Source organism: Pseudochaenichthys georgianus, chromosome 13 (assembly GCF_902827115.2).
Source record: "Pseudochaenichthys georgianus chromosome 13, fPseGeo1.2, whole genome shotgun sequence".
NCBI classification, from domain to species: Eukaryota; Metazoa; Chordata; class Actinopteri; order Perciformes; family Channichthyidae; genus Pseudochaenichthys; species Pseudochaenichthys georgianus.
The window spans coordinates 4,635,910-4,918,884 of NC_047515.1; the positions used below are offsets into that span (position 1 = coordinate 4,635,910).

Sequence of the window (282,975 nt, forward strand, 5' to 3'; positions counted from 1 at the left end):
CCCCGGAGTTGGGGACTGGCTACATACACAATATGTCATCACTGCACCACTCCATGCAGATTTACTTACTAAAATCTGAATGGGCAACAGCGGACCACATTTGTTAAAAACCTTCATTGCCACCTTTGGAAATGTGACCTTTATAAAGAGAACTCGGGTTGGGGTCTGTTATCACGCCGGTTCAAACGTTTTGGAGAGCAAAACATTTTATTACTAACACTGGAATAGTTCAATTTGTATATTATTATACAGAAACTAACTGCTTTACAAAAACAAAATGATACAATATCACATGTATGTACAGTGTAGTAAATATACCATCTCAAATTGTATTTACAATTATCACACATACTGCAATAAAACAAAACTCAGACTATTACTCTACAGACATTAGATTTTGCATAACATCAAATAAAACATGCCACATTTTGAGGTTTTTCATCTTTAGAAACCCATGACTGTTTTTAAATTAGTGCAAGTCAACCACTTGTTTAAGAGGTTATGGATACATAATCCTTAATATTTCCATTCACACACAAGTCAAACTAGAACCCGGAAACGATGGAATCTGCGAACACAGCGCTCAAATAAACCAGCCAACAGATTTGTCCTGGTCGTCTTGTGAAAGGTACAGTCACTGATCTGTAATTCAAGGTTTGTTTCAGAGGGAAATCAATGAGTGTAGCTTTAAGAACAGTTAGACGGTGAGAAGAGACGATGGATTGAGCTCAACGATGAGACAGTTCTATGGAATCTGACACTGAAATCTGAACAAAAATTAACCATCACAATTCCTGCGAGTTGGACTTTAGATCCTAATCCTGAATTTTAATTGCTAATCCCAAAGTGTTTTCCTAATTGTGAATTGTGTTTCTAATCCTGAAGTTTAGATCCTGACCCAACTGGGCCTTTATCGCCTCTGTGTGCGAGTTCATCACTGCTCCAAACATCTTGCGTCAGAAAACATTAACAACGTAAAGGTGATAAAACTTCATGCTTGATTCCTGACTAGGGTTAGGCCTATTTACATGAGGGCTAATGTTGAATTAAATAAAACTTTGGCCAGTCAGCATAGTCCAGCTCTTTTGCAATCAAAGTTAAAAACATAGTTTGGAAAACCTTTCACACAAATAAAATGTTGATGTGTCCTTTTTTTGGGGCCTTTTAAGCGTCAGTATGCTTTAAACCAGGTGCTAGTCGATGATTGGTTGTTTAAAGACGTCGGACCAATTTATCTGATAAACTGGAACCTGGATCAATGAATGATGGGTTGTTACTTGTAGTCTTCCCTTTATGTCATTCTTTGAGATTGAATGACTGTGCTAAGGCTGTCTCTAATCAAAATGTCCCTTTCCGTGGAATTTATCTAATGATCATGTGTTTACTGAATGGACAGGAGAAAATAACGTCCCGACGACTACAATACAAGAAAAACAAATCAGTAGTGAACTGATCGACGAGTGTTTCCATTAAGTACCATGAACACTGAGAACGGTGAGAAACAATGTGCGACTGAATAAAGTCAGACTTTTTCAACAATACTCAACTGTTGCCATGCATAGATGTTAGGGCGGGACAGAGGAGCCCCGCTGAGCTGTGGGCGGAGCACTGATCTACAGTCCCTTTCTAAATTGCTCACCCTAACCCTAAAGACCATGTGACTTGTTCCATGTTGTGCCACTGGTTCCCATTACCAGACACCATGACTGCTGTTGGCTAAGGGCATTATGGTGGCATGGTAACGAGGTTGAACCCTTAGGGATTAACATATGTAGTGTGGACCACCATTTTAAATCAGGACATAGCTTTAAAGATGGCCGACGTAGGTGCTGGGTTCACACGCCTATGTTTTGTCAGTGTGCACTGTGTTACCATGAGCGATTAAAAACTAAAAGGATGGAGTTCTCCGAGGTGGATTAGCTACGTCTAGCAAGTTTAAACTCTCTATACACTATCTAAAACACTACACCGTGCTGATCTGACAGTTTATGTGTGGACACGATATCTTTCTTGGGACAGCATTCTTCAAATGCACCCAGAGATGTGCAGAACAGGCATGTGGGACAGAAAGTCGGAGGCATTGGCAACCTGCGTTATTATTACTGAAGCTCTTAAGGAAAAACCTCAATTGAGGAACTTCCATCAACGGATCCATGCCTCCAGCAGGGTGGGGCAGGGTGGGGCAGGGTGGAGCAGGGTGGAGCAGGGTGGGGCAGGGTGGAGCAGGGTGGGGCAGGGTGGAGCAGGGTGGAGCAGGGTGGGGCAGGGTGGAGCAGGGTGGAGCAGGGTGGAGCAGGGTGGGGCAGGGTGGGGCAGGGTGGAGCAGGGTGGGGCAGCTCTGGAGTCAGTGTTTCCGTCACCGTGTACATCTTTCCCATTATTCCAGTACAATGTAACGATGATAGAAATCTTCCTCTTCTTTCAGAGTGTGCAGCTTTTAGCTCTAGCAGGAAGTGGAAAAATGACGTACCACCAAATGTTTGTATATTATTTGATTGTATATTTTCAGGTCAGTTTATGTAAGCCTGACATATATTTAAGAGTCATGAGTTTATTCATTTTTAGTGTTACCGGAAAGAACAGTTTGTAAAAACAAGGTTGACTTATTAGCTTTTTCCTCACACTCTCCATGCTGTTTTGACAGGAACAGGAAGGGGTTGAATTGGCTTAAGTTGTTAAATAATAATAATACATCATCATAGAACACAATGTGATGTAAAAAAATAAAAAGTTTGACAATTCCGATAATACTTAGTCCTGACAAACTGTGTCAAAGCCTCGTAGGCTACATGTTTCCTTCGAAGAGCCCACAGGAGTGTGTCGGTGTTGTGTGTGTGTGTGTGTGTGTGTGTGTGTGTGTGTGTGTGTGTGTGTGTGTGTGTGTGTGTGTGTGTGTGTGTGTGTGTGTGTGTCATGAGATCAAACGTCACCGTGTCCACTGCCTCTTTTCTACTCAAACAGTCAGAGGAGGTAACCAGCAGTAGCTCATGTGTTACCGGGCCGACGAGGAGTCCATATTGCACCGCGCTGACACTGATGGACAAATAAAACTAAATGTGTGGTTGACGAAGGAGATTCAGAGTTGAGGATTATTGCCTATTACACAATTTTCCTTGTCACTGTGTAAACAAATTAAAACGCAATGCTGCTGAAAACACAGTTCGTACTAAAATAACTGACATTAAACAGCCACGTAAAAAGAGACGCGCACGAAAACAAACAAAAGAAGCTCGGAGCTATTTACACACGTACATTTCCCCCTAGTGTTTTGCGATCTTCTCGTTCGTAAGTGTTTGAAAAGAAGATTTTTGGAAAGTGTAGCGCTATCTAGCTGTACAGGATAAATACTTTCAGGCAACAGGGTATATGGATGATTGTATATTAGACGATCGTTTGGAGGCCCGTCGTGATGCGGCTCGCGTGGTGATATGGACGGCTCGCCTCCATAATTAGTACCTGTTCTTTGTCTTTCACTTTACAAATTGTACACATTGAAAAACCCTGACAAAAGGCACACCATGGAGAAAAACATCAACATCTAAATCAGCACTAAGGACTAGTTATACATAATCTGTCTATGTAAAATATGTACAGACTGGGAGAGGTGGGCCCAGGTGTCCGAGCAGACCCCCCCCTCCACTGATGCTGTCATTGGGTCCCTCTCGCTGACACAGGAGTGTTTAGTCAAAGGAAGGCCAAAGGACGGATCCAACTTTCACTTCCTGGTTCCTCCCTGTCCAAGCTGGACCTGCTTCCCATCAGGCTCAGGGGCATTTTGCCCCCAATAGTTTCATAAGAGTGAACTCGACCCGACTCGAACCTGCTGCTGAGTATCTGTGCAGACAACATCCGCTGCAGAGAACAGGAACTGCTCCAACGAAAAGATTCCCCTCCACCGTGCGCTGTCACAAATGAAACAAATCTCAAGCAGCACTAAATGTGTTAATATTCCTCCTCGATGCCCAACTGAAAAGTGTTCACGCCAGGGAAACAACCGGTAAGAAGGAGGAGGAAATAAACAGAGTAAGAGATGGAGTGCAGCGTGAGCCCCCGGCGGGCTGGAGGAGGAGGAGGTGGAGGAGGCGGAGGAGGAGGAGGAGGAGGAGGGGGGGTCTCCGATCACACGATCTTCTTGATGCTCGGCCTCTTGAAGCTGCCCGCGCTGCGCTGCTTCTGCACCTGACTGGCCGATCCGTGGCGAGTGCGCCCCCCGCTGGAGAGGGCGGAGCTGGGGGACAGCTGGACGTTCTCCTTATCCACACCTGAGGGGCACAGGGGGGGGGGGGTTAGGACCGAACCAAGCAGTGTGGATCGTGTGCTTTTGTAAAGCCGTTTCTGTATATCATATAGAAACTAACTATGTTCGTAGTAACGCAACAGGAAGCCCCAACTGTGACTTATTAGGATTTTTCTTAATACATTTATATTTGTGAGGATAATCTCAACATACTAACCAGAGGTCGCGTTAACCGAATATTTTCAGTCTAAGACGGATTTTTTTTTAACAATGACGGAAACATCTGCAAGGAGTCCGTCATTCTGACAGATTAGAACAAACTCGGACAGCGCCAACGCGTCCCCGCAGCGAGGCTCCGGTGTTCTGCATGCCCGCCAAAAAGGAAAGGATATAGTTTCCAAACCTAACTTTTTGCCGTACAAATCAATTAAATTCAAAACCTTTATTTATCATTGATCTCTTTCTAAAGGGAGACCTGCAGCAGTCGGTTCCACAAGAAGACATGAAAACATAAACAACAGAACAACAAAAGGACATCATACAGCAACATGTACTGGGATTACAATTTACATATTTAACCACATGTGCAGGTACCAACAGCATCTGAGTGAGTAGCATCCAACCGAGCTTTAAAAACATGTGGTGGTACCAGCTTGGTAATGTTCCATTCTGTTTGCAGACTGTTCCAAGTTAGTGGAGCTGCACCTCTAAAAGCTGTCTTCCCTAAGACAGTCCTAGCACTTGGCACATTTAATAAAACCACAGCATGTGATCTCAGGCAACAAGTACTTTCAATTCGCAGAGAGATCAGGGAGCAGATATAAGATGGTAGTTTATCCAACATGGCTTTGTAAATGAGAAAGTACCAGTGACTGAGCCTCCGTACAGGAAGTGATGGCAGACCTGCCTTGGTATACAGGGTACAGTGATGCGTCAGTGCGCTGTGATACGCAGCATCTAACTTGCTCAGGTAATGGGCCGGTGCATTCATATAGACCAGATCCCCATAGTCCAGCTTTAGAACAGAGCAGTAAATGCATCAAATCATTGAAATGTCTGGGAGTTTTGGCTTTTCGCTGTGCGCGCTCCCGTGAGGTGGACATGCATATTCTCTCTCTCTCCTCTCGCCCTCTCGCTCGCTCCCTCCTCCCGAGAAGAGAGGAACGCTCTCACCTTCTAGATCGTGAGAATCTCCCTACCCTCTCCTCTCTTCTCGTCGCTTGCACTAGCCCTCTCTACAGATCCTCTCGCTCTCTCTCACTCGAGCCGATCATCGAACTCGTATCCCTCTTCTCCTCTCTCCTCTCTCTCTCCTCTCTCTCCCTCTCTCTCTTCCTCTCCCTCTCTCTCCTCTCTCTCCCTCTCTCCCTCTCTCTCCCTCTCTCTCTCCTCTCTCTCCTCTCCCCTCTCCTCTCCCTCTCTCTCTCTCTCCCTCTCCCTCTCCCTCCCTCTCCCTCCCTCTCTCTCTCTCTCTCTCCCTCTGAACCTCCCGTTCACTATGTACAGGCCTAAGGCCCGACAGAGATGCACTATCTCTTTACCATTCTGATTGATTTCAGAGTCAAGGCTGTTCCGATGGCTGACGGTTGGTGTGGTAAACAGGGGGGGTTCACCAAATACATGGTGGCTGCCCTGTGGGTCTATGACATCAGGTTCAATTCCTGTTCGTCCGTTCAGATCTCCAGTTAGAAGCACATTTCCCTGGGCCTGAAAATAGGCGATTTCTGAATGGAGAGTTTCAAAAATGTCTTCTTCAAAATAAGGAGAATCTACTGGGGGAATATAAATAGCACACACGTATAGATTCCTGTCAGTTATGCCCAGGGTTTGATCTAACCTTAGCCAAATGTGGGATTTACCTTGTTTTACTACTGAGATCTGACCACACCAAGATCCCCCCCGATGTTCTGCCCTTGCGTATGTGTTTTGATTTTATAGAGGGCACTCTCTCTCTCTCTCTCTCTCTCTCTCTCTCTCCCAGAGAGATGTATAGAACAAATATATAGTTCTAGCCCTGAAGATTTAGATGTGACCTTGATAAGACTATCTGAAAGGTCAAAGGGTTAACGAACGGAGAACGTGAGAGCCTGAGTGTGTGTGTGTGTGTGTGTGTGTGTGTGTGTGTGTGTGTGTGTGTGTGTGCGTGCGTATGTGTGTGCGTGCGTATGTGTGTGTGTGTTACCTGGGGAGTGCTGCGAGGTGGCCAAGGAGGTCATGGAGTTGGACAGGTTGAGGTTGGCAGTGATGCTGAGCTGGCTCTGGCTGGTGGGGGGGTAGGGGGAGGTGGGCGTCCTCAGCTGCTCCTCCCCCCGCTCCTCGTCCGCCGCTGGCAGGTAGCTGTCAATCAACGCCTCCAGGAACTTGACGATCAGCTCGGCGTAGTCCGGTATCTGTGTTTGCTGCAAGAGGGGGGGGGGGGAACCTGTTAGACCAGCGATACTCGAGCCGCATGCGGCTCCTTTAAGACTAGTTGTGGCTCTTTTAAGTCCCACTTAATAAAAAATAATAATAAATAAATAAATTAAAAAAAAACATTGTCAGCAGAATTCATCAACATTTCATTATCACTCATCAGTCATCACACACATCAGTCTATTAAGCCACCCCCCCATCCCTCTGAACAACCAATCACAAATTATTTCAGGTTTCGCGCTCTGATTGCAGGTGCGTGAGATAATTGCTCCGTCACACTGGGAAAACTAGCTTACTATGCAAAAAAAGGAATATAGGAAACGAAAATATGAAGAGGAATATCGAACATTTAAAGAGGACTGGGAACTCGAGTTTTTCTTCGTCTCCACCGGTTCGGGAAAATGCATCTGCCTGCTTTGTGACAATGTCATTTCACAATTTAAAAGGTCCAATTTGCAGCGCCATCACGACACAAAACACCCGAAGTTCAGTACCGACTTTCCGAAAGGTGGAGAGTTGAGGGCGGAAAAGCTGGCGAGACTCAAACAGAACCGAACTGCTCAAAAAAAACGTATTCCACACAAATACGAGTGAAAGAGCGACAGAGGCATCCTGTGATGATCAGTAACCATGCTGTCTGTTATCTGTTGTTATGGGCAGTCAGCAATGTGTGTTTTGTGGTTGCAGAGAAAATAATAAATTACAGTTATTGCACTGTACATTATGCTTTTCATTCCTTAGTAACATATTACTATTATCCATATTCTCAAATGCATAATGGTTTCAGGGAGGAAAGTGGCTCCTGATTAGGACAAGGTTGAGTACCACTGTGTTAGACTGATGATTGTAATGCCTGGGAACAGAGTGACAACATAGACACATAGGCTGGGATACAAATAATACCAATATATAGTTATATTATTTATTGGATTATAAATACTGATTACATTAATGGGATAAAAGTCTCGCTAGAATTAAGTGTGTCATACATGTTTTAAATATACCGTACTTTTCGGACTATAAGCCGCGACTTTTTCCCCAGCTAACGGCCACTAGGGAACCTCCTAAATCTATGGATTTTACAGGTAAAATTAACCACCTTTAACTCTATGGGCTCTAGGACCGGTAAGCGGCGGGCTCCAGCAGGACAAGCTGGAGGCCGGAAAAGAGGGAGACAGGTAGCGCGCCAAAGTAAAAGTGGAACCGAGAGACAGAACGAGAGCAAGACAGACGGACAATTTAGCTGCTGCGGCTCATATGCAGGTGCGCTTTATAGTCCGAAAAGTACGGTACCTAGTAAAGGTGCACCATTTCAAAAAATACCTTAGTCCGATTATTATGAATGATATTGCGATATGTTTAGAGAAATATACAATTTTTGAAACATAATTTAAAATGATAATTGAATCACATAATAAAATGATCATATCGTGATTTTAGGAGGATCTGAACAAAACACAGATTTCTGATGAAGACTGTAGAATATAGAGACTTCTCGGCAGCTCTCCAACACTTCATTCAGATATTTAAACACATTTTGGATATTGTAATAGTTAATTTGGAAATATTTACATTAATTTTGGAGCCATAATATATGCACTATTTTAATTCTGTTAATTTACATTTTATATGTATTTCACATTTTTGAGGTACTACTGGTTTCAGTATTAACCGAAAACTCAGCTTTAAATGTTGTTCATCCTCTCTGTGTGTGTGTGTGTGTGTGTGTGTGTGTGTGTGTGTATGTGTGCGTGTGTGTCTGTGTGCGCGTGTGTGTGGTGTATATCACCCGAACAATTGGCAGGGTGGTTGCGCTCCAGTCATTGCTTAGTAAGCTGAATTTCTCCTGCGTGGCAGCCAAGGGCGCCTCAGGGAAAATAATAAATAAATGACAGAAGCAAAATAATCGTCCACACCTTAGAGAAGGGTCCGGCAAACCTCCAGAGTCCATTGAAGCCGAAGCCTGTGAAATGAAAGGGGGGGGGAGAAGGGGGAGGAGGGCAGGCAGGGTGAGCACACTGATATCCACCTACATTAACTGTCACAGTCTTAGGTCACTTCCTGTCTGGGGAAAAGACTCATTTCAATACACTGTCCTCTTCCAAATAAAGGCACAAATAACGAAAGTAAATGTGCAGAATGTGAAAATGTCAGCATGTATTACTCTGTAGGTAGGAGGGCTGGTACTGGGGGGGCGACTCCTCGTGGTAGACCACGCTCTGGACGATGCCGTGGACCGGGTTCAGCAGGTTGGTGTCCTGGCACATGGACAGCACCGTGTTGATCTTAGAGTCCAGCAGGTTGTGGCTGAGGAGGAGACGTGCACACAGACACGTTAATGCGACGTCTCTCTGAACGCGGCTCTATATACATCGATGCTGCTTGCACACAATTAGACCGATACATATTCTAACAGCACATGTATGTTTAGATGTTGACAGTGTGGTCTCCCAGTACTTAAGTCTCATGTATATTCTTACATCTGGAGAGTCAATGTTTCCATCAGTCAACACGCGAGCAGCAGCTCTTATGCATTTACTCACAAGCCCTTTTAGTGCACGCTTTCTGAGTGTGTTCTTTGATCCATTCACGGACCAGAACCAAACCGTTGAATCCCTAAACAATAGGTAGTTGCGGATCGGATCAAAGTCAATCATGGTCCAGTTCACTTTTAGTGTTCAAACATTAGTTGGAAAGTAAGGAAATATGGACCGAGTACAGAAGGTTACAAAAGGCCAGCAGCTTCTCAAGTGGCTGCAAAGGTCTCTGGTTGTTAGCTCACTAAGACCGGAGTAAAGTCAAGGTTGCTTCTAAACAGCTGGGTAGAATAAATGGGGTGAGCCCAGCTTGAAAACGTTACTTTCAGAGAGGATACAAGAGGCCTGGAGAGCCCGTCTGCGAACCGATACATGTTGGGTCGATAACCACGGACACAGCTTCCATAGGTGAGGACGACAGGATGTAGTTATGTCATGTATATTAGTTAAGACTTGTCTAACATTGCAGACCAGTCTAAAGGGATCCAGACCTGATCCAGACTGAAGTGGACGAGTGAAGACTCGCGGACCGAGAGCACCAACAGGGGCAGCAGCATGACCAGAACTCATACAGAGTCCACCTGATCAGACTAAAGATGGGTTTGACTTCCATCACATCCCTGGTTTGGTCTCCGGTCCTAAGAACCTGGGACCACCTCTACATTCAACTCTAAAAATAACCCGCCCAAAATAGATCTAACTCCGATCGTCAGAGTACAACCTAACCTAGGGAAATGTGTTTTGTTGGCTACTTACACGACGGGAAACATCTTTGGGAAGACGACGCTCGCTTCGGCCAAGTACTCGTAGAGAATTCGCTGGTCAAAGTCATCAGTGGTGTATTTGACCTGGGTGGCCTGGGAGAGCAGAGCAACAGTCAGTGGTCGACACGTGGACAGAATGTAAAACACAACCACTGTCCTCCGTGTCCTCACCAGCACAGTGAGCAGCAGAGCCTGGATCTTTGGGTCGGTCAGCACCTCTTCATCCAGCAGCACGTTGGACTCTGATACAGACACCTTGCGAAGGTGAGAGTTTGCAATTCTTTGCGTCTCTGTAAAAGGAACATGGATTTAGAATGTCTTCTCACAGAAACCGTATCAGAGGAAAACGGGAATGCTGCACTCTCACCTATCTCGTAGTCGTTCTCTGCGACCCGCCTCATCTTGGGAGGGGTGGTCATACCCGACTCCATCTCTGGTCTCTTTGGCGCTTTGGAGTCTGATATGAGATGATCGAAGCTCTTCCTGGTGCCTGGCAGACAATCAGTCAAAGGGACATTTACAATCTGGATTTGAGGTTTTATTGATGGACACTTCTCTTTAGGAAAGATCCACATGAACATCACGAGTCATACCCAGGAGCTTCTTTGTGTTGGCCTGCGAGGGCTGGCCCATGTCCAGGCTCATGGACTTGCGAGTTCGGGGGCTGATCTGTCCCACGGTAGGGTAGTGATGGGCTGAGAGGTAGCGCTCTGAGACCTGGGGGGACGTCCACGGCTGAGTCTCACGCAGAGTTCTGAGGAGAATGGACCCAAAGTCAGGGAACAGAACACAACCTGACAACTTATTAAAGGGGACGTATTAGGCTCTTTTCAGGCTCATACATCAGGACATGTTTATATGCTTTAAGGTTTCTTTATTCTCTCTGTGAATATACCTGTATTCACTTCCTGTCTCTGTAAGCCCAGTCAGATCTGATTGCGCAAAATATGTGAAAATTATATATATTTTAATAACCCTGGAAGGAAGGGTAGCAAATATGAATGGTTGAATTGAGGGAGCCCACAAAAATTGACTTGAATATTTTTTATTTTAAAGTAGGGCTTTCAACAACCTCTGAACAATGACAAATCTTCTATACAACAACCTGGAACCTCTCTCTCTCTCTCCCTCTCTCCCAACCCTGTGTACTTCTCTGCACTGAGCCAGTTGCTCAAACAGACAAGCCTGTTTACAGTCGTCGGCAAAATGCCGCTCCTCTGTCTTCATAGCGGTCAAAGCATGAGACTGAAGTTCCCACTTAGGGTCAAAAGAATGCGCTGTGATCCGAATTATTTCACACAATCCCTCGTCCTCCACGATTTGTTAATTGTCCTGCAAGCTGTAGCCACCGCCACCCATTTAGCCATCGCTGCTGAAAGCTTGCTGCTCGTAGACGCGTCTCCCCGGCAAACGTTCAAGCGTGGTCTGCCGCAAGCGAGCGGCAGGAGCGGGGCTGAGCATCAGCTGTGTGCTTGGCTTGCTGTTTAAAACACCTTTTTTTGTATCCATATCTCTCGCTAGAATTTCCCACCATCCAACTAACAACAACAACAACAACGTCAAGCCTTTGGAATCTGAAACTACGGGGTGGGCCGAGGACAAATACACATGCGTTAATTTCACGGTAAAATAATTAGTGGCTTTTAAAAAAAAATGGCATCAATGCGTTAACTTGAGAGCCCTATTTTAAAGTGTTACGGTTGGTAGACACTTGTGCATGTTATTCACAAGCACTGCACATGTAGTTATTAAAGGATATGTCCCGTGTCAAGAATGAACTATTCACTCAAATGGATAAAAAAAAAAAAATTATACCCACTGGAAAAATGTTGGGAAAAGAAATGAGGAAAGCGTTAAACTTAGAGTCGTCTGCATTGTAATTGAGTTTGTTTCATATTGTGCCTGTTGGGCTGCATTTTGCTGTCGCTGGATCAGACGAGTTGTCCTCTGTTCTGCTCACCTGCAGCTGGGATCATTGATGTGACTTGTGTATGTTTCCATGGGGACCGGGTCCATGGAGAGGTCAGAAATCAGGAGGGACTTCCTGTGTTTGAGGCTGCAGCGACTCCGGACCTCCTCAGATACAGTGAGCAGGGCTGCAGACAACCAGGAGAGAGGATGGGGCTCAAGCAGCAACCAAAGCCAGCATGGTGTTCTATAGTTAACTTTTGATCACATTACATCACATTGCATTTAGCTGACGCTTTTATCCAACGCGACTTACATTAAGTGCATTCGACCAAGAAGATACAAACTTGAAGAAAACAGAATCATATAAGTACATCAGGTTTCATAGAGCCAAACATTTCAAGTGCTACTCAACTGGCTTTAGATAAGCCAGCCCTTTATTAGTATATAAGTGCTTTGTTAGTAATTCTATCGCTCGAAGTGGAGTCGAAAGAGATGAGTTCTCAGTCAGCGCCGGAAGGTATGTGAGCTATCTGCTGTCCTGATGTCAGTGGGAGCTCATTCCACCATCTTGGAGCCAGGATAGCAAACCCACGTGTTGTTGCTGATGGGAACTTGGGTCCCCCTCGCAGTGCGGGTGCAACGAGCCGTTTGGCTGATGCAGAGCGGAGTATTTCTTCCATGACATAATATTGGTGCTATGGGCATGAGCAGGATAGTGTTGGAAGTTGTGTAGATGTCTCCTAGTGTGTTACGTACCAGCCAGATAGGCCACACTCTGAGTGTTGACCTCAAACTTGTCACATTTCAGATGCTTGCTGATCAGAGCGAGAAGTGTGTGCAGGATTCTCACAGTCCTTGCTACTGTGGTGGCGGAAGGGTGTCTGTAGCCTAGAGACACAAGGAAGACACACACAGGCCGTCATTAACACAACACTGATGCAAACCTCTGGAAGATACCGTTTCATTCAAACAAAGCCGATGTCTATCAGCAGAAGTGTTCTCTTTACCTTTGAGTAGGTGGCCCACCAGTGCAAAGTTGAAGTTTGCACTGAAGTTGAGGCCCACAAAGTGATCCATCTGCTTACAGTGCCATTCTAAAGGACGCCGGATCTCCATGAACACTTCCTCTGGACTCTGGATGGGCCAATAAGAGGAGAGGAGAGTGAGGAAGCTGTGTTTGGTAATGTCAACAAATCTCATTCCATCATCCACTCATTGTCAACATACATTAAGAGACGTATCTTAAGGTTCTTAATCAGTCAAAAGAAGTCAGTCAGTTCTCTCCACATTTTCTCTACCTCAGGCCTAAGCTCACAACATTTGATGGACCTAATATACAAAGCATGCAGTCAAGACTGTCCAGAGATGCAGTTCCACTGATCAGTGTTGTTGAGGCAGCAGCTGCAGACCTGCATGAGCTTCCTGACACTGTGACGATGTGTGTGTGCCGACTTACGCGTACTTCACATTATGGCTGTCAACTTCAAATAAACAAACATATTCCAATGTTTGCTTCTTTCTTTTCCATTTAAGATTTTCAAGTTGCTACATTTTAAAATGGAATAAAATAAAATAAAAATATTGATATATACATTATAAAGTTAAAGTAAGATGTACAAATACATTTAAAAGAAAACAGAAGAAAAAATGAACAAACAAAATAACTTAAAGTAAAAATGTCCACATGGTGTTAAAATATGTAACATGTATATTGCAATACATCCAGCTGTGTATTGGTATATAGTATGATAAAGTATATAAGTAAGTAAGTAAAACTTTATTTATATAGCACCCGTCTCAACACGGATGTACAAAGTGCTTTACAGTACAGTACACAGGACACAATTCAAAGTACAACTATAACATGTAGAATAAAAGGCATAAAACAGCAGCAGGTAAAACATAGGATAAATCACCAGTAAAAGACAGCCACTACCTCACCTCCTCCGACGACCCAAAGGCCTGTCGGAAGAGGTGGGTCTTTAACTGCCCCTTAAAAATCTCTATTGAAGCCGAGGTTTTTATTATCTGGGGGAGTTTGTTCCAAAGCCTTGGGGCCACCGCCTCAAAGGCACGGTCACCCCTAGTCTTTAGCCTGGTTCGGGGCACCCTTAGGAGGCCTTGCTCAGAGGACCTCAGGGCCCAGTTTGTGATGTGAGGGTGGATCAGGTCAGTGATGTAGGCTGGGGCTTGGCCATGGACAGCTCTATATGTGAAGACCAATACTTTGAATTGGGTTCAAAGTATTGGTCTTCACATATACAGCTGTCCATGGCCAAGCAGTCAGCAGTCGTTGTGTCCCTGAGACCCTTCACCCCAAAGTGCTCCTGTGGGGATTGTCCACAGTGTTGAGTATGTGAGTCGACTGTGTGGCTGTGTGAGAAGAGGAGACCGTGTGTGTGTGTGTGTGTGTGTGTGTGTGTGTGTGTGTGTGTGTGTGTGTGTGTGTGTGTGTGTGTGTGTGTGTGTGTGTGTGACCTTGTCGTTGAAGATGCGCATGGTGTCCAGCGTGTGGAGGTTCTGCTCCATCAGGGCAGTGCCAGCAGAGTACAGGTTGACTTCATCCAGCTGCAGCACAGCTACCGCCACCCAGAACAGAGCTTTGTGCATGGGAGACTCCTACAAAACACACACAGGGGGGGGTTGATTATTGATGTCTTGATCTTTAATTTAGCCTAGCATGCTACACTTAAGATAGCTGAAACCTTTGTTCCACCTTACAGTGAATAATTAAATGTGACATCTTCTTCTCTTCTAAGGCGGGGTGGGGTCATACAAACTAACCACGAACTCCGATGCAATGTTACAGAGGTGAAAAGTATAAAAGGAAACTGCTTCCTGTGGTGTCTTATTCGCTTTCATTTTTCATTAGTATTGAAAGAGAGTGGGGGCTCTGCGCTGTGGCTGCAGGGGGAGGGGGGGTATGCTGGGTCGTACCTTGCTGAGGAGAGGCTGGAGCTTGGTCAGAGCGATGACTGTGGCTTCTATTAACACTTGGCTGTTGTAATTGTCCGGCCCCTTCAGGCAGCTCTCCAGACCCTGTGACGACGAGAGAAGTTAAAGAAAAGAGGAGAGCGACGTAGAAAGTCATTACAAAAAAGTAATTTTGGTACTTATTCGTGATGATATCTGCTAATACAAACTATTCCATCATATATTCAATCTTTACTTTTGGTATCTGACTTGTTTTCCCTCACAATAACTTCAATGTAAATGTACTCTATTTGTATTGTAAGGTTCGTAACAGTAAAGACATACCGAATAAGCCCCAGAAAACCTCGGTTGAAACGGGTTTGTGAGTGGATTTGCGCTCTCACCCGGTCGATGCTGAGCAGAGGGCTGGCCTTGCTGAGGATCCGGATGATCTGCTTGATCTGGCCGTGGCTCACCCTCTTACTGATGCAGCCGAACACCACCAGCGCTCTGGGCTGGAGGGAGGGGTTGTACTGGAATGCAAACCTGGAACACAAAAACAGGCATTAGTTGAACGCTGCACGACCGGCTTCTCAGCATTGATGAAATCAAATGGAGGCGGTGCATACTTCTGTGCGAGCTCTGTCCACTGGTCTAACCACTTGCAGGCTGGGATGTCCCTCATACAAGCCTAGGACACAAACATAGAGGAAACTGAAAGACACTGAGAGATTAAGCAACACTTTGACTATATTATGAATCTGAAAAAAAACTTTCTTGGATCTTTAGCATTTCATTCATGGAATAAAAGTATGTGTGGTACAGTGCAGTGACACACTACTGACCTCCATGATCTCCAGGAGGGCCTCTGTGACGGTCTCCAGGGAGGACAGGGCGAACGTCTCCCTCTCGTAGGAGCCTGGAGAGAAGGACCGGTCTCTGTAGCTGGAGCGGAAGGCAATGACGGCGGCGGACTTCACTTTGCTGATGCCGAACAGCAGGTAGAACTTGGGCAGGGAGAACTCGGTCAGGCTCAGCCTCAACACCTGCTTCGTCTCCTCTGAAATCACAGAACACAACAACATAAGAGATCAGTTCTGCCTCCAGAAGTCCTGGCTTTACTTTGCTCTCTGACTCTGTTCCCGGCACGGCAAGATGGTTTTCAATGTGTGTCTTAAGTCTTTGCATCATCTTACAACTGATACACAAAGACATATTGAACATAAAGAAAAGGTTAATTGCTAGTAAATCAAACTTTACGATGCCATTATAATTCAAAATGTTAACTTATTATTAAAAGTAAAGTGTACTACCTATGTAAAAGTAGTTAAGAATTTGTTAAGGATAAATAAATCATTTAAAAATGAAATCAGGACACAACATAGATATTCGTGAAACTCTGTATATGGTTAATAATTGGTTTGTAAAATCCATAAGAATGACGATTTACTAGTCTTCGGTAATCATAATGATAAGAATATAAATAGTTTGAATGTATGCATCAATAAGCTGTTCATAAAAACGTTACGGATGTTTCAGAATGTAACTGTTATTGTCCCATAAGATCGGATCTTTATTTTGCTCCTCTGATCTGGACTGCTGTTGTCCCGCTGTGAATACCCGGCTATGGGACGGATAAATGCTTTCTCATTCTGATTTATTATTGACGATCAGCGTAAAGCGTTAACCTTACTGCAACCTCAGGCTGCCGGCCAAATCAATGAGCTAGTCCTCACCGCTGAAGTTGAGCTGCGAGCAGGTGCAGAGGGAGTGGATGATGTTGATGACCAAACCGTGGGTGGAGGCCCTCAGAGAGAGCGGCCCCGTGGCTACCAGCAGGGTCACCACGTGGAACAGGTAGGGCAGGTGGGCCGCCACATCCAGAGAATTGTTGAAGGACAGCATGAGCATGTAGCGGGCCAGGATGGCGATGTCGTCCCACATCAGGTGCTGCTCCAGAGTGGGCGTCGGCGACAGGCACGTCTTGTCGATGATCTTACACATCCGACCAATCACCTGCCACGAAGAATAATTCCAACATTGGAACAATGCAGACAAACTTTCCATTTCAATTTCATAATAACAATGGCTGATGGGAAAAAGAGACATTACTCGCCCTAGTAGTTCCTTTATTTCAGGGGTCTTTGATTATTTTCAGTTTAAGAACACCTCAATTTAAAGAAAGACAGAGCAGGGACCCCCTTGCTATAAATGTCTAAAACTGATGAATATTGAACTTAAACATAACGTGTAGTGCCATTTTTATGGTGCATAAAATACTAAGCTTTTAAAATAATGATACACAACCATAACCCCTAGCTAGCTAGACATACACACGACATAAAACTGCTCTTTGCCGGGAGAGATGACTGATGCTAAGGATGCTCTGATCAAGGGACAGATGTAGTCATATCGATCCACAGAAATGGTCCGGTTAATTTAACATCGACAAAACATGTATTTTCCGCCATCAGAAAACACCGTTTTTGAATATTATATTTTATATTTTTGGAGAACACAAGACTATGGATTCATTACGGCTAAGCTTTCCTCAGTAAAGAAAATAAAAACACGATAACCTTTAATGAAAAAAAAAAACCTAATCACCCCTGTTAGGGTTCCTTTCACTACAATGCAAACCTGAACTTGAATTTCTTGATCAATGTACTACACTTGGTACACTAGGTAAGCCCACGGTTTACACTGTGCATGTTTTCTAGATATGGAGCTGATGCATTTGACAATATGGCTTTGGTTGTAACTAATTACGACATGGCATATATTCAACTCTTGGGTGACACAGAGTTCAAGAACAGCAGACAAGGCCTCATTGTGCTCAGTACGCTGTCCTGCCATGACCTCAGACAGTAATCGTTAGTATCACACCAGCATAAAAAATGATGAAAAATCCCTCAGCGATCTACAATTTTCAATGTTGAAGTTCTTAAATTCAGCAACAAATCTTTGGTAAAACAACTCAAAAGCACTAAGGAGAACTGCACTTTCACTTCAACACCGAGTGGCTTTTCTTCGTCATAACTCCTCACAATGGCCGCTATTCAGTGCAGGGCTGGAGTCTGCCATAATAGGAGCCGGGGCCTGCCTTTGCTATTGTGTCTGCTGCTGTATGTTGTTGTTTGGATCTAGAACCCACAGCTGATGGATATTGAGTAAATGAGTTTGAATACTCCAAGTCAGGAGGGATTCACAGCATTGGATTCATTTCTTGCCTTAGTAAGTAAGTATTCTTTACATTGAATGCTGATTTCTAGCAACAGCGTCAACAGAAACTAAACCTCTAATAAGTGTTGAATTCATTCATCTTTGCATTCGGATATGATTTGTACAACCATGCCATGCTGTGATGCACCAGTTTTGTAACCTTTTTTGTTATTCAAGAAGTGTTATTCAAAGTAATGTGACATCACAAAACATTTAATGTTACTAGTATGCCGTCTAAAATGTTGTGATGAACAATAATAGAGCAGATGAGAAACGTGGTATGTGTATGTATTGTTGGATGTTAAACTTAGAACCTGCAAGGTTGTCTGAAGATTTGTATAGTTTTTAAATGGAGCATTCACATAAACACAGGGGGAAAACATTTAGTGTTATTAACTTAAGCTGCAGTGAGTGTCTTGCAAAAAGTCAAAGAAGATTTTTTTTTCCAATTTCTTTATGAAGCAACATCAGGATATTGTGTCACTCCCCTTAAAGCTTTTTGTGGGTGTTTAATTTTCATACTGGCTTTCTTTATCTTCATTACCTTGTATTTTGGAGTAACATAACCTGGATCAGATTTCTCAAGTTTTCCATAATTATCACAAAGTTAAGGCCAGAGCTTGCAAGGTAAGATTTTACAGGTTGGTCGAACAGAATTGCTCATTATGAGCATCAGTCATTTTCTGTATCCACTGTTTACTGTGCTCTTTTCTTTAAAGTTCAGTGAAATTTGTGAAATGTTGGCTGGGATAGTTTTAGGCCCCGGCCACACGAGGACGAAAACGGCTAAACGCAAAGGATTAACGCAAACGCAAAAAAGCTTCCGTTCACACGCAATATTCACCGGATAGTGTCTGTCCACACGAGACCGCTCCGTTTAGCTCCAACCGCTGGAGAAGCTGCAGTACATATGCAGGAGCCTGTACGTGGCGCTGTAACTTCCTCCACAAAAGCAGCGAAGAAGCATGGTTGTCATGGTTGCCCTTCTGTTTATTCTCCGCGGTGGGGGCCGAGGGAACCGGGCAGAGTTTTTCGCCAGTCAACGTGTATTAAAGTTTAAATCTTCCGGACAAAATGATAAAAGTGCCGGTCAAAGGTCTTCTTTGTTATTTATTAAGCTTTAAAACAAATGAATAACGACTCTATATAATATAATAATAAAATACATGGAGCCTCTCTTTTTCCTCCCTCTCTTCAGACAGCGTCAGTGTCTGTTTCATGCAGCAGCTGATCCAGTAATGAGTGACCCGGCCGACAGTAAAAATAAACATATTTATAACTAGTGTAGGTAGTTTGAGAGGTGTCTCCGTCCTGTCAGATTAGACTTCACTCGCGTTTATGTCCATATCGAGAGAAAGATAAATAATCTGAATTCAGTGTGCAGTTTACTTTGACGCGGGGGTGAGCAGCAGAGGTGGGGAGAGGCGGGGCTATTGCCTCATCATTAACAGAAAATGATCGTATAGGGCGTACACACGGAGTCGTTGGAGCCCCAAAGCGTTGCGTATGCCGTTCTATCCACCTTGGGACCCGTTATCGTTTCCGCAGTCGTTTAGTGCCGTATTCGGTCGTCCTCGTGTGGCCGAACGGTCTATATGACACTAAACAGTAACGCAAACGACCGTTTTCGTCCTCGTGTGGCCGGGGCCTTAATATCAAAGTCTGGCCAACTTTATCATAAAAAACTAAATACTTCTGATTGTTGTCACACCTCCACTTTAGTGTTGAAATCTGGAGCACCCCAAGGCTCTGTGCTCAGCTCCCCCTGTTCCCACAGTACACCCATGACCAGACCCATCTTTGTTCTTTTTACAAACAAGGATGAGACTTCGCAGCCACAGTCACCCTACAAACACACTTCCCTGATCAGTTGTCTAAAAACCAAGCATGACCATGAAGATTGATCAGATTTTAGTAGAGGTTGACAATAACATGAAGTGCTTTTTGAGGTATTGTTGCCTAAGAGGATGTTAAGGATCTTTAGACTTCAGTAAACAAATTCTATCTACGTGCTGGCCACAGGTAACTTTGCAGACAATATTACAGAAAGTGTTAGCTCACCTTGCTTGAGACCAATTTGACATTTCCTGAAGCGAGGGCCACTGCAGTATCAGCCATGACCTCTGCTTTGATGGAGCCTAGGCCTCCTGTGGCACTTGTTTTAATAAAGCTGTCCAACACTACATCCAGCAGGTCGGTTATCTAGAGACACAGTGAGAAGGTTAAATGCCAGGTCCTCGATACATTTTTCCTTATTAGACTGTAAGGGTTAGGGACTCACCTGGCCCAGGCTGCCCCAGATTTTAGCCTGGATAGAGGGATACATCTGTTTCTCATTGATCGTCATGGTGATGAGTTTGTCCAAAATGGCGGTGACGCGCTGACGCTTGGCGTCGTCGTTGTGCTTACAGAAACGGACGAGGTTGAGCAGCCAGGGTGTCATGTACTCCAGGCAGAGATGCTTCAGCTCAATACCTGCAACAGGACAACACTTAGGACTTACACATGGTACTCACTTTTCATGAAAAAATTAACTTTACTCCAAATGAGGATGAGGCCTTAGGGAACACAATCTTAAAAGTCTTAATGCAGAAATGCGTTTTTCAGCAATTGGATGGAAACACATTTATATTACCCCACAGTGCATGGGATTAGTATAAAAATGGGCATATCTTTAAGGGGGCGGCTGGTGGGTACTTATAGAACCCATTTCATTCAGAAATCTTAAGCCCATGCCAGTTTTTCCATTGCCAAAATGTTACCTAACCTTTGATATTTTTGAGTCTCCTAACCAGAGGTTGCGCTAGACTTTTTCGCTGCCCGTCATTTTGACGGACAGGATCGTCAAATTTCCGTCAAAACCCAGTCAAAATCCAGTTATGCCCGTCGGCCTTTACACAACTCTGACGGGGGGGGGGGGGGGGGGGGGAGCACGCTCGTGCACTGTCAACGCTTGTGAACTGTTAGCGCCGTGTTATGCATGCCCACTGCACCTCGCGGGTGCGCGCACAGCGTAAAGCCAATACTCAGACATTTCAATGATTTGTATGGCAAAGTTAGGTTTGGAAAAGGTATAATTTGGCGGGCATGAATAACACTGGAGCCTCGCTGCGGGGGAAACTTTGGCGCTGTGCCGAGTTTGTTCTAATCTGTCAAAATGACGGACTGCCTTCAGATTTTTCCGTCATTGTTAAAAAATGGACGGAAAACATTCGGTTAACGCGACCTCTGCTCCTAACCATTAAATGGTAGGTACAGATGGATTTCGAATTTTTCTAGTTTAATATCACACCAATATTTGTATGCTTGTATTGAAAAAGTAAAAGTTCAGAAACACATGATCTCAAGATTGTTTTGATAATAGTAAAACGGTTAAGAGTTATACAGTGACCGGCCGTATGTCCTCCAGTAGCTGCTTTAGGTGGACCTACTTGACTTGCTGAAGCCTGAGATGCACTCCTCCAGAAACTCCAGCGTTAGATGGGGCTCATTGGCAGCCAGAGTCTTGCTGATGGAGACAATGAAGAGGGTGTTGTTGGCCGGGATGCAGAGGCCTGAGGTCTCCAGCAGCTGGCCCTCTATCTTTAGGTTGAATGTGCAGGTCAAAGCACACAGTAGATTGTAAGCCGCAGACCTGGATGAACAACAAGTCAGAGGTGTTAAACCTTTTTAAGAGAATGTATTTGTTTCTATAAAGCTGGTGAGGCAACTCCTCACAAAACTCTAGAATTACTCTGTATGGCTTGCAGTACTGACCTGAGACTGGGGTCTGAACTGCCAAGGTTCAGCAGGGCGATGTTAAGCAGAGTACCAGGAACATCTTTTGGTCGAATCTTTGTGTGCTGTGGGATGGAGTCAGGCTGTGACAGCTCCCATCGTGTCCTAATGTGGATGATGGACTGGACGATGGCATCACATTCCTGGTGCATGAATGTGAGCGGCGTGCCCTGGTTGGCCATGGTGAGGGTGAACTGGCTCTCGTCCACCAGGCAAATCTCCTCAATCTCTGAGGCGTAGTAGACGTCGTTGAGGAAGACGGGCTGGCCGAGAACACGGGTCCGCTCGGCTGAGGTCACTTGAACTGCTGTCGAGCCAACCTGATCAGCAAGAAAACACATGTAGTTAAAGAAAACCCAATGCTCAAATTTCAACTGATTGTACAAACCAATTTTTTCAGTTTTACTGCTGGAAATATCCTCACCTTTATCGAGACCTTTGTGTCTTTATGGGCCAGCTTGAGGGCATTATGGAACACTTTAAGGTCTTCCTCCAGGGTCAGCGTGGCCGCAGGCAGCTTCTGTTGGTCTGGTTCAATGTGCTCGGCCAGTTTAGCTGGAGAGTCGATGAACTGGAGCCGCTTGCTGCCCTTCAGGCCTGTCAGTAGCCGCTCATGGTACTTTGTGTACTCCCTCACCCAGGTGTTGCAGTTGTACACATAGACAGCTGCTACATTCTCATAGGCAAAGCCGGGAAAGACCACGAACCACTTGGACAGGAAGTCGGTCTTGAAACGATTGCTGGGTCCTACATGGGTCAAATCTACTACTATCTCGTAGGGTTTAGCATAGTAGGGTTTGAGAGTGAGGAGGACATGGTAGATGAGCAGGTCCCCATTGATCTGGCCTGTTTTGAACCTAAAGAAAGGAGAATAAAAAAAACTCAGTCAAAATAGTTCAAGGTCAGGCATTTTGTAGTAAATTATGCATTTTTTGGGGGGGAATGGCACAAAAGCTTGCTTAAATTGCTCTCACACAATAATTATACACCAATGAAACTTCATTTCAATTTTGTCTTTCGATTTTTGAAAGAGCTCTTCAGCATCTGTGAAAAGAACGAGGCACCAAAATAACCTGACCAGAAAAGACCCAGAGAGAGGGTCAGGAAGTGAGTTCAGAGCTTATCAAGAGTCTGTTAGCTGCTGCCGTCTCAAACCATCTCTCAACAAGACCTTCACATAAGACTACTCCAAGTAAGTATTGACGATACAATATCATATTTTTAAAAATGATTTAAAACAATTATTTCTTGTCTGAATTCTTTGCAATGATATTATGTAAGAAGTTGCTTTTTCATAACAAACAGTGATTCAGTCCCTTTGCATTCACCTTCAAACAGTAAGGCGAATATTGTGAATGTTGGGAAACATTTCTTCTTTTAATTTCCCAGCACAATGGAAGGCACCAAAACCTCTCTCTGGCTGTTTCTACTGCTCAGCCAGCTGCTGCTCTGCCCTTCCAATGCAAACCAAGACCTTTCAACCACGCAGCCACATTTGCACACAACAGAAAGTCAAGAAAGCAGCTTGACCACTGCTGTGGAGCCCAGCCTTGCTCCCAATGGCCACACAAACCCACCTGAAATCAACATGAATGGCACCCGTGCCGACTGCCTGATCGACACAGAGATGGGTCTGATTGCTATAGGTTCAGCAGGGGGGCTGATTGTCTGCCTGCTAGTGGCTGTTGTGGTACTGGCATGCCAGGTCTACATCCTTCAGCGCCGACATTATGCCCCAACACACTCCAGTGGTGCGGGCTACTGGGATGTTGTCCAGTCGGAAGACGGAGGACTTGTTGGGCCTTGTGATTCCAGTGTCATGCTCGAGGAGATAAAAGAAGAGGGCAAGATGGAGGAAGAGGCTGGGGCAGAACAAGTGGCTTTACTTCCTCAAGAGAATACCAGTCAGATGCAGAGCACCAGCTCCAGGTACTCCAGTCTGGAGGTTCCAAGGGATTTAGAGGACATGCCCCTTGTTGTGTGAGGAGGTAACCCCACGTTGGTAATCCCCAGGCCCACACTTCATTTAGACAAACAGCAACCAGTCAGTTCAGCTCAGTTTATTTCCCTCACATAACTTTACTTAAACCTCAGTAAAATGCTTATAGAATACCAGCTTCAAGTACCCTTACTGGAAACGTTTTACTTTTAAATTACCATCAGGAAGATTACAACTCTGACAATACATTCAATATCAGTGTTGGGTAATTAGAAGTTTTACTCTACATTTTTAAAGACATTTGGTCAGTACGAAGTGATAGTAATGGGTATACATTTTGATGCATGAAGCTTCCATGGGAATCTTTTCAAAATGTCTATACCATTTTAAAAATGGTATAAAAAAAGACTTTACAAGCCAAGTCAATTACATTTTAAGTATCTAGACCAATATGATTAAATTGCTTTAAGGGGTTTTACAATTCTGTATACAAGAAGTAAGAGTAAGGTGTATATTATTAAGGATTATGAGTTTTGTATAACTTTTTAACATTTAACCTGATATGCTTCTTATTTTCTACGCTTAGTAACTTCAACATTTACTGTATAACAGTTTGATTTGTCTCTGTTTTGGGTTTATGACATAAATGAGTTGACACAATACATTTATGAAACAGACAAGAAGGTAAACCAACAACAAATAGATCAACCCAATTTAAAAGTATCAAAGAGATCCTATTCCTCGATTTGACGAGGTCAAATGATGATCAGAAAGTTGGGAACAATATATGTTAAAAGTCCTGGTTGTTTTCACAAATCTTTGTTGAACATTCCTCTGTGTGCTAAGCTGTTCATGCTCTTGTACCTGTACTGCACACTTTCTAATAATAGTGTTCTTATGTAACATCTGTGCATAAGAAACAGAGCTTGTTCTATTTCAGGTTTTCAATAAATTGGTTTTTGCACACCACAATGTATTATTCATTTTATGTGTGTTTAAAAATAAGCTATGAGGCGTAATTGTAAGAAATGATGAGTAGGATAGTATATACTGAAGTAGTGAAGGTGTGAAGCAGAACAAATGTTATTATATAATGCACAGGTATTTTAATTATTGAAAAAAGACAGCGATTCATTAATAGTTTTTTGTAAATAACTAGATAAATGCAGTGTTAGATGGATACACGTTTGACTCTATAATAGGCCTACATACAGATATACAATATAGAATAATATTTTCTCTGATTGTTCTCTGATATGTATGAACATACAATTAAATTATACACTGTTAAAAAAGACGTGTGTGTATGCTGGTTTTAAGAGAGGACTCAGCAGCTCAGACGTAAACAAAAATGTGAATTTGAATAGGCCAATACAATAGCTGCATCTCTGTTACTAATAACTTATCTTATACATTTAAGTGATACACTTTTAGTTTTATCAGTATTTCATATACTACTTACAATAATTTGGAAGTGCACAACTAATGGACAATTAACAGTGTCTGGGCGCTTTAAGTGTCCTGTTTTTCAATCTTACCCTGTTGCTGTTAAACTACTGAATTTCCCCGCGGGGATTAATAAAGGTCCATCTTATCTTATCTTACAGAAGCATGTTGCCCATAAACTATATGTCCCACAATGCATCTCATTTTGTGACATGCGCACTGAAGAGACTTGCAATTACGCATCCATTGTTCTGGTCACCATGATTGATGACTCATGAGAATAAATGGGTCTGTATGAATTTGGTGAATATAACGGTTGAAAGTACATAAATAGCATGTGCAATCAGGCCATATAGTATTGCACATGTGTAAATGTAATTTAAGGTACCACATAGCAGATTAATATTAAATATTATTCTGGTAATTTCAAACAAAAAACAGGCTTTGGTGTCAAACATGAACAAAAGTCATGGACAGCACATCAAACTAAGAATAAAGGAAACGGTTTCAAATGTCACACTTCCTGTAAGTGAGGCAAGAATCAGTCAGCGTTTGAGTAGAGGAGGGTGTCATGCCCTTAGTTCCTTTTTTCATTCACGGCCATCCTGCCTACTGGCAACACCATATTATCCTATAACTATTTCAATTGATAACATCCTGGAGCAACACGGCTAACGGGTTACAGAGCTCATCTGTGTAAAGTCATTGGTAAGTACATTTTAATCATCTGAATTATAATGTAATGTCTTAAATGTTGCCTCAGGTCCAACATATATCTGGAGCACCTGGGTTGTTGCTGGAGCTAAAAATAGGGGGAAAGTGTCTACAGTAGGGGTGTAACGGTTCACAGAAGTTAGGGTTCTGTTCATACCTGGGTTTGGGGGTCTCGGTTCGGTACGGGTTCGGTACAACAAGGAAAAGCAAAAAAAAGTCCCAAATGCATATTTTTTTTTTGCTGTTATTTATTTTAAGTTTTGGTATGAAAATAAGGAACTCTACCATTTGGAATCATTAACTGTATAACAGTTAAAAACAAACCACAAACAGTAACACACACACTCAGATGGCCATATTATTTATAATGGCTGATGTCAAACAAAAAGGTTCAATAAGCTGAACAACTAAAAAGAATGTCTTGAAAATATTAAATAATAAGAAAGTGTTTGAATCACAATCAATAAAAGGCAATACAGAACTGTATAACATCTCCTGATGTCAAAATATAAAATAAATACAATGATAAATATAAAACTAAATAAAATCTGTACCTTTAGGAGCAATGTCTAACATGTGTAATTAACTTGTGAGTGTGTGAGGCCATTATGCCTAAATAAAGGTACTCAAGCTTTACTCTATTTTCAAGTTTTACTTCAAAAAGATGAGTTAGTCTACGTTGTCAGCAGTGAGGGCAGATCTGTTGGCGGTAACTATGTCATCTGCCGTCGAGGAAACCCTCTCGCTGCGGACTGACTCGGATGTGATTGAGCATGTTTGACGTGTTACCACTAGCATACCGCACCGCTGTCGAACAACGCCGACACACCGTCCTCGTCCGATCCACATCATTGTTGTAGTCCACAGGGAACCCAAAATGTTCCCACACAGCTGGTTTAAAAGAAGCAGGTGGGTCTTCTAGCTCCTGTGTGTTGTGTGAACTCGCCATAGCTGCTAACTTTTCTTCTTCATGTATTGTGTTCGTTTTGTTGTGTTGTGTTTTGTTCTTGTTCTTCATTTGTTATTTACGGGCGGCTGGCTTTTAGGCGCAATACCGCCCCCTGGATTATATATAGTGTAATACTGCCCCGAGTGACAGACTTTTTTCCCACTCGTAAAAAAAAGGCGTATTCGCCGTGTGACTGCATGTGCCGAACCGTGACGTCCGAACCGTGACGGTACGGGACGAATACGGATACCGTTACACCCCTAGTCTACAGAGAAGTGAATTAAAACAGATTAAAAAATCTATTCAGACACCTTGTATATATTTACACCATGATAGTGATACTTAGTGATACTTATCACAAATAAAGTGCCTTGGAGCGATGGTTGAAAATGAAAAGGATGAAAGAAAACTAAGGAACATAAGAATGTTTTTTATTGTCAAAGCCGACACTTATTATCTTGATTAAACAGAAAATATCATTTCATTTAAGATACTTTAATGTTGTGAAATGACCAGTGGAAAAAACAACCGTGAGTCAGAGGAATCTTTAAATACACCCTGTATGTAACCTTGAAAACATGCCCATTTAGAGTTGCACTTTGAGGAAACGCTGCAACACTTTTACAGTTATATATTTCAAAACTGCTTCAGATTCTACTCTCGTCACCTCTGACAAAATGACTTCCTCTGTTCTAGCTCAAGACACAGCAACCAGCAAGAAGCCTGAAGAAAACAATGACGGTCAATTCTGTATGCCTAATCTTCACGGTGCTGCTGCCACTGACGGCAAGCGGCACCGTGACATCTGGTCAGAGGTACAACTTCACTAATGTGATGACAGGAACACCGGTTACGCAAAATACATTCGCTCAGGACAAGATGACATCACAGGAAGTTTCCAGCTTAAATCCAACCTCCATAACTTATATAAATACAACAGAGGAAAAAGCTACAACTCCACGGCAGACATCTCCAACGACACCTTCCAAGACTTTCTTTCCAGGTATTCCAACATCATCAATTCCAACCAATTCCACATGGTCTCAGTCAAACAGCTCAACAGTAGGCATGACATCCACAACAGAAATTCCCCCTAGTTTCACAACATCAGAAACAACGGATGCAACCAGTCACGCTAGCATTCCAACTACAACCATAGGGACACCGTCAATGTCAAGCAGTTCCAGCCAAAGGCAATTCACCACTGACAAAACGACCCGTCCATTTACACGTTCAACATGGTCTCCAAACCCCAACTCTACTACAACCACATTTACTGAGCCTGTTGAAAACCCATCTACCAACCAATCTACAGACCAATCTACAAACACATCTACAAGTACAGTCAGAAGTGGTGATGCTACGCAGTCCACAGGATACACAACTTCAATGGCCACCACAAAGAAACCAGTCATCTACGTCACCAAGGCAGATGAAGAGGTTCCAGAATATAAGTCAGAGAATCAAGCACCCCATGGTAAAACGGTGGCTGGGCTGATCGGCGGGGCACTGGTATTGATGATGGTAGGATTCCTGGTCATTTTGATAAAGAAACGGAAGCTTCAGAAGCAGAAGATTACAACTCGAGACTGGGCCGGTCCTTCACCATTTCTTGAGGCTGGAGCTGACAATGACCAGGTAACGCTGAGGTCATCTAACCGGATTTCTCTTTCCAGCTTCCTGCCTGAGAGAATGTCCAAGAGGTTGTCCCTACTCCAAGAAACTGACGAGGAGTTAAAAGACATGACACAAGATACTACATTTGGAAATAAAGGATGTACATTCGGTCGAGAGGGGGATGGGAATGATGTACCAGAAAGCAATGGGGTTGCTGTTCCAGAAATAGAAAGCACAAGAGACCCTCCAAAGACTGTTGAAAACCTGACCTCTTCGCCAACAAAAGACACGGCCATCACAAACGACAATTCAGAGGTTGCAATAGAAAATGAAGAACATGTAGCAGATCGTCCCACTCTATCGGAAACTGTGAACACTGAGTGATGACTTTGGGCAACAAAGCGTGAAGTTAGAAAGACATCCCCAAACACTCTGTGTCGTTATACTTGGTTTCTAGGCAGCAGTGACTGTGAATGAGAAAACAGGAAACTGATCGCTTGAGGAAATCATGACGAGAAGTCATATTTATTTAGATCTCCACTGCAAAAAGTGGAGAAAAAAAGCGCTATGATAAAACAAATGTTTTTGTTATTGGCAGTGTTAGAGTCATACGTCAGACTATTGTACACGTTACTGCTAGCCCACCAGCCTCTTGTTTTTTGTTATCAGCTAAATAATGTGCCTCTCCCCATCGCCCCTTCGAGGAGTCTGACCGCAGACCTCTGCCGTGTTGTCTTCACCACCCTGTGATGTCCCCTAAAGAGTATCAATCTAAAATGCATTTATTCCAACACTTCTGGAGAGAACATTTTCTAGAAAAGGCGCATGTAGGCCCCTTTTCTTCTTTCCTTGCAGGTGCTGGTGAAGCAGAAGGTTACAGTATGTGGTGCGGAGAACAAACAACAATTACAGTTCATTATAATTTAATGTGCAAATATTACCCATTAGAAAAGGGTCACAGTATAGGATGAGATCACGGGTTAAAGGTGTGGAGGCACCATTTGGAAATAATAACTAATTGCATTTAGTTAGACTGATATTGCAATATGATTTATGTTATTGGAGAGCTTGTTCATTTTTGTATCATTATCCTGATAATCATTGCAACATATATTTAAAATAATTGCTATGATGTATATTTATATTTCACATATTTTGCCTGTCACATCGTGTGCCTACTGAGATTTGAATATTGCACGAGCACTTATCACGATGGAATTGTGCAGCCCTCGTTGGTTTCTTATGCTAATACCGTGCTCATCGTGTGTGTCTCTACGGTGTGAGTCATCCGAAGAGTATGTACATGTATTTAATCAAGTTGTTAGGTCATCCTGTTCGGTTGCATGTTGGTAATGATCCTGATCATAAACCTTTTAATAAAGAGTATGTAAATGTATATTTTGAATATAAAATAATAAATTAGTGTTATTGTATTTGGAGATCATTTCTGAATGTGAGGCAAGAACGGAGCCGAGTTCATTCGGGTTCTGTCTCGTCTCCCAGTGGTTTTGGTTTAAACGCACTTCCAGGTTGCAAGTCCTTCGAAAGCTGGACTTTAACCGGTCGCCTCAAAATACTTTTACTATCGAAACAAAAAAAATCAAAAGTGGTTGGAAAAACACAAACTGAACAACATGACAGATAAGATAAGATGGACTTTTATTAATCCCTCGTGGGGAAATTGTTTCTCTGCATTTGACCCATCCTAGTGTTGGGGCAGTGTGCTGCCATTTTGAACGGCGCCCGGGGAGCAGTGTGGGGAACGGTGCCTTGCTCAGGGACACCTCGGTGGCACCCGGGACTTGAACTGGTGACCTTCCAGTTGCCAAGCCAAGTCCCTATCGACTTCGCCACCACCACCCTGCTACTCGATTGTGTAATTATTTCAGCTCACTTGACAGCCATACTTCGTGGTACATTTGACTGATGAAAGTACCAACAGCTAATACCATATTCATTGATTAAGAATACAATTACAACCAAGTGCTAGTATCAGGCTGCGGCCCCACGAGGACGAATTCGGTCGTTTGCGTTACTGTTTAGTGTCATATAGACCGTTCGGCCACACGAGGACGACCGAATATGGCACTAAACGACTGAGGAAACGACAACGGGTCCCAAGGTGGATAGAAATGCATACGCCACTCTCTGGGGGGTCAAACAGCTCTGTGTGTGCGCCCTATACGGACATTTTCAGATCACTGATAGTGATTGCGCAATAGTCCCACCTCTCCCCACCTCTTCTGCTCACCTCCGCTTACCCCGCGCCAGTGCTGAAGTGTTTCGCCACCAACAACAACAACAATGGCGGATCGCAGAGTTGCTATCGTGCTCCGGACGCTATTGACCATGCTACAGTTGTTTGTGCAACATCTACAGCAATAATGATGAGGCAATAGCCCCGCCTCTCCCCACCTCTGCTGCTCACCCCCACGTCTTTCTCTCGATATGGACCTAAACACGAGTGAAGTCTAATCTGACAGGACGGAGACACGCAGCTCTGCTCACCTGCAGCTCCTCCCTCTGCAGCAAAACACACACTTCAAGTCAGATCATCGCCCTTAGCTATTTTAATTACCTCTCAAACTAAACTAGTTATAAATATGTTTATTTTTACAGTCGGCCGGGTCACTGATTACTGGATGAGCTGCTGCATGAGACAGACACTGGCGCTGTCCGAAGAGAGGGAGGAAAAAGAGAGGCTCCGTGTATTTTATCATTATATTATATAGAGTCGTTATTCATTTGTTTTAAAGCTCAATAAATAACAAAGAAGACCTTTGACCGGCACTTTTATAATTTTGTCCGGAAGATTTCAACTTTAATACACGCTGACTGGCGAAAAACTCTGCCCGGTTCCCTCGGCCCCCACCGTGGAGAATAAACAGAAGGGCAACCATGACAACCATGCTTCTTCGCTGCTTTTGTGGAGGAAGTTACAGCGCCACGTAGAGGCTCCTGCATATGTACTGCAGCTTCCCCAGCGGTTGGAGCTAAACGGAGCGGTCTCGTGTGGGCAGACACTATCCGGATAATTATTGCATGTGGACGGAAGCCGTTTGCGATTGCGTTTGCGTTAATCCTATGCGTTTAGCCGTTTTCGTCCTCGTGGGGCCGCAGCCTCAGAGAGGACAGGGCAGGACACCTTACACCTGGAGTGTCGTCCTGCTCTTTTCGATTGCTCTTCAATTATTTTGTAATCTTTAATGTATAACAATATATTTTCTAACAATATGTCTGAACTTAAGTGAGTATTTACTAAGGTCGAAAATCTGCTATAGCATGTACTACATTTCCTAAAATGCAATATTAACACTTTCAATGGCCGAGATCATTTTAATGATCAAATGCTTTGGCATAGACATTCTGGAGTTTCACTTTATTAAGTTTATATATTAACATAAACACAGAAACACAACACAGAGCAACATCTGGATTTATTTGAAGGTAAGAAAACAGTGCTATGAAATAAACACACACACACACACACACACACACACACACACACACACACACACACACACACACACACACACACACACACACACACACACACACACACACACACACACACACACACACACACACACACACACACACACACACACACACACACACACACACACACACACACACACACACACACAGCTTGCCTCATCAGCAGTGGGCTGACTCGCTGCTGCAATTCTCTCCCTCTCTTCGCAAGCCCCCCCCCCCTCCTATCCCAAACCTCCAGCTGCATCAGGGTCCTGCAGCGCGGGGAGCAGAAAGGGGGCCGGCACATGCAGAAAGCATGCTAAGGGCCACGCTACCACATCAATAAGTGCCAGAGAAAAGAGATTTAGACGTTCCAACAGCGACCAATAAAGCACAAAGAGAAAGAAACCTGCAGCGGTACGAGACGACGGGAGGAGAGGAGAGATGACGGATACACACTAAGAAGGATGAGGTGAGCGATTTGAAGCGGGACGATAACGATAAACACACGACACACAGGCACCTGAGCGGAGAGCCGGAACATTCTGATTGTTGTTAATGCAGTAAACCAACAGTACTGGCTCTTTTGGATCGGCTGCTCGGTCACGAGGCAGATTTCTCCTCTTAGACACATTAATAAAAGTAATGCGACAACATTGAAACAGAAGCACGAGAGAATATAGTCACAGCAGAGCACCCACGGCCATCACTGGCTGATAACTGCAGCGCTCTGACAGGGGACGTTTCTGGAACAGTCTTTGAAATCCAAGACACCTTTAGGACCCTTAGTCTGCAGATCACAACATCTGCAGCTGTGGACACAGAGTGATGCTGTCGCCCTGAATGAAATGAGTTCCACTGCAGCACTGCTCCTGTCCCACTGGCAGAGCTTCATAACAAAATACCAACATGGTACTAAGAATTTAGATTAAGCAATCTATAATATTGGAGTGACCATAAACCATACTTTTCTACAGTGCCCATCTTATCACAGTTCATTGTGCCCCTTCTCTTCCTCTGTAGAGCCCTGACCGCGGCCGTGTGCTCTGCCTCCCTGCTCCTCCTGCTGCTGTGTGTGCTGGGGGGGGGCCTGGTGCACTCCATCTGCCCCGCGGTGTGCTCCTGCAGCCGGGGACACCGCGTGGTGGACTGCTCCTCTCGAGGCCTCACCAAACTACCGCCTGGTCTGCAGCACAACACCCGCTTCCTCAACCTCTCTTTCAATAGGTAAGCAGCTCTGAAGGGTACAGTCCTGCTCTGCGACAGTTCCTGTGCATCGGAAGGTACGCTAACAAAACTAAAGCCTAATCTTTTCCAAAAGAGGATTGGGTTAAAGGTACAAAATAAGGATATTTGGCCAGTGTGTATATGGTACACAGCTTGTCAGGTGACGTGATGTTATAGGCCACCAATTCCATTCTGACATGCTTTACAGGAGTTGGTCAGATTCTAGTTTTTATTTTTTTTATTTCTTGAAAATATTTGTCTCTTTTTTAAGTTGTATTTCAAAATAGGTTTAGTTGACATGAGTTAATAGTTTGCTTTTTGAATAGTTCTTTATTTGCTTGTTTAGTACCCCAAGTATGCATCATTATACACCAAAGCAAATTCCTTCTTCGAGTACTACTTTTGTCTCCTTTGATCAACAGTGCTTGCACGCTAGCTATATCAGCTCAGGGTAAAACCAGGGTGCTCTGAAGGCGTCAGCAGGAAACAAACAAGAAGCTATCGCAGCTAATGATCTGTCGACGCCTCTGACATGACTCACAATCTCATTAACTTCCTCACACTTACAATGTAAGGTGTTAGGACGCTAAATCAACATCTGCAGTGGGGAAGCATTTGGAGTGCTTCTATTGAGCCGTTTGTGTTGCTGTTAGCAATGTTAAAATGAGCACACTTGAGGTTGCTGGTTAACTGACACTACAGAGTCATAACATATTAGCTCATGGACTACAGTTTAGCATTTCATATGTTCACAACACTTATATATTTTGATCAGCAAAGGTTCGAGCTAAGTTGCCTTTATGATTAGTATGGTAATATAACGTTCTTTCTTACTTTTCTCTCTAAAAATAACAAAAATAAATTCTGAAAAAGTCAACTTGACTGTGTGTGCATGTATTCATTTTAAATCGCACTCTGGCTTAAGCTTGCAGGGTCTGGAGAGCCAGCTCACCCACTATGCCCACCTCCGCACGCTGGACCTGTCCTACAACCAGCTCCACGCCCTCCCCCCCGCCCTGCCCCGCTCTCTGTGGGTCATCCGAGCGGCGGGGAACCACCTGCGCTCGCTGGACAAGAACAGCACAGCCTACCACTGGAACCTGAAGGCCTTGGACCTGTCGGGCAACGAGCTGGAGAGGGTGGTCTTCATCAACAACACGCTGCCCAGTCTCCATTCCCTCAACCTCAGCCACAACAGGTTCTGGACCGTGCCCACCAACATGCCACACAACCTGCAGATTGTGGATTTGTCACATAACTACCTGGTGCAGATCCTGCCTGGCTCTCTGGACCGTCTGCCGAGGCTGGCCAAGTTCTATCTGCACGCCAACGGATTTTCCTCGTTGTCAGAAGGGATATTCGAGAAGCTGACGGGGCTGCAGTCGATGACTCTTGGGGATAACCCGTGGGCTTGTGAAGAAGAGGACAACATGACGAAGCTCCTAACATGGGCGGAGCACAGCCCTGCAACCGTCTTAGGCTGCCCCTGTTTCACGAGACCCGTCTGCGGGCAGAGCCATCGGGCCACAGCGGGGCACTCGGCTCGGTTCACAGAGCCCCCACTCTGGGTGGAAAGCAGAGGTGAAGGGCATGATGGTCCACCACCCGCCAGCACTGAGGAGGTCACGTCGAGCTACCAGGGCAAATCGGCTCTCTTTGAGACGGGAATGTATCAGGACAGAAGAGGCTCAAGTGGATCTGAGGACCACGGGGTGTTTGTCTTGACATCCACCACAAGTTTGGATGGCTTCTCCGCGCACACAAGCACAACAACAACAACAACGACGACAGCGAAGACGACGAGAAAGTCCAACGTTTCTAACTCGAGGAATAAATGTCTCGGACTCGTCATGGAGACTCGAGAGACTGTCACCCTGACAGTTTTAATCATGACCACAGCATTCTTCTGAACCAAAACACGTATGTTAGGATTATTCTGGACAGTGGATGTATGACCAAGTTACTCAATTTAGAAAGGTACATCTTTCGTAAAAACAAACAACTGTTGAGACTATTACTGGCTTTTTCAGCTCAACATGTAGGACATGACAAGATGTCAGTAATGCTTGCACTCAGACTGCTGTGCTCGATGCTTTCTTTACAATAGTGATGCTCGTGCTCAATTAGCCTGTTAATGTTATACATTACATAACACTATTCACACTCTGTCTGCGAGCAGTAAAGTCTACACAGCAAATACGTTGCAAGCATTCAAACACAAATTCATGGAATGGTTCTCGGTGTTCCTGCCTGCAATGCACATTTAATAAAGAAATCACAAATGCAATGAATTCCAACAGCCTACTACTTCAAAGCCGTCTATCAACAAACAGTAACTGTTTTGTATTGCTTTAAAAAAAACATGTTGTTTATTTGAATCAAATTGAATACGCTGTGACTGTTGGTGCAGCTTTTCTTACTATGAAGCCACAGATGCAGTGACGAGGCATGTGTCATGACATAGCATTGCAAGTATCTTTCCATTGGACTTTCTACTTTTTGCACAAAAAAGGATTTGTGGCAAACGCACGTTTATGACACTGCCAAATTGTGTTTAATAGGATCATCTCCACTTTTATAATTGTAGAAGAGTGAATGAAATTCCAGGAGTAAAAGGCTTACATCTGAGGCTAGAACAACCAAGCAGGTCACCACCGCTAAACTACAAGTGACTTCTGTTAAGTCTAATGACGTGTCGTAGTTACGCAAAATGTATGTACTCAAACTAAACAATACTTTAAAAGAGCTGACCGGTAAATCAGACTATGCTTATGGGATTTCTCCCTGGGGGGTTTCCAGGCTGATGAGTCAAATTATTCTCCTTCACAGAACGCTGCGACCATAGGACAAACATGTTTCAGAATGATCCCTCCAGAGAAAGGCAAGGGAAGGTTATTTGTGGCCATTGAAATGAATCCAGGTGTGTGTCCAGCTTCACATTTTAACTGCCACCAGCGTGGTGAACATCCGCCTTAAACCAGGGCCTTGAATGATCACAGTGCCTTTCTTTAATTCAGGTCACGAGACAAAGAGTAAACGCATAAACAACCAGTCATAAACCGTCCATTTGCTTCACATTTCAAAAGATCCACAAGCTTCAATTTTTAAATAAAATAAAAATCATTTTGTAGAATTCCAGGAGGACTGTTATCGTCACAAAGATTCAGTGAAACTTCATTGCAACCCAAAACCACCTAAATAAAATAATAATGCAACATTAAAAAACATTGAGGCTTGATTGGACATTTAGCAACAAACTAGTCAGACTTAATGCTCTTGTTCTTCTGACCCTAAAGGTGTTCCATGATCCAAACTGGAATGAAGATATGTTAGAGGTCTAACTAGGACAATAGAAATACTAAAACAAAAACTCCAGTTCCACTTTGTTTTCCAGTTCTACATGACTCAGCCCACATGCTGTTGACATCAACAGATGCATCTCCATGACAACGAAGGGACCTGATAATGCAAGATTGAAAACCAATAGAGCCGATCCAGGCATATTTCAGAGGACCTGTTACCGAGTAGAAACCTCAGAGCCGGGCGATGCCTGACACTCAGTGCAGAAGATGGGTGATGCCTACCTGCGGGCCACGTAGTAGAAGACTGGGTTGCCGGTCTTGGAGGTTCCTGCCTGGTAGAAGATGTTGAGGGTCTTTAAGGCTTTGAACTCCTCCTTCTCATGAACCTGGTGCCTGCAGGACAGAGACGATGGGATCAGTCAACCTTCATTTACTAACGAGAGCTTTGGATAAAGTGATGTTTTATCACAAACCAGGATCTATTAAAGCGAGAGTATAACATATTGGTATCATATCAAATAAACCCATGAAGCCAATTGTAAAGGTCATCATGAAGCTACAGTGTGTCTCGGAGAGCCACAGCATTTAGCAGCTGCAAAGCCAGCTTTATTTCCTTTATAGCAATGATTTGATACAAAATATAAAATAAACATCCAAAGCTGATGTTGTATAGCTCTCAGTCAGAATGCAATGCAGAATTTAGCTATTTGGTGAAATATGACATTGAAAAGCTGGATTTAGAGTCAAAATATGACAAAGAACTGCCTCTGAGGCAACGGAGAATAATGTGAATATGGAAAAGTAACAAGGGAAACATTTTTATGAATCAAAGCCACAATAATGTAATCAAGCGATGAGGAAATAGGTGAGAATAGAATTAAGACACTTCCCACAAAGGGGTTATTCAGTGCACACAACGACACTCTCGTCGAGGATGAAAGGAGGCCGAGTGGGTATTCAGCTGGAGGGACTCGCTTGTTTGAGGGACGGTGAAGGCTGCTTCCGTTACCTGGTCATGAACTCCTCGAACTTGGAGCTGGTGAGGTTGAGGCTGGACCAGTGGGTGTCGGCCACAGGTTTGTGTTCAGGAGGGCCCAAGTAGGCCAGCAGGGTGGCCATCTTGTCAAAGGGTCGTCGGCCTACAGCCTTGTGGTCCCTGAAAAGGACATCAGAATGAATCATTTAACGGTAATTATGTGATGAAGTAGTGGTAAAGAATGATTCTGTCTCCATTTGGATACTTCTTAGTACAGTGCTGTGTACCAATTATACTTTGTGTGAACTTCTACCGCTGCTTTGCCTTCAAGTGTACATTGCTTGAATAGTGTAAAAATATGTAAATGTGTGACTGTTTTTGTATACCAATGTAATTTACTGTAGCACGTGCTTGTGGCTGGTTCTGTACTTTCCGTTTTGTAGCCAAGATTGCGCTCGTTTAGCGTGACAAATGTCCAGCGCAAGCCCCCAGGAAGTGAGCCGGGCAACGAAGCAACTTTTCTTAGTGTGCTAACGGCGGTACTACAACTTTCGTGTTAGTCTGTGACGCCATTAGGCACAAAAATACCTTTCCAATTTGACTTCCATTGGGAAAGTACGGAAGAGGATTAGGGCCACATGAATTTGATTTATTTGTTGTCAGCATTCTGACTTTAATCTCAGAAATACCGGTAGCTGTAGAGAACCAGCTTCAGTGAGAGACTTACACATTGCAGTAGGCAACAATGGAGGACGTGAGTGAATTTCTGCACGCCAGAGGGGTCCAAGAGGAAACCATATTTCAAATGGAAGAACAAAAGGTGAGTTATAAATATATAAGTGTGTTTTGGGCGTTCGTAAAAACAACGACAAGGCGTTAGAATGTGAATGTGAAATGCAGACATTGATGAGATAGCAGCAAGTGCATTAGCTTATATGCTATGGCTTCCCCCCCCATATAATTCAGTAAATGACAGCTACCGCTCACCTGCCTGGCGGGGAAAATATATCGGCCAACCTTTTTTTTTTTTCAAATTTAATTCAAATGATTTTGCCTGCAACAGTTTAGAGATCAGTGGTCAAAGTACAACGCAAGGAGGCAGTTGCTAATTATATATACCCAAAAATCGCCCAGTATAACCCCTCTCGGTACTGTAGCATTGTTACCACAGGGGTTTGGGCCATTGTCCTTTTACCCCACAATCACAGAATTATCAGCACCTCTGTTCCTTACTTGCTACCCTTTTCCCTCAACCTATCCTAAGGGAGTGCATGTGTGTAGACACGTTAGTTTAGCTGCTATAGGCTTAGACTGTTGGGGGGGGCACCTTACTCCGTCTTTCTGTCTGTTTGTACCTGTGTACTCTCATGTTCCGATTAACCCAGCTTCCCCCAAATCTCTTTTTTGTGTCCATATCTACTGATCCTGAGTCGAGGCTAATCCTGTTGCTGTGGTCGTGAGTCCTGGATCCTCTATCCTGAGTCCTGGACTTCGAGTCGTGGCTGAACCAGTCTCTGCGGTCCTGCCTGACTCACCATACTACCTCACTGATGGCTCAATGGACAAATGTAACCTTTGTGATATTGGGCTATATAAATAAACATTGATTGATTGATTGATTGATTGATTGATTGATTGATTGATTGATTGATTGATTGATTGATGAATATGAATCCTGCTGTACTGTCTGAAGGGGATTAAAACAGCAGGACAATGTTGGTAATTCTATCTAGTATGTGTTGCTGCGTATCATGTCAGTCTCTAACGTTAACGTTACTGAGTGTAACTACTCTGGTCTTAAAAGAATGCTACGCATCGAACTGACTTTTTAAGGGTTAATATTCCGAACATTAATGAATGTTTTGTATTATGAACAGGACTGATTTGGTCTGCGAAATGGCAAAATAGTATATATCTATATACAACGATGTACAAGGGTTGACAATAGTTATACAATGTGCACAAACTTGATTGTGTTTTCTTTTCGTTCTTCTTTGCAGATTGACAGCGACGTCATTGGTCTTATGGATAATGCCACTCTTCAAAAATACATCCCCTCCAACGGAGGCCGAATTGCCATCTTTAATTATTGTAGAAGTAAAAAGCCCACAGCAAAGCGAATAAAAGGCCTTTATGAAAGACTGAGGGAAATGACACTGAGATCGGAAAATTCTCAAGGAAACGCATCAGGTAGAGAAACAAGAAAAACAGACAAAGAAGCTGAAAGCCACAATACATATTGAAATAAGGCTTGATTCACAATGACACTAACACAAGCAAACAAGTAAGGGCAAAACAAGGAGGTGGCACTAGAAAAATTAAACTATCAACTAATGTTGGTTTGAATGAAATCCTTGAAACAGGAAAGACACTATTTTTTTTTCTCTCCGCCATCACCGCCGTGTGTTGCTGCATGTAGCAGCCGCGTGTGTGTAAACTGCCCGCCCCCGAGCACACAGACGGGGGAGAGAGATCTCGTCTGGATTGGAAAGATCGAAAATACAGACGTATTTTTTTGTCTTTTTGCATATTAGAAACGAGTTGGCGACACTAAAACTGCAATATAATGTTTATGTAGCAATAATACATGACATATTTTTTTAAATGTCTCCAGTACCGATAAAAAGACAGATAACGTTGGAGCTTAACGGCACGTAAAACACACGTGATGACGTCACCAACAAATCGACGACTATATATATATGTATATATATATACACACACACACACATATATATATATATATATATATAAACATATATATATATATACACACACACACATGTAGATAAACTCATGTAGTGCTGAACACGTAACATGAACGTGCCGGGCGGCGCGGTCCCGTGGGTTAGAAGCACGTTCATAATGCCGAGGGAAATAACTCTCAGAATAACGTTATTCGCACATTTTTACAACATGAGGACCGAATGTTTTTAATAAGGGCTATACAAACGTTCATACTGGGTAGTTTATTTAGTTTAAAAAAAAGTATCCAACGATGTACAGACCACTCTTTCCCCATGTAAGTCAATGGGAAAAAGTATTTTCGGTCCCAGCAACCAAACGGTAATGTAGTACCGCCGTTTGGCCACTACGAATATTCTCATCAGAGTCCGGCGCACTTCCTGGGGGCTTGGTACTTTTGCCCTCAACATTCAGGCCATTTTGGCTTCATGTGCCACTGAGCAACTTTCAAAGGAATGCTGTATCAACGTTGTATCCAGTTCTCTTTATACATCCATGCTCCAGCGTTCCAGAGCACTCGACACTCAACCCTATGATCGTTATGAGCCTTACTTCATTGGGATGCACTCAAAACAGAAAATGTATATACAGAAGTATGTAAATTGAGACATACCTTCTTTTTTTTTTTTAAATCATAGAACACAGCAGTTGTGTTTCATACAGTCCTTTATCCTGACCTGTTACTGGAGAGGTACTGGCCAATCCTCTCCTGGTTGTTCCACAGCAGGCGGTGGAGGGCCAGCACATTGCCGTCGCTGATGAAGGACAGGCTGTGGTTCACAGAGTCGCTGGGCGGAGAGTCAGAGGCTATGTCCAAGAAAAACCTGAGATGGAGAGAAGGTAGTACACACTCAATCTACAGGCTGGAGATACTTCACTGCTTTAGTTAAAGGGACTCTGAAGTGTATGTGTTTGTACACAAGTGGCGCTCTAGAGCAGGGGTCACCACCTTTTTTAGGGTGAAGGCTACTTTAAAAAAATAAAACAAGTCGGGGGCTACTTTTACTCCTCTTTTTTTGTTTTTTGCAGTGTATATATTTAGCACATTTGAACATTAATGGGGTCCGGGGGCATGCTCCCCGGGAAGATGTTTTTTAAAATGTTGAAGTTAAAAGCATCAATCTGGTGCACTTTGAGCCCACAATGAATTTATGGATACAGCTCTCAACACTCAGATGAAAGGGAGCTGTATACTTTTAAATAATCCAAACATCTTTAGAATATGATCACAACCAATAACAAATCATTTAAACTTGTTTAGTCTTAGCTTATGTTACCGAGTTGGCATTCTTTCTTTTTATTTATGCATATTTTACCAATCACTCTCCTTTTAAACTGTTTTTTTTACTGTACTATAGTACACATTGGAATGATTTCTTACTTTATCTATATTAAATAGATAAAGGTGTGCTCTCCCTAGCTCTCTCACTCTCTCTCACAGAGGCTGTGTGCTCCTCCGTGGCGATGACGGCTTGCGTTAAAAAATAATAACATATTTGTAAAGTGGGGGGACACAAACGGGATATCGAAAAGAGCGATAGTGGAAATTACGCCATGCGTGTGTGTGCGTCAAGTGCAATAAATATATATGCAAGTTACAACGCACAGAGTAAAACTCTGCCCTCATGTGTTGTATAGGCTGGCACGATAGGCTGTTCAATGGGGCTGATGTTTTCTGCCAGAAGGAAAATCAGCGGGGAGGTGCCACATTGCTTTTCTTCCCGACTGCAACGCTGGTCCCGCAAATCAAGCAAGAACGTGATTGGTCGATATTCATTGTGGGGGTGGGGGAGGAGGGTGTTAGATAGATATAGAGTTGTAGTAAGTAGATAGAGTTCGCTGTGATTTAGGTTTCCTGTATGCATAGGGTAGATTCTTTTAATTACATTTCCTTTTTTGTTTTGTGTATTTTATACATTTTGGATTTGCTTGGCGAGCTTAGAACATGCCCCGTGGGCGACTCACGTTGCCCCTGCGGGCGACTAAGTGCCCGCGGGCACCGTGTTGGCTACCCCTGAACTAGAGTAATGTTGTCAATAGAAAGGTCTCATTACGGTAGCCATAATGAGACCCAGGGCTGCTGTATTACTAACCACCTAACCCTGATGCAAGGTTAATCACAAAAGATGATTTGATACAAGAAAAACTCAATATTCTGCGGCTGACATGTCACATCAATAATCAACTTCTACTTGTAACCCTTTGAGAGCAGGTGTAGTTTGAACCAAAGCACCATTTGGATATCGTTTTTCAAACAAATAGGATTATAAGTAGGGATGGGTATCGTTAAGGTTTTAACGGTACTACTACTTTTATCGATACCGCTTATCGGTCCGGTCTTTTGACGGTACTCTTATCGGTTCTTTTGGAGAGAAAAATAAGGTAAACTAAACAAATTGTGAACAAAACTAACATTGCTTTTTATTTAAATGAAATACATAATATTTCACATCAAAAGAAACAACAGTGTTTTAACAAATCGTATTAAATAATCTGATGACAGAATAGCTGAAACTTTAACAAAATAAATAACTCAGTTTCCTCTAATCATTAACCCATGTTTGTATAATGTAGTTAACTCCGTGTGTTGCTGCTAGCATACAGAACACCTGACGTGGAAACGTTCCTCGTGGACGGGGCTACAGAGCTGCTAGAAAGACAGTGGAACCCGGTGCATTCCTCCGTCTGGATGTGGAGCACTTTTGATAAATGTTTAGACACATTGCTCGTGTTACCGCCCTCACATGCTGAACTCTTATTGCACTTTTGGTAACGAGCATTGTCCACATCGACACGGGTAAAGTTTAACCACACCTCGGAGCGCGTTCTCTCCGCCATCTCCGCCGTGTGTGTGTGTTGCTGCATGTAGCAGCTGCGTGTGTGTAAACTGCCCCGCCCCCTCGCAAGCAGGCGGGGGAGAGAGATCTCTCGTCTGGATTGGGAAGATCGAAAATACTAAAAATAATCAGACGCATTTTGCACGCTTTTTGCATATTAGAAACTAGGGATGGGAACGATTAATCGAATATTCAAAATTATTCAGGTATTCGAATAATTATTCAGGTATTCGAATATGAGTTATTCATTTTTATTTTTTTTGGGAGGGATGCCTAAGTTGATTACATATTATCAAATTGAATAATTCAATGTATACGACAGTGCCATAGCTAAAGGTGTGTTTTGCTCCGCTCACAGCGGGCAGAGCTGCAGGTGCTGATGTCTCTCTCTCTCGCGTCCGGTTATACTTCACTCGTGTTTATGTCCACATCCATCAGATCTAGCTAGTTCTAGCCAATGATATGGCTGCTGCCCCTCCCTACACGCAGATCACGCAGACTCAAACCTCATCTTAGGCCCAAATGCGGCGCAAATGCGCTCCGCAACCGTTGCGAGGTTCCGGCGCTAACAGTTCATGTGCGTGCTCCCCCGCCCCGTGTCAACACTCGCGACACATGAGTGGCCAGCCTAAACAACAATAAGCGCTGCTTGGCAACCGTGTGTGGCGGCAAAGTACATTTTGACAGGAGAGATTTAGTTTTGCCGGTATTCAACATATTTTACCAGTCATAGTCCGGTAATTATTTACACTTTAAGAAGAGTCCTACACAACAGACATGGCGTCAAAAAGGAGTAATGTGTGGAAATATTTCGACCAGGTTAGTGAGTGCGGTGTAGAGGTCAAACTATGCCAAATTAAACTTATATATACATGCTATACCTTGCTATACCCGCAACCTCCGTTCCAGCTGAGAGGGTCTTCTCTACAGCTGGGCTGATTGTGAAACGCCTCCGCACTTGAAAGCTGTAGGCCTATAGCTGTCAAACTGTGATCACCAGTTCAATACATTTGACAAATTCGACTTGGTTTCTACACTTATTTGAACATATATTTATTTATTTCCAAAAGTTATTGAAACATTTATTTTGGAAAAAAAATTTTAGAAAAAAAATTTAGCCAATTTTTTTTATATTTTATATTTTATATAGGATATGTACATTTCGGTTAACCGGTTAACCGTTTTTTGGGGGGTTGAATATTCGAATATACATTTGCTTTCAAATTCCCATCCCTAATAGAAACGGAGTTGGCGACACTAAAACTGCAATATAATGTTTGTTTGACATATTTTAAATGTCTCCAGTACCGATAAAAAGACCGATAACGTCGGAGCTTAACGGTACCACGGTCTTTAATAATTCAGCCCCGGGGCCCGTTTAATACCGGGGCTCGGTACCCATCCCTACTTATAAGTGGATAACACAGTGCAGGGAGGGGGGGCTGGGGAGGTTATGGGCAGAGAGACTGAATGAGGGAAGTTAACTATACTCTTACCTTCTGGCTGAGTCAAAGTTGCTCTTAACAAAGTCGTTAAAAGGCCTCATGTGTTCTTCTTTCGTAAACAAGACATGGTTTGCAATGCTCTGCAGAATCTGTAGGAAGACAGGAATATAAAACATTTAGATTAAATAACTTTTAATCGTAGTAAGTCATAATTGTGGAATAACTGTACCTAACATGGCTATAACCAGGGGTGCACATAACTGGTACGCAGGTACGCATGCACATATTTAGTCTACACGTGTTTCTTGTGAACACTCAATGGAGTAAACTACGAGACATGTCAAAAAAAACAAAGACATTAAGCAGCTACGTTGCCTTTTCGCTCCCTGCAAAAGACTTTCTATGACTGATTGAACTGGAGCTGGGCGAGCCGCGCAGGACATAACCGACGGACCTGTGAAGCTTACAGGAGGCAGAGGCTTAGACCACCGGACGACAGAGTTGTTCACCGTGTGCACAGACAGGGTTTGGTATGAACAACAGAATTGTGCCAAAACTCCGCCAACTGGCTGCAGTGGGAGACTCCCCTGAGCACACTCTGTGCCCCACACACACACTGGAGAACTGCGCAGAATCAGCTGATCACAATGTGCACGCTCGGTGGTCAAGCTGCTGCAGTTTGATTTACAACAAAGTGGAGTAAAACACACAGATGCAAACTTACTCAGGGTGTTAATGGAAGAGTTTGAAATCAGACAGAGGTGGAAGAAGTACTCAGATCTTGTGTAAGAATACTCTGTTACAGTAAAAGTCCTGCATTCAAAATGTTACGTCAAATTAGAAAAGTATTATCAAAATATAGTTAAGGTACCAAAAGTAAAAGTAGTCGTTGTGCAGATTGGTCCATTTCAGAATAATATATATGATATGTTTTATAATGATTGATCATGAAAGTGTTCTCAAAGCTGGTGAAGGTGCAGCTAGTCTGAATGGCTTTGTAGACTGCAGGGTAGCTGGTGGATTTACTCCAGGTGGAACTAAAGTCTGATTCAACACTTGATTAGATTTCACATCATTCCTCCAAATGTGTGAAGTAACTAAAGGGATTAAATACATGGAGTAAAAGTACACCGTTTACCTCTGAACTGTAGTGGAGTAGAAGTACAAAGTAGAATCAAAGTCAAGTAAAGTACAAATATCTCAACAATTTTACTTAAGTACAGTACTTGAATAAGTGTACTTAGTAACTTCCCACATCTGATCATTTCTTAGTATTTGATCCTTCAACTTGGCCTCAGGAAATGCAAGGACTTCACAGTTTTGGCAACAAGTTTTGGAGAAAGCAAATCGGAGGCTTAAAAAGAGACAGGGAGGCTCATCATCTTCATCATCTTCATCATCATCTAGCATGCAAGAAGTGTAAATAGAGGACAGTGAAGGAGACACCGAGGAGGACCACGCTTCGTGTGGGGTGAGTACCAAACGCTGTCCCCTGGTACTCATCTGAGTAACTGTGCACCCCTGGCTACAACAACACAATTACACAGCCGTACGACCTCGTACCTTTGACATGAGTTTGAGACCCCGTTCTATCCTGGGTAGGGGCTTCTTTTCCAAGATGCCGGCCTCATAGGGAGAAACAATAGCCGGGTTGACGAAGCGCAGGAACATGGCGCTGCCCACCGCTCCAATGCTGTTCTGTGGGAAACGCTGGCTCACCACCTGCCATGAGAAGGATGGAGGGAACAAGGGAAGACAAAAGAGGGGGGGGGAAACAAACGGGAAGTGTAGAACAGATGGAAGAGAAGAGAAGGTTTTGAGCAAAGGGAAGTCAAATGTAATATTGGAATATTGAAAAGAGCAAAGGGGGAGGGGTGAAGAGAATAACTTAATAAACATGTATCAATCAATGTGTGACATAGCAGAGAAGGTGAGCCACGGCCAGAGACAGTAACAGATGTCGGTTCGGAAAGAGGACGACATATGAAGAGACTTAAAATCTACCCAGGTCATTTTGAGCTCTAAAGGAACTAAAAAGGTTCCAGTTACAGCCCAAGAAAGAGAAAGGAAAGGAAGTGCAGTAAAAGGAACCCCTCTCTGTTGCTGAAGAATACAAAAGTAAAAAGCGGATGACAAATGTGGAGTTATGAGTTATGGTGCGAAGCGGTGGATGAGCAAATCCCAAAACATTCCAGCATCACATGTTGCTCCAAAGCTTCTGCTGAGAGCTCGTATCCTCGCCCAAGCTTCAACCGGTCAACACAAATAGATAGTACATTTGAAGGAAAGACTTTGTGCTGTGATGGATGATTAGCAAAAACAAGGATTTTAACATGTTTTTGGTTAGATGCTTGAAATAAGATTTGTGGTTAACACAAGCTCAAGAGTCTTTCCCATTTTGTTCTACAACATCAAATAAATCTCTTAATACTCCAGTTGGGAATGTCCGAAGACTACGTAGCATATTATCAGCGATTGCTAACAAGTGACTAAATTAGACTTTTAAACGTCATCAAGCCAAACACAAGTCCACCTTCATCTTAGTGGTGTTGAAGTGAAGTAACATGAGCGCCATGTAGTTCCATATCATTGCGTTAGCTTTTTATTTGTGGACATTGCATTTAAAAAATGAATAAAAGAGGTGTTGATATGTGGAGATTATCCTGCTAAACAAAAATGTGTAAGTATCAAAAATCTATTCTCGTGGAAAAATCCCATTGCTTTTGGTCGAGGCTACCTTCCAGCTTGGCCTTCAAAAACACGTCATCGATGTACCACTTTATTGAGAACATATACATTTGGCCTTTAGAAGTGCCTCTTAATCAATTGAAACTCCAGGCTTATTTTGAAGTGTCAGTCATTGCTTGTATCAGTAAAAAATAACCTTGCACTCAACAGGGTTAAACTCATATTTATACCACCCGAACATTACTTAAAAAATATTTGCTGGGCAGGTAATGTTGATCAGAAAGATGTTTTGTCTGCACAATCTTTATATTGTAGTGTTGCCAGCGTAGCTCACCGGTGGCCATCTTGCCACAGTCAACAACTACCGTTACAGCTGTTGTGAGGTGAGGGATCTGCACACAAATACCCTTTAACTCGCTGAAATCTTGACTGATTTACAAACGGTTTGGTTTATTATAAACGTTATTAGCATGGCTATGATACAGGAGACAACAAGACATGTTGGGAAAAAAAAAGTCCATGATTAGAATTATAAGTATGCAGTATCATAACTACATCTTTGATGTTTATAACAAACCAAACTGTTTGAAAATTGGTTGAAAATTGAGCAATCTACGGTTATTTCAATAGTGCACCATAGTGTGGCAAGATGGCCGCCATGTGGCAACGTCGTTCTCCATTGGCCAGCAGCGCGGGTGAGTCATCTAGTGTTTAATATCTATGGTATACGCCGTGAAGTGGTTTGCGGCCTGCCAGTAAACCCAAAGCAGAAGAAGAAGAAGAAGTGGCGTCAGCGGCTTCATTTGCCTAATCCTCCCTCAGGGACTTATTCCGGTGAGAACGCGATCTGTACTTAGTTCAACAGAACTAAAGAGTTCTCGTGAACTAAGTTCTCATGAACCTTTGAGGGGAAAGTACTGCGGTGTGAACGTGCCCAAGGGAACCCTTTCCTATGATTGATCAAACCGGCAACCCCCTGAATGAAGTTGGGTAACCTTTATAATGGATATTTAATATTATAATTAAATACACCACAATGCCAATGTAGAACCACTGATAGAACGAGAAGTGTGTGTAAAGGAGCCATTTGGACACACATGGACGCGTGTGTCCAAATGAGTTTATATTGCATCAGAGATCAGTTTTTTGAAACTTTTTAAACAAATCTATGCATTTTGTTCAGCAATAACTCATACGTAATGGGCTTCTTTTTTGCAAAAATGTGTTCTGATGGTTGGCTGTTTATTTGTTTTAATTGCATACTTTTCCAACAATAATTTAGCTTGTCCATTGCTGCTAAACCGAACCATCAGACGAGCGTTTGAATGCACCCTTCTACAATTGTGACAACTTCCACGATCATGTGGCCATTTTGTTTATGTTTCCGTGTTCTTTATATCTGCAAGGAACGTACCAGTCATCAGGTTACCTTACCATGCTTCTCTTTTTAAGCCAGCGCTGACCGCTGCTTTCAATTCCTGAAACAAAGCTGATGAACAGGAGCGACTGGCACAGATTACATCAAGTGTGGCTCATTCAGGAACCCTTTCTGATGCAAGGAGAGGGAAATGTGGCCAGGCGTGTTCCTCTCATGGGCAGCAAGTAGATTAAGCAAGAACTAATCTTCCATGATCTTTGAGTAACAAGGTTTTTGGAAGGCAATGCAAAACATAAATCCAACTTAAAGACATTGCTCTTCATAAATGATGGAGGAGAAGCTGAGGAATCCCACACGTGACAGAGGGAGGGCGGTTTTTCAGAACATTTCATCCAAAGATCCTTTATAGGGCATGTTAAGGGGTTTATTAGAATGAGCCAGTAAGGATGGAGAAACATGCTTTAGGGGCAGATGAAATGCTCTGAGAAAATGTCTCCTGGAGAGCAAACAAAGAGTGTAGAAAGAAAAGAGAGAGTTCCGCAGTTTCCTGGGAACTGTTAATTGAAAATACACCAAATGGCGCCAATATTAGTACAATGATTTTAAGAGGGTTATACAAAGCTGAATATGGAGAACAGAATAAAAACATTTCCACTAAATCAAAACCAACATTTAAAATGAAGAAAATAAAATGAAGGGAAAAAAATGCAAAAAAAGCCTTATTTTTTTTTGCTTGGGGGGGGGGGGGGGGGGGGGGGAGTGTCCGAGGGAAAATAGATTCTCCAAACTTACTGCTTTTTTGTTTTCCTTTTTTTCTTTTACTGTTGCTTTATTCAGTAGAGAGTGGCAAGTAGCCTACAGAACAGAGATGAGCACAATCATGGTCACAGCACCAGCTACACAACACACGCACAACACACACTCTAACCACTCAAGGTGTAAGCACATTCACGTCTAGGTATAAACACAGGGAAATCAAAATCTGCTGTTAGAAAAGTGTTCATCACTGCTCTGTGTGTGTGTGTGTGTGTGTGTGTGTGTGTGTGTGTGTGTGTGTGTGTGTGTGTGTGTGTGTGTGTGTGTGTGTGTGTGTGTGTGTGTGTGTGTGTGTGTGCGCCTACATAGCCGCGAAAGAAAATCCAAGATGGAGAATGAAAAATCAAAGGTGTCAACACATGGAAAATACAAAATCGGTGGTAAACGAAACAGATCTTGTTTTATAGGTTTTGTTGTGAAGTATTCTGAATTAGTAATACGTCTATTTATGTCGTTTTTAAGCGTGAACAGGCAGGGGAGCTTTCTTCCCCCAAGTAAGTGTAAGAGGCAGAAGCAGTGTGAGGTGGAACATGCTTGCTATGATATTGTTTTAGATACATTTGGTATATTTAAAAAGGACTGTCATTTGATGTGATCACACTTAATCCATTTGTTTTGGCCATGGACAGGAGGAGCCATTCCCTACTAACATCTGTCCCCTACTAACATCTGTCCCCTACTAACATCGGTCCCCTACTAACATCGGTCCCCTACTAACATCGGTCCCCTACTAACATCTGTCCCCTACCAACATCTGTCCCCTACCAACATCTGTCCCCTACTAACATCTGTCCCCTACCAACATCTGTCCCCTACCAACATCGGTCCCCTACCAACATCTGTCCCCTACTAACATCGGTCCCCTACTAACATCGGTCCCCTACTAACATCGGTCCCCTACCAACATCGGTCCCCTACCAACATCTGTCCCCTACCAACATCTGTCCCCTACCAACATCTGTCCCCTACTAACATCTGTCCCCTACCAACATCTGTCCCCTACCAACATCTGTCCCCTACCAACATCTGTCCCCTACTAACATCTGTCCCCTGCCAACATCTGTCCCCTGCCAACATCTGTCCCCTACCAACATTTTTAACGGTTGTGGGCCAATTGTCTTTTTTGTTTTGGAAGGTTCCTAACTGTGTGAAATGACCCGGAAGTAAATAAGTGTCAGTCATTATGAGAGCTTGTTTGAATTCTCTGGATGATTGGTAAAGGAGATGACAAGGGAAGACTTAAAGCGCTTTTCCTTAAGACACCGTCCCTTGCGAAATGGAAGGAGATAAGGTCGTTTACAGTAACAACCGATCGTGACCGAAGAACACACATTCAAGTTACAGTGCGTATTATTCAGCATTTTCAAATGGACTATTTGGGGTGGGGGGGGCTCAGGGGTTAAATGGACGTCTATCAGAATCAATCAGAGGATCGGCGGTTCGATACTCAAACCCCTGTAGCCAACATGTTGAACTGTCCTTGCGCAAGATATTTTACCCCAAAGTGATCCAATATTAAAGTATGTAAGGTGCTTTGGGGAAGTGGTGCAGGAATGGGTCGTAAAGAACATGGGTTTAGTGAAAGTTAGCATTTTACCACTTCCAGTCTCCGCGTCTCGAAGTCATGAACCTGTTTTCAGTTAGATGCCTGCTAGAGGCTAGCTCTGATGTTTAGCTTAGCATTGGTGATGGTTGGTGCAGCCATGTGACCGTGATGTGGTCCGTTTACAGCCGAATGTTAGCTTTTTACTTCTGCCGATTGCAATTACGCTTCAAAGTATCATAAGCGCGTGTTTGCCACGGATCTTATTTTCTGCAATATTCCAAAATCCAATAGATAAATGTAATACAATTTTATAATAAATTTTAGTCGATGCAAATTTTTGGGTCAGCTAAAAATATATCATGATTAGTGTCCCATGGTGCTTCCTGCCCTTATGCACAATTAACATTTAACGTTGAAACACTGACCACCAAAGATCTGTATGTTTTGACCCAGCAGATTGTGTGAAGGATGTACAGCTGTGCAATGAGTGGAGAGGCAGGAGCTTGAAATGTGTAAGTGACACTGCACACACACAGGTGAGGGCAGAGAGGCTGAGGTGAGCAGCTGGGGGCCGTGGTGGAGGGAGTACCTGGTAGAGACAGTGGCAGACGCTGCGGAGCTGGGGGGGGGAACTCGCTGGACGAACCAATGATGGCTTGGAAGAAGCGCTCAGTAATCTGCAGCAGGTTCCTCTGGTTCTCCTCCAGGTTCTCCCCTTGTTCCAGTCTGAGAGGACCGTAAGGAAGACATTAATACATGGCTCAGATGAATACTCCATTCTGATTGGTCAATTTGGAATTTAGCAGCAGTCTGCCATCAAAAAAAGAGCACATTGTTGCCAAGGAAGCTCCTTTAAACTTATCCATCCACAAAAAGAAGTAGTCAATTACTCATCAGCTGTGGCCACAAAAACACATTATGTTTCTTTCATCAGGAAAAAACATTAAAATACTTTTGAAATATTCATTATTATATTTGTAGAGAACAACATTAATGATTCATGATGGCTAAAGTGTTATTATTTTAGGTAACCATGCTGTCATTGTAGTTCCAGCCACAATACAATATATTTAAAATCAATAAATCATGTTTAAAGTGAATTCAATGTTACTTTTTTTAAATGAACGTTTCTATGCCAGTATCTTCTCTGAATTCAGATTTGTTTTAATCTTCAACATCAGTAATACTTCTTCCGTTTTTTAATGTTCCGAATACAGACAATTAATTAATTCTGTTGAATATGGAAACAAAATATTACATTCGTTGTTTTACATTTCATCGTTTGCTTTTAAAAAAAAAGATTGTACAAATCTCGTACAATGTCCTTTGTGTCAATACAGTGTTTCACTAACGTCTTGCCCATTAAGCCTCTGTTACTTTGCTGTGAGGAGTGTTTGCCTCTGTGCTGCCATCTGCTGGTCACTGCTGCACGGGTTGAAAAGCTCCACCGTGACAGGGGTGTCAAAACTACTACCCTTTAAAAACCTGTGTATGTCATTATTTGATATAATTCCTTAAATGTATTTCAAAAAATTTACTTTTTGAGGTTTGGGTCCTCTAGAGTGAATGTGTGTTTGTTAAAAAGGTAAATACTTACAATTTATATTTCTTAGTAATGGTGGGGTAGGTAAGTTTGAGAAACCAGCTCGAGATACACTTTTTGTTACATTATATATATATATATATATATATATATATATATATATATATATATATATATATATATATATATATATATATACCTACCCCACCTTTAATATTAAGAGAACATTATTTTAAACAATGTTTTTAATTAAGTAGCTAATTGAACATGCTATGGTGCTGCTAATATGTAAACTAGTATGCTCTAGTGCCCAATACGTCGATCGCGGTCGATCGCAAGGGTAGTGTGGGTAGATCGCATGGCATTGAAAAAAAAAAAAAAAAAAACATTTTATTTTTAAAATGTGTTTTTAAAGTTAGCCGATCATCCATCCTTACTATGGCCTTTGCCACTTGATTGACGTACAGGTAAGCCAGTCTGAGTTGTATTGTGCCATACGGGTTCATGCCGTTATGAGGGGGCCTCACCTACTTACCTGAAGCGCAAATGCGGCACACTATTATATGCTTATGTGGTGCAATTAGTGTAAGCGCGCAATTAGTGTAAGCGTGCAATTAGTGTAAGCGCGCTACAGTTTAGTCCAGGGTATATGCAGGAATCCTGAAGTCAAATTTAATACCTTTTAAGACCTTTTTTAAGACCCTTTCCATACATTTTAAGACCTCATCGCAACTTCCAGTTCTAACCGGTTACATTGGCGACACACTTTACCTCACATTTACTATATTGATTGTAAGACAGCACAACTAAACAGAGTGCAGACAGACTACTGAAGCCTCCTCTCCACATGAACTTCAACCTCTCTGTGAAGGTCAGGGTTAATGCAGTATGCTGCTTTGTTGCTTCTGTGCTCGGTGCTCTTTCATTCCAGTGAAACTCCTCAGAAACCAGTAGAAACCAGTATTTGACCAATAAACAAAACAATTGACAAAACTTTGAACTATGAAATATATGAAACTTTGGTGAGCTTCAGCGGTAATGCCATATAGGAGCTCCTTCACAAATACCCAGGGGTTAAATTGGGCTGGGGCTGTCCGGGGCTAAGCCCGGCACATAGGACGTCATCACCCTCACACATTTGTCATATGTTTACAAAAAACGATATATACAGTTGCAAGAAAAAGTATGTGAACCCTTTGGATCCTCCACACATAGCGTTGTGTGTTCCTTCCAAACAACTCAGCTCTGGCTCCATCGGTCCACAGAACATGTTGCCAGTCGTGCTGTGGAACATCCAGGTGCTCTTTTGCAAACTTCAAACGTGCAGCAATGTTTCTTCTGGACAGCAGTGGCTTCCTCCGTGGTGTCCTCCAGGAACTCCATTCTTGTTCAGTGTGTTACGTATCGTAGATTCGTCAACAGAGATGTTAGCATGTGCCAGAGACTTCTTTAAGTCTCTAGCTGACTCTCTAGGACTCTTCTTCACCTCATTGAGCATTCTGCGCAGTGCTCTTGCAGTCATCTTTACAGGACGGCCACTCCTAGGGAGAGTAGCAACAGTGCTGACCTTTCTCCATGTATAGACAATGTGTCTTACCGTGGCCTGATGAACATCAAGGCTTCAGAGATACTTCTGGAACCCTGTCCAGCTTTATGCAAGTCAGCAGTTCTTAATGGTAGGTCTTCTGAGAGCTCTTCTGAGCGAGGCATGGCTCACATCTGGCAATGCTTCTTAAGAATAGCACATTCAAAACTGGTGTATTTTTTATAGGGCAGGGCCGCTTCAACCAACACCTCCAATCTCGTCTCCTTGATGGACTCCAGGCTGGCTGACTCCTGACTCCAAGTAGCTCTTGAAGAAGTCTTTAGCCTCGGGGTTCACATACTTGTTCCACCCTGCACTGTGAATGTTTACGTGGTGTGTCCAATAGAAACACATCATTGTTGAAGCAGACTGTGTCTGTTGCTGTGACTCAGATGAAGATCAGAACACATTTTATGACCAACTTATGCAGAGATCCAGGTCGTTCCAAAGGGTTCACGTACTTGTTCTTGCAACTGTATCAAACATGTTTGAGGTACATTCCATGTATTCCTCATGTTGATTAGCGTGTTTATTATTATGGTTGTCATTCCGTAGTTAATAACAAAGGTATTGATAAAAGATATAATAACACCACATCATGTATACCACCCTGCTGTGAGACCTTAGAGTACACATGAGTAACAATTGTTTAAAATCAGTTATAGTTTAGATTATTTATTTGTCAGAACATATGAACACTACATGTGACTCACCTTGTGGGGTCCACCTCAAAGCTGATGTGTTCGGGGGTGGTGATGACCCCTCTTAGTAAAGGCTCCAGGAGCTTCTGCAGGTATGCGGCCCCATAGACCTGACACAAGAGCAGGAAACACTGTCAACATTAATACAATGTACAAATACACTACTACTCAAGTCACTAGTGCTGTGCTCCAGTTTCCGCCTCCTATTTCTTGCGCAGGTTTGACAGTCATGTGTGTTTCCTAGCCTTACTCAAACCAGAAATGACATACATTTCCTTTAGCTGACACTTTCATGCTTATATCAAGGACACTCTGGGTGCGTCTCACTTCGGTTATTTTTCATTTCCTCGCTCCTCAGCATCACCGGAAGTTGATTTGTCTGCGCCATGTTGAGTAGGCCTACCATCCCAGTGGCCTTCTTTGTGCCAGAGGAGCGAGGAGCGATAACGGAGGAGCGATAATCGAGGAACCACCAGACCATCCTCCAGTGAAATCCTCAGATACTCGCCCCGCCCCCTTCCTGTGTATCGCTCACTGATTGGACGATGCATCACTGATGTGGCTGCTGCCAGACGATCAGCTGTGCGGCGCCATCACAAACGGACCCCGCTTCACGTGACGCTCCGGAGGAAAGGACGTCCCGTTGCTCTTAAAACTCATGTCCCTGCTTCTCGTGGTTTCCTTGCGTCTCTCCTTGCTTCCCTGGTGGGAGGGACTAGACGCAGGGAAACAACGCAAGTGCGGCACGCAAGGAATCCATTTAACCGAAGTGAAACGCAGCCTCTGACTTGTTGACTGCAAGAACGAACCACTGACCCTTCATCGCAATCTGGATTCACGACATCGCCAGGTATATTTCCCCAAGCTGTATTCACTGAGGCGTACCGAGCAACACTGGATTCATGCATCTGGTCTCTTCACAGCAGTATGAAGCAAACAAACAAGTATCTAATTCCAATAGACGAGAGGTTTGCTCAACAGTGGAGTCATTCTTGAGTGATTGGCTGCACGAGTGGAACTGCTAGTTCTCCCGTCCTGAGGAGCGTGTGCAGCAGCTATCGTTGCAGCTGAGCGGGACTTCAGAAACACCTCAAGGCCTCTTTCTGCAAGGATGACTTAGATCTGATTTGCATTCCATAAACTTCCAGACCTTTTGTGAAGACCTGACTGTATGCACCTAAACAGCTTAGAGGAAGTACGTTACAGCATCACGGCAGGTGTGTTCCATTCAAATGACATCCATACCAGTCCAGTACCAACGTTGTGATTCACAAAGTAATATCTGCTACAACACTGCACTTCATAACTAAAGCACATCAACATTTGCACAGTCAACTGCTTGTTGGGATCGACACATGCAGACTTCCAGCATCTTACCAGGATACTGTGGTTTACTATTTCTGGCCATAAGCACCATCACATGTTGCAAATAATAATAATGTTAGGTAATATTCAACTACGATGTCATCTGTCACGCAAACATTAACATGGCAGGGTTGTGCTACGTTCCCTACCTTGAAACAGAAGGTCATTATCTTGCTGGCCAGGCTGTTCCCTCTGAAGAGCGTCTGCATGGAGTCGGCCAGCTCCACCTCTTTGGAGAACATGTTCCACAGCAGCTGGTAGAGGAGGTGGCGCGAGTCGAACAGCGTCACCAGCACGCGGGCCAGCTCGTCCTGGAGACACACGCGTCAACGCTGATCAACTTTCCATGGATAACTGGTCGTACAATATGTGAGACGTTAGACGAGGTACACACCCACTGAGACCCCGGGACCACGTTGGCCAGCGCCATGGCGATGGGCAGCTCTCCCTGGTCTCCCATCATGGTGACCAGCTCCACCAGCCTCTCGAAGCGGTCGGCCAGCACCGTCTCCGCCAGCGTGTCGAACTCCGTGCCCTGCTGCAGGATCTTGGTGAGCACCTCCATGAAGGTGGCTCGAGTCTGCAGGTCCTTGTGGTAGCCCAGACCTGGGGGGGGGGGGGGGGGGAACACATCTGTTGTTGTAGAACGCTCCATTATTCATAATGCTACGATGGGTAATGTGGCGTCCGCCGTACCGATGGAGTGCATGAGACCACTGTCCACGTTGGCGTTGAGCAGGTTGGACATGGCCAGGACGGTGCAGTGGCGGAGCGAGGCCAGGCGGCGGGACATTCCTCTCTTTCGGCCCCCCACCGCCTGGCCCTCGTCCTCCACCTCGCTGCAGTCGTTCAGCAGGTTCATGAACAGGGTGAAGTACCTGCACACAAACCACAGGATATTATAGGACAGGCTTGCCCATGTAGGTTACGCAACTCCACAGGGCTACTCCTTCCTCTTTTTATATATATTCAACATTTTTAAATGTTAAATGGGCTGCATTTAAAAATAGCGCTTTTCTAGTCTTCTGACCCCCTCAAAGCACTTTTGGATTGGTTGCATATTTGATAATTTTGTACATGTTCCAGTTAAAATGATGACACTTTCATGATGCCAACGTCTTGCCAGTACGTTATGTAAACAATAATGTCGGAGTTGTTTGTTTGTTTGTTTCACCCTATTGTGTCCCATGTGCACCATGTTTGATCTCCATTTGATGGGATGTCCTGCCTATTTCTTTAGATGAAAAAATCCACCAATTTCTTTCCAATATTCAGTTTCTCTTATTTGTATCAAGACACATGTTAAATAAACACGTCAATGTATGACGAGCCTCAGAGGAGGTGTGTTCTCACTTGAGGAAGAGCTGAGATTTGGCCTCCATCAGTTCCACTCCGTCTCCCTCCTCTGGCTGAAGAGGAAGACCCGCCAACAGAGACACGACCGCCTCCATACTGGCCTGGTCCAGGTCCCTGTACATCACAGACAGAAGATCACACAGTTCAAAGGAGTTCTCTCAGTCGGACACTGCATTAGATGAGTTGGAACAGAGTCGCACCTCGTCAGACACTTGATGTCGTCATCAGCAGCTTGGTTGGATGTTCCCATCACCCAGTCCGTCAGATACTCCACCATCTTGTTCCTGCAGACAACAGACAACAGCTTCAGTGAACCTTCCTTCCTGACGATGGGGAACTTCATCCAACCTGACAGACGAATAGGATGCGACTTGGTCTTTAACTAGATGCCTAAGCTAATGTTAGGAGTTAGGGAAATTAAAGGTAAGACCGCACGAGTAACTGACATATTTATTAAATGTGGACAATATTCAAATAAAAAAATTATCAATATGATGATCATATATTGTTATTTTCTCCAGAATTGTGAAGCCCCTTTTCTAAGCTAGTTAGCTAGATATATATTTATTTTAATTGTATAGCTACAAAATAACTTGACACATTGCAAGTGTGCTCTGCTGCTCGGAGTACGCTACTGAAATGGTACATTCAAACACCACTCCGAGGTTCACAAACGGTCCAGTATGTGCTCAGGTGTGCTCAGGTTTACTACACGAGCGCCCCTTTAGTATCTGAAGGACAAGTGGAGGGAAACATATGCTGCGTCTGAATTTGGTTCATTTCCCTTGATACACCGTTATGTCATGCTAGCTAGCTAATAATAACATAATAATAACAGACTGTTCATTGTCCCTATACAACTAACAGTGGCTTTTCTTTGACACCAGCATAATGGGATGTTACATAAAGAGCGAAAAAGAATGTATAACTTTTACGCCTCAACTTCAGAAGCATCCAGCGTTGTGCGCTCTTTTTGACCATTATCAAAGCACGATCAAGGTAGTCGCAGTGCACCGCGTTCTGCCATACTTAACATTGGGACACTTGTGCACTGAAATGTGAGAGACAGCAATACCTTAAAGTTAGTTTTAGGTTTTCCCGTTCTTACCATTTGAATTTGTTTATTCAAATGTGTCTATATTCTGCTCAGAGCTTTGAAGGTCTGATATGTAAGAAAGGGGCCTTGAAACTTCAATTGTCAGCGTATATATATCTAAAAGTCCATCCTTGTCATTGACCTGAACTTCATCTCCTGGCAGAAGGACAGGTCATCCCTCCTCTCCATCATCACCTCCACCAGCTGGCACAGTTTGGTTTTGATCTGGATGGCATGGACCACGTTGCCCAGGATGCGCACATACCTGAGGGATGGTGGGCAGGTCAATACACCTCATAGCAACGTGTCTTTCAGTCACAATACGATGCCAATGTGCTTTCACCATGTTAGCTCACTCTCTGCACACATCACTGAGGACATTTCCCTGCAGGAAGTACTGACCTGACCAGGTTGAGCATCATGGTCTCGATGCTGGCCTGCCCCAGGTGTTCGGAGCTGCCCTCCGTGTGGTTATCCAGCAGGTTCTTCATGATGGCTATGGTCTGCTCCACAAACTGGGTGTTCGTGTCATTGATAGGAACCTGGAAACAGGAGAAACCAAACAGGTGTACATTTCATGTGAACAAACTATTTACGATACATATAAAAACATCGGAAATTGACCTTGGGAAGGGTGGAAGAAAAATATGGCACAAGAAACCAAGTATGAGTAAACATTTGGAATAGTCATGAATTAAAATCTGGGTTTCTAAGTTTAATAGCGACATGAGCACATCTCCAGCATAGTCCTTCATATCAGCTTAAGAAAACCAAATTTGTATATTTCTTATTTATTGCTCCAACAGACAAACAACGTCTAAAACACTCACCAATTTAAATGTTCTATAATCTACAAGACAATCTTATATCGTTCCAACATTCTGAGCGTTGCCGTAGCTCCACTCACCGGCCCCTGTGTGTCGAAGAACTTCCCGATGCTGTTCCTCAGCTTGTTGAAGAGCATGGGGTAGAGGGCGGGGCTGAGCTCCAGCCCCAGCAGGTCCTTCACATTGGTGCGCACGTGGAGGCCCACCCTGTCGTGGCCACACACCAGCAGGGCCAGCAGCCGGTCCACGAAGCGGCTGACGGGCGACTCGCTGGAGGCCGACGAGGAGCAGGAGGAGACGGAGACCACGGGGTTGTAGACGTCGCAGGGGCCCATCGAGATCATGGAGTGTTTGCGCTCGCTCATGGGGCCCATGGGGGGGCTGTAGGTGGCCGGGCCGGGGGTGCTGCGCTGCTGGAGGCACACGCCGCCCAGAGCACACAGGAAACCGGTCATGTTGATCCACTCCTGCTGTGGGGGGGGACACAGAGAGACGCTGAACTGCAGGAGCACGACACCATGGTGGCTACTTCTGAGGAGGCATTGACAAAATGTCTCTATGTAACACAATGTTTAAAGACCAGATGTCTACATGGCTTCATGGACTAGAAAATACTACATATTTCTTAAACAAACTCCCAGGAAACTGCAGCTCCAACATCTTTTAAATCAAGACTGAAGACTTTTTGTTGCTGCCTTTCATTAAATGAAATAAACATTCATATCTTAGACAGAACTGTAACTTTGGTTCTTGTAATTTATAACTGTTTTTATTCTAATCCTAACCCTAATGTATCTGTACATGTATTTAAATGTATTTCTAAAGAACTTTGAACAGCCATGTGTTGAAATGGGCTAGATAAATAAACGTTCCTTGCCTACGTCCATCCTTCACAAGGTTTACACTTTGATCCTACCCAAAGCTTAACTCAATAGCAATACAAAAACAGCATTGTTGGAGATGTTCAACATATCAAAAATATACTACTGTACTTTTCGGACTATAAGCCACGACTTTTTCCCCCATTTTTTTTGTACAGCTATCGGCCACTAGGGAACCTCCTAAATCTATGGATTTTACAGGTAAAATTAACCACCTTTAACTCTATGGGCTCTAGGACCGGTCCGCGCCCGCCACCTTTAAGCGGCGGGCTCCAGCAGGAAAAGCTGGAGGCCGGAAAAGAGTGAGACAGGTAGCGCGCCAAAGTAAAAGTGGAACCGAGAGACAGAACGAGAGCAAGACAGACGGACACTTTAGCTGCTGCGGCTTATATGCAGGTGCGCTTTGTAGTCCGGAAAGTACGGTAATTAGGACTGTCTGTTCATCAATAAGCACTAGTGCTCAGATTAATCTTTAGATACTGTAACTGGGGTGATTGTGGAAGGGGTCTCTGATCATCTCTGCTTTCTACCAGGCTTTGGGGGGAAACCACTATCTACATAAAAGCAAAATGGGAAGCGGGGTTAAAAAGGTACATTTCAGAGGAAGAATGGTTTCAAATGTTCAAGACGCAATTCACATCAACACACTCATTAGTATGGAAGGAATTCTGCTGGAAGAACCTGCCTCGCTTTTTCATAACACCCAAAATAAAGAGCAGGCAACTTGGTGTACAGCAGGGGTGTCAAACTCAAGGCCCGGGGGCCAAATCCGGCCCGCGACTTCATTTTATGTGGCCCACAAGAGCTCTGAAAGAATATGTTTATTATGTGGTTTATTATGTGGTTACATGCCGCTTTACAGAAGCACGTTGCCCATAAACTACATGTCCCACAATGCATCTCAAATTTTCCTTTTTTTCTTCAAAATATGCCTTTTTTCTCAGAATTTGCCTTTCTTCAAAATGTAACTTTTTTCCACAAAATGTCACAATTTTTTTATTTTTGACTTTTTTTTCCCAGAATTTGGCTTTTCTTTTTAAATCATTTTGTGACATTCTCACTGAAGAGCACCCACCTCTTCCCACATACAAAAAAAAAAAATTAAATGGTAAATATCATACAATTGGTATCAGTACACTACAATGTATAATCTACAATAAAATCTCGTTTAAAATTGTGTTACGATGTCCAAAGTTACTGATAAGTCACATGTTTCCTGCCTGGCCTTGCCCGTGGCATTAGTTTATCATTACTGGGCGCCGTGCAAGGAGCCCCCGAGCCAAACAGCAGCAACCAGCACGTTGCAAAAGTCTCAATAGTAAACTGTGCCGCCGAAACATAATCTCAGCCAATCAGTGCCGTCAAATATTTTGGTCACGAGGGCGCTCACGTTGGCGCCCACGTTGCTTACGTGCATTGACGTGAGTTGTTTTTTAGACTCGTGAGTGACCAAGGTGTTGGATGAGTTGGATGAGAATGGCTTCGTGTGCAGGTGGAGTCGCCGGAACTCGGTCCCCGCCCAATTCCGTTCAAGAGCTACTCTCCAATCCTTTCGAAAGGAGAAGTTTGGGAGATAAACTGTTACTTAAAGACCTTGGACCGGACCAACCCGATTTGTATATATCGCAGCAAGCTCGTGAAAAAGAAAAAAAAGGAATCAACGAGGCTGCTCACGTAGCTGGTACACCAGAAAGGCATGGCTAGCTTGATGCAAACAAGGTAAATGCTATCTTTTGTTTCCCATGCTTGCTCTTCAAACAGCCGGGGACAGATACGATCTGTTCAGAAACTAGACAAAAGTTAAACAAGTACAAACCACAGACTGTCTGTGTCATGGAGAATACAGTCGCTGGTTTATTTATGTCTGTAGGCCATTGTTGTGAGTGTGGACGGTCGGAGCATATATAACGTTAGCTTAGCCAATCTCCATTCAACAAGCATTCTAAAAGGTTTTTCGCCTGCCGTCTGTCTGCAGACTTGTCAAAGCATTAATTCATGGTTTTTACTAACCGGTATCAGTATGTTGTTACGTCGGCATCATTTAGAAACGTGCATTACAATTTAATCACGGTACAATATGTTCATGTTGTTGTAGTTGTAGCTCCCGAGCGCGTCTTGTTTGAATGATGCGAGTAAACACAGCTGGCAGCCGCGGTGAAACTCGAGCGACTAGAGCATGCGATAGGAGCGTTTAGAGCGAAGCGAATATTCGCATCGCGTCCGGTCTGAACGCAGCATTAAAGCGAGCTCACCAGAAGTCCTAATTTAAGGGGTCATTTCTCCCCAAAAAAAATGTTTTACTCACTATATCAACAGCCACCCCAAAAATATTTCCCACCAGCCGCCACTGCTGAAGAGACTTGCAATTACTTGCCCTAGACTTCTGCTTTCAAACGTAGTTAATTATGAAGTTATTACCCTATCAGATAATAATCCAATGCAGAGGCAATCATGTAATTTAATACATTATTTTATATATATTAAATATTTATATATATTTTTTATATATAGTCTTAAAGTTACAACCGGCCCTTTGAGTGCAACCATAATTCCTACGTGGGCCGTGATGAAATTGAGTTTGACACCCCTGGTGTACAGCAACACTGTTGGAGGTTGTGTGCGAACATGGAGGCTGACCACTCGCAAATGTTCTGGAACTGTACAAAGATTAGGGCTGTACCCGAATATTTGTTCGTTGGGGTACTATTCGGGTTTCAATTTCGTTATTCGGATATTCGTTTTTTATTTTTATTTATTGAAATATCCAATATTAACGTAAGAGCTTGTGCCTCTTCGGGGGGGTGCCAACACCTAACCATAAATGTTATAGTTTACTTTCTCTGTCTTTAGATGTAGATATTACATTTTCTCCACCTGTTAAGCACGAGAGACCCCGGTACCGGGGAACTGCCGCAACATCTCGCAGGAAACAGTGTCTGAGGGCATGTTCATTTAATAAACTATGAATGTTTTATATCCATGTAACGGGTAGAAACTCATCTAACTGATCATTATTTTTTTCAAAATAAAACCCACAATGCTAACGCTGAGCCTCTGAATTAGCAACGAGCGAAAAATGCTAACATATTACTGCACCGAAATTCACTCACAAAACCTTATTATTTATCTTTTCTGCACATCCATGACATTGTTTCACATCGTGAGGTGACACAGAATCGAAGGGTACCCTCATTATCACTCAATTATACGAACTTGCAGAGATAATAACAACAGACATCAAAACATGTGGCGCTAGGTAGCTAAAAACGCTACGTACTTGTGAACGCTAACATTAACAAATAACTATAAAACAACAATTAGACCCTCCAGAAAAACGCAATTCTGCGTTCGCAGAATTTACCAAATAAACAGCAAAATGGCACAGATTTTTAAAAGGCCACATATTTATCAAAAGGCCGCATAATCCCCGCATTTTTCAACACAAAGTTGAGGAAAAAAAAAGTTAACTTGTCTTGACGTGAAGTGATGATGATGATGACGACGCGACGTCATCAGCTCGCGCATCACAGAAGGTAAACAACACCGTAGAGTGAACGTGTGGAGCTCTCACGAGAGAGAAAACACCAAGATGAAAAAATCTAATCCATCTCATTTACCGACGAACATTTCTGCTAAAGACCGGGCAAAGCAGTTCCCCGATGTCTTGCACGAAAGTGGGGGGAAACTATTCTGCACCCCGTGCAACTGTGTGTTGGAGCATAAGAGAACATCCACGGTGACGACCCACTTTGATTCATTCAAACATTCGAAAATACTTTCTGCTGCTGCGGACAAGAAAGCCAAACAACTCACAAGATTGAAGCTGGTCAGATAACGAACGAGTAAATGAAAACAGAATGAGGCGGTGAAGTAAGTGTGTGTGTGTGTGTGTGTGTGTGTGTGTGTGTGTGTGTGTGTGTGTGTGTGTGTGTGTGTGTGTGTGTGTGTGTGTGTGTGTGTGTGTGTGTGTGTGTGATTAAAATAGCCCAATTTCTTTTACAATAAACATTGAATGTGTTTAATTGAATAGTAAAGGGGTTTAACGTTAGTGGCAGGTTGTGTGTGAGAGAGAATAAATAAATAAGCCCAATATTTATTTCTTCCTCATATTTAGCATATTTCGCAACTTTCGCAATTTCACCGCAAATCACTTAAAACCCCGCATGTTTGATCGCATAATCAAGGATTTTTGCCCGCGTTTTTCTGGAGGGTCTAAACAATACAGAATAACAAAAAGAATGCCGTGAATAAACCGAAATACACGCGTCGAAGCAGTTTGCTGCTGATTACTACGCGCACCCCACCCCCCCAAAATGTTTTGTTGTTTAGGTTCACATGTTGTTCTGTTATTATTGTTGTGAAAACTCAATATAAACATTAGTGTAAAAAAAAACAAGCACTAGTGCTACTAGCATTAACATTGCCAGACTCCGACCGCCACTCTCGGAGTCGGTTGCCGAAACCCTGGGGCATGCGTTTGTCACCACCCGCTTGGATTACTGCAATGGTGTCCTGTTCGGGGTTCCCAACAAAACCCTGGACAGGCTCCAGTATGCCCAAAACTGTGCTGCTCGGGTCCTCACGCACACAAAGCCCTGGCAGCACATCACTCCCACCCTCATCCACCTCCACTGGTTGCCAGTCAAGTCCCGCATCACCTACAAAGTCCTCCTCCTTACCTACAAGTCCCTCCATGCCCTTACCCCCCAGTACCTATCGGACATCCTTCACCCACATGCCCCACCCCGGAACCTGCGGTCCTCAGACTCTGGCCTGCTTACCACCCCCCGCACCAAACTGCGAACCTTCGGGGACAGAGCCTTCAGTGTGGCAGCCCCCACCCTCTGGAACGCTCTCCCTGCGGAGATTCGAAACATCCCCACACTGGACGCCTTCAAAGGACCCTCAAGTCCCATCTGTCTGCCAAGGCTTTCGGCCCCTAATCGATCTGTTGTTTTGTCTGTCTGACTTTTGTTTTGTTATGTTTTGGTTTTTTTGCCCTACTACTTGTAAAGCGACCTTGGGTCCCTTGAAAGGCGCTATACAAATCAAAGCTATTATTATTATTAGTGGAAAAGTCTGGAGCCAGGCAGACGTCAAACTGTTCCTGTAGACAGAGGAGATGGAGAGGAGAGATCCCTGGTGTAACATGCTTACCTGCCCATCATCTGCCTTGTTTTTAGGGGAGTTGAGAATCTGTTTGGTGACCTGGTCCCATTTAGCATACGTGTCCTCCCAGGCCTGAAGGTGCACCAAAGGAAATAGTGAGTCATTAAATACATTGCTTCTGAAGAAAACTGAGCAAAGAAACATCTTTCATAAGTATAGTATGGTATGGGTTTGAATATGAACTGAATGGCACCTCAATGTTTCCTGGTGTGGGGTGCTCTACCCTCCGCAGCAGGGCCATCACTCTCTTCTGTAAGGTGGACCGGCCTGTCCAAACAAGTGCAACATGTTATTGGAAGGAATTGGAAGAGGAATACTTCCCAACAATCCAACATGGGCCAATAGGTCCAGAATACAAACAAAGGAATCATTAAATATAAGGATACATCCACAATGTTATCATTGAATACAAGGACAGTAAGTGAACCTCGTATGTTGCAGAGACTGATCCTAACTCTGACGGCCATATTTGGTAGTGAGCAGCACTTAAACACCACAGCTAACTAGGCTGAGGCTTTTTCCACATTGCTTCCCCAACAACTGATCCCCTCAGCATCAAACATACTCCGATTCAACAAAGCGCAGTAATCTAGGTGTCTTGGAATTTCTGAAAATGGTTAAATACATACAAATGTGTTTATGTTTGCTAATGTTTGTGATGTGTGAGGTTTTTAATATAATGAAAAGCAATAGTTTCCTATGTCAGAATAAGAGTCACAATATTTTATTAATCCCAGTGGAAATTGGGTTTTGTGACGGGTTGTTTTTTTATTTATTTTTAAAGGCGAGGTGCAGTGCTGAGTGCTTGACCTGGTTGCAGTACTCCTGGTGTGGGCTGACAGTACTGACCTGTCCCCATCATGTTGCTGACGGAGGCCAGCTCACTGAAGGTGGGGTAGTTGGGCAGGATGTTCTGGACGGGCACCTCGTCGGCGGCGCTGCGGATGTCAGCCTCCTCACAGAGGTGGCGGAAACACGACATGGCCACCAGCACCGCCTCTGTGTCCGGACTCCACAGGAACATGTAGAGCGACACCTCCAGCTTGGTCTGCGCCTGCCGGCAGATAGGGATCCCTCCGCCCATCGTGGCACACTCCTGGAGCAATCAACGACCAAATCAACATTTCACACCAAAATCTGCCATAATGCAAGGGGCTTCAGAACGACAAACCTTTTGGACAAATAACTTTTTTAAATGAATTACAAAGGGTAATTTTAGTATGTCATTTTACAAAAAAGTACCGTACTTTTCGGACTACAAAGCGCACCTGCATATAAGCCGCAGCAGCTAAACTGTCCGTCTGTCTTGCTCTCGTTCTGTCTCTCGCTTCCACTTTTACTTTGGCGCGCTACCTGTCTCACTCTTTTCCGGCCTCCAGCTTTTCCTGCTGGAGCCCGCCGCTTAAAGGTGGCGGGCGCGGACCGGTCATAGAGCCCATAGCGTTAAAGGTGGTTAATTCTACCTGTAAAATCCATAGATTTAGGAGGTTCCCTAGTGGCCGTTAGCTGTACGAAAAGTACGGTAATCATTTCACTTTTCTAAAAGAAATTACTCACAAAAGAATGCCGGAAAAATAAGGAAATTGTCAGAAATGTAGTTATTACTGAAAATAAAAGCATTTTTTCAAAAATTAAGTTATTTATAAAAGTGCAAGTGAATTTATTTTTAATTAGGTGATTCTCTCAACATTTTCTAAAACGTAGGTCAATATTTGTGTAGCTCATTGGTTGACTTTGTGTTACTAACAGAGCAGCGATAGGACTGTACCTTGTTCTTGAGCAGAAACTTGTTCCTGCAGATCAGGATCTCCCTCAGCCACTTGAGAACTTCTGTCCCGTTGACCAGTTGGTGGCCAATCAGTTTGCGGCAGATGAGGAAGAGCAACTGTGAGCTGAAGAAAGAAACAACGAAAGGAAGTTAGTGAAGACTGTACCACAATTAGTGAACTTCAAGCGAAAAAGTCTTATATATTCACCAAAATCAAATAAAACACCTGAAATATCCTGCTTCGCTTTCTGTAACGTTTTCAGAGTTAGATAATGTTGAGTACCTGATGTCCCAAAACGTCTCTATGGGGGTCTCAGGATTCCACAGCTCTATGGTCTCTGGCTGGTGCAGAACTAACAGAGCCTGGAAACAGTCAAGACAGCAGACAAGGAGGGGGGGGGGGGGGGGGGGGGGGGGGGACACAAATAAACAATGTTTTGTCATTAGTATGAGTTTTACAGTATAACAAAAATAAGTAAGTTAATCCCCAAACCACTCTTTTCAGCTAAAAAACAAATGTATGTTGGTATTAAATAAACGTGCTGCCCTCTACTGGTTAAACCCTGCTATTGTATTCATTATATTATTACATATTTACCACTCTGCTGAAAGACTTTTTTTTTTAAATCACAAATACTGTTTTGGGTTTTATTCTTTTCATTTTAACATCACTGAATGCAGCTCGAAACGTCCTGACTGAATGTTCACATTAAAAGCATTCCAGTAGCTTCAAAGATCTCAGAATGATTCATCACCTTGAGGAGATGGGGTTTCATGACATTTGCTCCATTTAAGGATGAAATAAAGTAAAAGATAAATAATTACAAAAAAATAGATATCAATATAAACATAAGAAGTTCAAGTTAAATGTCCAATTAAATAATAAGTAAAATATTGATATTAACATTAAAAAGTTGAAATAATAAGTAATAATGTGCACCTTGTTAAACTCTAATGTTTTAATTACAAGTCCATTTACTACAGAAATGCTAAACTCCACCTAAGGTGTTCCTCTTTTCTGTTTGAATAGTGTGACCATAATAGTCATTAGGCGCGTTCACACCGGAGTACTTTTCCCCGTCATTTTCCCGTTTAGTTCCGTTAGTGCCTGGAATGTTATGTTCACACCAAAAAGAGAACTTAGGCTGCGGCCCCACGAGGACGAATTCGGTCGTTTGCGTTACTGTTTAGTGTCATATAGACCGTTCGGCCACACGAGGACGACCGAATACGGCACTAAACGACTGAGGAAACGACAACGGGTCCCAAGGTGGATAGAAATGCATACGCCACTCTCTGGGGGGTCAAACAGCTCCGTGTGTGCGCCCTATACGACCATTTTCAGATCACTGATAGTGATTGCGCAATAGCCCCGCCTCTCCCCACCTCTTCTGCTCACCTCCGCTTACCCCGCGCCAGTGCTGAAGTGTTTCGCCACCAACAACAACAACAATGGCGGATCGCAGAGTTGCTATCGTGCTCCGGACGCTATTGACCATGCTACAGTTGTTTGTGCAACATCTACAGCAACAATAATGATGAGGCAATAGCCCCGCCTCTCCCCACCTCTGCTGCTCACCCCCACGTCAAAGTAAACTGCACCCTGAATTCAGATTATTTATCTTTCTCTCGATATGGACCTAAACACGAGTGAAGTCTAATCTGACAGGACGGAGACACGCAGCTCTGCTCACCTGCAGCTCCTCCCGCTGCAGCAACACACACACTTCAAGTCAGATCATCGCCCTTAGCTATTTTAATGACCTCTCAAACTCCCTAAACTAGTTATCAATATGTTTATTTGTACTGTCGGCCGGGTCACTGATTACTGGATGAGCTGCTGCATGAGACGGACACTGGCGCTGTCCGAAGAGAGGGAGGAAAAAGAGAGGCTCCGTGTATTTTATCATTATATTATATAGAGTCGTTATTCATTTGTTTTAAAGCTCAATAAATAACAAAGAAGACCTTTGACCGGCACTTTTATAATTTTGTCCGGAAGATTTAAACTTGAATACACGCTGACTGGCGAAAAACTCTGCCCGGTTCCCTCGGCCCCCACCGCGGAGAATAAACAGAAGGGCAACCATGACAACCATGCTTCTTCGCTGCTTTTGTGGAGGAAGTTACAGCGCCACGTAGAGGCTCCTGCATATGTACTGCAGCTTCTCCAGCGGTTGGAGCTAAACGGAGCGGTCTCGTGTGGACAGACACTATCCGGATAACTATTGCGTGTGGACGGAAGCTTGTTTGCGATTGTGTTTGCGTTAATCCTTTGCGTTTAGCCGTTTTCGTCCTCGTGTGGCCGAAGCCTTAGTTCCGAGAACGTTTACCCCCATTTTCAGTCCCTGCTAGAGAGGTGGGACTATCCTGGGGAGAAAAAAGTACCAATTTCTGATTGGCTGGGCGAATTGCAAACCACGCCCCGTAAAACTGGGAAATGTTTTGTGAAGCCGCCATTGTATTTGCTGGCATTAGCATTATTAGCATTAGCATTAGCTGCTGGGAGTCCTAGCAGCTTCTACTGAAGCCAGTCCCCAACTCCGGGGACTTCCGGCCGGGGACTTCGGGTGGCAGTATACGCCGTGAAGTTGTTTGCGGCCTGCCAGTAAACCCAAAGCAGAAGAAGAAGAAGTGACGTCAGCGGCTTCATTTGCCTAATCTTCCCTCATATTCCGGTGTGAACGCGATCTGTACTTAGTTCCATGGGGGTACTAAGTGCTGGGTACTAAGTGCTGGGCACTAAGTACGGCAAAGTACTTGGTGTGAAAGCGGCTAATGAAAATCTAATAATTAGAAAGGAGAGTTGGGAAAAATGTATCCTGAGCAACTGAAATTCTTCTCTCAAATTGTCCCCTTGTTGGCTGCCATAACAAGAGAAGTGTTAGTGGTGCGTTCAGTGAGCGGGTGGGGGCGGGTCTGACCTCCATGGCTTCCTGGGACAGCTGGGTGGTGTTGGTGAGCGGCACCAGCTGCACCAGGCCAGTGATGAGCTCCGCCGTGCTGCTCTGCATCTCTGGAGCCTGCTTCACCGGGTTCTGACACACAGAGACACAAGCTGGTGGTCATTTCATAAACTAACATTGACACAAAATACTCAAAGCATCTCTGGGGAGTAGGTGCGTCAAAACCTGGCTGCAAGAAAAGAAGTCAACCGAAGGCTAATCGTTATTAAACGCATTAATAAAGAGTTGTTTCTGAGCCTCACGTGCAGCATGAGTCTGGGGTCGGCGTGGATGAGTTTGACCAGAGCGAGGAGGAGGCACTTGTAGCTCCGAGTGTCCAGTTCTGTGGCTTTCTCTTTATACTTAAGGCTGGTGCTTATCTTCCCTTTGAACGTCAGGCTCTGTGGGGGGGCAGCAGAACACTGATTTATCCTGGGACAAAGTGGATTCCATGTATATCAAATCAAATACAATTATACAAACAGAAGAAGTTAAAGTGTGAAAAATACATATAATAAAATAAAGAGATGCATACAAAAATAAAAAGTCCAATAAAAAAAAATGTAATAAACTAATATTGTATTTATATTTAGAGATAAAATAATCAAAAAATATGTATTTGTGTAAACAAAAGTAGTTAAAGTAATAATGACTCAAATAAATATACTTATACAAACAGAACTTAAAGTAACAATGTCCAATAAGAATTTGCATAATACAAAATAATAATAAAAAGTTTAAATAATAGTACTGTAGAAGTGTAAAGTCCTCTCACGGGTGTCATGCGGAGAGGAGCGTGGGTGGCGGCGCCCTGTATCACCCGGTTGAGCGTGTCGGAGAACATGAAGCGGAGCTCCCCGGAGTAGCAGTACACCGCTTCGATCTTCGGCCACCAGTCCAGGTGAGACTGAAGGAAGCCAGAGGGACACGAGTCAATTAACACGTCAAATGATTCCATGGTCACTCAGTCACGGGGACGCTCTGCAGACTTACGTTCGTGATGATTCTGTGCAAGGAGTTGACCAGGACAAAGTGGAAGGTGGAGGGCGAGGAGGAGGCCAAGCAGACCTTCAGGGCAGAGAAAGAGAATCACCGGATTAGCGAGAGCAGGGGGTCCCAAACCTTTCAGCCCGCGACCTCCAAAAGAACAGTACCAGACTGGCGACCTGTCAAGGGCGGTGGGTGCGAGTGAATTATTTAAGTTATCCGCACTCTTGCAGGATCATCTCCGCAATGGAGCAAGCTTAAGTGTAATGTTCTAGAAAAACAATGTGTCTTTTGGATTCCAAGAAGCATAGAGAACAAACAATGGATGTATTTTGTGAACATGTATCCATGCTGGAAGCAGACTTAGATGTTTTAGGAGTGAGATAGAGACTATTATCTAATATGTGCATCTGATGAAGCATTGCATGAAGTCTGTTGATGATCAGAGGCTGTCGGCTGCAGACCTCGGAGCGTTACGTTTGGGCCTGCGACCGTGGTGTACTGGATTTTTTTTTGAAAATTCACAGCGGAGGTTTGTGTCGTACTTCAGGCGGTGTATTTTGCATATCTCTCAGTAGCCAACGATCTGTGAGTCTGTTACCTCGGACATAAACATAGGGAGGCGTGTGGTGCAGTGGGTTGAGTGTCGGTGTTCGGATCAGGGTTCAAACCCCACTGCAGTCAGCATGTCGTGGTGTCCCTGAGACGCTTCACCCCAAAGTGCTCCTGTGGGGATTGCCCACTGTATTGAGTATGTAAGTCGCTTTGGATAGAAGCGTCTAACAAGTGACATGTAATGTAATAAACTCCGTAATAAATGTAGTCTACATTGAGGTGTAAAACCTGACAGCGTTTTAAATCGCATTTGAACTAAATGCTTATATAATCTGTAGTTGCATTTGTATTGTTGATTAATTGTGTGAACGAGGCGATATACAGTAGAGAAGGTTAAGCGGTAATTATTAGGCTGTGTTGTACTGTTGGAGCGGGGAGCAGGCCTATTGGTTTAGGATATGTGTGGAGTCAGGTGGTCTGAGTGTTCTTTATTGGTTAAGTGTCCTTGGTATGAAAACGTTTTAAGAAACACTGCGCTGGTGGATTGTCAATGGGGGGAGCCTCGCTGCAGGGAATCATACAGATGGCTAGTCCGCCCCTGAAAAATATCTTTGCACACGCTATTATTAATAATAAAAAAATGTTTTAATTGATTGGGAACTCTGGGAACCCCTGAGCTAGAGCATATCATATTAAAGACCTGTTCCACGTTACCAATACATATATATGTGTTCCCAGTCTACCTTAAAGTGCTGGTTGTTGTGAGGATTGATGCGGAAACAAGAGACGAAGCAGTCCATCATGAGCTCCACGTCAGCGTTCTGGGTCCCCGTCCCCCTCCAGAAGGGTTTCGCTGGGTTGAAGAGCAGAGCCTGGGGAACAGAGCCACAGGTCACCTCAGGTGCTTCAAAGGCACCTTATCTGGGGGGGGTGTGTGTGTGTGTGTGTGTGTGTGTGTGTGTGTAAATTACTTTTAATCTATTTTAATCGATCTTTTATTGGGCATTTTACTTTAATTTCCTATTTTACTATATAGATATCTTCATTTGATAGCAGCTTTTTAATTTAACTTCTTATGTCTAAATAAATGTTTTTATTTTTTTTAACTTTTGTTTTATATCACTTTAAAAAAGTAGTTATTTCACAAAACCCAATATTGCACGGGATAAATTAAGTGTTCTTTCTGATCCATACACAATGCCAACTTTCATTTAAGAATGAGATAAAGGAAAAGAGTTTGAATAAAAAGTAATACAAAGAAAAGAAGTTAAGGAAAGTGTAATATAACAATATAATACAAAATTAAGATATATCAATAAAGTTAAAGTAAGATGTCCAATAAAAAGACATTGGAATATAATTGCTGGAATGCATTTGGAGTGACTGCACAGACCTTGAGGTCCATGACGATGGACTGCACCAGGAGGAAGATGGTGGAGTGGTCCTCCCAGTTGATGTAGGTGGAGGCTTTACACAGTTTGACACAGGCGATGGCGGCGCTCTCCATCAGCTGCTTGCTGCCTCCCTGGCCCGCGAGAGCTTTCCGCATGCTCTCTAAAAACAGTTTCTGCAGACACAACAGGAGGAAGGTGTGTGTGAGTGCTGGAGTCAGTCTCCACAAGGTGTGTGTGAGTGCTGGAGTCAGTCTCCACAAGGTGTGTGTGTGTGCTGGAGTCAGTCTCCACAAGGTGTGTGTGTGTGTGTGTGTGTGTGTGTGTGTGTGTGTGTGTGTGTGTGTGTGTGTGTGTGTGTGTGTGTGTGTGTGTGTGTGTGTGTGTGTGTGTGTGTGTGTGTGTGTGTGTGTGTGTGTGTGTGTGTGTGTGTGTGTGTGTGTGTGTGTGTGTGTGTGTGTGTGTGTGTGTGTGTGTGTGTGTGTGTGTGTGTGTGTGTGTGTGTGTGTGTGTGTGTGCTGGAGTCAGTCTCCACAAGGTGTGTGAGTGCTGGAGTCAGTCTCCACAAGGTGTGTGTGAGTGCTGGAGTCAGTCTCCACAAGGTGTGTGTGAGTGCTGGAGTCAGTCTCCACAAGGTGTGTGTGAGTGCTGGAGTCGGTCTCCACAAGGTGTGTGTGAGTGCTGGAGTCAGTCTCCACAAGGTGTGTGTGTGCGTGCGTGCGTTCTGTCCTCCAACCTTATTGGCCTTGCTCTCTTCCACGGTGTCTTTGGAGATGGTGTGTGTGATCTCTGGACAGAGGATGAGGAGGATGATCTGCAGGTGCCACACAGCTGCCTTCCTCTTCGCACTCTCTGCAAAGCTGTCCACCAGGTCAAACAGCTTCTCTGCAGCTTCTATATATATATATATACACACACACACACACACACACAGACACACACACACACGCACACACACACACACAATTTACTTCAAAAGTGATCTTTTGGGACCATCCAAAAATATTATCATTACAATATAATTATCAGAAGACCGATGTTAAACTTCACCACATGTTTTTCCCTGGATTGTTGATGTGTACAGTGGTGCAGGAATGAGTCCTAAACAATGAATTGATTTGGAAATGATTTGGCATTTTAACGCTAAAATAATAACCTCGTCCTGAAGTGAGATCTGTGGTTACGAATCTTATGAATTGTGAATTTCCCCTCCGACGAATAAAGTTATTCTGATTCTGACGAAACATTTACTGACATAAAATATGTCAGTAAATGCATGTAATAAATCAAATGTGTTATCATAGAGACTTCTCTATGAACAGGATTTCATTTCCAGACAACTTTCACAATGAACATATTTTTTGTCTGAAACAAGGCCTTGAAAGTAAATATTTTTTCATCTGGTACCAACATGAATGTATTGATGACTGGCTTGGTTTGGATGCACTTTTTTAAACTAATTGTATCGTAGAACTCTAATATTTAATAATAACAGACATTTTTAATTAACTCAAATTGTAGGCAATATGTGAGAGGTGCAGAGATTCAGTCCAAGTCAGAACAAGTGTTGCTCCTACCTGCCATGTCTGCCTGGGGGCGCTGGTAGAGCATGGTGAACTCGTCGGGGTAATTCTCCACCCAGTTCCAAAACGCCTGTCGAGAGAGAACAGTGTGAGGACAAGAGGAACTTTACCCTCCACCACCACGCTTCTCTGCTAACGGGGGTTAAAACTGCCTCATCATTTCTGACATGTCAGCTATTCCTTCATCGGGGGGTCGATCGGTCATCGGCTGCAACAATCTGCATTGTTACACATATCGGTATTACAAATGTAGTCTCTTCTCTTTAGACTTACTCAATGTTCCGCCCACAACACTTTTTGAGTGACTACACGCCATAATAATAGTAATCAATAGCATAACATGCTAATGTAGCACAGGCTAATTCATACTGGAGCTGCTCCTGTGGAGAACATAAGGCCGCAGATACTGCTGAAAGTTGGGTTAAATATTATAAGCCGCTTTCACAGAGAGTACTTTGCCGTACTTAGTGCCCAGCACTTAGTGCCCAGCACTTAGTGCCCCCATGGAACTAAGTTCAGATTGCGTTCACACCGGAATAAGTCCCTGGGGGAGGATTAGGCTAATTAAGCCGCTGACGTCACTACTTCTTCTTCTTCTTCTTCTTCTTCTTCGGGTTTACTGGCAGGCCGCAAACAACTTCACGGCGTATACTGCCACACGGAGTCCCCAGCCGGAAGTCCCCGGAGTTGGGGACTGGTTGGGAGTCCCAGCAGCTTCTACTGAAGCCTTCCGAGTAAATCGCCAGAAGGCCGACACCTCCTCATCTCCACCACTCCCATGTTTTATTTTTGTGTTGCCATAAGTTAGTCTCTCTCCAGCAAATACAATGGCAGCTTCACAACACTTTTCAGAGTTTTACGGGGCGTGGTTTGCAATTCGCCCAGCCAATCGAAATTGGTACTTTTTCTCCCTAGGATAGGACCACCTCTCTAGCAGGGACTGACAATGGGGGTAAAAGTTCTCGGAACTAAGTTCTCTTTTTTGTGTGAACGCAAAATTCCAGGCACTAACGGAACTAAACGGGAAAAGTACTCCGGTGTGAACGCGCCTATAGAGATTACAGGTTGGGTAACAAGATGGTGAGTACCTTCTCTAAACTGTTGATGACTGCTAGCTGGGCAGGCTTCTTGAGAGCTCTAAACTTCAACACAGTTTCTGGAAAAAGAAAGAAAACAGAATGAATACATCACAAAAATAATAAACAACAAAAGCATTCTTGGTCATTTCTGTAACACATCAGGAATTATTTACAGAAGAAGAGACGGACGAAATGTGTGCCAACTGAAACGTCACACTTCCTTTAAGAAGAGTGTAAAGCTGTATGAACAGTAAGCTCACCTTGAAGCAGTCTCTTGAGCTTGGAGCAGTCCACGTTGATGTACTGCATCAGCTCGATGTCGTGAACGTCCACGTTGTCCTCCGAGCACACTGTGAGCTCCTGTAGCCTGAGGAGACACCGCAAAGTCAGAGATGTCAAGAAGTTCAACATATTTTACCTTCTTATGTGTTTCTTATGTTTACATATACATCTTATTTTTTTTAACATTTTATATTTTTATTATTATTTTATTATTCTCATTTTCATATTTTTACATATTTAAAAATAGTTTACGTTTTAACCGAAATAAAGTATTCTGGGTATTTGATTTAAATTGAAATGCTAAATGTAGGGACTTAAATAATGAAAAAAAAAAAAAAAATTAACATTAAATAATACAATTGAAATAAAACACATTAAAGCACAGTAATATGGAGGTTTTTTTATGTACATTAGTGGTATCAAAATGTTCCATTGGAAACTGCAGAAAATCAAGATAAGGGATACTACTAGACCCCACCCCCCCTCCAATTATTTTAGCACATAATACTATCAGAGGTGGTTAATACTGCTCTGGCAAATATCAACAAAGCTTCCAGAAACATGAGATGTGGCCGTTCGTGAGAGAACACGTGCTGCTGTGAGCTACCTGGTGGAGATGCGGCTGAAGACGGCGTTGAAGTTGTTGCAGCTCAGAGAGAAGAGGACGGCTGAGGCGGAGGCCCGCAGCTCTGCGGCGTGCTGGTGGCCCTCGCGGTACGTGTGGATGAAATGGCAGATCTCCGGCAGCAGCTGTTTCACTAGCATGGTCTCGTCCAGACGCAAGCAGTCTTTGGATTGCTGAGGAGGTGGGGGGGGGGGGGGCAGAGAGCAGGAAGACAGTCAGTGGAAAAGTCCACATGGTGTCTTTATCGGTCAGAGAGGTGCTGGCATCCTCCCGGCATTTTATCAAAAAGAACCGCCCTTCATATCACAACTATCTCTCGACAACATATCACAGACTAGCTTCGCCCTCTTGTCTTTAATCCATCTATTTGTTTGACTTCCGGAAGATTCTTCCTCTCACACTTTGTTTGAATTAGGTTCACCGCTCAATCCGACAGCCGTAGAGCTAAGAGGGCCACTCCCGCAAGGTTGATACAAGAACAAAACTCACAGACAGCGACGTCCAAAGTCCGTCCGTCAGAAAACTGGCCTTTTTGGTCTTTGCTATGATAGTTTCCGTCTGACTGACACTCAAAACAAGATCCTCCTAAACATTTCTATAGAAACGTCACCAGCGCTTTTGTAAAAAGTAAAAATATCTCTATAGCCGCATGTGGCCACCTACAGCAATGAAGTCACTTTTCCTGACACAGGTCATCTCGCTTTTGATAATGTCGAACCCTGTGTGCTATATTACACATTAATACAGATGTTTTTTATTTCAGCACGTTAGCTATGGATCTTTTGTGAACCGCTGTCGTTCTTCCAAGTGTTAGGGTGCTCCTCAGCAACATGTTCTGAGAAATTCAATTGCATCGTGCATTCACAATATAGGCATTGTGGGCCAATATCAGCACAAGGTCATATTATCATATGACCTTGTGTTTTTGTTTGGGCTGACAGAATACAGCTTGTATACCAACACGAGGCTTCACCATGACCAAGGTTATGTAGTTCCACAGACATAGGCACTTAGTTACCCTATTTTTAACCAATACGCAATCATGCGAGTAACCAGACACTTCTTCCCACGTCCATTGGTACGGACTCATCACTCAATACTATAGGCAGGATAATCTCCTCACAATAACAACACTTTTATAATAGCTGAAATTAGATGCAATTGCCAGAAGTCAAAAGCTAACATCATGTTCAAAGGCTTTGACCTCGACACTGCTTGGCTAAAGGTGGATTTGTATGAAATGTGAACATCTCTCCAGCTTCGGTTAACCACAGACCTCATTTCAATCGCTAACAAAAGAGTTCTCTTAAAAGGCCAACTCCTTTCCGGGTTTAGGACTCATTCCTGGGCCACTCTGTCAGCAGCACAACTCTCTCGCAGAAATAGAGAGATATTTCTATCTGAATGCTAATGACTAAAACCTGTACAGGAAGCGGAGAGCAGTTCCCATCGGATGATTGGCTCCCACCAAACGCCTGCATATGTAATCCCAGCCTGCTGGTTCACTGAGGAACCTCCCAGGGATGAGGAGAGCGTGATTGATGGAGGATAAGCACATTACCAGAGGTTTGTGTCTGGGTGAGCACAAGCACAGCAGCAGAGATACTGAATCTTTTGAGTTTGATTTCATTGCAAAGCACAAGGATCGTAGGAAACAACCTAATCCCAACACAGGGTTTGTAATGGCATGGATCTTAGTCTTTACAGCTAAGTTCTAAAACTTCAATTGTTTCCAGACAGGGCGTTCAGAGGGAAGACTCACCCCAGCCAGGCACTTCTCCAGGGTGTCCAGGATGATGAGCTGGGAGAGGTAGAGGTTCTTCTCCGAAGCTTCTCCAAATATCCGCTGTGAAGAAGATCAGTCAGAACATCATTAATCAGCATTAAGACATGAAGAGACAGCATTAGGACACCTAAGGTTGGGAGTTGCTGCCTCAGTCATATGAATGAACAGCATCACAATGCCCTCATTACAATATCAAATATAAACGAGAAAGAAAAGCAGAAAACATATTTTGATTTATGTTTTTTGGGTCAGGGATAACGGATTGAATGGATTGGCATTATAATCTATAGTAATAGATTGTAATATAGTCAGCTAAGGAAATGCAACCAGATAATACATTTTTAAAAATCTGTTCTCCTTGAGCCCCGCCTCCAATCCACTAATAATGCTAATGGCAGCAAATACAATGGCGGCTTCACAATACGGGGTTTTTACGGGGCGTGGTTTGCAATTCAACCAGCCAATCGAAATTGGTACTTTTTTCTCCCCAGGATAGTACCACCTCTCGAGCAGGCACTACAAATGGGGGTGAAAGTTCTCGGAACTATGTACTCTTTTTGGTGTGAACGCAAAATTCCAGGCACTAACGGAACTAAACGGGTTAAAGTATGGGGGCACTTTACAACCTCTAGTCTAGGATCTAATGGTTTAAATAAGGGCTATTCAAGTGTTCGTATTGGGTGTATAATTTAGTTTTTTTAAAAAAACTATTTTATAGACATCCCTGACTCAAAGGGAAATAGACTTTTTGATGCCGGCGTTGTTTTGACTGGCTACCATTTGTTTTCAATCTGGGTTGAGTGAAAAAGATGGTTGCTATTCATAAACACAGGTGTGCTTAATGTCTCGTGACGACGCTCCGACTAAATGAATGACCTGCACTCCTGCAGTGATACCAACTAGGGCTGCACGATATTGAAAAAAACTGATATTGCGATTTCTTTCCCCCTGCGATATATATTGCGTTTTTTTAACTATATTTAACCGGATGAAGGTATTGTCCTCCTGTGCCTCGCTCATTTTTTACCGGTGTTTTTGATGGTCTGCAAACTAGCGGGGCGGGGCCTGCTGGGATCTGATCAAGAATGATTGTGATTGGTGGTTTGCTGTGCCTGCATGTCACTCACTCAAGTACCCCTGAGCCGCGCAAGTTTTCCTTTTGTAGCAAGCAGCAAAATAATTGTAACATGACGTGTTTGAGTTAATTCACCTACTTAAGCACTCAGGGATGCAAACTCATCAGGTATGGAAAAGGTGACAAGGATCCGAGCCCCCCGACCCCACGGAATATCGGCTTTAAAATTAGGAATAACAGATGATTTTAGCAGTCAGAGCAACTAAAGCAGCAGTGTTACTAAGAACAGAAACGCCAAAGAGTCACATCTAATAGAAATATATAAAAGCATTTATTTTAATTGTGTAGCAGTCAGTTTAACATTTATTTATTTATTCATTTTGAAAATGTATTTTCATGCCTCTGTGCAAGGCTTAGTCTTTCTATCTGTATAGCCACTGGTGTAAAGTAACTAAGTTCATAAACTCAAGTACTACTTGGGTACAATTTTGAGATATTGTACTTTATTTAAGTATTTCAATGTTTCTTTTGCTACTTTGTACTTCTAATCCACTACAGTTCAGAGGTAAATGGTGTACTTTTCCTCCACTACATGTATTTAATACATTTAGTTACTTCATGGATGTGGATGGATGATGAATCAGACTTTAGTTCCACCTGGAGTAAATCCACCAGCTACCCTGCAGTCTACAAAGTACTTCAGACTAGCTGCACCTTTACCAACTTTGAGAACACTTTAATGATCAATCATTATAAAACATATCATATATATTATTCTGAAATGGACCAATCTGCACAACGACTACTTTCACTGTCGCTACTTTAATACTTTTACTTGAGGAACATTTTGAATGCAGTACTTTTACTGTAACAGAGTATTCCTACACTCTGGTGCTTCTAGTACAAGACCTGAGTACTTCTACTGTCGCTACTTTAACTATATTTTGATGATAATACTTTTGTACTTTTATTTGAGGAACATTTTGATTGCAGGATTGTTCCTACATTCTGGTACTTCTACTTTAACTCAAGTACAAGACCTGGGTACTTCTACTTTTACTCAAGTACAAGATACCTCGGCACCTCCGTTTATAGCCTATGAAATAAACTATTAGAAAACGAAGGCTAAAGCTAACGTTAGCAGATAGTGATGCTAGTTTGCTAGTTAAGTTTGCTCAACGATAATATTGCGACAGAAAAACGTTTCAGTGCACATCACGCTCTGCCGCTCCGACAGGGAGCTCTGCTCTGAACACCTGAGCGGCCCGTTCTAACAGCTGTTCACCAGCGGTCCAACACAGTGACTCCGGACAACACAGTTAATATTAACGAACGCACCCGTAGGTAATGTAGCTGCTGAAGCTAGACCCTAGACACAGCTCGCGCTTCATTATAATATATAAAAAAAGAACACCATGCGTGTCATGATGATGGCACGTAACAGCTCGCGGTCGCAGATTACTCCGAGTCCCAGACCCCCTCCCATACCCCAAAAATATTTGTATTGCAGATCTACATGAATCACACAAACGACCTATTTTGGATTCAAAATTCGCCGAAAGGTGACAAGTTTGCATCCCTGACTGAGCCTGTTTTTCAGGTCTCAGGCTCGAAAATGACATTCTCAGAACAAATGACCATATCTTCCCTTCTAAAAGGGTTAATTTAATAATCTTTTCTCTCAAAGTAATGATAAACCTGTGAGTTGGATGTAGAAAAGTCAGAAACAATATAGATGTTTTTTATTTTAAAGAAAATTCAGATTGAACATAGTAAAAAACTGTAAATTATAGTGTCCGTCCAAAAATTATTTTGTACTTGTAGTGAAAACTAACCTTGGATGATGGTAAGGTAGACTAAAAGCTTTAGGAATCCAAAGTACAACATATAATAAGTACCCTGTATCAAGATTGATGCAAAACAAGTGACATTTGACCTTTTTAGAGAGATTTAGCAAAAAAAACACACTTCTGGGGTCATTTGGGTGGATTTTCCATATCTCTGGCACCCCGTGGTCGATTTTGATGATTGAAATGTCTTTATAACCGCTAGAGCCAATGGAATCGAGGGGAGGTTCTACACACACCAACACATGAACAAATAAGGAGTGAGAGTGACGCGTAGCCAAAACCGGAAGCTGCATACACTCTGGTGGCTACCATTAGCAGCTAACTTTTGTGCTCCGATTTTTACATAAAAATGGAATTATGGATTATAAACAATTGCTTCAGAGCCACAGATACATTATTAAGCTATGGATCAACCGAGTCAGCCACCTTTTTTCTCGTTTTAATGCCATTGAACACGTCTTTTGATCAGATTGACAGCTACGGTGAGACGATCTCCCGTAAAAGCGCCGTAAAGGTACGTGTTGTGATGTCTGTGTTTGCTTCCCCTGTCGCGAGATCGGATCGCTTAGTGATGATACTATACTTAAATTATCTGTGGAGTCTCAGCTTTAATCGGATATATTGTATGTGCAGTTTTGATAGGTAATAAGGGTATCTTTATTTAGAATTCTGTGCTAAAGTGAGTTAGCATTTTTTTTTTTTTAAATGAATAAAACCGCACGTCCCTGCGGTGTGTGAATATAGCACATGCGCATATCGCGGTTATCGCCATGACACGATATATCGTTCAGCCCTAATACCAACACCTTTTATTAATGACTCAGTGGGCTGAGGTTGTACCAGAGTTCCCGTTAGGCGGTAATTACCGGACTATGACCGGTCAAATATGCTGAAGACCGGCAAATCTAAATCTCTCCGGTCAAAGTGTCCGGTCAAAATAATTTCCATTTGGCGCAATACCGCATCAGTTGCGCAACTTGCGCCACTTATGTGACAGACAAGAAGAGTATGTGACAGACAAGAATAGTCAACTCTAATGTCTAACACTTAATGTGGAGAAAGAGATGTCCTGTATGGGTTGATTGTGCGTTGATCTGTTGGTAATACCTCGGGGTTCCGGTGGGCATGTAAACAAATGCATAATGCTGCGCTATACTTTGTGGCCTCACCCGGTTGCATAGCGACACTTATTGTTTAGGTGTCTTTTAATAAGCAGGTAGTCATATCATTAGCTAGAACTAGCTGGATCTGATCGATATGGACATAAACGCGAGTAAAGTCTAATCTGACGAGAGAGAGAGAGAGATCAGCTGCTGCTGACGAGTCGACACGCAGTTCTGCATAATCACATGCAGCGGTGAGCGGACAAAACACACACTTCAGGTTAGAATATCACACGTAGCTATTTTAATGACCTCTCAAACTACCGTAACTGGTTATAGATATGTTTAGTTTTACTGTCGGGTCACTCATTACTGATCCGCGAGCTGCATGATACTGACGGGCTGTCAGGAGAGGGAGAGAGCGCTCCGTTTATTATTCCTGTGTTATTGTACACTTTTGAATAATGTAGTTAATCTACCATAATTAGTTTGTTTAATATCGAATCATATCAATTTGTTTTAAAGCTCAATAAATAACAAAGAAGACCTTTGACCAGCACTTTTCAAATGTTGTCTGGAAGATTTAAACTTTAACGGACATTTTGACCGACCGGCGAAAAAATATTCTAACGTGAACTCTGGGTTGTACTTTAAAAAGTTCCAGGGTCCAGGGTATATTCCTAGTGGAACACCAAAAAAGATAGAGGCGAAGAGAGCCATACCATGTGGTGGAAACATAAATGAGACAACTAGAACTAGGAAAGATTTAATACGATGAACCCCACTCACCATGTTGTTGACATTTTTGAGGATGGTGGTGAGGCCACTGATGACGAGGGAGAACTTGTACTTGGAAATGTTGATCAGACATTCCTTGTTGTGCTCTGTGCTGACTTTGGTATGGGTGTTCTGGTGTCCAACTTTAATGGGAAGCTGAAAGAAAAGAAAAGAAAGAATGATGATGATGCAGATAACACACAACTCATGGTATCACATTACGGTGAAGTCAATTTATCATTACGGAATATTATAATGTATTTTATAACATTGTGATACTCGTATTGTACCGCAATCGTCACATACTGTAGCATTTACATTCTGGTGATACTAGAATTTTTTTTTATTAAAAGCTCAAAGTGTTTGGAAATGGTGGTGAAGTCCCGCCCTTCTACTTCGGCCCCATGGGACCTTATTTCGGAAAAATTATGTATTGAAGTCAATGGGGAGAGAAAACTTATCTTTCGATCCCGTTTGAATTGTGCCACGAATTACACACATGATGTTTGTCAATCTTAAAAAGAAATGTCCATGTCAAAAAAGTCAGTTTGTGGTAAAACTGTTGAAATATAAGACTATGAAAAATACGCAACTAGAAAGACTACAAATCCCAGAGTCGCGTAAGTGATGTCATTAACGTTACACATTACACCGAAACCTTGTAAAGCCGGTCCCGCATGCTGGCTCTTACGGAACCGACTAACTCCCCTTGTGTGTATGTGCAGCTCTCAACGTGCCCAGACTTGTAGTGATTTTCTCCTCGTTTAATACTTTTCGCCTCATTCTGAAAGAAAGCGGTGAAATGTGCTAACGTGACGGCCATCTTGGTGTTGGTGACGTGTGCGAGACCAGAGATGTAGTTCATTGAGCGTTTCACACAAATAAAAGTGTTACTTCACAGTTTTACGACACATTTTTATTTTTTTGACTTGCAAAATTATCTTTTTAATTGACAAACATGATATGTGTAATTCGTGGCACAATTCAAACGGGATCGAAAGATAATCTTTCTCTCTCCATTGACTTCAATACATACTTTTTCCGAAATAAGGTCCCATGGAGGTCCACCGGAAGGGGAGGGGCTTCACCTCTCTATATAGCCAAGCGATGCTATACAAAATTATGTTTGAATAAATTAGGGGTCAAATCCCTAAATCCTTTGGTATTGTTTATTTTATTAACAAAACATTATGATTGATAAAGTTATAATGTGAGAACCATTACTTTCACCTCGTAGGAAGTGAAGATAAATTGAATTAAATATACTAATGTTAAACTCCTAAATATTGGTCAAGGTCTTTATTCACCTTAATATATATAAGTGATTAAAACAGACTTTAAAGGTGGGGTAGGTAAGTTTGAGAAACCGGCTCGAGATACACTTGTTGTTATATTCCATGGAATGCTCTTAACATCCCGATAGCAATGAATATCTGAAGTGCTTTGACAAAAAATCCATAAATAAATATCATCTGTGGAAGCCGTGGCGCTGTAAAAAGCACGACCAATCATCTGAGCCGGCCCGGCTAAAGTAACTGGACGGCCTACCTGCCTGTCAGCCTTCCATCTGTGCACAAACTTATCTCGTGCCCTCATTGGTCATGTGCGCGTTCGTGTGTGTTGGAGGAGGGGCTCTGTAAGGAAGTGGCAGATTTTTTTCCGGCTGTGTATTTTCAAATTCTAGCGCACTCGAGCTGGTTTCTCCAAAATTACCTACCCCACCTTTAACTGCAGAGAGAACCTGGCCTTATATAGGAGACAGGCCGTACTCACTAATTTACAATGGAAAGTCTTATTATCATTGATCATATTTGAGTGTGCCCACTCTTTTTTACTCATCTTCTTCAATTCATTTTGTTCTTTTGTAGGATATCACTTACTTCATGTTTATTTTTCATCTTGATAGCTTGAGAACATTGTGAGTATCCACAGTTATATTTCCATTAGTAAAACAACTGTCAAAATTATTTTCATTCACGTATCATTTCAAGTGCTTTTGTACTTTTCATTCACTATTAATAACTTCCACTTCCTGGTCTGATATTTCACATTAAACACCTTGCTTGCCTAAAAGGCTTTTGACGTGAAATGCCTGCAATAAATATTGAGTTCAATAGTAATTGCTTCTTGTTGTTAAAAAACAAGAAGCAATTACGGAAATGTTGGTGAATAAACATTTTTGGTATAAGTAAATATGACAACTCAAGATGCTGTACTGTAAAATCCTGGAAAACGGCATCTTGTGTTTTCTGTAACCAGCAATCCATTGTTCTAACATAATGTTCAAAGTCAAGTTTTTGTTAAAAAATATACATTTTTATTTTGTGATGTCATAACAGTAAAGCCTAGTAAAGGCAAAATGAAATGTTCTATATTAAAAAGACCTCTACAAAATCATTACGATGCTACATTCACTTGTAATAGGGTTACTCATCGCTGTTCTTGCCCCATGTGACTTTGGTGAGTGGTTAAGATCTCACGGGAGAAGTGTGTAAGCCTTTATGGCAGTAAACTGACCAAACTGGATGATATTTGATGGTTTTTCATCAAAAGGTCCTCCCACTACACTGCTGAGTTTCTGATGGAAGGAAAGAGTTATTTGTGGCTAAAGTCTCACTAATGTTGCACTAGAAATGTGGCTGCATTGCTGTTTTTTATTTTACAAGTAATGTGATCAAATTTGAAATCTTGCTGGTTTTTGTTTACAAGTAATGAGATCATAACACATGCAATTGAACAGCTGCTCAAATAGCTGTAAAGTGAATTTCCTTCTGAAACTGAAGGGGCGCCATATCTCAGAAATAACAATTCTCTCATTATGTTGCGTAAAATGGAAAAGTAATTCACTTTACGCTGTTTTGACTGAATATTTCCCTAGACCAAAGTTCTGCCCAACAATCGTCATTTGTACCAGGCCAAACAAATTGGACTCCTAATTGAAAGCCATGGGACAGGAACTCAATACAGCTCAATGGTTCCATCATGAAGTCAGACTGTCACACCATCACATGCGCATAATATACGATGTAAAACAGGCCAGGCCTCTGTTTGCAGTCCAGTGCAGCACAGCGCGGTCAGTGAGCTCTTTGTTTCACACAGCTAGGCCCAGCCATTCCTCCAAAGGTCACACATGCATTCAGTGTCCAGTTTATTAGGTACACTAGCTTAAACATATGCAGTCTAATACAAAAGTCCTGCTGCAATAAATCCGTCCTTCCAGAAGGTTATTACGTTGATACTGTTTTAGGTGTTTTTATTATTTTGTATTAAATACATAATAGAAAGAGTCAAAATACCTTTTTTTAGTTCAAGGTGTTGTAAACGTTTAACAGACTTTCTTTTTCAACCGAAAAAACGCTGATGGCCAAAGTGAGGCTCACCACATCCAGTTCTTATTATACATCCATGGCCACATCTCTGAAATGCTTTCTCCAAATGGGATCAGAATCTTTGGCCAGGTAGAAAAAGTCATCATTGTCGAGTGATGAATTAAGCGTATTTGAAAAATAAGCCTGGCTCTCCTTGCAATGACTCTATGGCTGCTCATTTGGCTTGAAGGTGAATATTTGACCTTGGAAATAGAAGTTTGACATGAAACAAAACCATTAGATGTGGCTGAAATCCACAGAATCACCAAGTATGTGGAACTTGTGGTAATATTTAATCGTCAAATATTTGAATTGCATAGCATTGTACTTACTTAAAGATGTCAGGATTCTAATTTGAAAATCAATCGAAACAAGGTTTGTGATTCAATCTGAATAAAGAGCAGGAACACCATTATCCAAGTTGTTTTTTTCCTCTTCCGCTCCTACTTGCGCATGTCGAAGGAATAAACAACTTACTAGCTTACCAGTAGACTTTAGCTAGAAGATACCCAAGAGCAGAGTACAGAGAGCCTGCAGCTAGGAGACAATGCAGCACAGCTTAAAAGGTGGGATGTGGCTCAAATACAACCCAGCACAACTTACAGGTGGGCTAAAGCCGAAAAACACCACAGTGCAGCTTAATGGTAAGCTAAAATAAAGACCACAGCAGAGCTAGTGGTAGCATCCAGCTAAAAGCCATCATAGCGAAGAATACTAGTAGCTAGGGCTGTACCCGAATATTCGTTCGTTGGAGTACTATTCAGGTTTCAATTTCGTTATTCGGATATTAGTTTGTTTTGTTTTTTATTAAAAACTCCAATATCAACGTAAGAGCTTGTGCCTCTTCAAGGGGTGCCAACACTTAACCATAAACGTTATCGTTTACTTTCTCCGTCTTTATATGTAGATATTACTTTTCTCCATTAATCTCCGTCACGTTGTTTCCATAGCAACCACAACTTCCGGTAGACAGCGCTAACTCTCCTTCAAAATAAAAGCATGTCCATAAAAGATAGGAAGCAAAGCCAAATTACACTTGAGACATAGCCCACACCTGCAACGAAAGAAACAAACACAATGCGATATCCTTTTCCATTTCAAAGAACACAAATTGGGTTACATTAACAAATAACTATAAGACAACAATACTGTAGAATAACAAAATCAATACCATGAATAAACCGAAATACACGTGTTGAAGCGGTTTGCTGCTGATTACTACTCTTTTTTGTTTGTATTAGAAATTGGTGTTAGTTGGATGCTGCTGCCGATGAACTTGAGCATATTGTTAGTCCTGGAGCAGAATAGAAACCGTCCAAACCATCACGTATACTTCTTACTGTTGACATGACCTGTTCAAACTTCACCCCTCTGCTAGGGTCAAAAAAGCACTAGGCAGAAGCAACCAGATACATGTCTTTCATTAGGCACACACAATAACTCAATCATAACACTAAACACACCCTGTACCTACAAAATAATACATTCAATTATATATTCTATAGTTTTAAATAAACACTGTCACTATCATCATTGTCATTTAAAAATACAATGGTCTGAAGATTATGATCAGGCTATATCATTTATGTACTTTTAATTTACCACACACATTACTTAAGCAAGGGGAATGTTCAAGTGTCAATAATAAATAGCATATTTATTGGGACTGGAAGGCTTTAGTTGGGGCTTAGGATAACAATAACCAAGAAGTGGATACAACACCTTAGACCAATGGTAGTAATCCAAGCTGAGCGGCTAAACCCTGGCTTCAGTGCATGATCTGTTGAACTTTACACCAGAGACCAAGACTTTTAAAGACTTAACACACACAAACCGGCGGTCACATTTCCCTTCAAACGACAGAGAATTGTATTAATGCAAACTGATTGGGATTACTGAGTGCTGAGGACATTAATGAACTATTAACTACACCTGACTGTAATTTCTGTTATTGGGAATTACGGAAATCTCCTCAGTTAAGGTTATACAAACACTGTTGACATTTAGCAACAGTTTCAATATGAGAAAATGAAAGTAATAGCCCATGAAAAATATATCTCAAGATAGATTCCTTGTGAGAAATAAAAACATTTACTATGGATATTTAATCTGCAATATCATGATAAAGAATGTTAAAAAAAATAGCTAGGAGGGAGAGCAGTGGTCACTTATTATTTTGTATTTCCCTTCAAACGACAAAGAAAAGTAGAAATGCAAACTGATTGGGATTACTGAGTGTTTAGTACATTAACGATTAACTATATCCGACTGGGATTTCTGATATTGGGTATATTAAGGCTGCATAGCTTGACTATTACAGAAGGCTCTTCATTTAAGGTTTCATTTAACAACAGAGGAGTTTTACAAACACTGTTGACATTTCTATTCACAGTTTCGATATGAGTAAATGAAAATGATTGCTCATGGTAAATATATCTCAAGATAGAGTCCTTGTGAGAAAATAACACCATTCACTATGGTTGTTTCACCTGCAATATCAAGGAGACTACATGATAATGGATCATTAAAAAATAGCTAGCAGGGAGAGCAGCAGTCACTCTTACTGCTGATGTTTCCTCACATAACTCTAACCTCATTAGCTCATATGAATACAGCGTGCTAACACAGCCACATCTTATTTGTTTACATTAGATAGCTAGGCCTGCTAATGTTAGCTACCTAGCTGGCACGAAAGAAAATGTCAGCTTAGGAACTTTAATTGACACACAGACGCTTATGAGCAAGTCCAAATGTCCCTGCCATGTTGCTTTATTGTGTATTATTTTGCAATGGGGCGGCTGAGTCCGTCTAAATCCCGGGACAAATGCGGGATACATCTGCTAATTGATCGTGGAGACGGCGCTAGCTAGAGAGACCTCATCTTCAGTGTTTTGCAGCTGGGACAAGCAACACAGAACACATTTCCGTCGAAAAACTAGTCCCGACGGGATAACACTCCCTGAATGTTGTATTTTAAAACGTCGTCCGTGTAAATGTAACGTTTGCCGGGGTAGTGGGGCCCTCGAGACTACCTAAGCTTGCTACACCCATCCACTGAATCAACCCATCTTACCTGCTCATCAAATCTAGTAATCACGGCCTGGACCCACTCCACTGGTTTGTGAGCCGCCATGGCCGGGCGGAGGGACACCGCAACGCTGGGCTGCTAAATCCAAGGTGTGAGGCCGGAGCTTGACAGACTTATTTATGAATGAAAATCTGCCCTGAATCGATGGGAAAGGACGAAAGGGGCGAGTATTTTTCCCTTTCTGTAGGCTTCACCATGCCACCGCCATGACACACCACCGGAAGTCTTCTTCAGAGAAATTGATGGGAGGTGTTGGAGACCAGGGTCAAGCTAGCGGGAATGAAACGGAACACTTCCAGGCACAATCTTCAAAGTAACGATTGTTGACGAAATGTTTTTCGAATTAATAAATACAAATATGGATGTTTTTTGGGAATTATAAAGCGACTACAGAGGGAGAAAAAACACTTCACACATAGACGTGAAAAAAACAGCCAAGAAAATACCTCTGTGTTTGTTAAACGTTTCTGTTTTCTGTAGTTTTAGCCTCTGTGGTCTTATCTGCTTTCAGACTGAATAAAATGTTTAGATGTAACAACCTCCAGATTTACAGGGATTAACCCACCTAATAATGTGAGTAGATGTTCTTCTCAATGAACTGCAACAGTTTTCATGTTATTGTTTTATTTTGGCCATGATTTTCATGACTTCCGCTGCTAATGGAGGAAATTCTGGCAAGTGGCGGATCGTTTACAGCGCATGCTAAAAGTAAGATCAGGCCTATCAGAAGGTGTTCAGTGCTAAGAATGGATGTTTCTGTTTTCATTATTAAATCTTAGTCATTCTTAAAATAAATGTACACAGTATTGAAAATAAACACCACAAATGAAATAACCAAAATTACACAAACAAAATATTATATACACAAAATTATATTTTCGTTGCTCTCAGCTCAGGAAGCTACTGTACCGTTAAGAACAGTAAAGGTGACAAAACAAAGAGTAAAATAAAAAAATGAAATATTGTTGCAACAGATTGTGAAGGGTCTGAAGTGATGTTTCCTGACTGACTGTCCATTTTAGTCTGTTTCAAGGGCACTGTGGCGTTTTTATATGTACAAAAGTGGTGGGGCACAAAAAACTTAGATGTCTATATAAGCTTCTGCAGTGAGGTTCATGGCTGGTGAGGCACTGTTCAGGTTTACAAATATTATATTTTGACCTAAATCAAAATATAATATTATTTTCAAAAGCTTTTTTTTGTCTGATGCTTCGATTAATTTTAAACAGACAGTTCAACAAAAGGATACCCACAAAATGTAATTTTATCATTTAAATATTGAATTGTTCTCTCTTAGTAAGATCCCATTCTCAATAAAATTGCGGTCTTACCTTGACTTGAAGATGAAGTCCATTTGCCTATCCTTCTGGACAAAAATCTCTATTACTTTTTTGTAAAAGTCCTCCTTATCTTATTAAAAGTCTATCATAAATCTAATCGATAGATTTATGATTCGAAATTATAAAAGTAGGGTAGCCCAAAATACATTACTGACCTCCTGCTAAATTATGAACCATCCAGATCTCTCAGGTCTTCAGGGACTGGTCAGCTTTCTGTCCCCAGAGTCAGAACTAAACATGGTAAAGCAGCGTTCAGTTATTATGCTCCAAATATCTGGAACAAACTCCCAGAAACCTGCAGGTCCGCTGCAACTCTGACTACTTTTAAATCCAGGCTGAAGACTCTTCTTTTTGTCGCTGCTTTTAATTGAACTATATCTTAAACTGCACTGTAACTTTTATCCATGTATTTTTTTCTTTTAATGTTTATTTTATTAGCTTTTATTTTTTAATGCTTAATGTCTTTCATTTTTTGTAAAGCACTTTGCATTGCCTTATGTTGAAAAGTGCTATATAAATAAACTTGCCTTGCCTTGCCTAGACATGTCGATATTATCCGGCTGAACAAAACGTGCATTTATCTAACAGATACGTTTCCCACAGATCTTATTTCGAGCTATTTTCTAAAATCCTATGGAGAAATCTCATTGCTTTTTTGTGGAGGGAACCCGTGCGCAGCTTACTTCCGGGTTTTAGGACGCGTCTCTCGTCTGCTCTTCACACACCACACTTTTCGCGGCACACGAAATTCGCCAATCAGCTCTGAATGATGTGAGATGACGTATGGTGGGGATGGCAGCACTATGCCCCTATGGTCATTATTTTTTTGCCACACACATTAAATAGGACAATACTCTGAGCATGCGCAGTGTAGTTTTTACAGTCACCGTTCACTTAGACAGTGAGAGGGAGGGGCAGGATCGGGTTTTGTCCCACATGGCTCTAAACAGCTCAATGGGCACACACTGTAGACACTAATTAGAAGAACACAGACTGAAACAGCAATGTACAGACGAATCAGATGATTAAACATGATCTTAAAATATATTTTATATATATTTAAATAAATTTTTTGCATTTTGTTGTAATCATTATTTTTAATACTTTCTGCTGACACTGTGCCACCTGCCCCTAATGACCAGTTTCCACTGCAAGGGCGTAGGGCAGGCAATGTTCCGTTTCAAGAATAGGAGGGGAGGGGACCCTCAATAAGCAGGCTGTCTTAGAAATGTGAGCATCAAACTCTGCTTCATTTCGTGCATTCTGGTGATTTATTTATGCCCTAATTTTGTATCATAATGTCTTTACTTTTAGACAAAAACATTTCCAGGTTGATGTGGTTTATCTTGAACATGCTTTCACTGCATCTTTTTTGTTCTGATAGTTTGACCCTTTAATCATACTGGAATGAAAAAGATGCAGAAGCAGGGAAGTATGGTCAGACTGTCACAAAGATTAAATGGGAGGAGGCTTTGTAGCTGCAAGGAACATTGTTTCCCCTAGTCGAGGTCGGTACCTGCAGGGGTAAAAAATGTTATTCCTATTTCAAATTAATGATGGCTTGTTAAAGTACAAGCAAAGATATTGATATCGGTCCAGCTTATGACATTATGGTCAACATTTACTGTTACTGTGAAAATAGTAACAGGGTGGACATCAGGGACGTGCACAGACATTTGGAGGGGCCTATTGCTCTAAACTGGAACCCCCCCCCCCCGAAAAAAATTCTAACTTGTTTTTAATGTAAAAGGATCATAAAATAAAAACACAACACTGTCAATGCAAGTGACCCTCAATTGACTTTTGTGTCCCCTCTAAATTCGTTATTCAGGCAAAAAAATTGTTTTGCGGTCCTTATCTCATAAAAATATCTAATGTTAGTAACTATTAAAGAAAAAATGGGGACAATCCTGTTTTAATGTAGTTCGACCATTGTAACTGCTGGGCAGACATACTGAGGGCTTCTAACTAATTACCTAAAATAAACTCACTAATTAATTAAACCATAGTTCAATACGCATTAGTCTTATTCTTATCATTTTTTATGAGCACAATAACGGTAAGGAATCTAATTACTTATTTATTTAGTATTCCATAACTTAATAACAGAGATGTACAAACTAAAGTGGTAGAGACATGGCAGAAATCCTACAATGAAGTGTTCTCCTGTGAGAGGGCGATCAAGAAAAGAGAGCGAGCAGATGACAGCGCTGACAAGAGGCGCATTCACACTGCGGTACTTTTCCCACAAAGGTTCATGCGAACTAATTCATGCGAACTCTTTAGTTCGCATGAACTAGTACAGATCGCGTTCACACCAGAAAAAGTCCCTGGGGGTGGATTAGGCAAATGAAGCCGCTGACTTCACTTCTTCTTCTTCTTCTTCTTCTGCTTTGGGTTTACTGGCAGGCCGCAAACCACTTCACGGCGTATACTGCCGCCCAAAGTCCCCGGCCGGAAGTCCCGGAGTTGGGGACTGGCTTTTCGAGTAAATCGCCAGAACGCCGACACCTCCTCATCTCCACTGCTCCCATGTTTTATTTTGTGTTGCCATAAGTTAGTCTCTCTGCGTTTCTGCGCTGGGCTAATGCTAATGCTAATAATGCTAATGCGAGGATAATAAAATGGCGGCTTCACAAAAGTTTTTGGGAGTTTTACGGGGCGTGGTTTGCAATCCGCCCAGCCAATCAGAAATATAGCTCTGTTCTCACAAAAGAGCCGCTTTCGAGGGGGTAAAAAGGTTCGCATGAACTAATTTTAGTACCGGCTCTTTTTGGTGTGAACGCGATCATGAACTAAGTTCGCATGAACCTTTGTGGGAAAAGTACCGCAGTGTGAATGCGCCTAATGTGTGTTTCCCTTTGCGAGACGCTACAATACTAATTGTGGGCTTATCATGCTGATTCGGCCACAATAGAAACAAAAACAAAAACCTCGCTCTCTCCAAAGGGGCAGGTCAGACAAAAATGGCAAACGGGCTGTTGCCCGGGCAACATTAGCCCGTACCTTTGCACGTCCCTGGCATGGATGGTCCCTGGTGGACATGTTGTGCAAATCGTGGCTATTGCTACTTATGTGACGATAATCAAGCTAGCACTTGGTGACCACAGAAAAATATATTTTAAACATATATTAACCATATTCTCTAAATTAAAATATATATATATTCCCACAAAAAATAAGAAGAAGAAGAAGAAGAACATGTGCTTTTCCACAACAATCAAGCTCTTTAAAAAACATGTACAAATTTGAATGAAGATTATTCTGTTTGTTGTAAACGCTTTTCCATGCGCAAAATGAATTCTTCTTCTTGAGTCCTAAAAATGGTAGAATAGTGAAGGGGCGTGGCCAGGGGATTTAAATCAGAGTGACAGGGGGACACACACTTTCAAAAAAAAACTTTAAACAATAAAAGATCATTAATAATACAAATTAAACAAAATACTACAACAACGTAGAATGTTTTTTTATTTGTTTGATTTATTTTCTATATCTGTTATGGAAGTTGATCAAACATAATTTGGGACACGGCAGTTTGGCCTACTTGTGATAAAAGCTGAATAATTAATAATAAAATAGCTGAATAAATAATATCCAGGTATATAACATTTGTTGTGGTAGAGGGGGATTACAAATGTAAAACGAAGCTTTTACAAACAAGAATTCTCTTTTTTAAATGCAAAATATACGATATAATGTCTTGTGTGTGTTTGATTAAAAACCAGCAGCTTTAATAAGAATCATAAATAAATAAATCATCCGGATGTTTTGCCTTGTGACTGCTGTATGACTTCATACAGAATCTGTAGTTCATTTTTAGAATTGGCATAAGGATGAAAGAAAACAGTAACAAAAACATGCTGCTGTAGCTAACTTGACAGTGCCGCATGCTGGTCAAACTTTCATTAAATATTCCCTAGTTCCAGTCAATATTTCTTCAGTTCTTCAGTTTCAGTCACATTTTTGACAATATTCAGTTTTGATAAATATTGTTAAGTTTCAGTCAATATTCTCAAGGTGCCGTCACTATTCTCCTATTTCATTCATTTTTCTCAAGTTTCATTCAATATTCCCAAGTATCTGTCATATTCACGCAGTTTCATTCTAATCTAAATTTTCATTCATTTTTCAAGTTCCATTCAAAATTATTCTATTTTGTTCCATTTTCTCACATTTTAGTTACTATTGTCCAGTTTCATTTAATATTTTCAAGGCACTGTCATCAGCCATCCAAAGTAAAAACAGATGCTTGAACCCTTAAGAATGCATTAAGGCCAGAATAACACTGACCATATTCAATATCGGTAGCCGTAGCTAAATATAAGGTCATTGGGTTGGATCTCATTCATTATTTCCTCTACCTGATTCTACCAAGACAGATACAAACTGAGATACACTTTATACAAGACATACAAATAGAACATTAATGTGCATACATCAAAACTCTCGAACACTAAACAAATTCCAAATTATTTAAAAATGAATTTATTGAACTGAAATGATAGTTTCAAATCTGTTAAGGCACCTTGTTGAAATCGCACAGATGAAATAAGTGATTCAAATGTATGCTTGTCAATAACTTAATGGACACAAATTGAGTAACATTCACATTAAAGATGAACATATTCATGTGTGTATTAACCTGGTATTAACATACTGGACTGGAGATAACAAATTCTACAAATACATTCAATAAAAAACTCTGGTGCTGCATTTAGGAAAAAATGGAAGTGTTCTTTGTCCCTAAGTCATACATACATATTCATACAGATATGTGTGAGTGCTGTCCAAAGAGTGGTACATGTCAGAGACCGGGCTAATGTTGCATTGACTAGAAATATTTAGATCAGCACCGAGTCAAAGGTTTAAACATTTTTTTAACACCTCTGGTCAAACTTGGCAAGCTGTGCACGTGTCCTTTGGTACGCATGGTATTGCATCTTTTTCTAAGACATCAACATGAATCTATCTGCTACTCTGAAATAAACAGGATAACATTTTAAATCGTCTGAAGGCACAGAGGTTTCTTCGCTCAGTTTGACTTCTTCTTTTTGCCGCTTGAATCCTGTTCAGAGCCAAGAGGGATCCTTTGGGGGATGTTTTCATTGAGACAATTGGGCCGACAGAGGGACGGTCGTCTCATGAAGGGGGTAATCCTTTGGGTATAGCCATTGTCAGTTTGTAGTTTGTGTGTTCTCAGCAGAACTCGAATGTCTACTCTATAGCACCAGGCCTGGTGGCCACATATACAAAGACGACGATGAGCAGCACCACCACAGCCAGTGTAGGCAGCACGATGGTGGCCACCTGCTGTCGGGCCTCCTGCATGGCCTGCTTACGCTCCTTCTTGTCCTTGGACGTTTCTTTTTTGGCTTTGCCTTTGAGTTGCCTCATGTTGTCTCCAGGGCCGCTCCCTCTACTTCTTTGTTGTGCTCACAGGAACCTGACAAAGAGAACACGGGTCAGAAAAAGGTCTTAAGCTTACAATTAGTCACAGCAAAATGTTCAACAGGAAAGAGTTAACATCTTTGTATAAAGATTTTTAAAAATGTAACTGTTGACCGAAGTTACCTTCCAATAGCTCCTTCAACTATTAGCTATTGGATCTTTTCTTCGGATATTTTAATATTGCAAAAAATAAGGTCTGTTGAAATCAGTTTTGTTCAACAAGGTATATATATATATATATATTAACACCACTTTTATAATAGATCTAGCAAAAATGCAATCGCCAGAAATAAAAAGCTAACATTAGGCTATAAAACAACCACAAGACTGTCCCATGACTTCACGTGAATACTGCTAATCTAAAGGTAGACTCGCGTTAGGTCTACTGACGTTTATCAGTCTCGAGAAACTACTGTTTGTAAGACGCGTAAAAGCTCTCCACTCGCCATTGGGGTGTTTACTGCAGAGAACAAAACTCAAAGAGCTTTTATTAACAAAAGATCTTGTTTGCGGTTTAAAAAGTAATTCCAGAAAACATTGACTTTGAGACACGGTACCCTGGAAGTGCTAAAATGCTAACTAATTTCTGGGTTTAGGACTCACTCCTGCGTCGCTTTGAAGCGAGCCTCCAAAAGCAATGTGTCATGGCACAATTAGTCAAACACCTTGTTTTGTGAGGACCTTTGGGCTGTTAATGCAGGTAACAGAAAAAGGGTCATTACATCCATGAGTGCAAAACGTTTCTATAATCCAGATCAGGCAAGGGGTTCTTTTTCGGTGGTGTGACCAACTCCAATTGTTCCGTAAAAACCTCCTGAAGGAGAAGCTGATCCAAAACGTTTGGTTAGCTTGCAGCACCTCCATCCTACGCCCTTGAACCATGATGGAGAAACGTTTATTTAACATCTTGCTCCTTTTTTGTGTTTTTTACCGGTTTTACTCACAGTTTCTGGGGGTTTTTAGAGGAGGAGACTGTTCCTGGTGAATTCATCAGAATCTTAAATGATAAAGAAACAAATAGAGCAAACATCAGTGGTAACTTAGCTTGCAGTCCCTGGACATGTGTTGTTGCGCTGGCAGCATCTGAGAAGTGAAATGGCTTTATACATTGATGTACGGGTTTTCATCACCTAATGCGTTTTTAGTAGAGAGGAGGCTACCTCTGTGGAATACTGGACCCCGGTAAAAAATAGCCTGAACTATGAACACCTGCATATTGTGCATTCTACAAACATAAGGATTTGTGGCCAATGTGAAATGTTTCAGTTTTTGTATTAATGTATTATTAATTTAGTTTTACATGCTGTACTGAAAACATACCGAACCACAAAGGTTGTGTACCATTACACCATTCGACTTAACCATGTATGACGTCACTGTTTACAAGTCAAATAACCTTACTGGTAACTTATAACTTATAAAGTGATGATAACATTAGTAATGTCAGTTGCTGAGTGACACATTGTTGATGCCGCCGAGTAGCAGTCAGCTAACATTACATGCAGTAGGTACAAATAAGGTACGCAGTAGGTACAAATAAGGTGGTCTCCCTTGTAAAAGAGATCGTTGATCTCAATGGGATTTTTTACCTGGATAAATAAAGGCTACAAACAAACAAGGTAGTGACTTTGTCTGCTTACTGGAATTTAACTAGCTTAATACGATGATGGACTTTACGCACGGGTTATTCCGTTTGCCAGACTGCAGCACATGTTCTTTAACGCATTACAATATGCGGCTGAGGAACAGTACGGTCCTGTATCCGGTGGCTCCTCACGCTAGTTACCATGGACTAACTTTAGGAAATGTGAGCTAGTGAAGTTACAGCCCCGAGAAAATACTGCTGACGATTCATAAAGTCAGAGGTAACGTTATCTTACAGATAGCCGGAGTTGTGAACAGTTCCGCGCGGAGAATGTGTTTTGGCCGTTCTTCCAGTGTTTCTACCGGAGTCCGAGACGCCAGGTTTGATACAGCAGAAAGTACAGTAAGTTAATAACCTGCTGTTCCTTACGGAGCTCGACGTGGCAGTCAGCAGGAAGGGTCGAGGAAAACCGCTGTCAAGTTCGCCAGCAAGAAAAGGATGCAACTTCCGGTCATGTCCTCGAAAATAAAACACCAAAGGAAGGTATGATAATAATAAAAGATTATACTAATAATGCTAATAAATAATCATTATATTTATTAGAATTATAATTATTGTTGTTGTCATTTTTGTCCGTAAAGCTTAAGCCAGGTCACAACAAAAAAATTTGCAAAATTAAGTGGAGAATTTAAAAGGTATTTTAAACATTATTAACAGGAGGACCAATATGAATTGTGTAAAAGTAATTACTGTGGTATTGGCTAAAAATAAATAAAGACACAATTCAAGTGAAATTAGATTAAATGTTTTATTTATAAATGTTCTTATTTAAAAAAAAAAAAGGTGTTTATTTTATGCTGGCAGGCTCGAACAGAGGAAATACTTCCCACAAACAGGCTTGTAAATGGTCAGGAAAATTACATATATTTTGTAGGCCGACCCAGAAGTAGGCATTGAAAGGGCTCCTTTCAGGTATTGAATCAAGAATACATTAAAAGAAAATTGACAAAATGGTAACTCATTCTTAGGTGTTGGACTTATTCCTGAAGCACTCTATTGAAGACTAGCTGCAAGCTATTTGGCCAACTGTGCTATCAGCGCTAATTGCCCTATAAGCGCAGTGCGGTGAAGATTTGCCTGCCACATTCAGGCACTCACAAGCACTCACATGCCCTCACGGTTAACAAAAACTAACATTAGAAAACTTCGGTTTACAACACAACACACATTGTTTCAATGAATACACCATAGCAAACTGTCAGGAAAAACCTTGTGCTGTGCCTGTGGAGCAGGATTGTGCGAATAAGTGGCAGATCAAATGTGACAAACAAAAAATAAATGAATTTATTTTTAGAATAAATGTCAATGTTATTAAAAGCACCAGAATGGGTGGATTATTATTCAGCTATGCTCAGGAAATTGAACAGTTCATGAATATGTAAGCTAGTTTTGGGGATTTAACAATTTATGTGATTTATTCACTTTATATGTAGATTGAGTAAAACATAATTGACGAAGTGAAACTCAAGGGCTTACTTTATGTACAGGTTTCAGCAACTGTTAATGAAGAATTCATGTAATAGATTTTGGTAGGACAGGAATTGGGACTATTTATTTGCAGATGATTCACTTCAATAAGGTGTTCAGGTTTCATTGGCCTTGGGCCCCTTACAGTTTAGTGGTTGTTCATAATTGAATTAGGCTGACTTTAATTCCAAATAAAGGTATTGTATTTGTAATTGTATATTATTTTCTTAATAACGAGGACAATAGACCTAGGAAGACATCGTTTATTTCCAATCTAACTCACTCCATTCATTTATAGAATATTTACTCGACCCGGATTGACCCTTGGAAGAACTTGAAAATGTCAAGCTAGTCTCCAAAATGTTAAATTAAATGTATACATCTGAACCGCCTGCATTAACCTGGTGGTGATCGCTGCCTGTTACATAGGGAATGGTTGCCGTTAACTAATGCGCATGGCCAAGTCAAGTGCAACAAAAATGGACTGTGGATGAGAAAGAAAATGGGAAAAGTGATGTAATTAAAAGAAAAGAAAACCTGTGGGAAAGTCATGCTTCAAGATTATCAATATTCTAGTCCACTCAGAGCTCTGATGAAATTACAAGCAAAACACACAGTGCAAAGTGCACAGAAAAATAAATATGAATAATTATTCCTGCAGTCCTCAATTATTTAGCGCACGCAAGACAGATCTAGGGCCTCCCTGGCACAGCTGCAGGTAGTCTGCACATCAACTGACAGATGTATTCAAACATTTTAAACTTGTCGCGCTCCAGTCTGTGGTCACACCTACATGGTGAAGTCCAAAAATACCAAAGCTAGTTTGAGAAACACGCAAAAGAAAAGGCCTGAATGAGCTCTTATATTGAAGAAAGTGACACACTACAAGGTGGCTTTTGCATATGCCAGACCTTCTCCCTGCACTCTGGTGGCCCACCACAGGTAGCTGGGGCCTCTATTATTTTGTACTGCCCCAGCCCCTCAGACTGCCTGAGTCCGCCCCTGTCCATAACCATCATCCAGTTGGCTGTGTAGAACAAGCCTGACAGCCTACAGAGAGGAACTTTGAGCCCTGACACATTGGTACCATGACAACATTAGAGAGAGGGCAAGCACATTTCGTGGCATCTGCAGGCAGTGGCAAGTACTTCCGGCATCTGCCACAGATGCCACTACTTGCAGATGCATCTGTCGCTGCTGAACGGGAGTTGCCACGAGATGCCAGAGTAAGAGAAGGTTTACGGTAGCTGCTACTCGCCTTCCGTGACAAATGCTGCTGTTTAAACCCGTATTTGCAGATGCCACTACTTCTGGCGTCTGCCAGAGATGCCACTACTCCGTGGCATCTGTCGCAGGTACTTCCGGCATCTGCCACAAATGCCACTACTTGCTTGCTAATATTTCGTAATGTTAATTATTTGGTCTTCTTTATTTGTTTATTCAAGCAAAAACATTCATACAGTTATACAGTGTAATCCAACAAAGGACTATGAAACGTTTTTCAAAGAACTAGTTGATGTCCAGCATAACAAATTGTTCGCCAGTTTCGAAAAACAATAAAAGGGTTGGATAAAAACACATGAATTGTGTCTTGCTTTTTTACTATACTGTCACGATTGTCTAAACGGAACAACATGGTTTGTTTAGAAATAAATTGAAATTGGTGTTTGTGCCATACAGTTAGGATTTGAAATCTGAAATAAATATAAAGGCTGATGAAAAATCCCAGATTTAAACACATACAGTTCTTATACTGCCCCTCCCAAAAAAGTGTATTTGTGACACAGATTAGCCAAACTGTAAGAGAGTATAGCCAATACAACATTTTGGAGAAACCGGCTCGAGTGCGCTAGAATTTGAAAATACACAACCGGAAAAAATCTGCCACTTCCTTACAGAGCCCCTCCTCCAACACACACGAACGCGCACATGACCAGTGAGGGCATGAGATAAGTTTGTGCACAGATAGAAGGCTGACAGACAGGTAGGCCATCCAGTTATTTTAGCCGGGTCGGCTAAAATGATTGGTCGTGCTTTTTACAGTACTACGGCTTCCACAGATGACATTTTTTAATGGATTTTTTGTCAAAGCACTTAGGCCCAATCCCAAACCACTCCCTCGACCCTACCCCTCCGTGACGGAGTGAACTCCGTCTGTAGGCACACTCGCAGCTGAATGAAGTTCCCTCCATTAAGGGTTAAGGGTATAAATACAGCAGCAAGCTTTGGGACGGCCTCCCCTCTCTCCGCAGGAAACGGAAACGGACACGGACGTCATGGTCCAACCAACATCTCTCGGCTGCATTGACCTGCGTTGCTATCCGTCGCCTGTTAGAGGGTGCAATGGCAAGATCCAACAGAAGGCGCAGAAGGTTGAGGCGCATTTTAGCGATGTGTGAGTGGCAGGTAAACATTTCAATATTGCTAAAGGCCCTGACACACCAAGCAGTCACCAGAGGACTCGCCGACGCCGATGCCGGTGTTCCGGATTAACTGGTTCCCCGATCAACTGGTTTACAGAGGTGGGGGGCGTGGCCTTCGACTGAAATACACATTTCGATCACTTCTTCTGTCGTTTACATAACTCTTTTGGTATATTTGGCTCGGTAGGAAGACTTTGATGCACATTCAGTACCAGTGTGTGAGGTTGTGGTTACGATGGAGATATCCGGACGGGAACAGCGGGGACTACAAAAAGAAAAACAAGTTGACTGGGGATGTCTGTTCAAAACGTTGCAAGCTCCAATAAATCATTTAAACCAGCTATTGTTGCCAGATTTATTACTGAATATCGTTCTTAAGGTGATACCAAGTCCATCTGAGACCTGTGTACACCTTCAGACAGCCTCCAAGTGAAGCACATGTTGTTTACTCACAGTTTGAAAGCAGCGTGGAGAAGTCTTCTGTATATGGATACTGTATAATAGTGACGCTATTGAAGATTATAACATATTTATTGAAGATGTTACACTATAAATATTCACCAAAATTATTCCACACCATATTCTTCCAAACTCTCTGCTGTAGTCCGACCATCAGGAGACTATTGATGTGTGTAGTGAGTTTGGTAGAAATATACTGTATAATAGTGACGTTATTGAATATTATTGTATTTTCTTTTTTCGGAGAACGCACTTTGCAGACGGTCCCTGAGCACTTGTTTCTTCTCCGGCTACTGAAAGAGACCAATTTAATGTGGCCAGCTCGGAGGACGGCGCATATTGGCTTTTTTTGTATCAACATGTGAATGTAGTTCGTTGTCAACCTTACCACGGTACATAGGAGACGTCATTTGTGTCTGAATAACGTTTTGTTCATGAGTTATTGATCCGTGAAATCCGAATCTGCCAATATCGTTCTAACTTTACTCAACTAATGTTGGGCATAATGACAAATTGAGTATGCACTCATAGAAGTGCAATTGACAAATGTTTGAAACTGAATTCAGTTGGCGGATTGAGTGCAGTAATAATAATAATAGATGAAATTTGTATAGCGCCTTTCAAGTCACTCTTGAGCAGTTTGACCTGCATCGACTGACACATGAAGGAATAAAACCCAGTTCAGCCATTAACACACTGTTTTAAGGCTACATTTCCCCCAAATTATATTGTAATCAATCTAACAAGGAAATCCCGTTTCCTTCTTTTAATACACTGTACGTGATTGGTTTATCGGTCTGTTTTGGGACTTGACGCCAGATCTTTTCTTTTCTTGAATTGAACAGTCAGTTAGTTATTCACTGTCTCTGTGAGGATATCATTGGTTCCTCGGAGCAGCATTCACAACAGCCTGCAGACATCATTGGCTGCGCACGCTGTCAATCACATGGATTACCATGATGTCATTGCGCTGCGGAAGGTGATTGGCTGGCAGTCCTGCGTAATCTCACCGCCGAGTCGCTAAGGGTTTGTTCACCATGTTGGATCAACTGCACATCATAGTTAGCCTTGTGACCAATAGTTTGATAATGTCAGTGTCAACGGAGTGGCGGGGGCCCGGAGTGTAGAGCTTCAGGCGGCGGGGGGTGCTTCCTCTTCTCCGGCGAACACACTCAGCGACACCGACTCAAACGGAAGTACAGTTTGTGTGATTTAGCGACATCGCTTTGCTAGCTCCGAGCTGTCAGGTTGAAGACTGTTTATCTCTAGTTTGGCAGCTGGATACTTTATCCTGCATTCAACGGATTCAACTTCCCCCCCTGCAACGATATCCCCTGGATATGTGACTATGAGCTGCGAAACGACAGTGTGACCAGAAACAAGGCTGTCGATGGGGAAAATAAGTTGCCTGCCAACCGTCTGCGAGGATTTCTCATCTCGTCTTTTGAGTCATGGTCTCAGCTTGGTAACTCTGTCAGAATGACGGGGGTTTCCTTCCAGATGCGCGCCTCGCTGGAGTGTATTTAATATGTGAGTAGAGTAAAGTGGAGTGGAGGACCGAGGCCTGGCCCTGCCTGCGCTCTCCTGTTGTGGCCTGGGTTTGGATACAAGCTCCCGTGCACCGGATCAGCAGCATTAATTACGGCTCGGAGATTACCCGTGTCTGACCTGCGCACACACCGGGAGGAGGACTCAGTTTGGATAGATGCGAGCCGTGTGGAGCCCCTGTCGTGAGAAGAAGACCGGAGCCGAGGCAAACTTGGACACTTTTAAAAGATGAGTGATCTGCTTCCTATGTGACAGGCTTTCGATCACACTGTTCTATCAACACGGGGAATCTCATCCGGAGGGAGGGGGCGCCACCTCTATCATGAGGGACATCTAGGGCCACCGACTTTTTATTTATTTATTTTAGTCCAAACTTTTTATTCATCATTGTTGGCAGTGGAACTGTACATATTTTCAGACTTGGGTGGCCATTACTGTACTCTCATGACATGCTTCCGATATTAGCCCCGGGCTACAGTAGCCTAATGGTGTGAAAGCAAGACAACTCATTTAGAGGAAGTGGGTCAGATCCTTGTTGGCATTATGATGAGGAGGCACACCGCAATGGTTTCTCTACCCACACTTTTAAAGTAGCAGGTGTTGTTGTTTCCACATTTCCACAGTTTTTAATAGTTCCATCAGTCGACAGATAGCTTGCATCACTTTTAGAGCTGGCTTCTGGCGGGTCATTGAATGGCTCTTTGCGGCACAACGGCTACAAATGTTCCAAAAATGATGGCTGCTTACAACGGTGGCTCCTCTACAGTAGCTGCTCATCACCCGCATCACCACCACCAACTCCAGCACCTTCCACCTCCCCACATGCATCACAACCACCACGCGGGCCAGCATCACTTGCAGCACCCGGGCTCCGCCGCCGCCGTGCACACGGTGCAGCAGCACGGCTCCACGGCTGCTGCTGCCGCTGCGGTGATGCTCAACCCCGGCCAGCAGCAGCCCTACTTCCCGTCTCCTGCTCTGGGACAGGCTCCCGGACCGGCAGCCGCTGCGGCTCCCGCCCTGGTCCAGGCGGCCGCCGCTGGGAAAGCTCACCACCACCAGCAGCAGCAGCAGCAGCAGCAGCAGCACCACCACCACCAGCAGCAGCAGCAGCAGCAGCAGCACCATCAGCAGCAGCAGCAGCAGCAGCAGCAGCAGCAGCAGCAGCACACGCTCCACCTGCAGCCGCAGCTGGACATAGAGTCTGACAGGCCCATAGGCTATGGAGCGTTCGGGGTTGTCTGGTAAGTGCAGTGCAATACTTTTTTATTTATATTGTTATTCACTGACTGTACCAGTATTCATTTATACGGAATAGGATTAGGGCCAAATGTATTGAGTTCTGACCAAAAGTGTTTTTTTGATTTTGAGTTCTGTGATTAAAAGTCAAACATCTGAGAAAAGTCATTATTATCACTTTTTTTTCCTCCGAATTCTAAATAAATGTTCAGCTAAATCTTAAAACCTTTCGACCAAAAAACATTTTTACTCAGAAATGAACACATATTTAATATGTGGCCCTAATCCTCTTCTGTACTACAAGCCAAACCTCCAGGCAGCCACTGATTTCCAATAATTGCATTATAATATAATAATCAACTTGTAATAGAGGCATACTGAATGCCTTCTTATGTGAGTAAAAGTGTAGCATTACTGTATGGACTAATAATGCAGTTCAGATATTTTAATCGTGTAGCCTAAATGGGCACCTACCATAAAGTAAATTGACAACAAGAAGTAATTTAATCATGATGTTTGTTCGTTGTGATAATGTATCTAAATCAATGATTTTTGAAATCCCTGAGTGATATGAACAGAAACAGAACACACTACCTGCTGTAAGTGGACTAAAGCATGTCGTTGGAATGGGCTGTGACTGTATCACCAAGTAGAATAACATGGTGAATAACTTCAGTAATCTCAATGAAATGCTAAAATAAGATTTTAACGGTTACTTCATCCCACCTTTTTACATGTTATATGATATCTACTTGTTTGTTTGCCCATTTCACTGACGGCGTTATCCTTGTTTTGCAGTCTACACTGCATTCTGTCATTTGAATTAGAGGCGCATTTATAAACTCCAAAGTATTTATGAGTGATGACTTTTACAATTCTTGTAGTTTACAATAAGTATACATTATCCAGTGGATGATTTATAAAAAAAAAAGCAGCAAAGCAGCAGCAGCAGGCTTGTCTGCTAGCTTGCATTAGCTTGCTTGATAGCTCATAGTCACACTCTTAAAATTCTCACTTATTATGATATTTGTTTTCTCGGACTCTACATTGGCTAGGAAAAGGTGAAGGAGGGAAGAGTTAACAACTCCAGAGTCAGATTCTTTTCATTGGATTAATGCAGAAAATAAGATTTGTGGCAAACGCATGTTTATGATACTTACACACACTTTGTTTGGCAGGATAATATCCACGTCAACACCGCTAAGGTAAAGGCGGCTAATGTTTGGCGTAATGTCATTTAGTATTACCATTTAGCCACTTGAGCAACAGCATTCTTTAAGTCATGTAAAAGCACAAGTGGGGTGTTTTATGTTGCAGAGAAAATTGGTACATTTCTGTTAACTACAGACCTTATAACAGGCTTCTGACAAACCAAACAAAACATTGACTTTAGGATTCGATTCGTTGAGCCCTGTGTTTAGCAATGCTGCAAAGGCTTTATTGTTCAGCACTGGAGCATGCCGCTTGGGTTCACTGATTTCATACTTTGTTGAGTACCATAATAAAGCTAAATATTTCCCGCAGATGATTTGCATTAAAAGCTGTGATGTATCACACTAAGCATTAAGATGTGATTTTTTTAATTTGTCAGCCGTCAACAGATTTTAAAAGTCAAAGTCCGTAAAATACTGCTAACGGGAAAAAACTGAGATTAACAGCAATCTAAAAGGGGCAAAGTGGAACATGGAAGTGCATTCTGTTACAGAAGAAGAAAAATGGGAGAGCAGCAAAGTGGCGAGTACGGAACAATTTGACTTTGTTTTGCTTATTGAGTTAGTGCCGTGGAAATGTCCCATAACACTGATTTCATCAAGCCAACTGGTACACACAAAGGAAGAGTTGAGTTTAACAGCAAACCGGAAAACACTCAACTGAACAAATTAACTTAAGGCTTGTAAGTCATAATTAATGATAAAATGAGCTTTTACGGTAATTTCAAGCAGCATGACACCTTTCCATAGCGCTGTGGCTGTTGGTACTCAAGGGTTGAAAACATTGTTTAAGTATTTGTGAAAGACTGGATCTTAGTGCGCCGCCATCTGTTTGCTTTAACTGATCCTATTTGTAAAGGTCACTGAAGGTGAAGGGTGGTTGGAAAGGACTACAGTGTGTAGAGTTCAAATATTCTTACTTACGCTTGTTGTGTTCCTCATAAGGCTTTGGTCTCTGCATGAGTTTTTTGAACTATCGCTAAATAAGGCCCAATCTAAACGTCCACACTAGGAATCTTGGACTTTGAGGCACTTTCCAGCTAAGAGTGTGAGGTCTAAGGGCTTTGCCACTGCCACATCAACAAGCCTATCGGGCTCAATTATATGTTAAGCCCTTTATTCACACTTTGTGTAAGTCTGCATTTCTGCACGCCTTGCATGAGGAACTTACGTTTGTGACGGTAATGGTCGGGTTACCAAGAGAAGCCTGGAAGCTTAAATGAAAGAGATGAACGTTATTCCCACATTTCAAAATCTTATGGAGGTAGAATCCCTACAATAACAAGGGAAAACATCAGTACGATTCACGCATTGGCAGTACATTATGCATCATTTATTTGGAAACCATTTCTTTGGACTTCTGCTGAATGATACTACATTTGACAAAAACAAATTATTTGACGATTACCTGGACAAGCCTGGAAGATGGTCAAATCAAACAATTAGCCTGTAAGTGCTTTGGCAGTGAGGAAAGAAAGAACGTACATAAAAGAAATCCCAAACCCACAAGGCAAAATCATAGACAACATGTTTGTCATTGACAAGGGAACTTAATATATTGACTTAAAGTGTTTTATGCTTATGGTTTTCATGAGCCTTTGCAGCATCTACTGTAGCACTCAAGCACTTACCTCTGACGTCAGTTAAGTCCCTAAAGGGTTCAGGGCTTAGACCTTAGGGTGGAGATTAAAATTTGGCCCCACAAAGGTGCTCAACCTACAAACACTGGGGTGGGTAATAAAGTATTCTTTCTGCCCTTATCCCTTCATTCATTTACTTGTCACACTTTCCTAATCCAAGATCAGACAAATAATCAAGCTTGCATAAAAGATATCTCAGCTATTTGATTATTCTATTGACATTAACGGATCGAAAATGTCAGCAAAAACATTATTAACCATCCTCAGGGGACTATGCACATTCACAGAATATCTCATTTCATTAAATGGTTTCCACTAGGGGTGTAACGGTTCACAGAAGTCACGGTTCGGTTCGTACCTCGGTTTGGGGGTCACGGTTCGGTACAACTAGAAAAAGCAAAAAAAAGTCCCAAATGCGTAATTCCAGGTTTGTTGTTATTTATTTTTGAACAGTAGTGCAAGTTTCAGTTTCAAAATAAGGAACTCTGACATTTTGAATAATTAACTGTATTAAACAGTTAAAAACAAACCACAAACAGCACCACACACTCAGATGGCCATATTATCTATAATGGCTGATGTCAAACTAAAAGGTTTCATAAAGCTGTAAAACTAAAAAGAATGTCTTGAAAATATTACATCATAAATAATAAGAAAGTGTTTCAAGAGCGCAAAGTCGTTGAAAAACATTATGTCAAAAGCTTCCGTTATTTATTTTGGTCTCTCGGCTCTCATGTCTCTTGGCTTCTTAAAAACAGCGGGGATCAGCTGTTGAACTGCTGTTGTCTTTCACCGGGCTCCGGTGATTGGCAAATCTGGGTGATGCCTTCTGATGTGATTTAGCATGTTTGGCGTGTGTTACCATTAGCATACCGCACCGCTATCTAACAACACCGACACACCGTCCTCGTCCGATCCACCACTCGCGCACTTCATCGTTATTGTAGTCCACAGGGAACCCGAAATGTTCCCGCACAGCTGATTTAAAAGAAGCAGGTGGGTTCTAGCTCCTGTGTGTTATCTGAACTCGCCATACTAACTTTTCTTCTTCTTGTATTTTGTTCGTTTTGTTGTTGTTTCTTCTTGTTCTTCATTTGTTGTTTAAGGGCGGCTGGCAAACAGCTTTTAGGCGCAATACCGCCCCCTGGATTATATATAGTGTAGTGGATACTGCCCTGAATGACAGACTTTTTTCCCCACTCGTAAAAAAAAGGCGTATTCGCCGTGTGACTGCATGTGCCGAACTGTGACGTCCGAACCGTGACGGGACGAATACGGATACCGTTACACCCCTAGTTTCCACCATACTTGGAACGTTTTCTTCTCAATATTAAAACTGACTTCTCAGTTATGCAATAGAAAAGGTCAAGGTGTCTAAAATATAATGAATAATCACCCCCTGGGGACCTTCTTCTTCCCCCTCAGGTCAGTGACAGACCCCAGAGATGGAAAGCGAGTTGCCCTAAAAAAAATGCCGAATGTCTTCCAAAACCTTGTTTCTTGCAAGAGGGTGTTTCGGGAGCTGAAGATGCTATGCTTCTTCAAACATGAAAACGTAAGTACCAGCTGCAAACACACGTGGAGAACCCCTTTCTTTACCTGCAGGCCATTGTGAATGACAGTCCTCCTGTGACCGACAAGTCTATCAACGCTAGCACGAGTCGCAAGCTTTTCCAATCAATGATTTCATTCTCATCATGGATGTTTAAAGAGAAATGGATAGAGCGTTGGAGGCATGCCCCCCTTTCATTCATATAAACATTTCTCAGTGGCATGCAAAGCCAAACTGGAGTAGAAAAAGACCTGGATCATCTGGGGACCTGGGCCCATAGACTTTGCACACTTGGAGCCCAGTGATGTCATGTTACTGACAAATCATTTAGTATACAGTCTTTTGGCGACTTTGAAAATTTGCTTCAACTCACAGCTAACTTTCAGGATTGATTCTCTTGATTAGTAGCGTTAGCCTTGTTAGCATGACGACTGAAACGCAGTCTATAGATGTCTTTGGATGTCTCGGTCTCACACCTGGTATCAACGTGAAAACAACATATCTTGGCTTTCCCCTTTTCTTCAGGTTCTCTCTGCTCTGGACATATTACAACCTCCTCACATTGACTACTTTGAAGAAATGTATCCTTCACCAAAGAGGGTTCTGTGTTGATACCTGTTGCCAGACACCATGGGTTATCTTCAGGGAATTGGACAGCTCTGTAGTACCTCGGCAAACTTCTAACAATCATAAACATTACACAACATGTCCATTTCAATAGCAGTTTTCAGTTGTTTTTGAAGTTGGACAATAACAAAACGAAGTGATGATTTTTAGTATTCTGTTTAGTGGATGTTTCCCTCTAAAAGAAGACATGTTGTGTAAGCAAAATTGCCCAAACTAGTAAATTGAAGAGTGCATTAAATGTATGAGTTAATTGAGCCTAGTGCATTGATGACTTAAAGCAAAAATTAATATAAAATATAAATAAATAAAAAATACATATTGTAATTTTTGGGTTGAACAGAGGACTGGTTTGTATTGTGGCAATATATTCTTATACCTTGTGGAGATCGAGAATGGCTTAAAATGTTAAATATTTGCTCCAAGTCAAGTACAATTGATATCCAAGATAGACATATTCTAAGGGCAAGGAGGCCAGATCAGCTGTCACGAGAACACTAAACTGTCCTTGGGTATAGTTGGAAACGGGAGTCCTGCTGATTCTGAGGCTTAACTGTAAGATATTGAGTATGGCTTTAGAACACAGAGGTTCTCAGTGAGATTTGCTGTTGGATGTGTTTCTGTTTCCCCCCTTAATTCCCCACTGGTCAGCTATGTGGTGACTGAACTGATGCAAAGTGACCTCCATAAGATCATCGTCTCACCACAGCCTCTGAGCTCGGACCACGCCAAAGTGTTTCTTTATCAGATTCTACGAGGTAGGTTCTCAGCTACTTTTCTTTGAAATCCTCTTTCCTGCCATTGTTCACTTTATTCAAGTTCAGTGTTTTGGTTTCTTTCAAAGTAAGTTGGAAAAGATAAAAGCAACTGGTTGAAATTCAAAGTACTGCAAATCTATACCATGTCTGGTGTAATATTCTCTCCTGTTGTCTCTTCCTCCTGCACCGTACCATCACCAGGACTTAAATACCTTCATTCTGCTGGCATTCTACACCGAGACATCAAACCTGGCAACCTCCTGGTCAACAGCAACTGTGTGCTCAAGGTGTATGAAACGGGCTTTAATTGGCCATCCTTCTTTAACCCTCCTATTCTCTTCGTTCCCCCCCCCCTTACTTTGGTGTTCGCGGTCAAACACACAAACACAAAAACCATTAATCATCACCAAATGTCATTGAACACCCTTTCAAACTGTACATATTGTATCAGAGTACTGGTATACATGAAAAACTGCAGTACATATACAAAGAACAGACACTGAACATGTATTGTGTATGCCAGGTGTGATTCACATGGGGGGATTGGGCACATAAAGGGGGGGGAACACATCTAGAGTATGTGGGTGTGTGTGTGTGTTATCTGATCTGGATGGTTACTAATTCCTTTTCTTTATAGCGGTCATTTTTGGCCGGGAGCACCATGGTGTTACAAAGTTGACTAAATCATCCAGAATTCAATGAAAGTGGTGATCAGCTATTCAATATGTTCAAAAGTCTCCTGTGAAGGATGTCATGAAGCCTTAATGCAATCGAATGTAAAACTAAAAAGTTATGATTGATGAAAGTAGTACATCGGTCAGATTTGACCCGAACACAACAGGAGGGACAACTGAACATGTCAGAGACTCAGAATCCATCTCCAAACTGGGGACAATAAGACAGAAACTCGTCAGAGTTTTATTTCTGCTCCATTGTCATTTTACAAGCTGTTCTTGATAGTGTAGTCTTATTACTGCATTGTATTTTGTTGTAACATTCATGGACACAATGCATCACAAAGTAATGTAATGAACAATAGTTGTATCTGTGTTAACTTCATCAACCAAAACTGATGACAAATAATAGTTGTTTTCTTATGTTGGCTGGTAAGTACAGTATGTACCTTGGGCTACAGGTCTGTACTTAGGGGCTATATGAAGAACATTGGAAACCTCGATAACTACAGAGCTTTTTCAATACCTTTGTGACAGTGTCAATAAGTTGTTAACTTTACAGGCTTTAGGAAGATTCAAGTTATTAAAAGGACAATTGTACATGCATTGTACATGTTCTTTTCTTCTAGGCCGATCTGGGGAAAACTCAAACAAAACAAATGGTTTTAAAATACATTGGTGGAATAATCAAACCCTCACAGACTAATGAATCAAGTGGAAAAAGTCAAATATGGGACAGGTGTAGTAACCTATGAACGACTGCTCTCCAGATCTGTGATTTTGGCCTGGCCCGGGTGGAGGAGTCGGACGAGTCCCGACACATGACTCAGGAAGTGGTGACGCAGTACTACCGGGCTCCTGAGATCCTCATGGGGAGCCGCCATTACTCCAACTCCATCGATATCTGGTCTGTGGGCTGCATCTTCGCTGAGCTGCTGGGGAGACGCATCCTCTTCCAAGCCCAGAGTCCCATCCAGCAGGTAACGGATCATCATCCATCCATAGGGGTTTCTTTGATGCTTGATTTACGTAGTGAAGTTAATTCAATTTACTCTACAGCCCTTAAAAAAATACTTACAATTACAGTTTCCAAAATCTAAGATGATATCCAATCACAATATCAATATATTGCCCAGCCCTAAATTAAATACACACACAGTATTCATATACTATATACACATCAAATAAAATGTACACACAAAATAGGGTTTTACAATAGTCACGCTGTTGTTATCTGCATAGAGAACCAACCAGGTCTTTATTGTCAATTTCCAGTTTTATATTTCATCATATTTGAGTGAGAAACCTTTCTGGTCACTCAACACTCTCTCTATGGTTACTTTTGTTGTCTTGATACATTCAGGATAATGTACATTTCCACAACATCAATTATTTACTGATTGTTTCCAAGCTGCTTTTATTTTGCACACTGTTAATCTGCCGCCTGTGAAACCAAACGTTTCACATTAAAAGCCTTTAGAGCTTAAGTGATGGTAGATTGGAAGCTATAACTAGGCATGGGTGAATTTAAAACGGTGTTTTCAGCATAATAAACAGTATTTGTGTTAAAAAGATGGTGTTTTCAGTATAATGAACAGTGGTACAGACAGCTGAAACGTGAGAGTTGTTCATGATACAAAAGCTTCTCTGGGTGTCTCTAAATATTCTATAAGAATCACAATCAATACTTTTATTTATCAATCTTCTGTTTGTGTGATACAGACGGGGAGATTAAAAATACATGCATACACACCTGTACACCCCCATACAGTATATATACATATAGACATACATAATCAAACAGACACATGTGCAGTTGTGCACACATTAAAAAGCAAGTTGGGTTTTGTGCCCAACATTTTTGAATAAAATAAACAATACCATTTATTAAAATAATTAATACTAAAATATTATAAATTAAAAGAAAAATAATATATTTTTTAAATAATTAGAATATATTTATATAAACAAAGGAGTAAATTAAAATGTCCAACAAAAGATTAAAATAAAATACCAATATTTATATAAGCATAAACTATTTTTGCCACTTCTTACATTGAACCCTTGTGTGGTGTTCATATTTGTGTTACTCAGCCAGCGTCCGTGGGTCTGGTGGACCCGCTGCCTTTTTTGGCTTCAATTCAACACAATCAAACTATTTGATGTTAAAATACTCAACAGATGTTTACTTAATCTCAATTACAAGCAATTTAAACAGCATATACGGTTTATATTTGCCCTTTTACATTTGTTAGATCACATGAATGAATGAAAGTGCTACTTGTTTTTCTGCCCGCTGACCGGCTGGTCCTGTGGCTCGTCTTTTTTTTGTAACTAGATGATGCTCAATCTCATCCTCTTCTTCAAAGTCACTGTCAGACTCAGATTTCTCAGAAATGTGATCCTCACATTCTGAAACCTCTTCCTCTACAACGTCATCAAATGGTTCTCTCTCTTCCAGAATCATTTGCCAGGCCCTCTGAGCAGAGAATGGTTTGGCCATCTTGATCAGCTGTGATAAGGACCCAAACTGGCAAAGCTTTATTTACTGTGTCTCGCCCCAAATTTGCAGCTTGGATAGTGTATGAAAAAAATAAAGATTGGCACACACACACACTGAATGGTCATTGAAAATATGTTCCGATATATGTTCTTCACAGAAAATGAGCCACGGCCATTGAGTGTGAGTGTGAAAAAATAATTGATCATATCATTTACCTAAATAATGAAAACGGGTCCTACAGACCCGAATACCATACCAGGGTTAAAATAACCTTGTGGAAGCATGTCTGATACATGTGAGAGGATCTTCACAGGTTTGTTATACATTATACTGTCTTTTTTTATGAGGATGGTATTACTGGTGGGATTTAGTTGCTCCTCGCTGGTATGAAATGAATTACTCTGTTCTCAAAGAAAACGATCCGGCATGCTGAACCATAACGTGTGTTTAACCGTGCAGCTGGATCTGATCACTGACCTGTTGGGGACTCCCTCTATGGAGGCCATGAGGACGGCATGTGAAGGGGCCCGCACACACATCGTCAGAGGACCCCACAAACAGGTAGGCTGATGAAGAGATACCGGGGTTTCATCATTGTACTGTACAGACGCTCTAATGACACCAATCCATCCAATCAGAACACTCTGTTTATCGCCGGGGAAGTTGGGTTTTGTGATTGTTATTCCATTTTGGATTAAAATAAATAAATTAGAAAAAAAATTCAATACAAATATTTATATAAACTAATGCTGTCAAAATGATCGCGTTAACGGCGGTAATTCATTTTTTGAATTAATTGCGTTAAAATATTTAACGCATCTGCAGAATGGCCCGCCCCATACATCCCACCAGTGGCAGCGCCAGGGTATGGCTGGGGTAGGCTACACCCATACCAATAAATAGCTTAGCCCCACCATGAAAAATGATGTTAAAGTAAGCAAAATAAAGTCTGCCAACTCGCGCCGAGAAATACACAGACAGCAGTTAGTAAGATTGATTTCAGTAGCCACTTGTCTGGAAATACGGAAATACCGAAGACCAGAAACGATTTTGAAAACTTTTGTCACGTAGTAATAGAACATCTTTGATAATGTCTTCTGGCCAATCAGAATCAAGATAACGGTGTGGTGTTGTTGCAGGAAGTCCTGACGGAGAATACTTTTTCTGTAGTACAGGGGTGCACATAACTGGTACGCAGGTTATGTGCGTAATCTGAAATGCGTACCGTCACTTGTGTCACAAAGCGCATTTGCGTACCGACGTACTTGTGAAGCTTTTCCAGAAGGCGGTTAGATCACCGGACGACAGAGTCGGTCTCCGTGTGCACAGACAGGCTGCTGTTAACGTCAGTCTGTACAACGGAACTGTGCCAAAACTACGCCAACCAGCTGCGGAGGAGACTCCCCCCTTCACTGGAGAACTGCGCTAAAACAGCTGATCACAACGTTCACAGTAGGCTTGTTTGAGACACATTGCGGCTCGCCTCGAAAGTAGACGAGAGTAGCCGGGGGAGGTGTCAAAAAGCTCGCCTGAAGTCGGACAGCTCCGAGTCGGCTTCTTCTTCTTCATCTTCTTCTTCGCATTCTGCTTCTTCTTCTCTCGGTTTTTTGGCGGATTGCAAACAACTTTAAGGTGCATACCGCCACCTCCGGAGTCGGCTTGACTCGGTTTGCATTTATAAAGAATGCACACATGTGTTTAATCGTTAATGTCAGATATGTACTAAGTAAATACATTTGTTCCTGCTCAAGATTAGATTCAACTTTATTGTTATTGCACAGATTACAGGTACTGAGACAACGAAATGCAGTTTAGCTTCTCAGGTGCAACAAGCAGTGAAGTGAAAAGTAATGTACACAATCTACAGAATAAAATATAGAATGAATTGAATGATGAATAAACAGTGAGGGGTATGAATACACTAGATATCAGCCTGTGAGCAGTATGAACAGTGTGTATGAATACACTAGATATCAGCCTGTGAGCAGTATGAACAGTGTGTATGAATACACTAGATATCAGCCTGTGAGCAGTATGAACAGTGTGTATGAATATGCTAAGATATATAAAGTATGAAAACGGTAAGCAGTATAGTATAAAATATATAGATATTAATTTCATGATGATAAACATTGTGGAACAATGATGAAAAATGGGAATGGATGTGGCGACGTAAAACTGACACAAAACAACAACACACTTTTGCCAGCCAATTGGAGAGTTTCATCAGCAGCACGTGGTAAAACCCACCAATGAGCGCTCAGCTCGAGATACCAGCGAGCCGTTTCCCATCAAGCATTTCGCTTCCGCAGCTCGTGGAGAGCAAGTGCGCCAACTCGCCTCGCTCTCAAGGCTGCGGGCGTCTTTGTCCCGCGAGATTTCAAAGTCTCATGTGGGCGAGCCTCCAGAGCAAGTCGGACAAGATGACTAACCATCATGCAACGCACTAGCAAGACGTTGATCGCAACTGCGCAGGTCTTGCTTGTCTCAAACAAGCCTACTCTGTGGTCACGAAGTACTCCACTAGCCCAGCCCCCCCCCCGACTTTCCTGAAGTACTCCCCCGTTGATAGAAATCAACACGTATTGAATTAAGACCCTACGGTTTGATGATTGATAGGTGTGTGGGTTGTCTTTCATTTTGACACACAGAAAAATGTTATAATAAACATAGATACTGTATGTTAAATGGATATATCCGCCTTCTTTCATTTATCTTTCCATTCCCAACAATATACATAAATAAATGGCATATTTTAGACATAGTTCGAATGGTGATTAATCATGATACATTTTTAAGCTGTGATTAATCTGATTAAAAATTGTAATCGTTTGACAGCCCTAATATAAACAGAAGATGTCAAATAAAAGATAATAGAACAAACATATTTACATAAATTAAAAGTCAGAATGTAAAATAAAAAGATAAACAAATAAAATGTAACTATAGAATAGATAGATAGAATTGGAGGGATGAAACCCTCTTTAATGGTCACACATGCAGAGCTGCTTTTAACCCATCCTAGTACAGGAGCAGGGCCGCCCCTCCCTACAGGCCAATCACGCAGGCTGCATGGGGCCCCGCCTTGCCCAGAGGGCCTCAGCTGCTGTGCGCAGTTCTCCGCGCACCCCCCGCTGACACGCGCCAGTGAGAGTGACCCCTAGATTCCACCGGGTCCATCTGCGGTGCGTTACGGATGCGCCGCGGTTTTGGTCCGGCCTCCTCCGGCGTCATATCCTACCGGGCGCATTTCAGAAGCGGAGCGTCTTGCCTGCCGGCTCGCAGTTTTTGTTGATTTGGGCAGGCGACTTTGTACAGACAAAGTTAATAATAATTGTAATATTCCAGTTATAAACAACATGAATCAAAGATGTGTTGCTGTATTTTAGTGGTAAAAAAATGCATTCATCATCATAATTATTCTATATATAATTTATAGTGCCTGTAAACCGGAGGAGAACGCTGGCATTTCTCCTGTTCCTTGAAAGACTACGAAGGGATAGGGTCTGCAAAATTTGTTTGTGTGCATATATATGCTATATATGCTCTGAACGTTCTACTTCCTGCCTGCCCGACCTTACGGCTGCGTCGCGTCGAAAAATAGACTTCAATCCTATTTCTAGCGGAGCCCAGCGGCGAGACGCTTCTGGGACGCGTCTGAGCCGTAACGCGTCTGAGCCGTAACGCGTCTGAGCCGTAACGCGGCGCGCGTGGTGGAATAGCACCCATTGACTAGAGTGGCCGCGATCCTGCGCCGCAGCGGTCGTAAGGATCGCGGCCACTCTAGTCAATGGGTGCTATTCCACCACGCGCGCCGCGTTACGGCTCAGACGCGTCCCAGAAGCGGCTCGGCGCAGCGCTTCTCTAAAATTAGGATGAATCCTATTTTTGCCGCGGCACAGCCGTAAGGTCGGGCAGGCAGCTCCCCCTCGCAGGAAGTGGAAAGGTGAGCATCCGGGCCAGGCCCATCCCCCACATATAGGCCTACTAATTTAGCAGACCCCCCTCCTTCATCACAACACCTCCACTATGATACCCACAATGGACGACGAGGTTTTCATCATGGAAGTGGACTATTACAATTATTATTAACTGTGTCTGTAGACTACAACACAACAAAATAGTAAATTTATAACAACAATAAACACAATTTAAACAGACACAAAAATAAAACCTTTAACTACGTAGCGTACTTACTTTCTTGTAGAAGTACAAATGTCCAGGATGCCCGAATCAATAACAAAACTGTGAGCCTGCATGCACGACGCTACGCTTCTGGGATGCGTCCGGTGGGTTATGGTGCTAGAGGAGGTCGGACCAAAACCGCGGCGCAGCCGTGACGCGGCGCAGCGCAGACGGACCCAGTGGAAACTAGGGGTGAGAGGTGACAAGGGGAGCACGTCTGTAACCCGACACCGTTGCAATGAATCGACATCTGACCAATCACGGCTTTGATACGGCCACTAGTGCAGGTGAAGAGATGTCGGTGAAAAGACAGTTTCAGTCCGGAGCAAGCAAGAGGGAAAAAAACTAAAACATGAAGAAACTAGAGCATCACTCGAAGGTGGGTTATTGTATGAGTCAAATGTAAAACTTGTGAATGTTGTATAAGTCAAATTGCCAATTGCCATATTAAAACATCAGCTGCAATTCACAACATGAAGAAGGCAGTCTCTGCAGAGCATACAGGCTAATGGAGATGCAGTTATTTCCAGCATTCTTTATTTACCATTCATTCAAGTATGTGATGCCTTTTATCTGCTAATGTACAGGAGGAGGAGTGATACACTGTCGGTCTAGTTGGCTTACATAACAGTTCAAGTTTACAGCCTAAAAAACATGGAGCATTTTTCCCCTTTTATTCTTTTTTATGTCAATTTGCACATTTCATGGTGATGCTCAGCCTCTCCCCTTAACTCCTGCAGTCATCATCATGTCAACCACAACACAGAGAAACACTGATAGAAATGTGTGTGTAGTTGTTGATGCATTGCTGACAGAGGGAACTACATTTAAATACAGATTTTTAAGAAATATCAGTTTTTGAGCATGTCATAAGCATCTTTTGTCTTGACTATATATATATATTTTTTTAAACTTTATTTTCCTTTTTCTTAAACAACACATACAGTTTCAGTTTCAGTGACAAAAAATTGCAGGTTGTCCATTTTTTTGTTAACCCTCCCTACAGAATAAGACAAGATTAATTGTACAAAAATATTTTTGAAATAATAAACAAACAGATGGTACAGACAGCACACATAACAATAAAATAAATGACAAGGTCGAGATACATGTTAATCATGGTTGACTATAGAGAATCTGTGTTCTAATTCAGTTTTTTTTTTGTTTTTTTTATAAATATAAATCAGTTGGGGAAGAGTAGGCAGTTTCAAACTTTCCATATAAGTTAAAAATGGTTGCCAGGTCCTATACTGTAGAATTTACAAGTGGAGCCACCCAAAGTACACTTTATTTTCTCCATGTGTAGAAACATCATAAGCTCTGTCACCCAGTGGACATGAGTGGGAGACGCCTCCTGCTTCCACCTCATAAGTATAAGTCGCCTCGCAATTAGGGAAGCAAAAGCAACAGCGTTTGAATAATGTCTGGAAAGGACAATGTCGTCCGGGACGACTCCAAAAATTGCAGTAAGAGGAGAAGGGGTATATTTTACTTTAAAGATCTTAGAAAACGTATCAAATATAGATGTCCAATAATTATGAAGATTTGAACATGTCCAGAAAGTATGGATGAGGGACCCTGTTACTGACTTACATCTGTTGCATAAGGGATCCACCCCTGGATACATCTTTGCTAGTTTTTCCTTTGATAAATGAAGGCGGTGTAATACCTTGAATTGGAGAAGGCCATGTCTGGCACAAATTGAGGAAGAGTGAACTCTTTGAAGGATGGACTGCCAATTATCATCTGTTATTTCAAATGCTAGATCATCTTCCCACTGAGATCTGATTGTCGAAAGAGAGGGAGAATGCAGGGAGGAAAGTACATTATACAACACCCTAATTACTCCTCTATTCCGCACATTTATTTCAAGAATTCTGTCTAAGGTTGTCTCCGCTGGTTTATTTGGAAACTGCGGGTATTTGCTACGTGTGAAATTTCGAATTTGGAAATATCTGAAAAGATGGCCGGGTGGAATACAAAATGTTTCTGTCAACTGACTAAATGAAGCAAATACCTTGTTTATATACAGATCTTCAAAACTACGTATTCCCCCATTATTCCAGATCTTAAAAGCAGAATCCATCACAGAGGGTGGGAACATATGGTTGGAGTAAATCGGTGATCGTATGGACATCATATGTAATCCAAACCATTTCCTACACTGTACCCAGATTCTAAGAGAATTATATACTAATGGATTACTCTTGTAGGTATACAATTCCAATGGAAGAGCTGATCCAAGCAAAGCCGGCAATGAAGTTCTACCGCAGTAGGCCGATTCAATAAGAATCCAAGCTGGTGTCTCTGTAGAAGGAGCACTTAGCCAATAGAGCATACTCCGTACATTCGCCGCCCAATAATAGAATTGGAAATTGGGTAGGGCTAGCCCTCCTGATTGTTTTGTTCTCTGAAGGAAATCTTTACGAATCCTAGGGGTTTTATTATTCCAAATAAATGCAGAAATATATTTGTCCAGAGTATTAAAATACTTTTTTGGTATAAAAGTTGGTATACATTGAAACAGATATAAGAATTTAGGTAGGGTGTTCATTTTTACTACATTAATGCGTCCAATTAGCGATAATGGGAGATTGCCCCATCTCTGAAAATCTTTCTTAGTACGTTCAAGAAGGGGGGTGAAATTTTCCTCAAATAACTTTCTATACAGATTAGTAACCTTGATGCCCAGATACGTCATGTAATCAGTTTTTACCTTAAATTGAAATGTTTCAAATGAAATTCCTCTGGCTTTAGAGTTTATGGCGAGTAGTTCACTTTTGTTTACATTTAATTTATAACCTGAGATACTACCAAAATCCTGAAAAATTGCAAGTGCATGGGGAAGAGAGCTTATAGGGTCATAAATGTAGAGTAAAAGATCATCGGCGTATAATGACACTTTGTGCTCCTTGCTTGCCCGTTGGATTCCTTTAACTCTGTTGTCAGTTCGTAGTTTAATTGCTAATGGTTCAATACATATTGCGAATAGAAGTGGAGATAAGGGGCATCCTTGTCTGGTCCCACGATTGAGAGGGAAATACTGGGAGTGCGTGGCATTTGTCCTAACCCGAGCCATGGGTGAGTTATATAGGAGTTTTATCCATGAAATAAAATTCTGGCCCAGTCCAAATGTATCGAGGGTGTAATATAAGTAATCCCATTCCACCCGGTCAAATGCTTTTTCAGCATCTAGCGATAAGGCTATCTCAGGTAGTGGGGACGATGGGGTATACATAATATTAAAAAGCCTACGTAAATTGAAAAAGCCCTGTCTACCCTTCACAAATCCTGTTTGGTCTGAAGAGATAATCGAGGGCAGATACTGTTCAAGTCTGAGAGCAAGCGTTTTTGACAATATTTTAAAATCAACATTTAAGAGCGATATTGGGCGGTAGGAGGAACATTCTAGTGGGTCTTTATTTGGTTTCAAAAGAAGTGAGATTGTTGCTTGCTCAAGTGTAGGGGGGAGACATTTTGAGTTAAAGCATTCTATATACATTTCTCGTAGAAGTGGGGATATGCCCTCACTAAATGCTTTGAAAAATTCAACGGAAAACCCATCTGGGCCTGGAGATTTTCCACTTTGCATTGACTTGATGGCCATTTTAATTTCTTCCAGGGTAATTTCATTTTGTAGTTTACCTTTACTATGAGAGTCCATGGTCGGAACTGGCAATTTATCAAAAAATGTGTCCAATAACTCAGGTTTGTTTAACGAGTCAGATTTATAAAGGTTAGAATAGAAGTATTGAAAACTCTCATTTATCTTTTCTGGCTCTTTTGTAATATGTCCAAATTGTGTTTTGATTTCAGGGATTATATGTGTAGATTCCGATTTACGTAGCTGGTGGGCTAACAATTTGGAAGCTTTTTCCCCATGCTCATACCATAATCGTCTAGACTTTAGCAGCATTTTTTCAGATTGTTCAGTTGAAAGTAGATTAAATTCTGTTTGTAAATTAAGCCTTTGCTTGTAAAGATCTGGAGAAGGAGTGGCTGAGTGTTGATGATCTAATTTCATTATGGCATCAGTTAATTCAATTAAACGTTTTTGTTTTTTAGTAAACGAACAGTAAGAAATTATATGGCCCCTTAAGAACGCCTTCAAACTTTCCCAGATGGTACTATAAGTAACATCAGTAGTTATATTTGTTTTGAGAAAAATATCAATCTGCTTCGAAATGTACTGAACAAATCCCTCATCAGATAGCAAGAGAGCGTTAAACCGCCATGAATAAACTGAGTTTTGATTTGGGAAACTGAGCTCTAAAACCAGAGGACTATGATCAGATATCACAATACTATTATATGTGCATGCTTTGACATTAGATGTCTTGACTATATTACAACTATATTATAATAAAATATTATTGAATTGATTATGATTATTAGTAGAAGTAGTTTATTTGCATTAATTATATTTTATTCTTTTTGAGGCTAGTATTTGGCAGGAAATGCAGATGTCTTCACCTGTAAACGCATACTGAACGACATACATGCACATTGACCATTTACCTCACTGTATAAAAAAGTAACTGTGTTGATAATAACAATAAACAGGAATTATATTTGCAAAGTAGCCTACTTTGTTTCCAAAACATTTTTTTTCACTCCTGTCACTTGGGGCCCCAAGTTGGCCAGGGGCGGCCCTGTACAGGAGCAGTGGGCAGCTATTGTAAAGCGCCCGGGGAGCAGTGGGGGGTTGTCCGGTGCCTTGCTCAAGGACACCACGGCAGGGCCCAGGAGGTGAACTGGGACCTCTCCAAGTACCAGTCCATACTCCACATTTAGGTTGGTTCTGGGACTTGAACCGGCAACCCTACGGCTCACAGTCCAAGCCCCTACTGACTGAGCCACTGCCGGTAAAAAAAACAAAAAACTATAGGAGGTCAATTAAATGTCCAGTAAGAGGTATAGTAAAAAAACAATAGTCTATAAACATGTAACATTCATTTGTAACACTCACTTGATACACTATATGAACAAGCAGTAAGCTTTTTTTCAAAGAAGAGTAGGAGAATACAAGATGAAGGAACACTTGTTCAATTTAAAATACCTGAACCCTGAAAATGCAGACCGTTTCCCCTCTGCTGCCCCAGCACTGCCCTCGGTTGGAGCGGCTCCTTATTGCAGGATGAAAGAGTGACATTGAACTGACTCAGGTCGCATGTATTTCAGTGGGTTACAAACACAAGAAGTCAGAATGTGCAATACAAAAATAAAGAAATGTTTACAATCATTAAAAGCTGAAGTAAATTATCCAATAAAGAGGACATCAAATAGAAATATCTATAATCATAACAAGTTAAAGTAAAAATGTGCACATTGTAATACATAACAGCTGTTTTACAATATATACTAGGGCTGAACAATATACCGTGTCATGGCGATAAACTCGATATGCGTATGCGCGGTATTCACACCGCAGGGACGTGCGGTTTTATTCATTTAAAAAAAAAAAAATGCTAATGCACTTTAGCACAGAATTCAAAATAAAGATACCCTTATTACTTATCGAAACTGCACATACAATATATCCGATTAAAGCTGAGACTCCACAGATTATTTAAGTATAGTATCTAAGCGATCCGATCTCGCAACAGGGGAAGCAAACACAGACATCACAACACGTACCTTTTTTACGGAGCTTTTACGGGAGATCGTCTCACCGTAGCTGTCAATCTGATCAAAAGACGTGTTCAATGGCATTAAAACGAGAAAAAACGCGGCTGAATCGGTTTATCCATAGGTTAATAATGTATCTGTGGCTTTGAAGCAATTGTTTATAATTCATAATTCCATTTTTATGTAAGAATTGGAGCACAAAAGTTAGCTGCTAATGGTAGCCACCAGAGTGTATGCAGCTTCCGGTTTTGGCTACAGCCACTCTCACTCCTTATTTGGTAATGTGTGTATTAGACTGCCGGATAGCCAAGACCGGAAGCAGCTAACTTTTTGCATTGAACACGTCTTTTGATCAGATTGACAGCTACGGTTAGACATCTCCCCTAGAAGCTACGTAAAGGTACGTGTTGTGATGTCTGTGTTTGCTTCCCCTGTCGCGAGTCCGGATCACTCAGTGATGATACTATATACCTACATAATCTGTGGAGTCTCAGCTTTATTCGGATATCTTGTATGTGCAGCTACGATAAGTAATAAGGGTACTTTTATCTTGAGTTCTGTGCCAAAGTGCGTTAGCATTTTTCGCTCAGGGGTCATTTAGGGTGTGTTCACACCTAATAGTCCGCTCTCTGGTGCGCACCAAACCACAGTTTGTTACATTGTTTCATTTTGCAGAAGGTTCGGTTTGCGTTCACACGGGCAAAACTCAAACGGACTATAAACTTTAAACACAAGTCATGTGCTCAGAAATGCTGTTCAACCATTGGTCAGACATTAAGGGGGTACAAACGCAAATCCCGGCAATTTCTAGCGGAGCCTCCGCCATGGAGCATCGGCACTTTCGGCAGGTTATTCTCATGCTGCTTTTAGTCTGGAGATCAACAGACACTAGCGGCCTGCGCATATGATTATATAATCAGACAACGTCCGTTAAAAAACATTATTACATGGCATTGTTGAATACTCGATTCTGATTGGTCAATTCAAAACATGTGACACGTTTTTAATCCAGAATAGACAGACCGCTGTCAAGGATGTATTGACCGTTGTTAAGGACGCTCACATCTGTACAACGAAGTCCGTTCGATTTAACTGTCTACAGTTTGGCTGAAAGTGACAAGACAAGAGCGACAAGAAAACAGCGGAGAAGTAACGGGCAGAAACCCTCCTTTTTACGCAGAGGTCCAGACATAGACATCAGACGGCGACACATATTCAGTGTGCAGTTACTTTGGCATTAGGGCAGGGATATCTAGATACTTTCCAAGGTTTGACATAATGAATTGTGCTACTTTTAAAGCAAGCAACGATGTTTTCAACTCTGTAATCAAAAAGCTCCTCAAAAACGCTATCGAAGCAGTTCCTGCCGTTGCTACGTTAGTTCAAACAGTAACAACGGACTATTTTTCTTAGCGGATGCATGTCAATTTAAATACATACAACTATTTTTTAAATCAATACAATCATTTTCTAAATCCATAAAAGCATTTCAATTAATATTGGGAGTCATGTCGTTACTTTGTGGAGAATGTGGCCATGTAATAAGCGGGATAATGTGCAGCGACTTGGCTTCGCGTCGGGCTCCTGATCAGCCTGTCGGTGTTCTTTTCCCCATAATGACCGCGCTGCTGCACATTATCCATGAGAGACGTTCTGCAGAGGAGGGGCGTTTCACCGAGGACAGGTGTTCTTACTTTTATGTAGCTGACGGAGAATTTTTACTTTACACGACACTGTTCAACACTTAATTCTGCTTCACTCTTTAACTAAACAACCGCGGATGTCTTGAAAGACTCTTTCGCTAAAGATTTGATCCGCGTTCTTGTGACACGTAAATACTGCGCTTCCTATGTTTTGGTGCGGACTGCGTTCACACCAGCAATGCACCGCTCCAGAGTTCGCAAGCAAGCGCTCCGAGACCACCTATTTTAGCGGACCAGAGTCCGGTTGTTTAGTTCACTTAAGAGGTCTCGGACTGCGTTCACACCGACCCAAATGAACCGCACCAAGCGGCTAAACGCACCAGGGTTCGATTCAACCGGACTATACAAGGCAGGTGTGAACGCACCCTTAGATGCTTCTTATGAGACTTGTGTTTTGTTTTGGTAAACATGGTTTGTATCGTCAGTTAGCTGAGATTATTTCCGTTAATCTGGTATAACACATTAATAGGTTCTTAAATATTAAGATCCCCTGAGACACAGTGTCGTGAAAAAAAAAAGTAAAGTACCCGCCGGGACTTTGGGGCTTAACAGGTTAAAAAAACCGCAATATATACCACAGGGGGGGGGGGGGGGAAATCGCGATGTCAGTTTTTTTTACAATATCGTGCAGCCCTAATATATACAGTGGTGTATAAGTATGAATAAGTCTAACCTTGGCAGTTCGCCGCCAATATTTCCCCACATGCCCTGATGCGACCTTTTTGAATATTGATTCAGAAACCATGCATCTATTGCTTGCAGTTTTCCTCCCCACTTCCTGTTGGCACATTGAACGCTATCATTGACGCACATGTTGTTAAAGTTGAGCAGAAGCTGAATGATGTTTCTTTGGTCCACAGCCATCTCTTCCTGTTCTGTACACACTATCAGGCCAAGCCACCCATGAAGCCGTGCACCTCCTCTGCAGGATGCTGGTGTTTGATCCGGTGAGTCACTGTTACACAGGCACATGGTTTTGCATTTTGTTTTGTTAATGAACCAAACCCCTTGAAGTGTTATTATAGATCAGGGTTCCTACGGTCATTGAAAACCTGGAAAAGTCATGGAAATGTATTATTTAAATGTATTCGTTTACATAAAAACCTTCATAACACACAAGGGGACGGGTAATAACCGGAAAAGCATGACATGGGACCTTTAAGCCCGGTAACTCAGAGATATTCAGAGTATGTTGAACTGGCTTCGTCGTACAGGTTCCCTCGTTTTGAAGTCAATGTTTTTTTGAACGTGATCGTGCAGTGTGCGATGCAGAGGGAGTCGTTTTTTATTAAACTGCCTGAATTAAGATCTGTGGTTAACACATAATGCGTCAGTAAAAAATTGTTCCCAAGTTAAAGTGGCTAAATGGGACTACTAAACATGGATGTATGAAGAGAACTGGTTACATTGTCAGACCCTGGTCGTTCCTATGAACGTTGCCTCTCGAGAGCAAAAGTACCCATATCTGGGCCCAAACATAAATGAACCTGAAACTATATTCTGAAGAGGGATGTTAAATGTAGCCAGTACTCACTCAACTGTAACTGGTGTGTTTGGTCTCCAGTCAAAGAGGATCTCAGCGAAGGACGCCCTGGCCCACCCGTACCTGGACGAGGGTCGCCTGCGCTACCACACCTGCATGTGCAAATGCTGCTACACCACCTCCACCGGACGCGTGTACACCAGCGACTTTGAGCCCGTCACTAATCCCAAGTTTGACGATGACTTTGAGAAGAATCTCAGCTCTGTGAGGCAGGTCAAAGGTACGTCTACCTGCTGTTATTCACTTACTGGTGTTGCGAGGAATGACACGACTATATATAACTTCATTTGGATAACATTGAGTAAGACATGCTGTCGGTGTTTCGTCCTCTCAGAGATCATCCATCAGTTCATCCTGGAGCAGCAGAAGGGGAGTCGGGTGCCGCTCTGCATTAACCCTCAGTCAGCTGCTTTCAAGAGCTTCATCAGGTGGGAGGCTTTAAGGTCATTTGATGATGATGATGATGATGATGATGATGATGATGATGATGATGATGATGATGTGTAACTTTTTTTTTTCAAATCAGAATTTTCAATGAAAGACAAAATACAATATTGATATTTATACAAACATAAGAATAAATATTTAGACAAAACAAAAGTTTAAATAAAATGTAGAAAAAACCTAAGGTGTTAAAGGAATTAAAAACAAAATGAAGAAATACAGATATTTATATCAATTAAAGACGTGAAAGGCCCAATAAAAGATGGAATAAAATAAAAAATATTTATATAAACAAAACAAGTTGATATAAAATGTAAAAAAAGAATTAAAAAAAGAAAACACAAGGAGTTAATATAAAAAGTGGAATAAAAATATTTATAAAAAGTGTACACTGTACTACAATATTCTTTAAAATTAGAGGAACACATCAAAGGTATCCGCTACACATGTAACTAAGCACCAAACGTCTATTCTGTTAGAATACACTGAACAGCTGATGCTAACCTCCCTCTGCCCTCGCTCCCCAGCTCCACGGTGGCTCAGCCCTCTGAGATGCCCCCCTCCCCACTGGTGTGGGAGTAGCTGCTGCTGCTGCGTCCTCATCTTTCCAACACGCTGCTAGGCCGGGAACAGGAACGCCTCTCAACGTCTTCTATCGTCTGCGTAGCATTTCACTGGAGAGCAGGACTCGCAGGTCTGCTGAAACATGAAACGAATGAAGAGAATCCACTGATGACTGCTTTACAGGGCTGAGAGGAGCCCGGTATGCAAATGAAGGCTCTGTAGACCAAATCAGAATGTTTTAAACAAACTCTGGTTACTACTGGTTACTTCCAGGTAGATTACAGTTATTGTACATTTGTTTAGCTATATATATATATATATATATATGTATATATATATATATATATATTAATATACATTTAAAAAAAGATGTCTATTTTAAGATTATTGTGATCACAAATGGATTAATTTCCCTACTCAATCAGGCCACTGAAAACTAAATCCAACTTCTTATTCAGACAATCGATTGTAATTGTTGGTAGGCTTAACGTTTTTCCAACTGCAAGCTCCCCGTATTTTATAAAAACATGCACTTCACATCGATATTTTAACTTATTAAAGACGAATTATTACAGGCATGTAATCCCCCCTGTATCCCCAAGTGTCCCCCTTTCACAGTTGGCCATAGTTTTTAACTTATGTCACAGTTAATTTGCCAAAGATCAGGAGCCTCATGTATAAATGCAACATAAAAGATGTGGGCAAAGATGGGATTTATAAAATGATATCCGTGTGAACATTTTCTACGTTTCTACACCACGTGAGGAGTTCACAATCGTTCCAGGGCTGCGGTCTAACGGTCAAAAGAATCAGGTGCTATGTGTTTTTATAACCACATGTCCTTAACCTCAGTGAAACATGTCACGTGGTTAAAAGACGGAGAATTAATCAGGATTTAGGAAAAAAACTCCGTACAACAACAGTGACGGCGTAACGTTCATAATATTGATTGAATACTCGGTATATGTCAGAAGACACGGTAAGCTTGTGTCTTTTCATTTACCAATCACACCATAACACTTTGATATATGTATATAAAATATAATGGAAGTCAATGAATAGACTTCAACTAAATGGCAAGACATTTATTTCAGTTTTTTATACATCTCAATGAAGATGAGCGGATACTCAAATCCACACGTTTGGCATCCTACAAAAAAGGTCAGGCATACAGGAATGTAATAATTGTTTAGATATATATGTGTGTAAATATACAGGTTTAAGAACAAGGAAATGAAGGCATGCTATTTTGCGCTAAAACTAAGGTTTATACATGAGGCCCCAAAACATTTCTAAATATTCTCTGTAATATGAAGTTGAACCTGTACATTGTTGTCAGTCATCATGAAGAGGTTTATTTCCATTGGAAGTGATGAGTGTTCTCAGTGCTCAGTAGATTAGATTTGCTGATGCACAATTTTAATGATATTGTGTGGGCTTTTTAGATAAATAGTGTTTGTTTTTGTTGAAGTAGTTCAGTGTTGAAGGTGAGGGTTTAACGACTCATTTACATGAAGAACAATTAAACGTTCCCATGAATAGGAAATACTTTTAAAGGGACCACTCTAAAGGATGCCCTCATACTACCAATAAAAAACACCTTTCCCATGGTACTTGTACTGCTAATACTTAGCTCAGTACTAGTTTAGTTGCCAGCTCATAGAGTCCTATAGTGAACCTGGAAATGTTGAGTACACCAATGTTTTCTGATAGAAACGTACGGGTCCCCAGCACAAAGAAACTACTGGATGCTAACTTGCATTTGTTGGGCAATTTGCACATTTAGCATATATGCTCTAATTAGCATGAATTAGCATCGGGGACAATAGTTAAATAATGGCTTTGCAGATTTGGACAATTTTCGAGTGGTTTTGGGGGTTATAGAGGATGCTGAATCCATTTTAGATCTTTATCATATACAAAATTGCAGTTTTACCCAGAAAATGCCAATATTTGTTCTCTCGATGGGCTGATTTTGATACATTATGGGTCGGTTTGGAAGATTAATGGGACTCTGGATCATTTGGATTGGACAGATCGCCTATTTATTAAAAAAAAAGAACGGTCAACAGTAGAGATAATAATTTTCATTTTGTGCTCTCTATATCCGATGTTCACAACACATGGTTGTCAAAATCAGCCCACCTAGAGTACAGATATTGCCACTTTCTGGTTAAACTGCCATCTTTGATCCTGAAAATGTCAGAAATGGATTCAGCATCCTAGATAACCCTCGAAACCACTCCAACATTGTCCAAATCGGCCAAGCCATTTTCTTTATTATTGTTTACATGGCACATGTGCTAATTGTGCAAATTGCCCAACATATGCAAGTTAGCATCCGGCAGTTTGTGCTGGGCACCCTACGATACATTTCTAACATAAAACTTTAGGTTACTCAACATTTCCAGTGTCACTATGGCAGGCTGGCTATATCGCTAAACAGTCCTGTGAGCAAAACTTTAATTTGTTGTATGAATGAAAGTGCTCCACCCTCTTGTGTGCCTCCTAACTTCACTGTTGTTCAGTAAGGCAACTATTAACCACTTTGCCAAACTGGGCTGACTTTACCCCAAAGAGTAGGAAGAGAAAGACTCAGGAGTAAAACCAGAGTCCGCACTGAGCTGAAACACGTTGGCCCTGTTCCCATCACACTTGCTTAAATTGCTCCCTGTACAAACCACTCAAATAGAGGATTTAAAACTCCTGCAACCTGTGAAGAAAACTTACATCTTACACAACAATTTTCGACCGTAAAGCTGCATTCACATGATCCGCTGTGCAACGTCCTGATTTGCCAATCTGTTTCTATGGAGAAGCGCTGAAGTGAAGCTCTCCCCTCTGCGCTGCACACTGCTTGGAATGGTTGCAGAGCCCTTCGCACACATTTACATTTTTTTCGTTGACCTCGTTATCACTGACCTTTCAACACGCAACCAATCCGATAACAGCTGTGTGAAGCGGCACAATCTATGACCTAACCATAGAAACTGAACTAACCACCTGCTGAGCTAAGAGAAACCAAGCGAAGAGACATTTGAGTATCATGTGAATCCAGCTTAACCCTAACCCTACTGTCGTCCATCCTTCCTGTTTATTGTCAAACTTGAGTGAACCGGTTGATTGTGGAGGAAAGATGTTGCTGCTTTTACTTATAACTCCATATCTGACACGTGCTGAGCAGAGGAGCTGGTTCGTGTCAGCAACAGTCCCAATCCAGGTCGTTTTGATCGGCACAATGGGAAAAAACCGAGTGGGATGAAATTCAGTTCATAACAGATCAACTGATGAGTGGATGAGGACTACATTCTCGTGTTGTTGTGAAGGGTAACGGTTGAGGAGGAAGAAGGCTAATGCTACGTGTATCGGATCCAGATTAGAGAACATATAGACGAGAGACTCGATGGTAGCTGAGACGGGACAGTCTTCCTCTGGACGGAGAACCCTGTGTTCTTGTTAAAGGACAAATGGGGAACAATCATTCTCTTGTGAACAAAATGTTCAAATGAAAAACGCATCAGTGAAGAAGCAGCTTAACCTCCAATATTTCTTCTATATGAATATATCAAGCATACTACTGGGCGACTCTTTCCTTCTTGCTTTCAGCTGCTCACCATAGAAGTAGCAGGTATAAATGATGGCATGGTCTCGTCTACATGGGCTTTTTCTAAATCCAGAGCTTTAGTCCCCCTTCTCACACATGTACACTGTCGCCCCCCAAAAAGAGCTTTGAAGTCAATTATTTAAGATATTTTTCAGAATTGTTTTCTATTCCTGTTGTGTTTAACAGCATGCATTATTCCCCACACCTCAAAGTATGATTCTGTATATATGGTAAATATAGAAACCTACACACAAACCTACAAAATAAAACCACTGTATAGAAATGGTATTAGCCAGCACCTTTGGAGGGCTGTGAAGTTCCTTTTTATTTTTAAAACTTGCATACAAATGTATATATTTTCTTGATTTCTACCCTGCTACTAGAAGAATCCTGTCGTGATTCCCAGAGTCATTTGATCTGTATCTTGTGTGTACAGCAGAGTTGTAGATATATCTAAGGAGAAGCCTTTTTTTGTTATTGTTGTTAATGATTTCACCACAGCAGCACTGTGTGAATATGTATATAAATGATTCACCGTGTTGGTCTCTACCTCTTGAGCTCATGATCTCGGCTTTGTTTACCTCCACACCTTTCTGATTTCACATGGGGACGATTTGAAAACACTTGAATGTCCATTCAAGCTTTTATACTGAATTACTAATTACATGGACTGCTCCCCCTGCAGCCTTTACCGCACTATCCAAACACTCACCTGAAATTTTAGAAATCATCAAGACGTTTGTATTACAAAGTACCACCGATGGCCAAGGGGTCCCTGACTGTTAGCCTATGTTCACTCTTTGATGGATCAGGAGGGCAGGGAGAGGCTGCTCACCACCAAGGCTGTGTTCAACGCTCACTGGCAACCATTCAAACATGACTTCTTTTAGACTTTCAGATAACAAACTATCTTTTTCTTTTGGCTTATTTCATGCGAATGAGAATTGGACTAGTCTCTTTAGTTTATTGCAGGCTGTCCTATATATGTTTTTTTCTAACTAATTAGAAGCCAGTAGAGTAGTCGCGTTTTAAATATGAATCCCTTGTTGAATTCAGTTTGAATGTGTCTTTCAAATTTCAAATCAATCGCTCATCAATCAATCAAAGTTTCTATATGGATCTTATCCATTTTTTTTATATTTCGAAATGGGCGCATTTTTGGAATCCGGCCTGCGGTCCTTTTACCCGTGTCATCCCTTCTAGCCCCCTTTCAAATCTTTCTCACTGATAAAAGTTGAACTGGCCCAAAAGTAATGTTTAAGAGATATATAGAATGTGAAATGCTTTGCTAATAGAAATAAATGTGAAAAAAGAGACATTTGTGATTCCTGATATTTCGCAACCGAGAGCCGGGTTGGATATGAAACTCTAGTATGAGAAACTCTACAAATATATGTGTTTCCATTTGTTCACAGAGCTTGGATTGACCGCAGGCTAGTTATTCCCCCATAACTGCACACTATTCTTCTGCTGTTTGGATAATATGTCTTCCTAGTGTTGGCAGAGATTGTGTCAACACAAAGTTTTAACCCTAGAAAACCAAACAAATATACACTAAATGAAAAATAACTCGTTTCTCCAGGGCGGCATTTAGAAAAAAGGAAAACCCAGCAAACCAAGGCACAGCGTTACCCGTTTGAAACCAAATATTGAAGTGCTCTCTATGAAACTAAACAATAACAAGTCATGATCATGTAGAGATCCAACTGGAAATGTGCCCTTGGTAATAAATTAGCTTTCAGATTCAACTGCCAGGTTTGTTACAAATACACAGATTAAGGCCATGTTGAGTCATTTCACTCCGAAGTGGACGCAGCGTTGGAGTCGGACAAAATGCCCTGAGACCTCCAGGTCTGGAACTAAGAGGATGCCCTATTTCATTTCCCTTAGGCCCCGCTCCCACTCAAACTTCTTGAATCCATTGATTACAACTCTATTCAAGTGTTCGTACTAGGTGGTTGACATACCTCTAAAAATGTACAGACTTTACAGTATTTCAGCCCAAATGACCTGGCTGACTTTAACAGAGGCTTGGTATTAATGCAGTCTTTAATATGTTTCTGTTTTGAAGTACTTACAAATCCCTTTTGCCAATCAACTGCATAGATTATACTACTCCCTCCTAGAATCCTGCACAAAGCCACCTGGATGTCTGGTGTTTCTTAATTACCTTGTGTTTTATATGACAGAAACATATTAAAGTGTTTACCTACATACTCATTTTTTTTAAGGTGTCAGTCATTAAACTCGCTGTAGCTCCCTTTTCAATTGGTTCCCTACGATAAGGCTCATCATTTTGGTTTTTACCACATGGAAACAGCTTCACAAGGGATCTACCACCTCGAGCCCTGCACATTGACATGTGTATTATTCATCGTTGAGGATGATCCCTTAGCCATTCTGATACTGGTGACAGAAAAGAGACGGGGGTGTCTATTGGAAACTCGATGGGAATTTTCTCAGGAATGAACACAGCTAGCAGTGGTACCGTCCCTCTCCCTCCCCCAGCTCCTGTATGAACTATTTGTGTAGATACTAGCTTCCTATATGTTTTATTTTGTGTTGGAATGAAGTACTTGAATCAAATGATGCTCATTTTGAAAAATTGTAGAGTAATAACTGACAAATGTGTGTTAGACTAACCCCAACGCAGCAACTACTACTCTTTGAATTCATAATTTGCTGTCTTATACAATGTTTGTATATTTGATGTTTTAATCAGATGCATTGTAATTTGAATAAAACTTGCAGTATATACAGTACATAGATGTATCTAATAAACTCTGCGTTCAAGCACTGTAAATCAAACTTAATGACTAAATATTAGTTGTCATATGGGAAGTGTTAAAGGTTCCATCGAAAGAATAATGGTGAAAACATTAAATGTGACATCTAACGATTGCCAAACCTTGTTGTCTATTATTTCCTCTTAAAGCTAAAACCTCCCAAAGCACAAGACCACACTTCATGATGAGTTTGATAAAGGGCTAATTCCAAACTGCTCCCTACTCCTACCCCTACGTTTGTGTGCAGGCCCGGTTCCATAACAAAATGACTAAGGGTGCATCTGAGATTAGAGAGGGTGCAGTGGTAAAGTGCTATTTTTACAAGTGGGGAGTGTACCTAACACCCTCTAGGGGTCCGGGGGCATGCTCCCCCGGGAAGATTTTTTTTTAAATATTGAAGTTAAAAGCATCAATCTGGTGCACTTTGAGAGCAACATTAAGAGATCTATGGATCTATGTGCTCTTTGCTTGATTATGCCTTCCCAGTCCCTTATCACGTAGCCTATAAGAGCATGGCGCCAGTTGTTGTAGCCAGTTGTGGTGAAGGCATCTGACTTACTTGAACCGAAATGTCTGCATGCATAGCAGAAGATGGCATCTTTTTACATGAATATTCAGCCAATCTCTGTTTTGAAACCATGAGCTGCAAAATGAGCGCCTTACTCCACTGTACAGGCGAGTTGGGTGCTTTTTTAAATATACCTGGCTCTGTTTTCCAGAGGTCCTCTGGCACTTGCGGGCCGCCGAGGGGTGGCGGTGTTTGGGGCAACGAAGACGGCTGTGGCTGCTCCGCCTCTGTGGGCGAGGCGGGCAAAGCCGGCGAGTCGGGCAGGAGGACGTTAGTGTCCACGACAGTAACGTAATGTCCCCATGATCTGAACTGTTATTACCTGCAGTAGATGCAGTGTATGCTGGCGATAAGGGCTGGTTGTTTTAACCATTTTCTGATCCATCACTGACTGCTGTGTCAGCACCTTGCAGATGATGAATGTGCAGCGGCACAGGTCACGCGCACCTGACATAATAACGTTACTTACCGTTTAAATTGATCAAATAAATGCAGCAGACAATGCTATTCAACCACAATTACAATTTATTTTATTTCAACTATATTCTTCTTCTTCTTCTTCTTCTTCTTACTACTATTGTTAGTAATAGTAGGCAAAATGTAATATTTTTCACTTCATTTTTTTCACTTTTCATTTTTTTTTTTTTTACTTTTCATTTTTCAAATGAGGGTGCATAACGACTCAACGGAGGGTGCAATGCACCCTTATGCACCCCCGTAGAACCGGGCCTGTTTGTGTGTTCGTCTGGAGGGTCCGCCACATTAAGTGCTGTTCCAAACCAACGAGTGTGGAAGGGGAGTGGGTTATCAAGCCCTCCAACAGCGAGTCTGCATCACCTGACTTCACCTGCTTCACTACCTGACCGACCGAACGCTGTGTGTCCGTCAGGAAACACGCTGTTTGTTCCTGCAAACATTTACTGATAAACTGCACAACAAGATAGACATTTAATATCGACATACAGATGTTAACAACTTAATGGTTACCACGATTTATTGTTAAACATATTACATTACATGTTACTTGTTAGACGCTTCCCCACAGGAGCAATTTGGGGTGAAGTGTCTTGCCCAGAGACACAACGACATGCTGGAGTTGGTTCCAAAGCTTGCTGCTGAGTTTACGCCCTCCACCTGGAAGAAGAGAGCCTCATTTAGCTGCGAGTGTGATTACAGATGGAGTTCGCTCCATCACAGAGGGGGAGTGGGTAGGATGTGGTTTGGAATTGGGCCTTTTACAGGGATACAAACGTGTCTGGGTGAACTCGGAGCTCTGTTAGTACGGGGTGTTCAGGTATTCAGAGCAGAGGTCAGTGTTGGAGCTGCACCTCGCGCTCTGCTGCAGTGAATGTGTCAACATTACTTTATCTCAATATTATTTAATGAATCGTTTAGCTTGCTAACTAGCACACATTGTCACTGACTCCTAGTGTTAGCTTTAGCCTTCATTTTCTAATTTATTTTGTCATGGGCTTGATGTTACACACTATCACATGTCATCATAATCATCTCTTACATTGTCACCCTTACTGATAAACAAGGCCATACATTTTAAGTTCTACATATTTATAATATTTATTTTCCTTCATGTTAGCATCACTGACTTATTTTCTTACCTGTGTAAGATGGATGAACCATGGATAGATGATAGACAGATGGATAGACAGATAGATGGATGGATAGACGGATAGACAGATGGATAGACAGATAGATGGATATATGGATATATAGATAGACAGATAGATGGATATAGATAGATACTTAATTCATCCCAAATTGTGAAATGTGTGGAAGCAAGTATAAACATAATAACGTTAAATACAAATGAAAGCAATAGACAGGAATATATGCATATACAGTAGAAAGGACACGATGAATATTATAACATTTAATGTAGCATTACTGTGAAGGCTAACCTAAATACGGTGCTTTTCTACAGAGTACCTTACCACTGCACTGGTAAGGTAAAACTCGGCCGATTAATAAGATGTGAAGTGCTTTGTAACTTTGAACCGCTTGTCTGAATTCACAAAAAACAATGAAGAAAGAGTTATCTCTGGGCTGCCAGCTGCTCCCCCCGGGACCGAAAGTGGCGTAGCCCATGGGCGCGAGAAGGGGGGTGCTGAGGGCACTGCAGCACCCCCTAGCGGCAGGCAGGGGGTGCGGAGCTCCCCTGTCTGAACTATTAATTGACGGTTATTGCTGCTCCCGCTGTGCATAATCTGTGTAATATGTAGCCAATAAATTCCACATTGTTGGTAAAATAATATTTTGGCCTGCCCCGAATGTTTTTTCTGTAGCCCCGGACAATTCTACCTCAATAATATAATGTGCTTTACGTGAACCTCATCAAGACACTAGAGAGGACGGCAGGACTGTAATTTCCCGTGTTCAGTGAATGCAACAGAGGCAAGACACCAGACCAATCAGAGAGTTGCATGGAAATAAAAGTGCTTGTGTCATTCAACCTTGTGCGCGTGTGTGTGTGTGTGTGTGTGCGCGTGCGGAAATAGCGCATTTAGTGTGTGTGAGAGAGAGAGAGGGACCGTGTTGTTAGCATCTGGTTTGGTCACAAATTATTCAAAAGATTATTTCCGCGGCACACCTTCATATGATCATTATAGTTATAAAACAAATAAGAGAATAAAGGAAAAACAGTTATGAAATACTATATGGCAGTAAAACAAGAATACAGTTTGAAAGGGGAGTGATTTGTAATCCATAAAGAAAAGGAACATCTGCTTACAGTTGTGTTTCATCTGGGTGTTGAGAGATGTATCCATAGATCTCTTAATGTTGCTCTCAAAGTGCACCAGATTGATGCTTTTAACTTCAATATTTTAAAAAAATCTTCCCGGGGGAGCATCCCCCCCGGACCCTCCTAGAGGAGGTGAGGTCCGCTCCCCACTCGTAAAAAATAGCACTTTACCCCTGCCTATATGCCGTGAGATGATTATCGAGCCTTCATTGTAACAGTCGCGGGTGTACTGTGTGTTTGTGTGTGGGGAGTGCTTTTGTGCGTGCTCTATAGTGCCCGTAATAGTGTTCACTGGAGTCCAGCACCTCAGCACCCCCACTCAAAATACCTTCCCGCGCCTCTGCTACTTCAACATCAATGAACATCAATGTATACGAATGTGCTCGATATATGCTAAACACAAACTAACTGATGGTGATAAAGAATGCATCTAACGTTCCGCTGTTCATTAAAATACAAAAACAGCGCATTAAACAAACCATTATGCTCTTACTTTGAAAACCATGCGGAAATGTCGTCATCAGCAGGCCATCACGTGGTTAACCGAGTGACACGGGTAGATTTGAGCCGAGACCGGCGGAAAGTTTGTCTCAAAACTCTGTGTGTGTAAAAAGACGATCCACAAGCAGAAATGTGAGATCCACAAGCAGAGATTTGAGATCCACGAGCAGAGATTTGAGATCCACGAGCAGAGATTTGAGATCCACGAGCAGAGATTTGAGATCCACGAGCAGAGATTTGAGATCCACAAGCAGAAATGTCAGATCCACAAGCGCATTTTTGGTCGACAAATACAAAATGGATTCACAAATGCCTGATCGAAAGTTGTAAATGTTAAAGATATTCAAAGATCTTTTTTTTATTTGTGAAGATATTTTTGCGTATTTGCAGATCCGTTTTATATTTGCACATTTATTTGTGAGTTTGCAAATCTTTTAAATGCATTTGTGGATAGTGTTTTACATTTACAAATCACATTTTACACACAAATTATTTTTATGTTCACACAAATAATTATGAGACATATCTATGCCCATAGAAAAGCACATACAAAGGATATCATAGTGACATGGGCCCGAATCCCTCGATGTAAAACACAATATTGCTATATAGTGCTCAAACTTCAAGTGTGCTAACGGTCCAGCCCTGAAGACATCTACGTATCAGTTTTGAGATTTTGCCAAATGCCGTTGCCATAGCAATGCATCCCTCACCATAAAACACGATGTTGCTGTAACTCCAATGGACACGGTCCGATCGTCCCCCAAACTTCACCTGTATATCACCTGTCCATGCCTCAACAGCTCCATGTCAAATCTGAGATCTCACCATATGCTGTTGCCTTGGGAACGGAATGCTCGCCAAAAAACACGATGTTGTCATAGCTCAAAGGAAACTAGTCCAAACGGCACCACACTTCAGACTGTCCTTATTGCTCCAGCCCTGAACAGCTCTATGTCAATTATGGGTTGTCCTCATATGCCGTTGCCATGGGAACACAATGCTCGCCATAAAACACGATGTTGTCTTAACTCAAAGGAAAATCATCCAAATTGCCCTAGACTTCAAATGACAGTTAATGGTCCGGCCCTCAACACCTCAATATGACAATAGTGAGTTTTCCTCAAAAGCTGTTGCAATGGCAATGCATCCCTCACTGTAAAACACAATATTGCTATAACTCCTATGAAATTGTTAAAAACTGGTCAAACTTCACGTGTGCCAACGGTCCAGCCCTAAAGACAACTACATGTCAGTTTTGAGATTTCGTCAAATCCTGTTGCCGTGGCAGCATAATGCTCGCCATCAAACACGATATTGTCATTACTCTAGTGAACGTGCTCCAAACGGCCCAAAACTTCACATGTTTGATAATGATGCAGACCTCAAGACATGAAAGCCTATTATGGGGTGTCATCATATGCCGTTGCCATGGCGACAGATTACTCACCATGAAACACCATGTTTATGTCTTGTGGGTTTTTCTGAAAAGCTGTTGCCATGGCAACACATCCCTCACCATAAAAAACGATATTGCTATAACTCCTGTGTAAATGGTCAAAAAGTGCTACAAATCCACATGCTAACTGTGCTAACAGTCCAGCCCTGAAGACCTATACGTGTCAGTTTTGAGATTTCATAATATGCCTTTGTCATGGCAACACAATGCTCGCCATGAAACACGGTTTTCGTATAACTTCAGTGGATATGCTCCAAACGGCCCAAAACTTCACATGTTTTATAACGATGGAGACCATAAGGCATCTAAGCCTATTATGGGGTGTCGTCATATATGCCGTTGCCATGGAAACACAATGCTCGCCATTAAACACGGGTTTCTTATAACTTCAGTGGATATGCTCCAAACGGCCCAAAACTTCACATGTTTTATAATGATGGAGACCATAAGGCAGTGACCACCAACTGGCGGCTCGCGGGCCACATCCGGTCCGCCAGACATTCTCATCCGGCCCGCACGACAGGGGTGACTGTGGCGTTGGCGGAGTGGTTACTGCGTTCAACCCATTTCTTTGTTTACAACGTCTCGTGAGTAAGGTGCAGTACCGGAGTCCAACAGAGAGGCAGCAGCTGCTGGACAGTAGACTGCGTACTGAGAAACCTTCCCTCCCCTGAAGAAGAAGTGATCCTTCGTTGTGAAGAGTCTGGTTCGCTCCGCACCACAGCAGTAGCCCCGCTGCGACAGAGTCCAACAGAGAGGCTGGAGATGCGGGACAGTAGCCTAGAAGCAGGGCTGGGTTGTAACAAAATACATGTAACGGCGTTACGTAATCAGAATACAAAAATCAAGTAGGCTAACTGCATTCAGCTGGCGTTACATTTGAAAAACGAGTAATCTGATTGCAGTTACTTTCGTAAACCTGAAGTGAATACATTTTGGAATACTTATTGGAATTATTGGTGGGAAAGTTTCCTCACAAAATGTAATATTCATTACCAGCAGAACTGTGTGCACACTGCACTGCGCTGCAGCGTGTCTGTGAGCAAGAGAGAGATGCAGCGTGTCTGTGAGGCCCCGCCCCCGCACGCAGATGAGAGAGAGAGATCTCTTTTTAAATATATTGAAAGTTAGAAACGGAGATGGTTAGGTGAAATGTGCAAGATAACGTTTATGTAGCATTTCTTTATTGTCGAAATGATGACATTTATAACGGGATGAAATCAAAGTGAATGGCCTGCTGCTGCTGAATGCATGGGGCAAGTGACTGGAAAAAGTTTTAAAAGTTATTACATCGTTTCAGATAATAAATAATAATGATGATTCATTCTATTTAGGGGCGCGTTTCAAAGCACCCAAGGACACCTTACAATTCATAACATATTCCAAGGAAAGGTTTTAAGACAGTACAAAGAATGCAGTCCGGGTGATGTTTTATATGTGGGGTGCAGATGAGAGAGCTGTCCAGAATGACACCAAGATGTCGTGTTTGTACTCTTGATAAGCCATTAGAACAGTAAAATAAGTGTCTCCTGTGCACCAAAACATACCCATCTGTTATGGAAAAAGAAAGTATTCCAAAAGTAATCTGAATACTATTTATAAAATTCTGGGCTATATAAAAATCGCTGGCCCGCGATAGTGTCTATTGGTTACATGTCGGCCCTTGGACAAATGTAGTTGGTGATCCCTGCCATAAGGCATCTAAGCCTATTATGATGTGTCGTCATATGCCGTTGCCATGGAAACACAATGCTCGACATGAAACACGATCTTGTCATTACTCAAATAATAATAATAATAATCCTAATGGCCCCAGATTTCACATGATGGTTAATGGTTTCGGCCCTCAACATGTCCATGACATACTTGTGAGTTTTCCCCAAAAGCCGTTTCCATGGAAACACATACTCGCCATGAAACACGATCTTGCTAGAACTCCTGTGTAAATGGTCAAAAAGTGCTCAAACTGACAGTCCAGCCCTGAAGATATATACGTGCCAAATTTGAGATTTCATAATATGCCTTTGCCATGGGCAGTCAATGCTCGCCATAAAACATGGTTCTCATTACTCCAGTGAACATGCTCCAAACTGCCCAACACCTCACATGTTTGATAATGATGCATAACTCAATAAACCAAGCCCAATTGTGATGTGTCATCATATGCCGTTGTCGTGTTGAAATATCACTCGCCATGAAACACGATTTTGCTGTAACTGCTACAGACATTGTCCGATCATCCCAACGCACCGTACTTTAACAAACTCCTCCAAGAGATTTGATCCGATCAAATCCCAATTTGAACTGTAGCATCTGGGAGATAAAAAGTTATCAAAATTGTACGTTTTCACGCTTGCGTAATGCTAGGTGATCCTTCGCAATGGAACACGAAGATGTCATAACTCCAACAGCCACGGTCATGGGCTGTGTGTGAGCCCCGCCCCTCACAGCGCGTCGGGCTGGTAGCCACTGCCGCCGGGCTAAAATGCTGGTCACATCCTTATGTAAACAAACACGCATGTAAACGGCAATTTATCGAGCTCAGAAAAGTTATCGAGTCCATTTGTATTTATCGTACGATAAGTCAATTCATTGATTATCGCGACAGAACTATTGCTGGGTCATTGTGACCAATGTTATCGCCTCTTTAATAGAGAATAGATAACACCTACTCTATTAACAGAGTCGGAAGAGCAGTAAAGATTCTCAAGCCGGAGAAAAGCCCACACCTATCATATAACTATACAGATAATAGTGTAGTTTCATTTTCAAAGTTCTGCCAAAAAATACATTACCAAATTCTTATCCGGCGAAGGGGTCAGGGGTCACAGGCCGATAAGTCGCTGTGCCTCTGGAGGTAGAGTCTGTTCAGAGGAGAAACACACAATATAGGCTTTGAATTGATGCACTTCATTGACTTTTTTAAGGGACTTTATGGAACTCACTGGAATGTCAAATTCCTCAAACGCGTTCACATACTTGGCTAAAGCTCATTTTGATTTATTACAAATAAAAAATTCAACTTGTTGCAAAATATTCATACAGATTATTTTGTTTTGCTGCAAAATTATGTTTTTGACTGCTAAAAATAAATCTGCATTTTCTGTGTTTGTCAACCTGTTTTACTGTCAACAAATTCTTAATATTATTACGAATAATCTGGGCCTGGGCCCTGGCAGTAAACATGAACAAGACAAAGACAATAATCTTCCAAATTGATCCAGTTCAGGGAAACATAAATAACTTCACATTAGGAACTAGAAACTGTAAGGAATAAAACAATCTAGGCTTGAAATAAGTTCCACTGGGAATTTTAACCCAGCAATAAAGTAACCAAGAGACAAAGCACAAAGGGCATTCTACACAATGAAAAGTCAAATTAACATTCAAATCTGGTTTAGATGACTGGAATCCGTCCATAGGACCAATTATTCTCTATGGTAGTGAAGGGACGGGCCCTCTCGCAGTTACAATCATTTGTCTTGGTGAAGGGTTGGGCCCTCTCCCAGTTGAAAGTTAACCAAATTATAAAACACCAGAAATAAAACTATATCCACAATTGAAACACACACACAAAAGCACAAAGCAACATTCAGTGCTATCTGACCCTAGTGAAACTCTACCGTGAACAAGTACAGACTCGGTGAGAACAGATTTAAAAACAAACATCCTGAATTTGACCAATCCCAAACACTGCAAAAGAAAAACACAAGCTTCTTCTTGAAGGGAACCCTTGCTAAGCTAACTTCCAATAACAAAAACCACAATATAATTTCACCACTCTGAGAAAACATCCAAATAGCAACTCACCTGCAGCCTCAGGTCAACAACCGAACCATACATTTCCCTCTAATTTTCAACCCTAGGCCACGCCCCCTTTGGGGAGCAGCTCAACTGAGGCCTGTACTACGAAGCCGGATTTTCACTTAGCGAGGTAACTTCAGGGTAAACTCTGGGCTTCTGGTCCTACGATGCTGGTTCTCTTCTTACCGGGGTAGATCTCCATGGTAATTTATGCTGAACGGCAAACCAGAGGCCTGTACTACGAAGCCGGATTTTCGCTTAGCGAGCTAACTTCAGGGAACACTCTGGGTTTCCTGTCCTACGACACTGGTTCACTTCTTAGCGGGCTAGATCTCCATGGTAACTTATGCTGAACGGCTAACCTGCGAATTTATAGCATTGAAAATAATTACTTTGAAAATCATGTATCTGAATTTTTTTTGCTCCGAATTTACCTATGTGAAATAAAAATGTTCAAATTCAGATCCCAAAAATTCAAGTGAAAAAAATTCGATGTCAAATATTTCGGTGTTTAAAATTCGACGTCAAAAAATTGCGATGCAGCATCATCTGGGCTACTCAGACAGGATAAGCAATCGAGCCCGAATGCAATCAAACTGACTTCTGGGGGACAGTGCGGTGAAGCCCAATGCTGCAAACTGTACATGTAGGCGATGGATGGGAGCAATTCCTGTAGACCCTATGTTAAAATGTCCAACTTAACATCAGAAAATTAACATGTTTCTAGCCTGGATCCACAAAAACATATTCTGTATATAGTTAGATTCCCCCTTCATGACAACGGGACTGCTGCTCCTAGCTCCTCTGTCTCACTGCTAGCTCCGTGATGCTACAGCGGCTCAGCTCATGAGGAGAACACTACTTGAACTCAGCCGTGTTTGTTGTGTCGGTTCCTGGTGGACTATTCGTCATGCAAATATAGGATTTATCTGCGGTTAAAACAGACCGTCCATGAATGCAGTTTTCGGTAAGCCAACCCTGCATACTTTATGTTATGTTACTGGTGTTTTTATTAAGCTAATGTTAATGAATGTTTAGAGTTGGGTTAGCATTTGAACAATCGCAGCTCCATCTGTGCTAACGATGCAATGCGTAGCATCCAAGAGTGTAAAACATTAAGTGGGATGCTACTGTATACCAGAAGGCTTCTGTGCGAGGTTGCTACAATAAGGTCATCCTTGTACGTTAGATAGTTCGTTTTCTAGTTAGGTTACTGTATGCATTGTTAAGGTTCATTAAACTCGTTGCAGCTCTTGCCCCCCCCTCCCTGTGAGCCCAGTGTGCTCCGATTGGTCGAGACCAGTCGGGACGTTGTGAATCGCGCTGAGCTCCGTGGAGGTGTGATTTCCTTATTTAGCGATACACAGCGAAACACAGCCAAACTCATCCTGAGCCAACACATCCTCACTCCCAGGTCGGCCTATGTTGACGTTATGTCAAGTCCCCTGCCGGCTTTTTCCAACGCAAGGGGGGGGGGGGGCTTAGAGTCCATTTTCAATGCAAGGGGGGGGCCCTTAGCGTCCATGTTCAGCTTTCCGGGATGTCCATATGCTTCTATGGACGCTCATGGAAGCACGGCATTCGTTTGTGTCGACTGCCCTTAAAGGCAATGTGAGCGTCCATTCCCATTGGATAACGGAGAATTGTACACCCGGAAGTAAGTATTCCCCTTACTGTGGATTGATTTTACAGTGATATCTGCACTACTCATCGACTAAAAAACACCAGATTATCCTTGTTAATTACACAACATTGATTGGTTTAAATCGTGTGCAATGCTTTTGTATTTTTCCCCTTCGATTCGGAGAAACAAATATTTTTTCTGAGTAAAGGATGGCAGAAGACACTACACTACCCAGAATCCCCAGCTATCGTTTGGACTACACCATAAGCTCTGTTTGACGTCACGTGATCTTCAAATTTCTCCCTGCAGAAAAAGAAAACATGGCCAAACTTCGTTTTATTCTGGGTGGAAAATGCCTATTTTAAAGTTAGTTTGGCCATTAAAATGCGTTTTGATGTCATTTGATGCGAGAAATATGAGTTGTTATTTCAGATTATGTGTGCAGTGGATGTACATGATCTTTAGTTTGCTAGTTATTACGAAGATTACTTCAGGAAATTGCGTCCAACGTTTTCATTGTTACCAAGGTGGTTGCTAGGGACGCTGCTATCGATATTATTTCTGTTATGTTGTGTAACTGTTTAATGGTGTTATCTTTATTGCTACCCCCTTCCCCGTCAATGTATAGTGTTGGTCCACAGCGCAAACATGTTAGTTTAACAAAATCCGCATCTAAAGATAGCCTACGTTATTTTCTGCTGTGCAATTCCAGTCTCACCTCTCACAGCACATCGTCATAAACAAATACCGGAAACAGACCGAAAACATTTAAAAAAAATAAATAATAATACTTTATTCCGAGTGTGCTTGCTTTTCTCTTTGAAAGTCATCACATACCGGCATTGTAATACACGGTTCGGCTGCATTACATATTACATATCTGCTGTTGTTCTGTATTTATTGAGCCCTGATGAGAAGACCTCTAGACAAACATGAGGAACTGAAAACGTGACGTGGATCATAAATATATCAGCCATTAAACAACAACTTACATTTCTTTTCACAGAATACGTCAACACTAATTCGGCTGACTTTTATATTTGATCCAATTGGTAGATAGGCTGTATTTACACCATAAAGGTGCACAGCTGATATAAAGGGACACCTGGTGGTTAAAGCATGTTATTGAATTTCATTATTTTTATTATTAGATATTAATAGGATCCTTATAAAATATATTCATTACTCGTTATTCTCTACTAATAGTTAATTAAAGACTGTATGTAATGACTATTTTGCACATCCCGTTCAAGATTTCAAGATGTTCTAAGGTTTATTGACATATCATATAGGCCCACACAACTATGGTGTAGTTCTGCATTGAATGAAAAACTTTGTCGCAGGTTCCTCAATAGTGCATTACAAGACATCTATCAATATTTGTGCATACCTCCAGCAATGTTAACTATGTTGAAGCACTTATTTTAACTGATATTATACATAATGTATTATACTCTTATAAGATGTATGCAGATATTTCATCTCCGGCCTTGTCAGGTATTGAACAATCAATAAATAAAGAACACAGAATTGTTGAATATAAAACACAGAATTTGTGTGATTATACTAAATGATTTACAAATAAACACAACTGCATATTTAACTGTTACACATGCTGATGTAACGCAAATGTTCCAACTTGGGATCAATAAAGTATATCTTATCTTAAGATGATCGATGGCTACTGCCATATTTGCAAAATGTGCCTCTGAACCTTGACAAGTGCATGTTTCAGGCTTATCAATTAATGTAATGTAATGTAATGTTTTCACAGGGGTCACAAACATAACACCAGCTGTTAAATAAAGCTCTTCTGACCTTAGCTGGCATGTGGGTATATATATTAATACTGCCCATATTGGGCACGAGCAATTTTCACCCATTTATTAATTATATGTTTTAAATGTGAGTGTTTCCTTTCCCCTAAACCTCCAGGGATGTACACAGTTTAATACTGGCAACTTCTTATTATGGGAAATACGAAAACGTCTTTTAAAACTACAACTCCCAGTAGAGACGTGCCATAGAGAACATGTTGCGAAACAGAATAGCCAGCATGTGTAGTTCTGGGGACGGGACGGGGTGGGGGAGGGGGGGACGCGGTGGACCCGTTCAAATCCAGTTTTGGACAGTCTGCCGTGGTTCCATCCCATTTCAAGTGCTGTTCGAGGCTCGGTAACCCTCGGAGCACACTCTCCAATCACAGAGCTTGAGGACTATCACGGGGTTTGTCAAACAGAGCACATGGTGTAGTCCAAACGATAGCTGGGGATTCTGGGTAGTATAGTGTCTTCTGCCATCCTTTACTCCTTTATTCCTATTTCTCCGAATCGAAGGGGAAAAATACAAAAGCATTGCACACAATTTAAACCAATCAATGTTGTGTAATTAACAAGGATAATCTGGTGTTTTTTAGTCGATGAGTAGTGTAGATATCACTGTAACATCAATCGACAGTAAGGGGAATACTTATTTCCGGGTGTACAATTCTCCGTTATTCAATGAGAATGGACGCTCTCATTGCCTTTAAGGGCAGTCGACACAAACGAATGCCGTGCTTCCATGAGCGTCCATAGAAGCATATGGACATCCCGGAAAGCTGAAAATGGACGCTAAGGGCCCCCCCCTTGCGTTGAAAATGGACTCTAAGGCCCCCCCCCCTTGCGTTGGAAAAAGCCGGCAGGGGACTTGACATAACGTCAACATAGGCCGACCTGGGAGTGAGGATGTGTTGCCTGAGCACACACAAAGTCACAGCCGAAGTAAAAACAATAAGTGTGGCTTGATATTGAGTAAGGAAAAGGTTGATAAACGCTGTGAGAATGGGTCTGCAGAGAGAATGGGTCTGCAGAGAGAATTTCTCCGCGATCCCAACTGTCTGTTATCAGCCTGCAGCCAGGGAGGAGAAATCAGCAGAGCTGCCTGCCAGTGTGTGAGGAAGTCCGTGGATTGGTCAATTTGGACCAATCAGCGGGGGCTTAACGTAACGGCTCCACGGACGTAACGTAACGGCTCCACGGATTGGTCCATTTCATTCCGGGGACGACATGACATCATGATGTACCCGGAAGAATCAAATGGACAGTGACGTATCTCCAGCGAGGCGTTTTGGGGAGGTATTTTCTGTGTTAGAGTTGTACTCGCTACAGGGTGTACTTTGAGGGTTTTGACTCTGCACACCGTTTACATGCATAAAAACCTTCGTAACACACAAGGGGACGGGTAATAACCGGAAAAGCATGACATGTCACCTTTAAACATTATTTTAATAATACATTTATTTCAATGTTGATGAATTTAGAACGGTTTATTCATAATCTGATTCACATTCAAATAAAAAATCATATATTTATAGCCCCTGAACAAACAAACAAACACACCTCTATCTTAAATAACACACTTGCTCTGCAATAATATGTTTTTTGATACTTCTGTTCGGACATGCCAGAGAGACAGGACTACTTCACCATTTTCTCTTTCTCTGAGGGTCCAGAAAAACATCCAAGAGGGAGAGGAGAAGCTGATGTTATGACATGTTATGACACTTAGGCCCTTTCTCATTTCACTAATTCCCCTCCTCGACTCCTATCCTCGAGACTTAGTCCCTCCCACAGGAGATGCGAGCGGAGGAGCCGAGGAGGGGAACCGAGGAGAGAGGAGGGGAAGCAGCAGGCGGTTAGAGAAATGAGAACTCCTCTCCTCTGAGCGGTCATTTTAAAGAGTCGTCCATTAATGATGACAGGAGGCACAGCAGCCCTCTGTCTGATGGACAGATGTGTTCATGACGACTTATATATTTACTTTTAATTAATTCACAGTGCGGTATAATGAGACAATAACAGGCTACAGATGCGGACACACACACATATATATAGCCTATGTATATATTTATAATATATAATATAATATAAATATATATAATTTCAGAATCAAACAGAGCACTCTCATAATAAGTAATAACGTAACACTATCAGAGACATATGGATTTATTTGGATATACCCAAATAAATGGTGCCAATCTTCAGTCAGATGTGAATGTGTAACTTAACATTTTCAGTAAGAATAATGGACAAAAGGAGTGCAAATACAATTTATTGAAATGCGAACTAAAAGTTATCAAGCATGAACCATAACAATTTTTTTTTTAAATAAAAACGAAATAATATACATAAATTACACTAAATGTTAATCTGTTAATTGATTAAGTAAACACATTTTGTCAAATAAAGTGACAGGCTAGGCCTGTGCAGGCGGTAACAGCTATGCCCAGCATGGGCTAAGTTCTGTTGGTGCAGGTCCTCCTCCCTCAGGCCTGGTCCTCCTCCCTCAGGCCTGGTCCTCCTCGCAGGGAAAGACCCTCAGCCCTCTCTGGCCAAAGCAACAGACAGGACGTTCATAAAGCTGAGGTTTCCCCCAAAGTCTCTAATCATCCATCCTGTGAATATGAGAGGGGGAAAATAGTGTAATAGATGCTTTGGACAATAAGAAATATAAAGTTAACTGTTGAGTTGCTCAGTTTTTTAGATTGACAGGGTTTAATAATACAAACAAAAGGAGAGGCACCGTAAAATAAAGATTGGGCTTTCAATAAATTGTGTTGATTTTGTCTTTTGAATTGTTTGTCTAAAGTCAAGCTAGAACTGTTACTTAGTTTGAATGATACAGTCTGGTTATAATGTTTGGAGGAGGCATCACAGGTAAGAGCACCATTTGTTGTGTTCCATCCACAACAAATTGATGTGAGTGTATTTATTTATCTACTATTTCTTGAATCATTACTGTCAGTCCAAAACAAGAGATTTTGTTTTAGTAACATGTTTTTAAAACATTATCTCTTTTCCACTACACTATCTTGAATATTTTAGTTTTTACATCACTACATTTATCTAACAGCTTTAACGTTGTAAAGGTGTCACTTTGGACTCTGGGTAATTATGACAGCATGTCCTACTATGTTGAGAGTTTGAACAAACCAGACCATCTATTAATGTAGACAATAGTCAGCACATTAAACCATTATGAAAATAATCATTAGTTAGCTCATTGTTCAAAATGAGCTCCAACTACAACAGTTAAGTCAACTCTTGCATCGGTAATAACAATAAAACAAATGATATAATATAATAGTCTAACTTGTGTCTACTTTAAAGGAATGGTCCACTCATTAGATAATTAATCAAAACTTCAGTATTTAGTGAAACGTTATGTTTAAACCATACCCTGAAGAAATCAGCGATATTCCCCGGTAAATAATGATTTTATAGCTCTTTTTTATCAAGACCTGTATATTCCGTCTGGCCGCTGCCATGTTTGCCATTTTCAGTAGTCACGTGATGGTCGTGACGTCATCCGTGCGTTCACTTTGTCAACACACGGAAACATGGTGGAGTATTTCAGTTCGGACTCATCAGCAGAGGAAGGAGTTTTGACCAATGTGAAGAGATTGGATGGGGGAATTCAGCCATACATATCAGTATGACAATACGACACCCTCTGTCCTAAGACCCTCACGTCGTACAAGGAAAAACTTCCGAAGAAAACCCACAGTTTAAAGGGAACATGGGAGAAACCTCAGGGAGAGCAACAGAGGAGGGATCCCTCTCCCAGGACGGACAGACGTGCAATAGATGCCGTGTGTAAATTGAAAAGATAATACATTTGCAACATAGGTAGTCCAAATGTTTGGAAATGCATGTGTGTATAATGGGAAGATGATATAAGATACTATATGTATGCATGTAGTACCACCCTTGCTAGCGATTCCCTCTCTAGTTTAGCATACTCAGCTTCGTTGTCCCTGGCCATAGAATCACGATTTTATGGGGCCGGAAAAAACTGGGGGGAAATACACACTAGCCGGTACTACGCTATATGGAAAGGCCACCAAAAACTGTCCTGGCCTGGACGCTAAAGGACGTTAAAACGGGGCTAGCCGCTGCAATGGAAATGCGCTATAACATACCTTATTCTTACTCCGAGCACTACCTCTGCTCCTCCGTCGCTTCACACTTGCAGAGGGCGATTTCTCAACTGGCCGAACTGGTGTCCTGGTCGGTGATGACACCAGAAAGACCGTTGGTACTGCATCTCCATTAAGTAATGGTTGTTCCATAAATCCCATGTTATGTTTGATCATACTCTCAGAGTAGTCGTCCGGAAATGTGAAATGTTCGCTGCATACATGAGCCTGTGAATCTTTCGGTTCGGGCCGGCCACATTTCGCTAGCCACTGCCTCCGAATGTACTTCTTACGCTTACCTTTTGGCAACAGATGGAACCGAGCATTCCGTGGATTGTTCCTATCAGAATTGTGGCAATATTTCGCGATACAGTGAGGCATATTTGAAGGGAGAAACTACAGTAAATAACATGGAGATCAACGTGTCTTCGAAAACCAAACGCATGGTTTACGTCACGTCCGGAAAATGGCGGCGCCCACAGTGTTGATGTTATTTCGGTATATAATCAGTTTAAAATCACTGATAATGTCATCGGATTAAAAAAAAAAAAAGAGAGACTGGCAGAGACTGGTCTGTTTTATCGGATGATAATTATTTAAAAATGAGTGTCATGAGCATACCATTCCTTTAAATACTTTAACAACACTTTCCTCATTATACTAGCATACTTTTACTAAAGTAACATTAACATGTTTAAATGCAGGGCTTTTGTAAGAGAGTATTTCGTATAGAGTAGCATGGTCTACTTGACTTATCTCACCGAAGTGATCGTAACGTTACTTTGCAAACCGTCAAACCCCCCCCCCACACACACACAAAAGGACACGGTAGCGTTGTGATTCACTTCAATTAATGATAACTACGGAGCTTGCTAACAGCAAGGCACAAGGCTACTTCACTCATTTTAGCTAATGTAAGATACAAATGCTGTCGAGCCCTCACTGCTTGTAAAATAAAGAGCACAAACTGACTACTTACCCGAACTGCGAGCCCCACTGTTCTCCGTCATTTTTCTCCCAGGTTGTTGTGATCACATGACTGACAAAGCCGTGCTCTGATAGGCCAGAAGTCGGTTTGATTGCGTTAGGGCTCGATTGCTTATCCTGTCTGAGTAGCCCGGATGAATTTTGGACATTGAATTTTTTGACGTAGAATTTTTTTCACTTGAGTTTTTGGGATCTGAATTTGAACATTTATGGGATTAGTTTTGTATCATAAAGATAAAGCAACACTTTCTCAGAATAAAGCAAAACTATGAGTTTAAAAGAAAAGCAAAATAAAATAAATTAAAAAAATAAAACTATAAGTTGCAAACAAATCATTTGTGTAATCATGTAAACTATGTCTTTTTTCTTTGTTTTAACATAGGTTTTTGTTTGCAGTTCTTGTTTCTTCTTTCTCAATGATCAGACTTTTGCTCTCGCTGCAGCTTTCTCTTTTGCGCTCCCTGATTTTTTGCTTGAGATTCTGACACAAACCTCCCAGGTGGGCGGGACTTTCAGGGGTGCGTCCCCATTGGCTACTCAGTTTTTGAGTGACAGCCCAGTCCTCCAACGATTGTACAGTGCAGGAAGCTGCGATGCGGTAGCTGAGCGTGGATAGAACACCCCCAGAAGAACCAGCATTTCAATTATTATAATACTACAAGTGAAAATATATGCAAGTATTGATAATTTGTGTTGTTTGTGCTGTACTATACGGTCTGTTTCTTTATTGTGTTAAGTGAGAAGTAAAGCTGTGCTATGAAAGTTAGCTTTTGCTACCTTTAGATCCATAACAAACAGTTAGCTACATAGCGTTCAGACACCGGCGTACACACTCAAACGGACTTGTGTGCCTGACTCTACCAACAGGCTTTCATGATTCTGTTTAGATATGCAAGTATAAGCCATGATAGCTTATTTTATTAAGACGATAATTTGATATGAAAATCAATGGAGGCTGACTTAACTTTGTAGGAAAACCTACCGTCCATTACTGCCCCTGAGCTGTGTTTTATTTGTTAACTTCATATTTTTCATTTCCTAAAACATTTATTTTCCTCTCATATTAACAGTGTGGATCATTAAGACAGCGTGGCGTCCTGAGTCTTATCCCGTTTCCCCACTTCCTCTGAGGGGACAGCACGGAGGGGGGGCATGAAGAAAGAACTGCACCAGCTTCATCCACGCTGGCGTTACTGTTATCACTGGCTCAGTGTCATTTCATTTGACCAAATATCTTTACATAATACATTTAATAGATTTTATTATTATCCACCTTTTTGTTTTATGTACTTTTATTTAAAACATTCTTTGAGACTTCATCTTCTCGTTCAAATTTCAATAAATATAATTTGTATAATCACTCTTTTGTCTTTATTCTACATGAAAATGTTAGAGATTCCATTCAAATCTGTTGATTATTCATATCTTCCTCAGGCCAGGAATAGTATGTCGAATTGTTAATGCTAAATGTATATCATTTTCTCACAGGATATAGAATGAGACAACACAGTTTGTATCCATTGTGTATGAATGCTTCAGCTCTTCAGACCAACATAGTAAGATGTGAGCATGTTCCTAATTGTGTTGTTATGCAGCCTAGGTCTGGTCTGTTTCATAAAGCAAATCTGCCACTTTTATATTGTAGAATTAAATTAAAGCAGTATTTAATTGTTTGTCCTAAACATAGCAATATATGCTTTTGAAATGTAACATGTCTTTGAAAAATAATAGTATACAGTTTATATTGTGCATCACCTTTAGCTTGAAAATACATAGATGTATTTTTTTAATCTATAAAATAAATAAATAGACAGACGGACACTTTATCAATCCCAAATTGGGAAATTATTTAACAGCAGCAGTGTGTTCAGGTATTAAAATATTTAAAGTTGGAACAAAGTATAAACTACACATCACAAGTATAATGCACAGCAATCCATAAGATAAGTCCGATATGTTCATGAAACTCCAGGAGACCCCAACACTAACGTGGCCGAGTGGACTCCGGAGTTTGCTGCATGAGTTGCACTGTATGATCTGTGGTGTAGTGGGCTGTCATTCAAAAACTGAGTAGCCAATGGGGACACACCCCTGAAAGTCCCGCCCACCTGGGATGTTTGTGTCAAAATCTCAAACAAAAAATGAGGAAGGGCAAAAGAAAGCTGCAGCGAGAGCAAAAGTCTGATCATTGAGAAAGAAGAAACAAGAACTGCAAACAAAAACCTATGTTAAAACAAAGAAAAAATACTTATAGTTTACATCAGGGGTCTTCAACTAAAATTCAACGAGGTCGTTAGAGAAAATGTCCCCATGCAAAGGTCCGGAACATCAAAATGTCTAACTTGCTTCATGAATTAGTGTGAAATATATTGAAGTGACCTTTAGCTTTATCAACGTCTGCATGTAATCAACAACTGACTGCCAATCAAATAAAGAAAGTACAAAAACAACAATATTTATTGTAAATTAACATTACTTAAATACTGTGGATATGTGTAATGTTCCTCTCGGGCTGCATTTACAAATAAAATAGAGAAAATAAATAAAATAGCTTTTGAAAATATGTACATCTTAAAAGTGCTTAATTTTAGATAAATAAAATAAAGTGTAGCAGCAGCTTGAGTTTCCCTTTTTCTTTGTTAACCGTTTCACATCATGACTTAACTGTTTCAGACGATTATAGAACAATATCAGTCTTTACACATCATAACAATTGAATGGTTTTAAAGTTTCTCTTTCTGTCCCTCTTATATTGCAGTCCATCACTCACTTTTTTAAAATTCAGTGTGAGAATTGAGCTGGAGCTTGTCCTGCCAGGAGTTTGTAAATCTGGGCTGAAATGGTGTCAGGGCCATTCTCATACACATGCAGGTGCTCATTGGTTACGGCCCGTCTACACTACAGCGTCGACAGCGTCGAAAACTCCAATCTGCCCATTCACTTTCAATGGGGTGACGTCACGTAGCCTCGCTTTTTCGCCGAACTGAATTGTGGGTAGCAGAGCGGTCCGTCTCCGGCGTCAGAAGTTGAACATTGTTCAACTTCTGACGCCGGAGACGGCGGAGTAGCCAGCGCCAGCCAATCAAATCCCGTTTCCCAAAATCTGAAGCTGAAGCCGTAGCCAATCAAACCGCGTCTAAGCTGGGAGAGCAACACACTCTCACTCCCTAAGCGTCCAATAGCGACGTTTGGTCAGTGTCCGTGGCGTCCAATTTTGACGCTCCTAGTCTCCTTCAGCGTCATAAAGGGACGCAAATAGCTTTCAACTGATTGCAATGTATTCCCATCTGCGTCGGGATTTGACGCTCATGGAAGCACGGCATTCGTTTATGCCGGCTGCCCTTAAAGGCAATGTGAGCATCCATTCCCATTGGATAACGGAGAATTTTACACCCGGAAGTAAGTACTCCTCTTACTGTCGATTGATTTTACAGTGATATCTGCACTACTCATCGACTAAAAAACACCAGATTATCCTTGTTAATTACACAACATTGATTGGTTTAAATTGTGTGCAATGCTTTTGTATTTTTCCCCTTCGATTCGGAGAAACAAATATGTTTTCTGAGTAAAGGATGGCAGAAGACACTACATGGCTGGCGTCTATGTCACATGATCTTCAAATTTCTCCCTGCAGAAAAAGAAAACATGGCCGAAATTCGTTTTATTCTCGTGGAAAATGCCTAGTTTCAAATTAGTTTGGCCATTAAAATGCGTTTTGATGTCATTTGATGCGAGAAATATGAGTTGTTATTTCAGATTATGTGTGCAGTGGATGTACATGATCTTTAGTTTGCTAGTTATTACGAAGATTACTTCAGGAAATCGCGACGTTTTCATTGTTACCAAGGTGGTTGCTAGGGACGCTGCTATCGATATTATTTCTGTTATGTTGTGTAACTGTTTAATGGTGTTATCTTTATTGCTACCCCCTTCCCCGTCAATGTATAGTGTTGGTCCACAGCCTAAACATATTAGTTTTGCTTTATTCTGAGAAAGTGTTGCTTTATCTTTATGATACAAAACTAATCCCATACCCATTAAAACAAATTTCACTTGAAATTTTACATTTTCATTAGGGCCGGGACTTTAACGCGTTAATTAAAGGAATGGTATGCTCATGACACTCATTTTAAAAAAATTATCATCCGATAAAACAGACCAGTCTCTGCCAGTCTCTCTTTTTTTTTTTTAATCCGATGACATTATCAGTGATTTTAAACTGATTATATACCGAAATAACATCAACACTGTGGGCGCCGCCATTTCCCGGACGTGACGTAATCCATGCGTTTGGTTTTCGAAGACACGTTGATCTCCATGTTATTTACTGTAGTTTCTCTCTTCAAATATGCCTCACTGTATCGCGAAATATTGCCATAATTCGGATAGGAACAATCCACGGAATGCTCGGTTCCATCTGTTGCCAAAAGGTAAGCATAAGAAGTACATTCGGAGGCAGTGGCTAGCGAAATGTGGCCGGCCCGAACCGAGAGATTTACAGGCTCATGTATGCAGCGAACATTTCACATTTCCGGACGACTACTCTGAGAGTATGATCAAACATAACATGGGATTTAAAGAACAACCATTACTCAATTGAGATGCAGTACCATCGGTCTTTCTGGTGTCATCACCGACCAGGACACCAGTTCGGCCAGTAGAGAAATCGCCCTCTGCAAGTGTGAAGCGACGGAGGAGCAGAAGTAGTGCTCGGAGTAAGAATAAGGTATGTTATAGCGCATTTCCATTGCAGCGGCTAGCCCCGTTTTAACGTCCAGGCCAGGACAGTTTTTGGTGGCCTTTCCATATAGCGTAGTACCGACTAGTGTGTATTTCCCCCCAGTTTTTCCGGCCCCATAAAATCGTGATTCTATGGCCAGGGACAACGAAGCTGAGTATGCTAAACTAGAGAGGGAATCGCTAGCAAGGGTGGTACTACATGCATACATATAGTATCTTATATCATCTTCCCATTATACACACATGCATTTTCAAACATTTGGACTACCTATGTTGCAAATGTATTATCTTTTCAATTTATACACGGCATCTATTGCACGTCTGTCCGTCCTGGGAGAGGGATCCCTCCTCTGTTGCTCTCCCATGGTTTAGCCCATGTTCCCTTTAAACTGTGGGTTTTCTTCGGAAGTTTTTCCTTGTACGATGTGAGGGTCTTAGGACAGAGGGTGTCGTATTGTCATACTGATATGTATGGCTGAATTCCCCCATCCAATCTCTTCACATTGGTCAAAACTTGTTCCTCTGCTGACGAGTCCGAACTGAAATACTCCACCATGTTTCCGTGTGTTGACAAAGTGAACGCATGGATGACGTCACGACCATCACGTGACTACTGAAAATGGCAAACATGGCGGCGGCCAGACGGAATATACAGGTCTTGATAAAAAAGAGCTATAAAATCATTATTTACCGGGGAATATCGCTGATTTCTTCAGGGTATGGTTTAAACATAACGTTTCACTAAATACTGAAGTTTTGATTAATTATCTAATGAGTGGACCATTCCTTTAAGATTAATTAATTACACAAAAATTAACGCGTTAAAAAAATTAACGCATTTTAATCGCACTTATTTTTGCACAGCGGAACGTTTCTCACTGGATGAGTTTCAGGCGTACCGATTATACTGGAGCACCAACTAACTTTCATGACTTCAGCATGGGACTTCAAACAACAACAAACCACGGTGAACAATAGTCAAACATGAACGAACAAGCTGATGAGACCGCTTTGGTCGGCCCGGTGGATGGGAAATGTTGTTTTAAAAAACGGACGGAAGGAAGTGTCAATAAGAGCACGGTTGTGTGCAAATTATGCAAAAAAGAATTTGCATATCACCGCAGCACATCAAGCCTAAAGTATCACCTAAATGCAAAGCATGTAGCAGCTAGCGTGGACGTTAGCCCGACTCCGAGTGCAAGGAACCACACCCTGACCCAACCCACACTCAACCAGATGACTGGTTTCAGGGCCAGGATAAGTAAGTCCACGTCTGAGAAAATAACCAGCTCACTGGATTGTCACTGGGCTCGACATTAAGGACTGCCCGATGGCCATCTAGTATTTAGCTCGGGCAATGAAGCCTCACCTGCTGGTTGCCCGATCGGGCAATCTATTATGCCAGTATCATGCAGCTCGCGGATCTAGTAATGAGTGACCCGACAGTAAAACTAAACATATCTATAACTAGTTTAGGTAGTTTGAGAGGTAATTAAAATAGCTACGTGTGATATTCTAACCTGAAGTGTGTGTTAGTGTTGTGTTTCGCTCACCGCTGCATGTGGTTATGCAGAGCTGCGTGTCGAGTCTCGACTCGTCAGCAGCAGCTGATCTCTCTCTCCCGTCAGACTTCACTCGCGTTTATGTCCATATCGATCAGATCCAGCTAGTTCTAGCTAATGACATGACTACCTGCTTATTAAAAGACAACTACACAATAAGTGTCGCTATGCAACTGGATGAGGCCACAAAGTATAGCGCAGCATTATGCATTTGTTTACATGCCCACCGGAAGCCCGAGGCATTACCAACAGATCAACGCACAATCAACCCATACAGGACATCTCTTTCTCCACATTACGTGTTAGACATTAGAGTTGACTATTCTTGTCTGTCACATACTCTTCTTGTCTGTCACATAAGTGGCGCAACTGAAGCGGTATTGCTCTAAAGGGAAATTATTTTGACCGAAGATATTTAGATTTGCCGGCGGGAACTCTGACGTGTGCTTCGCGGATGCGCTCGGCTCCTCTCGACTGCTGCTCGGGTCTGCTCGGTCAGCTTCCGGATGAGGAGGCATTCGTTCGACCAACTTACAGTAGTTAACATTACAAACATTTTTAACAGGGGCCATAATAGTGTAAATAATGTTTGTTTTGGCAGTTATAACTGAATGTAATGTTTTCTACTTTTTTCCATCTGGGAAGGCATTTGCCTTCATCAGATGGAAAGTGTTTTGACCAACAACTTAAGTATTTCTTATAGCTATGCAGGGCATGCAAGCGAGCAAACACAAACAAGAACAAACAAACAAGTGAAATGAAGAATACAATTGAAATTGTACAATATAATATTGTGGTGGTTCATCTTATAATTCAGTCTAGAGAATGCACCAGACAGCATCTAAGACCTGCAAACATTAAAAAATGTCTAGGGGGACGGAGGCCCCCCAAACCCTTCGTGCCATTTCGTCCGCGTGCATTTTTCAGGGCAATCTCTATTGGGCTCAGGGCCATCTGTAAATTAGCTTAGATGGCCCTGTGCTTAAAAATGCGATTAAAAATGCGATTAATTTCGATTAATTAATTACAAAGCCTCTAATTAATTAGATTAATTTTTTTAATCGAGTCCCGGCTCTCATTTTTATTTCACATAGGTAAATTCGGAGCAAAAACATTCAGATACATGATTTTCAAAGTAATTATTATTATATATAAATTCGGTGTCTAATAAAATTAAAATACTTCTGTCTCTTGTTTGCTTCCATAGATTGTACATTCTGCTCCGTTGTGCATTCACTTCTGGTAAAAGTTCCTTCAAAATAAGAGTCCCGATCTTATTACTACCAAAATAAAAGTGCAATACGAAACTTTACCATAGGAAAATATTGGCATAGAAATATAATCACTTCTATAAAAAGGTAACACATTTTAAATATAATTAGACATATTAAAGGTAATTTACAGCATTAATAATTAATATCTAATTTTTAACTGTGAATGGTTTTCATTTATTTAACATTAGAAATGTATTTGTCTGGCCAATCCAAGACTTCAATGCTGAAGGGCCAGTGGATCTATGGTGGGGATCAGCACAAAGGTCAAGAAAACCCAAATTTGAAAAGGAGACAACGGATGACGAAGAAACTAGTGACGTGCTCAATTCATTTGTGAGGGATCTGTGAAGAACATGACAGCAGCTGCACTACTGGTATTTTTTATACCAGCAATTGAGGGTGGACAAGTTTACTACCACTTAAGTTAAAAATAAGTGTGTTAATTAATTTGAAAATTCTTTTGTGTCATATTTTCATTATTAAGTTGATGTATAACTGTATAGTATCTTAATTATTTAAAATATAAGGTGACTAAAATGGCAACCGTATTTTCAATTCTGGCAACCAAAAGCTGATGCCTGGTTGCCAGCCTGGCAACCACTTTTAAAAGTTAGCGTTGAGCCCTGCTTTATGATATCCTTCACAGTAGACATTTGAACATATACAATTGCTGACCACCACTTTCATTGCATTTTGGATGATTTAGTGAACTTTGTAACACCCATGGTGTTCCCGGTAAGAAATGGAATTTGTAACCATTCGGAGCGCACGAGCGCACGAGCGCGTGCACACACACACACACACACACACACACACACACGTGCCCAATCCCCCCATGTGAATCACACCTGGCACACACATACACAGAACAATTTGATATATTTCCCGCTTGTATGTGCCCATCACCCAACATGGATCACACCTGGCACACGCAATACATGTTCAGTGTCTATTCTTTGTATATTTACTGCAGTTTTTCATGTATACCAGTAGTCTGATACAATATTTACAATTTGAAATTTGGTGATGATTAATGGTTTTTGTGTTAATGTAATAGCAGTTAAAACAGGACAGGTCAAATTTGACCAAGGACACCAAAGTAAGGGGGGGGGGGGGGAAACGAAGACAATAGGAGGGTTAAATGATTTCTTGTTTGACGGAATTGGCGGAACGCTATTTCAATCAGTGATGTATGAAATACATGTTTATTATCGGGACACATGATATGCGGGAATAGTGATTGACATATTACAACAAGTAACTGTAATGATGTTTTGGCGATTAGGCCCCGGGTTTGCAGGATGATCATTCAGGAGGGAAAGAACTGCTCTGATGAACCCCCCGGGGTCTAGACACTGGTGGTGGTGATAGTAGTTCGGTCCGATCTGAAGGGAGAAGGTTTTAGCTTGGCCCTGTATTAGGAGACACAAGGCCAAGGGGTGGAGGAGGGTTGTGCGTTGACACCTGAAATGACAACTGACAGGGAGGGGAGAGCAGATTTAAAGGGGTTAGCAGGTGCGATGATTGGCTAGCCGGGGCGTGACGCCACCGATCGCTTATTGAGATAACGTGTGACACCAGATGATATTGTCTTCTTGATTGAACTTGCGCTAAGCTACATTTCAATCAGTAGAGACGTGATGTATGAAATACATGTTTATTATCGGGACACATGATATGCAGGAATAGTGATTGACGTATTACAACAAGTAACTGTAATGATGTTTTGGCGATTAGGCCCCGGGTTTGCAGGATGATCATTCAGGAGGGAAAGAACCGCTCTGATGAACCCCCAAAAGAAGTGAAGTATGAAGTACTGAGCTGTGAGCAATTCTTACCTTGCGGCTGGCTGCGGAGATCTATGGATGAAATGAGAGATTAACATGGGGACGTGATGAGGCGCCGGAATCGCTTCCGGGCTGCGGGGTTAGACATGCACGGACCCACTGGCCGCAACCTGCACTGCAGGGTTAAACATCATTCGCAGGGTTAAACCTACCGCAGACCATGTCCGCAACCTGCACCCGCAGGGCTAAACCTAACGCGGACCCATGTCCGCAACCTGCATCGCAGGGTTAAACCTAATGCGGACCCACATCCGCAACCTGCACTTGCAGAGTTAGCGTGCGCAGACCCGGAGTCATAGCCTGACAGTTATGAGAACAGTTGACACGTATACTGTACATGCTGACGTGTTGACCACCACCAGTTGTAGGCATAATTACCATTTGTAGTGTTTGAGGGACCTTTGGATAGCCAGCACGGCACTGATGTCCGGGTGGATGTAGGATGTGAAGGCAGCGGAGGACCATTGTCCGAGTTGTTGCAGGGATGAGGATGAGACGCCTTGATTAGCAGCGGAGGTAGCTGAGCCTATCCTGAACGAATGCCCCGAGAATAATTGGGGTGATAAGCCGGATCTAATGAGAACTTGCTTTAAGTAATGATTGAACTGGCGTTGAGTTAAGGGAATATTCCCTGAAATAAGAACTAGTGGTGTGAAGAAGCCTTCATCACAGTTGGCATAGGGGCATGGTAAAAGGCACACAGATTTTTTTAAATAAAACCCAAGTCATTGTTTGTTCAAAACTAATTTATTGGAAGTCTTTTTGCAAGTAACCTGCTTACCCTCTCCTTCAAGGTTGTGAAGGCCAAACAGAGCCACAGAAAGAAGCAGCCTTAAGTAGAGGCTCAATCAGTGAGAACACCTGTGCTCAATTGGAGCATACCATGTAGTGCATGGGCGCGGGTGGCACTTTTCTTGCAAGTATAAAAATGTTATTGTTTGGGGCTTCTGTGGTCAAAGAGATAATATGTTGACCTATTTTGATTTGGTGTGTGTAATTTGTCTTGCATTGTGAATGTGTTTGTAGATTAGAATGACATTGGTTAGGGGTATACATAGTGGATTATCCTATGGGGAGGGGCTTAACATGTATAAAACCCTGGCCACAAGTGTTTTGAGGGGAGTCTGACTGTGGCGGTAGAGCAGAGAGGTACCAGTTGTATGTCCTCGACCTGTAATGTATATATTAGTGATGGCGTGATGAAGCCTTATGAAGCTTTGAAGCTTTCCAGCCAATTAGTTCGCAAAAGGGTTCATCTCATGAGGCTTCATCATGGGCTTCATTTGAACACAAACCCCCCTGTTGGTCAAAGTGTGTAAAACAGGCAGATTGGACATCTCAACAGTGTGCTCTATCTCATACCGAGTTCCCAATGAGTAAAGCCTTAGAATAACTCTAAACAACGAACATAAAATCATATTTTCATGTTAACAATATTGTTTTTATTCCAGTTCAATGATTGTGATTGAAAAGCCTAAGGAGGCTGGTAAACATTGCAAAGAGGGATTTATATTCCTTAATAATATTCATAAACTTAACCATGTTGTAGCCTGAGAAAGGCTAAACCATATCAAAGAATACATTTATTAACTACATTGTCTCATTTAGTTGTAGCTTTTATAAACAACAAAAAATAGGTATTGTTCAGTCGTTGAACCAGGGACCCTGCGGTCATGAGTCAACTGCTTTCAGGCTGAGCCACAGCACACACACTAAAGCTCCCTGAAAACACTGGAACATATGTATTCCTGTATTTATTGATGTTTTTATTCCTACATTTATTTATGCTTGTATCTGGTAATACTTATGACATGTTCCGACCTCTACAGTATAAGTGAGGGTCTGAGCTCTCTTGATTCCACCGTGTCACCGGGCCCGGGTACAGGAGGGGTAATATGGTTCTTAGTATACATCCATGGGTATTATGAGCGTCGTGGTTCAACGGTTCAACCGATCTGAATCGCTTCCTGAAGCAGTCACGTGGTATCGACAGGCAGCGAGGCTTCGTTTGTCATCGGTGACGTCACTGGCCCAAAACGATACAAGCCTCGGTACATGCTTCATAAAAAGCTTCGGGGATTACTCGACACACGCTCCGAAGCCTCGGCGCAATACGTAACATCACTATGAGGTTTTTGTTTTCTTCCTGTAAAATCCTGGTTACTTTGTGTTTTTCAGCACGTTGGCTGTCAATAAAAGCACCTAAGGATACATTTTTCGTGACTCTAGCCATCTTATTTAATGCCTAGTTTTTTTCATTGAACCTTTTTGTAACAAGTGGTGAGAGAGGATTATTATTATCTTTTCTGAGTGTTTTGCAGAGGAGTATTAGTTTACTACCATTGTGCGTTGACACCTGAAATGACAACTGACAGGGAGGGGAGAGCAGATTTAAAGGGGTTAGCAGGTGCGATGATTGGCTAGCCGGGGCGTGACGCCCCTGATCGCTTATTGAGATAACGTGTGACACCAGATGATATTGTCTTCTTGATTGAACTTGCGCTAAGCTACATTTGTCATTCTAGTCGGACCCATTAGAGCAGTGGTTCTCAACTGGTGGGTCGCGTTTGAAGGCCCGATTTTCTAACGCTGCGCATGCAGTAGGCGTTGGACTGGAAGTACCGGGGAACATAAACGGTTTTGAAAACTTCTGTCACGTAGTGATCATCTTCTCAATAAAACATCTTTGCTAATGTGTTTTCGAGTCTTCTGGCAGAAGATCAGAATCAAGATTGTTGCTGTATTCTTTATACATCCATGAGTACAACTTCAGATAAAAATGAACACATGATGAAATATGACCCCCGGTTTGATGATTGACAGGTCACAGAACAATGGGAGCTATCTACCCTTACCCACAATTTAAAATAATTCACAGACTATCTCCTCTTTGCTCTTCTCTCTGTGTGGAACAGCAAGTTCAGCTGTCAGAACAAAGTGAAACACAAACAATGGCATCAATATTATTAATATGTAGGGTAGTAATATATTTATTTATTTTCTTCCCAGAGTGTACCAGAATGTGTAGTTTAAATGTTAGTATTTCTAAAAATCTCCTGGGGTTGGGTTTTCCGCAAGTCACATTTTTCACGTGTGATGAATTGGCAGGATTGGCTCTGTAACTATAAGTATCTGAAATAAATATGTGTACTGAAACAAATACCAATAACTGTATTGCATTCTTTTTTTAATAATTGGAAAATAACAGTTTATAATTAAAAAAAAAACATCTTTTAACCAACAATTATATGTTTTCTGAGTTTTGTGCACATTTCTGTATTTTATCAAAAAGTGATCTTAATTTAAAGTTGTTAAATCACATTGATTTTACCCATATCGTGGTGCTGTTTCCTGAAAACGTTTTCTCAGCCCAAAACTTCAATGCCAACACAATACCCAAATGCGCTGTAATCTACCAATCAAAGTCTCTCCATAGCGCCATCATAATCTTTTATTTTCTTCTTTCCAATGTTATATTTATTTATTTCTCTACATGGGGCCATGTCAGGACTAAAATGTGCTTTGTTCGAGGCTCGGGGCCCTGGATAGTGACAATGATATAAAATCAAACCTTTCCAGCACCATTACAGCAAATCATATAAAAATAAAGATCATGACAGACAAGTATTCAGCAATACACATATTTATTCATTAGCTATTGGCGGCTGTGGCTCAGGAGGTAGAGTGTTGAAGTGTCCTTGGGCCGACACTGAACCCAAACTGCTCCCTGAGAGAGTGTGTGTGTGTGTGTGTGTGTGTGTGTGTGTGTGTGTGTGTGTGTGTGTGTGTGTGTGTGTGTGTGTGTGTGTGTGTGTGTGTGTGTGTGTGTGCGTGTGTGTGTGTGTGTGTTTGTGTGTTTGTGTGTGAATGGGTAAATGCTGGCTAGTGTTGTAAAGTGCTTCGAGTGGTCGTTTAATAAATGCCGATCCATTTACCATATATCATGCTCATTATTTTAAAGACAGTTCACAGCTTACATCATGCAGTAGTCTTCACTCAAAAACATGACCATTGCTTATAATTAACAAAAGTATATAAATTAAAAAGTACATTTGGACTTCAGAGGATTAAGAAATCAATTCATGCAATGTCATTATCATGGGCTCAACACCGGTTCCAGGAGAAAATTAGAACAATGTCGGAAGCTCTTCTTCCTGTCTCCTGAGGTCATAGCTGTTCCATGCATTCCCATCACAAGAAAACATCACTTGTTCTCTCTGGCAGCTGAAAAACACAAATAAGAGGGACATTTATTCAGAATATATATATGACACTAATTACTATTAAAAAAACATCCGTTCTAAATTTTATACAAAATACGTCTTTGTGTGTTTTGAAAAGCGATATACAATTAAATGTAATATTATTATTATACGTATTTTAAACTGAAATGCTTAAAATGAAATTAAAGGGTTTCTAAGGAGAAGGGTTACGATGCCTTTAATGTTGCCGCAGAGAAATGTGTTCTGGCACTTATACATGTTTTGACTAAATTGCTAAGCTGGCTGCAAACTAGGGGTGTTGAAATTAATCGTTTCTACGATGCATCGCGATGCGGACGTGGACGATTCTGCATTGATGCAGGGACAAAACATAATAGATTATAGCGTAGTAACGTTGCTTCCTGATTTTTCGGCCGCGGCTGTACAATAAAGTTTTGTTTATTTGTTTCTGTCTCATGAATATCAAATCGGTCGGTGACGCAGAGATCAGGGAACAGAAGTGACAGCGGCACAGCGACTCCGAACACGGAGCAGCTTTACACAAGCAACACCAGTCCAGAACCAACAGCAGAGTGACCCGCTCTGAATCAGTCCAGAACCAACAGCAGAGTGACCCGCTCAGAATCAGACCAGAACCAACAGCAGAATGACCCGCTCGGAATCAGTCCAGAACCAACAGCAGAGTGACCCGCTCTGAATCAGTCCAGAACCAACAGCAGAGGTACCCGCTCTGAATCAGTCCAGAACCAACAGCAGAATGACCCGCTCTGAATCAGTCTGCTGTGGCTCAGAGACACACAGATTCAACCCGGTATCATGGCAAGACGTGAACATGTGACGATTTACCATGCTGGGAGACGTGAAGATGTCACGATTTCGTCCCTTTAAACGTGACAGTTACACGGTATTGTTAACATGGCCCAACCAGTGGAGATATACCTGGAAATGCCAAGCAAATGCTCTACCCCGACGGTCGGCTGTTATTGTCAATATTAATATAATAATTATTTATTTTTTAATAGTCACACTCGATTTTGCCGATTTTCTTGTTGCCCCAGCTGGCTGACACCTCTTTTAGCAGAAACAAAGGCTACATTAATGTATTAAATCGATGTTAATCCATGTGTGTGTTTGTGGAATTAACGGACGTGACGTGGTACAATTGCGTTGCCAGGTAACAGCTTGGGTTCATGTTAATTTACAAACTCTTCAACTACAACCCTAGTTATATTTAAAAACATTTTAGAAGGCCTCACAAAATACTTTAATGTAAATTAAAATTAAAATGTGAAGGAATGTGTATATAACAAAATATATCCGTCATAAACAATACCGGAAACAGACGTAGGCAAGATCCTCAGCTTGGTGATTGGATGTTTTAGCCGCAATGCACGTTGGGATATGGTGTTTATGCAACACATTCTCATTCCCAACTCGGCCTATGTTGACGTTATGTCAGGGTCCCTGTCTTCACTTTCCAACCCAAGGGGGGGGGCCCTTTAGCGTCGAGTTTCAACCATCAGGGAGTCCCATTGACTTGCATAGAGCTCCCTGAACGTTGGTAATAGATGAGTTGGGATCGCGGCGAAATGCTCTCCGCAGATTCATTCTCACAGCGTTTATCAACCTTTTTCTAACTCAATATCAAGCCACACTTATTGTGTTTACTTCTTTATTTTAATTGAATAATGTCGGACTTTTGTTGCCGTCAGTTAGGGGGAGAGTAAGGGCTCAGAAAACTGAAATCTGTATTGTTTCATAGTTTTTTCCTTCTAATTTTGTATTCTTTTCTAAACCACAAACTGTTATTTACCCAACAATAATACATAATTATCCTTGTGTTTATTTATTTGTTTGATTGTATAATGTCAGACTTTTGGACCTCAACAGTGCATTACAAGACATCTATCAATATGTGTGTATACCTCGTATTCTGCACATTTCTTATACTATCTACATACAACTTATAAGAGTATAATACATATGTATAATATCAGTTAAAATAAGTGCTTAAACATACAGTTGTTATGTCTCGTCAAATCTGTTAAGTTAATGTTTTTAAGTTCAGTCTTGTATCCTGTTTTATTTTGTAGTAACTTTTCCTTCTTGTTGCAGATTACCTCACTTCCTCCCTTTGTGTGTTTTCCCTCCACTGTGATTGTCGACTCCGCCCTAATTGTCTGCACCTGTTCCCCCTTAGCCTGCCTATATATAGATTATGTCTTCCTTGTCTTGTTGCCAGTTCGTTTCGTCCCATGTGCCTGACTGCCAGCGTGAAGTCCATGTTTTCTGCTAAGAACTAAGACCCGAGCCTAGCCGTGACAACAGTAGTTAACATTGCAGGAAGGCAATATATTAGTACTTTGTCAGGCTTCATATTTATCTGTAGATACCCCCAAAGCTTTTTTCTTATTCAAAAGAAGACCTTAACCTAAAGTATTCTTTAATGTTTAAATAAAAGCCTTATTAGTTTGTCTGTCTGTGTCTCCTATTAATACAAATAATAATACAATTCAATAACGTGCTTTAACCACTACGTGTCCCTTTCTATCAGCTGTGCACCGTTATGGTGTAAATACAGCATATCTACCAATTGGATCAAATATAAAAGTCAGCCGAATTAGTATTGATACTGCAAGGAGAGGTATATTGTGTGCACGGATCGCTGTGCATTCGTGTGTGGGTTTTTTGAGACTCCCCTGACGGTCACCCGATTCGTAATGTAATCTATAGCCAATCAGATGTCTCCTTCATTATAAGCCAATCACATGAGCGCACCCCCACGAGGGTATGATTTCTTGCGTTCATGACATAGCACTTCATGTACCCATTTTGCGCTGTCCGGAGCTGACAGGTCCATGGAGCCTGCCTGCAGGCGCTAATCTCAGGACCGAAGGACCGTAGTACAGTCGTCTTTATTTTTACGGTATTATTCAAAGATAAATAAGGAAGGGTGTGTTATATGAGATGGCAGAGAGGTTTCAGCTCCGATTATTAAATCAAAGAGGCTTAATGTTTTCGATTATATTATTTCACTAATTTGCGTGCATTACCTGTTCGGAAAGCGGCAATGTAATGAGAGTGGAGGTGTCCTGAGATTAGCGCCTGCGGGCAGGCTCCATGGACCTGTCAGCTCCGGACAGCGCAAAATGCGTACATGAAGCGCTACCTCATGAACGCAAGAAATCATAGCATCGTGGGGGCGAGCTCATGTGATTGGCTTAGAATTGAGGAGATATTTGATTGGCTATAGATAGAACAAATTACAAGTACGAATCGGGTGACCGTCAGGGGAGTCTCAAAAAACACGAATGCACAGCGATCAGTGCACAGAAAGTGGTTTGTGTTTGCAGGTGCAGAGGTTTTAAACGGAAAACAAATGTGTGAGGATCAAAAATACATAATGTAAAACTTTTTTCTGTATTTGGATTTTATTTACATGTATATGAAACATAACACATTTGTGTGTGCATTGAAAAACACAAGTGTGGATCCGGAAATACAAGTGTGAATCCTGTGTGCTTGTGTGTATTATGAGACTGTTCTGAGCCCATAGTTTAATTGCTGATATATTTATGATCCACGTCACATATTCAGTTTCGGCGGCAGTTCTTCCTGTTTGTCCAGAAGTCTTCTCATCAGGGCTCTATAAATAAAGAACTACGGCAGATGTGTAATATTTAATGCAGCCGAACCGTGTATTACAATGCTGTTATGTGATGACTTCCAAAGAGAAAAGCAAGCACACTTGGAATAAAGTATTATTTTATTTTTTATCGGATTTCACATCGCATAAACACCATATCCCAACGTGCATTTCCGGCTAAAACATCCAATCACCGAGCTGAGGATCCTGCCTACGTCTGTTTCCGGTATTGTTTTTGACGGATGTATTTTGTTATATACAGATTCCTTCACATTTTAATTTTTATTTACATTAAAGTATTTTGTGAGGCCTTCTAAAATGTTTTTAAATATAACTAGGGTTGTAGTTGAAGAGTTTGTAAATTAACATGAACCCAAGCTGTTGCCTGGCAACGCAACGTCATGTCCGTTAATTCCACAACCACGCACATGGATTAACATCGATTTAATACATTAATGTAGCCTTTGTTTCTGCTAAAAGAGGTGTCAGTCAGCTGGGGCAACAAGAAAATCGGCGAAATCGAGTGTGACTATTAAAAAATAAATAATTATTATATTAATATTGACAATAACAGCCGACCGTCGGGGTAGAGCATTTGCTTGGCATTTCCAGGTATATCTCCACTGGTTGGGCCATGTTAACAATACCGTGTAACTGTCACGTTTGAAGGGACGAAATCGTGACATCTTCACGTCTCCCAGCATGGTAAATCGTCACATGTTCACGTCTTGCCGTGATACCGGGTTGCATGATTCTACAACCAGACAAATTCAATGCAAATTTGACAATAGTTGTATAATATTATGGAAATGTCACAACGTTTCAGTCGTGAATCTACAGTTATATAGCCCCTTGTTGGGGATGGACACAGTATTCTTGCCAGATGCACAGAGGTAATAAGCTGTGAGATCATACCTGTGTGGGTAAAGTTCCTGACTGATCCGGGACACACTCTGTTGGACTTCCATCTCCATGTTTCAGCGGGGTTTCACTTTGGTTCTTCATGCAGTGTGAGACAGTGTTATCCTTGACTGAACATTCGTCATAGAACAACAACGGAGAAATTCCTATCTGCGGGGAAACAAGAGAAAGCAGTGGAAGACACATTCTGATACAGTGTCTGTGCGATGAGTCCAATAGAAGTGAAAGTCCTGATATCATGGTGCTTACCTCTCTGTAGAAGTCTCTTCCTGGTATAGATATCGTGGTGAGGATGACTGCCTCCCCGCTCTGTCTAACCTCTTTGACTATGTCCTCATGCTCCATAGATTCGATAGGTTTCCCATTGACAGCCAGCAGGAGGTCTCCATCCTCCATCCCTGCCCCCTCAGCTGGACTCCCCACATCAATCTCCCTCAGCACGTGAACTGGGTCACAGCAGCAAAGGATAGGAATCAATAAAGGTTCAGAGAGAATTTAAATCACCTGATTATAACAGTTTATTAAATGGTCTTTAGAGTTTACAGCTTCAGATGGTAACTTGATCAATAAGTATACATATACTGAAAACTGTTAGAATATCCTGACCATAGTGCATGAGAAGCATAACATGTCCAAAAAATGTATGTTACTCTACCTCCTCAAAGCGCCCATTTCGGCATTAGTAAGACTCAACTGACCCGAGGATAAACAACTTATCAGCTATTCTTTTTGACACTTGCAGTATGCAGACGGCTGCTACCAATCCCATTTGACGTCTCTTGCTGATGTTGGCTACGTCTCCCTTATTGTATACATTTTCCATGTTTAGTCCTTTATTTGTTTAATTTATTATTATTTTAATTTATTGGCTGTTAAGAACAACGCAACAGTGCCTACCGACCATGTTTACAAAATATAGGTTGTTGAATAAGCTACTTTGCTAGCCGTACAGGTAAGTCAACAAGTCGCTGGTATCCTTCAAAGATGGCTGACTTGGTTTTGATCACGTTGCATTGCCATTTCCTATAAACCGCTCAGTCACACAAATGAGCTTTCTTTGCACTGCCACCAGGTGGAGTTCCAGAGATATACATTTCATTCTTGGAGAAAATGTTCACTAAAGTACCTACATTTGGGTATACAATGCTTCATTACAAGTCTGTGTGTGTAATGTATTATATTGTTTTCATGTGTCCTTCAGTGTATCTCTCACCTATCCGTCGAGCTCCCCCCAGCTTCTCTTGTCTCAGCAGGAAGCCATATCCGTTTTGGTCTTTAACCAGATGCAAGGTTTTGGTGGTGTAGGGCAGGCCGCAGCACTCTGCCGCCACAGGCAGGGTGGGCATCTTCCTCCGGACATTACAAGACTCGCTGTCAGGGTCTATCACCAGCACCGTCACTGAGCCCCCACTCTTCTTCAACTGAGAACCAACACACAGCATGAGTCACACACATCATCAGTCCAACAGAACACACACCATGAAGCTGAGTGGAGGAAACCAGAGTCTTACGGTTCTGTTGAGAGTGGAGTGTGTGAGTGTTGACACCCGGACCCCATTGATCCACATCAGTCTGTCTCCAAAGCAGACTCCCGCTCTCTCTGCTGGACCGCCAGTCACTGTGCTCACAGTATACTGGCCCTTTTGACCTGGTAACACACACGATCGATTTTCATAAACATAATTATCCTTATCAGCAGACCCGGCGCAATGGGAGGGCCAGGTCCTCCCATTTGACATTCCTGCGCTCCCCCAATAAACACGTTTCTATTTATTTATAAAATGAATTTAATTATTTTTTAAACTATAAATAAACTGTGAATTTTAATGCTACAATGTATGTGATGTATGTGATTAAGACACTCCACTTCTGAAACGCGCCTGGTGGGTTATGACTAGGGTTGGGAACCGAAACTCGGTTCCAGATGAGAACCGATACGAAAATGCCGGGTACCGGGTACCCATGCAAAATACACAATTTCGGTTCTGCTTAACGGTTCCTAAACGCGGTAGACCCTGTATTTCAGCGGGTCCGTCTACGCCGCGGTGACCCGGTGGAATACAGGGCGGACCTGGAGAATCACAGAACTCGGTACGCTGACGGCCGGCACCGCCCTTAATAACGGCATCATGTAAGTTGCGCTGACAGGCGACAGAGGTCCACAGTTGCTCCTCCTGCCCTCCCGTAGACAGTTCACGAGCTCAGTCACTTCATAACACCAAAGATGGATCGCGGTAAACGCTCTGAAGTGAGGCTCCACTACACTAAAAAAGAAAAAGACAAGGCACAGTGTAATGCCTGTTAATAGCTTGCCACAGGCATGGCTCAGTTAAAATAGAGCACAGCTATTGTCAGTGGTGTAGTGGCCGTTACATTTCACAGTAATTATAATACAAAATAAAAACGATTTCCTTAAAAAATTATGATTCGTCATCACGCTCGTGACCCCGCGGCGAGCTGGGGGTGTGTCAGTGACACACCCACGGCGAGCCATTTTGCGGCAGCTCTTTCCCTCAAGAACGCTAATGAAAAAGCTCTATAATGGCAGGCAAACATTTTTTACTTGACTTCTTCTTCACACTTCTTCTGTGTGTGTGTGTGTGTGTGTGTGTGTGTGTGTGTGTGTGTGTGTGTGTGTGTGTCAGAAATGGGGACTCGAGTCTGCGACTCGGACTCGAGTCGCACTTAAAGGGGACCTATCATGCAAAATGCACCTTTGTACGTCTTTTATACATGAATATGTGTCCCCGGTGTTCCAGGGAACTCACCAAGTGTCAGAAAACACAACCCTCTCTATTTTCCTCCTTCGCTAAATCTCTAAAAAAGGGGCTGCAACGGATCTGAAAAAAACGGATCCAGATTTCAACACTTTTCTACGTCACAGAGAAGTCCTCGGCTTATTGGTCAACTCTCCACCCATCAGGGGAATGAGCCACGGCCACGTGCATTGCCAAACCTCTCATTCGCATATAGGCTATCGGCAGGCTAAATCAACCCACATCTGTGTTTTTGCCTGCTCTTGCCAGGATGTCTAAGATAGTTAAACGTTGTGCTGTTGTTGGCTGCAAGACTCGGGACAGGGGAGTGCATGCAATGCTATCAGTGGAAAAAGAAATGAATCTGTGGCTAGACTTAATTTACAAGGGACATGTGCCAGAAGACCACGGCAGATTTCTGTTTGTGTGTTCCAAACATTTTACGACGGACATGTTTATGAACTTCTCTCAAGTCCAACACGGATATGCCTCCAAAGTAATGCTAAACCCGGGATCAATACCAACCATCCGGGACCAGGCCAGTGAGGACACATCCAATTTTGAAGCTGTAAGTTTTTATTTAGCGGTGTTTTTCCTGATAAAGCTATCTCTAGCTTGTAGCATGTAGCATGTAGCTTCGCCGTATCAATGTCGCCTCAAACCCAAATAGTAATCGGTTAGGTGTTTATATATTTTTGTAGCATTTTATTTTGTACGCTCCGCAGTCTTTGCTTTGTCATTTGAATTATCAGGCATTTGCTAACATGTTCAGACATGCTGCCGTAATGGCGATCTGTGTGAAGGCTGTAAAGCCACGCCCTAGGCGATAACACAAGTATTTATTCTCCTATTTATTAGTATTTTGTATCCTCTAAAATCATATTGAGGAAGTTATAATAACAAACGTAATCTTCTGTAGGCAAGTGCCGTTTTTTCCAGCGTTATATGTAAAAGCTTTTGTGATTGTAGTCTGTAAGAACGATCAGATATCATCGATCTGTAAGCTAAGCTATGCTACGCTAAGCTAATGAGACATGCCGTTTTTTCCAGCTTTATATGTAAAAGCTTTTGTGATTGTAGTCTGTAAGAATGATCAGATATCATCGATCTGTAAGCTAAGCTACGCTACGCTAATGAGACATGCCGTTTTTTGCAGCGTTATATGTAAAAGCTTTTGTGTGTTTACTTGTTTGCGCACATGAATATAAATGGGGGTGTGTTAGGATACAACACTGTGTATGTATGCGAGGGGGGACACACACCACGAGTAAAACTGAGCTAAAGCCCCGTTGGTCTGTTGTTGTTGACAAGGCCTTACCTCTAGCAACAGGCTAATTAGTGGCTAGCACTCATTACAGTCAGTCTACTGAGCTCAGCCCCTCTCCAACACATCATCTGTATTGAGTCAGAAACACAGCATGCACGTTACGGTTCAAAACTAACTCAGATTGGAAAAGGCTAAGCAAAGAGCTTTGCTAAATAGAGAGTTTTAGCCCTATCTTTTGGGATTTCAGACTATATTTATCCAAATAGTATTTTCTCATCCTGAATACTAAGTTGAGATGATTTTGTTCTAATTATGTGTTCTTCTTTACAGGCCAGCACCTCACATACTTACTAATTAGTGACAATTTGTACATCCTTTGCTATTATTTAAAACATTTTTTATCATGGCGGAAATGAAAGACTGTACCTGGCAGCCCTGCACTACAATGAAAACGCTGAGCGTGCACAAGCCACTACATCCACTGGAAACCCTCTGTATAAACTGCAGTTCCTTGGATGGGTAAAGAATATTCTGATTTCAAAAGCATAAGGTTGTGTGTGTGGACCTTTTTGTCATACACATGGGTGTGTTATGCCATTGCTGTGTAGTATATAATATAATAGTACATGTACAATGACAGAATGAAAGATTGCATAAAGCCATATACACCAGTATTTATTTCCATGAACAATATTAGCATTCGTTTTACAATTTCAGTCAAAACAAACAAACAAACAAACAAACAAACAAACAAACCACTAACTGCTCTATTTGCCTCAACTGTAGTCCACCATGTTCAGCTCTGTAAATATTCAACGCATTCTGCAGGGAGAACACATTTAGGCACACAGGCTCCAATCCAGGATGGTCCACCATACAGGTTACAGAGTCCTCAAGTTACTGCATCCGTCTTGACACATTGTGATAAACATATATTGAATGACATGTGAAAAATGTATTTAAACAGACGTGCAGCACACATTCTCCGTTCAGAAGGCATCGTGGCGCAATTTGCACAAAGAAGTCAATAACTGAGCTTTTAAAAACACATGCAACTACACACATTGCTGACAACTGAGGTGTTGTTGGAGTTATACTTTTTATCATCCTAAGTTATTCAACTTTCCAACGGTTGTTGCACGATGTTGGAAGAAAAGGACTGTAAACTATTAATAAACGCAATGAGGCCATTGTATATATGCTGAAAATATGAATGTCTCCCTTTATAAATATATATATATATATATATATATATATATATATATATCGCTGTTTTTGCGTTACAAACTGTACACATTGCATTCTTGCTAATTAGTCAAAATATGAACGGAATAAGGAGCAAGCATCGTAACAGAGCAAAATAAATAGGGACAACAGCTTGTCAGCTAACCATTCAGAAACGTCCTGCTGCAACCGAGATTTTTACACCTCCACCAAAACCTCCGCTGCTTCAGGGTCAGTTTCTGGATCAAATTGATAATATGCTTGAACACATGCATTGCTCTAAGATGATATGTTTATTCGACACTCGTAATCACAGCAAGCATGGTAATGTGACTCTCGCCGGCTCATGCCTGCTCTTCTGCAGGGGGGCGTGGTCAGCTGCTGCTCAGAATTTTCAAAGACGGGCTTGGAATAGAGCGAAAATGAGCGAAACGAGGCATGTCTAAAAAATGATCTGTTTGGTATTTTGAAAAATTAAATGTATAAATATACCTTATATAGGTATGGTCATACACTATATCATTTAAATATAGCATGATAGGTCTCCTTTAAGTTGCACACACAGAGACTTCAGACTTGACTTGGACTCGTGACCAAAAGACTTCAGACTCGACTTGGACTCGTGTGTTGGGACTCGTGAACAATAATTGTGTTTTCTATTTTTGGCGTATTAAAGGTGGGGTAGGTCAATTTGAGAAACCGGCTCGAGATCGCTAGAATTTGAAAATACACAACCGGAGATAATCTGCTAGAGGCTGCTACTTCCTTATAGAGCCCGCCTCCTCCAACACACACGAATGCGCACATGACCAATGAGGGCACGAGATAAATTTGTGCCCAGATGGAAGGCTGACAGGCAGGTAGGCCATCCAGTTACTTTAGCCGGGCTCATTACGCAGACGTGCGCGCCTCTGTTACTACCTCGTAGTAACACAATAGCGACCGGCGGCACACCTGCGGCTGTACCGCTTGTAATTAGGTTCAACTACAAAAACTTCGAACAAAACGCCGGCGGCACCAACAAAAGGAGCGCACACTGCAAAGTCTGCAATATCAAAATCAAGGATGCTGGCGCAACAACGTCGAATTTCATCAGGCACTTGAAAAGTCACCCGGAGAGGTCAGTCACATTAACGCATATGGACGGTTAGCAAACATGTTTAGCTCAGCATCAGCTATGTAATGCTAGCTTTGTAACTGAATATTTGAAAAGATTAGTGAATTGCTTGTCACACTTGTTTGAGTTGAGTGGCGTTGACATCCAACTCTTGACATGACATAAAAACGGTCGGTAACGTTAATCATTACCCGCTTTTAAGTACTTTTAACAGTTTCCCTGCGGGGGATTAATAAAGTATTTGTGATACTGATTTCTGATTCTGAAGTGTTTTGCTTATAAGTTGTTTGCATTTAGCTAAAGTGTGATGTTTTCCCTCATATTGCATTGCAATAGCCTGTTTAAAGTGATCATATAACAAACAACTAATCAGTACTGATACTGTATGCTAATAGATATAGGAGTGATAATAACACAGTAAATGCTTTGAATTTCTTAGATATAGCTGTGCAGTATTCTTAACACACTGGATAGCAGCAGACAATAGAAGGCTTATTACAACCAGAAGAGACATGAGACTTTTATTTTTGTAGAGACTTGAGACTTGACTTGGACTCGTGACCAAAGACTTGAGACTTGATCAAGTCTCACCCCACAAAGACTTGAGACTTGACTTGGACTCGTGACCAAAGACTTGAGACTTGACTTGGACTTGCAAAAAAAGACTTGTGAACATCTCTGGTGTGTGTGTGTGTGTGTGTGTGTGTGTGTGTGTGTGTGTGCGTGCATGTGTGTGTGTGTGTGTGTGTGTGGTGTGTGTGTGTGTGAAGCAGCGCTGTCTGCTTATTTGCAATGTAGGCTAGGCCTAATCAGAATACTTTCAAGTCCAGACTCAATGTTGTTTGCATAAGTAGGCTATATTTTTCGTTTCGTTTATTTAATAAGTTAATTTCAGGACAACTTTGGGAATGTTGTTTGTTTGTTATGAGTTTTAAATAGATTTTGAAAGTGGAGAGAGAGCCTATACATTGTTTATGTAACTTATGTGCCAGTGTGTCCATGGTTTTGAGTCTGTGTGTTGAGCGCAGCGCCGTCTGCTTTTTGCAGTACAGTAACTAAAGTAGGATTAAGCATACCGGTAGTTTCTGTGGACCTGTCTGCCCATTTTGTGAGTGCACTGCGCGCGTGCGCACTTGTGTGGCATTGTTTAGACCTAATTAAAATAGCGTCCCCCCAGTAAAAAAATCCCCACTACACCACTGGCTATTGTGCAATACATTTGTATTGCATGTATATTTTTTATTTGTAAAAATGTCAGTTAAAGCTTAAAAGAATAAACATATTTTTGTTATCTAAACGTTTGACCCATTTCTTTTACAATTTTGGAATCGAAACGGGGAATCGATAAGAACCGGAATCGATAAGCAGAACCGAAATCAGAATCGGAATCGATCAATTTCAAACGATACCCATCCCTAGTTATGACGCTGGAGGAGGTCGGATCAAAACCGCGGCGCAGACAGACCCGGTAGAATCTAGGGGTAAGCCCACCACAGTTTTGCGGCGCTGCGAGGCTCCAGTATCCCCCCCCCCCCCGAGAGAAATCTCCAACGAGGCGTTCTGGCAGCATAGACAGGTCTTTTCTGTGTTAGAGTTTTACTCGCTACAGGGTGTACTTTGAGGGTTTGTGACTCTGCAGACCGTTTACATGCAGAAAGCCTTCATAACACACAAGGGGACGGGTAATAACCGGAAAAGCATGACATGGGACCTTTAATTGTTACTAAACAATATGTGTTAGTTTTTGCCTAGATGGGCATGTGTGGGTAGAGGAGGGAGGGAGTGGGGAATAGAGTGTACTCTGACACTAAGACGTACATCAAATTGTTCCTGTTATTGTACAATACTATGAAATAAAAAGACGCATTAACTCCCCCCCACAAAAAAACCCCCTCTAAAATCAGTTTCCAGGAGGAGTAACCCACTGGAACTCTTTCTTTGAAGTATGTAGCTACATAACGCAGAGGTGGAAGAAGTACTCAGATCTTGTACTTGAGTAAAAAGTACCAGAGTGTAAGAATACTCTGTTACAAGTCCTGCTTTCGGAAATAACTAAATTACAACTAAAAACTACTAAAATTACAAAAGTATTAGCATCATAATATACTTAGGGTACCAAAAATAAAAGTAGTCGTTGTGCAGATTGGTCCATTTCAGAATAATATATATGATGTGTTTTATAATGATTGATCATTAAAGTGTTATCAAAGCTGGTAAAGATGCATCTAGTTTGAATGACTTTTTATAGGGTAGCTTGTGAATTTACTCCAGGTGGAACTAAAGTCTGATTTAAGACTTGATTATATTTCACATCATTAATCCACATCTTTAAATTAACTAACCCCCCCCACGAAAACAAAACAAAACAGTAGATGGTGGTTTGATACTTTTATGTGGCTATACTAGCATGAGGAAAATGATGGGTGCATTTTGTAATTTCATCCAGTAGTAAAGAGAGGAAACATATTTGATTATTAATTCAGAGCCGTCTTTAATAAAAAGCAAAAAAAAGCAGTTTAAATGTCCATTTTTTTGTACATTTATATACAACAATAAATATGTGTGAGTGCGTTGAGAGATATTGTTGTGGAGAGTGTAAGGAAATATTTGTATGTATTCATGCAAACTGTGAAGGGCTGTTAAGGATTTTATTGCTGTGGGGGAGCTGGAACAAGACCCCGCTGTGGTCTCTGGAATGTGATGGGGGGGATGTGTGGATGCTGCAGAGGCTGCAGAAATAGGAGACAGTGAGGGTCAGCGGTGTTTGTTTGAGATGACTGGACCAGTTGTCCTTAAACTCCACCCCCTCCTGTATCATTTGGTATGAAAGCCTATCCGGCTTGCTGTTCTCTCTTGCTCTCCTCGCGTCGCTCGGACTGGAAGGTTGTGGCGGCCTGTGGGCAGGAGCCAGGAGTAGGCCAAACTCCTGACATTGCACATATGATACGATATGGTTGTGTATGGTAATGTATTTGATTGTATTGCATTGTATATTACCATTAAAGTGGATTATTGTTAAACGGTTACTTGTATGCTCTGGGTTTCCTTCATGTAAGATAACGGCTTGTGTAGGGACGCGAGGAGATTTAAGAAAGCGGACGAGTTGTCCACTAAATCTCCTAACAAGAGTCATTTATATATAAATCGCAAAATACATTTGTGAATCCTTCTGTGAGAATGTATTAACATTGAAACTGATCTGACTCCATACAGATGTTAAGTTCACCTAGGAATGGTATCATTGACTTAAATGTTGCTCTTCTGTCTATATTGGTCATATGATGCCCCTTGACTGAAATGCTTCCTGTTCAATATCCCCACTGATTTCCTTACAATTCTGGGATGAGAGTCCACATCACAATTGACTCTAAACTGTCATTTCCCTTTCATCACTCACCTCAGCAACGGACCCCTCTCCACTGTCCCTGTATTCTGCCTCTGACTCACTCTCAAGCGTCTAGGTGTCGAGAGGTGGTGAAGTGATCATTATTTATTGAGCAGTATACTCTTTCACATTGAATCATAACAAGTCATACTGAATGTAAATACAACTGACTCTAAAGTAAGTCCCAGTCTGTGACATTGGACATTTTGAAGACTCAAAGTCCCAAGCAGTAGGTAGAATATTAGCTATCTATGTAATGTGCACAGAAAATAAATAGTTAACTGAATACTGGGATGGAAATGGCCTATAAGCACTCAGTAAAACATAAACACACACAAAAAGCTTCTGAATGATAAGAAGTATAATTAAAACATAATGCACATTACCATTTTGAGAGAGAGTACCGAAGTTAAAGAATCTCTCATCGAACTGAGGCTCCAGTAAAACACACTGATGTGTCTACGTGGACATCATGGTGTTTACATGAGCACATAGAGATCGCGTTATTCATGTTCCCTGTTTACATGATAAATAACCTGGCATTTCGATGCCTTTTCTCATCTAAACTATTCAGTATTTGTATCTCTCTATCATGACATAAAGACGAAACTCCTCTCCAGAAGTGAGACGCCGCCGCCATCACTGTTAACTGATTAACTGCTACCAGCTGATGACTTACTTTCCTCTTCTTTGAAACAAATGTTCTTATGTCCATGTTGTCTGGGTGAGAACACATATCAAACCAAGAGATCATCAGCTTTGATTTTCGCTGTATTAACCATTTCCTGAACACTTGGTGTGTGTGCCTGCCTTACCTCCGCAACCGGCATCGCTTCATACAACAGATTTGAGCTGTCAACAACACTCCTTGAACATGCACGCTATGTGAGAATCTGCCTTGGTACAAAGTAGCAGTGAAAACATGGTACGGAGTTTCATTGATTTGGGCATTCTCTCAATAAGCACGTGGAATGGATTTGATAGTAAAGCACTGACACCGAGCTCTACAAAGTGCGGCGATTGGATAGACTGATTCACGGACTTTCCACATGGTAAAAGTGGTGGGTCTAAACTAATCATTTGAAAAAGTGCATAAACATCGCTGAGTCGTCATCATCATCAACAGCGATAGCTTTCGAGGGGTGGAGAGTTATGCCCATTATTTTAAGTTCGTCCGAAGAAAGGACAGGAATGTGACGGTGAGGTGCAAACTATGTCCAGACCAGAAGCTTTAATCCACTGCTGCAAACACAACGTCAAACCTCCACAAGCACCTGCAATGACAACATGCTAACGTGAAGCTAATAGCTAAGGACCTCCAAATCCAGAGTTTTCATTAGCCTTTAGGCTATTTAATGCTGATAGTAGGCCTTTTTTTAGGCTATCAATATTTGTGTATTTTTGTGGTGTTATCAAGGCCAACCTCTTATTTTGTTTTATACAGGCTATTTGTAAAGTATTTGCTTATTTTGCCAGTGTCACATTGATATGGCCCATCCATCCATCCATCTTCTTCCGCTTATCCGTGGTTGGGTCGCGGGGGTAGCAGTTCCAGCAGAGAGCCCCAAACTTTCTTTTCCCTGGCCACGTCAACCAGCTCTGACTGGGGGATCCCAAGGCGCTCCCAGGCCAGAGAAGAGATATAATCCCTCCACCTGGTCCTAGGTCTACCCCTTGGTCTCTTCCCAGCTGGACGCGCCTGGAACACCTCCCTAGGGAGGTGCCCAGGTGGCATCCTTACTAGGTGCCCGAACCACCTCAACTGGCTCCTTTCGACGCAAAGGAGGAGCGGTTCAACTCTGAGTCCCTCCCGGATGACTGAACTTCTCACCTTATCCCTAAGGGAGACACCAGCCACCCTGCGGAGAAAACCCATCTCGGCCGCTTGTATCCTCGATCTCGTTCTTTCGGTCATGACCCATCCTTCATGACCATAGGTGAGGGTAGGAACGAAAATGGCCCGGTAGACAGAGAGCTTTGCTTTCTGGCTCAGCTCCCTTTTCGTCACAACGGTGCGGGAAAGCGACTGCAGTACTGCTCCGATTCTCCGGCCCATCTCACGCTCCATTGTTCCCTCACTCGAGAACAAGACCCCGAGATACTTGAACTCCTTCACTTGGGATAAAGACTCATTCCCTACTTGGAGTGGACAGTCCATCGGTTTCCTGCTGAGAACCATGGCCTCAGATTTGGAGGTGCTGATCCTCATCCCAGCCTCTTCACACTCGGTTGCGAACCGATCCAGTGAGTGTTGAAGGTCGCAGACCGATGAAGCCATTAGCACCACATCATCTGCAAAAAGCAGTGGTGCAATCCTTAGCCCACCGAACTGCAGACCCCCTCCCCCACGACTACGCCTCGAAATCCGATCCATGTATATTACAAACAGGATTGGTGACAAAGTGCAGCCCTGGCCCACAGTAACTCCCTGTTACTCGGTCATACGCCTTCTCCAAGTCTACAAAACACATGTAGACCGGATAAGCATACTCCCAGGCCCCCTCCAGGATCCTTGCGAGAGTAAAAAGCTGATCCGTCGGTCCACGACCAGGACGGAATCCGCATTGTTCCTCCTCAATCTGAGGTTCGACAATCGGCCTGACCCTCCTTTCGAGTACCTTTGAGTAAACTTTCCCGGGGAGGCTGAGTAGTGTGATGCCTCTGTAATTGGCATCTGATCCCCCTTTTTGAAAAGGGGGACCACCACCCCGGTCTGCTACTCCTTCGGTACTGTTTCCGACTTCCACGCAACGTTGATGAGACGTGTCAACCATGACAGTCCCTCAACACCCAGAGCCTTCAGCATTTCTGGGCGGATCTCATCCACCCCCGGGGATTGGTGTTGATCCCCCGTCATACTCCAGCTCTGCCTCTAACATAGAGGGCGGAGTTGTCGGGTTCAGGAGTTCCTCAAAGTGTTCCTTCCAACGCCCTAACACTCCATCAGTTGAGGTCAACAACGTCCCATCCTTACTGTACACAGCTTGGATGGTTCCCTGCTTCCCCCTCCTGAGGTGTCGGACAGTTTTCCAGAACAACTTTGGTGCCGCCCGAAAGTCCTTTTCCATGTCTTCTCCGAACTTCTCCCACACCCGCTGCTTTGCCTCGGCCACGGCTGAGGCTGCTGCTCTTCGGGCCTGTTGGTACCTTGCAGCTGCCTCGGGAGTCCCCCGGGATAACAAATCCCTGAAGGCCTCCTTCTTCAGTCGGACGGCTTCCCTGACCACCGGTGTCCACAAGGAGGTTTGAGGGTTACCGCCCCTTGAGGCACCCAAGACCATGAGACCACAGCTCCCCGCCGCGGCTTCGGCAATAGAGGCTTTGAACACCGACCACTCTGGTTCAATGTCCCCAACCTCCACAGGAATGCCCGAAAAGCTCCGCCGGAGGTGTGAGTTGAAGGCCTCCTGAACTTGGGCCTCCTCCAGACGTTCACAGTTCACCCGAACTACACGTTTGGGCTTACCAGGTCTATCCAGAGGCTTCCCCCGCCACTCAACCCAACTCACCACCAGATGGTGATCAGTTGACAACTCCACCCCTCTCTTTACCCGAGTGTCCAAAACATACGGCCTCAGGTCCGATGATACGATAACGAAATCGATCATGGACCTTCTGCCTAGGGTGCTCTGGTGCCACGTACACTTATGAGCATCCTTATGTTCGAACATGGTGTTTGTTATGGCCAGTCCACGACTAGCACAGAAGTCCAGTAACAAACCACCACTCCGGTTCAGATCAGGGGGGCCGTTCCTCCCAATCACGCCCCTCCAAGTGTCTCCATCATTGCCCACATGTGCGTTGAAGTCTCCCAGCAAGATTAAAGAGTCCCCTTCAGGAGCCCCATACAGGACTCTTTCCAGGGTCTCCAAGAAGGCCGTATACTCTGAACTGCTGTTTGGTGCATAAGCACACACAACAGTCAGAGTTTTCCCCCCCCATAACCCGCAGGTGTATGGAGGCGACCCTCTCGTCCACTGGGGTAAACTCCAACAACGAAGCACCCAACCCGGACTTCCTCCGGGCCGGGTATCCTCACTTCCTGTGTCGTCTTTCATGAGGTCTTTTGAATCAATCTTAGTCTGGCCCCTTGCCTGAGACCAATTTGCCATGGGAGACCCTACCAGGAACACTAGGTTCCAGACAACACAGCCCCCATGTTCATCAGGGCTCACAAACCTCTCTACCACGGTAAGGTGCTGGTTCTTCAGAGAGGTTGATATGGCCCACTTGTTCTACATACCTATTACAATTTTTCTCTTTAAATGCTCTTTAGGTTTTCACCGACTGTTAGCTTGTGGTAGCCTATTTTATTAAAGAGCATACAAATAAAGACTTGTTATGTCTTCCTTATTGCAATAGTAATTGTTATATGTGCCTAAGTTTTGGCTATAGGCTGTTGCTGAGTAACGCAAAAGTAATGTAAAGAAACGAGTAAAGTAACGAGTTGAGAGTAACGAAGTAAAGTAATATATAATATATCTAATCGATAGATTTATGATTCGGAAGAAGCTTACTTCCGGGTTTTAGGACGCGTCACTGCACCACTCTATATGTAATATATTACTTTTTTTGAGTAACGACCCCATCTCTGGGAGTGAGGAATCCATCATTCCAGCTTGTAACTAAACACAGTATCATCTTTAACACAAATCCCTTTATATACCAGGCTTTATATATACACAGGGTGCTTTAAACTGCGTTGCAGGGATGACGTGTTGTAGGTCGATCTGGAAGTCAGCATTGCAAGGGCTCCCTTGACAAAAAGCAATGTAATTCTTCCATTGGATTTTGGGAAATAAGATTTTGTGCTAACAGACGTTTGATACTTAAAGACCTTTTGTTCAGAAATATAATATCCACATATTTACACCACTTGTATAATAATTGAAATGTAAATGCAACTGACAGTAGTAGATAGATGTAATGCTATACGATCTACATGACAGTCGCATGACTTGTGTTCAGCGTGATAACGTTTAATGTTCTCATTCAGAAACTTTTTTGCAAACTCAGAAGTGGAGCAGAAGGAGCCCAGAAGTGCTTTAATGCCAACTCATTTTGGGTTTTAGGACCCATTCTATACAGCAAGGGTGGACTCATAGAAATCAGTGCAAGAAGTGAATTATCAATCTGACATTTTTGCTGGTTAGCTTTCTTATGAAATAGTTAACGCTCAGAGTACTGGGGGTGTATGTCTTCAGAAAAGCTGTAAATGAGTTATTAACACTCTATCAAACAATAGCAGCAGTGTGTGGGTACCTTCCACTGAGACGATGGTCATTCCCAGGCCATGCTCCGGCTGTCTGCTGATGTGACACAGTCTGGGTCTGGACCAGCGCTCCCCTTTAGAGGCCCTCGCCAGCTTCTGTAGGTCCCCACCCATAGACACCGCCTGTGGAGAGACATACATAGGATTCAATCGATGGAGAAATACATCACCGTACAGCCTAGATAAATAAAAGGGTGGCTGTGGCTCAAGGGGTCAATGGTTTGATTGCCTTGGGCAAGGGGACTTAAACCCAATAGGCATGTCTATGCAAAAAACTATGTAACCAATTTTTAAAGATTCAATGGCTGTATTTGTCACATGCATCACAGTGTTGTTGGCAATGAAAATCTCAAGTCTCAGGCTCTTCCAATAATGCAACATACAATATAGGCTACCCAACATTAAAAGAATACATTAAATTGTGAAATATGCATAATGGTGGAAGTAAGTTGTAAGAATAAGACAAATATATACATCTAAGACAATGATATAAAACAAGTGTGCAACTGAGCATCAAATATCACTCACAGGCAAATGTATTTGTTGTGTGTTAAACTCATAGACTGTAAAGGTCAAACTACAGCATGCCACCTTTCTTCCAATGAAAAAAAAAACGTGTCGTAAAACTGTGAAGTAACACATTTGTTTGTGTGAAACGCTCAATGAACTACATCTCTGGTCTCGCAGAACAACACACGTCACCAAGATGGCCGTCACTACTGTCTTGTCAACAAAACGATTGACTACCCTCACTATCACCACAATGAAACACGTCCAGAAGAATGTCATGCAAAGCTGCCTGCCTGCCTTCCTTTGATTCTCTCTGAACTGCCTGGTCTTGTTAATGTTTAATGTCAACCATTTGTGCAGATAGCATGAAGTAGAAAAGATCGGCGATCTAGCGTTAGCATTTCTCCCCCGGGCTTAAATTGTGTATTATAGAATGATCACACCGGTGACAGTACTCTTCAAAGGGTTCACGAAATATGACTACTACTCTTACTGTTTAACGTTTTCTCTCTCCATTGACTTCAATACATAATTTTTCCGAAATAAGGTCCCATGGACCGGAAGTAGATGGGCGTGACTTCGCTACTCTATCGGGGCACTGTGCTGACATACCCACCAAACGTCATCTCATAATCCAGAGAGCTGATTGGCTGTAAGTACGTGTGCCGCGAAAATAGTAGTTGTTTGTGAAGAGACGAGAGAGAACAGCGTCTAGTGATTAAAATCAGTAAAACTGAAAGAAAATGAATGAAGTTGACCATCTACTTCAGCTTTGGTAAGTTCATTTTATGTCAGATTTTGTTGATCTTCTGTGTTTTGCCTATAGGCTATTGCTCTGCTGGATCGATTGATATTGTGACCTCGGTGATGAGTGTCTTATACCCCCCCTCTCTCTATCGGAACCATGGATAGCCTACAGCTATTTGTTTACGTGTTTAAAAAAGCACCAGAAGCTTATACACATCGAAGTTGTTCGTGCCCCACCACTTTTGTACATATAAAAACGCCACTGCGGACACTTCCCCACAAACCAGTCTGTCTGCTGCGAGATCAGCCTATTTTTAACCCCCAAGTGTTATGGAAGGTAGTAATGAGTTTTTTGTTTCATGGTAGTTCTCGTACAGTACCTGTTCGTACTCTTCCCTCCTCAACACCAGGAGGAACAGGTGGAAGCCGCATGACTGGATCTTCCTCACAATCTGTCCGGAAAGTCGGAGGGATACAAATAATTCGGGAAATACACTCACTTAATCCGTAATGCCTATGAGGACTGTTTCTCAAACATTAGCGCCATCCAGGGGCGCCTTAAGGGGGTGAAAAGTTAGGACGATTCTAAGGGCCCGTGACTGACAGGGGCCCCAACATTTTTTAGAACATTAAGAAAAAATGTTTAAGTAACCTTTCATCAATCATCAACAACTAACATTAATATAATGTTAAATTGATAATGTACTCACTAAACTTACGATTAATTTCACTTTTTTTCTTCCAAAAGTTAATTATCCAAAGCCTCTGTATACCCCCCTCTATTTACATGTAATGGTTTGGTCCTGCCTCCAAACGCTGTGCAGCACCGCACTTTCTTGCAGAGAGTGAGAGCATGCGAGGAGCAAGGATGCTAGTACTTACGTGTGTACAATGTCTCAATGACTAACAAAGTCAGGCTTTCAAAAAAGAAAGGAGAGAAAGACAAGAGAGAGGGACTAAAGGGCGACAGAATGTTCCATTAAAAAATGTTATTAAAAAGGCATGTACACCATAAAAGATTACTATTGAGATCTATTGTCAGGAATGTTAGTGTTATATCAAAGAGTGAATTCTACTGCAGCAGAATGTTGCACGTCTGCACAGTGTTATATTTTCACCGCTCAGTGTCAGTAAATATTGTGCAGTTAGTATTGGACTACAAGATAGATGCAAGCCTGTACATTTAGTTATTTAAAGCATAAATGAGTGGGTTCGGTTCTGGAGGTGTGGTTACAGCAATGTGTTTGGTTGGCGTGTCCTGGGCCTGATGGTGGGGCCCAATGTGATATCTTTTCATGAGGCCCAAAATCCCTGACGCCATCCCAAACTACACAAACACAATAATGTGAATAATTTATATTGAAACTGAAAGGGAATGTAAGCAGATCCTAATCGCTGCTTTTCTTTGACCTCTCAAGTCTTAATGATTAATCTCAGGTTAAGATAGAGAACAAAGAAAACATTCAGGCCAAAACCTTTAGATCAGTCCAATCTGTTTACTCTGAACTAAATAGTAAATGGTGTTTTTCAATTGGATATTGGAATATTGCAGAAAATAAAATCTGTTGAGTATGTTTCCTACACAAGAAGTGCGAAAATGCAAACTAATTTCTGGATTTCTGCACCAGTCTACCATTTTTTGTGTGACATTATAGTACTTAACGAATTAGACTGAATATTGTTTACATTATAGACGATCTGCAATACTTGTAGGAAACTGAATGTGAAGTCCCCATCCAAATCCACAATATCAAACTGTTAAAACTAGGGATGCTCCGATCGCCAATTTCGGGGCCGATCGCGGGAATCAGTATCGGCCGATACCGATCGCCGATCCGATCGAGGAGGCGGGGCCCAAATGGAAGATTTAAACACCACTTTAAATCTTCCATTTAAAGTGATGTTTAAACTCAGTTAATGGGGCTCATTCACTGGAGCTTCCACAAACAACAATCAACTTAATTATTACATTCAAATGAAGTACATTATTCAAGTTTACATTCACTTTGGAGAAGAACACGGGAGAAATGAGCGGAAGCGCTCTCTTTTCCTCTCCCTCTCTCTCTCCCCCTCTCTCTCTCTCCTGACAGCCTGTCAGTATCTCATGCAGCTCACTGATCTAGTAATGAGTGACCCGACAGTGAAGAATAAATATATTTATAACTATAACTAGTTTAGCTTGTTCCAGAGGTAGATAAAATAGCTAAGTGTGTTAGGTCTAACTCTTGTGTGTTGCTCCGCTCACCGGTCCGGCGGGCGGAGCTGCAGGATTTCTGCCTCACACACGCTGCATTCCGCTATTTTACTGTCTTTTTCGGACACCTTAAAATAATGCCAGACCGGTGAAGCCATTTTGGCGAGCTTGTTTTGCCGCACACAGAGAAAAGTGTCATGTATTTTACGTCATGCGATCGGCTCTCGCGATCGGCATGTTTAGAGATTGGAGCATCCCTAGTTAAAACAATAATTACTTTAATTTAGCACAAAATGAAGGATTGCTATAAACATCACTTTGCTCATTCAACATCAAGACAAATGAGAACCACATATTCACATTTCATATAAACATGTACAGGCCATGTTGCAATAGGTTGCTCTCTGTATATATCTGAGGACTGTCTACCAAATTCTTGACACTAACCCTGGAGAAGTCTGTGTTGTCCACATATTCCTCGTTGATCTCCAGCACTCGGTCTCCATCCTGGAGGCCACTATGCCCTGCAGGACTCCAGGGGTCCACGTCTCTGATCTCAAAGCTCCGGCTGCTCTTGTCCGTCCGCAGGTAGAAGCCGAAGCTTTGCCCCTCCAGGCGCTTCAGCTGGCAGAGTGTGGGCACCGGGCTCGGATCAGGCTCTGCACACATCGTTAGTAAAGATCAACTCTGGGGGATTTTAGGAGGGGTTTTTAAGGGTTGTGTATGTCAAGAAATGTTTTTCAAACCTCACCAGGATCATCACTGATGACCAGAGCTGGATTATCAATCCCTTCCTTCGGATTGAAGGTAAAACTGATGTGAGGAGGAATGGAAAATGGACAGTGTGTAATCAGTGTACCACAGCAGGGAACGTTGAGATTCATGAATTCAATACTCCTAAAACACCAATACAAATTCCTCGTATGTGTTGACAATAAACCTGTTTCTGATTCTGATATTATTTTAGAACTTCACTCACAGGCGAATGTGAAATGATGACATTTGACCAACTGTCTTTCTTGTTTTAAACACCAGAGAGGACATGATTATGTTTATAATAGTTATTCTATGCACCTACAGTACTTAGCACAGGAGCTGTAGCAGTGTGATCGCTACAGTAGCAGGAGCCAATGAATTATGATGCAGCTAACAAATATAAGAAGTTACTAGGCTACAGAAAAAGATTGAAGGATTATTCCATACACAATTCAAATGGCAGGTTACGGAAACAGAACGAATTACAAACATTTACAAATAAGAAAAATATAAGACAACTAGTGCAAACAACAACCATACTATGTGATGTGACCTTTAACAATGGTATTTCATAACCATCAACCGTTACTGTAGACCGTTTAAAATGTTGCGTACACTATAGTCGGGGCCGGGGTAATGAAGGCTTTAGAAAGATAAGCCTTACCCAAATGATTCCTTCCTATACTTCTGTGCACTATATATAAAGAATGTTGGTAGACTATTAGGAACTATTTCAGTTGGTATTGGTACAAAAACAACTCCTAATAACATGGCACTATCATAGGGCTAATATGTTTTAAATTCTGTCAGAATAAGCTGAGGGAGGCTCGTAGAAAACTGCTTTAATGTGTACAGTATATGTAATCCAGAAAATGAGCAGCAAACTACTTTTTTCTATGTAAAGATAGCTTAAAGTCTATAATGGGTTTTGCTCAAACTTCAAGGTGTTAAGGGAATGCCGCTTTCAGAATACATGATGCGGCACAGCTGGGATTGGAGAGAACTCTTTTGTTGTTTTTCTTAAACCCACCGTCTAACCCTAACCCTGACAATACCATGGCTGCATGTGCCAGTACATTAGAAATACATAATTTAAAGAACATCAAAAAACGTTTCAACTAAATGTTGGTACATTGCAGGATTGTTAAATATCAACAGTCTTGTCTGCTGATAGGCCCGGTAAAAAACAAACAAAACATATTGCGAATAGAGATGTTAGGAAGCTCACAGTTCAGCCTTTATCCGCTTCTGTTATCTTATCACAGTGATGTCATAACTGCATGGCAATAACAACACACTTTCAATCATTGATTTATATCTGCATGAAAATAAACGTTGTTTCTACTGTGACATGTTTTATAAACTGCCATCAATGTGAGGTATACTATATACTGTAGGATTTGTAGGCAATAGTCCAAAACAGGGACAAAGCAGTTTTCTGTTTATTAGGACCCATCAGTACTAAAACAATGCGTCTAAAGTTACACTTACCGGGGAAATTCCATCGCATCCTGGCAACCTGTGGAAGCGCAAGTCACAAAATCAGTTACTTGTACTCATTGATATATTGTATAACAGCAGTTCAGTCCGAACTCAGGCCAACTGTCCACCATCTTAGCTGGTATTGTTTACCATAGCTACCTGTGAGCAGCTCCTGGGTGTTTTAGATTTGCGTCAACTAAAATGATAAAAAGTTATTGAACTAGGTAACTTTACCATTAGTTACCTAGTAACCAACCAGCTGAAGTTAATGCTTACAGCTAAAAGCATTGATGTAAGCTAAACAGAAAAGGTAAGCAAACATTTTTAGCACTATACGCTTACCTCCTTAAATGTTACGTTAACTGATTTAATAACAAAGTTATTCATATTAACTTAACAAATGACGGCTAAGAACAATACAAAATAAATTCATTTGCAAAACAGTAACATGCTAATTTTATGACATGAAAATACTTTTTTTTTATTACAGAAGGTGTTCATTTAGTGGCCTGCCTAGAAGCAGGAATTCTAAATCTATTTCGGATTTCTACAAAAACATATTGCCTATTTATTAGTAATATATTATATTAGTCATTCAGAGTTCCAAAGAAATGTGTTACGTATTGGTTTCATTATCTTCATGAATTGGAAGCATGACTTTTTCCATGGCTAACAAAAAGCTTCAGGGATTTTAGCATTCTGTTCCTCAAACAAAAATAAGTCAGTGAATACATCACTTTAGAGTTTGAAACTTATTAGTGTCTTAAAAAAGTCTGGTTAAACGAGACTAGTTAACATCATCTAGCTGAACACTATTGTTCCTTTAGTGCTGGTTACCTGAGCTACACGAATGTGATGCTAACATTAGTTTTTTACTTCTGGCCAGTGAATTTCACCTTAAAGTAGTCTGAATAATAATTTTAAGTGTCATTATCTTTAATTTAAAAAGTAATTGATTTGTTATGATACATTTGTTGTTGAGGGAACCAGCGCGATGCTAACCTCTGGGTTGGACTACCAAAGTGCTTCTTCACTTCTGTCCATTAGTGTCCCTGTTGTCTTTAAGTAACTCATTTCTACTAAGCAAAAAATATATATTCATATTTTCAGCTAATTCAATATAAATGTATACATTGTCCGGGTACAAAAAACAAAGCAAGTTGAAGCGGGAGGGCAGAAAGCTTAAAAAGATATACCCATTCTGCCAGTATATAACCTTAAAGGTCACCTATTATGCAAAGTCCTCTTCTTCATGTCTCTTCTACATCAACATGTGTCCCCTCTTCTTCATGTCTCTTCTACATCAACATGTGTCCCCTCTTCTTCATGTCTCTTCTACATCAACATGTGTCCCCTCTTCTCCATGTCTCTCTACATCAACATGTGTCCCCTCTTCTTCATGTCTCTTCTACATCAACATGTGTCCCCTCTTCTTCATGTCTCTTCTACATCAACATGTGTCCCCTCTTCTTCATGTCTCTTCTACATCAACATGTGTCCCCTCTTCTTCATGTCTCTTCTACATCAACATGTGTCCCCTCTTCTTCATGTCTCTTCTACATCAACATGTGTCCCCTCTTCTTCATGTCTCTTCTACATCAACATGTGTCCCCTCTTCTTCATGTCTCTTCTACATCAACATGTGTCCCCTCTTCTTCATGTCTCTTCTACATCAACATGTGTCCCCTCTTCTTCATGTCTCTTCTACATCAACATGTGTCCCCTCTTCTTCATGTCTCTTCTACATCAACATGTGTCCCCTCTTCTTCATGTCTCTTCTACATCACATGTGTCCCCTCTTCTTCATGTCTCTTCTACATCAACATGTGTCCCCTCTTCTTCATGTCTCTTCTACATCAACATGTGTCCCCTCTCTTCATGTCTCTTCTACATCAACATGTGTCCCCTCTTCTTCATGTCTCTTCTACATCAACATGTGTCCCCTCTTCTTCATGTCTCTCTACATCAACATGTGTCCCCTCTTCTTCATGTCTCTTCTACAATCAACATGTGTCCCCTCTTCTTCATGGCTCTGCTACATCAAACATGTGTCCCCTCTTCTTCATGTCTCTTCCTACATCAACATGTGGTCCCCTATTCTTCATGGCTCTTCTAACATCAACATGTGTCCCCTCTTCTTCATGTCCTCTTCTACATCAACATGGGGGTAGTGGGGCTGGGTGTATACACGACACCCTCCTCGTCAGGTCTCTTCGACATCTAACATCAAATGGGTCCCCTCTTCGTCATGTCTCTTCTACATCAACATGTGTCCCCTCTTCTTCATGTCTCTTCTACATCAACATGTGTCCCCTCTTCTTCATGTCTCTTACTACAATCAACATGTGTCCCCTCTTCTTCAGGTCTCTTCTACAATCAACATGTCGTCACCTCTTCCTCATGTCTCTTCGTTACCATCAACATGTGTCCCCCTCTTCTTCAATGTCTCTTAAACATCAGCATGTGTCCCTCTTCTTCGTTGCTCTTCTACATCACATGTGTTCCTCTCTTTCCTCGTGTCTCTTCTACATCAACATGTGTCCCCTCTTCACCATCCGTGTCCTCTTCTACATCAACATGTGTCCCCTCCTCTTCATGTCTCTTCTACATCAACATTTGTCCCCTCCTCTTCATGTCTCTTCTACATCAACACGTGTCCCCTCTTCTTCATGTCTCTTCTACATCAACACGTGTCCCCTCTTCTCCATGTCTCTTCTACATCAACATGTGTCCCCTCTTCTTCATGTCTCTTCTACAACAACATGTGTCCCCTCTTCTTCATGTCTCTTCTACATCAACATGTGTCCCCTCTTCTTCATGTCTCTTCTACATCAACATGTGTCCCCTCTTCTTCATGTCTCTTCTACAACAACATGTGTCCCCTCTTCTTCATGTCTCTTCTACATCAACATGTGTCCCCTCTTCTTCATGTCTCTTCTACATCAACATGTGTCCCCTCTTCTTCATGTCTCTTCTACATCAACATGTGTCCCCTCCTCTTCATGTCTCTTCTACAACAACATGTGTCCCCTCTTCTTCATGTCTCTTCTACATCAACATGTGTCCCCTCTTCTTCATGTCTCTTCTACATCAACATGTGTCCCCTCTTCTTCATGTCTCTTCTACATCAACATGTGTCCCCTCTTCTTCATGTCTCTTCTACATCAACATGTGTCCCCTCTTCTTCATGTCTCTTCTACATCAACATGTGTCCCCTCTTCCTCATGTCTCTTCTACATCAACATGTGTCCCCTCTTCTTCATGTCTCTTCTACATCAACATGTGTCCCCTCTTCTTCATGTCTCTTCTACATCAACATGTGTCCCCTCTTCTTCATGTCTCTTCTACATCAACATGTGTCCCCTCTTCTTCATGTCTCTTCTACATCAACATGTGTCCCCTCTTCTTCATGTCTCTTCTACATCAACATGTGTCCCCTCTTCTTCATGTCTCTTCTACATCAACATGTGTCCCCTCTTCTTCATGTCTCTTCTACATCAACATGTGTCCCCTATTCTTCATGTCTCCTTCTACATCAACATGTGTCCCCTATTCTTCATGTCTCCTTCTACATCAACATGTGTCCCCTCTTCTCCATGTCTCTTCTACATCAACATGTGTCCCCTCTTCTTCATGTCTCTTCTACAACAACATGTGTCCCCTCTTCTTCATGTCTCTTCTACATCAACATGTGTCCCCTCTTCTTCATGTCTCTTCTACATCAACATGTGTCCCCTCCTCTTCATGTCTCTTCTACAATCAACATGTGTCCCCTCTTCTTCATGTCTCTTCTACATCAACATGTGTCCCCTCTTCTTCATGTCTCTTCTACATCAACATGTGTCCCCTCTTCTTCATGTCTCTTCTACATCAACATGTGTCCCCTCTTCTTCATGTCTCTTCTACATCAACATGTGTCCCCTCTTCCTCATGTCTCTTCTACATCAACATGTGTCCCCTCTTCTTCATGTCTCTTCTACATCAACATGTGTCCCCTCTTCTTCATGTCTCTTCTACATCAACATGTGTCCCCTCTTCTTCATGTCTCTTCTACATCAACATGTGTCCCCTCTTCTTCATGTCTCTTCTACATCAACATGTGTCCCCTCTTCTTCATGTCTCCTCTACATCAACATGTGTCCCCTCTGTGGAAAGAGACTCTGAAAGTTCCAGGAACAAAGATTCTCTCTCTTTTTGATCCATTTCTATAAAAACCTGTCTGAAAATGAGCTGATCAGATTTCGGCCACTTTATGATGTCATAACGATGTTTTGTCTTGTGTAGCCATTAGCCAATCAGCAACCAAGGTAACCCCCCCCCCCTTATCACCTGAATCTCCTCCTAGAGCACCATTGAGTTCCTTGTAACCAAATATCTCTCAGAAGGGCGTGGGGAGGGGCTCCTTACTTTCATCTCATTTGACCCCCCCCCCCTCTATCCCGCATGCCGAGCACACTTTACCACCTCACCTTTGATGTGCCTCCCCTCCACTGAGCCATCAAGCCCCTCCCCCCGCTTCACTGTGAGCACAGGACAGGTCCAGAGACAGATGGAAAAACTCCACCAAGGCAAGGCTGCTGGCCCTGAGGACATCAGCCCCAGGGTCCTGAGGACCTGTGCCTGTTCAACCTGAGCCTGCACCTGGAGACCATCCCGGTGCCGTGGAAGACGTCCTGCGTTGTTCCTGTCCCTAAAAAGACGACTCCTTCTGGGCTCAATGACTACCGCCCAGCAGCTCTCACATCTCATGTGATGAAGGTGCTGGAGAGACTGGTCTCGGCCCACCTCAGACCGCAGGTGAGATCATTCCTAGACCCTCTGCACTCTGCCTCCCAGCCTCACCTGGGCGCGGGCGATGCCATTAGTTACCTGCTGCAGCGTGCTCACTCAGACTCGGTGGATCGGGTTGCACCGTGAGAATCACCTTTTTGATTTCTCCAGCGCTTTCAACGCGATCCAGCCTCGGCTACTGAGTGACAAGCTGCAGGCTACGAGGGAAGACTCGTCCACCATCTCCTGGGTTACCAACTACCTCACGGACAGACCACAGTACGTCCGGCTGGGCAGTCTGATGTGGTGGGTGGTGGTCCAGGAGCCCCTCAGGGGACTGTGCTGTCTCCGTTCCTCTTCACCCTATACACCTCTGACTTTCAATACCACTGAGAGTCATGCCACCTGCAGAGATGTTCGGTGACTCTGCCATGGTGGGGTGTTTCAGGGATGGACGGGAGGAGGAGTACAGAGCATTGTGGGTGACTTTGTAGAGTGCACTGGAGGAAATCATCTGCTGCTTCTGAATGTGGCCAATGCCAGAGAGATGGTCATTGATTTCAGGAGGAAGAGGACGTCTCCTCAGCCCCTGTGCATTCTGGGAGAGGATGTGGCTGTTGTGGAGGACTATAGTACCTGGGAGTGCACTTAGACAATGGGCTGAACTGGAGGATCAACACTGACGCTGTGCACAAGAAGGGGATGAGCAGACTATTTTCTAAGGAAGCTGAGATCCTTCCACGTGTGCAGCAAGATGCTGGAGATCTTCTAGTCTGTTGTGGCCAGTGCTCTCTTCTTTGCTGCGGTCTGCTGGGGGGGGGGGGGGGCTGCATCAGAGCCGGTGACACCAGCAGGATCAATAAAGTGATCAGGAAAGCTGGGTCTGTCATCGGCATCAAGCTGGACCCCTTTGGAGCTGTGGTGGAGAGGAGGACACTGAACAGGCTGTTGTCCATGATGGATAACCCACCCATCCTCTCCACCTGCAGCTGGAGGGTCAACGGAGCTCCTTCTCCAACAGACTGCTGCAGCTCCGCTGTCACAAGGACCCATACAGGAACACATTCCTGCCCACTGCAATAACTCTGTACAATAAATCACCTCTGGCTGGAAGAGAACTCTCTGCTCCATAGTTTCTCTAATACAACCTCGCTGTACATTTTACACATATAATCTGTTCAATATTTGATATTCCATATGTCATATATTTTTGAATATATATAATATCTACATGTATATTTTCTAGTTCATCATGTATATTTTCTATTTTATTTTATTTCTATTCTTGTTTATTTGTAGTTTTGTTTCGTGTAGTTTCTTGTCTTTTATGCTGCTGCAACAAAAACAATTTCCCGAATTGGGATCAATAAAGTACCGTCTTATCTTATCTTATCTTAAAGTAACAGACAGAGAATCAGCACTTTGGAAACAGGGCTGAAACAGAGGGGATTATGGGTAATGCTGCAATGATCTGTTTGGTATTTGGAGCCAAACACTTCAGAGACATGAGCCAAAGACAATCAAAGTCTGTTTCTCACAATGGGACATATATATATATATATATATATATATATATATATATATATATATATATATATATATAATACAACACATTTTCCAAGCAAGATACTGTGTTGAAATGAATATATTTCCCTCTGTCAGGTAGACAAGCAGTGACAAAGAAAGCTACACAGAAATGCTCAAGAAAAGCCTAAATACTAATGTGTAGTGAGAGCTGTCATGTGACGACCCACACCAACATGTCTCTTTCCTCAGCTCCGAGCCCACCTGTTATTGATCCGGTCCAAAACACTTTAACCAGAAACCCCAGCTGGAGTCAACCGGCCACACCCTGCTCATAACCAGGGGACAGCTAGTGCATTTACTCTCGTCCTGTCCTTACGTTCGATCTGGAGACTCTTCTACTTTCCCTGAGTATTCTGTGTATGCTACTTTTTACTTCTACTCCACTACATTGTAGAAGCTAATATCATACTTTCTACTACACTTCATTTATTCGTCAGCTTTTGTTACTTTTTAGGTTTAGACTATTAGTCTAAATCAATTATTAAATAAACTTTGACATACATTTTAAGATATCCAGCAGCAGTAAACACATATTCAAATGAGCTCCACCTTTACCAGTTGTGATACAAACGTATACATAATATTAATAGTAACCCTGTAGCTCAATGTATACGTGATTCTAAAATGGGCCATTACGCATAAGGAGTACTTTTACTTTTGGTACTTTAATATTCCGATGCTTATACTACTGTACTTTTACTTAAGATATTGAATGCAGGACTTTTACTTGTAACAAAATACTTTTAAAATGTAGTATTGCGACTTTGACCTAAATACAAGACCTGAGTACTTCTTACACCACTGCTTTTCACCATAATAAAGAAAGCCAGCCAGACACAGGTAAGAGTGACGTACTTACAGCCAGACTTCACATGTGTATAGTCGAGTAACGGAGAGTGGAGCAGAGACAGAGCCTACCTGTAAAGGTCCTCATGGAGTCCTGAGTGTGTGTTCGGGCGCAGACTGTGACACTGGACAGACAAGGTTCTCACTTTCTCTCTCTCTCTCTCTCTCACACACACACACACACACACACACACACACACACACACACACACACACACACACACACACACACACACACACACACACACACACACACACACACACACACACACACACACACACACACACACACACACACACACACACACACACACACACACACACACACACACACACACACACACACACACACACACACACACACACACACACACACACACACACACACACACACACACACACACACACACACACACACACACACACACACACACACACACACACACACACACACACACACACACACACACACACACACACGGTGAGATAGTGACTCCTCGCCATATAGGTTAAACATTTACCGCCTGGCAGAGAGGAGCCGACACTCTGTGGTGGAAGAAATGTCTGTGGACCCAACAGTGTCCCTTCCTTCTCGTGGCTCTTAGGTCAAAGCCCATTTGGTACGCAATAACGACGTTTTTAACAAACCCCATATTGCTTTCTATTTAATCATTTCCATTTAAAACAGCTGGTCACTTGAAGTGTCAACGTTACTCGATAAACACAAGTACATTCAAACACAAGGAAGCCGTCATTACGCTGAGCATAACAAAGAGGTAACTACCAAGTAAACAAGAACGTGTTTATGTTTGATCTGATACATCATTCAACAGAAATAACTGAGACAACACTGTTTACATTGCACCATGTAATGCAGCATGTTCCAATGCCATGCCAGCAGTGGTATTACAGCACTGCACATGCACCACATCGTGCTGATCGGAGGACAGGACATCGGATACGGAATAAAGGCAGCATTCCTCCATAACCTTTTTAACTCGGAGGGTTAAAGGCAGGTTCAAACAAAAACACAAATAAGAAAAGAAAACAGGAGCTGCAAATATTATAATTCATCGACTTCAAGAAAAAAGCTTGAAGTGATTTGGTTCGGCCCGACCATGTTGCACCAGAAACCCATAGGAAAGGGATCGGAGTATCAAGTGCTTCTGAAACCAGCTGGCCCTTTTTCATTATTGGTTAACATGAGTTTTTACAAAACCCATTAAACAAAGCAAACAAACTCAAACACAAGTAGATCTGCAAACACTTTGACTACAATTACAATATCACATGTAATACTTAATATACTTTAGGTTCTAGCAGGAAGGCTAATCATAAAATAACTTTAACACAACTTGACATTTAATGCCAGCGTTTGGTACTTGGTACAGCTCAATGAAATGAAACACGTTTCAGTTTGTGCCACAGCACCACTTAGATGTTCTACACAGACGTATAGAACAAGACCGAACAGATGCTGGTGGTGACACAAGGCAGCTGGTCACATCAGAGGAGAGCGATACACACACTTCCTCTTGATGCCGACACACTGCAGTACATATTTGTTTTCTTTTCTTTTGTCTACGGGACAACATGAAGGTACACTTTGTTCGCTCAATACATATTTAAAAAGTTATATAAGTCTTTGCACGGATGTGGCTGCACGTGACTCCGCTTCAGGAACACTTTAGGGAGGCACCCAGATGAAATCACTCGTCAGTCTCCCAGCCTAATGGACCGGATTACAGGTGATTGCAGCAGCCTTGTTATTCTACCCATAAAGACTGACTTAAAACTTATACGCAGCATATTAGCATTTAACAAACAATCTGCTTCAGTTTGAGAGGAGAACACATCAGATGATCCCTGATGAAATCCTTTATAAAGGTCACCTATTACGCAAAATCCACTTTTCCATGTCTTTTATACATAAATATGTATCACATGTCTGACAAAGTGATGAAACAAAGTGTCTTTGAGATGCTTGGTGAACTGTTGACTGCAGTCAGCGCTTTACAGTTATGAAGATGTGATCCGTTTCACCTCCTGGTCTTGATGGCCCATTTGCTTTTTCCTGAGGATGGAGGTATAGTGTCCTTCTCCAGCATCCGTAGAGTCTGCCGGACGCCCTTCTCCACCCTGCGGAAGTGCAGCCTCTTCCAGAAACTCTGCTGCTGCTGACGGCCCCACTCCAGGTCCCTGAGGAACACCTGCAGGGGGAGGGGCAGTTACTGTCGTGCATCACAATGGACTTCATGGAGGAATGTATTTGTATGCTTACCCTCTCAAACTTCCTTCCTTTGTAGTTAATGATTAAGGAAATACTTTCTTAATGCTATAAAGAGGCCCCCACTTATGTTTTCTCCCCCAAATTGAAGGCCAGCCAACTGCCTCCAACTGCCAACAGCCAACTGCCTCCAACTGCCAGACTCTGGTAGTCTGCCCGACAGGAGGACGGCCATTGAAGCAAATATTCATGGCCAGACAGCACTACTACAACTTCCATGTTAGACACGTTACGCCGTTTTTTTTTCTATTGACTGACGACGTCTTCAAATCAGCAGTTCATTTTTAAAAAAGGTAAAGGTAAAACAACTTCCCAGTACAAACACAATAGCCCTTATTTAAATCATGAGGTCCCAAATGTTGTGAAATGTGCTTAATGCCGCCAAATAATTGTTTTCTTTTTTTTCTAAAGGCTAAAGACCCAAACATGGACATAACAATAACTTATAGGAGATGACATTCCCATCTCAGACAAAAAACTGAAGAAATAAAGATACAGTCAGTAGGACCACTTCAACATTTCAAACACAAATAGTTTGGCAGCCAAAAACCACCTCAAACACAACATGGCAAGCATATTTATTGTTCCTTTAATCCCACTCTTCGTTAGAGCTCATTATTGAGCAATCCTTTGATTTTTTTTTGGCAATAATATTTTTCAAAATAAATTGTATTTTTAATCTACCCTTCAAACACCTTAAATTAAGATTACTCCTTGATTGACTTTTAAAAATATATATTTTAGCCAGAAGAATAGTTGTATTTATTAACTGTGTGCAGTCTTCACCTAAAAGCCCAAATAAAATATTAAAGGGTGTAAATGTAAATTCAATATTTGCCGCCAAATAATTTGCAAACATGATTTGTGTGGAAACATTTTCATTATTAAGATTTATTTTTTATTTTAACCTCTTTTCCTTTCTCTTTCTCGATCCTCCTTAGCAACGGTCATTACAGTCCTTGATCACAGTGGTCGGTTCCACTGGATTAACAATGTGTCTAATCAGAACTTTATTTAGCCTCCGTATTGTTTATGGTTGAATGTGGGCCGCGAACATTTTTTGGATTCTTAAGTGGGCCCTGAGTTGAAAAAGGTTGGGAACTGCTGCTCTAGGGGTTAAGATACTCAGCGTCTATTCTCCATGATGAACATGACCATTCATTCGATTGCGGGGTTTCACCACAAGAGGGCGCTTTTTCACAAAAACACATTCACCAGCTAAAATAAGATAAGGTAAGGTTTCGTGGCAGCAGCATTAATACATTGTATTGCACATAATTAGAAATAAAAGAGAGTAGAAAATAAACAATTATACAATATAACATCTCAAAATAGAAGATAAAAACAGAACTAAAAGAGTGAAAATATAAAAGTTGACCGTAAAGATACAAATCTGTAAACTATATGACAAATAAAACACTATTTAACACTTTGTCTTGTTAAGCTGATGGTTCACACGGTATTTCTCCAAGACATACAACAGTTGCACGAAAGGTCAATAATGTTTGTGGAATCAGTAGTCAATAGTTATTCATCACATATCAGTGACATCAACATCTTTCATTTTCAGTGGTGAAATTCATTTGGATTCTTAACCTCTCATACTTTTTACCTTTTTAGTTAATGATTATGCAAATGTTTTCTAAATGCTATAGTCATAGTTTATGGATATTTAACTCAGATTAACTGTTGGGTTTTTCTTATCCCTGAGGCTCCTCTCTGACTTCATTACGTACCTTCAGCTGCTCCTTGACTCGTTGGCGGTCCCAGGAGGAGATGTTCTTCTGGATCACGCTGAGGATGGGGTGCCAGTCCTCGCAGAGGTCTGAGCCCTCGGTCACTGAAGCCAAGACCTTCACCCTCCGGCCAATGTCGCTCTTGGGATCTCCTCGGACATACAGCGACTGCTTCCCCACGTCAGTGAGAGGGTTCAGGTACAAGCTGCACAACACACAACACACTACATCAACACAGGAACCTGAAGAGAATATAGTGACACTCTTCACTACACTGTGTTGCAGAGCTGCTCACTGCACAGTGTGGATGCTGGGGTGCTCCCTGCAGGCGTCCACCAGAGTCATGGCAGTCCTGTCTCCGATGTTGTTGTAGGCCACGTTGAGCTCCTGGAGGCCCTTGTGCTGCTGGAGCCTCTCAGCCAGCTCTTGGGCCCCCCGGTCCCCCAGCCCGGTGTGCATCAGGGACAGGTGCGTCAGGGACTGGTTCTCTGGGAAGGCCTCCAGCAGAGTGCTGGCTCCAGACTCCAGCAGAGTGTTGTCACACAGTCTGAAGAACACGTTAGAATAGTCAGACATTGCTGGGCTATTCAATAATGCATATATTACAAAAAGTTATATTTTAAATCAAATCGTTTCATACAATCATACTAACTGGGGTTCATATTGATTAATACAAGTGGCCGGTGGGGGTGAGGGTGAGCACCAATTCCTTTCACTTCCTTTATTTATTATTTGTTTTAAAATAAATGTTGCCTGCATGAAACTGACGAGGCAAAGTATCTAGATGCTCCCAGAAGTCCATTTACGGAACATTTTAGTCCGGTTGTCTTTCCCAAGGTCCTGATGTATTCCCCTTCACATCTGATCTAACGTTTTTTCACCGAAGTTCAGTGGTTGGGAGAAGACAGGAACTGATATTTTTGAATATTTGACCATGGCCTGTGACTGCCTTTAACATCAAGCACATTTTCTGAAAAAAGCAGGACTAATGGACCCTTTCTTTTGGGTAAACCATGTGAGATAAGGATCATTTAGGAGGCTGTGCTGGTACAGAACAAATGGTCTCACTATATCATTGGTAGTAATAATACTAATAATAATAATAATTAAAACTGCGGTCGCACTTGTGCGCGCAGTGATGAGCGGGCTCTCGCGTCCGTGCACCTGTCGGGGAGGGCGGCCGGTCGTCCCGGCGTCAAGCAGACGTGCGCGATTCCTGGGAAATGAGCCGTTTCTCATTTCTATAATTTTCGCTTCCCAGACTCCCAGGTCCTCCGTTGTGATTATAAGTTATTAGAGATGATCAAATGTGCATCAGGCTTTCTGCCCTTTACCGTTTGTTTACCCACTAATCACATGTCCCCTGGATGTTAGGTGATGTTACAGTGAGAACAGCTGCTGAGGTCAGTGCAGAAAGCAGAACAGTGTGTATAATATATATTGCTCAATAATAAATGTAACAGGCAGCCTACATTTCACACTTTATTTGTAGGCTTTAGGAGATATCTACAAATAAACAGTAGGGTTAGGGAGTGTATAGGTGTCTGTTGTAATGAATATGCCGCCAGCAAAGGGTGTTGTTGGACTAACAGTAGATGTGTGTGTGTGTGTGTGTGTGTATGTGTGTGTGTGTGTGTGTGTGTGTGTGTGTGTGTGTGTGTGTGTGTGTGTGTGTGTGTGTGTGTGTCTGTCTGTCTGTCTGTCTGTCTGTCTGTGTGTGTGTTTGTGAGCGTTTATGTGCCAGGCAGACAGGCAGGATTCAGTAGCTTATCTGACATATAAATGTTCCAAAAAGGTATATTCTCCGTTAGCTTACGAGGTCCTCGTTTCAGCTAGCAACTATTTTCTTCACAATTTAGCATCACATTGGATATGGGCAGAATTTGTGCTGGATTGGAATTTTTTGGAACATTTCCCTACGAGGACTTTGCAAAAATGTGCTTAAAATGCATGAGAAACGCACATTTTTCAAAATGGCTGACTTTCTGGGGGGCGGGGCTAATAAAAGCCAATTTGAAATATGTGTGCAATCATAATAGCAATATGTATACAGCGTTTCGTGAATATCGGAAAAACTATATGCGAGCAGTTTGGAGCAATTTGCGCCATGTAAATCGTCAAAAATGGTATATTCGCTGTTAGCTTACGACCTCCACGAGTAATTTTTCAAAAATGTGCTCCTCAATTAAGTATCATATTGGATAGGGGCTAAACCTGTCCTGCATTGGAATTTTTCTGATCATTCCCCTAGGAGGAGTTCGCAAGAACGTGCGTAAAATGGCTGAAAAAACGCACATATTTCAAAATGGCCGACTTTTTGGGGGGCGGGGCTAATGGAATGTATTTACAAATACATCCGCAATTCCATGAGGAATGTCTGTGCCAAAATTCATGAAGTTCTGAGAAACTATATGTGACTACCACATAATAGGGGGCGCTAGTGAGCAGTTTTTTTGAAAAATTACGTTTTTTTTACATTCTTCAAAAAGTCGTGGGCTGTGACGCGTGTCCCAAGTTTTGCGTACCGAAACACATTTTAGCACATCGTCATAAAATAAAAAGTACAGGCCACGCCCCCAATTGTCATTCGTTGTGACACTTTAAATATAAGTTCATACTCATCCCCAGAGTATGTCTAAAAAAAAAAAAAAAGATTTCGTCCATCGGTTCTGAGTTATACATTTGTCATGTTTTTGGCGCCCCCTATAGTCCAAAATGGAAATGACTTTTGGTGCCTATTCCCCAATACAGACTGAACCTTACCAACAAAATGTGTGGTTTTTTGGTACATTGTTGATGACTTATGAGCATTTCTATCTAAGCCCCGCCTTTTTGCAAACACGTTCAGAGTAATAACAGCCACATTTATCGACTGAACATGCTCATTTCCTACGATAATGTGTCTGACCCTCCAGCGATACTGTATACTGAGTTTGGTGTTGTAAAACAAAAATTTGAAATTTAAGTGAATATTTAACTGTTTTTTAAATTATGCTAATTAAAAAAAAGCGCTTAGGAGTTCAAGGAGATTATATGTAGAGCAGGTCCACCCGGATATGTGTGCACAATTTCAGGTCATTTGGAGTTACGGTGCGACTTTGTAAATGTATTCCGAATTGGGATTTTGATAGGTGGCGCTAGCGAGAAAGTTGGACAATTGACTCCAGTATAAGGTAGTTTTCACCAGTTCTGGCGTCCGTGCAAAATTATACAACTTTTTCAGCGTCCTAAAGGCCTCAAAAACAGGAAACGCCAGCAGAAAAAAATAAATAATTCCACCAATAACAATAGGTATCCTTGCACTTTGTGCTAGGATACCGTTGGGTCCTAGCGCTTCGTGCTCGGGCCCCAATAATTGGCATGGTAAAACGTGGTGTTTACTCATGATGTTGAAGGTGTGTTGGTTCACAATAACCACCTGCCTGCTGTTCACCCAGCAGCTAACTGCGTTTGATGAATTGGACCTGATCTGCAGCGTTGTTGATCAGGTCACTTTGAGTAACTCATTGAGTTTTGTATATTCCAAACGAAAGACAACAGCACAGTAAAGAGAGGATTCCTTTGTACAGAACCCTTAAAGACATGAGTAAACGTGTTCTTACTGTAGAGATCTAATACAGCTCTCGGGGTCTAGAAGCAGATCCCTGAGGAGGATGCAGGACTCAGGACCCAGGCTGTTAAACTGCAAACTGAGGACAACAGAGACAGGCAGACACAACAATCACACACAGCATTCACATGCTAGACGAGAATGAGTCATTAGTCAAAATGCCTTTAAAACACATCTTATGACCCATTGATATCAATAAGGCTGGACTGAAAGCACAAGAACCTCTTTGGCTTAATGCCACATCATTAACCTGTTTGAACTGGTTTAACCATGTTTTACCACAGGGATGCCACACGTTGACTCTCTTACACACTGTAACTGATTAGGACAGATAAAGTAGTTCTACTGAATTCTGATCAGTCTGATGTATTAACATTGCTATGGTTTAACAAACACTGTTCAATTCTTAGTAATATTACAGTACAACCTTTAGCAAGATGCAAACACACCACATATGTCCTTTGAAAAGGGCCCCTCTGTTATTCACTGCACACCACACAGAAGAGTGTTCCTCACTTGAGTTTGAATGTGTGTCTGAAGGCAGGCCACAGCATCGGAAGCTTGTCCTGAGTCAGCAGGCAGGAGGACAGGTCCAGCTCTTCAAGGCGATAACTACAGTCACACACCACAACATGTTTTGTAAAATGACAATACTAAACATACTAATTATATGCATTTCATATGCAGTAGATATAAACTATACTATAAACTTACAACTATACTATAGCTATAATGTCTTCAGAAACTTTTAAAAACTGAAATCTTTGCGCTGAACATCGCTGCCTGGAAAATACTTCAATACTTGTGTAATCTAGCCACAGCAAAAAAATACAACGGAGAACAGAGCTTTATTTCTGTATCATAACATATGATTTTACTAGGGCTATCAATGTTAGCGCCAATATGATAGCTGCACTGAAAATACCAGAACACTCTGTGTATCGCACAGAGGGTAACCACAGCGGCTCTCTGTGACAGTGGGTTCCTTGATGCTTTAGCTAAGTGACATGCCAATAATTCAGAAATCACGTTATGATAAAGTAAGGTACCTGAACTGTGTAATGACAATAAGTTGAATTTATCTATCTATCTAAGGAATCTTCAGATTTCTCTTTCTCTGATTGCATTTCATGGGTAAATTTTTAGATCAATTGACACCACTAGTTGTTTTTACAAGAATGCCGTGAGAGAAGCCGTAAGACTCTACTATCTTCTGGTTTAAACGTTTCAGTAAGATTTAGTCACTGAAGTTCTGCCAAAATTAAACTGCTCTTTTGTTGTAGTTTCTTGATTGTTTTTTTTATTTATTTCTATTTGTTGGCTGCGAATACGATTTCCCAGCAGTAGGTGTGGCCAAGGCTGTCATTTCACGAAACCCAATAGTTGTAGCAGCAACTCCAAGTATACTCTTTTGGATCCACTTGGTATTAAACAAGTAGAAATAATAATATCTTACAAAGCCAGGAAAAAAATAAAATGCTAAACCCTAAACACTGAACAGGTTTCAAAGGAAGCGCTTTACCTGGCAGGAGTGCACGACAGCACAGAGCTCAGGACAAAGCACTTGAGGGAGGTCATACGGATGTTGGTGAGGCAGATGCTTCTGATCGAGGCCAAAACCTCTGCGGTCAGTCTGGGGTTCTGGAACTCATAGAGGAGGAGCAGCAGATCCATCAGCTCTTCTGGGGGCTGAGGCTGGCTCAGCTCTAGTGTTAAATAAGAGAAAACGTCAACATAATAAAAAACGTTTGAGCGCAGGGGCTCTTTCAGGGGAATTCTGATGTGTCAAGTTAACCTTAATAGACTTACAGTACTTAAACAATCACTCAAGTCAAAAGACAAAGTACACTGTGTAACAAGACTGACAAGAACATATCTGTTACCTTTGACAAGGTACTTCCTGAGGGCATGAGTGATCTGGACCACAGTGGTGCTATGAATGCTGCAGCCGAGTTGCTGGAGAAGGACACGGTTACCGTAATGCAACAGCCCCCCCATGAAGATAGGGTAGAGCTCAAAAGGCTGGGCCTCACAGATCTGCTCGGGCTCTGGGCCATGGACTCCCAGGAGGCTTTGCTCCACCTGATCCAGTACGTCCTCGTTGTCGCGATCCTCGGTGCGGAACATCTCGGCAGCCATGGTTCTGGCGATGCTACCTTTGTTTTTAATGCTGATCTTCTCGTAGAGCTTTGGAAAAAGCTTAAGGAGGTTGAAAACAGCGAATATCCGGAGGGGAATGAACTTAGAGAGGATGTTAAAGATGGCACTGACGTCTTCACTGGCTTGACCAATGGCCAGAGACACCTGCTTGGTCATCTTCTCCAGAGCAGATTTGTTCTCTCCTAGGACGACGTAGAGAGCTGCCAGGTACTCCTGCATGGCCGGGACAGCAAAAACATACCGCTTCTGATCAATCTTACTGGGGTCTTCTGGTGAATGCTTGAAGCTTTCTACACAGGGAGCCAAGAAGAAGTCGAGCACATCAGTCCGGAACATGGCCAGCTGACGCAGCTCCTCATCCGTCTTGGTCTTCCCTCCGATCCACTGCTCCAGTTCCTCTTCTGAGAATGACGTGCGTTTGTTCGTCACGCCGTCAAACGCAAGTTTCCCGACTGTACGGACTACATACAACATCAGAGAACTGTGCTGCTCCTGAATGGCCGCATTTGTCCCTGTCCCTGTGCCAAGCACCTCCCCTCCAAAGTTGAGTCTGAGGAAACTGGTGTAGATGCCGGTCAGTGTGCGGATGGGTGCCTTGGCGTCTGTGAAATGGAGGAAGTGTAAGGTGGCACATGTGAGCCAGCAGTAGGACGGGAGGAAGCAGGCTGCAGCCAGCTGGCTCTCTCTCTGAAGGTTGAGGTAGAGTAGCTCTATCAGACCATGGGCCTCATTATTATGTGTAGTTTCTCCAGTGTGCTGCATCAGGCGGCTGGTGAAGTAAGCTCGCTGGCGGTCCAGATCATTGAAGCCACAAATCTGGGCATAGCGAGTCACGTACTTCTGAGGGATACGGTCCAGAGCAGACAGTCTGGTGGTAACCAAGACGCTGGCCTGGGAACATACAACAGCCAACTTATAAAACCAACAACAACACATATTGAAATGAATACACTTAAGAAATAAACACAGATTTAAAGAGTACCTAGTATACTTTTGCAAACCTTTTGGCTTGTTCGGCCTTGGGTATTTTCATTGATTCAGCTTGGTACAAGAACACAGCATTTCTCTGTAGAACATAGAACATCACCCTGATAGTGATGTTGCAAGGACTAAAACCCAGAGATGAGTTAGCATTTGACCACTTCCGGTTCTCCGCTCAAAGTCAAAATGCTTCCCCTTTTTTGGAGCATATATCCAGGGAAAAAGTTCAATTTCCTGATTCTTTTTGCCATGTTTTTGTATTGTGTTATTTGGTCATTATTATTTGGAATATAATTGAATATTATGGATGACTGAAGGCTGGAAAGTGCTCTTGAGCTGTAGAAGACTAGGTTCCTTTTCTTAAAACAAAGAATTTGATTATTGTTGTCGTGACAACTGTCATTATAGATAAAATGCCATATAAAAATCTAACACCAGCGAAATTGATATTGCCTTGGGTGCACAACGGAAAAAACTATCCAGTTCAGTGCTTTCCTAAATAATATATTTATATGAAGAGCTGGAGCTCACATATTTCACAGCTCCAGCTCTTTAATTTAAAACAGAATAAATACAGTATGAATATGACCAAGTAACACATAAAAGTATAGACAATCTTTATTTAGCCCTTATTTAAGCCTTCCAGCTGCTTTAAAGGAAATGATCCTGCCCTTTACTCAAGGCTTTTATTGTGAAACTTCTGCAGGAAGTGCTGATTACAGAGAAATAGAACAGATGAATACATAACATTACAGTGATTGTCCCTCACCTCAGGCAGGAGGTACTTCCTCAGCAGGTTGACCACCACTACACCTGGAGGCAGCACCTCATTGGGGTCACTGCAAAGCTCCGTGGCTCCAATCCGGAAGTCTAGCTTCATCTTCTCCATCCCATTGAAGAGGAAGAGTACATCCCTGGCCTGGTTTCCCTCCCCGCCCAGCAGGGGGTGTTTTCTTAGGTGGAGGTACTTCCTGCCCACAAGGTCCATCAAGGAGACCGCCCTGCGATGGAGGGGATAATTCACTTTGTGCAATTTATTACTAACATATCCATCGACGTACATTTACGGAAGAGGATTAGGGCCACATTCATTCTTTTTTTGTTCCGAGAAAAAAGTCAGAATTCTCTTTTTTCTCCCAAAAAAAATTATGTTTTTTTGTTCTGAGAAAAAAAAAAATCCAAATTCGGACTTTTTTTCTCAGAACAAAATAATAAACGTTTTTTTTTTCAAATCCTCCCAAAAAAAATAAATCATGTGGCCCTAATCCTCTTCCGTATGAACTAAATCTGGGCCACCGTGTCCATTTTCATATTCTAGATGAAATTCTAAAGAAAATAGCTTTGAAATCTAATCTTACAACCAGCTACAGCAAACTGATTTTTATTTCCCATCTATGCTTTCTGAAGTGCTCCCGTAGGCATTTCTTCATTACTATATATATCTGTCTTACTTTGACAGTTGGCCCAGGTCCTCACAAGAGAAAGGAACCAGCAGCTTGAAGTGAGTCAGGGTGGTACCAGCGCACCAATCCAGCACCAGCTTTCGCACCACAGTACTTTTCCCGGTCCCCACGGCCCCGTACAGCAGCACGTTGAGGCCCCGGCCCTCACTCCAGGCATCGGTGGTTTCAAACAGCTGCTCCACGGTCACATGGCCGCTGGAGGGGGTCTGGGTTTGGAGAGGGGAAGTGAGCAGTCCTGCCCTCTCCTCTGCATTTCTTTCCAGGATCAGCGGGTCCACATGCATGGTCTCCGGGCTGAAGAAGCCTCCAAACTGTTTCTCCTCCTGAGGAAGGTGGCTGAACCACAGGAAGAGCTTCTTCTTGTGGATCTCTATGGCTTCTTCTGTAAGAGAGTAAAAAGTGAGCTTCACACTTTGAGTTAAAGCTTTCCCAACTTCCCTTTGACATAAGAGTCATATTTTCAGATTTCACAAAATACCTCGAGAGCTGCTCTTGACATGTACATTTTTCTTTTTTTCTAAAAGAGGTGAAATAGTGTAATGATGTTATGTGTAGTTCTGTTTAGGATGCATTACATAATCTTGCATAAATGTTTTAGTGTTCCTTTGCATCAAGTCTTTTTGGAGCTGTAAGGACTTAACACTCAGTGAACACCTGTTCAAATGTAAAAAGTCCACTTTATAACGGATGACAATCAACCAATCTGCACTTCAAAACCTGAGCATGTTAGCAGACACTAGAAATACACTTGTAAACTAGGATAATGTTTTAAAAGATCTTAGGGTAAACATAAGCAACTATTATAAAAGGCTATTGGAATAACTTAAAACCCAGACTTGACTTACCACTGGTTCAACCGACGCTACTACACGGTGAGGTGAAGCTATGCGGCCTTGAGCTAGCATTATGCAATGCCTATTGCATTTACGCTTCTAAGAGGTGATAATATGTGGAGTCTATCCTGCTGAACAAATGTGCAAGTATCATAAATTAGATTACAGAGCTTATTTTCAGACATTTTCCAAAATCCAATGGAGAAATCATATTGATTTTGGTCGAGGGAGCACTTTGAGCGATAGAACTACTAACAAAGCACTTATATACTAACAAAGGACTGGTTACCTAAAGCCAGTTGAGTAGCACTTGAAATGTTTTGCTCTATGAAACCTGGTGTACTTATATCATTCTGTTTTCTTCAAGGTTGCATCTTCTGGTTTGAATGCACTTCTTGTAAGTCGCTTTGGATAAAAGCTAAATGCAATGTAATGTAATGTGATGCTAACTTTTGGGTGGGCCTACAAAAAGATGTCATCACTGCACCACTCCATTAAGACTACAGATGATGTAGCTCCAACTACAACTGTACCCAGAGGAGTATTGGCCATGAAAGCTGAAGTTCTTTTTACACTGTGGTCTCGGCACTATTTTAATGTGGGCAACGAGCAATGAGAACAGCGTTTGGACCATTGGCATGTTCCTGACCGAGAAACCAGCTGTCTGTGTGGTATTGTGGGTCCCAGCTCGCTGCTACACAATAACCACACACACCTGTACACATATCACCAAGCTATAAGTCTGCTGTTGATAATGGAAACATTTGGTCATGTGAGTTGATTAACTTAACTGAACTAAACTTGTATTCTTTTAGATATATAACATTATTCATACCAGTGTGTCAGTCAGGAAACTTTTCAGGTGTGTAGTTTAGAAGAAAGTGAAGCCTAAGTTTGAAGATGGCAGCTTGAATAATGCTGGCAGGGAGGGAGGGTCTAACGAGAGAAGGATCATGGGAAAGATCCGGAGTGTTTGGAGCCTGAGCCCTGACTGGAACAGAAACCATCTCTGCTTCTGCTGCATATTAAGAACATTCATAATATTGTATCTGTCTCTGCTTCACTACTCTATGGAAGTGGAGTACTAAAGTGCTGTCGTGCCCCTTTAAGAGCAACCTGCTGCTGCTGCTAATAATACTTACATAACCACTCAGCGTTAGCACTGTCCTGAAACCTTCCACCGAATGCTAAACTCCAATCATGAAGTTGTTCAGAAACAAAAACTGTTAAAAATCGACATCCTGTATTTACACTATGAATAAACCTTGTTTGTTTTTTACTGTTTTAGTTTTATGTCAGAAAGCAATGTTTTTTTTTGTTGATTTGTCAAAAATAAAAAAATGTCTTTGCATAATGTCATTTTGAAAAATCTAACAGTTTTCAAAGATAATTTAATTGTTAGAAATAACTTTTTTCAAAATGATTACATTTTTGAACAAAGAAAAATGATTTAAATGTTAAAGAATCATCAATCTGTTGAAACAAATCACCAATTCTTTGAAAAAGATCTGTCATTATAGAAATCTGTCATTTAAAAAAATCACCTTGTTCCTGAAAAAAGGCTTAATTGTGTCAACAATCAACAACATTCAATTTGACTTTTTGGTCAAAAAGCAAAGAGGCTTCAAACGGAGTTGAGCACCTGGTCCTGAAGGGGGGGAGCAGAAGCTCCTGCAGTGAATTCCAGTGGCGGAGTAGAGAGAATACTCCGCCCTCCTCTTCCACCTCCATGCTCCCAGCAGCTGACTCAGCTGTCTGCGAATCACAGCACATCCCACAGTCAGCATGGTTTACAATCTTTAACATTCAAATCCACAGAGACAAGCTTTAAAGGTCATTTTGATCTCACAGTCAACAGGTTGCAGCAGACACACATTCCCCCAAGGCACTGCCATTTTAAACAGGCACTCACATTACACCCTGTAATTCTACTAAGGCGCACCCTATGATGCTTTCACACACACGGAAATGTTAATTGCACGATAAGAACAAGTATTATGAGTACCATTCTGTCTATATGCTGTAAATGTATTATCTCTTGGATTTACACACGGCATCTATTGCACGTCTGTCCGTCCTGGGAGAGGGATCCCTCCTCTGCTGCTCTCCCTGAGGTTTCTCCCATGTTCCCTTTAAACTGTGGGTTTTCTCTGGAAGTGTTTCCTTGTACGATGTGAGGGTCTAAGGACAGAGGGTGTCGTTTTTCTCATACTGATATTCTGAACAATCTGTGCGGTTGTATTTGCTGTAAAGTGTCTCTACTGTAGGCTATTTGTATTATATGTACAGCACTTTGCCTCGACCAACAATCGTTTACAAATGTGCTATATAAATAAAACTTGATTTGATTAAGGGAATTTCTTTGTCTAGAATGCTAGGTCTCATTAAAAAACAAGTATTAAGTAATAATCTCCAAGATTGGCAATTGAAATACCTGCTATATATTCTGCTCAATCACCATATCACCACAAGAGGTAACACGACTGTTGCCCTATGGACAGTTGCAAGTCCTTGCACTTGCAGTACTATGAACTGTATGTCTTTTGCAACTTTCCTAGGAAAGGTAACACCGTTCAGATTTCTGGGAAGTGTGATCATATGACACACTTACAAAGTTGCAACATAAATGTAACAACATTTTTTTTTTTTTAAGGTGGGGTAGGTAAGTTTGAGAAACCGGCTCGAGATACACTTTTTGTTATATTCCATGGAATGCTCTTAACATCCCGATAGCAATGAATATCTGAAGTGCTTTGACAAAAAATCCATCAAAAAAACGTCATCTGTAGAAGCCGTAATACTGTAAAACGTACAACCAATGGCCTACCTGCCTGTCAGCCTTCCATCTGTGCACAAACTTATCTCGTGCCCTCATTGGTCATGTGCGCGTTCGTGTGTGTGGAGGAGGGGCTCTGTGAGGAAGTGGCAGATTTTTTCCAAATTCTAGCGCACTCGAGCTGCTTTCTCCAGAATTACCTACCCCGCCTTTAATGTCAATTAGAGCCCAACCATTGACAGCCCGGGTTGATGTGGATACGCGGGGATTGATGCGTTCTAACTTGTACAACAGGTTTGGATGAGTTTTTTTGGCATGTTTAATCGCACAAATCCACAATCTCTTTCACTCTTGGTTTTCTTTCTTGAGGCAGGATTTTGTAGAAACAAAGCCAGGCTTGTCTCCTTTTTGGTTTGTGCATACAATTGAAAAAGAAATATCTGGCATTTTGGCTAACAGCTTAGATGTGGTTAGCATTTACTGACACCTGTTATATCGGAGAACAAACATGAACATTTTGTACGCTTGTGTTAACCACAGATCTCATTTCATGCATCTAACCAAAAACACATTCAGAAAACCATTGACTTCCAACTGATAGAGCCGTACTCATTCCTGCACCCCTCTAAAGGGATGTGACCTCACAACTATGAAAAACAATTGGTCACCTACCTCTGCACTGAGCTCATCCTTCTGTTCTGCTGCCTCTTTGAGTCAAGGAGCACTCTGTGGAAAACAGGGAACGCACAATTGTAGACATTTGTCATTTTCAATCAGGTAATCTTGAGTTTTTTTAATCATTTTTTAAACAGTGCTTTGTCTGTTGACAGAACGAGCCGTAGCTTGTCTTCACCTCTTATAATTGAAAATGTAGAAAGCAAGATCCTTCACATCCACATGACTTAATCTCTCAGAAATACCATCTGCAGCAGCAGCAGCAGCAGCAGCAGTAGCAGCCGCAGCAGCAGCGGCAGCAGCGATAGCCGCGGCAGCCGCGGCAGCAGCAGCAGCGGCAGCCGCGGCAGCCGCGGCACCTGCCACAAGAAGCTAAACTGCCAGCGGCCACTATTTGAGCTAGCTCTGTCTCAATTATTGGGAAATCTGCTGCTCCATGCTTATGTTAATTACTATTTAGAGTAAATAAGCACATCTGTTCTGTATGTTATATATGTGTTTGTTAAATCATCCGTTACATTGGCAATGGAGTGACATAAGTTAAATCATGTTCAGACATGAATATCCCTTGAGGGTTAATGCACTGATCTACCAATCAGAGTGACCTTGGGCAAGATACCTGTCCAAAGATTGCTCCCGCATGTTTACAGTATTGAAAAGTGTATTTGGGTCGCTTTGGAGTCAAACCCATAACATGAAGACAATAATGTGATATAAGTTTAAAATAATATCAAATAATACCCAGAAAATCGTCAACTTTTTGAGATCAATGTGTTTTTTGCACCATATAACAAAATATATATTTTTATTATTTCATCATATTTGACGCGTCAGGCAAAACAATGTCTCAAAAACAAATATTGATGATCTTTACATTTACAACATTTGAACTGATTTGGGTCTTTCTCTTAATTTTTTCAAACAAGTCCTTATTTCACAAAACAAGGAAAAAAAGGTTTGATTGCTTTTTGATAATATTTGGAAGACACTTTTTTACCAACTGTATACATAGACAAATAAATTCAACTCAACAAACTTGTTTTAGCGTTTTGGACATGGTTTATTTGAAATGTCATTGGTGGGACAGAACATGTCCACCAATTCTGGAATGACCCCTCAATTTCCAGACATATCAATCTTTAGTTAGTTTAATTAAATCATCTAAACAGTGTAGGCCTATTTGGCATTGCGGAAGCATAATGTAAACTGCATCATGAAACTGGAGCAGGACACCGCCAGCAGACGTCTGAACACTAGTAGGCTGAGAACATTGTGTGACAGTTACATAACGTTCAAACTGACAGGCGAGGAAGTGGAAAACTAAAGGACGTGACATTTCTATGGCACAAGTTCCCTGGACACTGGTGTTGAGCCAAGTCTAATAAAACATTAAAATAGAGGAAGGGAACTTTAGGTTACTGACTTAACGTTACTTAAACACCTGGCATTGGCAATAGTATTTTAAGATACAGTTCCAATACATTTCATATATTCATTGCGTAGAAGCAATACCAGGAAGCACGAGTCAGTGTAGCTATGTATTATAAACATGTCTCTATCCCTTCACATGCTAAACTAATAAAGTTATGAATGCAAACCAAATGTGAAGTAAAATGTCACGGGAAATGAAACGATAGTAGCATACAGTACCAACGCCTTATAGTCCTGCGTCCTTGTCTCCCATCGGTGGCTGTGTCAGCGGAAATTCAGGTTATCTTATCTGACTTCATTCATTCCTGTTCATTACTCCTCATCGCTATCACTCTGTTTACTGACTGACTACCGTAACGCGACAACCGAGAGGTACACTTTAATATGTTCAGTGCTGTGTTCCGCTACAGGGGAAGTCCGGTAGGATTTTCAGAATAAAATACACTTCTGCCTATCAACAGTAAAACAATTAGAGGCCAACTGAAAAACTGTTTTTAGCTTATTCATGAGTGGCCAAATGCAATAATTCATAGTCACAATGTTGACCGAGTAGTGTGTTGACCTGCAAGATGGTTTTATAAAAACTGTGTTTTTTTAACCAACAGTTAAGGTTGAGCCTGCAAGCCTGGCTGTGTGTTACTGTAAATACAATCTATGTTTAAAACGAAATGTTATTTTGAGGTTAAATAATTACAAATAAGACATACAGTATATTCATGGTAGGTTTTTGCAAGTTGTAAGACCTTTATGCCAATGTTGCCACCTTATCTTATCTTATCTTATACATGTCCAGCATAAAGATCTTAACCCTTCCAAAAACCTACACAAAATACAAGTCTTATTTGTACAGTATCACTACAAATAAGACTTATATTCTGTGTAGGTTTTTACCCCAAAATAACATTTCGTTTTAAACTATTTGGTTTTTTTTAACATGTAAACCCTTGATTTTTTTAGTTTAGTATATGGAAAGATGATTACATTTAGGTCAAAATGTGTCTTCTTTCACTTGATCAGGACATTGAGATTGTGAAATCTTACAAATACCTGGGCGTTCATCTGAACAATAAACTGGAATGGACTGATAATGTTGCTGCTCTGTACAAGAAGGGACAGAGCAGACTCTTTCTGCTGAGGAGACCGAGGTCTTTCGGGGTGCAGGGGGCACTACTTCAGACATTTTATGACTCTGTTGTGGCATCAGCCATCTCCTATGGTGTGGCCTGCTGGGGCAGCAGCATCTCGGCTGAACAAACTGGTAAGGCCAGCTCTGTCCTGGGGAGTCCTCTGTACACTGTGGAGGTGGTGGGAGACAGGAGAATGGCAGCCAAGCTGTCCTCCCTGCTGGACAATGTGTCCCACCCCCTCCAGACCAGGACACCCTGTCCTCACTGCAGCTCATTCAGCGACAGGCTGCTGCACCCCCGCTGTTGCACGGAGAGATACCGCGGGTCCTTCCTTCCTGCAGCGGTCAGAATACAACCAGCACAGCCCCTAGTAGACCCCCCCCCCCCCCACACACACACACACACACACACACACACACACACACACACACACACACACACACACACACACACACACACACACACACACACACACACACACACACACACACACACACACACACACACACACACACACACACACACACACACACACACACACACACACACACACACACACACACACACACACACACACACACACACACACATATATAACTATAACACCCCTTGCTGTTAAATACAAACCAACTATGTGCAATGTGCTATATGTGCAAATATATATATATATATATTAGTGCTGTCAAAATTATCGCGTTAACGGCGGTAATACATTTTTTGAATTAATTGCGTTAAAATATTTAACGCATTTAACGCATGTGCAGAATGGCCCGCCCCATACGTGCCACCAGTGGCAGCGCCAGGGTATGGCTGGGGTAGGCTACACCCATACCAAGAAATGGCTTAGCCCCACCATGAAAAATGATGTTAAAGTAAGCTAAATAAAGTCTGCCAACTCGCGCGGAGTAAATTGCACAGACAGCAGTTAGTAAGATTGATTTCAGTAGCCACGGTTTTGAAAACTTTTGTCACGTAGTGATCGTCTTCTCAATAGAACATCTTTGATAACGGCGTGGTGTTGTTGCAGGAAGTCCCGACGGAGAATACTCTTGCTGTAGTACAGGGCAGAGCCAGAGCAGAGCCATACAATAGTAATAATATGGCTCTGGTACAGGGGTGCACATAACTGGTACGCAGGTTATGTGCGTAATCTGAAATGCGTACCGTCACTTGTGTCACAAAGCGCATTTGCGTACCGACGTACTTGTGAAGCTTTTCCAGAAGGCGGTTAGATCACCGGACGACAGAGTCGGTCTCCGTGTGCTGTTAACGTCGGTCTGTACAACGGAACTGTGCCAAAACTACGCCAACCGGCTGCGGAGGGAGACTCCCCCCATCACTGGAGAACTGCGCTAAAACAGCTGATCACAACGTTCACACTCTGTGGTCACGAAGTACTCCACTAGCCCCCCCCCCCCCCCCTCTGTCGACTTTCCTGAAGTACTCCCCCGTTGATAGAAATCAACACGTAATGAATTAAGACCCCACGGTTTGATGATTGATAGGTGTGTGGGTTGTCTTTCATTTTGACACGCAGAAAAATGTTATAATAAACATACATACTGTATGTTAAATGGATATATCCGCCTTCTTTCATTTATCTTTCCATTCCCACAACAATATACATAAATAAATGGCATATTTTGGACATAGTTCGAATGGTGATTAATCATGATTAATTAATTTTTAAACTGTGATTAATCTGATTAAAAATTGTAATCGTTTGACAGCCCTAATATATATATATATATATATATATATATATATATATGCCGTTAAAACTGTGTTATATATACCTGGCTGCTAAATCCTAAGAACTGTTACAGGATGTATATTTTGTAAATTGTATAACTTTAAATGTTTTATTATATTTGTTATTATATCATAACTTTTTTTCTAACTTAGTACTTTTTAATACATGTAACATATGTAACATTAAGCTGTCTGTGGCTCTTTTCTGCTGTAACTACGTACATTTCCCCTCTGTGGGACCAGGGGCGAATCTAGAAAAATATTCATGAGCTGGCAAGAGGGTGGCAGGAGATTATGAGGGGTGGCATCCCCTGGCAGAAGTATATGCTGATTTAATCGCAATCATATCAATCAATGTTAACTTGGAAAGCCACAATATTTATATTTTAACTCAATAACATTAAGTGATATTATTGTGGCACATCAGTAAAGCCTTACATATAAGGTGGCAGACATGAATGCATTTTAACTGAAAAATAACTGAATGAGTTTGTTTCACTCTTAGACCAGCAGGGGTACCACATCTATGCAGACTGCTGCAATAAGTACATTAACTAACTGTCTCATCGATGTTTGTCTGAATTAATATGATAATATTAACAATCATATAATTCCTATCAGCTGTCAATCAGTGTTATGATTCACATATTCAGTGTGATTATTAAATTAATTAACTATATTTTTCGGAGGAGTTAATGATGAATGTTCCTCAAGAACCTTGCTCACCCTCCTTCAAATTTGAAAGACAAGTAATTACTATCATAAATCAAAATTCAAAAGAATCAAAAGAACAGTTCAGCGCCCCACAACTTCATTGCAAACAGTTACAACCTTGACTTTACATCAGAAAGAACAAACATTAAAGAAGTGACTAAGCGAGGCAAAGCGACGCGACGGAACCATAATGCAGTTCGGCAAAGCGTGACGTTACCCGATTTAAAGTGAATGGGAAGCATCTCCGTTGAAGCAACGCACGCTGCCGTGTGGTTGGGCCGTTTCAGCTGAATTCGGCGATTACCATCTTGTTCAGCAAAACGCCTCACAAACGTATTAAGATCTAAAGCTTTGGTGCATTTTGATTCAATGCTGAGTACAGCCAAACTTGACAGTCTCTTCTCTGTCATTGTAGACCGCAAATATCTAATTTCTTCCGTCTACTTGGGTCCGAATGCTTCTCGTTTTGCGCCGTCCCGTTCAAATGAAATCGCCGCAAATCACATTTGCATGCTCGGCCGGTGGAGGGGTTGAAAGGCTTGCGTCTTGTGCTGCATTCACTTGCACTCAGACATTAGGGATTTTCTCTCATAAATGTCTGATGAGCCACAACTTTTATTTCAAAACTAAGCTGCGAACTGGGGTGGCTAGGCTATTTTTAGGGTGGCAGTTGCCACCCCGGTAGATCCGCCCCTGTGTGGGACTAATAAAGGTATTCTGATTCTGACCAATATTGTCGATACCAGTTTTATCGCCATCTAGCATATAATTAATGTTATAAAAATACAAAAGCTATTCAATCAATCAATGTTTATTTATATAGCCCAATATCACAAATGTTACATTTGTCTCAGTGGTCTTCACAGTGTGTACAGAATATCAGTATGACAATACGACACCCTCTGTCCTTAGACCCTCACATCGTACAAGGAAAAACTTCCGGAGAAAACCCCCAGTTTAAAGGGAAAAATGGGAGAAACCTCAGGGAGAGCAACAGAGGAGGGATCCCTCTCCAGGACGGACAGACGTGCAATAGATGCCGTGTGTAAATTGAAAAGATAATACATTTGCAACATAGGTAGACCAAATGTTTGGAAATGCATGTGTGTATAATAGGAAGATGAATCCACGAGGATATCCATCCAGGACCGATGATCCAGGACCACAGCCACGACTCGCGATCCAGGGCTCGCGATCCAGGACACAGGACCGCAGGATCATCCATGACTCCGGATCCCGGCGTATATAGACACCAAAAAGAAAGACATTTGGGGAAGCTGGGTTAATCGGAACATGAGTGTACACGGGTATAGACAGAGAGAAGGAAGAAGTAAGATGTCCCCCGACAAACTAAGCCTATATCAGCAAAACTAGGGGCTGAATCTAATCAGCCCTAACTATAAGCTTTATCAAAAAGGAAGGTCTTAAGCGCACTCTTAAAAACGGATAGGGTGTCTGCCGCCCGAACACAAACTGGAAGCTGATTCCACAAATGTGGAGCTTGATAAGAAAAGGCTCTGGCTCCCATTGCACTTTTAGACTCTAGGAACAACCAACAACCCTGCATTCTTGGAAACGCAATGCCCTAGTAGGACAGTAGGGTATAATGAGTTCTTTAAGGTAAGATGGCGCCTGCCCATTAAGGGCTTTGTCGGCGAGAAGAAGAATTTTAAATTCTATCCTGTGTTCTATAGGGAGCCAGTGTAAGGCAGCCAGAACAGGAGTAATGTGGTCCCTTTTCCTAACTCTGCTTAGTACACGAGCTGCAGCATTTTAAATCATTTCATTTCAATCTATTGGAAGAAGAGAAAGTGGTGAAGATGTATTCTTTGATTCACAGCCAGGAGAGAGTTAAAAAGAGACTAATGGAGTCTCTGAAGGTTCAAATTAGTAATTTAATAAAGTATCGTTGGTTGGAACAAACAGGCAAGTCTTCACAGCAGCTGTGCACAGAGGAAAGAGAGAGAGGGTGTTTCTCAATCTCGAGTAAAGCTGCTCCAGAGCCACTGGCCGTTTCTCAATCGCGAGGATATTGGCTTCCAAGCCAATATTTCAAGGACAGTTCCAATATCCAGCATACTTGGAATTCCACCGAGGCCGCATCCTTGGTTTGGGGGAAATTTCGAGGCTGCACATGGGTAGACTTCGCGTCCTTCAAATCCCCACTATGCTTTGCGCACGGACCAATTTTCCCAAATCTGTGGCGGAAAATGTAGGACGGGGCCTCTCATATGACGCACACCTGCACACTTGCTAGCCTGTTCCACTCTTCGTTTTCCGAATGTCAGGAAGGATTCTTGCCTTCTGAAGTGACTCGGAAGACATGTTCTACCAAGCAAGCGTACTCGTGATTGAGAAACGGCCACTATTTCAAGCATACTACGTAGGGATGTAACGGTTCACAGAAGTCACCAGTGTTGGGAAAGTTCACTTTCTACATGAACTAGTTCAGTTCACAGTTCACACATTTTAAAATGAACTAGTTCAGTTCATAGTTCATAATTCAAAATGTTGAACTAAAGTTCATGGTTTCAAAAATGAACTAATTTATAGTTCATAGTTATTTTTTCAATACGTTGCTGCGAGCTATTATTTGTCTCCTGTACGATGTTAATGGGCCATTTCAATTTTTACAATATCCTCAGAGGGCCGTACAAGTTATTGACCTCTGCTTAAAAAAACTAAAATCACAGCCCATTCATTTCATTCTGTGCAAAGAAAAAGCAACCTCTTAATCCAGATCTCTCACAATGACTCGCGTATGCATGCACGTGCAGGGTGTGGCGTGACAACCAAAACAGAAAGATATGGACACAAGATGTGTGCAAATGTATTTAGTTTCCTATCCATGTGAACATGATTTAAGTGGGGGGGACCTAACCTCCTCTAGGGGGGTCCGGGGGGCATGCTCCCCTGGCAAGATTTTTTGCACTTTGAGAGCAACATTAGGAGATCTATGGACACATCTCTCAACACCCAAACACAACTGTAAGCAGATTTTCTTTAATTTATGGATATTTGACAAATCACTCCCCCTTTCAAACTGTATTCTTCTTTATTAATAACTGTCATATAGTATTTTATACCTGTTTACTTTATTCTCTTATTTTTTTATAACTATAATGATCATATAAAGATGTGCCTTTACCTCACTGGTTGTAGACAAAGCTTCTTATATTCGTTAGCATATCTAGCTAACCAGATGCTAATGATAACAACAAAGTATTGACTGTCTGATCAGTGTGACAGATGAGCAGATCGCCACTGGGCTTTCAACTAAAGAGACAGACACGCAGAAACTGCGGTATGTGTATGGACTTATCGGTACTGCCATTTCTGAAGTGCTGGAGTGGCGTTCTGGTGCTCTCCGTCAGAACTGCCACCCCTGTCAGTCGAGACATATACCACGTGATGACACGTTAGGCTCGTGTTGTGTTCAAGGACCCTGACCTTGGCCAGGAAAAACAGGCACTCGCTTGTTTAATTTTTTTGCGGTCTAGATTTCTTTAATTTTTTAATTTTTTGCGTGTGTTTATAAATTACCTCGAGGGCCGTACCAAATTGTCTCGCGGGCCGTATACGGCCCGGAGGCCGGAGGTTCCCCACCCCTGCCGTAGAGTCTCACTCTGAGCGAGTGCTGCTTGCAGCTGCTCTCGGCTTCGTCCATACTAATTCATTAATTCATTCAATGCTCGCGGGTTCCGCGGTTCCACATTGTGTGTTGTGAGGAGTCTGATATATTTAGTATATTTATATTTTAGTGCGACAGCCAGGGGTGACAGGCGCGTACGCGTCACAGGCAGCTTGCTGTTGCCAGATTGGGTGGTTTTCCGCATTATTTTGAAGCCTGTTTACGGTGTGTTTTAACTGGGTTTCGGCTGAAAGGCATATGAAATCTGGCACACCTTTGAACGCCGTTATAATAAAGTGCTGAGAATGAACGCACTTTTGAACGCCGTTATACAGCGCTGAGAATGAAACGCGTTCTCAATTACGTTCATCTAGCGGAAATACATCCATTAGCATACCGCACCGCTATCGAACAACGCCGACTCACCGTCCTCGTCGGATCCACCACTCGCACACTTCATCGTTATTGTAGTCCACAGGGAACCCGAAATGTTCCCACACAGCTGATTTAAAAGAAGCAGGGGGGGTTCTAGCTCCTGTGTGTTATCTGAAATCGCCATACTAACTTTTCTTCTTCTTGTATATAGTTCGTTTTGTTGTTGTGTTGCTTCTTGTTCTTCATTTGTTGTTTAAGGGCGGCTTGCAAACAGCTTTAGGCGCAATACCGCCCCCCTGGATTATAAATAGTGTAGTGGATGCTGCCCTGAAGGACAGACTTTTTTTCCCACTCGTAAAAAAAAAGGCGTATTCGCCGTGTGACTGCATGTGCTGAACCGTGACATCCGAACCGCGACGGTACGGGACGAATACGGATACCGTTACACCCTAATACTACGTCATCGAGTGCCGCCGAAGTACTGTTCCAATGTCCAGCATACTTGGAATTCTACCAAGCCCGGTGTACTTCGTTTGGAGAAATTTCGAGGCTGCCCATGTGTAGACTCCGCGGTCTTAAAATCCTCACAATGCTTTGCACACGGACCAATTTCCCCAAATCTGTGGCGGAGGAAAATGTAAGGCTGGGCCCTCTCATATGACGCACAACTGCACACTTGCTCGCCTGTTTCCACTCTTCGTTTTCCGAATGCCAGGAAGTATTCTTGCCTCTTGCTTCTGAAGCAAGACGCTCGGAAGACATGGGCCGTTTCTCAATCTCGAGGATACTGTCTTCCAAGCCAATATTTCAAGGATGCTACGTCATCGAGTGCCGCCGAAGGACTGTTCCAATCTCCAGCATTACTTGGAATTCCACCGAGGCTGCGTCCTTGGTTTGGGGGAAATTTCGAGGGCTGCACATGGGTGGACTTCGCGTCCTTTAAAATCCCCACAATGCTTTGCGCACGGACCAATTTCAAAAACCCTTGCGGAGAATGGCTGAACCGACGCAGCACACATTTAAATGTAAGATGTAGTGGCGTAGAACATGTGTTGGTAAATATGTTACTTTGTTACATTTGTTTGTAATCACCAAAAATGTGTTTCCGTGAAAGTAAAGCAAGTTCATAATTAGATAGACATCGTGAGGGGTATTTATTTTCGGTACAGTTTATGTTGAAACCGTTGAAAGAGTTGGCACCACTTGTTAGCCTGTTCCATTCTTTTTCGTTTTCCGAAGCCGTGGCTTGGAAGCATACTTGCTTCGTTTCTGAAGGAAGTGACTTGGAAGTACGCGACTACCAAGCCAGCATCCTCGCGAGTGAGAAACGGCCATGTGCTACCAAGCAAGCATACTCGACATTGTGTGTACATGTGATTCCTGGCTCCTCTTCTCATTGGCTGCTTCAACGATATATTATCCTTCTACTCCTCATTGAAAGCAACCTAGTACATAGAAGTGTTACATTATTTGGCGAGCTAGCCAGGAGTCAAACCTAGAATCTTCTGATGCAAGGTTTCTTGGCACCACAACAAAACACAGGAGAGAAAGCCTCTGAGTTTCTGCAGTGACTGCAAGCATTGCTGAAACACATCTATACAGAGAGGTGGCATTTTAAATGCAGAAGCAAACAGACACTTGTTGAGACAGTTTTGTCGTGGATGTTGGGATCAGTCACTTCTTCTAGCATTACAGCAAGAAATTAACTCTGCAACACCACCTGACTTTTCAGACTTCTTACTGCAGTTGCGTACAGAAGAAGATCGGAGAGCTTCTAAGCTTGATCGTATTGCATCGTCATTTTGGGGGAAACAAAATCAAAATCATCTGTAAATATGCAGCTTGTGCCAGAGGTTTTTCCTTATGATGCTAATGCTAATATACTCCAGAAGTACATGCCAGAAAAAGAAGATTTAAGGAAGCAGGTGGCTGAACTAAAAATGCAACTCAGCAAGAAGAAAGATCACAGAACACAGCAATACTCTAACACCCAAATCCAGCCCAGGAATATCCCTGTGCTAAGCAGCAGCAGATCTTCAAGCGCAGCAAGCAGCAACACATCCTCCCAGGCCAAGGGCTTGATTCTGTTTTAAATGTGGCAATGATGGCCACATAGCAAGACATTGCGAAAATCCACCAAATAAACCCTTGGTAGATCAGAAATACAATGAGTTGAAGGCAAGGTAAAAACGAAATTCGGCCATTTTAAACTGGAGGGAATAACTGCACCCAGTGATGAACTGAAATGTCCCATACTGAAAACGGAGCCTAAGGCTTTAATAAATACAAGAGTTAAAAACAGACTACAAGTAGTAAGAAAAACAAGTCACCAATTAGTAGGGATAAACAACAGGTGGTAAACGACCCTCCTCTAGCAAGCTGGGTGCAATCACCCTAATCAGAGAGCCTCACCTGCAGTAGTTGCTGTGTGCGATCCAGGGAGACGGAAGCATGCAGACGGGAGGCATTTTTCTACTAAGTCAGGACAGGCAGCCGGTAAGAGCAGATCAAAATGTTGTGTAAGAGCTCCGCAGAGCCGCTGATGTTATGTTCTGTTTGGATTGTTTGCGTGTGTCACGTGTCTCATCAAAACTCTTGCGCAGCATTGCTCAGAGAGTAGGTTTCAGTGTGGTGCGCTGGTTGTGGGGGGCATTCTGTGCTTGGATGCTCTGTTGGTTATCTTCGGAGGGATAGGTGGGAGAGAGAGGGATTATTATTTGAAAAGTTTAATTTTTGATTTACTTAGAATCCTGTTGTTTTGACCCACTGAAGAGTCCTGCTAAAAAAGGGGAGAAAGTTATTCATTCATGTTCATTTTGTTAGAAGCATTTGATAGTGAGGTTTATTTACATGTTTTGTTTGTTTTGATCACTAAAATGCACCTTTCTTGTTTAAAGGTTTTTCACCTGAATAAAGCTGCTGAATGAAGCTGCTGAATGAAGCTGCTGCATGAAGCTGCTGCATGAAGCTGCTGCATGAAGCTGCATAATCTACTAAATAATCTACTAAATAAAAAGTCTAAAAGAAAGCTGCGGAGTGGAATCCTGTTATTAACGTCCAGTAGATGCCTCAAGTCCCTTTCAAGTGGGGAGTCTGCAAAAAAACCAGCGGAACTTGACAGTGAAAAACCGGAGACCAGGAACTGGAAGAACTCCTGAGACGCTGGACTACAACTCAAGCAGACACCTGAGACCTGATCATCCAAGGTTCCTCGTTCTTGGATCACACCACTCCCCAGGCAAAGGGCAGAATGCCCAAAAGAGGGGAAATCATGGCGGATCAAGCGAGAGGAAAGGCGGTGGAGCAACTAAAGGTGGAGAGGACGACGGCAAAGCGGTTAGCCTCTCGACTGGCCAACACCATAACCAGGACTTATAAGGACATGTCTGAAGAAGAACTCAGAGACAGTTTCAAGAAATTCACTAAAGAAGTTGAAAAAGTCATGGAAGCAAATGACGACTTGGAGGCTGGGTTCATCGCAGAGCTGGACACAGCTGAAGAAGCTGAGTTAACGAGTCAGCAAAAAGACGACCTACAAGAAACTGCAGAGGAGAGTACGCGGAAGCTTGAGGAGTTGACGAGACTTATTCAAGAAGCTCTGTGGACTAACTTTGGAGAACATGAAGTGTCAGTAGCGCTTCATGCGGCGGAGGCTGAAGGTGAACGTGCTGCTGCGGCAGAGCCTGGTGGTAATCTGGAGGCCTATGACTTCACACTCAACCATCTGAAAGAGCTTATGAGGACTGCAAAAGAAGTGCACAGTCGGTGGAGGCAGTGGATCCCTCCAGAAATGCGGGAGGACCTGCAAAGCCAGCTACGGGGGTTTGAACTCCATTTCCCAAGATTGTTCTCCAGGAAGGCAGACTTCATTCAGGCAAAAATGAAGAAGGACACTGAAGGAATGCAGATGGCTGCTTCAGCCAGATACCCTGTGGCATCCATTAAATTAAAGCCAACAGCACTTCCCAAGTTCAGTGGCAACAGACGCGAATTCCACAGATGGAGGATGGACTGGGAGGCACTTCAGAGGCAAGGTGAGCCTACTGGATCAAGAGAGGTGAAAAAGATCCAACTGCTGGACAGTCTCGAAGACAGAATGACGAGAGATCTTCGCCTCACTAGCTACAACACTGCAGATGATATCTTCCGTGTCCTAGAGAACCGCTATGGGAATCACACATCCATCGCCATCGAAATAGTGGAGGAGTTACAGAAGATGCCAGCTGTCAGAGGATATCAGCCACGTAAAATTGTGGAATTGATCCAAACTGTTGAAAAAGCTCTTCAAGATTTGAGTGACCTTGGGGACACAGGAGCTATAAAAAATCCACTAGTAACCAAATCCATTGAGAGTAAACTCCCAGATACCCTCAAGAAAGAATGGCTTGTCTATGCCACTGAGAGAAAACGTTCTGGTCCGACACAGAATCGCTTTGACTGTCTCCTGACTTTCCTTAAAGAGCAAGAGAGCATATATGAGCAGCTCGAGCAACTGAGGGAAGAGGAACCATGCAGAATGGAAGCCAAGGCTGATCCAAGGCATGCCAGGACCAAGTCTACCAAAATGATCGACGACCAGGCAGGGTGTGTAATCTGTGGAGATGAGAAACACAGGAGAAAGCTCTACTTCTGCAGAAAGTTTAGAGCGCTGGAGCTAACAGAGAAGAAGAGTGCAGTGAGGAAGCTGGGAGCATGCAGGAGATGTCTTGAGGTCCATGATGGAAGCTCATACTGCAAACCTGGCTTTCTGTGTAAGAATCAAGACTGCAGGAATGAGCATGTTCCCGACCATCACTTCTACCTATGTCCCAACACCAAGGCCAGGAGAAGCCAAGAAAGTCCGAATAAAAGCGGACCTGGTTCAGGGGGAAATAAAGACAGCAGGAGATGTACAGGGTACCAAGAAGACTTCCTCAACAAGCTACCTCCGGAATTGGCTAAGCAGTGTCTGGACGTGTTCTCAAATACTGCATCAAGAACCCTCAGCAATAGAAAAGACCAGTTGGGACTTCTAGAGGAGAATGGATTAGAGGAAGCACCGGTGCTGATGATGATTCTTGAAGTCACAGCCAATGCTGGACAAAAAGTTGGGACTTTAATTGATTTGGCCTCCGACACGAACTATATACCCACAAGGCTGCAGAGAAACTGAACCTAAGGAGTGAATAAATCACACTTGTCATCCATGGAATTGGAGGGATGAAGGTTTTCGTGGAGACCCGAATATACCTTCTAAAAATCAGAGTGAATACTCCCAAGGGCACCCTCAAATCACATCAATTGGTTTGTTATGGTCTGGACAGCATAGCAGATGTTCAGGGAAGTGTAACTCCAGAGCAACTGCAAAAACTATTTCCAGACATACCACTCTGTGAACTGAAAAGACCCTAGGGAAATAAGTCTGCTGATAAGCCACAGAGAAGGTCAACTAGCACCTCAAAGAATCAGAGCTGTTGGAGACCTAGTCCTATGGGACGGACCTCTGGGGAAGACTGTTGGAGGAACTCACCCTGATCTCTTTGAGGATGTTACTGTGTCGGCTCACATGTCCAAGACACATTTTGCCAGGTCAATGAGGGCAGCTGCTGTCCAATACAAGGAGGTAATTGGAAGACAGCCCCCACCAAACAAACAGGTCGTCGGCAGGTTCTGGGAGTCATGGACTTCAACCAGCAACCAGGACTTCCTAGAGTGGTGGAAATGGGACAGCATTGGTGCAGCTTGTGAGCCAAAATGTGGAGGTTGTCGCTGTGGTAACTGCCAGCCAGGTGGAAAAGAGATGTCTTTGGCTGAGGAAAGAGAACTGGAGGTCATAAAGGACGGCCTTTCTTATATAGCATGTGATGAACACATCAAAGAACCTCATTGGCACGCCAAATATCCATGGGTGGAGGATCCCGTCTCATTGCCAAACAATAAGCGGGCAGTCGAAGCCACATTCCTCAGAAGGGAGAAATAACTAGCCAAAGCACCGGACTGGAAAGAGGCCTACACCACACAAGTGCATGAAATGGTCGATCGCAAGGCTGCAATCAAGTTATCTAAGGACACGATCAGCAACTGGGACGGGCCTGTCTGGTACGTGAGTCACCTCATCGCTCCCAACCCACACTCTGTCACAACTCCAGTAAGACTTGTGTGGAACAGCAGCCAGAGATTCAAGGGCATAAGCATGAACGACCTGCTGATGAAAGGTCCAGACGTTCTCAACCCTATCCGTGCTGTCCTCCTAAGATTTAGGCGTGGAGTTTATGCTGCTCTGGGTGATGTGAGGAAAATGTATAATTCAGTGTGGTTGGAAGACAGAGAGATGCACCTACATAGGTTCCTTTGGAGAGACTCCGAAGATCAAGAGCTGGAGGAATATGCAGTCACCAGGGTAAACATCGGAGATAAACCTGCAGGGTGCATCGCACAGCTAGCCATGCGGGAGACAGCTAACCTGCCTCCTTTCACCCACCTTAAAAAGGAGCGGCAGGTACTTCATCAGGACAGCTACGTTGATGACATACTCACTTCACACAACGATCGTGAGTAGCTGTATACCATCACAGAAAATGTGAAGCAGATCCTAAAGGCCGGAGGGTTTGAGCTCAAGCCATGGGCGTTCTCTGGTCAAAGTGGGAGGAAGAAATGCGGCAACGAGTTGGAATTGGGTCAGAGAAAGACCATGGTTCTACCAAACCAAATGTGTGAGGAGAACAATAAGACGCTTGGTTTGGGCCACATGGTGGAAGAGGACAAACTCCATGTCATGGTTGGAAAAAACTTTTCCAGGAGAAAGAAAAAGATGCGACTTGGTCAAAACCTTCTAAAGGAGGAAATCCGAGCCCAGACACCAAACCCTCTGACGAGAAGAGAACTGCTGAGCCAAGTGTCAGGACTATATGACCCAGTTGGACTGGTAACTCCTGCTAAACAGAAAGGAGCCATTCTGGTGCGGCGGGCTTTCCAGGAGGCAAGAGGCAAAAGTTGTGCAGTAAAGAACACATGGGACATGGCACTCTCAGATGGGCTCAGGGAAGATGCAATCAAGCTTTTCGAGGAGTATGCCCAACTTTGCAAAGTCAAGTTCAGCAGGGCACTAACCCCCCCAGGCTTTGCAGAGCAACCCTGTGGAATCACACTCTCTGATGGAAGCGAGCATGCTTACGGAGTAGTACTGTATTTGAGATGGAACATGGACGAAGGCCCGATTGTCAGGCTGGTGGAATCCAAACCCAAACTGACTCCTTTGGACCACAGAGGTGATGCAGTCAAAGCAGAGATGTGTGGAGCCGTGTTTTCCACTTGCCTGAAAAAGTACTTTGAGTTACACAATAGTATCAAAGTGAAAAGGTGGTATCATCTAGTTGATAGCCAAACAGTCCTTGGTGCTATACAAAGGGAAAGCTATGGTTACCAGACTTTCTTTGCAAATCGGATCGGCGAAATCCAGAACAACTCAAACATACTTGACTGGTGGTGGATTCCTGGTCCATACAACATCGCTGACATAATCACCAGAGGAGCAAGCCCTCAAGACATAGATGAGAACTCAGAGTGGCAAAATGGGCCAACGTTTCTGAACTTGCCAGCGAAAGAGTGGCCAATCAAATCTGCAAGGGACCTCGCTGACACTGCCAGAGAAGGCATCAACAGGCTGCAAAAGAAGGCATTTGTTGCTGCACTAACGAGGGCCAAGGCAGAGAAACAGGAACCACTGCAAAAGCAGAACCCGATCCAAACAGAGAGGAGACCACCGGCAGGTCAGCTATCCAGAACCTGGTGAATGTCAAGCAGTTCAATGTGCTGAGCAGATTGGTTAAGACAGTTGCATGCATCTGGAGGACAGCAAACAAGTTCATCAAACCCAGTAAATCTGTGGAAAGGTCAAAGTGGGAGGCAGTATCCTCTTCGGGAGTCATCTCTGTAAAGGAGCGAGAAGATGCCCTGCGAGACATTTTACTGTCAGCCCAATCAGGTGTATCATTCTGCTTTTGCTTTGTGGGGGCTTTTGCTTTGTGGGGGCAGATTCCAAGGTTTCAATGAAGACAAAAGTGGTGTTCCCATTTTACCTTATGATTCCTGGGTATCAATGTTGCTGACTCGAGAGGCGCACAATGCTGGACATGATGGTGTGGCTGAAACCTTGCTTAAAGTGAGAAAGAAGGCATGGATCATACGAGGAAGAACATTTGCTCAAAAGGTTGGTGATGGCTGCATAGACTGCAGAAAAGCCAAAGCAAAGATATGTCAACAAATTATGGGAGACCTGCCAACAGAAAGAACAGAGCCTGCCTGTCCATTTCAGTTTACAACAGTAGACCTCTTTGGACCCTATCATGTGAAAGTTGACGTCAAGAAAAGAACAACACTGAAGGTCTGGGGAGTTGTCTTCGGTTGCATGGCCAGCAGAGCAATCCACACAGAGCTAGTAAGCACAGTGTCGACTGAAGGGTTCCTCATAGCATATCAAAGATTTACTGCAATCAGAGGGCACCCAAAGAAAATCTGGTCAGACCCAGGAACCAACTTCATTGGAGCAAAGCCGATCTTGGAAGAGTTGTATAGGTTCCTTGACAGCCAGAACAAAGTTGCCCTGGAAGAAACAGCTGCAGGAAATGGAACGGAATGGATGTGGAAAATCCAGTCGGCTGACTCGCCACACAGGAATGGTGCCGCAAAAGCTGCTGTAAAGACTGTGAAGAGGGCACTCCAGAGTCTTGGAGGGGGAGCTGGGCTCAGCTATAGTGAGTTTCAAACAACCCTTAGCATAGCGGCTAACTTGCCGAATGAGCGCCCGATCGACGCCAGAGTACAGAGCAGAGAAGACTTTATCCGCTATGTCACCCCAAATACTCTCCTCCTGGGCCGAAGATCTCAAAGCGGGGACTTCAGGACCTTCGACTTCTCAAGCTATCCCTACAAGAGACTCCGAGCAATGCAAGAAGAGGTAGCCAAATTATGGCGGAGCTGGAGCCAGCTAGCTGGTCCAAACCTCTTTATCAGAAACAAATGGCACACTTCACAGAGAATTGTCACTGTTGGGGACATAGTCTGGCTGTGTGACCAGAACGCGCTAAGAGGACAGTTTAAGCTTGGCCGACTCATCAATACCAACCCGGAGAGCAAAGGAATAGTGAGAGATGTCAACATCAGGATTTTCCCAAGCTATCCAGTCCCTGTGACAAGAGCCCAGCAGAAGACACTAAATCCAACCTCTAAGAGAAGTGAAAAGATCTCTGCCACCATTCTGCACAGAGACGTCCAGCGGATGGTCGTCTTGTTACCTGCTGAAGAACAGAAAGAGTGATAGGGTTTATGGTTTGCCTCAAAGTAGCGATCTCCCAGTGTTCCAAAAGAGACAGGAAGATCGAGTGGGAGGTGTAAAGTCAAACAGAGCCGAAGGCTTTAATAAATACAAGAGTAAAAACAGACTACAAGTAGTCATACAACAAGTCACCAATTAGTAGGGATAGTCAACAGGTGTAAACGATCGCAGGCAGTCCTGCCTCCTCTAGCAAGCTGGGTGCAATCACCCTAATCAGAGAGCCCCAGCTGCAGTAGGAAGAAGGTATTTAAATAGTTGCTGTGTGCGATCCAGGGAGATGGAAGCATGCAGACGGGAGGCATTTTTCTACTAAGTCAGGACAGGCAGCCGGTAAGAGCAGATCAAAATGTTGTGTAAGAGCTCCGCAGAGCCGCTCATGTTATGTTCTGTTTGGATTGTTTGCGTGTGTCACGTGTCTCATCAAAACTCTGCGCAGCATTGCTCAGAGAGTAGGTTTCAGTGTGGTGCGCTGGTTGTGGGGGGAATTCTGTGCTTGAATGCTCTGTTGGTTATCTTCGGAGGGATAGGTGGGAGAGAGAGGGATTTATATTTGAAAAGTTTAATTTTTGATTTACTTAGAATCCTGTTGTTTTGACCCACTGAAGAGTCCTGCTAAAAAAGGGGAGAAAGTTATTCATTCATGTTCATTTTGTTAGAAGCATTTCATGAGGTTTATTTACATGTTTTGTTTGTTTTGATCACTAAAATGCACCTTTCTTGTTTAAAGGTTTTTCACCTGAATAAAGCTGCTGAATGAAGCTGCTGAATGAAGATGAATGAAGATGAATTAAGCTGCTGCATGAAGCTGCATAATCTACTAAATAAAAAGTCTAAAAGAAAAGCTGCGGAGTGGAATCCTGTTATTAACGTCCAGTAGATGCCTCAAGTCCCTTTCAAGTGGGGAGTCTGCAAAAAACCAGCGGAACTTGACGCATACAAAAACAAGAAAGAGAAACAGTTACCAGTAAAAAATTATTCTTCAACTCAGTCATCTGATGTTCTTCTTCCAAGAGGATTGATAGGCCCCAAGTGTACAGCAACTGTCACTATTGAAGGAGTTCAGTGTGTCAGCCTTCTTGATTCTGGTTCCCAAGTGACTACTATTTCAAAGTCATTTCATGAAAACCATCTCTCACATCGACCAATCTTCCCTTTTCAAGATCTTTTGGACATGGAGGGCGCTGGTGGGTCAAGAAGTGCCTTATCTGGGGTATGTCCAAGCTAACATCCATTTTCCAGAGGATGTCATGGGGAAGGCTGAAAGAGTTGTTACTCTTGCACTTGTTGTGCCTGATCATAGAAACAAACATGGATGTGCCTTTGTTGATAGGCCACTAATACACTGGACCCTCTGTATGCAAAGTGTGCACAGAACAAGTTTGGAAAGTATAGTTCCAGAGCCAGCCATTGTTTCCAACTGGTGAAACATCTATACCAGAGATACAAAATACATCAACAAAATGGCAGAGTTGGGACTGTGAAGCTGCAGAGCAAAAAGTGCATCAACATTCCCGCAGGAGAGAGGGTGGCTTCAACAGGATATGCCAGACATGTCCCTGTAGCAGCTGATGTGACACTCTTGGTTGAGCCCCCTCAGTCGAACTTACCTGGTGGTCTCTTCTTTTGCAGTTACACATCATGACAAGTCCATCATGTCCATCCTTCAAGGTGCCTGTTCTGGTAAAAAATGAGACTGCAAGGGACATCACAGTACCTGCAGGTCACATCATTGCTGAGCTCTCTCTTACCAAAGCTGTGTCATCATTACCATCACATGATGCTAAAGCTACATCAAGTGAACCATCTCATCCTGCATCAGCTTCTGCAACCTGCAACACTATGAATGTATCTGATTCTAGTACACTTACCTTTGACTTTGCTGACTCTCCTTTGTCTGAAGAGTGGAAGGAGAGAATCACCAAGAAGTTAAATGCAGCGTCAGAAGCCTTTGCACATAGTGATCTCGACTATGGTCATACTACTGAGATCAAAACATCGAATCCGCCTTTCAGACCCATCTCCCTTTAAACAAAGACTCAGACCGATCCATCCTTCTGATTATGAGGCTGTCGGGCTTCATTTAAAGGAACTTCAAGAAGCTAACATAATCCGTGAATCAGAGAGCCCCTTTGCTTCCCCAATTGTTGTGGTGAAGAAAAATAATGGTGAAATCAGGTTGTGCATCGACTACCGTAAATTGAACCGACAAACCATCAAAGATGCATATGCTTTGCCCAACATTGAGGAAGCTTTCTCAGCCTTAATAGGGTCCAAGTGGTTCTCTATTATGGATCTGAAATCTGGCTATTATCAGGTGGAGATGGAGGAGGAAGACAGCTTTTGTGACACCTATGGGATTCTGGGAGTTTAACAGAATGCCGCAGGGAGTAACAAAATGCTCCCAGTATTTTTCAAAGAGTAATGGAAAAGTGTGTGGGTAGCATGAACATGAGTGAAGCCTTTAGTCTTTCTTGACGACGTCATTGTTTTCTCTGCCACACTCGAGGAACATGAGGACCGACTTCTGAGAGTACTAAACAGGCTGAAGGAATATGGCTTAAAGCGTTCACCAAAGAAATGTCAATTCTTCAGGACATCCTGTCAAATATCTAGGCCATGTTGTTTCAGAAAAAGAGAGTGGAAAACGGACCCAGCCAAGATAGCGGCCCTTACTACTACCTGGCCCAGGCCCAATAACATCAAGGAACTCAAGTATTTTCTTGGTTTTGCTGGATATTACAGAGGTTTATAAAGGACTACTCCAAAATCGCAAACCCCCTCAATGACTTAACAGCTGGGGTACCTGCCACCAAAGCGGAAAGTCCACCTACTCATGCCGAAAACTCAAAGTGTGTGGATTTCAAAAAGCCCTTCAATGAGAATGGACATCAGGCAGCCGAGGATGCATTCAAACACTCTCATTCACTATGCTCACTACAGCTCCTATTCTTGGTTTTGCAGACGCCAAGAAACCATACATTGTGCACACCCGACGCAAGCATCAATGGCCTTGGTGCCGACTTGTATCAGGAGCAGGAAGGCAAATTGAGAGTGGTTGCCTATGCAAGCCGGGGGACTTTCCCAATGTGAGCGAAGATATCCAGCACATAAACTTGAATTCCTCTCTCTTAAGTGGGCTGTTACTTCGATTATCTATATGGAGCAAAAATTCACAGTCATGACAGATAACAACCCACTCACATATATATTGACGTCTGCAAAACTTGATGCAGCAGGGAATCGTTGGTTGGCTGCTTCTTTCCAGCTTTGACTTTAATATCCAGTATAGAGCTGTGAAAAAGAACAAGATGCAGATGCTCTTTCCAGACGTCCACATCTCATGACCAAGACACAGAGGATTTCAGTACTGAGGATGAGGATAACCGCATTGAGAGGTTCATTGCTCAGTTCCTGAAAAATGACAAAGGAACTGATTTCCCAAGTGAAGCTGTAAAGGCTGTGTGTCAGAGGCATCAGTTGTCTTCAGGTGCAGATCCAGGAGCAATCCAGCCTGTACCTATTGAGTGCCTGGCAATTGATGTCACTGCTATACAACAGGTTTCTGTCAAAAATGATGTGCTTGGGTCCTGTACATTGCCACAAATGTCACTTGAAGACTGGGTACGTGAACAGGGACAAGATCAAATTATCAGTAGAGTAATTGTCATCTTGAATTAAGGAAACCGTCTGACATACACAGAACAAGGCAGCGGGAAGACAGAGAGTCCAGCTGATGTTGAGAGTATTGGACCAATTGGTCATGATCGATGGAGTCTTATACAGAAAACGCATCAGCCAAGGAGAACCTTCCTATCAGCTTGTCCTTCCAAAGAGTCAGAGAAAAACATCACTTTAAAGCCTCCACCATGCTATTGGGCACATGGGGTGGAGAGAACCCTTGACTTAGTTCGTGCCCGATTCTATTGGCCACGGATGGCTGTAGATGTCAATGAAAAAATCAGGACTTGTGAGAGGTGTGTCAGGAGAAAGGCACGAGCTGAAAGGAATGCTCCACTGGTGAATATAAGAACTTGCCGTCCTTTGGAGATCGTCTGCATGGACTACCTTTCCCTTGAGCCAGATGGAGAGAGGAACCAAGGACATTTTGGTCATAACGGATCGTTTCACAAAATATGTGTTGCAGTTCCTACAGCAGATCAAAAGCAAAGACGGTAGGCAAAAGCTCTATGGAACAACTTTTTCATCCACTATGGATTTCCTGAGCGATTGCATAGCGACCAGGGTCGTGATTTTGAGTCAGTCAGTGTAGCTATGTATTATAAACATGTCTCTATCCCTTCACATGCTAAACTAATAAAGTTATGAATGCAAACCAAATGTGAAGTAAAATGTCACGGGAAATGAAACGATAGTAGCATACAGTACCAACGCCTTATAGTCCTGCGTCCTTGTCTCCCATCGGTGGCTGTGTCAGCGGAAATTCAGGTTATCTTATCTGACTTCATTCATTCCTGTTCATTACTCCTCATCGCTATCACTCTGTTTACTGACTGACTACCGTAACGCGACAACCGAGAGGTACACTTTAATATGTTCAGTGCTGTGTTCCGCTACAGGGGAAGTCCGGTAGGATTTTCAGAATAAAATACACTTCTGCCTATCAACAGTAAAACAATTAGAGGCCAACTGAAAAACTGTTTTTAGCTTATTCATGAGTGGCCAAATGCAATAATTCATAGTCACAATGTTGACCGAGTAGTGTGTTGACCTGCAAGATGGTTTTATAAAAACTGTGTTTTTTTAACCAACAGTTAAGGTTGAGCCTGCAAGCCTGGCTGTGTGTTACTGTAAATACAATCTATGTTTAAAACGAAATGTTATTTTGAGGTTAAATAATTACAAATAAGACATACAGTATATTCATGGTAGGTTTTGCAAGTTGTAAGACCTTTATGCCAATGTTGCCACCTTATCTTATCTTATCTTATACATGTCCAGCATAAAGATCTTAACCCTTCCAAAAACCTACACAAAATACAAGTCTTATTGTACAGTATCACTACAAATAAGACTTATATTCTGTGTAGGTTTTACCCCAAAATAACATTTCGTTTTAAACTATTTGGTTTTTTTAACATGTAAACCCTTGATTTTTTTAGTTTAGTATATGGAAAGATGATTACATTTAGGTCAAAATGTGTCTTCTTTCACTTGATCAGGACATTGAGATTGTGAAATCTTACAAATACCTGGGCGTTCATCTGAACAATAAACTGGAATGGACTGATAATGTTGCTGCTCTGTACAAGAAGGGACAGAGCAGACTCTTTCTGCTGAGGAGACGAGGTCTTTCGGGGTGCATGGGGGCACTACTTCAGACATTTTATGACTCTGTTGTGGCATCAGCCATCTCCTATGGTGTGGCCTGCTGGGGCAGCAGCATCTCGGCTGAACAAACTGGTAAGGCCAGCTCTGTCCTGGGGAGGTCCTCTGTACACTGTGGAGGTGGTGGGAGACAGGAGAATGGCAGCCAAGCTGTCCTCCCTGCTGGACAATGTGTCCCACCCCCTCCAGACCAGGACACCCTGTCCTCACTGCAGCTCATTCAGCGACAGGCTGCTGCACCCCCGCTGTTGCACGGAGAGATACCGCGGGTCCTTCCTTCCTGCAGCGGTCAGAATACAACCAGCACAGCCCCTAGTAGACCCCCCCCCCCCCCACACCACACACACACACACACACACACACACACACAACACACACACACACACACACACACACACACACCACACACACACACACACACACACACACACACACACACACACACACACACACACACACACACACACACACACACACACACACACACACCACACACACACACACACACACACACACACACACACACACACACACACACATATATAACTATAACACCCCTTGCTGTTAAATACAAACCAACTATGTGCAATGTGCTATATGTGCAAATATATATATATATATTAGTGCTGTCAAAATTATCGCGTTAACGGCGGTAATACATTTTTTGAATTAATTGCGTTAAAATATTTAACGCATTTAACGCATGTGCAGAATGGGCCCGCCCCATACGTGCCACCAGTGGCAGCGCAGGGTATGGCTGGGGTAGGCTACAACCCATACCAAGAATGGCTTAGCCCCACCATGAAAAATGATGTTAAAGTAAGCTAAATAAAGTCTGCCAACTCGCGCGGAGTAAATTGCACAGACAGCAGTTAGTAAGAGATTGATTTCAGTAGCCACGGTTTTGAAAACTTTTGTCACGTAGTGATCGTCTTCTCAATGAAACATCTTTGATAACGGGCGTGGTGTTGTTGCAGGAAGTCCCGACGGAGAATACTCTTGCTGTAGTACAGGCAGAGCCAGAGCAGAGCCATACAATAGTAATAATATGGCTCTGGTACAGGGGTGCACATAACTGGTACGCAGGTTATGTGCGTATCTGAAATGCGTACCGTCACTTGTGTCACAAAGCGCATTTGCGTACCGACGTACTTGTGAAGCTTTTCCAGAAGGCGGTTAGATCACCGGACGACAGAGTCGGTCTCCGTGTGCTGTTAACGTCGGTCTGTACAACGGAACTGTGCCAAACTACGCCAACCGGCTGCGGAGGGAGACTCCCCCCATCACTGGAGAACTGCGCTAAAACAGCTTGATCACAACGTTCACACTCTGTGTCACGAAGTACTCCACTAGCCCCCCCCCCCCCCCCCCCCTCTGTCCGACTTTCCTGAAGTACTCCCCCGTTGATAGAAATCAACACGTAATGAATTAAGACCCCCACGGTTTGATGATTGATAGGTGTGTGGGTTGTCTTTCATTTTGACACGCAGAAAAATGTTATAATAAACATACATACTGTATGTTAAATGGATATATCCGCCTTCTTTCATTTATCTTTCCATTCCCACAACAATATACATAAATAAATGGCATATTTTGGACATAGTTCGAATGGTGATTAATCATGATTAATTAATTTTTAAACTGTGATTAATCTGATTAAAAATTGTAATCGTTTGACAGCCCTAATATATATATATATATATATATATATATATATATATGCCGTTAAAACTGTGTTATATATACCTGGCTGCTAAATCCTAAGAACTGTTACAGGATGTATATTTGTAAATTGTATAACTTTAAATGTTTTATTATATTTGTTATTATATCATAACTTTTTTCTAACTTAGTACTTTTAATACATGTAACATATGTAAACATTAAGCTGTCCTGTGGCTCTTTCTGCTGTAACTACGTACATTTCCCCTCTGTGGGACCAGGGGCGAATCTAGAAAAATATTCATGAGCTGGCAAGAGGTGGCAGGAGATTATGAGGGGTGGCATCCCCTGGCAGAAGTATATGCTGATTTAATCGCAATCATATCAAATCAATGTTAACTTGGGAAAGCCACAATATTTATATTTTAACTCAATAACATTAAGTGATATTATTGTGGCACATCAGTAAAGCCTTACATATAAGGTGGCAGACATGAATGCATTTTAACTGAAAAATAACTGAATGAGTTTGTTTCAACTCTAGACCAGCAGGGGTACCACATCTATGCAGACTGCTGCAATAAGTACATTAACTAACTGTCTCATCGATGTTTGTCTGAATTAATATGATAATATTAACAATCATATAATTCCTATCAGCTGTCAATCAGTGTTATGATTCACATATTCGTGTGATTATTAAATTAATTAACTATATTTTTCGGAGGAGTTAATGATGAATGTTCCTCAAGAACCTTGCTCACCCTCCTTCAAATTTGAAAGACAAGTAATTACTATCATAAATCAAAATTCAAAAGAATCAAAAGAACATGTTCAGCGCCCCACAACTTCATTGCAAACAGTTACAACCTTGACTTACATCAGAAAGAACAAACATTAAAGAAGTGACTAAGCGAGGCAAAGCGACGCGACGGAACCATAATGCAGTTCGGCCAAAGCGTGACGTTACCCGATTTAAAGTGAATGGGAAGCATCTCCGTTGAAGCAACGCACGCTGCCGTGTGGTTGGGCCGTTTCAGCTGAATTCGGCGATTACCATCTTGTTCAGCAAAACGCCTCACAAACGTATTAAGATCTAAAGCTTTGGTGGCATTTTGATTCAATGCTGAGTACAGCCAAACTTGACAGTCTCTTTCTCTGTCATTGTAGACCGCAATATCTAATTTCTTCCGTCTACTTGGGTCCGAATGCTTCTCGTTTTGCGCCGTCCCGTTCAAATGAAATCGCCGCAAATCACATTTGCATGCTCGGCCGGTGGAGGGGTTGAAAGGCTTGCGTCTTGTGCTGCATTCACTTGCACTCAGACATTAGGGATTTTCTCTCATAAATGTCTGATGAGCCACAACTTTTATTTCAAAACTAAGCTGCGAACTGGGGTGGCTAGGCTATTTTTAGGGTGGCAGTTGCCACCCCGGTAGATCCGCCCCTGTGTGGGACTAATAAAGGTATTCTGATTCTGACCAATATTGTCGATACCAGTTTTATCGCCATCTAGCATATAATTAATGTTATAAAAATACAAAAGCTATTCAATCAATCAATGTTTATTTATATAGCCCAATATCACAAATGTTACATTTGTCTCAGTGGTCTTCACAGTGTGTACAGAATATCAGTATGACAATACGACACCCTCTGTCCTTAGACCCTCACATCGTACAAGGAAAAACTTCCGGAGAAAACCCCCAGTTTAAAGGGAAAAATGGGAGAAACCTCAGGGAGAGCAACAGAGGAGGGATCCCTCTCCCAGGACGGACAGACGTGCAATAGATGCCGTGTGTAAATTGAAAAGATAATACATTTGCAACATAGGTAGACCAAATGTTTGGAAATGCATGTGTGTATAATAGGAAGATGAATCCACGAGGATATCCATCCAGGACCGATGATCCAGGACCACAGCCACGACTCGCGATCCAGGGCTCGCGATCCAGGACACAGGACCGCAGGATCATCCATGACTCCGGATCCCGGCGTATATAGACACCAAAAAGAAAGACATTTGGGGAAGCTGGGTTAATCGGAACATGAGTGTACACGGGTATAGACAGAGAGAAGGAAGAAGTAAGATGTCCCCCGACAAACTAAGCCTATATCAGCAAAACTAGGGGCTGAATCTAATCAGCCCTAACTATAAGCTTTATCAAAAAGGAAGGTCTTAAGCGCACTCTTAAAAACGGATAGGGTGTCTGCCGCCCGAACACAAACTGGAAGCTGATTCCACAAATGTGGAGCTTGATAAGAAAAGGCTCTGGCTCCCATTGCACTTTTAGACTCTAGGAACAACCAACAACCCTGCATTCTTGGAACGCAATGCCCTAGTAGGACAGTAGGGTATAATGAGTTCTTTAAGGTAAGATGGCGCCTGCCCATTAAGGGCTTTGTCGGCGAGAAGAAGAATTTTAAATTCTATCCTGTGTTCTATAGGGAGCCAGTGTAAGGCAGCCAGAACAGGAGTAATGTGGTCCCTTTTCCTAACTCTGCTTAGTACACGAGCTGCAGCATTTTAAATCATTTCATTTCAATCTATTGGAAGAAGAGAAAGTGGTGAAGATGTATTCTTTGATTCACAGCCAGGAGAGAGTTAAAAAGAGACTAATGGAGTCTCTGAAGGTTCAAATTAGTAATTTAATAAAGTATCGTTGGTTGGAACAAACAGGCAAGTCTTCACAGCAGCTGTGCACAGAGGAAAGAGAGAGAGGGTGTTTCTCAATCTCGAGTAAAGCTGCTCCAGAGCCACTGGCCGTTTCTCAATCGCGAGGATATTGGCTTCCAAGCCAATATTTCAAGGACAGTTCCAATATCCAGCATACTTGGAATTCCACCGAGGCCGCATCCTTGGTTTGGGGGAAATTTCGAGGCTGCACATGGGTAGACTTCGCGTCCTTCAAATCCCCACTATGCTTTGCGCACGGACCAATTTTCCCAAATCTGTGGCGGAAAATGTAGGACGGGGCCTCTCATATGACGCACACCTGCACACTTGCTAGCCTGTTCCACTCTTCGTTTTCCGAATGTCAGGAAGGATTCTTGCCTTCTGAAGTGACTCGGAAGACATGTTCTACCAAGCAAGCGTACTCGTGATTGAGAAACGGCCACTATTTCAAGCATACTACGTAGGGATGTAACGGTTCACAGAAGTCACCAGTGTTGGGAAAGTTCACTTTCTACATGAACTAGTTCAGTTCACAGTTCACACATTTTAAAATGAACTAGTTCAGTTCATAGTTCATAATTCAAAATGTTGAACTAAAGTTCATGGTTTCAAAAATGAACTAATTTATAGTTCATAGTTATTTTTTCAATACGTTGCTGCGAGCTATTATTTGTCTCCTGTACGATGTTAATGGGCCATTTCAATTTTTACAATATCCTCAGAGGGCCGTACAAGTTATTGACCTCTGCTTAAAAAAACTAAAATCACAGCCCATTCATTTCATTCTGTGCAAAGAAAAAGCAACCTCTTAATCCAGATCTCTCACAATGACTCGCGTATGCATGCACGTGCAGGGTGTGGCGTGACAACCAAAACAGAAAGATATGGACACAAGATGTGTGCAAATGTATTTAGTTTCCTATCCATGTGAACATGATTTAAGTGGGGGGGACCTAACCTCCTCTAGGGGGGTCCGGGGGGCATGCTCCCCTGGCAAGATTTTTTGCACTTTGAGAGCAACATTAGGAGATCTATGGACACATCTCTCAACACCCAAACACAACTGTAAGCAGATTTTCTTTTAATTTATGGATATTTGACAAATCACTCCCCTTTCAAACTGTATTCTTCTTTATTAATAACTGTCATATAGTATTTTATACCTGTTTACTTTATTCTCTTATTTTTTTATAACTATAATGATCATATAAAGATGTGCCTTTACCTCACTGGTTGTAGACAAAGCTTCTTATATTCGTTAGCATATCTAGCTAACCAGATGCTAATGATAACAACAAAGTTATTGACTGTCTGATCAGTGTGACAGATGAGCAGATCGCCACTGGGCTTTCAACTAAAGAGACAGACACGCAGAAACTGCGGTATGTGTATGGACTTATCGGTACTGCCATTTCTGAAGTGCTGGAGTGGCGTTCTGGTGCTCTCCGTCAGAACTGCACCCCTGTCAGTCGAGACATATACCACGTGATGACACGTTAGGCTCGTGTTGTGTTCAAGGACCCTGACCTTGGCCAGGAAAAACAGGCACTCGCTTGTTTAATTTTTTTGCGGTCTAGATTTCTTTAATTTTTTAATTTTTTGCGTGTGTTTATAAATTACCTCGAGGGCCGTACCAAATTGTCTCGCGGGCCGTATACGGCCCGGAGGCCGGAGGTTCCCCACCCCTGCCGTAGAGTCTCACTCTGAGCGAGTGCTGCTGCAGCTGCTCTCGGCTTCGTCCATACTAATTCATTAATTCATTCAATGCTCGCGGGTTCCGCGGTTCCACATTGTGTGTTGTGAGGAGTCTGATATATTTAGTATATTTATATTTTAGTGCGACAGCCAGGGGTGACAGGCGCGTACGCGTCACAGGCAGCTTGCTGTTGCCAGATTGGGTGGTTTTCCGCATTATTTTGAAGCCTGTTTACGGTGTGTTTTAACTGGGTTTTCGGCTGAAAGGCATATGAAATCTGGCACACCTTTGAACGCCGTTATAATAAAGTGCTGAGAATGAACGCACTTTTGAACGCCGTTATACAGCGCTGAGAATGAACGCGTTCTCAATTACGTTCATCTAGCGGAAATACATCCATTAGCATACCGCACCGCTATCGAACAACGCCGACTCACCGTCCTCGTCGGATCCACCACTCGCACACTTCATCGTTATTGTAGTCCACAGGGAACCCGAAATGTTCCCACACAGCTGATTTAAAAGAAGCAGGGGGGTTCTAGCTCCTGTGTGTTATCTGAAATCGCCATACTAACTTTTCTTCTTCTTGTATATAGTTCGTTTTGTTGTTGTGTTGCTTCTTGTTCTTCATTTGTTGTTTAAGGGCGGCTTGCAAACAGCTTTTAGGCGCAATACCGCCCCCTGGATTATAAATAGTGTAGTGGATGCTGCCCTGAAGGACAGACTTTTTTCCCACTCGTAAAAAAAAGGCGTATTCGCCGTGTGACTGCATGTGCTGAACCGTGACATCCGAACCGCGACGGTACGGGACGAATACGGATACCGTTACACCCTAATACTACGTCATCGAGTGCCGCCGAAGTACTGTTCCAATGTCCAGCATACTTGGAATTCTACCAAGCCCGGTGTACTTCGTTTGGAGAAATTTCGAGGCTGCCCATGTGTAGACTCCGCGGTCTTAAAATCCTCACAATGCTTTGCACACGGACCAATTTCCCCAAATCTGTGGCGGAAAATGTAAGGCGGGGCCTCTCATATGACGCACAACTGCACACTTGCTCGCCTGTTCCACTCTTCGTTTTCCGAATGCCAGGAAGTATTCTTGCCTCTTGCTTCTGAAGCAAGACGCTCGGAAGACATGGGCCGTTTCTCAATCTCGAGGATACTGTCTTCCAAGCCAATATTTCAAGGATGCTACGTCATCGAGTGCCGCCGAAGGACTGTTCCAATCTCCAGCATACTTGGAATTCCACCGAGGCTGCGTCCTTGGTTTGGGGGAAATTTCGAGGCTGCACATGGGTGGACTTCGCGTCCTTAAAATCCCCACAATGCTTTGCGCACGGACCAATTTCAAAAACCCTTGCGGAGAATGGCTGAACCGACGCAGCACACATTTAAATGTAAGTATGTAGTGGCGTAGAACATGTGTTGGTAAATATGTTACTTTGTTACATTTGTTTGTAATCACCAAAAATGTGTTCCGTGAAAGTAAAGCAAGTTCATAATTAGATAGACATCGTGAGGTATTTATTTTCGGTACAGTTTATGTTGAAACCGTTGAAAGAGTGGCACACTTGTTAGCCTGTTCCATTCTTTTTCGTTTTCCGAAGCCGTGGCTTGGAAGCATACTTGCTTCGTTTCTGAAGGAAGTGACTTGGAAGTACGCGACTACCAAGCCAGCATCCTCGCGATTGAGAAACGGCCATGTGCTACCAAGCAAGCATACTCGACATTGTGTGTACATGTGATTCCTGGCTCCTCTTCTCATTGGCTGCTTCAACGATATATTATCTTCTACTCCTCATTGAAAGCAACCTAGTACATAGAAGTGTTACATTATTTGGCGAGCTAGCCAGGAGTCAAACCTAGAATCTTCTGATGCAAGGTTTCTTGGCACACAACAAAACACAGGAGAGAAAGCCTCTGAGTTTCTGCAGTGACTGCAAGCATTGCTGAACACATCTATACAGAGAGGTGGCATTTTAAATGCAGAAGCAAACAGACACTTGTTGAGACAGTTTTGTCGTGGATGTTGGGATCAGTCACTTCTTCTAGCATTACAGCAAGAAATTAACTCTGCAACACCACCTGACTTTTCAGACTTCTTACTGCAGTTGCGTACAGAAGAAGATCGGAGAGCTTCTAAGCTTGATCGTATGCATCGTCATTTTGGGGGAACAAAATCAAAATCATCTGTAAATATGCAGCTTGTGCCAGAGGTTTTTCCTTATGATGCTAATGCTAATATACTCCAGAAGTACATGCCAGAAACAGAAGATTTAAGGAAGCAGGTGGCTGAACTAAAAATGCAACTCAGCAAGAAGAAAGATCACAGAACACAGCAATACTCTAACAACCCAAATCCAGCCCAGGAATATCCCTGTGCTAAAGCAGCAGCAGATCTTCAAGCGCAGCAAGCAGCAACACATCCTCCCAGGCCAAGGGCTTGATTCTGTTTTAAATGTGGCAATGATGGCCACATAGCAAGACATTGCGAAAATCCACCAAATAAACCCTTGGTAGATCAGAAATACAATGAGTTGAAGGCAAGGTAAAACGAAATTCGGCCATTTAAACTGGAGGGAATAACTGCACCCAGTGATGAACTGAAATGTCCCATACTGAAAACGGAGCCTAAGGCTTTAATAAATACAAGAGTAAAAACAGACTACAAGTAGTAAGAAAACAAGTCACCAATTAGTAGGGATAAACAACAGGTGTAAACGACCTCCTCTAGCAAGCTGGGTGCAATCACCCTAATCAGAGAGCCTCACCTGCAGTAGTTGCTGTGTGCGATCCAGGGAGACGGAAGCATGCAGACGGGAGGCATTTTTCTACTAAGTCAGGACAGGCAGCCGGTAAGAGCAGATCAAAATGTTGTGTAAGAGCTCCGCAGAGCCGCTGATGTTATGTTCTGTTTGGATTGTTTGCGTGTGTCACGTGTCTCATCAAAACTCTGCGCAGCATTGCTCAGAGAGTAGGTTTCAGTGTGGTGCGCTGGTTGTGGGGGGCATTCTGTGCTTGGATGCTCTGTTGGTTATCTTCGGAGGGATAGGTGGGAGAGAGAGGGATTTATATTTGAAAAGTTTAATTTTTGATTTACTTAGAATCCTGTTGTTTTGACCCACTGAAGAGTCCTGCTAAAAAAGGGGAGAAAGTTATTCATTCATGTTCATTTTGTTAGAAGCATTTAGTGAGGTTTATTTACATGTTTTGTTTGTTTTTGATCACTAAAATGCACCTTTCTTGTTTAAAGGTTTTTCACCTGAATAAAGCTGCTGAATAAAGCTGCTGAATGAAGCTGCTGAATGAAGCTGTTGAATGAAGCTGCTGAATGAAGCTGCTGAATGAAGATGAATGAAGCTGCTACATGAAGCTGCATAATCTACTAAATAAAAAGTCTAAAAGAAAAGCTGCGGAGTGGAATCCTGTTATTAACGTCCAGTAGATGCCTCAAGTCCCTTTCAAGTGGGGAGTCTGCAAAAAACCAGCGGAACTTGACAGTGAAAAACCGCGAGACCACTGGAAGAACTCCTGAGACGCTGGACTACAACTCAAGCAGACACCTGAGACCTGATCATCCAAGGTTCCTCGTTCTTGGATCACTCCACTCCCCAGGCAAAGGGCAGAATGCCCAAAAGAGGGGAAATCATGGCGGATCAAGCGAGAGGAAAGGCGGTGGAGTAACTAAAGGTGGAGAGGACGACGGGAAAGCGGTTAGCCTCTCGACTGGCCAACACCATAACCAGGACTTATAAGGACATGTCTGAAGAAGATCTCAGAGACAGTTTCAAGAAATTCACTAAAGAAGTTGAAAAAGTCATGGAAGCAAATGACGACTTGGAGGCTGGGTTCATCGCAGCGCTGGACACAGCTGAAGAAGCTGAGTTAACGAGTCAGCAAAAAGACGACCTACAAGAAACTGCAGAGGAGAGTACGCGGAAGCTTGAGGAGTTGACGAGACATATTCAAGAAGCTCTGTGGACTAACTTTGGAGAACATGAAGTGTCAGTAGCGCTTCATGCAGCGGAGGCTGAAGGTGAACGTGCTGCTGCGGCAGAGCCTGGTGGTAATCTGGAGGCCTATGACTTCACACTCAACCATCTGAAAGAGCTTATGAGGACTGCAAAATAAGTGCACAGTCGGTGGAGGCAGTGGATCCCTCCAGAAATGTGGGAGGACCTGCAATGCCAGCTACGGGGGTTTGAACTCCATTTCCCAAGATTGTTCTCCAGGAAGGCAGACTTCATTCAAGCAAAAATGAAGAAGGACACTGAAGGAATGCAGATGGCTGCTTCAGCCAGATACCCTGTGGCATCCATTAAATTAAAGCCAACAGCACTTCCCAAGTTCAGTGGCAACAGACGCGAATTCCACAGATGGAGGATGGACTGGGAGGCACATCAGATGCAAGGTGAAAAAGATCCAACTGCTGGACAGTCTCGAAGACAGAATGACGAGAGATCTTCGCCTCACTAGCTACAACACTGCAGATGATATCTTCCGTGTCCTAGAGAAATGCTATGGGAATCACACATCCATCGCCATCGAAATAATGGAGGAGTTACAGAAGATGCCAGCTGTCAGAGGATATCAGCCACGTACAATTGTGGAATTGATCCAAACTGTTTAAAAAGCTCTTCAAGATTTGAGTGACCTTGGGGACACAGGAACTATAAAAAAATCCACTAGTAACCAAATCCATTGAGAGTAAACTCCCAGATACCCTCAAGAAAGAATGGCTTGTCTATGCCACTGAGAGAAAACGTTCGGGTCCGACACAGAATCACTTTGACTGTCTCCTGACTTTCCTTAAAGAGCAAGAGAGCATATATGAGCAGCTCGAGCAACTGAGGGAAGAGGAACCATGCAGAATGGAAGCCAAGGCTGATCCAAGGCATGCCAGGACCAAGTCTACCAAAATAATCAACGACCAGGCAGGGTGTGTAATCTGTGGAGACGAGAAACACAGGAGAAAGCTCTACTTCTGCAGAAAGTTTAGAGCGCTGGAGCTAACAGCGAAGAAGAGTGCAGTGAGGAAGCTGGGAGCATGCAGGAGATGTATTGAGGTCCATGATGGAAGCTTATACTGCAAACCTGGCTTTCTGTGTAAGAATCAAGACTGCAGGAATGAGCGTGTTCCCGACCCTCACTTCTACCTATGTCCCAACACCAAGGCCAGGAGAAGCCAAGAAAGTCCGAATAAAAGCGGACCTGGTTCAGGGGGAAATAAAGACAGCAGGAGATGTACAGGGTACCAAGAAGACTTCCTCAACAAGCTACCTCCGGAATTGGCTAAGCAGTGTCTGGACGTGTTCTCAAATACTGCATCAAGAACCCTCAGCAATAGAAAAGACCAGTTGGGACTTCTAGAGGAGAATGGATTAGAGGAAGCACCGGTGCTGATGATGATTCTTGAAGTCACAGCCAATGCTGGACAAAAAGTTGGGACTTTAATTGATTTGGCCTCCGACACGAACTATATAACCCACAAGGCTGCAGATAAACTGAACCTAAGGAGTGAAGAAATCACACTTGTCATCCATGGAATTGGAGGGATGAAGGTTTTCGTGGAGACCCAAAGATACCTTCTAAAAATCAGAGTGAATACTCCCAAGGGCACCCTCAAATCACATCAATTGGTTTGTTATGGTCTGGACAGCATAGCAGATGTTCAGGGAAGTGTAACTCCAGAGCAACTGCAAAAACTATTTCCAGACATACCACTCTGTGAACTGAAAAGACCCAGGGAAATAAGTCTGCTGATAAGCCACAGAGAAGGTCAACTAGCACCTCAAAGAATCAGAGCTGTTGGAGACCTAGTCCTATGGGACGGACCTCTGGGGAAGACTGTTGGAGGAACTCACCCTGATCTCTTTGAGGATGTTACTGTGTCGGCTCACATGTCCAAGACACATTTTGCCAGGTCAATGAGGGCAGCTGCTGTCCAATACAAGGAGGTAATTGGAAGACAGCCCCCACCAAACAAACAGGTCGTCGGCAGGTTCTGGGAGTCATGGACTTCAACCAGCAACCAGGACTTCCTAGAGTGGTGGAAATGGGACAGCATTGGTGCAGCTTGTGAGCCAAAATGTGGAGGTTGTCGCTGTGGTAACTGCCAGCCAGGTGGAAAAGAGATGTCTTTGGCTGAGGAAAGAGAACTGGAGGTCATAAAGGACGGCCTTTCTTATATAGCATGTGATGAACACATCAAAGAACCTCATTGGCACGCCAAATATCCATGGGTGGAGGATCCCGTCTCATTGCCAAACAATAAGCGGGCAGTCGAAGCCACATTCCTCAGAAGGGAGAAATAACTAGCCAAAGCACCGGACTGGAAAGAGGCCTACACCACACAAGTGCATGAAATGGTCGATCGCAAGGCTGCAATCAAGTTATCTAAGGACACGATCAGCAACTGGGACGGGCCTGTCTGGTACGTGAGTCACCTCATCGCTCCCAACCCACACTCTGTCACAACTCCAGTAAGACTTGTGTGGAACAGCAGCCAGAGATTCAAGGGCATAAGCATGAACGACCTGCTGATGAAAGGTCCAGACGTTCTCAACCCTATCCGTGCTGTCCTCCTAAGATTTAGGCGTGGAGTTTATGCTGCTCTGGGTGATGTGAGGAAAATGTATAATTCAGTGTGGTTGGAAGACAGAGAGATGCACCTACATAGGTTCCTTTGGAGAGACTCCGAAGATCAAGAGCTGGAGGAATATGCAGTCACCAGGGTAAACATCGGAGATAAACCTGCAGGGTGCATCGCACAGCTAGCCATGCGGGAGACAGCTAACCTGCCTCCTTTCACCCACCTTAAAAAGGAGCGGCAGGTACTTCATCAGGACAGCTACGTTGATGACATACTCACTTCACACAACGATCGTGAGTAGCTGTATACCATCACAGAAAATGTGAAGCAGATCCTAAAGGCCGGAGGGTTTGAGCTCAAGCCATGGGCGTTCTCTGGTCAAAGTGGGAGGAAGAAATGCGGCAACGAGTTGGAATTGGGTCAGAGAAAGACCATGGTTCTACCAAACCAAATGTGTGAGGAGAACAATAAGGCGCTTGGTTTGGGCTACATGGTGGAAGAGGACAAACTCCATGTGATGGTTGGAATAAACTTTTCCAGGAGAAAGAAAAAGATGCGACTAGGTCAAAACCTTCTAAAGGAGGAAATCCGAGCCCAGACACCAAACCCTCTGACGAGAAGAGAACTGCTGAGCCAAGTGTCAGGACTATATGACCCAGTTGGACTGGTAACTCCTGCTAAACAGAAAGGAGCCATTCTGGTGGGGCGGGCTTTCCAGGAGGCAAGAGGCAAAAGTTGTGCAGTAAAGAACACATGGGACATGGCACTCTCAGATGGGTTCAGGGAAGATGCAATCAAGCTTTTCGAGGAGTATGCCCAACTTTGCAAAGTCAAGTTCAGCAGGGCACTAACCCCCCCAGGCTTAGCAGAGCAACCCTGTGGAATCACACTCTCTGATGGAAGCGAGCATGCTTACGGAGCAGTACTGTATCTGAGATGGAACATGGATGAAGGCCCGATTGTCAGGCTGGTGGAATCCAAAGCCAAACTGACTCCTTTGGACCACAGAGGTGATGCAGTCAAAGCAGAGATGTGTGGAGCCGTGTTTTCCACTCGCCTGAAAAAGTACTTTGAGTTACACAGTAGTATCAAAGTGGAAAGGTGGTATCATCTAGTTGATAGCCAAACAGTCCTTGGTGCTATACAAAGGGAAAGCTATGGTTACCAGACTTTCTTTGCAAATCGGATCGGCGAAATCCAGAACAACTCAAATGTACTTGACTGGTGGTGGATTCCTGGTCCATACAACATCATGACATAATCACCAGAGCAGCAAGCCCTCAAGACCTGGACGAGAACTCAGAGTGGCAAAATGGGCCAAAGTTTCTGAACTTGCCAGCGAAAGAGTGGCCAATCAAATCTGCAAGGGACCTCGCTGACACTGCCAGAGAAGGCATCAACAGGCTGCAAAAGAAGGCATTTGTTTCTGCACTAACGAGGGCCAAGGCAGAGAAACAGGAACCACCGCAAGAGCAGAACCCGATCCAAACAGAGAGGAGACCACCTGCAGGGTCAGCTATCCAGAACCTGGTGAATGTCAAGTAGTTCAATGTGCTGAGCCGATTGGTTAAGACAGTTGCATGGATCTGGAGTGCAGCAAAAAAGTTCATCAAACCCAGTAAATCTGTGGAAAGGTCAAAGTGGTAGGCAGTATCCTCTTCGGGAGTCATCTCTGTAAAGGAGCGAGAAGATGCCCTGAGAAACATTTTACTGTCAGCCCAATCAGGTGTATCATTCTCTAACACCACCACAGACAGACTCGTAGTCTACAGGGACAATATCTCTGGGCTTTTGCTTTGTGGGGGCAGATTCCAAGGTTTCAATGAAGACAAAAGTGGTGTTCCCATTTTACCTTATGATTCCTGGGTATCAATGTTGCTGACTCGAGAGGCGCAGAATTCTGGACATGATGGTGTGGCTGGAACCTTGCTTAAAGTGAGAAAGAAGGCATGGATCATACGAGGAAGAAAACTTGCTAAAAAGGTTGTTGATGGCTGCATAGACTGCAGAAAAGCCAAAACAAAGATATGTCAACAAGTTATGGGAGATCTGCCAACAGAAAGAACAGAGCCTACCTGTCCATTTGAGTTTACAACAATAGACCTCTTTGGACCCTATCATGTGAAAGATGATGTCAAGAAAAGAACAACACTGAAGGTCTGGGGAGTGGTCTTCTGTTGCATGGCCAGCAGAGAAATCCACACAGAGCTAGTAAGCACAGTGTCGACTGAAGGGTTCCTCATGGCATATCAAAGATTTACTGCAATCAGAGGGCACCCAAAGAAAATCTGGTCAGACCCAGGAACCAACTTCATTGGAGCAAAGCCGATCTTGGAAGAGTTGTATAAATTCCTTGACAGCCAGAACAAAGTTGCCCTGGAAGAAACAGCTGCAGGAAATGGAACGGAATGGATGCGGAAAATCCATCCGGCTGACTCGCCACACAGGAATGGTGCAGCAGAAGCTGCTGTAAAGATTGTGAAGAGGGCACTCCAGAGTCTTGGAGGGGGAGCTGGGCTCAGCTATAGTGAGTTTCAAACAACCCTTAGCATAGCGGCTAACTTGGCGAATGAGCGCCCGATTGACGCCAGAGTACAGAGCAGAGAAGACTTTATCCGCTATGTCACCCCAAATACTCTCCTCCTGGGCCAAGGATCTCAAAGCGGGGACTTCAGGATCTTCGACTTCTCAAGCTATCCCTACAAGAGACTCCGAGCAATGCAAGAAGAGGTAGCCAAATTCTGGCGGAGCTGGAGCCAGCTTGCTGGTCCAAACCTCTTTATCAGGAACAAATGGCACACTTCACAGAGAAATTTCACTGTTGGGGACATAGTCTGGCTGTGTGACCAGAACGCGCTAAGAGGACAGTTTAAGCTTGGCCGAGTCATCAATACCAACCCGGATAGCAAAGGAATAGTGAGAGATGTCAACATCAGGATTTCCCCAAGCTATCCTGTCCCTGTGACAAGAGCCCAGCAGAAGACACTAAATCCAACCTCTAAGAGAAGTGACAATATCCCTACCACCATTCTGCACAGAGACGTCCGGCGGCTGGTCGTCTTGTTACCTGCTGAAGAACAGAAAGAGTGATAGGGTTTATGGTTTGCCTCAAAGTAGCGATCTCCCAGTGTTCCAAAAGAAACAGGAAGATCGAGTGGGAGGTGTAAAGTCAAACGGAGCCTAAGGCTTTAATAAATACAAGAGTAAAAACAGACTACAAGTAGTCAGAAAACAAGTCACCAATTAGTAGGGATAGTCAACAGGTGTAAACGATTGCAGGCAGTCCTGCCTCCTCTAGCAAGCTGGGTGCAATCACCCTAATCAGAGAGCCTCAGCTGCAGTAGGACGAAGGTATTTAAATAGTTGCTGTGTGCGATCCAGGGAGATGGAAGCATGCAGACGGGAGGCATTTTTCTACTAAGTCAGGACAGGCAGCCGGTAAGAGCAGATCAAAATGTTGTGTAAGAGCTCCGCAGAGCCGCTGATGTTATGTTCTGTTTGGATTGTTTGCGTGTGTCACGTGTCTCATCAAAACTCTGCGCAGCATTGCTCAGAGAGTAGGTTTCAGTGTGGTGCGCTGGTTGTGGGGGGAATTCTGTGCTTGAATGCTCTGTTGGTTATCTTCGGAGGGATAGGTGGGAGAGAGAGGGATTTATATTTGAAAAGTTTAATTTTTGATTTACTTAGAATCCTGTTGTTTTGACCCACTGAAGAGTCCTGCTAAAAAAGGGGAGAAAGTTATTCATTCATGTTCATTTTGTTAGAAGCATTTCATGAGGTTTATTTACATGTTTTGTTTGTTTTTGATCACTAAAATGCACCTTTCTTGTTTAAAGGTTTTTCACCTGAATAAAGCTGCTGAATGAAGCTGCTGAATGAAGATGAATGAAGATGAATTAAGCTGCTGCATGAAGCTGCATAATCTACTAAATAAAAAGTCTAAAAGAAAAGCTGCGGAGTGGAATCCTGTTATTAACGTCCAGTAGATGCCTCAAGTCCCTTTCAAGTGGGGAGTCTGCAAAAAACCAGCGGAACTTGACGCATACAAAAACAAGAAAGAGAAACAGTTACCAGTAAAAAATTATTCTTCAACTCAGTCATCTGATGTTCTTCTTCCAAGAGGATTGATAGGCCCCAAGTGTACAGCAACTGTCACTATTGAAGGAGTTCAGTGTGTCAGCCTTCTTGATTCTGGTTCCCAAGTGACTACTATTTCAAAGTCATTTCATGAAAACCATCTCTCACATCGACCAATCTTCCCTTTTCAAGATCTTTTGGACATGGAGGGCGCTGGTGGTCAAGAAGTGCCTTATCTGGGGTATGTCCAAGCTAACATCCATTTTCCAGAGGATGTCATGGGGAAGGCTGAAAGAGTTGTTACTCTTGCACTTGTTGTGCCTGATCATAGAACAAACATGGATGTGCCTTTGTTGATAGGCACTAATACACTGGACCCTCTGTATGCAAAGTGTGCACAGAACAAGTTTGGAAAGTATAGTTCCAGAGCCAGCCATTGTTTCCAACTGGTGAAACATCTATACCAGAGATACAAAATACATCAACAAAATGGCAGAGTTGGGACTGTGAAGCTGCAGAGCAAAAAGTGCATCAACATTCCCGCAGGAGAGAGGGTGGCTTCAACAGGATATGCCAGACATGTCCCTGTAGCAGCTGATGTGACACTCTTGGTTGAGCCCCCTCAGTCGAACTTACCTGGTGGTCTCTTCTTTTGCAGTTACATCATGACAAGTCCATCATGTCCATCCTTCAAGGTGCCTGTTCTGGTAAAAAATGAGACTGCAAGGGACATCACAGTACCTGCAGGTCACATCATTGCTGAGCTCTCTCTTACCAAAGCTGTGTCATCATTACCATCACATGATGCTAAAGCTACATCAAGTGAACCATCTCATCCTGCATCAGCTTCTGCAACCTGCAACACTATGAATGTATCTGATTCTAGTACACTTACCTTTGACTTTGCTGACTCTCCTTTGTCTGAAGAGTGGAAGGAGAGAATCACCAAGAAGTTAAATGCAGCGTCAGAAGCCTTTGCACATAGTGATCTCGACTATGGTCATACTACTGAGATCAAACATCGAATCCGCCTTTCAGACCCATCTCCCTTTAAACAAAGACTCAGACCGATCCATCCTTCTGATTATGAGGCTGTCGGGCTTCATTTAAAGGAACTTCAAGAAGCTAACATAATCCGTGAATCAGAGAGCCCCTTTGCTTCCCCAATTGTTGTGGTGAAGAAAAATAATGGTGAAATCAGGTTGTGCATCGACTACCGTAAATTGAACCGACAAACCATCAAAGATGCATATGCTTTGCCCAACATTGAGGAAGCTTTCTCAGCCTTAATAGGGTCCAAGTGGTTCTCTATTATGGATCTGAAATCTGGCTATTATCAGGTGGAGATGGAGGAGGAAGACAGCTTTTGTGACACCTATGGGATTCTGGGAGTTTAACAGAATGCCGCAGGGAGTAACAAATGCTCCCAGTATTTTTCAAAGAGTAATGGAAAAGTGTGTGGGTAGCATGAACATGAGTGAAGCCTTAGTCTTTCTTGACGACGTCATTGTTTTCTCTGCCACACTCGAGGAACATGAGGACCGACTTCTGAGAGTACTAAACAGGCTGAAGGAATATGGCTTAAAGCTTTCACCAAAGAAATGTCAATTCTTCAGGACATCTGTCAAATATCTAGGCCATGTTGTTTCAGAAAAAGAGAGTGGAAACGGACCCAGCCAAGATAGCGGCCCTTACTACCTGGCCCAGGCCCAATAACATCAAGGAACTCAAGTATTTTCTTGGTTTTGCTGGATATTACAGGAGGTTTATAAAGGACTACTCCAAAATCGCAAAACCCCTCAATGACTTAACAGCTGGGTACCTGCCACCAAAGCGAAAGTCCACCTACTCATGCCGAAACTCAAAGTGTGTGGATTTCAAAAAGCCCTTCAATGAGAAATGGACATCAGCAGCCGAGGATGCATTCAACACTCTCATTCACATGCTCACTACAGCTCCTATTCTTGGTTTTGCAGACGCCAAGAAACCATACATTGTGCACACCGACGCAAGCATCAATGGCCTTGGTGCCGACTTGTATCAGGAGCAGGAAGGCAAATTGAGAGTGGTTGCCTATGCAAGCCGGGGACTTTCCCAATGTGAGCGAAGATATCCAGCACATAAACTTGAATTCCTCTCTCTTAAGTGGGCTGTTACTTCGATTATCTATATGGAGCAAAATTCACAGTCATGACAGATAACAACCCACTCACATATATATTGACGTCTGCAAAACTTGATGCAGCAGGGAATCGTTGGTTGGCTGCTCTTTCCAGCTTTGACTTTAATATCCAGTATAGAGCTGTGAAAAAGAACCAAGATGCAGATGCTCTTTCCAGACGTCCACATCCTCATGACCAAGACACAGAGGATTTCAGTACTGAGGATGAGGATAACCGCATTGAGAGGTTCATTGCTCAGTTCCTGAAAAATGACAAAGGAACTGATTTCCCAAGTGAAGCTGTAAAGGCTGTGTGTCAGAGGCATCAGTTGTCTTCAGGTGCAGATCCAGGAGCAATCCAGCCTGTACCTATTGAGTGCCTGGCAATTGATGTCACTGCTATACCAACAGGTTTCTGTCAAAAATGATGTGCTTGGGTCCTGTACATTGCCACAAATGTCACTTGAAGACTGGGTACGTGAACAGGGACAAGATCAAATTATCAGTAGAGTAATTGTCATCTTGAATTAAGGAAACCGTCTGACATACACAGAACAAGGCAGCGGGAAGACAGAGAGTCCAGCTGATGTTGAGAGTATTGGACCAATTGGTCATGATCGATGGAGTCTTATACAGAAAACGCATCAGCCAAGGAGAACCTTCCTATCAGCTTGTCCTTCCAAAGAGTCAGAGAAAAACATCACTTTAAAGCCTCCACCATGCTATTGGGCACATGGGAGTGGAGAGAACCCTTGACTTAGTTCGTGCCCGATTCTATTGGCCACGGATGGCTGTAGATGTCAATGAAAAAATCAGGACTTGTGAGAGGTGTGTCAGGAGAAAGGCACGAGCTGAAAGGAATGCTCCACTGGTGAATATAAGAACTTGCCGTCCTTTGGAGCTCGTCTGCATGGACTACCTTTCCCTTGAGCCAGATGGAAGAGGAACCAAGGACATTTTGGTCATAACGGATCGTTTCACAAAATATGCTGTTGCAGTTCCTACAGCAGATCAAAAAGCAAAGACGGTAGCAAAAGCTCTATGGAACAACTTTTTCATCCACTATGGATTTCCTGAGCGATTGCATAGCGACCAGGGTCGTGATTTTGAGTCAACCCTGATCAAAGAGCTTTGCTCACTCCTAGCCATCAAAAAGACAAGGGACTACACCTTATCATCCACGTGGAAATTCTGTGGAGCGATTCAACAGAACCCTTCTTGCAATGTTGGGAACACTTGAAGAAGGAGACAAAGTCAAATGGAGGGATTTTGTGCAACCCCTCGTTCATGCATATAATTGCACAAAAAATGACACCACAGGCTTTTCTCCCTATCAACTAATGTTTGGCCGAGCCAAGGCTTCCAATTGACATTGCCTTTGGTCTGAGTCCAGAGAGATCCAAACTCTCTCATTCAGAGTATGTCAAGAAGTTGACCGAAAGTCTAACTGAAAGCTACCGTTTAGCTACTGAACATAGTCGGAAAAATGCTTTTCAGAACAGAGGTATGACAACAAAGTAAGAGAATCTACCCTGGCAGCAGGAGACCGAGTCCTCGTGAGAAACGTCAGTTTCAGGGGAAAACATAAAATTGCTGAGCGCTGGATTAAAACCAAATCCAAGACACACCTGTCAATGTCGTGGTGCCAGAGAACACAGGAGGACCTGAAAAAGTGTTACACAGAAACTTGCTTTTGCCCTGTGGATTTCTACCATCTGATGTTGAACAGGTATGCCCTCAAAAATCTAAAACCAGACAAGAACCAAATACAGTTTCACTTCCTGATGTTCCTGAAACTCTCGCTGAGGTTGAAGATGAAATGCCTCACATGGAAGATGAAGTTGAGTACTACTCCCACTACGACACACTGATGGAAGAGACAGCAGTCACATTTATGGACAAGGAACAAAGTAGCCCGATCACACAAGAGAATAGTGGATTCGGAGGAGAGCCTCACACTGAAGGAACAGCTGAAAGAGACTTTCACATGGAAGACCAATGTGTCTCTGAGAGTCAGGAAGTGGATTTGAGTTTTAATGTGTCTTCTCTCAATCCTGAAGTTCCAGCATTCCAACCCAATGGAGTTAAAGTTGAGGAAAACTGGGAAGAAATCCAAATTCAGCACTCACCTCATCATCAGATTTTAGGAACTGAGGAAAGTCTCCCTCACATTCCAATGAACCTGAATGAGTTATGTAGCCCAAATACAACCGAAAGTGGAATACAAACGGAAAATGGGGAAGAGAACGCACAGCCAGAAAGTAATGTCCCTTCTCATGAAGAGGAAACGGTACTGAGAAGATCCTCCAGAGAAAGAAGAGCTCCTGATAGGCTAACATATCAAACCTTAGGGAACCCCCGGGTGACACTTATGCACTCTATCTTAAGTTGGTTGGATCAGGCTTTCTCCCAAACTCTCAACTTTGACACTGTTTAATAAAATGCCGGCTATATTAATTTGATATTGTTTTTTCTATTTATATTATCTTCTACTCCTCATTGAAAGCAACCTAGTACATAGAAGTGTTACATAATAATAATACATTTAATTTCAAAGCGCTTTCTCAGGTGCTCAAAGACGCTTTACAGTGGTGATAAAACGAGATAAAATATTAAAACAGCGAACAACATCATTCACGAATTAAAAGACAATCTGAAGAGGTGTGTTTTGAAAGTGGGGGGGGGGGGGGGGTCGGTGCAGTCTCTGATGTGTTGTGGAAAGGAGTTCCAGAGGGTGGGGGCAGCGATGGAAAAGGCTCTGTCCCCCCAGGTTCGGAGCTTGGTTTTCTTGGGGATAGAGAGGAGGTTCGCTGCTGATGAACGAAGGCTGCGGGAAGGGGTGTAGTGGTGGATCAGGTCGGTGAGGTATAGGGGGAGCCTGGTTATTGAGAACTGTGTTTGTTAGCAGGAGGATTTTGAAGTGTATTCGTTGACGGACAGGGAGCCAGTGCAGGTTTTGAAGGACGGGGGTGATGTGGTCTCTGGAGCGGGTGTGGGTGAGGAGGCGGGCAGCGCAGTTCTGGATATATTGTAGTTTATTTAGAATTTTGGATGATGAACCATACAGGATCCTGTTGCAGTAGTCCAGTCTTGAAGTGATGAATGCATGGATGAGGGTTTCAGCAGCCGGGAAGGAGAGTGAGGGGCGGAGGTGGGCAATGTTTTTTAGATGGAAGAAGGCAGTCCTGGTGATATGGTTTGTGTGTTTATCGAATTTGAGCTGGCTGTTAAAGATTACTCCAAGGTTGCGAATGTGAGGAGAGGGGGTTAGAGTGGTGTTGTCAAGGGTGAGGTTGAAGTTCTGGGTGGTGTTGGTGCGGGATGTGGGTCCGATTATGATATCTGATTTGTCGCTGTTCAGTTGAAGGTAGTTTGTTTGCATCCAGGATTTAATTTCTGAGAGACAGTTGGTGAGTTTGGAGTGAGTTGTGGCAGTGATGGTTTTTGTTGAGATGTAGAGTTGGATGTCATCCGCGTAGCAGTGATACTGGAGTTTGTGGCGGCGGATGATTTTTCCAAGGGTGAGCATATAGAGCAGGGGTGCCCAACCAGTCGATCGGGAGAAGTGTCTAAAAATAGAACAACAATATTCTGTTTTATCCATAGGTTTTATCGTTAATGTCCTGTAACATAATCTTCCTGTGCCAGAATAATGCACTTGAACGCATCAAAGCTTTGTGATTGGCCGGCGTGACCCCATGTGTCGGGGCATGGCTGGTGGAAAGTGAGAGCAGTGCACTAGTTCGCTGACGTTGTCCGTGTCAACGGGAGTGACAGTCTTGACACACAAGACCGCAATTATGGCAGAAGAAAAAAAGCTCAAAATATATAATTTTCACTCCGAGTGGGAGGATGATTATTTTTTGTATATATTCCAATTCTAAGTCCATCTGTCTCATCTGCAATGCGAGTGTGGCTTTACCGATAAGGGTAATTTAGGAGGCATTTCAAAACAGTGCACAAACACTACCAGACGGAATTCCCTCCTAATTCTGCCCTACGCTCCCAAAAGGGGAGGGGCCTGAAAGGACAGCTAAATGCACAGCAGTCCATTTTCACCAGGCCCAACAACAAGAGCAAGGCTACTACCAGAGCATCTTATCGTGTCAGTCACGTTCTTGCGAAACACATGAAGTCTTTCAAAGACGGCGAAGTTGTGAAAGAAGCATTCTTCGAGGCTGCGGATGCGCTTTTGGGGACAGTAAAAATAGAAGCATTTCAACAGGTTTTTGATATAAAAAAAACTCAAGTTAGATACCGTTATTAATCAGCTGCAAGTTTTAGTTTGTTTGAAGTTATTCATTATAATTATTGTACAAAATTGTATAAGAATGCAAACTTAAATTGATTATAGTCTATTATCAATTCAGGTTAAGAAACTAGTGTTGCTTGCATCCTATTTTAAAGGCATTTCTTTTTATACTCTACTAAAATGCAACAAAAAAAGGGTTTGATTCTATTAATTTTGTCTTTTTTTATTGCACTTTGGCAGCAGATTCCTGTGTAGCTTCAGATCTGAGTTGTTTTATTAGTAAGCCTAATTTATACTTTTGTAGCAACACTATTTTTATATAATGGCAAAGAAAGGGTTCAGAGTATTTTCTTTTTGTCCTGTGTCATGTGGCAGCACTGTTCAATGTTTATTGAAAACATTACCCACTGTAGTGACGTGTGAATAAACTCTAACTCTGTATCAACAACACTGTTGAGTAACTTCAGTTACATACTTGTATATGTATAGATTAGAAAGAGGTAAGATAAAGGATCTGCAGTATTTTATGAAGTATTAATCGTACAAAGGTCAGTTTTATACAAGTAGAAGTGTGTATTTACCTGGCAGTAGGCTGTCAGTAATGGCTACGCCTCTCTATTTGGACTGGTAGATCTCGGCAGACTGGCAACTTTAAAAGTAGCTCTCGGTTCAAAAAAGGTTGGGCACCCCTGATATAGAGGATGAAGAGGAGGGGACCAAGCACCGAATCCTGGGGGACAGAGGGGCAGTGGAGGAAGTGCAGTTATTGATGTTGATAAACTGATGTCAACATTGTCAATGTCATTTGTTAGACGCTTTTATCCAAAGTGACTTTTTTGTTGCATTACTGTGGACAATCCCCACCCCATTTGGGGTGAAGTGTCTTGCCCAGGGACACAACGACATGCTGACTGCAGTGGGACTCGAACTTGCTACCCCTGATTCGAAGTCCAGCACTCTATCCACTGAGCCACAGCCGCCCACTGAGTCTGTCGGTGAGGTATGATTTCAGCCAGGAGAGTGCAGTGTCAGTGATTTTAAGTGATGATTCCAGGCGGGACAGCAGGATGGTGTGGTTGATGGTGTCGAACGCTGCTGTGAGGTCGAGGAGGATGAGGATGTTGAGATTGCCGGAGTCTGAGGAGAGGAGGAGGTTGTTAGTGATTCTGAGGAGGGCTGTTTCTGTGCTGTGCTTTGTGCGGAATCCTGATTGAAAGGGTTAAAACAGGTTATTGGAGCTGAGGTGGGATTTCAGTTGGGAGGCTACAACACGTTTGAGTAGTTTTGATAGGAAGGGGAGATTAGAGATGGGCCGGAAGTTGGACATGATGTCAGGTGTGAGTCCAGGTTTTTTCAGTGTGGGTGTGACAGCAGCCAGTTTGAGTGAAGGGGGGACTGATCCAGAGCAGAGGGAGGAGTTAATGATTATGGTTATGAGTTGGGAGATGGGAGGGAGGCAATTCCCTGACAAATGTAGTTGGTATGGGTCCAGAGTGCAGGTGGAGTTCATTCCAGCCATGAGGGTGGACAGTTGCATTGGGGTCACAGGGGAGAACCGGGATAGGGGCTGTGAGGTGAAGGGGGGGAGATGGGGAGGGCTGCTGAGGAGGTCAGGTTTCTATAAATGCTGTCGATTTTGGATTGAAAGAATGAGAGGAAATAATTGTCAATTAACTACAGGGGTCCCTCAGGGCTCTGTTCTTGGTCCCCTCCTCTTCTCCTTGTACACAAACTCGCTCGGATCTGTCATTAGCCCGCATGGTTTTTCATACCACTGCTACGCTGACGACACCCAATTAATTCTGTCCTTTCCCCGCTCAGAGACCCAGGTCGTCGCACGCATCTCTGCTTGTCTAGCTGACATCTCTCAGTGGATGTCTGATCATCACCTCAAGCTCAACCTTGACAAGATTTGAACTGCTTTTCCTTCCGGGAAAAGATTGTCCCACTCTTGACCTAACAATCAACATTGGCACCTCTGTTGTTTCCCCGACTCAGACTGCAAGGAATTTGGGTGTGACCCTAGATAACAACCTGTCCTTCACTGCAAACATCGCTGCTACAACCCGCTGCTGCAGATACACGCTTTACAACATCAGGAGGATGCGTCCCCAGCTGACTCAGAAAGCGACGCAGGTTCTGGTCCAGGCTCTCGTCATCTCACGCCTAGACTACTGCATCTCCTCCTGGCTGGTCTACCTGCATGTGCCATCCGACCTCTGCAGCTCATCCAGAATGCAGCTGCTCGCCTGGTCTTCAACCTTCCTAAATTCTCCCACACCACGCCGCTCCTCCGCTGCCTTCACTGGCTTCCGATAACTGCTAGAATCCAATTCAAGACAATGGTACTTGCGTACCATGCTGCGAATGGATCTGGCCCTTCCTACATCCAGGACATGGTTAAACCGTACACCCCAGCACGGGCACTCCGCTCTGCATCAACCCAAACGGCTCGCTGCACCCTCGCTGCGAGGGGGACCCAAGTTCCCATCAGCAAAAACACGTGGGTTTGCTATCCTGGCTCCAAAATGGTGGAATGAGCTCCCCATTGACATCAGGACAGCAGATAGCTTACACACCTTCCGGCGCAGACTGAAAACTCATCTCTTTCGACTCCACTTCGAGTGATATAACTATTAACAAAGCACTTATATACTAATAAAGGGCTGGCTTATCGAAAGCCAGTTGAGTAGCACTTGAAATGTTTTTGCTCTATGAAGCCTGATGTACTTATATGATTCTGTTTTCTTCAAGTTTGTATTTTGTTGGTCGAACGCACTTATTGTAAGTCGCTTTGGATAAAAGCGTCAGCTAAATGCAATGTAATGTAATTCAATCAATCAATGTTTATTTATATAGCCCAATGTTACATTTGTCTCAGTGGACTTCACAGTTTGTACCAAATATCAGTATGACAATACGACACCCTCTGTGCTTAGACCCTCACATCGTACAAGGAAAAAACTTCCAAAGAAAACCCACAGTTTTTTTAAAGGGAAAAATGGGAGAAACCTCAGGGAGGAGCAACAGAGGAGGGATCCCTCTCCCAGGACGGACAGACGTGCAATAGATGCCGTGTGTAAATTGAAGAGATAATACATTTTGCAACATAGGTAGTCCAAATGTTTGGAAATAAATGTGTGTATAGTAGGAAGATGAATCCATGAGGATATCCATCCAGGAACTATGATCCAGGACCACAGCCATGACTCAAGATCCAGGGCTCGCGATGCAGGACACAGGACCGCAGGATCATCCATGACTCCGGATCCCAGCGTATATAGACACCAAAAAGAAAGAAATTTGGGGAAGCTGGGTTAATCGGAACATGAGAGTACACAGGTATAGACAGAGAGAAGGAAGAAGTAAGATGTCCCCGACAAACTAAGCCTATATCAGCAAAACTAGGGGCTGAATCTAATCAGCCCTAACTATAAGCTTTATCAAAAAGGAAGGTCTTAAGCGCACTCTTAAAAACGGATAGGGTGTCTTCCGCCCGAACACAAACTGGAAGCTGATTCCACAAATGTGGAGCTTGATAAGAAAAGGCTCTGGCTCCCATTGTACTTTTAGAGACTCTAGGAACAACCAACAACCCTGCATTCTTGGAACGCAATGCCCTAGTAGGACAGTAGGGTATAATGAGTTCTTTAAGGTAAGATGGCGCCTGCCCATTAAGGGCTTTGTAGGCGAGAAGAAGAATTTTAAATTATATTCTGTGTTCTATAGGGAGCCAGTGTAAGGCAGCCAGAACAGGAGTAATGTGGTCCCTTTTTCCTAACTCTGTTAGTACACGAGCTGCAGCATTCTTGAATCAGCCTGAAGCGACTTGACTGACTTCTTGGTACACCCTTGATAATAAAGAGTTACAATAATCCAGCCTTGAAGTAACAAATGCATGGACTAGTTTCTCTGCATCGTTTTGAGGCAAGAATATGCCTGATTTTTGCAATGTTACGTAGATGGAAGTAGGCGGTCCTTGAAATTGATTTTATGTGGGCGTTTAAAGGATAAATTCCTGATCAAATATAACCCCAAGATTCCTTACAGTCTCACTGGAGGCCAAATTAATGCCATCCATAGTTAGTATATCTTTGGATAATTTGTTTCGTAGATTCTTCGGGCCAAGTACAATAACTTCAGTTTTGGTCGTTGTTTAACATCAAAAAGTTTAAGGTCATCCACTTTTTTAAGTCCTTGAGGGAGTCTTGAATTTTATTTAGATGACTAATTTCATCAGGCTTGATTGATAAATATAGTTGAGTATCATCCGCATAACAATACAAATGTACAGAATGATTCCTTATAATATTGCCTAACGGAAGCATATATAATGTGAACAAAATAGGTCCGAGCACTGAGCCCTGTGGCACTCCATGGCTAACTTTGGTTTGCGTGGAAGATTCATCATTGACACGTACAAACTGAGAGCGTTCAGATAGATAGGACCTAAACCAGCCTAAAGCAGTTTCCCTGTATGCCAACTAAGTGCTCTAGTCTTTGCAATAAGATATCATGATCGATAGTATCAAATGCCAGCACTGAGATCGAGCAAAACAAGAATAGAGACAAGTCCCTTGTCAGAGGCTATTAGAATGTCCTTTGTGACTTTAACCAGAGCTGTCTCTGTGCTATGATGTGTTCTAAAGCCAGACTGAAAATCTTCAAATAAATCATTGTTTTTTAAGTAATCACACAACTGTTTTGCGAGGAACAGAAGATTAGAAATAGGTCTATAATTGGCTAAAACCTCTGGATCGAGGTTGTGCTTTTTAAGAAGCGGTTTTATCACTGCTACTTTGAATGATTGTGGAACATAGCCTGATAATAAAGACATATTCATAATATTTAATAAAGAAGTGCTAATTAATGGAAAAACTTCCTTCAACAGCTTAGTTGGAATTGGGTCTAACATGCACGTTGATGGTTTAGAAGAGAGAATCATTGAATGTAATTGTTCAAGGTTTATGGCTGAAAAGCGTTCTAGTTGAATATCTTAGGCCCTCAAAAAGCGCTGTTTGGGACGTTACGTTACAAAATACTACACAGACAACGCTAGCTGGGAGATCGATCACTTTATTTGCTAAACTATGCGGTACTATTACATCCACGTAAATTACAGATCAAAGCAATGAGGCCAGATAAATTAAACCGGGATACATCCTTTACCGTCAAACTGGGTCTAACACAGCTGCAGTTGCCTCTCACAAGCCCATCTTTCTCACTAATTCATTGTAAGTACAACTTATTAAACATATCAGTTCAATGCAACTAAAGTCGTCTTAGTGTTATTGCATGATATTAAAAAACTGCTGAACTACAAAATAAAACCTACAGTAAATTGTGAATTTCAAACCTTTTTATCGTTCAACATTTTTTAAATAGTCTGTGTCCCACGTTCCCCTAGCCACACCCCTTTACTATTCTACTATTTTTAGGATTCAAGAAGATGAATTCATTTTGCGTGTATACATCATTTTAACATTAGATTAATTATTAATTAATTAATTATGCATTTTAGCTTAATGCTTTGTCGTCCAGATTATGTATATTTGTCATTTGGTCTTTAGGTCTGAAGGTCCTGAACCTACCCGTTTGTACATTGGACTTGGGCCTCCAATGATGTAACCTTTTTCAATGATTGACATGTGAGACAAGATATTAGCATGCTTTTTATGAACTCTGGGAGCTAATTTACCATAAAAGTACAAAATAAATCCCCATGTAAGTAGCCTTATTTCCAATTGTAAATGGACCATTGAGTCTGCAAACCAGGCCATACATTGACTATACCTGGACTAACATAGTTGTTAAACAACATTATGTTGTACACCTTACCTAATATAGAAAACGATCATCTTATTTTGTCATTTGTCTGAGCCCCATAGAGACAGATAATTATATCACATAAAAGCTGAACAGTTTATTGAGTAGTCATCAGAATGCATGAAATGTATCCACCAACGTATAGCTTGCGACAGTCATGCAATGTAAGCAGTGCTTGAATTGGAATAAAAAAGTACCAGTACTCTAAATCAGCAACTGTTTCAAGTCAAATTTATTTATACAGCCCAACAACAAGTATTTGGCTCAAAGTCATATAGTACTATCCTATAATGCTGGTGGTGTCTCTTTACTGCATATTTTAGAAAGGTTCACTGTACTTAAAGAAAATGTGATTAGAGGGGGTGCAGTGGTAAAGTGCTATTTTTACAAGTGGGGAGTGGACCTGACACCCTCTAGGGGGGTCCGGGGGCATGCTCCCCTGGGAAGATTTTTTTTTTAAATATTGAAGTTAGATGCATCAATCTGGTGCACTTTGAGATCAAAATGAAGACATGTATGGATACCTCTCAACATCCATATGAAATAACTGCACTGAAAAAAGTGCAACGACTGTGTCATTTAATCAAAGTACATTTTTAAATTGGTCTAATTAAGAATCATGGTTTCCGTTTTTGACATGATTTTTTTCCGTTTGCCCAGAAGCAAAACACACCCCCCCTGAATAACCATAAAAACAATATTCAACCTAAATAGTTATTTTTCACTTCAAAGCATGTCACATAACCACGTGACGTACAAAACAAGGTGACTTCAAGATTGGCTGCAGCCGCCATTACAACCGCTACCCACTGTCTGTGAGAGTGTCTGACCCAAAAACACTTTTAAATAAGGTAAGGATTTGAAATGGTTGCTTTTTTTGTTTTAAACTATATTTAAATGTTTATCCATTTAGTGTCGTGTCAAGATAAACAACTAATTTACCATCTGTCTTTGTATTTGGCTATGTGTTAGCTAGCAACGTTTAACCATGTGTAACAATTTTTTAAGGATGGCTTAACCAGATAATTTTCATACATTTATCATGTAGTGGTGATTTTTTGTTGTGTTGGTTTGACTAGTGAAAAGTTTAAATAGTTGCAAATGTTATATTGGTTTCCACTTAATGAGCCTGTGACACGGTTTTTCCCCATCATCCAAACCCATCAATTTGAGTACATATTGTCCCCTTGAAAACCGTTACTGAACTGATTTTGGATATTTGTACTTTGATAACCATTAATCTGCCTTCATGTTGACAATTTTCTGGATCTTCTCGCGGATTCTTCAAGTCCCGCCAAATGATGGGTGACGTCATTGCGGGCACAGCGCTCCAGCTGCACCGTCCAGGATCCCAGCATCTGCATGTAAACCTTTATATATATACAGTCAGATGTAAACGCACGATGGTGCACACAGCAGCAAGCTCAGACAGCGATGACAGGTTCATGTTGAACGTGTCTGAGATCTCATATGAGGCTGAAGGATCGGTTTATGTTGTATCTGTTAGAAGTTTAGGAATGAGGTGCGTCAATATGGGCGATCATATGGTCATGTAGCCAGTGGTGGACTGGGACTAAAAATCATCCCGGGACTCTCGACCGGCCCACTTCGGTACCGCTAGTAAATTGTCAACGGGGGGAGTGGGGGATATGTCAGGGGCGGCGGGTGCTGTAGATAGTAAATGTAAATATGTAAATATTTGTGTCACTGCATCCTGGTAAAATACAAATATAATGTATAATGTCTGTGTCTTTGACATTAGCGCTGCTAGCCACCTGTGCCCTGTACTACGAAGCCAGTTCAACAGACCCTGGATATGTTTGAGTAACAAACTAACAACAACAAACTAACAAACGAGATCTCGCTAAGCGGTCCTACGACGCTGGTTATCAACTCGGTAAATCAAGCCAGGGTTTCTCTCTCCAGCTGAGAGCGCGTTCACATCTAAGACACGAGTGGATCTGACTTTAATTACATTTGTCTCGAGTGTTTCGTCAACATAATGTGTTAAATAATACTTCTGCATACAGTCTGTGACACTGTGAGTGTTGCACGGCCAGATGAGGCTGGAGAAGCTGACTCAGATAAGGAAATATATGATATATTATGATATTATATGATCGATGATCTGATTGATGATGTAATATGAATGATAAGTGCGACATGTCGGCGTCTTCTCTGCATACGGCAGTTTAAACTGTATTTCCTTTATCCTGTAATATGACTTGAGAGATTTAAACTCCGCACACTGAGTTGATCTATTTTCTATAGACGCCGGAGGCGGGCAGCGTCAGGTAAAATAAGTTATTTAGCCTTCTCAAACCTGAGCCTCACGCGCCGCCTATGGGGGATGTGCTGGTGACTTATCCGACCGGCCCACTTCGGTACCGGCCCATCGGGATTCGTCCCGATGGCCAGTCCGCCACTGCACCCAGCCCACGTAAACTGTCAACGGGGGGAGCCTCGCTGCGGGGAAACGGTGGACCTAGTGTCCCGATCGGAGTGGGAATAATAATAATAATCCGTGCATTTTATCCATTAATTTCCCCAACATTGTGGTAAAAAAACCACACGTTTAATCCATTGTTGGTGTACTACAACTACAAAAAGCATCGGTTTATTTTCTCATCAGGAAATGCAGACCGGCTCAAACAAACGATCATTTAATGTATCATATGTTCGCCGAATTGACATGAAAGCACTAATAAATGTAGTTTCATCCACTTGAGTTTACAACCACAAAAATAATCGATTTGTTTTTATATCACATCCGACGGGAGGAAATTCAGCAGCTCTCACTGCAGATTTTTAATCCTAATGTAATCATCATCTTCACCACGATCATTTATGTTTATGTCGCCGAATTGACATGAAAGCACTGACAAATATGAATATACTGTAGTCAACTTCATTAAAACGTTATTAACGTGCCTAATCTCAGTAATTCACCATTTCTATGCATGACAACACACTTTGTCCGTGTTTGGCTCTCGAAGCGTTCCCGCATTGACGTCACTTCCGGCTTCCCCCAAAACTTCAAAATGAGTCGAAGGAATTTCCCGCGATGTTCGAAATTATTGATATTTAACGGAACGGTATCGCTTTTTCTTTTTTAAACTGACGGTTCGAGATTACTAGTAGCCCAATATTTCATTGCACAACAGTTGTTGGGATGCTGTCACACGCTCTTTAAGGTATTTTATATGGGGCTATGCAAGTTTAGCTACTTGTTAGCTAGTTTTTAAGCTGTTAAACCAGGTCATTTTCAATGCGTGCTCCGCTCATAAAAAACACTGCAGCATATTAAATACACTAACAGCCAGACCCCAGCCAGCGTTAGAGATGTTTATACTTTTGGCGAGCCGTTATTAAAGTAAACAGTGGAGAGGGGGAAACAACCCGAATCTCCTTGTAAACACGCTGCCCGACTTGTTGACCATGCTTTGAGGGTGAGGGTGTGTGATTTATGCTGGGTTAAGATTGTTTAAATACACCTTGTTTATTTATTTATTTCCTTTGTGTTTACAGGTTTGCTGTTTCCACTGAAGGTCACAATGTATGCTGATTTGGTAAGTTCCAAAATGAACTGCAAGTAGATTTCATGTACGTTTTAAAAAGGATTGAAAAACTCAAAATGGAGACTTACTGCCCGTCACGGCAGCGTGCGTTGAAGCCAGGGTTTAAACAAATAATGCATGTGTCAATGTAATGTAGGGTGACCAGACGTACCCGTTTTCCGGGGACAGTCCCCGTTTGTATTGCCCTGTCCCCGGTTGAAACTGTCCCTGGAAATGTCCCCGTTTTTAAATATGCGTTAAAAACACATAGCAACGTGAAATAAAACGTTTCATGTCAGGAAACACTGGGTAAACACTACAGACTGTGGTCAAGTCAGCCCCCACTTCGGAAAACACAGTCAAGCCAGCCCGCACGTTGTATTGCGGTCTGATTGCGGTGCGCGAATATCCTATGCATTACGGTAGAAGCCTGTAAAAACTGCCTTCAAAATAAAAGCGTTTACTCTGTCAAAAGCAAATATACCTAAAAAACACACCAAACATATTCATATATACTGGAGCTTAAATTAAGAAATATGTACAATATAATGTGATCAATAATAATTTAAAAAAAACTACGTATAACTACCACATTATAACTGAGTGAATGTAAAATGTAAGGATACAGTTATGAAGACATATCCGACATTTCCACTGTTTGACTAATTTCAATTGATGTTGACACCATCTCACAACACTCCTAAAATAACATTACTTTCTGAAGCACAATTTCAAATGTATGCTGTTTAAAATCTCAAATTAGATCTATTGTCCATCTATATTTTGATTATTATTTAATGGAAACCGTCCATAATCAAGGAGTCATTCGAAGTCAATTAAATACTTATTTCACTTCAGGTTGATAGCAGGACACCCCAACTAGTCATCCAGAGAAAATCAGGACAATCTGATGTAGAATTTCAAAATAAAATACTTTTGAAATCTCATATGGGCTATCGTCCTTCTGTTACTTTTGATACAAGAATAAATAAAAACTGTCAAATTATCAAAGACTTATTTCACTCCAGGGTGATAGCAGGACACCCCATCTAGTCACTCAGAGAGAATCAGGACAATCTGATGTAGAGTTTCAAAATAAAAGACCTTTGTAGTCTCATATGAGCTATCATCCCTCTATTTTTAGATAAGAATACAACAAAAATTATCCAGTATCAAAGACTTATTTCACTTCAGGGTGATAGCAGGACACCCCATCTAATCACTCAGGGAGAATCTGGACAATCTGATGTGCAGTTTCAAAATTAAAGACCTTTGAAGTCTCATATGAGCAATCGTCCTTCTGTTTGTATCCAACAGTTAAAATGTTCGAATTACATTGAACCAGAATAGTCCCCCTTTTTTCTTTAACAGTGAAGAAAATTGGATATGTTAGTGAGATTTTGACCGCAAAACTCAAAATGTCCCCGGTTTTAATTTTGAAAATCTGGTCACCTTAATGTAATGAGTATTATTTATGCTAACGAGGTGAATAGGCTAAACTCAAAACATGTTTTCCAAAAGAACTACGCATCTCTTGAATGACAATATGCCTGCACTGCACTTCCAAGGTTGCGCAATCTATGCCTGTGAGCGTGCTGCGCGAGCCAAGATGATGTGTGTGCGTAGTTGAACCTTTTCATATTTACGTGTGTGTGTGTGTGTTGTTGTTGTTGTTTAAAGACCCCATAGAGATCAGTTTATAACTTGAACCCTGGTTGAAGCTTCAACGCAGCTTCCCATTCACTTTAACGTCACGCTTAGCCGAACTGCATTGTGCTTCCGTCGCTTCACTTTGCCTCCGTTGCTCTCTTCAAAAGTTGAGAAAAGTTCAACTTTTCAAGCTTCGACAGAAGTGTCAGCCAATCAAATATGATATGCCAGTACAAGCTCTTGCCAATCAAACCGCGTGCTTGTGTGTCCGGGGCGGGAGATCGATGTGATTGAATTTAGCTTCAACGCACGCTGCCGTGTGGACGCTGCGTTACTCTACTCTAATCTCAAGTGATAATATATCTAGTTTGGTACTCAAATGTTAAGTAAGGTAATTTAAAATATTAAAGTTAAATGAGAAAAAGTATGTATTGTACAAATAAATAAAAAATACAAGACTGCACTTCATTAATATTGTTGCATGTAAAGTCAATCCTCACATCTGTATGTTTATTGAGAGCTACTGGTGGCAATCATTTGCTCTGGGCATGTCACTATTGTGAGACATACACTGACATTCAGTCGTCAGTGTATAATTTCACTATTACTAATATCATTGTTTATGTTCTTGTTTTTTCGAGTTCCTTTTGGGTTGCCTGACATGACCGTGAAAACGCCAGCCAAGTTAAAAATTCTTCTGAATCCCGATGACACCAGGAAGCTAGTTCTGCCTGATGGAATTCCAGAGACAATGAACTTACTGATGAAGTCAGGAAAGTGTGTGAAATAGAGTGCCACAGTTGCGGCTTTCACACCAGCGCTTTTCCCTTTCTAGCTCCGAGCTAGAGCTTTTCTGGTTCAGCTCCGGTTTCCCTTTTCTGCTCCCGCTCTGTTCACACCGCCCAGAGTCCGACTGGTGTTGCCGCTGCTGCGTCATGACGTCACCGTTTACATCGCTGATTTGCTCCCCAACGGCGTTACGGCGCTCACAACAACAACAAGAACTGCGTCGGATCGATGATCGTGTTGCTTTTAATCACACGAAGCCAGATTAAATTAAATAACGACTTCACCAACCTTATGCTTTTCTCCAGAGTGCCGTGGTTCATTGTTTATTAATGTGTTTCTGCGGCATTTACCGACCGCTGCAGTGTTGGCTGCTCTTCCACGGGAGTTTATTCTCCCGTTAGCTCCCGGTTAGCTCACACTGCAGCGGCCGCTCTAAAGTATTCACTGTCCGACTCACACAAGCAGCTGATGCATATCTCCAGTTCCCCTTAAGTGAATGTGTGTCAGTCTGAATTGACGCTGTTTGGCATCACAACGCTGTTATGAAAGTTTCTCTGGTATAAAATGGGTGATGTTAGCATAGCAACCGAAGCTAAACTGACTACTTGCTATTGCTATCCTATTGTGGCATAAACCGTTTTCTACAGGCACATTTTACCGGCGTATTTTTATTATGATTCTACTTGTGATAGTCGGACACGACAACCTGTGCAGCCCATGTATTGATTCCATCCGATAGCTGCTATAATACAAAACAAAACCAGTGTGCGAAAAAGTACACGTCCCACCGTCCGGGACGTGTTATTTACAATATCGGACAAGTAGATCTTTCAATTGACTTGTCCGGTGGACAAGTGACGTTTTTCGCTTCGATTTATTGACACATTATTGATACATTGAGTTTACAAAAGGCAGAACTCATTCGCAAATTGTCCGTGTCCGCCATTGTTCGTTTAGAAATGTTAGTTTCGGTTCTGCTTGTCGATTCCTAAGGAAATGCATCTCGCCGCTTTCTGTACAGTTAGACGGGAGCGGGGCGGGAAGTGTAGCACAGTGGCCGGGTTGGGAAGCAAAACTCGGTTCAGAGTAGGAACGAATAACAATTGTCCGGTCCTGGGATTAATAAGAGTTGTGAGGACAGGAGGCGAGGCCGAGCCCCGCGGACTGCAGCTCTCTCTATGCTCCGTATCAGCTGATCGCTGCACGGTGCAGCTCAACAGTGTAAAACAAGCAGCAAGAGCAAAGCATAAAGTGGGAATCAAATAATTAAAAATAAAAACATGGGGAATAAAACATAGAGAAATAGTGCAATGTCAATCACAGAGAATAGTGCAGTATAATAGTGTAAAATCAGTCAAATACTTTGCTAAAGAGATAGGTTTTAAGCTGCCTTTTAAAAATGCCTAATGTATTGGCTTCCGTAATATTGTTGGGTAACGTGTTCCACAGTTTTGGGGCGTAGTTTACAAAGGCTGCATCACCGATCTTCTTAGGACTCTTTCTGGTGACCTCTAATAGACCTGCATCTGATGATCGCAGTGTTCTGGCAGGTGTGTAGTTCATTAGAGAGTCAGCCATGTAGCTGGGTCCTTGTCCATTCAGAGCTTTGTATATGAGGAGAAGCACCTTAAAATCAATTCTAAAAGTTACAGGAAGCCAGTGTAGAGTAGCTAAGACAGGACTAACGTGTTCCCTCCTTTTGGTATTAGTCAGTAGTCTAGCTGCAGAGTTTTGAATGAGCTGGAGTCTTTGTACATTCTCAAACTGCACCACTTAGAACTAACTAAACAATGCAGAGATTATTTTTATATAATTGTTTTCAATAACCGTAAGAAATGCAACAGTATGAAGTGATTTGTAAATAGGAATACAGATTTGACTTAATGTTTTCATAAATATATTTTTCTCCCAGTTTGTCATGGGACTTATTTTTACCCTCTCAAAGAACCGGAATCGAAAAGCAGAACCGGAATCGTTAAAATCCAAAATCCAAAATCCAAAATCCAAATCTCACCGCTCACTTACGTTAGCGGTGTTGTAAAAACCGTGGGAAAGTGTAAAATACGATGACGAAGAAGAAGATTCCAGTGGCCCCAATTTTTGTCCATTCTGGACAAGTGAAAAATGTATTCGGACAAGTAAATTGCCAAACTCAATTGTCCATGGACAAGTACTCTCTAAAAACTTTTTCTCACACTGAAAACGTCTGCCTCTCTCCACAATGATCAATAACAGTGAACGGATGGTCAAAGTAAGGTACAAATAAACAGAATCACACGAAGCCTGGTTAGTGTTGCCTGACTTTATAAAGTGTGTTTATAAGCACTACTGCTTGTAGGCAGGCATGACAGTCGACCCATGTTCAGGGGAGGCGGGTTTAGTTTCCTGCACGCCTCAACGTAAGAGAGACGTAAGCGACGCAACATCTTAGCTCCGAAGCTCTTGCCTCTAGACCGACAATTTTTTGGAGCTGGAAGTGAACCGGATTCCGGAGCTAAGAGGCGGCGCCGCTGCGGTGTGAACAGGAAAAACCGGCACTTCCCCTGCGAAATGAACCATGTTGTAGAACATGGTTCATTTAACCATGGTTGACCATGGTAGACCATGGTTGGGATATGGCACCACAGTCAACCATGGTAGAGCACTGATATAAACCATGGTCTACCATGGTCACAATAAACCATGGTCATAAACCATGGTCTACTATGGACATAAACCATGGTCTACCATGGTCTAACCATGATCTACCATGGACATAAAGCATGGTCCACCAGTACCATGGACATAAACCATGGTCCACCAGACTGGAAATAATATAAATGAATACAAGCTTTTCAATAGTTTCATGCATTTAATTTTAAAATATTTGTAAAGATCATGTTAATTGCACTTAATGTAATCTACAGTACACTGTCACTCTATAGTTGCACACACACTCATTAAATGCTCATTAAACAGTTGGTGAAAATGTAAAGACTATTTTATATACATTCATCAGGTGACGGTGCCTGCATGAGCCTCATTAGAATGATTGTCGACCATGGTTTCTGTAGACCATGGTTTCTTGAGACCATGGTTCAAATATTCAAATGGCTGACCATGGTTGACCATGGTTTCTGGAGATGACATTGTGACCATGGTAGGTTGACAATGGTAGACCATGGTTTCTTCCCCATGGTACTGTGACCATGGCAGGCTGACCATGGTCCACCATGGTCAACCATGCACCATGGTGGACCATGGTTTCCGGAGTTGACATTGTGACCATGGTAGGCTGACCATGGTTGACCATGGTAGACCATGGTTTCTTCCCCATGGTACTGTGACCATCATGGTATTTTGTGGTCAACCATGATATTACCATGGTTGGCAATGGAATACCATGGTGACCATGGTCAACCATGGTTACGTTTCGCAGGGGTTTTCAGGAAGTAAACTCCTTCCGGTTCCCTCGACAAAAAAGCAATGCAATTTCTCCATAGGATTTTGGAAAATAGCTGGAAATAAGGTCTGTGGTTGACACACATTTAAGAGACGGATCACGTTTTGTTCAGCCGGATCATAAATCTAATTGATGGATTTATGATCAATAGATTTATGCTTCGAAAATTATAAAAGTAGGATAGACATGTGGATATGATCCGGCTGAACAAAACGTGATCCGTCTCTTAAATGTGTGTCAACCACAGACCTTATTTCCAGCTATTTTCCAAAATCCTATGAAGAAATTGCATTGCTTTTTTGTCGAAGGAACCGGAAGTGGTAAAATGCTAACTTACTTCCGGGTTTTAGGACGCGTCACTGTGGCACTCTATAGGTGGACGTTTTAGAATGCAATATCAAGACCGAGACATTGGAGATGCACTAGTCAACCTGACATCCACTGCTGACCTTGAAGATTTGACAGCTATCAAGGTCATCCCAATACCTGATGATGGTGTCCAAGAATACATCTTTACCGTCTGTGAAGAAGCACCGTCTACTCAATCAGACGATACTGACATCTTGTCCACACCCTCCAGCTCAGTCTCTACAAGAACTTGTATCTGGTTGAAATGATTGAACTGACACAAATGGCCAACCTTGTTCAAAAATTGCAATGCTAGGGATTGAATTGCATTTTTCGTTGCTTAATTGCTTTGGCCTCTGTATGTTTCATTTGAAGTTAAAAAAGAATGTGACTTCACAGATTCTGGTAATGGTACTTAAACCCTTCTTAATGGCTAATGTTTATCTGAAGTTGTAATTAAGAGCTGCAGAAAATATTGTTGAAGTGTTTAAAAATGTAAAGAAAAACAAGATGTCATGCATAGGTTAGTCTTTAATTAAAAGGCAGCCAGGTTTAAACGCATTACATATTTACATTTTAAAGGAGAGATATGCAAGCTAGTTTAACATGTTCATATGCATATTTGTTATGTATTTAGTTAAGGCTACAGGAGTTTTTTTAAACAAGTCAAAGTGATCTTGATTTACTTTTATTTATTTTTTACATAAGTGCAAATTGGTTGCATAATTTACTCAATTGATGTATTTATTTTTAATTAAAAAAATATTGTATTTTATAAAACAGAATAGGTGATGCATATTTTAAAGACATCCCAATAAATGTTAAGGTCTTTTGAAGAGAATATTCCTGTCTTTATGTGAACTGAGCTAAACAAAGTGTGATAAGTCTAATGTAATTTGTTTACAGTAAACAAAACACAGTATTGTATTGATGTACAAAGTGTTTGCTTTGTAATAAAAGAAAATATTTGAAGGTATAATACAAAATATTGCCTGCAACAAAATGAAGTTTTTTTTTTTTTCACAAACTTAAAAACTCTACTTAGATCTAATATAAATATGAGGTTAGTCCAAAAGGAAAAATTAAGTTATAACAAAATAATAAATGTTGTGTGGTCTTCAGAATGAATCATCTTATTACTTTGTGTGAATGTAAATATATATCTTAGACAGAAGCAATATTTTTCACTTAAAGGAGACCTATCATGCTATATTTAAATGATATAGTGTATGACCATACCTATATAAGGTATATTTATACATTTTATTTTTCAAAATACCAAACAGATCATTTTTTAGACATGCCTCGTTTCGCTCATTTTCGCTCTATTCCAAGCCCGTCTTTGAAAATTCTGAGCAGCAGCTGACCACGCCCCCCTGCAGAAGAGCAGGCATGAGCCGGCGAGAGTCACGTTACCATGCTTGCTGTGATTACGAGTGTCGAATAAACATGTCATCTCAGAGCAATGCATGTGTTCAAGCATATTATCAATTTGATCCAGAAACTGACCCTGAAGCAGCGGAGGTTTTGGTGGAGGTGCAAACATCTCGGTTGCAGCAGGACGTTTCTGAATGGTTAGCTGACAAGCTGTTGTCCCTATTTATTTTACTCTGTTACGATGCTTGCTCCTTATTCCGTTCATATTTTGGCTAATTAGCAAGAATGCAATGTGTACAGTTTGTAACGCAAAAACAGCGAAATATATATTTATAAAGGGAGACATTCATATTTTCAGCATATATACAATGGCCTCATTGCGTTTATTAATAGTTTACAGTCCTTTTCTTCCAACATCCTGCAACAACCGTTGGAAAGTTGAATAACTTAGGATGATAAAAAGTATAACTCCAACAACACCTCAGTTGTCAGCAATGTGTGTAGTTTCATGTGTTTTTAAAAGCTCAGTTATTGACTTCTTTGTGCAAATTGCACCACGATGCCTTCTGAACGGAGAATGTGTGCTGCATGGAGATAACACAGGTAACATTTTTGACAGCTTTACTAAGTTGTCTGTTTAAATACATTTTTCACATGTCATTCAATATATGTTTATCACAATGTGTCAAGACGGATGCAGTAACTTGAGGACTCTGTAACCTGTATGGTGGACCATCCTGGATTGGAGCCTGTGTGCCTAAATGTGTTCTCCCTGCAGAATGCGTTGAATATTTACAGAGCTGAACATGGTGGACTACAGTTGAGACAAATAGAGCAGTTAGTGGTTTGTTTGTTTGTTTTGACTGAAATTGTAAAACGAATGCTAATATTGTTCATGGAAATAAATACTGGTGTATATGGCTTTATGCAATCTTTCATTCTGTCATTGTACATGTACTATTATATTATATACTACACAGCAATGGCATAACACACCCATGTGTACAACAAAAGGGTCCACAACCTTATGCTTTTGAAATCAGAATATTCTTTACCCATCCAAACATGAATAATCACGACACATTTTGATATCAACTCGAACTTTATTGTCAAAATCAACGGTTAAAAAAACCCATAAAAAAAAGTAAATGTAGCCTACTTGTATTTTGTATAAATGACACTAAATAGTTTTACAGAAGCTTTGTGAGCTGGTGCTGGGGCTTCCTTGGACGCAGGATCAGAGTGGTGATTCCGGCCTGCGTTGTCCTCAGGATACGCAGGGAGTTTCCTGATCCGTGAAATGTCGATGTTGGGTTCAGACAGCAGCCAAATTGAACCGTGTAGCATACCCGGCGATGACCTCCTCCCTGTCAGGTCGCTCATAATGGTGCAGGGTCCACAAAGACTTGGTCGAAGATGAGGTCCATCAAGTTGGCCACGTTGGGCTGTGCAATGGTAAAAAAAGCACAACAAAAAATGTGGTTTAGATTAGAATATGCATGTAAAAAACTGAAACTTCTTTCTAATTTTTTTATTTTATATTTGTAAATAGTTGTATAATAAATATTTTAAACACTTACGGAATGTGGAGTCAATCTTTACTGGTTTTGCTCTGCATTCTCCCTTCCTGGCCTTTGGGAACTGCAGTTTATACAGAGGGTTTCCAGTGGATGTAGTGGCGTGTGCACGCTCAGCGTTTCTGCCAGGTACAGTCTTTCATTTCCGCCATGATAAAAAAAAATGTAAATAATAGCAAAGGATGTACAAATTGTCACTAATTAGTAAGTATGTGAGGTGCTGGCCTGTAAAGAAGAACACATAGTTAGAACAAAATCATCTCAACTTAGTATTCAGGATGAGAAAATACTATTTGGATAAATATAGTCTGAAATCCCAAAAGATGGGGCTAAAACTCTCTATTTAGCAAAGCTCTTTGCTTAGCCTTTTCCAATCCGAGTTAGTTTTGAACCGTAACGTGCATGCTGTGTTTCTGACTCAATGCAGGTGATGTGTTGGAGAGGGGCTGAGCTCAGTAGACTGACTGTAATGAGTGCTAGCCACTAATTAGCCTGTTGCTAGAGGTAAGGCCTTGTCAACAACAACAGACAGACAGACGGGGCTTTAGCTCAGTTTTACTCGTGGTGTGTGTGTCCCCTCGCATACATACACAGTGTTGTATCCTAACACACCCCCATTTATATTCATGTGCGCAAACAAGTAAACACACAAAAGCTTTTACATATAACGCTGCAAAACACGGCATGTCTCATTAGCGTAGTGTAGCTTAGCTTACAGATCGATGATATCTGATCGTTCTTACAGACTACAATCACAAAAGCTTTTACATATAACGCTGGAAAAAACGGCACTTGCCTACAGAAGATTACGTTTGTTATTATAACTTACTCAATATGATTTTAGAGGATACAAAATACTAATAAATAGGAGAATAAATACTTGTGTTATCGCCTAGGGCGTGGCTTTACAGCCTTCACACAGATCGCCATTACGGCAGTATGTCTGAACATGTTAGCAAATGCCTGATAATTCAAATGACAAAGCAAAGACTGCGGAGCGTACAAAATCAAATGCTACAAAAATATATAAACACCTAACCGATTACTATTTGGGTTTGAGGCAACATTGATACGACGAAGCTACATGCTACAAGCTAGAGATAGCTTTATCAGGAAAAACACCGCTAAATAAAAATGGTATTGATCCCGGGTTTAGCATTACTTTGGAGGCATATCCCTGTCCCGAGTCTTGCAGCCAACAACAGCACAACTGGCTTAGACATCCTGGCAAGAGCAGGCAAAAAACACAGATGTGGGTTGATTTAGCCTGCCGATAGCCTATATGCGAATGAGAGGTTTGGCAATGCACGTGGCCGTGGCTCATTCCCCTGATAGGTGGAGAGTTGACCAATAAGCGGAGCACGTCTTTGTGACGTAGAAAAGTATTGAGATCTGGATCCGTTTTTTTCAGATCCGTTGCAGCCCCTTTTTTAGAGATTTGGCGAAGGAGGAAAATAGAGAGGGTTGTGTTTTCTGACACTTGGTGAGTTCCCTGGAACACCGGGGACACATATTCATGTATAAAAGACGTACAAAGGTGCATTTTGCACGATAGGTCCCCTTTAACTCAACTTAATTTTTTTAGGTTGAAAAATCAAGTTGGAATAAACTAAAAAAATTAGCTGTAAAAAATTAGCTGTAACAAATTAGCGACACCTTTATAAGTTAGTCCAAAGTATCAATTTGTTCAGTGTGTAAACAGATTTACTTTTTCTTTATGGATATAAAAGAAAGTAAAGCCTGACTCCTACTGGCGGCTGGTTAAATGACTCCTCATCCCTGAGTAAACTCACCATCTTTCAGCAGGAAAGGAGAGAGGGAATCCTTGTCCGGCGATAACCGCTGTCTTTTCGCACTATTATTAAGCCACTGTTACGGTTGCTGTCTCCTCCATAATCTGCTGGGATTGTTTACAGCTGTGTGCGTGTGTGATTATGCAAATGAGCTGTGTGGTTGCCCCAACATCATTAGCTGCCCATCCCCTGGTCCGCCTCTGAAAATGGGGATTGGATTGACATCGTTCAATCGCAGCGCACAGCCGGCGCACACCTGCTGGGGAGGAGTACAAAGGCTGAGGACTATCACCACTCTGGAGGCTCTGTATTGTGGGACAGACGCCTCTCGCTACTTACTCTCGTTCTGTGGTTAACTTGTGTGGTCTGTGTCAGGTAGTGTGATATGGGGTGTTGGTAGTGTGATATGGGGTGTTAGTAGTGTGATATGGGGTGTTAGCAGTGCCTAGAGTAGCTCAGTTAGAGGTTAGAGTAGTTTATATAGTGTTTAGAGTAATTTAGGGTTTTGTGACTGTTGCCTTTAGTTTAGCTGTGTGTTTTGTATAAATTCCTGGTGTTAGTCTGTACCACTTTTAAAGTGAGGTTTTGTTTCATTTTCTATATTAGTATTTATTTCTTTGTATGTACACAGACTCCTTTTTAAGAGTCCTCCCTTTGTTTGGTTATTTGTCAACCTGTGCCCTTTTGGCCCTTTTGTTTGTTCAGGCTGCACGCCTTCCATTTTTGTTTACCGCTGATACTTAAAATAAATCACTTATAATTATACCAATACCAATCTGGTTGTGTTTCATCCCTTTAGTTCCCCTAGCCTAATAGGGAACGTAACAGCCAAGCTAACATTTTCGA

At 42.3% G+C, this 282,975-nt stretch overlaps 6 protein-coding genes and 3 long non-coding RNA genes across 14 annotated transcripts; 4 read left to right on the forward strand and 5 right to left on the reverse strand.

The window, feature by feature from the left end:
• Positions 1–2,317: 2,317 nt before the first annotated feature.
• LOC117457858 (neurofibromin-like) lies at positions 2,318–89,875 on the reverse strand. Its single transcript, XM_034098103.2, is given in 58 exon segments — positions 2,318–4,262; positions 6,420–6,636; positions 8,566–8,612; positions 8,814–8,956; positions 9,943–10,043; positions 10,122–10,240; positions 10,318–10,440; positions 10,544–10,704; positions 11,911–12,046; positions 12,618–12,749; positions 12,869–12,995; positions 14,340–14,480; positions 14,799–14,900; positions 15,179–15,320; positions 15,404–15,465; positions 15,620–15,834; positions 16,511–16,790; positions 20,058–20,198; positions 20,278–20,471; positions 21,428–21,630; positions 21,753–22,093; positions 22,198–22,630; positions 36,727–36,837; positions 37,454–37,600; positions 40,843–40,989; positions 44,499–44,596; positions 46,011–46,169; positions 49,306–49,368; positions 51,465–51,503; positions 51,505–51,601; positions 54,717–54,814; positions 56,219–56,380; positions 56,464–56,675; positions 56,766–56,947; positions 57,423–57,539; positions 57,626–57,709; positions 58,664–58,786; positions 58,924–59,063; positions 59,429–59,818; positions 65,387–65,470; positions 65,592–65,665; positions 66,248–66,494; positions 67,167–67,290; positions 67,450–67,529; positions 70,091–70,204; positions 70,375–70,512; positions 70,887–71,018; positions 71,105–71,179; positions 72,397–72,525; positions 73,047–73,220; positions 73,781–73,938; positions 74,622–74,697; positions 75,716–75,783; positions 75,967–76,073; positions 76,596–76,786; positions 78,376–78,459; positions 83,217–83,360; positions 89,646–89,875. Coding segments are annotated over 58 exon segments (8,331 nt in total). The 5' UTR covers positions 89,706–89,875; the 3' UTR covers positions 2,318–4,119.
• Positions 17,834–24,937, forward strand: LOC117457862 (uncharacterized). Its single transcript, XR_004553369.1, has 3 exons — positions 17,834–18,012; positions 22,805–22,965; positions 23,163–24,937. It is a non-coding gene; the product is annotated as an uncharacterized lncRNA (long non-coding RNA).
• Positions 25,733–29,871, forward strand: LOC117457859 (uncharacterized). The gene is made up of 2 exons (XM_034098104.2): positions 25,733–25,866; positions 27,518–29,871. The coding sequence occupies exon 2, from the start codon at positions 27,557–27,559 to the stop codon at positions 28,820–28,822; it is 1,266 nt and encodes a 421-aa protein (XP_033953995.1). The 5' UTR covers positions 25,733–25,866; positions 27,518–27,556; the 3' UTR covers positions 28,823–29,871.
• On the forward strand, positions 32,118–35,433 carry LOC117457860 (oligodendrocyte-myelin glycoprotein). Its single transcript, XM_034098105.2, has 3 exons — positions 32,118–32,387; positions 32,939–33,142; positions 34,068–35,433. Exons 1-3 carry the CDS (start codon positions 32,383–32,385, stop codon positions 35,050–35,052), a joined length of 1,194 nt encoding a protein of 397 aa, XP_033953996.1. The 5' UTR covers positions 32,118–32,382; the 3' UTR covers positions 35,053–35,433.
• Positions 89,876–96,397: 6,522 nt separating the features above from the next.
• On the reverse strand, positions 96,398–98,538 carry LOC117457815 (uncharacterized). Of its 2 annotated transcripts, none has more exons than XR_004553362.1 (3): positions 98,449–98,538; positions 97,393–97,445; positions 96,398–96,443 (listed from the first exon to the last, which is right to left on the reverse strand). It is a non-coding gene; the product is annotated as an uncharacterized lncRNA (long non-coding RNA). The 2 variants fall into 2 exon arrangements; XR_004553363.1 differs by lacking the exon at positions 98,449–98,538 and adding an exon at positions 98,329–98,442.
• Positions 98,539–103,459: 4,921 nt separating this feature from the next.
• Positions 103,460–134,763, forward strand: nlk2 (nemo-like kinase, type 2). The gene is made up of 11 exons (XM_034096658.2): positions 103,460–105,234; positions 109,506–109,635; positions 110,158–110,213; positions 110,908–111,014; positions 111,216–111,301; positions 112,459–112,668; positions 114,651–114,752; positions 126,568–126,654; positions 127,272–127,470; positions 127,585–127,678; positions 128,222–134,763. The coding sequence occupies exons 1-11, from the start codon at positions 104,684–104,686 to the stop codon at positions 128,274–128,276; spliced, it is 1,677 nt and encodes a 558-aa protein (XP_033952549.1). The 5' UTR covers positions 103,460–104,683; the 3' UTR covers positions 128,277–134,763.
• A 1,415-nt stretch (positions 134,764–136,178) lies between these two features.
• LOC117457104 (uncharacterized) lies at positions 136,179–152,349 on the reverse strand. Its single transcript, XR_004553298.1, has 3 exons — positions 152,301–152,349; positions 142,730–142,798; positions 136,179–136,350 (listed from the first exon to the last, which is right to left on the reverse strand). It is a non-coding gene; the product is annotated as an uncharacterized lncRNA (long non-coding RNA).
• A 12,555-nt stretch (positions 152,350–164,904) lies between these two features.
• Positions 164,905–198,685, reverse strand: LOC117457655 (Na(+)/H(+) exchange regulatory cofactor NHE-RF3-like). Of its 2 annotated transcripts, XM_034097844.2 has the most exons (11): positions 198,510–198,685; positions 191,244–191,271; positions 189,748–189,809; positions 189,444–189,655; positions 187,183–187,254; positions 185,536–185,668; positions 172,036–172,172; positions 171,738–171,945; positions 170,774–170,970; positions 170,519–170,674; positions 164,905–165,958 (listed from the first exon to the last, which is right to left on the reverse strand). In XM_034097844.2, exons 1-11 carry the CDS (start codon positions 198,523–198,525, stop codon positions 165,926–165,928), a joined length of 1,254 nt encoding a protein of 417 aa, XP_033953735.1. In that variant the 5' UTR covers positions 198,526–198,685; the 3' UTR covers positions 164,905–165,925. The 2 variants fall into 2 exon arrangements, with proteins under 2 accessions (XP_033953735.1, XP_071061410.1); XM_071205309.1 differs by lacking the exon at positions 187,183–187,254.
• Positions 198,686–199,225: 540 nt separating this feature from the next.
• On the reverse strand, positions 199,226–216,780 carry nlrx1 (NLR family member X1). 4 transcript variants are annotated; one of them, XM_034097535.1, is made up of 12 exons: positions 216,609–216,780; positions 214,956–215,009; positions 213,150–213,262; positions 210,663–211,053; positions 209,981–210,212; positions 207,954–209,121; positions 207,593–207,776; positions 206,587–206,682; positions 206,063–206,149; positions 202,756–203,007; positions 202,461–202,665; positions 199,226–200,647 (listed from the first exon to the last, which is right to left on the reverse strand). In XM_034097535.1, exons 2-12 carry the CDS (start codon positions 214,970–214,972, stop codon positions 200,477–200,479), a joined length of 2,916 nt encoding a protein of 971 aa, XP_033953426.1. In that variant the 5' UTR covers positions 214,973–215,009; positions 216,609–216,780; the 3' UTR covers positions 199,226–200,476. The 4 variants fall into 4 exon arrangements, with proteins under 4 accessions (XP_033953426.1, XP_033953423.1, XP_033953425.1 ...); XM_034097532.1 differs by having other exon boundaries at positions 210,663–211,056; XM_034097534.1 differs by having other exon boundaries at positions 210,663–211,056; positions 216,604–216,780.
• Between the last annotated feature and the right edge of the window lie 66,195 nt (positions 216,781–282,975).

What these genes read in the sequence shown, in the direction of transcription:
- LOC117457860 (XM_034098105.2), top strand. An exon ending in CTCAACCTCTCTTTCAATAG is followed by an intron (nt 33,143 to 34,067) that starts GTAAGCAGCTCT and finishes CTCTGGCTTAAG; the next exon opens with CTTGCAGGGTCTGGAGAGCC.
- nlk2 (XM_034096658.2), top strand. Translation starts at nt 104,684, where the DNA reads ATGGCTCTTTGCGGCACAACGGCTACAAATGTTCCAAAAATGATGGCT. An exon ending in ATTGACTACTTTGAAGAAAT is followed by an intron (nt 110,214 to 110,907) that starts GTATCCTTCACC and finishes CCCACTGGTCAG; the next exon opens with CTATGTGGTGACTGAACTGA. An exon ending in GGATGCTGGTGTTTGATCCG is followed by an intron (nt 126,655 to 127,271) that starts GTGAGTCACTGT and finishes TTTGGTCTCCAG; the next exon opens with TCAAAGAGGATCTCAGCGAA.
- LOC117457859 (XM_034098104.2), top strand. Translation starts at nt 27,557, where the DNA reads ATGACGGTCAATTCTGTATGCCTAATCTTCACGGTGCTGCTGCCACTG.
- LOC117457655 (XM_034097844.2), bottom strand. An exon ending in GGTCATCAGTGATGATCCTG is followed by an intron (nt 189,656 to 189,747) that starts GTGAGGTTTGAA and finishes CGATGTGTGCAG; the next exon opens with AGCCTGATCCGAGCCCGGTG. An exon ending in ACAACACAGACTTCTCCAGG is followed by an intron (nt 187,255 to 189,443) that starts GTTAGTGTCAAG and finishes CTTTCCGGACAG; the next exon opens with ATTGTGAGGAAGATCCAGTC.
- nlrx1 (XM_034097532.1), bottom strand. An exon ending in CAGGAAGTACCTTGTCAAAG is followed by an intron (nt 207,777 to 207,953) that starts GTAACAGATATG and finishes ATTTAACACTAG; the next exon opens with AGCTGAGCCAGCCTCAGCCC. An exon ending in AGCTGTATTAGATCTCTACA is followed by an intron (nt 203,008 to 206,062) that starts GTAAGAACACGT and finishes CGTGTTCTTCAG; the next exon opens with ACTGTGTGACAACACTCTGC.